This window comes from Malus sylvestris, chromosome 5 (assembly GCF_916048215.2).
Source record: "Malus sylvestris chromosome 5, drMalSylv7.2, whole genome shotgun sequence".
Taxonomy (NCBI): domain Eukaryota; kingdom Viridiplantae; phylum Streptophyta; class Magnoliopsida; order Rosales; family Rosaceae; genus Malus; species Malus sylvestris.
Genome location: NC_062264.1, coordinates 9,454,223 through 9,742,580, shown reverse-complemented (window position 1 = coordinate 9,742,580; position 288,358 = coordinate 9,454,223). Strand labels below are relative to the sequence as shown.

Sequence of the window (288,358 nt, the reverse complement as noted above, 5' to 3'; positions counted from 1 at the left end):
CGTCTTGTGAGAAGTATGGTCCAGCGCTCCCTGTGAATCTTGTACAGTTGAATATGCTCATTCGCCACTGTTCATTCTATGTTCAGATTCCTTTCCATTCAAAAACAAAATTTTCTTGGTTCGATTCTTTACAATTTCAATTTCAGCAAGATCGATATAGAGGGAATCAACTGACATATAATCTGTACATGTTCGCGTTAGTTACGTGCTCCATTGTGAATTGGAGCGGTACAAACTATATAATATATCATGAAGGATCTTCGTCACTTTGTTCCACTAAGCGTGCATTACGTATATTCCACGAAAATTATAGTCCACCTGCAAAGTGCTAACCACCATGAGCAGAATATCGAATCTCCACTACAAAGTATGAACGCATGCATCAGTAGTTTTAGCAGAAGTCACTTATTGTTATACCAGCATCGACAATCCTTCATCCAACTTTCAGAAAAGAAAGCACAAATATATTAACTCTAAGAAGTTATCTGCGTGTTTTGTTTCCTATTACATATGTTCTGAAGTCTAGTAATTAATTCTTGTACCTCATCATAGCAGATAAGAGACGTCCAAGTCAGAAAGGTTAGCCAAAACTTTATATCATGACACTGTTTCACCGTGGAAATAGTAATCCTATTGATGGAAGGGTTAAACCATAGAAAATTCTTGCAAGAGAACAAGTTATTGTAGTATAGAATGGCTCAAGCAAGGTCGATCTCCTCAGGAACTGGTATAAACAATTAACGAGTTTTGGAGTATTTAACTTAGTTAACTCTAAGAACTACTCTAATTTGACAAAACTAAATCCTATTGTACGTGACATAAACAAATAACTAAAATGGGAATTGGCTTATAGAAATAATGATCCAACTGAAAAAAAAAAACAAGTAAATGTAGCAACTCAAGATTATAAAAATAATTGAAGAAAATTAGATTGACAAGGCACTAGAGTTCAACCTTTACCAACAACGCTCCTACGTAGCTTTTCCAATTGCTTAATTAATCAAAAACACACATGCTTTGAAGGTTGGGTATTTCCTTGTGTAGTTTTACTTGTGACATTCAAGCTAAAACGCATACCACGACATACAATTTATCCATGACATTTGGATTAAATATAAACATGAGTGATTGGTGAAAATCCTTTTGGTAAACCATGTAATCCCTAAAAGTATGATATTTACCTTAGGAGAAATTACAATTCTCAATTACAAGAAGCATAACCAATTTTAACGTGATATTCATTCAAAATTGCATTCGATGACTTTTCCAAGCATCCTAATGGTGATCAAACGTCAAGGCACATAGATAGTTTAATTCAGTGATTGGAAATATCAAAGTAAGCATGTAACAACACTTAAGCAATTAAAAGAGAAATCTACGTAATCATGTTGAGGCTCATGGCGAGCAAAAGGAAATTAGTTATACATACTTGTCTGAATACATAAGGAATTATCCATGACGAATCAAAGAAAGAGAACAACCCTTTGGTACAAGAATTCTTCTTGAGCTCTCTGATCTCCTCCTTTGGAAAGCAACCCCCTTCTTTTGTTATTATCGCCCTCCTATTTAAATCCCCTTAATGCATGCTTAAAAGAGACTCTCCAGATCAGATCAGGAGACACAAAATAAATGTCAATTAAAATTGACTTCCTAATTTAAATGCGCAAACAGAATGTGCCCTGCCTCCATATGTTTAGTAGACCAAAAGTCCGTTGATTTCAATGAATAAGATGTCCTTAGAAAGCTTGAAACGTCTGCTTTAAAGCTAAGAAGGAATTTTTCTCAATTTAGGCTTTAATTATGTACTTATCTCTTGTGCAACCTTCAGAGCTCCAAACCGCCCTGTCAGCACGCTGACCTGTCTTCATTCTTAAACTGGGAATGATTGGCTAGGAATTTTGAGTTGATACGATCATCTTCAATCTCTTGTGAATCGACTCCAACTGGAATCACTCAAAAACTCCACTGTTTGCATACTTTTCCGCTAACTACTCCTAGAAACACAATATGGCAAAAGTATCACAAATATATAAAACTTCCAACTAGACTAGACAAGAAAAAAATATAAAAGGGCGAAATATATAGTATAAATATTGGTTCATCACCTATTCAAGGTGTAAGGCTACCAAAGTACTGGTACCATAAATAATTGTATGCCCAAGTTGCAAAACACCATGAGAACAAGACTCGATGCCTAATGATCCAAAATAACAATCAAATTAACAAAAAGGCAATTGCATCTACTGCACAATTTCTTTCTTGAACATGTACCTTGCTAATCTCACAGTTTTATATTCTCTCCGCGGATGGTCTTCCAGGTCCACCTTAGTATAATGCTTGCTTGCGCTTTAGTCTTTCTATCCCAATCTGTTGTGTTATCTTGTGTTCCGTCTCGGTGGCATAAAAAACAGCAAGGGAAATCGAATCTGCAGAAATTATTTGAGTTCATACTCCTCCAGCAAACGAATCAGCAAATGCAACTACATAAAATAAATAGCAAGCTCTACTCAGAAAACTATTCCAATCTCAAAGATCAAATTATTAAACTAAACATGGTAAATACCAAAAATATATATGACAATATTTGGGAATTTCTTATATATTCATTAATCTCCAAAGTGGAGTATATATAGGAGTTACAATTGATATTACATATGTACTTCATCAATGTGGGACAATAAACTACTATTTACACTTTAACTAATATATAACTCGCAACACTCCCCCTCAAGTTGGTGCAAAGATGTCACGCATGCCCAACTTATCAAGCGAGTTGGAAAACACACTATTAGACACAGCCTTAGTAAGAGCATCAACAAGTTGATCTTCAGATCTCACAAACGGAAACATAATAATTTCAGCATCCAATTTTTCCTTAATGAAATGTCGATCAATCTCCACATGTTTTGTTCGATCATGTTGCACTGGATTATGAGCAATCTCAATAGCAGCCTTGTTATCACAATGAAGTTTCATAGCACCTTTGGAGTTAAACCCAAGATCTCTCAACAATTTTTTCAACCACAACAACTCACATACACCATGCGACATACCACGAAACTCAACTTCTGCACTTGACCTAGCCACCACTTTTTGTTTCTTGCTTCTCCAAGTAACTAAATTACCACCCACAAACGTAAAGTATCCAGATGTAGATCGCCGATCAGTGATAGAACCTGCCGAATCTGCATATGTATACCATTCGACATTCAAATGACCATTCTTGGAGAAAACCAGGCCTCTGCCAAGAGCCATCTTCAAGTACCTTAAAATACGGGTTACTGCATTCATATGAGCTTCACTAGGTGAGTGCATAAACTGACTTACCACACTAACTACATAAGCAATGTTAGGGCGAGTGTGAGACAAATAAATTAATCTCCCCACAAGACTCTGATACCGTTCCTAATGAGTAGGAACTTGATCTGGAGGAACTTGATCTGGAAATAAGCCCAGACAATGATTCAACTCAATCGGAGTATCAACAGGTTTGCAATCTAACATACCTATTTCGACTAACAAATCAAGAACATATTTCCATTGAGACAGAAAAATATCATGCTTGGATCGTGCAACCTCGATTCCAAGAAAATACTTCAATTCACCCAATTCTTTCATCTCAAACTCAATAGCTAGGTACTTTTGAAGGCGTTATATCTCCTTCTGATCATCACCAGTCACTATCATGTCATCAACATAAATAATCAATGCAGTTAGCTTACCATTTTGTCACTTTAGAAACAAAGTATGATCTGAATGACTCTGGATATACCCAAACTTCTTCATTGAACTTGTAAACCTCCCAAACCACGCTCTAGGAGATTGTTTCAAACCATACAAGGCCTTTCGTAACCTGCATACAACACATTTTCCAGGAGATGTTCCAATACCAAGTGGGAGATCCATATACATTTCCTCCTCAAGATCACCATGAAGAAAAGCATTCTTAACATCAAACTGGAACAGATGCCAATCCTGGTTTGCTGCTAAGGACAGAAGAACACGCACAATATTAAGTTTGGCAACAGGAGCAAAGGTCTCCTGATAGTCCACCCCATAGGTTTGAGTATAACCTTTAGCAACTAATCTAGCTTTATACCGATCAATAGAACCATTTGCTTTGTGCTTAATAGTAAACACTCATCTACATCCAACGGCTTTCTTCCCGTTTGGTAAAGGAACCAAATCCCAATTAGAATTCTTTTCCAAAGCTTCCATCTCAACTTGCATGGCATTAACCCACTTAGAGTCAAACAAAGCATCTTGCAATTTTGTTGGAATTGATACACTAGATAGCTTACATACATATGTAAGATGCATATGGTTTGGATAAACGATGAGTAGACACATAATTGTTGATAGGATATTTGGCTTTGGCATGCATATTATGCTCATATTGTACTTTAGGTTTTCCACGATTAGCTCGTGGAGGCAACTGATAAGTAGAAGAATCGTCAAAATTTACCTCATGTATGCCACCATCTTGTACCAAACTGTTAGAAGAATCATCACCGGATGAACCATCATCAGGCAACTCGTTAAACATATCAACAGTAGGCAACCGATCATCAGATGGTAATTCGTCAGACATACTAACAGGCAACTCGCTGGGCACATTTGATCTATCGTCAGTGAAAAAGTTCCGGGAATAACAGGTGACTGATCACTATCTGTAGTCGACTAATCAGTATCACGCAACATAATAGGTTCTGTTCCTAACTCTACCTATAACACATCATCCATACCATCTCTGCGAATCTACACTTCACTCCCCATCTCCCCTGAAGTGGAGAGTCGGAAGAGGGCTTCACAAAATACAAAACTTCCTCATGGAAGGTGACATCCATGGTAATATAAGTGTTTTGAGTCAGAGGATGATAACACTTATAGCCTTTTTTATTGTTAGCATACCCAATAAAGACACACCAGAGAGCACATGCACCAAGTTTACTCTGCTGATGAGAGTAGACATGCACATACGCATTACACCCAAACACTTTCGAAAGAAATTTGATACAGAAACAAGATAAACATGTTTTTGTAGCACATCGAACGATGTCTGAAAATCAAGAACCCTACTTGGAACACGATTGATCAAATACATAGCAGCCAAAACAGCATGACTCCCCAAATGATTAGGAACACATTTATCCAACATCAATGAGCGAGCAACCTCCATTATTTGACGATTCTTCCGTTCGGACACACCATTTTGTTGGGGTGTAAACGGAGTAGTCATCTGGTGAATAATACCATGATCACGAAAAAAACATGTCAAAGTGTGATTCACATATTCCCCTCTGTTATCAGACCTGAAGACCTTAACTTTTGTCTGAAACTGAGTAGACACCATTGTACAAAATTCTTGAAGAAGTAACAGAACATCACTCTTATTCTTCATCAAGAACACCCAAGTTAACCGAGTACAATCATCAATAAAAGTAACAAACCAACGGAATCCATTAGAAGTAACTTTCGCCAGACCCCACACATCAGAATGTATCAAATCAAATGGCAAAGTAGCTTTAGAATCACTTACGGGAAAGGAAGCACGATGACTCTTAGCCATGACACATGTTTCACACTTGAACTCTGAATCACTACAAGTGCGAAACAAAGAAGGAAATAGATGTTTCATATAACTAAATGATGGATGTCTCAATTGTCAGTGCCACAACCAAATTTGATGTCTGTTATCCACTTTAGCACTTAAAACTTGATGATTATTTGAACCAGAAACAACAATATCCTCCATAGTCAAGATGTACAAACCCTCTATTCTTTTACCATGACCAATTATCTTCTGAGTTTAAATATCTTGAAAATAACAAAACGTAGGGTAGAAATGAGCAGAACAAAATAAGGTATCAAGAAGTTTTCCTACCGACAAAAGATTGCACTTAACATCAGGAACAAGTAAAGCACGGACCAATGATAAGGTTGGAGTCAAAAAGATAGTGTATTCACCCTTCATAGGGGAATATGCTCCATTTGCACTAGTAATATACGAATCACGAACATTGTCACATAACTCATCAAATACTCTAGGGTCACTAGTCACATGATCAGTGGCCCCAGTATCAATTATCCATTTATTTGTTCCACCAAGATGCATAACAACACTATGATTATATTAAGTCATTGAACAAAATCACGAACAATAAAGGCACAAAAGATACGCAGAGGAATGAAAATAATTTACTAGAACATTGTAGCAAAGCACTGTTTACGACATTGTAGCAATAACTATTTACGGCACTGTAGAGGACCATTGTTCATGCACTGTATTGTAGCGCGACACTATTTACTTTTTTTTTTTTTTCATGAAGGAAATCACGAAAAATGTGGGCACAAAATTAAAGCACACAGGTCACCAAAAGCGAACTGCTCTGATACCATATTAAACTAAATATAGTAAATACCAAAAATATATATGACAATATTTGGGAATTTTTTATATATTCATTAATCTCCAAAGTGGAGTATATATAGGAGTTACAATTGGTATTATATATATACTTCACCAATGTGGGACAATAAACTACTATTTACACTTTAACTAATATTTAACTCGCAAAATCACGTATGAATTGACAAGAGAATTCGAAATAAGTGAAAGGGGTTCATGCCTACAACAGTAAAAGACTAATATTCTCTGCGAAAATAGATTCAGCATAGTTCACTCCAGCTCAAGAATCTATATTTGGATCTTCTTCAGAGCTGATATGCTCTTTCTATCTTAAGCATCTGTATGTGATGTGAGCCCTTGTTGTATCTTGTTTGTTTAGATTCCTTTCCATTCAAAACTAAAACGATATTAATATGATGGGAAACTGTTTCTTAATTTAAAAAGGTTTTTTTAGTCAAAATAGTCTTTGAGGTTGATATGACTTTTCACTTTAATCTTTGAGATTAAAAATCGATAGAAGTGGGTTATGAGTTTATCCACTATCAATCATTTCGGTCATTCTATAAAATATCTTTGTTAATGGAAAAGCAAGTAAAGGGGTTTATTAAACAAAAATACCCTCAATTTAAAGAATATTTTTTTTCACGAAATAATCAAAATGATTGACCGTAAACACACTCAATGACCATTTATATCGATTTTTAATCTTAATAACCAAAATAAGTAGTTATGTCAATCTGATGACCCACTTTAGCCAAACAGATAAAGGCAGGAATTCTTCTTTCCAATGTGGTTGGTAATATTCTACTCCTCAAATTACCAAAATTTGCGGAAAATCGCAGCAAGCAAACCTGGGGATCACTAGATCAACAAAAAAATAAAAAAAATAAAAACAATGAACGAGATCATAATTGAGGGAACCGATAGACAAAGAGATCTGTAGAAGATCGCTTAGAGGGCACAAAATATCATCAAGGATCTTCTGCACTTGTCCAACAAAGCAGCATTATGCATATTCCATCCCCTAAGCCCCACCCCAAACCACCATCAACGGAATATCGATGCTAATTAGCTATGATACGAATGCAGCAGTCATTTTCGCACAAAGCATCCCCAACCCTTAATCCAAATTCCCGAAAAGCAAATACAGATTAAATACTAGATTTAATTGTCCAATTGTTTTCTTCCCTAACACGTACAAGGAATTCATTTTTGTTAAAGTGTTGAGTTTCTACTAATACATCTCAGCTTCTAAACTCTTGTAAATTAATGTAATAATTTCAAACTCTTCTTCATTCTTTTAATAATAATAAATTAAACAAAAAAAAACTCCATCTAAAATTGTTTTTTTTTTTTTTTTCGTTAGATACAAGCGATGTAATAAGAGGGACAAATCAAAGGCAAAACTTCGACCGCATGATTTAACTAGTCTTACATTGTACTGTTGCTGAGTTTCCCAAGTTTCCAACTTGCATCTGTAATTTTCGTGCCTCGCAAGTCACAAGACTCACAACCACTAGTTTTTGCGTAAAACATGTGTCACAGCCAATCTTGACCACCGCATGCCTCGAGGCTTGATGCTACAAGCCTACACCACAAGCCCACAAAATTGTGGTCATGGTCAAGCAAGTACAATTTCTATAGGATGTGTATTAAATTCTAGTTAAAAAACCATTTTTCTTACATTTTTTGAAATAAAATTGTCATTTGATGCAGGTCTTTCATGAAATAGATTTATCGTCACAACACGTTTTAGTTTGAAACGGATTCACCACGATGAAGTGTTTCAGACTAGTAATGTAATAGCAATTGTAAAAAACCTTACACAGTATTATTCGATCAGAACAGTAGAACGAGAAAATTTGTTATTGTGACGAGAACACGAGTAGTACATCACCTTTTATTAGATAAGTGGTGGAAAGTTTAATTTTTTAATACACATATCTCACTATTTATATAATTACCACTTTATGTTTCGGTCATATTAAAAAATCTCAGAAGGCAAAAGCAAGCAAAATGATAGGGGGACAGAAAACTGTTGAACCAAAATAGGAGAAATTTTTAATTGTGATGGGAACACAGATGGTACACCATGTGTTTTTATGTAAGTGGTGGAAAATTTTAATTTTTAAGTTATTAACCTTTTAACGCACATATCCCACCATTTATATAGGAACACATGGTATACCGACTTATGTGACGGTCACACTGAAAAATCTCACCACTTATAAAGACACAGCAGGCCCCACAAGCCATGCCCCCAGAATCTCCTTATCCAACCCCTTTATAAACACACTGACCCCATTCCATTTCTCTTTTCTTTATCAAACACTTCAACACTACCAAACCCATCCGCCACAAAACGCCCTACTAAATAATTCCAAATTGTTTTATTGTAAAGAACACAGTGTAGAATATAACTTTATTTATTTGATTGATAACACAAGGTACAAATATATACAAGTGAAGTGCCTTGGTGTACAAGTTAATTTAAGCTCACATGAGTAATCAGGACCGAAGGTCAAGGAATTCCGACAAGGGAGGAGAATTAATTACAGCAGTCACAAACATTGAGTAGTCAGGACTGAGGCCTTTGAGAACAGAACTCACCAAATCAGTATTAGAGATAGGTCCATTAATAGCAACAAGAGAGTCAGCGATAAACTTAGCTTGTTGAAGATAGTCTGAGATGGACGAGCCCTTCATAAGTGCCAGAAGATGAAATCAGAGATTGGTGGCATTGGCAAGAGAGAAGCCTGAGAAAAGTGTGTGGCATTGGCAAGAGAAAAGCCTGAGAAAAGTGTGCATGAAGACACTCCCAAATTGCCTGAGAAGAGGTTTTGCCAATAGCGGGTGACATAATAAGTTTAGAAAGAATGGAAATCAAATAGCTAACGATCAGTTGGTCAGTATGAAATCGCAAAGCGAAATCCGAATTCGGCTTGACGGGCTCCTTGTCAACAGCAGGAAAAGTAGTGGCAAGGGCCTGAATTGTGCCGTCCACATAATCAAACAAATTGTGACAAAAAAAAAGAACAGCTTCATCTGACAAAGCCAACTGAGGTATTTGGAATCTGGTAAGTTTGAGAAAGTGAGCAACGCTAGGACCGGAGTGGCCATGGGTGAGAATAGGCATGGCAAAAAGAAGTTTAAGGAAGAAGAAGTTTAAGAAAAGTGTTTGAAGAGGGGGATGGTTAAGGGAGAATAAGACTAGGGTTTTTGCCAGGAAAGAGAAATCTAGAATTATAACTGTAATTGATTTAATTGATAACACAATGTGCAAATATATACTAGTCAAGTGATTTGGTGTAGTAGGTGTCCCTCTACCACAGTAATGAAGAGAAGTGTTGCCCTTGCACCACGGCGTAGGTTCGAACCCTGTCGGCTTCCTAATCTAACAAATCTACCACAACAACAACAACAACAAAGCCTTTTCCCACTAAGTGGGGTCGGCTATATGAATCCTAGAACGCCATTGCGCTCGGTTTTGTGTCATGTCCTCCGTTAGATCCAAGTACTCTAAGTCTTTTCTTAGAGTCTCTTCCAAAGTTTTCCTAGGTCTTCCTCTACCCCTTTGGCCCTGAACCTCTGTCCCGTAGTCACATCTTCGAACCGGAGCGTCAGTCGGCCTTCTTTGCCCATGTCCAAATCACCGGAACCGATTTTCTCTCATCTTTCCTTCAATTTCGGCTACTCCTATTTTACCTCGGATATCCTCATGCCCAATCTTATCCTTTCTCGTGTGCCCACACATCCCACGAAGCATCCTCATCTCCGCTACACCCATTTTGTGTACGTGTTGATGCTTCACCGTCCAACATTCGGTGCCATACAACATCGTTGGCCTTATTGTCGTCCTATAAAATTTTCCCTTGAGCTTCAGTGGCCTACGACGGTCACATAACACGCCGGATGCACTCTTACACTTCATCCATCCAGCTCGTATTCTATGGTTGAGATCTCCATCTAATTCTCCGTTCTCTTGCAAGATAGATCCTAGGCAGCAAAAACGGTCGCTTTTTGTGATCTTCGCTAGATTGCTCCGGTCATTAGTGTGGATAAGTATATAAATGAATAGAGATAGGAAAGCAAACACAAGATGTACGTGGTTCACCCAGATTGGCTACGTCCACGGAATAGAAGAGTTCTCATTAATTGTGAAGGGTTTACACAAGTACATAGGTTCAAGCTCTCCTTTAGTGAGTACAAGTGAATGATTTAGTACAAATGACATTAGGAAATATTGTGAGAGAATGATCTCGTAATCACGAAACTTCTAAGTATCGGAGTGTGGTATCGTCTTGACTTGCCTTATCTGTCTCATAGGTAGATGTGGCATCTTCTCTGGAAGTACTCTTCCTCCATCCAGGGGTGGTATCTTTAACTGGTGGAGATGCACAAGGTAATGTATCAATTTCACTTGAAGCTTACTTGTAGTTTCAGGCTTGGTCAAGCGCGATACAAACCATGTAGTAGGAGTCCCCCAAGTCGCCGAGCTAGGGGATCTGCTGAAAGAGGTGACAGACAAGGTAAGCAATCAGAGCTCCGGCTGATTGTTCACCTTCTCCCCATCTTGCAGCAGCATGAAGGATAAAGAGAAGAAAAATGAGAAGAGATGATATGGGATACTTTTGCTTTTGAAGAAGTAACTTTCCACAGGCTTATTCTTGAACTGAGCTGGAGGGTTTTCTGGTTTCCTCCAGAGCCGACTGAAGAATTTGAGGGTCAAAACAAGTCCATCAAATCTAGAGTACGTTCGACCCTGCTGATATGGGATACTTTTGCTTTTGACAGAGTAATGGATGTATCGGCACGTGTGCTGTTACGCTTGTCTCCACATGCTTCCTTGTATCCTTCGCACTTGCCCTATCTGTTCCTCAATTAGATGCGGTATCTTCCCTGGAAACATAAGATGTTGAAGATGAGTACTCGAGAGCAATGCCAGGTAAGTAATCAGGTAAGGGGTTCCAGGCAGTCAGTTCCTGGCTGGAAGCTTGATTCCAAGTACTGACTGATTGCTCTTTCTCCTTGTCTTGCAGGTACAAACAAGGCCAAAGGAAAAGACAGGGAAAAAGCATGATATGGGATACTCTTGCTTTTAACCCTGATGATATGAGATATTCTTGCTCTAGTATAGCTTGTTTGCAGAGGTATTATCGGGGGGAAAGAAAGCTGAATATTTCGAAAGGCTTCGTTGGGAGTGCCTTCTCAGATATGAGGAAGGGTTGAGCATTTTTGCAGGTCTGCCTGTCCGTTGGGGATGGAGGTCGATATATATAGGAGTCTCCCTAACAACAAGTAGTAATGCTATTCCTTTACCCTGCTTGGTCATAGCACGGTAGTGGGAGCTGTCAGCTTCACATGTTTTAACTCTGTCAGAGCACTTTGAAAAAGTGGTCTGTGGTATCTGGCTCTCGAGAAGTCTTCGACAGAATGCCCATAATTTCCGCAAAGCTGAGTGTGCGTGTGACAGGTGCTGACAAGGCTAGAAAAGTAGGTGTCTCTTCGATTTCTGAGATCGGCCCTCGTGGTCTCTGAGCAGCCCAGCTTTTGAGAAAGCGAGCGTCTCTTCGATTGATTCGGAGAACGATGCATCTTCGAGTTTTAAGAAAGCAATCATGCTGGGGGTCTGGCTCTCGAGATTCGGGGAGCAGTGTCACTTCGATTTTTGATAAAGTAATCATGTTGGGAGTCTGGCTCTCGAGATTCGGAGGGCGGTGCCTCTTCGATTTTGGAGCAAGCAATCTTGTTGGGAGTGTTTTCTCGAATGTGAGTAAAGGTTGGGCATGTTTGCTAGTCTACCTTGCCACGAAGCACAGAGGTTGACACACAGGGATTTTCCAATTATCCAGCAATGGTACTGTTCCTTTACCCTCTCTTCGATTTTTGAGAAAGTAGTCATGTTGGGAGTCTAGCTCTCGAGATTCGGAGGACGGTGCCTCTTCGATTTTGGAGCAAGCAATCTTATTGGTAGTGTTTTCTCGAGTGTGAGTAAAGGTTGGGCATGTTTGCTAGTCTACCTTGCCACAAAGCACAGAGGTTGACACACAGGGACTTTCCAATTATCCAGCAGTGGTACTGTTCCTTTACCCTTGTGGGTAATAATATGGTAGCTAGACCTTCAAAATTTATGGATCTAAACTTTGTTAGTGCTGTTTCTTTGCTATTCTTTTACCTTTCTTGGTCAGAGCGATGTAGTGGGAGCTGCAAGCTTTACGTGCTTAATTTTGGCAGAGAACTTTGGCAAAGTTATCTGTGGTACCCATGAGCTATTGTTGCGTGTGGGAAGTGGGTGATTGAACAGTAAGATTCATGTGTTTTATACTTCCTCAGAAGTCTTCGACAGAATGCCCATAATTTCCGCAAAGCTGAGTGTGCGTGTGACAGGTGCTGACAAGGCTGGAAAAGTAGGTGCATCTTCGATTTCTGAGATCGGCCCTCGTGGTCTCTGAGGAGCCCAGCTTTTGAGAAAGCGAGCGCCTCTTCGATTTCTGAGATCGGCCTTCGTGGTCTTTGAGCAGCCTAACTTTTGAGAAAGCAAACGCCTCTTCGATTTCTGAGATCAACCCTCGTGGTCTCTAAGCAGCCCAGCTTTTGAGAAAGCAAACGCCTCTTCGATTTCTGAGCAGGCGCCTCTTCGATTTCTGGAGCTCCGTCGAGTGCAGATTTTTATAGGGGCTGGCATTAAGTTCCAAAGCACACTTGAATCTCCACCAGTAGAAGCTCCATTCTTGCACTTCTAAGATCTTGATTTGTCCAACCTCTTCTCTCTTCAACACCTTTGAAAATGTCTGGCCCCTTCGACCGTCGTTTTGACTTGAACCTTGTTGAAGAGGCAGCCCCGCCTTCTCCAGACAACATATGGCGCCCATCCTTCGTCTCCCCTACTGGTCCTCTTACCGTTGGGGATTCCGTGATGAAGAATGATATGACTGCTGCGGTGGTGGCCAGGAACCTTCTCACTCCCAAAGATAACAGACTACTTTCCAAACGGTCTGATGAGTTAGCTGTTAAGGATTCGCTGGCTCTCAGTGTTCAGTGTGCAGGTTCTGTGTCTAATATGGCCCAACGCCTATTTGCTCGAACCCGCCAAGTTGAATCATTGGCGGCTGAGGTGATGAGTCTCAAACAGGAGATTAGAGGGCTCAAGCATGAGAATAAACAGTTGCACCGGCTCGCACATGACTATGCTACAAACATGAAGAGGAAGCTTGACCAGATGAAGGAAACTGATGGTCAGGTTTTACTTGATCATCAGAGATTTGTGGGTTTGTTCCAAAGGCATTTATTGCCTTCGTCTTCTGGGGCTGTACCGCGTAATGAAGCTCCAAATGATCAACCTCTGATGCCTCCTCCTTCTAGGGTTCTGTCCAGTACTGAGGCTCCGAATGATCCCCCTCCGGTGCCTTCTCTTTCTGGGGCTCTACCGACTGCTGAGACTTCTCCTAAGCAACCCTTGTGAAGGCTCCCTCTTGTTTGTTTATTTTGACTCATGTATATGTACATATTTGTAGCTTATCGGGGATATCAATAAATAAATTTTCCTTCATTTCAACGTATTGTGTTAAATACACCAAAACCTTCTTCGCTAAGTTCTTTGAATTTTCTTTTGTTGAAGCTTGTATGTTGAAGCTTTCTGAGTGGAGCATGTAGGTTGGGGTAGTGTTCCCTTAATTTCCCGAGTGAGGAAAACTTCTCGGTTGGAGACTTGGAAAATCCAAGTCACTGAGTGGGATCGGCTATATGAATCTTAGAACGCCATTGTGCTCGGTCCTGTGTCATGTCCTTCGTTAGATCCAAGTACTCTAAGTCTTTTCTTAGAGTCTCTTCCAAAGTTTTCCTAGGTCTTCCTCTACCCCTTCGGCCCTGAACCTCTGTCCCATAGTCGCATCTTCTAATCGGAGCGTCAGTAGGCCTTCGTTGCACATGTCCAAACCACCGTAACCGATTTTCTCTTATCTTGCCTTCAATTTCGGCTACTCCTACTTTACCCCGGATATCCTCATTCTTAATCTTATCCTTTCTCGTGTGCCCACACATCCAACGAAGCATCCTCATCTCCGCTACACCCATTTTGTGTATGTGTTGATGCTTCACCGCCCAACATTCTGTGCCATACAGCATCGCTGGCCTTATTGCCGTCCTATAAAATTTTCCCTTGAGCTTCAGTGGCATACGGCGGTCACACAACACGCCGGATGCACTCTTCCACTTCATCCATCCAGCTTGTATTCTATGGTTGAGATCTCCATCTAATTCTCCGTTCTTTTGCAAGATAGATCCTAGGTAACGAAAACGGTCGCTCTTTGGTATTTCTTGATCTCCGATCCTCACCCCTAACTCGTTTTGGCCTCCATTTGCACTGAACTTGCACTCCATATATTCTGTCTTTGATCGGCTTAGGCGAAGACCTTTAGATTCCAACACTTCTCTCCAAAGGTTAAGCTTTGCATTTACCCCTTCCTGAGTTTCATCTATCAACACTATATCGTCTGCGAAAAGCATACAACAAGGAATATCATCTTGAATATGTCCTGTTAACTCATCCATTTGACAAAAAATAAAAGCGAGGGTATACAAGTAAAGCTAGCCACATGATTTTACATAACCTAGCCCAATAGAATCATAACCGGATTTTCCTACACTAACACATAGCACTTAACACTACCCAAACCAAACCGCCCACAAATTTCTTTTTTAAACAAGACATAATTGTGAACAATGGAGTATGATTCTCTCCCTTCCTATTCCTATCACCTTCCCTCCCATCCTCTCACACTTTATTTTTTGTCTTATTGTCATTATTAAAAAATTAATATAAGATGTTGACGTGGTTTAATCGTAACCGTTCAAGTAGGAGAGGAGGGAATGAGAGAGACATCAGGATGGAAGAGAATCCTCCCCCGTGAACAATTCTAAACTACAGCAAGCAAAGAGAATTCGAATTTGAATACAAAAAGTTCAAAAGCAAGACTTTAATCAACTGACCTAACATGCAAAGAAAGAAGAGAGTTTTAACGAAACATTCTCGGTATTGTTCACTTTTAACGAAAATGATATTTTTACTCTAAAAAGTCATTCATGTACTATTCACTTACAACATCTTTTTATCATTTTGATTAAAACTCAAAGTTTTCAAGTCATTTTCATTAGTTTTCTTACTAAAGCAATCAAGAACATCATGAGTAGCACCGGAAAGAAAACACAGTAACATGCAAAGGGAAAACAAGTGGCAAAAAATAAGATTTGGTTCCAAGACAATGATATCTGAAAAAAACCAAAAATATTGTAAGTCTACTAACATAGGAACAGGGGAAAAAGGCCCCGAATTTACAAAAGAGCGGATTCGGCTCCCATTCACCCTACTTTTTAGCCACAAATTACAAAGGACTCTCTCTATCACGTCCCTTGCTCTTCATGAAACATTAAACCAAAAAAGGCAAAAAACAAAAAGATTAAAATTAAAACAGACGACCCCAGCAGACACACCAACATCAAACTAGAGGGATGTTTGAGACTCTCAAGCACAGCAATAAGACCACTGTTCTTCCTCGCCAACGGGAGCAGCAGCCCCCGCCGAATCGGCAACAATGTCGTCGTAATCATCCTCGCTGCAATAGTAGAACCCATGGTTATTCATTGCAGTCAGGCTACAAGAAGAAGCTGACACCAGGTACGGCATGTTGTGGAAGGACCGGGCCAGGCTGGTGGCCACAGCGGCACTGGCCATTCCCCCATCGTCACCCTGCCCGCACTCCTCCGCGCGGTGCTTCAGCGTCTCAAACATGAGCTCGGGCTCATGCTGCATCACCCGCAGGACGTCCCCACATGACGGACCTGACACAGCTCCCGTCACCGCGAAGCTGTGGGGACCATCGCTCTGCGAAACCCGAACAATGCTCGGGCCACCGAAGAGGTTGTGGACTCCTCCGAGCGCCTCCTGATAAGCCCCGCCCAGGAACATCCCCAAATAGTACTTTTGCCCACCGCCATTATTCCCACCATCGCCTTCCAGCTCATGCAGCGGCAAGCTAGACCCGCCGCCAATGAACTTGTCGATTTTCCCATCACTGTCACAGGTCAAGTCTGACAATACTCCCCTCACTGCCGGCCGTTGATCGAGGCGGTGAATCGGGACTATGGGGAACGTCTGCCCAATACCCCAGAAGTCTGGAATTGAAGTGAATACCGAGAGATTCACATGGTATGTACGGACAGCGTCAGATGCCCCGATTGCTTTCGAAAACATATCACAGAACCCATCGACGGTGGCCAATTGCTCAATACCGACAGACCCTTCTTTGAATTGTTCAACACTCCGTTGTTTCAACAGATCAGCATACGTCAAACAAGCCTCGTACTCACCTCTGATAGCCGCAGCGGAGAGGTTCAGGTAATCGGCACGAGCTTCATCCGTCAGACCCTCAATGAAGTACTGATGCTCAAAGGCGGACATGGGAGGAGCATCATCACAAGCACTGGAAGAAATAGCCTCAAATATGAGAACCGAGTGGTGGGAAACCAAGGCTCGGCCGCTTTCACTGCAAATCACCGGGTGCTTCACGGACCTCCGTTCACAGACGTTCCGAACCGTTCGGACAACGGCGGAGGCATACTCTTCAAGGCCGTAGCTGACCGAAATCTCCGAGTCACTAGATTTGGATCCATCGTAATCAATACCCAGACCGCCTCCAATGTCTATGACCTTCATGTGGGCACCGAGACGGACCAATTCGCAATATATCTGCGATGCCTCGGATACGCCATCAGCGAGCAGGGCCGTCGAAGGGATCTGAGACCCGATATGAAAATGCAACAACTGAAAGCAATCAAGCATACCCAGCTTATCAAGCTTCTTCACAACGCGTAAAATCTGAGTGGTGGTGAGTCCGAACTTTCCCTTCTCGCCGGAAGTCGAACCGAAATGGCCCGAATGCTTGGTCTTGAGCTTGGCCCGGACGCCAATCACGGGTCGTACGCCGAGCTTTTGGCTGAAATCAACAACCAAATCCAGCTCCTCCTCTTGCTCAAGAACAATCACAGTGTTCAAGGCGAGCTTGCGGGCGAACAGAGCCAGAGAGATGTACTCAAGGTCTTTGAATCCATTGCAGATGAGAAGGGCGTCGGGATTACCTTTGCACAAGCAGCTCATGGCCAAGAGGAGCTCCGGCTTCGACCCGGCTTCCAGTCCGAACCGGAACGGGGACCCGAACTTGACAATGTCCTCCACGACGAACCGGTCCTGGTTGCATTTCACCGGGTACACGCCCTGGTAGTGGGAGCCGTAGTCGTGGGACCGGATCGCCAGATCGAAGGCGCCCTGGAGGGACTCGAGCCGGTCCTTGAGCACATCAGGGAGGCGAACAATGAGCGGCAGCTGCAACCCAAGTCCGCACTCCGGTTTTGAATCCGAAACCTTCTTCACGATCTTCAGAAGATCAATCTCCTGGTGCGGCAGAGTCGCCGTCCCGTGAGGACGGACGGCGACGTTGCCGGAGGAGTTGACGGTGAAGTAGGGCCCACCCCAGGCGTCTATTCGGTAGAGGTCGGACGAGAGGGAAGGGGACCAATGGGAATTGTCGGCGGCGGTGGTGATGGTCGCCGGAGGTAAGCCTGGGAACGGCGACGCGGGAAGAGAGCTATCCCCGGCGAAAGCGTGGCCGGGAGGCGCCACAGCAGCATCCACGCAACAAGCCAGGGCCGGCATCTCTTCTTCCGCGACGATTAATCAATCAAAAAATGAAATTAAGATGAAAAAAATTAGAGAAACTTGGGGGTTATGGTTTAAATCGTTGAATTGTGAGTTTGTAATGAATGGGGGCTTTAAAACCCGCCGAGGCCGGAGCCCCGGCTACCCCCACAAACGGAGCAGTAAAGGGGCTTACGGAAACCTGTAAGGAACCCAGAAACCCCTTCAGTCGGATCCGAAATCCCCACGCCGAAACCTCAGGGGAGAGAGAGGGAAACGTTTCGGAATGAAGACGGTGAAATTGTGCGGCCCAGAAAACAGGTTTTAAGCACCGAAATAGGACCCAAACATGCAGTGCATGTCACAGGATAAGGACGAGGGAATGGCTTTTGTGGGTTGTTTGGCACCTGAGAAAATTGGGAAATGGAAAATAGGCACCTAAATTTGGGAAATTTTATTTTCCGGGAAAGGCAGAGAAATTGCTGGCAAAATTAGAAAAAATAAATAGATTCTTGAGTTGGAGACGTTTCTTTTTTCTTACACGGAGGTTTTCAAGAAGCCTCAAATGTTAAGTGGCGAGATTTGCATGAGAGCCAAGGGCGTTTATATAGGGGGGGGAATCAAGGGGATTAGGGTTATTTGGCCCTCGACCAATAAAATAGCTTTATTTTAGGGTTTTTTTCATTACTACCCTTCGTAATATTGAATACACTACACATTAAATTTAATAATTAATGAGTTATATAACTTAATATGTAATTATTTTAAGCTATTAAAAAATTTTAAATATATCCTAAATTACTTTTATTCCGTATGTGCGAGATTATTTTATCTTCATCAATCTCAATACCACGTTGGATGATCCTCAAAAACTCACACTGACAATTCATTGTAAGAAAAATCCTAACTAATAAAACAACAAATATGTTGATTAAAAAAATATTTGATAAATGAGTTTCTCGCGTGGTTCAACTGAGTTTCTCGTGAGATTGTGATTTTGATTTACGAGTATTTATAGGAGCCGCACATCAGCGACATCGTCGAGTTGCCGCGTGGTCTTGTAGCATGATTTGGACCCACTCTTGGGTCGAAGCGGCTCCGGAAGCTTCTCCTGGTTTCAATTTATTCTGCGGCGAGAAAATGGGGGTAGTTTTAAAATATCGCCGCGAGTGGGAGAGGAGCGCGGTATTTTTAGAAGGAAAGTGGCGCGAACTTTCTTACCGAGGCAAGATCAGGGGGTTATTTTCTTGATGGATGGCTATTATACTGCCACGTGCGGATGAGTTCGTTGCCGCTCGCGTTTCTATTTAGATTCTCGGCTAACTAATTGGCTTTGGCATTTCCAAAAAAAAAATATAAAGAGAATTAACTCAGATGGAAATAGTGTCACGTGCAGGTCATGCACTGGATTCTCTAGACTTTCCTTGCTCACTTTCAATTTTCACTTGGTATTTGTTATATTTGAATGATAGCTTTAGTTGATTGGATTAGATAATTGTTAGGAGAAAAATACTAGGGATTAAATCTACAACAAAGTATACAGGAATTATTGATTTTTGTCATATGATAAAATATCATTCTTTACGTTATTGGATTTACGTAAATATGAATCTTAAATCGAAAAAAAGAATGTGAAAGTTTGTATATTTTTAAACGAATTTAAGTTAATATACTTTGAAGTCTTTAATGTTTTCACAAAACTTGTTGCATTAACTTTTCATCAAAAACTGAAATTCTGCTTTTCTAATTTTCTAGAAAAAAATCTTAAAGGCATATTTGTCAATTTGTCCCCTAAACTTGTATACAGCTGTCAATTTTCTTCTGAACTTTAATTTTAACCGATTACCCCCTGAACTTTTATAAATAGCCAATTTCCCTCATGACGTTAGATTTTAAAAAATTTCATCTAATTTTTTACCCATTTTGATTACGTAGACAACACATGACAACTGTATGAGATAAAAAGAATGAAAAATTGGATGGATGAAAATTTTAAAATCTAACATTAGGGGGGCAAAATTGGCTATTTATAAAATTTTAGGGGAGAGAATTGGCTAATTATAAAAATTCAGGGGTTAATCGGCTAAAATTATAGTTCAGTGCATAAATTGGAACCTCTATACAAGTTTAGAGGGCAAACCGACAAATACCTCAATCTTAAAAACATTACGACTCCAAGAAGAGTCTTGAAGGTGAGAGGCGTAGTTTATGTGACACGCATCTCACACGTAAACAATGTTATAAAGAAAATGAAATAGATAAGGAAGCTAAAAAGCACGATCCAAAGGCTAAAATGAAAAACAAACACTCTCAACGCAGCAAAAGTTAGAAGGAAGCTCATCACTCTCTTAAGTCATGTAACAAATGGACAAAAAAAAATTAAAAGAAAAGACATTAGGTATTGACTGGCTCACTAGGGGTGGTATCTGGGTGAGTTCTTCTCCTGGAGCGATGACGCCATGGCTTGCGTGCATGTGACTACCAAATTAACGCAATTCCCTTTATCCTTTTCAAGGATCGTGTGGGGAGCTACCAGATCCTGGACGTTGTGCATGATTTTGGATAGACGACATTGACCTTGCATGCAGTTCAGATAAGGCTCTTGTTTTGTTCTTGAAATTACTAACAGTCACTGGTTTTTGTGTCATTCTACAAATCAAACTTTTACTTTTATAAATTTCATTTGAGACGTCAGATCAGACTCAATTATTACCTTGGGTTGGATTGGATTGGAGGCGTGGATTATTATTTGTTAGGGTGGATTTGTAGCCACGGAATATTTCATATTAGACTAGCTTAAGAGACTAAGTTGAAGTGGTGGCATAGAATAAATTAAGTTGGGGGCACTTATTGAAGTGTTTGGTGCATTATTAGACTAAGAAATAAGATAATATTGTAGACATCAAAATTTCAGTGAAATAAATATCACCAACACATTAAATATCAACATACTAGGGGCATATATGGCATGTGACTCATTAAAACGGAACAAGTCACTAAGGTGCATGCGGCGACATTGGACAAAAAATAGTTAAAGAATTATCTTTATTAATTCTATAATTAATAATTCAAATCAAGTAAATTAATTGATGGAGTAAAATCACGAAGCCTCAAATCAAGTCATGGTTCTTTGGTCAATGAATCAAGTTCACAATTAAGGCCAAATCCAACAGTAGGCAAGACATCAAGAGCTTATAAATAGGAGGCTTTAAGACAAAGAAAGGAGTTTAGAAAATTCTCACACCCAGACGCTAAAGCTCTGAAGCCCCAAACTTTCAAATTCCCAAACACTCAGAAGACTTAGAAAACTCTTTGCATTATTCATCATTCTTGTGAAGAACCATCAAGCACCCCCCCCCAACACGTGTTGGTTCCTCCATCGTTACAAGCTAGAACCTTGAGGCGTTCGTTCATTCGAGATCAAGTCATCTCGATTCTCGGATCAACAACACACACATTTTTGAACCAGAGATCGAATAAGAGGATTCAAGTTTGGAAAAAGATTGTAACCCTACATTTACATTAATACAAAATATTTATTTTGTACACGTATTCTTGTGTTATTTGTCACATGAAATTCTCGTTTACAGATACAAATAATAAAAACTAAAATCTTTTTTTCCTTTTAAATTTTACCCTTTCTAGTACTCTTTATTTCTCTCGAAAGATCTTTCTTCCTTCTCTCTCTTTACCCATCCAACTCCCTCTCCCTCTCCCTCTCCCTTTTTTCCTATCCAACTTCCTATATATCTATATCTTAATGCCCTCATTGATCATTCATTTCAATTAATCAAAGCTCCAAATTCCACAACTTCCATATCACAAAACAAAAACAATCACAAAATTCAGTTGAAATCGAAATCGGTCTTCCACTTGACCAAAACATTATCGATGATGCCTAGCTCGTCATTGGGAAGCTCGATCTGGAAAAATCAAATCTCGTTGAAATTCTTCAAGGCTTGGCTCAAGGAATGGTGGGTGACACCTGATCAGTCGAGGATATTACTATCAGTGACAGAAGAATCTGGGTCATCAACGGAGATAACTGTGGTACCCATTCGGGGATTGTCAGGTGGGTCCCATGAACTGCCCAAGAGCCTACATAGGCTTGGCAAAGCAGCTAATGACAAGGCGAAAAAAGGCAGAGAAAGGGTCTTGGACTTGTTGGATGAGGAAAACGAGGAGGCGGAGGAGGGGGATGAGTCGTCGTCGGAGATGACATAGTCGAGCAGAATAAGGACACGAGTAACTCTCTATATGACGGTGTAGTACGTTGTTTTTCAAGAGGTCTCGCTAAGACATTTAGTGAGACACTTAGTCAAGGTGAATCCCTTCTAATCCAATTAAAGCTAGTTCTTATGGGTAACAAACATGGGACTACACTGTCACTGAGTCCAATCTAGTCTAGTGAAGGTTGGTGAAAACAAACAAAAGCACCCTTAAAAGTACATATTGATAGTCAGTTTGGTAAACATTTAAGAGCTTGTTTGGATGTACTTTTAAAATAACTGCAAGCGCTTTTGATGAAAATGTTTTTGGAACTAATCCTTAGTAAACATGCAAGTAAATCCTAGAAAAGCACTTAAAGTGCTTCCTGGAAGAAGCACATAATTGGTGCTTCTTGTAGAAAGCACTAAAGTACTTTTGGAACCCAAAAATATTTTCTCTAAAAGCGCTTTCAACCATTTTAAAAGCATATCCAAACAAGCCATTTTAGTTTTTAATTATAAATTTGTACTTGAGATATAAGGAAAAAAATTATATAGAAAAATCTAAAAAAGAAAGTTAAAATTAAAAACTATTTTAAGTTTTTTCACTTTTGCGATTTTAATTTCATTCGTTCTTCTTGATTTGTTCTCCTCCCTATCCCCCTAATTATATTTATCTTTTTTGTGTTACATTAAAGCGAATCAAATTATGGACCTATGACCTATCTAATTCTAACTCATTACATATAAATTGTTTGTTACATTAAATTAATATACAGAGGACGTATACGCCATAACTCCCATACAAATAGCCTATACAATAGAATTTCACCATGGTAAAATAAGTTGGACCTAATGTATCAGTCCTAACTATCTATTGAACTCGCCACCTATAGATGAATTACTCTGTAAAAAAAAAAAAAACAATAGTTTTGTAGGACTCTTATCTCCGTCCATTAATTGGTGTAAGTGTTGTAACCGTTAAACCATTGATTCCTCAATTAATTAGGCAATTGATTCTCCCTATTGAACTAAGGTTATTTGTGTAATTTACTAGAATAGTCACATCACTATAGCAGCTCTTTCCAAAAGTAATGAATGTAAACATCTCCCAGATAAGCTTCACAGCCTGATGGTCTCTGTAATAGAAGAGATATTTGTCTTTACGCTTGCACTTGTTTGGAGATGTCGTCATAAATGATTGAAGTGTATTGTTCACGATACATAAATATTTAGCTACCACAATAGTATATTCCATTGCTCTCCTTTCCTATAAAGTAGTCACCACCTAAGCCACAGAAGATGTTTGACCAAGAGCTACATAAACACATATCACATTTTGCCCTAGTTGATTGAGAATAGTATATGTGGTTACTACTGTTTTAACGGTTTGTCTATCCCCAATAAAAAAAATTCTCTAATAAATTATCTCATTCTCTCTGAAATTATTTTCCTTTTCAACAAATAGTTAATTAAACCATGGTAATAAACAGTGGCGGAGCCAGAAATTCATGCCACAAGGGGCCTTTAAACTAATGAAAGAAATTAGAAAAAAAAATAGTAATATCATGGAAAATTTGAATCAAACAAGAGTGATGGAGCTTTAAAATTTGTATGAAAAAATTAGTATTGAGAGATGTCATAGTAAATAGAACATGTGTTGACATCTAACGCAACATTAATAATAATGTTATAACTAGCTCAATCTATTATTACGATATTTTTCTTTTAATATTATTGAATCGTTCTCTTGAATATATATACCTTGTTTTATATGAACTAACAAAAAAATAAGCTATTATTACGATACTTTTTTTTTAATATCATTTAATCTTCCTCCCGAATATATATACCTTGTTTTATATGAACTAACACAAAAATAATTGGTTTAAAAGAAATCAGAATGTTAGCAGAAGGTTAGTTATATATGATAATTGGTAAAAAATACCAAAAAATAGCTTTTCGTCAGCAAGCATCGACCCCAAGACCTAATGAAACCTTTAAAACCTAACATACCAACACACCACTTGCACATTACTGCAAAATTTACTACATAATCGATATAAATTTATTTCCAGGATAGGCCCTGAACTACCCTAGTCTCCATGTGACTCCGCCACTGGTAATAAATAGAGATACTATTCTATACAGGGAGTAATGTGAATTTACAAGAAGTCGTGAGTCAAAGATAAAGACCAATTAGACCTTGGCTGTCTCCATTCCGTATAATTAGGCCAACCACCGCAATTTCTTGCGATTGACCATTTGACTTGGACCCTTCTTCTTTGTATTCTTGCGTGTCACATTCACTTCATCTAAATTAAATTAATTAATTTTTAAAAAATATGTGAACGTTCTTGTAGGGCCTTTTAACGGGAGAATTATAGAGAAATTGAGAGAGAGGGTTTGGCAAGTGTAGATAAAAATTGGGTGAATTTTGATTTGTGTTTTCTCACTTGATCATGCTTTTATTTATATCCTTATCAGGGGCATGACCATAGTATTTATATGTATTTAATATAATGACGACTCAATACTACGACCTAATGTTATTCCTCTTCACTTGTAAGTGAGAGGTTTGAGGTTCAATTATTGTCAAAGGCGAATTTGAACTACATTATTGCTAGCCCATTGTGAGGCTAAATCTATTTCCTCCCCCTTAGTGTAGATAATATCGTTTGTTTAAAAAAAAAATGTCCACAATCACATATAATTTCATAATTTATATATATTTAAATGAATATATATATATATATAATCATTAAATGATAATTGTATTGTACATGTACAAGTCATTGGTTACAACCTAAACTTTAGCAACAATTTATTTGGCTTGTAAGTAAGAGGTCATAGATTCGATTATCATCAATGACGAATTTAAACCACAATATTGCTAGCTCGTTATAAAGTTAAACCTACCCTCTCACTCTTAGTGTAAATAGTATATTTTGTTAAAAAAAAAAAAACAATTTCTTTGGTTCTGAATTTCATATAGCATTCATGTGCATGGTTTCCCGCCGAATATTTCGCTAAATGACTCGACCTACCCCTTGATTATACTACCTTGAATGGCATATTTGTCATTGTCCACAACGAGATACCAACGGTCCGGAAAACAATGGCTCCTCGAATCTTTGGGCATCTTTAGATTTTTTTAATGTTCTTTATCCTTATCTTTATCATTGTTTGGCCAACAATTTCAACCTGTTATGGTGTTGTAAGACCACTCTAATTTCTTTTAATAAATTTTGGCTTATTATATTTGCACTCCACAAATTGTTGAATAAACCCTACATACTTAATACACCTCACATTTACTTTTTCAATTAAAAATTATCTTAATACACCCCACTTCATTCCCCATGATACCCTCATACCCCACATTCTTAATATGCACCTTACATTTTCTATACACACCCCACATTTTTTTATACACCCCACATTTCTCAAATCTTATAACAGTCATTTTTTATTTTGCCGAATGATTTCAAACCATCTAAACTTTAGTTTGCCGAATAATTTCAAATTGAATGATTTGAAAAAATGTTTAGGTTCATTTGAATGTTTTTCAATAACAATAATAATGATTTCAAAGCTTTCGAAACACCAATTTCGTGTTCCATTCGTCAAAAATAATTTTTCTTAATCAACATGTTTGTAGTTTCATTGTTTAGAGTTTTATTCAATAATGGAGGATGTGAGGGGTTTTGATAGTTGAAGGAGATAAATAATACCTTAAAAGTTAATTTTATTATTGTTTTTTAAACCTAATAAGGTCAAAATTGTCATTGCATAGTAGAGTAAATAAGTCATTAATATTAAATTTTAATATGAGGTGCATTCAACATTTTGTGGGGTGCTAATATAAAAAACCTAAATTTTCAGTTTTTCTCAGCAATTTTCTCTTTCTTCACACTATTATTTCTTTTTTTTCTTTTTTTTCTTTATTTGAATTAAAGACAAAAAAAGAGATGTGCAAAAAATTTTCTTTTCTTACAAATATACATAAAAAAAGAGGAAAACTAATGAAAAAAACTTGAAAACTTTGAGTTTTAATGATAAGGACAAAATAAAGGGTAAAGTGAATAGTACCAGGATTGACTTTTTAGTGTAAAAATGTGGTTTTTCGTTAAAGTGAACAGTACCGGTTGCTTTTCGTTAAAGTTCCCTAAAAAAAATCGTTCTCTCAAATTCTACTCAACGATAAAAGTTTTAACTACCACAAAAATAAATAAATAAATAAACAAAAGGCAATACAAAAGTTCAAAAATCTTAGTTCTCACCTCTTACTTTCTGTTTGAGATAATAGGAGGATTTTTTTTATTATACTTCCACACAGGTTGTTAGAGTTAGCTTTAAACTAAAGGTACCTTTATGTGAGGGTAATTAGAATAAGAAAAAAGGGAATTGAATTCCAATTATGGAATATGTTTACAAAATATTGAGAATAAAAAATTTGGTCGGACCCATGCAAATGTTGGAATCCAACTTTAAAATTTGAAGGAATTGGAGTCCCTATAATTTGGTGATAATTGAATTTTAGGTTATTGGGAGAATCACAATAATTTTTTCCTTCCCATTACACACTTATTTTTAAATTCCAAAATTTCCCTTTGCATTAACCCACCCTCAGCAAAAGAAATCAAAAATAGAAAATGAAAAGAATTGAAGTTTTTTTCTCTCAAAGTTAAAGTAAAATAAATAGAAATAAAGTTATACCAAAAAAATAAAAAAAGAATCAGAATATAAAATAGATTACGATAATAAGGATATTTTAGTAATCACATTGATATTTTTTTTTTGTCAAAGAGTAAATATTATTAAATACGAATTGAAATGTTTACATGACACACCCCGATCAGAAATGTCCACTAGGACTCCAAATCGAGTTGTGTTGGCTGACACCTGAAAGGTGACGAAGCCATAAAGTGTAGTGATATGGAAAATGTGAATAAATTTAAACCTAAAAGTGCCTAAATACAAGAGTGCGCTAGTGAGCGGGAATGAACCTATTTCACACTTGACGTTAGAGCATAAGAACAATACAATAAATAGGGTGAGGGTTATACCATTGAAGATAACCACTTATACCGAGATTTGCCATGGGTCCTCGTCCATACGTAAGCTTAGTTACTAAAACCTGGAGGGATGAAAAACAGAAGGGTGAGTGAGCACAAAAATAAAGGTTTTCAAAATCCATTTATTTTCGGAACATACTAACCCCTCATTGTAAAACATATATAGTTTCCAGAAAATCATACTACGTATAAGTATGAAATCAAAATATAATCATCAAGTTAAAATATAATCATGTGCTCAATAATCTATACTAGCACGCAAGTTAGAGTCACCTAATGTGACATGTACTACTGCACCTATGGTTCATCAATCTATGCTAGCACATAAGTCGGAGTCACCTAATGCGACCTGTACGACATGCTAGGTGTAATAATATACATTATAGTGTTACGATCACGTGAAGCTAGCGCTACGCATGGTCACCTATGAGTCAGAGTCGCCTAATGCAACCTGTACGACATGCTAGCACCTACTTGGATCCAAGGCAAGAGTGCGGTGCGGGAGGTGAGCATACACGTGAAGGATTGGCCCTGGCCAGGGGCGGGAGCACTAACACCGGGGTGCAGCAATGATGAGTGAACTATATGAATATGAGCATGCCATAATGATGCAAAAATTCCAAACCACATAATAAACTTACCTGAACTTACCTGCGCATCTCGTATGGCTACTTTAGCACTTCACAACAGTACAATATTTATGAGCAGGTAAAATGCGTATGCATATGCCATGACAGTATATAAATCTCAACCACATAAAATCATTTTTTAAAATTTATAAATCATGGCATATATGCATAAATCAAATTAAAAGCTTTTGTGGAAACTATATAGTTTATATATATAAATATATATATATATATATATATATATATATGAAAACAAAGTGCCCACTCATATATACATAGTAGGAACGAAGCCTTCGAGCCTTGTTTGACCCCGTATGTCCTCGGGATAAATTTCTCCTACACGTGAAATTACTAATTCCATTAGTTTAATAACCCATATACGGAAACTTAAATAAAACCTCCGTAGTTTGCTCAAATATAGGGTTTGAAACGAAAACGATCTACTCAACGTCACAGACCTACACAAATTGATACAAAGCCAATTGGAGACCGGACGCACCGCCACACGCCGGCTAGGCCACGACCATACGCGCCACCACGCACAGGCCAAACCCTGACGTTTGTCAGGAATATTCCATCAAAACTGACAGAATATTCCGTTAAATACTAACAGAAGTTAACGACGTTACCTGATGACGTTAAAACATTCCGTCAACTTTGACGGAATATTCCATCAACTTCTCATGTGAGCCTTGTAGGTCGCCGCCGTCTGGTTTTGCCAGAAACTAGGAAAAAACTTTAAGCCTTCATATCTTTTTCATTTCTCAACCATTTTTCACAAAATTTAAATGGAAATGAAGCTTATGAATAGTAGAACACAATTGTACATTTTGGAAGTCCAAAAAGTGGATGGAGGTAGCCTGAAAATGGCTCGAAAGGTTAAGGTTAAACTTCGACTTCTCGAAACCTTGTGTTTCGAGGTTGTCTTTTCTTCAAACCTTTACAAAAGACCTTAGGGAGTTGAGTGGAGGCCTTTACATTTCCTAAAAACTTGTAACTCGCTCGTAACTCGTCAGGGAAAAATTGAGTCGAGTCGGACCTTCCGAGTTCGACGTCCGAAACTCGGTCAAAACGTGATCTGAGGGTATGGTTGTGCTCGTGGGTTCAAGAGGAGCACGATCATGTGGTTTTTAGGTCATATTTGTGAGGTTTTGGTGCAGTAGCATATGGTAGGTCATATTTGTGGGTTCAAGAGGGCAATCACAATTCTTAAAAGCTTCACACACTCTTGATCAAGACAGTGTGAAGCAAAACCAATTTATTGTGCCAACAACAAGAGCTTCATCAATGAAGGGCAATCATAATTCTCAAAAGCTTCACACACTCTTGATCAAGACAGTGTGAAGCAAAACCAATTTATGGTGCCAACAAGAGCTTCATCAAAGGAGTTCAACCACAATTCTTAAAAGCTTCACACTCTTGATCAAGACAGTGTGAAGCAAAACCAATTTATGGTGTCAACAAGAGCTTCATCAATGGAGGGCAACCACAATTCTCAAAAGCTTCACACACTCTTGATCAAGACAGTGTGAAGCAAAACCAATTTATGGTGCCAACAAAAGGTTCATCAAAGGAGTTCAACCACAATTCTCAAAAGCTTCACACACTCTTGATCAAGACAGTGTGAAGCAAAACCAATTTATGGTGCCAACAAAAGCATCATCAATGGAGGGCAACTACAATTCTCAGACCTTCGAAGCAAATTCAATTTATATGGTTCATCCAAACCTTCGACTACTACAAGGTGTGGCTTGCATCACAATCTCTTGCTCAACAGTGTGGAAGAAAAATTTGTATATGTTGTCTCTCCCACATTTTCAAATTTCTAGTTTCCTAAAAAAAAAAAAAAAAGGGAAATTCAACAAAGCTTCATCAATGGAGGACAACTACAAATTCTCAAAAGCTTCACACTATCTTGATCAAGATGGTGTGAAGCAAAATCAATTCATGGTATCCAACAAAAGCTTCAACTCCAAAGCTTCACCTACAAAGCTTCAATTCCAAAACTTCACCAACAAAAGCTTCATTAATGAAGGACAACTACAAATTCTCAAAAGCTTCACACTATCTTGATCAAGATAGTGTGAAGCAAAATCAATTCATGGTACCCAACAAAAGCTTCAACTCCAAAGCTTCACCTACAAAGCTTCAACTCAAAGCTTCACCTACAAAAACTTCACCCACAAAAGCTTCACCCATAAACCCACAAAAGCTTCACCCACAAAAGCTTCACCTACAAAAGCTTGACCCACAAAAGCTTGACCCACAAAAGCTTCACCTATAAAAGCTTCACCAAAAAGCTTCACCCACAAAAACTTGACCCACAAAAGCTTCACCTACAAAAGCTTCACCTACAAAGCTTCAACACAAAAGCTTCACTTACAAAAGCTTCACACTATCTTGATCAAGATAGTGTGAAGCAAAATCAATTCATGGTGCCCAACAAAGCTTCAACCTCAAAGCTTCAACACCAAAGCTTTTAAAATATATATATATTTATTTATTTTTTTGGAATTTTGAAAATTCAAAAATTCGAAAATTCGAAAAAAAAAATTTCGAAAAAAAAAAAATTTGCCTAAGCCTCATCTTTTTTGGGTCTAACAACTTTCATAACAAATATATATGAAGAAGGAGTTTTGGGCTACCACTTAGAAAGGAAATGCCTCATTCGTCAACTCCCTCGACCGGAGACTTGGGGGACTTTTACCATATGTATTGCACCTTGATACTCGGAAGTCTCACGACCACTCAGTGACTCGAATTTTTCAAGTCTCCAAACGAGAAGTTTTCCTCACTCGGGAAATTAAGGAAGCACTACCTTAACCTACATGCTTCACTCACAAAGCTTTAACATACAAGCTTCAACAAAAGGAAAAATTCAAAGAACTTAGTGAAGAAGGCCTTGGTGTACTTAACACAATACGTTGAAATAAAGCTAAGCTTGTTTATTGATATTTCCGATAAGTTACAAATATGTACATATACATGAATCAAAATAAACAAATAAGAGGGAGCCTTCACAAAGGTTGCTCAAGAGAAGTCTCAGCAGTCGGCAAAGTCCTAGAAAGAGGAGGCACCAGAGGGTGATTATTCGGAGCCTCAGTACTAGGTAGAACCCCAGAAGGAGGAGGCATCGAAGGTTGATCATTTGGAGCTTCATTACGCGGTACAACCCCAGAAGACGAAGGCAATAAATGCCTTTGGAACAAACCCACAAACCTCTGATGATCAAGTAAAATCTGACCATCAGATTCCTGCAGCTGGTTGAGCTTCCTCTTCATGTTTGTAGCATAGTCATGTGCGAGCCTGTGCAACTATTTATTCTCATGCTTGAGCCATCTGATCTCCTGTTTGAGACTTATCACTTCAGCCGCCAATGATTCAACTTGGCGGGTTCGAGCAAATAGGCGTTGGGCCATATTAGACACAGAACCTGCACACTGAACACTGAGAGCCAGAGAATCCTTAACAGCCAACTCATCAGACCTTTTGGAAAGTAGTTTGTTATCTTTGGGAGTGAGAAGGTTCCTGGCCACTACCCCAGCGATCATATCATTCTTCATCACAGAGTCCCCAACGGTAAGAGGACCAGTAGGGGATAAGAAGGATGGGCGCCATATGTTGTCTTGAGAAGGCATGGCTGCCTTTTCACCAAAGTTCAAGTCAAAACGACGGTCGGATGGGCCAGACATTCTCAGAAATGATGAAGGAGAAATGAGGTGCAATAAATCTCTAAGTAAGGGGAAAATTCCTACAAGAAATAACTCTCTGAATGTACTCCTTGCACACAATTGGTGCCCTTATAAAAGAAAGGGCAACAGTGTCGTTGGTTCAAAAATCGAAGAGGCACCACTCTCCACACGTAACATCAACTCTTCAGGTACCACAGATAACTTTGCCAAAAATCTTTGACAAAGTTTAGACACATAAAGTTTAGACACATAAATTTTGAAGGTCTAGCAACCCTACTATTACCCACAAGGGTAAAGGAACAACACCACTGCTTGATAACTAGAAAGTCCCAATGTGTGTCAACCTCCCTGCTCCGTGGCAAGGCAGACTGGCAAAAATGCCCAACCTTTACTCACATTCGAGAAAACACTCCCAACAAGATTGGTTGCTCAAAAATCGAAGAGGAACCACTCTCCGAATATCGAGAGCCAGACTCCTAACAGGATTACTTTCTAAAAAATCGAAGAGACACTGCTCTCCGAATCTCAAGAGTCAAACTCCCAACAGGATTGCTTTCTCAAAAATTGAAGAGGCACTGTTATCCGAATCTCGAGAGCCAGATCCCCGACAGGATTGCTTGTTCGAAAATCGTAGAGGCATCGCTCTCCGAACTTCGAGAGCCAGATCCCCAACAAGATTGCTTGTTCGAAAACCGAAGAGGCATCGCTCTCTGAACTTCGAGAGCCAGATTTCCTTGGATAAAGCTTGTTTGCAATCTTCACTCACAACATTAGCTTTCCAGATACCACATACCACTTTTTCAAAGTGCTCTAACAAAGTTAAAACACGTGAAGCTTGCAGCTCCCACTACATTGCTACGATCAAGAAGGGTAAAGGAATAGCATTACTACTTGTTGTTAGGGAAACCCCTATATATGTCGACCTCCATCCTCCATGGATAGGCAGACCTGCAAAAATGCTCAACCCTTCTTCATATCTGAGAGGGCACTCCCAACGAAGCTGGCAAGGCAAACTGGCAAAAATGCCCAACCTTTACTCACATTCTAGAAAACACTTCCAACAAGATTGCTTGCTCAAAAATCGAAGAGAAACCACTCTCTGAATCTTGAGAGCCAGACTCCCAACAAGATTACTTTCTAAAAAAATCGAAGAGACACTGCTCTCCAAATCTCAAGAGTTAGACTCCCAACATGATTGCTTTCTCAAAAATCGAAGAGGCACCGTTCTCTGAATCTCAAGAGCCATATCCCCGACAGGATTGCTTGTTTGAAAACCGAAGAGGCACCGCTCTCCGAACTTTGAGTGCCAGATTTCCTTGGATAAAGCTTGTCTGCAATCTTCACTCGTAACATCAGCTTTCCAGATACCACATACCACTTTTTCAAAGTGCTCTAACAAAGTTAAAACACGTGAAGCTTGCAGCTCCCACTACATTGCTACGATCAAGAAGGGTAAAGGAATAGCATTACTACTTGTTGTTAAGGAGACTCCTATATATGTCGACCTCCATCCTCCACGGACAAGCAGACCTGCAAAAATGCTCAACCCTTCTTCATATCTAAGAGGGCACTCCCAACGAAGCCTCTCGAAATACTCAGCTTTCTTCCCCCCCAATAATACCTATGCAAACCAGCCACACCAGAGCAAGAGTATCTCATATCATCACGGTCAAAAGTAAGAGTATCTCATATCATGCTTTTTCCCTGTCTTTTCCTTTGCCCTTGTTCTTACCTGCAAGGCAAGGAGAAAGAGAGCAATCAGACAGCACTTGGAATCAAGCTTCCACTCAGGAACTGACTGCCTAGAACCCCTTGCCTAATTACTTACCTGGCATTGCTCTCGAGTACTCATTTTCAACATCTTATGCTTCCAAAAAAGATACCACATCTGCCTGAGCAACAGATAGGGAAAGTGAGAAGGATACAAGGAAGCATGTGGAGACAAGCGCAACAGAACACATGCCGATTCATCTATTACTTCGTCAACAGCAAAAGTATCCCATATCATCAAAGTCGAACGCACTCTTGATTTGATGGACTTGTTTTGACCCTCAAATTCTTGAGTCGGCTTTATACTCTGGAGGAAACTAGAAAACCCTCAAGCCCAGTTCAAAAATAAGCTTGTGGAAAGTTACTTCTTCAAAAGCAAAAGTATCTCATATCATCTCTTCTCTATTTGCTTCTCCTTATCCTTGTTGCTGTTTACGACACAAGGAGAATGAGAACAATCAACCGGAAGCCGAAGTCGAACCTTCGATCCAGGTTGCTTGCTTGGAAGTCTGATTGCTTACCTTGTCTGTTACCTCTTTCGGCAAATCTCCTAGCTCGATGACTTGGGGGACTTCTACTATAGGGTTTTGTATCGCACTTAACCAAGTCCGAAACTACAAGTAAGCTTCAAGTGAAATTGATACATTACCTTGTGCATCTTCATCGGTTAAAAGCTCCACCTTATCACGAGGCTCCACAACAATCTTGTCAAAAATCAACCTATTTCGACACTTCCAAATTCTCCAAAGACCACATACAATCCACCGCAATAGTTTTCCACTCTCCACATAATCATTATATTTTCGACAAAGCTACTTCTAGCAATCCAAAAAATCACCCCCTCTACCAGAATCAAATCCAACTAAATTGGTGATCCAAACAAGAACACACGAGCAAACGAACATTGAAAAAATAAACATACCTAGGTTTCCAAAGCTTCATCAAAATGTGGACACTTCGTCTCCAACTGAATACCATGCCATTGCAAATTCATGCGCACATCAAGGATATTTTTGAATCCCTTCCATATAAAATGCCACAATTTTGGAAGAACCTGTAGTTGCCAAATTGCAGACCACACCGGATCCTTAATCTAATCACCACTCGATTGTCCCACACCTTTACGGCCAGGATCTCCATTTCGATTCATCTCTTGAGTAACCAAATACCCTGATTTAACTACATACACACCATTCTTTGTGTAATGCCAAATAAGTTTATCAACATATCCAAATTTACTAAGAGGCATACACAAGATAATACATGCTTCTTCAGCGGTAAAACACCTTTCAATAACATCTTTTTTCCAAATACCTCCATACGCTATTAAATCCTTAACCCTTCCCGGCATCTCCGCATGCCTCAAGATAGGAAGAAAAGTATGTGGAGTCGGCAACCATGGGTCCTTCACAACCCTAATATTCCTCCCATCCCCCACCCTCTTTCGAATGCTAGCCTTCAATACTTTCCTCCCCTACATAATCCCTTTCCATCCCCATGAAGTACCTTGCCCCACCGGAGCATCTAGAAAAGACGAAGAAGAAAAATATTTAGCACAAAGAACTTTGGCAAGGAGAGACTTCGGGTTACAAATAATACGCCACCCAACCTTCGCTGGCATAGTTAAGTTAAAAGAAATTATTTCCTTAAAACCAAGCCCTTCTATTGATTTTCCTTTCGCCACTTTACTCCAAGCTATCCAATGTACCCCTTTCTTTGTTTTTTTGGTCTCTCCACCAAAACCTTGCAATCACTTGTTGTGTCTCTTTGGCCAATTGAACAAGTAATTGGAAACATGACATTGTGTAGTTAGGTAGAGCTGAGGCCACACTTTTAATAATTATCTCATTCCCATCAACCGATAAGAATTGCTCCGCCCACCCGTTAATTATCTCATCCAATTTATTACATACTTCTTCAAACATTTTCTTCTTCGACCCCTCAAAATATGCTTGAATACCCAAGCATTTCCCAAAACCCTCTTGATGCTTGACACCCAAATTTTTTGATAGGTGGGCTTTCAAAAACTGCGAGCACCTAGAGCTAAAATGAACCAAACTCTTCTCCAAATTAATAAACTGCCCTGAACCCTCCGCATAGCGTTGAAGCAAGCTATTAACACTTACCGCCTCCATCTCCGTAGCTTGGCTAAAAAGCACCGAGTCATCCGCAAAGAATACATGGGAAAGAGGCTTGAAATGGTGGTTTACCTTAATCCCCTGAATCCTTCCAATCCTCTCCTCATTATGAATAATAGATGAGAAGCCTTCAACACAAATTAGGAACAAGAAAGGCGATAACGAGTCCCATTGATGACGTCATCTACATGGAGTTATATATCCCGTAGCTTTGCCATTTACTACCACACTATATGAGACTGTTTGCACACACTCTATCACCAATTGGCAAAACAAATCATCAAATCCTAATTTATACAACATAGCATTAAGAAAAGACCATTCAACTTGATCATAGGCTTTTGCCATATCCAATTTTAAAGCCATAAAATTTATACCTTCATCATTCCCTTGTTTCATAGAATGTAGTAGCTCATGAACCACCAAAATATTATCGAAAATATGCCGCCCTGCCACAAAAGCCGACTAATTTTGGCTAATCACATTGGGAAGAACTCTCTTTAACCGATTCGTTAGAACCTTGGATATCATCTTGTACACCACATTACATAACGATATTGGCTGAAATTGGGACATCTTCGTTGGGTTGTCGACCTTAGGTATTAGCACTATGTTGGTATGATTCAATTCTTTAAGCATCCATCTAGACTGAAAGAAATTTTTAACCATACCCATCACCATTCCACCAACCGTTTCCCAATGATGCTGAAAGAAACCCGCATTAAATCCATCTGGACCTGGTGATTTTGTAAGGTGCATTTGATAGATAGCATTCTCAATCTCCACATTATTCATCGGTGCAATCAAGAAAATTGATATCCGCCACTCTTACCTTACACAACACACAAGGTAATATGTCCCCAAAGCACACTTGCTGATCACCAAAGAAAAGGGACTGAAAATATTGAATTGCAATGCCATGCATACATAGCCTATCATTACACCAAGTGCCATCCTCCTCCTCCAGTCCACGAATACAATGTCTCCATCTCCATTTCATAGTTTGGGCATGAAAAATCTTATATTTTTGTCACCTTCTTGTAACCATTGCACTCTAGATTTCATACGCCAATACACTTCTTCTCTTTTGATTGCACTAGTTAATTCTGATTCCATCTCCCAAATCCGTTGGCCTTAAAAAACCGGTTGCTAATATGCATTCCGAAGCTCTTCCTTCAACCAACATATTTCTTTCTGCTTATTTCGGCCCGCCTCTTTCCGCCACATAACTAAGCCATGACGAACACTTTTTAATTTAGACACCAAATTATAGGCAATAGAACCACCATGATCACCAACCCAACATGCTTGGACCACCTCATCACACTGTACCTCCTGGTTCCATCGTAGATCATACATAAACCTCTTCCTCCTTCGAGGTTGCTCCACCTTAGTCGAAAGAATTAACATTGCATGGTCTGACCCTTCAAGGACCACATGCTTAACCACCGCTTGTTGATAACATCGCACCCATTCATTCGTAGCAAGTGCCCGATCAATCCTTTCATGAATAAAACCCTATTCACGTTTGTTGCGCCATGTATAAGGGTAACCTTCAAATCCCAAGTCTAGCAATCTTGCATTTGTCACGAAATTCCGAAAAGACCACATACTTATAGCCGTGTGCAAATTCCCCCCCTTTATTTTTAGAGTCTGATAATAAATCATTAAAATCCCCTATTAACAGACATGGCTCCGGATAGCTAGCTATTCGTTCTGTTAACACGCCCAAATGTTGTGCCCTTCTTTGATCATTCGTACTAGCATAAACAACGATAAGCCACCACTTACATTTTTGGACCACGTCTTCAATCAACATCTCAATGAAAAAATCCCCACATTTTACTAAAACAATATCCTTGGCATCTCTCCAAAACAAACACATACCTCCAGCAATTCCCTAGGCTCAATAGCATGCATACAAGCCATATCAAGCCTTTGTTTCAAATAACGGTACCTCATACTATGATTTTTTGTTTCTAGTAATGCCATAATCTCGGGGGAGTGGAGCCTATTTTGCTCTAGAAAGTCGTCAATTGTCAGGTCTCCCCCCAATCCCCTGATAGTTCCAACATATGATTTTCATTGTGAGCACGGAGACCGCTTATAGGTAGCCTCCGCTTAGTTAACACCTGAACTTTGTATTTTGTAATGACGGTACACCGCCTTATCAATCACATCCAGCTTATAGTCATTCTCTCGGCTTCATTTCAGACCCTTTCTCGAAACAACCTTAATTATTAGAATGAGATTGAAAGGGTCAGAGTCTTGAGACAATCCTCAATCCTTGTCTTTATCACGCCTATCTTAGTGATACCTTCATAAGATCCAATTGTCTCAACCATCACATGTATATTCAAATCAATCTCTTGAACAGGTTGTAAGTGTAACACCTCAGTAGTTTTCGTAATACCTGTCTCCACTTCTGGATGGTTCACCAAAACTACCTGCCTTGCCTCCGGTGTAATCGAACCACCCGGACCAATGAGGCCTGCATCAAAAGTTTTTTCCCGTCCCATCCGTTGACATTTTATCTCCTCAACCTCCCTTGCACGACGTACATTGTGGTCTATATCGACTAAATTAGATTGCCGTCACTAATTCGGGGACGAGGAAGGACCATTACGACCCTTTGGCCCTCTATGCACGTCATCAACCTTTTGGCCCAACAAGGAAGTTCACCCACCAAGCCAATTTCCCCTCAGATCATACTCCGCATCAAGTCCTTTGAAGGCATACAAAGCCTTTGTATCCACCTCCGAAGCCTCCTCACCTAATATTTCTGACTTACAACATCTAGTCACACGTCTCATCTTGCCACATATTAAACAGTAGTTAGGTAACCTTTCATAACGAAAATCAATCCAAATCTCCCCATCATCCGAAAACTCGACATTAGCTCAATGCATAAGTGTTCATAGACATCAAAGCAAAACTTGATGTGCAAGAATCGACCAATGTAGTCATAACCATCATCTTTATCCACCTTAAGCACTTTGCCGATCAAACCCCCTATCACAGAAGCCACCGCTTCCATCATATTAAGCGGAGGAACATTATGTAGTTGAACCCACATTGAAACCAAATGAAGGGGCTCCACCCATCGACCATGGCGAACGCCATCTACCATCAACACCAAATCATCACGGAAAAGCCATGGTTTCTTCCCCTACAAGACTCTACACATATCCCGCCAACCAACAAACCAAGCTATGGATTGATCCCCACCTAGTGCCCTAATAGACACACTCTCCCTTCCTCTCCATATACTAGTGAATTGATCAATAAACCCATTGTCATTGACAACTTTGTTCGTGAAAACTTCCGCCACAACACTGTAATGGAAGCCCAGCAAAGCACCCTCAACAACCTTCTTTTCAATCTTGATTCCTCCCTTCTCCTTCTCCGACAACAATAAACTCGTTCCAAAATTCTCTGCCAAAGACTCCATATTCAATTTTCCATTCATCGCCATTGCCAAACCCTAGATATCCCACGAACCCCTACCACACCTAGAGTACCACCAAATCCCACTATTGCTCTCACTTAGAGAAGATCAAGTTGTCCACCAGACAGAGAAGTAGTCGCAGATTCGAAACCAAGTAGCGCCGTCACTGGCAAGGAAGCCCTAACCCTAGCCTTGTCGCACACGTGAAGCCCCCCTTTACAAGGACATATAGTACATTACTCTAATCAATATTGATATTTATTTCGATTCATGTTCTTTTTTTTTTTATTCCAATTCAAGTGAATTAGTAAACAACTTACATGGTTCAATAATATTCCTACTCATATTCGTTTAAATTTTAGTAAATTGTTTCAACATAAATCTGATTCTGACTCCACCCTCCGTAATTCAATTCCTTTTATTCTAACTACAGATTAGTAAACAAGCAATAAGTTAAAATATACTTACACAAACTAAGAATATATCAACCTTAGAATTTGAAATCAGAATTCTAACTCCTCCCTGAAATTGAAAATCAAAATACTCATTAAATTTATTTTCAATCTAAACAATTGATCTTACAAAACTTTATATATTTCTTACTTCTTTAAGCTGACAGGGTTACGTACCCAAACATATATAGAACATGTTTGTAACAAATCCCACCGATCGAGTCCGGTTGTACCAACATCAAAATCATCATATCATCTTTCTGTCAAGTATTGTGTTCATTAACGTGCTGGGTTTATATTATGTTGTAGTACTTCATGCCCAGGTTGTAAGTTTTATTTTGAAAAGGAAGATTATATAATTACTTTTATTGGGTGCTCTTGCATATGAACTTCATCCATTATATTAGACTAATCAGGTGACGCGAGCAGTGGCGGATTTTTTTTGGAGGGGGGGGGGGTAAGAAATGGCGTGCGTAGTGTGCAATTTAAAAAAAAAAATAGAAATAGCATGCATATCATCATTTCATCAAGTATGATTAGACCTGAAGTCAAAAGCAAAGACATATTGCACACCTATTAACGCTCCATTTGCATGGGTAACTAACATGTTCCAAGGCTACTTCTATATGAATACTTAATCAAGGAACACACTTATCTTGAACACACTAACAAATTGATTGATATCATTGCATTCCATTAATATGTTTGTCCAAGAATGATGGTGCTTTGTTCATTCTCTAAGATTACCATTTCATTTACTTTTCATTTTTGGATATATAGTCTTTTACTTGGTTCTTTTTTTCTTCCTACAATTATAATCACAACCAACAAACAAGTCAGAGGTATATAATATTAGGACTAGACTGTGAAGGGCAACTCCAACCTTCAAAAGGGTAGCACCCAAGTCATCTATGGAGATTCACCTGAATTCGTAGGGTTAGCTTACCCCCTTGCTCCTAAGTCGGTCTGCCCCTGGACGTGAGTAAGGAATGGAAGCATGGCCGGTGAATGTCACGACCTGATCGACTTCCAGATGGAGTTAAGTGCCAAACTTTTGAAGCCAGTGTTGGCACTTGGCTGTAGCACCCTATGGTGTGCTTGTGTCTGGTTATTTAGCCACACTCACCTAAACCAATCCCATGCTCAAAATATCTTATGATTTCAGCAATATTTTAACGGAGCAGTTTGTTTGTATGCATGGATGATTAGTATGTGTTCGTTCATCATCATACTATCTTTGTGTTAAGGAGTATGGACGGCTCCCTAATCATCATACTATCTTCGTGTCAAGTAGTATGTGTTCGTTAATTTACTGAATTCGTGTTGGGTTTAAATCATGTTGTAAAAATGGAAGCAAGTCCGGTGCATGCATGTCACCACCTGATTTCCAGATGGAGCAAATGCAATTGCCACATATATCAAAATATCTTACCTATGCATGTTTTTCCGGCGTTTCATGCACCAAACCTTTCCACTTCCAGTCGAAGCCGACAGTTGGTTATTATTTGCTTCAATTAAATAAAAGAAAAACTAATGAAAATAGCTTAAAAACTTTGAGTTTTAACGATAAGATAAAAATAAAGGGTAAAGTGAAAAGTAGTATGATTGATTTTTTAGTGTAAAAATGTGATTTTTTGTTAAAGTGAACAGTGCCGTGGATTTTTCGTTAAAACTCCCTTAAATAAATAGATGTAGTACTAGTTACGAGTGGTGCATTTCCTTGGTGTTACTGGGTTCAAACACTCTCCTTTTTTTATGTAGTTTAGAACAGTAATATAGTTTGTACTAAAAAAATAATAAAACATAAAAAAACTTATATTTTACTCAATTTTCATATTTTTTTATCCAATTTACCTATTAAATAATTTATTGTTGCATACTCTTTTTGCAAGAGAGAAACAAGAAACTAACTATGTCCCTTTCGGAAATCCTCTGGACAAGTTTAGGTTTAGGTTTAAGTCGCGATATGGGTGGCTTTTTTATATTGTACACACTGTAATATAAAACCTATGAAAGCAAAGGTTTCGCCGTATTAGATTTGCTTTTTGGTTCTTTTGGAACTTTTCACGTTACTTTCTATTTTAATATTAGCACCATTTAGAGGCGTTTGTTGTTTTTTTGTTCTTAAAAGTAACAATATTCTTATTGATTCTATTACAAGCAAATTTTTATAAAAGCTATGACTCTGTAACTTTTTTTGTTAAGGTGGGTGCAATTCACTCTATTTTTTTTTAATCTTCTACATACTTTTCTCAATTTTCTACCGTCAAATTGAATAAATTTAAGAAAATTAAAAGACATAAATTAAAAAAAATTGCATGGACAGCACCACCCATCTTAATCGTGTTATATGACACACTAAAATAAAATATTATTAACATTCCAAAATATTCATTATGTAGCCTTTTTCTTTTCTTTATTAAGAACGGAAGTTAATATGCTTGTTGCAAAACACGTTGACTAATTTTCCAGATCCATATTACTCTTGAAAAAAAATACTTAGTAAAAAGAAAAACAAAATTTAGCTAAGGGGGGTTTTTGTTTTTAATTATTAAGGTATTGGTGTGGATCCAAAACACAAAACGTGTCCAATATATTAGTGTCACTTAGTACTACGGTCTAGTGGTATTTCTCATCATTTGTAAGTGAGATTTTAGATTTCATTTTCGTCAAATGCGAATTTAAATCACATTATTGCTAGCCATTATGAAGTTTAGCTCACTTTCCACCTCCTTAATGTAAATAATATAATTTGTTAAAAAAAAAACCAAAAGAAAAGGTGACGGCTGCCAGGAGACTAGTACTCGTGCAGGCCAATGACTAATCGGGGCTCAAAAACCAAAAAACAGAAATGGTGGCGAGCCACTTAGTTAGCGGTGGTGGCCTAAAATGGCGAAGGGCCAAAGTTGCCGAACGGTGGCAACGGTGACAAGCATAAATATTGGCTTTGAGGTGTGCAAGAATTTATCCAACGTTTTGTTTATGGTGTAGAAAAAAAGCCTGGTGAATTGTGTCACTACCACATGGAAGCCTTTAGCCTAGAAAAGTTGGCAAAGGCTCATTGAATAATCGATCTCCTCGGGCCGTCACTTCCACGCATCCGTATCTATGCTTTTCTTATTCACGTGTAAATAGTACATACACAACTTGAAAGAGCAATGCTTGCATTCCACAACTAGAAAAGAAACGATATCAAATGAAGTGGTACCTCTCTCTCTCCTCCCTCAAATGTGTGGTTGCTCATTAATCTTAATTCCAAACGGTAACTTTTTTTATTATGTAATTCTTTTTATTTAATTGCGTCGTCTTAGCAATGTGTAACATTTGACATGATGCAATGGTATATATGGATAATATTGTGAGTTATTATTAGGAATAGTCCACTTCTTTGAAATAGGTCCGATGAACATAATCTTTTTATTAATTTTATAAAATTGAAAGTTGTAAAGAATGCAATATCTTTTAAATTATAGGATTACTTATAATACTAGGAATTAAACGATAGGATTAGATTTATCCATCTATATTACACGTTTTTAGATAAATCGTTTTTAATTACCTATATATAATAGATCTTGTTTGCTTGTAATCTACCCTCTTTTATAATTAGTTTTATTCATCTCTATCTTAAATATATTTCTCTTATGATATACGTATGTTACAAACGGGACTAAATCTAAAAAACAACTTAAGTTTTTGGAACTGGATCTGTTAGTTTCCCCATAAAATATAATGTCTCTCTCTTCCTTTGTTATAAAAAAAATAAAAAATAAAAAATAAAAACTAAATTTGGATCACATAATCATCTCAATAAGGAAAAAAGAAAAAATTGGACCACATAGCCAATATAAAGAAAGCTGGGCAAACCCTAGCTTTACCGAAAAATGACACGATAGGAATGGCAATGACCTAATAATTTTCTTGGCCATTAACTGAAGAACGTGAGCAGTACCTTATCAGCTCCAGAAAAAAAAAGATTCATACAAATGCATGATTGGGTCATCAGTATACAGAAAAACATGGTTTCCCACGTAAGACCTTGGATCACAATGCACATTACACATTATATAATTTAAAACAAAAAAAAAATTAATTAACATAATATGTCGACGTTTGTCGATCGACCGCATAATGCACGCTCACGACTTATAATGCATTGTTGCGTAGGGTTATCTCTTACATTTTGTCAAGTTGTCGATCGCATGGATCTGTTGTTTACCATAACTAGTGTTTTAGCTACTAAACAATTGAAAAGCAGCTAGGGTGATTGGTTTGCTATAGAACAAGAAAGAAGAAAGTCTAAAAGAAATCTTGAAGAAATTGGGAAAGTTCACATCTTCGACCTAATTAATTTACATTTTAATAATCTTTAGAAAACAAAGTTTCACATGTTATGAAGGGAAATGGTATTATCTGCACACTTCTTTTTCTACTTATGCATACTTTTATTTATTTTTTCATTGGTTCTATTTTGATTTATTCTATCCAAAGTCTCAAAATAACCAGGAGTATTTAAAGGGAGAAAATGTACTTTTGAATAATTTAAGAGGCTCCACATGCCAAAACACTACAACTGCATAAAAAAATAGAATATGTTGATGCACAAAACCGGAGGTCTTGGAACAACGTAAATCCGACTGTGAATCTGCAAGAAATATAAATAACACAAGATGTATCGTGGTTCTCCTCAATGTTTGGGCTACGTCCACACTAATTAATATATTTCTCTGAGATGTTGAAGAGAGTGAGGGAGAGACCTTCTGAGGGTGAGAGAGCTCTTCCCATGGCCTAAGAAAATAGCCTCCTCTAATTGTGAGGGTGAGGGGTGGGTCTTTTTATAGAATAAGGGTTCCTCACTTATTACATATTTACCCCTCCATTTATTACATAATTACATTTGAGTCCCCCGAGTATTTATGCGAGGTCTAAATACGGAGGCCCTAAGTATGGTATAAACAGAATATAATTCCCAATAGAGAACCGTTAATCTTTAACCCAAAACTCACAAGTACTATACCTTGCAAGTTGAAAAACTAATTAAAGACACCATGAGATTGCACTGCTCTTCGATGATCTTGGTTTGAGTCACCTCCAACAAACGTTGAGTGTTCTTCTCATTGTCCTTTACCTAGCGCAAAAACCACAAAAATAATCACTTTAGATCTGAACAACAGACGCCAAAGTCATGGCCACAAAAACAATCATAAAAATTCTTCTCAACAAAGCGAGAAAGAGACTATAACCACAAAGACTCTCCTCGACGTAGAGAGAAAACCACTTCTCTTTGACAAAAGAGATTTGGCCTATAAAGAGTTGATTGCCTTTGTAAACAAAATAAGGATAATGCTTGCATTCCCCTTTGAGAATAAGCCTCATTTTTTTCAATTGCAAAATAAAGTATCTTCACCATAGAAATTTCACCATTCAATTTCTTAAGATTCATTTGAAGATCATCACTACAAAAAATAATACGAATCGGAGTTCGTTTAGTCATTCAAAATTAGTATTGAATAAATCAACAATGTAAGTACCGAGTAACATATTTTATGAACCATCCATTTATTTGATATATTTGGATGACTAAATGAACTCCGATTCGAATGAGTTTTTGTAGGGATGTCCTTCAAATGAAGGCTAAGAATTCAATCATGAAATTTCTATGGTGAATTATACACTATTTGCAAATGCGATGATGAGCTCTTTCCCCCTAGAAAAAAAACACAAGTATTATTATCAATTAGTGGCAAAAATGCGAGAAATTTTCACATTCCTCTAACTATCGTTCATTATTGCAAAAGTTGGACAAATAATCCTTGTGGTACAAGATGTATTAGGTTCTTTTATTAATGTTTTGAAAGAGTACTAATTAAACTATGAGATTAAAAATGCACACGGCTCAGATTAGAACCCTCTTACTACTTAAGCCGTAGTACCATCTTCTTCTACTAGTTGGGAAAAATTTGACACGAAGTCACAGCAGATTAGTGTCACCTAGGAGAGTAGGACAACCATTTTTCAACTTCTTAGTTGTTTTTGTAAGACAGTCCGACACAGTCACACACAACACAACACAAGACATGACATTACTTTGTTCTTGTATACAGTACAATCATGTTCATGCATTGAGGCAATATTAATTGACAGAAAAAATGGCTAACCCTATCTGTCAAGTGAAGAGGACATGCTACTGGATGCGTTCATGATTTGTGGGTTCCAACAATTAACTAGGAATAGTACTATTCACACATTCATTTTTATTTCTTCCACACTTTTGTTAATTTATTGTCATTAGTCTTATTCAATTCATTCGATTCAACAGCCGAAAATTAAAAAAATGCGTAAGAAGTAAAGATGGGTATATACAGTGGCGAAGCCACGTGAGGGCGAGGAGTGGCGGCCGCCACTCCCCTGGCCAAGAAACAAGTCCAGGAGCGGTGGTTTCGCCCCTCTGGTCCCGTCGAAAATGCTTGTTGGTGCGGTGGTTCCGTCTGTGTTCATTTGGATCTGGGTTTGTTGCTGGTACGCAGCTCTGCTGCGTTTGGTTTTATATTTTTCTCAAAAGCCAAACCAAACGACACCGTTTAGTCCTAGTTAAAAAAAATTCCTTTAATGCAACGACATCGTTTAGTTATAGAATTGAAAAATAAAATTAATCAGATGGCAGCAGAACAGATCCCAGCAAGCAGCCTTATTCCCCTGCTACCAGACATTAAGGCTTCAACTTCAAGCTTTTAAGCCATCCAAGCCGCAAGCAGCCAGCCTCCAGCCGCCATTCTTGGCCCCCTTTCTCTTAGATGAAGTTTTTAATTTCCAAATTTATGTTAACCTTAACCCTAATTGCTTATTTAATTTGAAATTTTGTTTATTTGACGTAGAATCATAGAGTAATTAATCAATATGATTATTAATTATTGAATATGAATATGAAATCTTATAATTATTGATGAATAAACTTGTTATTTAAAGTAAAAATTGAATTCTTGATTATTCTCATTGATATTGATTAATTGAATTGAATTTTGTTTAATGAATAATTTATATGATATTGGTATTGATTAAGAATCTAAGACTTTTTTTTCCATAGTATACAATTACGTAATGAAATGATACTATAAGAAACAATGCTTAAACCCTCCTCCAAATATTCCAAGTGGTCATCCTTTAAATATTTCAGGTAGTCCTCTTCGACTATTCCGGGTGGTTCCCAACAAAGTGAGGACACTGAGTTGGATGAAATATTGGCTAATCTTTTTTAACCTTGCACTCTTTTAAGTTCGTCCCAACCCGGCACTAGTGCTATGGTCTAGTGGTATTTCTCTTCACTTGTAAGTGAGAGGACTTAGGTTTGATTCTCGCCAAAGTCAAATTTGAACCACATTATTGCTAGTTCATTGTCAGGCTTAGCTCATTCCCCTACCCCTTTAGTGTAGATAATATCATTTGTTCGGAAAAAACATTATTGCTAGTTCATTGTCAGGCTTAGCTCATTCCCCTACCCCCTTAGTGTAGATAATATCGTTTGTTCAGAAGGAAAAAAAAAATTCGCCCCCCCCCCCCCCCACAATTCCTGGCTTCGCCACTGGGTATATAGATAGCACTAACTTAAATTAGTTTTGTCCAAAAATGACCTAATTTTTCCATACCATGGAACGCACGCACGATGACGATCTACCTACCTGCATCGTGGTTGGAATACTAGTGCATTTTAAAATGGTTATCTCTAAGTTCACATGAATCGCATCTCATCGATCTTGAGAAAATTTTCAATTTTTCCAATCAATCACGACAACAAGATAATTAGTTTGTATTTTTTATTTTTGAAACAATAATAATATTAGAAAGAAAAAAATTTTGAAGAATTTTTTAAAGGTGGTGTTATCCACACTCATTTTTACCTCTCACACGCTCCTTTCAATTTTCGACGGTCGGATCGTGTGAATATAAGAATATCAATGGATAAAAATTAACAAGACTATGTGAGAAGTAAAATGAAGTGTGTGAATAGCATTACCCTTTTTCAAACTTACATATCAAAATGTAATTTTGAAGGTGCTCATTTTACAAGAGTAATTAACAAAAGTCATATTTCTTTTAGTGTAAAAAATTTAAAATAAAGTTCGTATATTGTATATGAATAAAATATAGTTTTTGTGTATCGTGAATGAAACTACAATGTAGTTTTTGTTGTTCAAAAAAAAAAAAAATTTACATTAAATTCATCTAAACTATAGAGAGAGGATTTGGACGCGGGTCACAATTTGTTAAAAAAAAAAGGCGTTATCAATCATACAGGTCAATCCACCATTTGTGACAATATCGGAATTAATAGTTGCATGAGTCATAATTCGTTTTGAATCCATTTTTTAAGACCAGTTTGATTTCTTATACAATCGTACAAACCAAACCCAATCACTCATTTTGACCACAAGCCGGTGACCCAATGGTAAATGGCAGATTATGAGGTTTCTTTCAAATTAAAAAACTGGAGGTCTTGGGTTCGAAACCCGCGATTGGTGTGAAAGCCAGACTTATGGCTATTGGGAGGCTGAAATGTCTCTGTGAGTCTTCCGAGCCTCCAGAATGAGAAGATAACTGTGGCTTGCCACCAGTTTGTCTCCATTTAAAAATAAAAATAAAAATAAAAAAATAAAAGAAAAAAAACAAGAAAAAATCCCCAACCAATCATTCACTCTGTTGCATAAATCAACGAAGGTGGCCTCTACTTATGCAAGGAATAATGCATTCCTTCTAGATGGGCACTGCGTACACGTTTTCTCGCATCCTTTCATTTATAATTTATAATTTTTTTAATCTTTTTAATTAATAGATAAGTTGGACATCACTCTCTATTCAACATTGATAAAAGATAAACACACTCTCTTTTTCTCATTCAACACGTCCTTGTTTTATATTATAGCTGCTTTTATTTGAATTGTTCAATTTCACGACTACAATAAAGATGAACGTGTAAGATGAATGAGTGAAAAGTTAAAAAAAAAAAAATGAAAATCATCTCCCTTAATAATTATGTTTTGGCCTTCTTAAAAAAATAATTATTATTTTTTGATGCGTTTATATAGGATTTTTTTTGTCTTAATATGTAAGTTGAAGATGGAAATTTTTCAAGCAAGTATATTCACATTTAATTTTTTTGTTGTCATCAACTCTCTCCCTTCTCAAAACTTAGCCTCCTTTGAGAGAGCCAAGAGCAAAAATCGCGTAGGGAAAGAGAAAGGAGAATCACCTCTGCTTTTCGAATATCTAATCCTTCTCCCACAGTTCTCCTCCTAAATTTCGTCATATTCTTAAATATAATGTCAACTTGCTTATGAAGATGGATTGGTGGAGTCCTATCCTTGCCAAGGTGCCTTGCAATTATTTTTTCACTAGATGGAAATGGTTTGTTGACGACGCTCATCCAGGAAGTGGTGGTAGTATTTGCGGTAGTAAAAATTCGTTGTCTTCAGCTTTGATGTGCATATAAAATAATTTAACACCTTTAATCAAAGACCAAAGACACACGTTCAAGGAGGGGGAGAGCCAGAGGGAGGTGGGGGGATTTGGCAAATTGCTCTCTGATGCCTAAGTCAGAGATCCAAATTAAGATGTACCAATCGTCAAAGCTAGATGATACGGTCACGAGCGTTTGTATATTTCTTCACATTTCTCACTCTTGTAAATTAATTATTATGAATTTTTAATGTATTTTGGTATTTGTAAAATAAATCAAATTACATTAAAACATTCTTAATAATTAATTTACAAATGTGAAAAATGTAAAACGAATACACAAAGGATCATGATCGCATCCTCTACATTTTGATGATGGGTACCTCGTCTTTTGGAGTTTTAAAACTCTCAAACCCTCATGAACATTGTTTTTAGGTGGAGTTAAAAATGTGTAATAATTCATGATAATTAATTTACAAGTGTGAAAAATGTGAAAAAAATTATGCCATCGCTCGTTGTTGCATCTTCTACGCTTTGACGATGGTTACTATATATTGTTTGGATTTTAAGGTTTTAGGGTATGTAGATGTTAATTTAGTGACAACGCGATATATATATATATATATATATATATATATATATATATATATATATATATATATATAGGGTTTATTATGACATTTTTCATTTGATTATTGATTGAAGTAAAATATATATTTTTAACAGGTAATGGGTCAAGTCTTATTACCGTTAATTTTAATAGATTGATTTCCGGTCAAATCATATTATCCGTTTATTTTAACGAATTTAATATGACACAATCTGTTAAGATATTGAATACATCACAAAAAAGATACAAACACGACCAACACATGATCGCCGAAGTCTACCTTGTACCACTTAAGCTGGAGTACCATCTTCTTCTAGCAATTGGGAAAATTTTGACGAGTAACAGCAGATTAGTGGTCACCTAGGAGAGTCGACTGACCGTTTTTTAAAACTTTTTAATTGTTTTTGTTGGACAGTACTCCCACACAACAGAACCCAGATTCTCTCCGGATCTAAAAAAATTGAGTTTATGTATCAAATGATCTAGACCGTTGAAATTTGATTCAACGGTTATAAACAGGAGGGTCTCTAAAGTTATAATAATTATAGCAGTTTGATTAAATTTCAACGGCCCAAATTATTTGATCCTTAGACTCAGTTTTTTGGGATCCAGAGGGGATCTAGGTTCCACACAACACAACACATGACATGCTTTGTTCTTGTATACAGTATAATCATGTTTCTAGACAGCCATTTATTTAAAATAAAAAATTGTATAGCTAATTAACTGAAGGCCAACATACTAACCAGCAAAAGAAAAAAAAACAAAAAACTTGTTTTCTGTTGGTAATTAATAAATAAATGGAAACAAAAAATTAATTTCTGAACAATGTGCATGAATTGAGGCAATATTAATTTAGAATAAGGATCCTCCAATCACATCCGTTCATTGTATATCATGCGGTCAGTTTTTGTCATGTATTGTTTATATTGTTTTAAATAAAAAGATTTATAATGATTTCTGGCCACATAATATACGATGAACGGATGTGATTGAATGATCCCCGAGATTCTTACAAAGAGGATCCGGAGAGGATCCTCATTCATTAATTTATGGAAAAAAAAATATGGCTAACCCTATTTGTCAGGTGAAGAGAAGATACTACCGAATGCGTTCATGAATGGAATATTGGTCCAAAGAGAAGTATGAAGGACACTCTCAGTCACCTTACTATTTAATATTAATTCTTATGTCAACGTTATAAAATAGTGTTAAAAACATTAGGTGACTAAAATCTATACAAAATTTAACTTTTAAAAAAGTAAATTACACAAAACTACTTTAACTATGGGTCGAACCACAATTTCATACCTCGTGTTTTAAAAGTTACAATGTCATACCTCATTTTACGAATTTACTTTTTCTGTTAATTTCTCTATTAAATGTTGACGTAGCTTGAGGCGGAGCCCACTTCCTAGTCCAACTAGATTAAAAAAATAAAAAATTAAATCCTTTAAATATTTTTATAAAAATGTAGGACCCACACCCTACAAACCCATCACCCTCACTCTTCTTCCCCAATCCTCCCGACGGCATCAACCTCGGCCATTCCTTCGACTCCCCCTCCCTCTGTCGCTCTTCTCCATTCCTTCCACCTTTGCATCAAGCCCTTTCTCTTCTGTAAGAAGCACGACTCCAAGAAGCTCTCTCCCAACATTCCCTCTTCTGAGACCTCTACAAAACACACTTGGATTGTCTGCCCTCCCCATCCCATGCCCTTCTCATGCCCTCCTATATTCTGTGGTCACGGTTAAGCCACGTCAACATTTTATATTGATTTTTTTATAGAAATAATAAGACAAAAAGTAATGGGAATATAAAATATTGACGTGGCTTAACCGTGACTACAGAAATAGGAGGATATGGAATGGGAGGGCAGACAATCCAAGTCCTCCAAAACCTAGTTCGGTTCTGGACCCGAACCCCAATCTGGGTTCTATGTCGTCATTGTCAACAATGAGATGACCCTCCTCGTCAAAGATTTAAACCTCGAAGCCTACGCCAAGACCCAGCCCCAAAAATCCAATACTCCCCAAATCCCAATCTTGAAAAGAGAGCATGTCGTCGCCAAGAAAATCTATTCCACTTCGGCCCATTTCGACGGAAAATTGTAGAGGAAACTAACCCTAAACAAAAAAAAAAGGACACATAATGATGGGGACTGAATAAATATGATTGGAGTTGGCTAGTGTGTTTTCGATCTCAACCCTAATTTTGTTTTGATAAACCAAGACAATTACTTTAACCCACAGAAATGACTAGAACCCACACAATTAAACCCACCTAAATTAGTTAAGTAGATCTGATTAAGATGGGATTAGGAGGTCAAATCAAACATGTGTAACAATAAATGGTTTGGATCAACTAATTGGAGTGAAGTTGAAAAGCAACGGAGGGAGGGGAATCTTGCTAATGGACCTTGCAAACCTCCTCAATTTCTGATTCCTTGGATTGGGAGAAGTGTTAAAGATGCTGGAGCACGTCTTGGGCTTCATGAAGTGAAGGCCTTGCAGACGAATGGGCCCACATCCTCGCTGATTATTTTTTTAATATTTAGGGATAATCTCAGTTTACTACTTTAAAGTTTCTTGGTTTTCAATATTTGGTACATGAAGTTTTTTTTGTCCTAGTCTGGTACCTAAAGTTATAATTCTGGGACACTCTCATACATCCGTTAAGTTTTTCGTTAAAACTTCTGTTAATTGATGACGTGGTGCTCACATGAACAATAATTGGGCGCCATGTGTCAATATGGGCCCACTTGAATATTAACAAATTAAAAATACATAAACACACAAAAAAAGAAAAAAGAAAAAAAAAGAATACTCACCCGTCTTCTACCTCCCCCCAACCCCCTCCCTCATTTCCTATGCAACATGCACCCTCCCTTCTCTCCTTTGCAACCCCTACTCACCCTTCCTCCCTTCTCTCTTCTGCAACCCGCATCACCTCCCTCATCTCCTCTGCAACCCACACTCACCTCTCCTACCTCACCTTCACCCCGCTCCCTCCCTTCTTTCCTCTGTGCCCACCCAACGCTCTATACCCGACCCACCTCCACCCTCTTCACCTTCCCTCCATTCTCTCTCCTCCATCATTTTCACCTCCACCCTTTGCAAAAGCCCTAATCCCCAAAATCTGGGGAACACAAATTTGAAAGTCGATTGGAGCAACTACAGTTCGCGGGCTACTTGAGGAGAAAGAAGAACCGAGGTAAGGGAGCCACCACGTGCCGTTGTCGGCGTCCAATGGCGTGGTGGCATGGGCTAGGAATGCTCAAGAATGGGTTAGAATTTGGGAATTTATCCAAATTAGGGATTTGGGTCAACTGGGTTTTTAATAAATTTCAAAAATTGGATGGGCTTCTTGTTGAATTGGAATTCCTTTGGGTGGAATTTTGTTGGGTTGGGTGTGCGAGGAGGGTGGGGACGGGTTGTAGAAGAGAGAAGGGAGGGTGGTGCAGGTTGCAAACGAGAGAAGGGAGGGTGGGGACGGGTTGTAGAAGAGAGAAGGGAGGGAGAGGGACCAGAGGGTGTGGGGGATGAGATAGGAGACATGATTTTTTTTTTTTTTTTTTGTATTTTAAAAATTTTTAATTTCGAAATTTTTAATTTTTTTTAATTTTCAAGTGGGCCCATATTGACACGTGGCGCCCAGTTATTGTCCGCGTGAGCGCCACGTCATTAGTTAACAGAAGTTTTAACGGAAAACTTAATAGATGTATGAAAATGTCCCAGAATTATAACTTTAGGTACCAGACTAGGACGAAAAAAACTTCATGTACCAAATGTTGAAAACTAAGAAACTTCAGGGTAGTAAACTGAGATTAACCCTAATATTTAATTAAAATTTTAATCCAATTGGGTTAGGAAGTGGGTCTCATCTCAAGTCACGTTAGCATTTAACAGAGAAATTGACAGAAAAACTGACGGAGGTTTGACATTGCAATAAATTCGTAAAATGAGGTATGACATTATAACTTCTAAAACATGAGGTATGAATTTGTGATTCGACTCATAATTGATATAATTTTTTAATTTACCCAAAAGTCTTCTTAACATTTCTCTCTATCCAAAAAAATGACCTAATTTTCCAGGCTAAGGAACCCGACACAGATGACGATCTACCTACCTGCCTCATGATTGGAATATTGGTGCTTTTTAAAATGGTGATCTCTAAGTTTGTATATTAAATTCACATGAATCGTGTCTAAGTTTATAAGGTGAGGCTGGGAAGACAAAAATTTAACCAAATTTACAAATCAAATGATGTGTCACCTATAAGAAATAAACATGTTAATCAACACTTAAGTAATAATTTAATCATTAACGTCCACATAATTTGACTTACAAAATTTGATTTAGATTTTTGGTTTAGAAATTTGGTCTTCATAACATTACCCAAATTTGTAATATATCGTTTATGGTATACATATTCATGTTTAAGGCCAAAAACGATCATTTAAACTTTCAAAACTGCATCTTAAGTTCTGTAATAAAAGTTGGACTTTTCATTTTTCATCTGATTAATGTCGTTTTGCTTTCCTTTAATTTCCTAAGACCTTTGAGTTATCCAATGAGTTGTAATCAAATTATTTAAACCATTGGTTGGCTCCTATTTTAATCATCTTCAATCGTTAATCAAACAAACACTTTGGGATTTCTCTAAAAAACTGGTGGACTCCAGAGTTATCCTTTTCAAGGAATTACGCTTGTGATTTAGATAGATTAAACAATGTTGTGTGGACAACAATAAGAATTCATTTTAATGAAAATATATCCGTCAAGTATCTTGTAAACAATAGTAGTTAACTTCATAGTTCGGTGGACGGAGGAGCCAGTGTACCAATATGTAGCTTCAAGGTAGTAAAGTATCCATATTTTAAAAAAGGGTGACTTTGGATGTGATCTCTATTTATCAACGTTCTTTAATTGAAACCTTGTTGATTTTTTGTTTTTGATTGAAATCTCTGAAATTAATGCAATAATGCATTTCTATGTAGGTTATTATAATTTTTAAATTAAAATTTGATATTTGTAGTTATTTATATTAATAAGATTTTAAATCCATAATTTGTTGAAAATATTAAAAGAAACTATACTTAAATAAAACCCATCATTTGTCATTACTTATATTAATGACATTTTACATACAAAAAAATGGTAATTTTTATACGATACATTTTACATATAAAAGGTTGGTACATTTTATACAAAAAAATGTGATATGTTTTATATAATGGGTACATTTCATATAAAAAAAAACAATGGGTACATTTTACACAAAAGAGGTGGTACTTACAAAAAAAAAATTCGGGACATGTTGATGCACAAAATCAGCGTGGACTTTGGTACAACAGAAAGTGTCAGGTTTGTGACCTTCGCTTGGTTGCTTCGATCACTAGTGAAGATAAGTACGTAAATGAATAGGGACAGGGAAGCAAACACAAGATGTACGTGGTTCACCCAGATCGGCTACGTCCACGGAGTAGAGGAGTTCTCATTAATTGTGAAGGGTTTACACAAATACATAGGTTCAAGCTCTCATTTTGTGAGTTCTAATGAATAGTTTAGTACAAAATGACATTAGAGATTATTGTGGGAGAATGATCCCTATTTATAGAAGAGAGTTTCTAGTTTTGTTCTAACATTGACACGTGTCGTGTTGTGATTGGCTTCTGATGTCGACACGTGTCGCATTGTGATTGGCCTCCTGGTTGAAGGGAAGCTCTTCTAGGTCCTTGACGGTATAACGTTGACCGGTGCTCAGTAGTTTCGGGATTGGTCAAGTATGGTACAAACAGTGCTCCCCTAAGTTCCCGAGTGAGGGAAACTCCTCGGTTGGGGACTTGCAAGATCCAAGCCATTGAGTAATCACGAAACTTCTAAGTACTGAAGTGTGGTATCATTTTCACGTGCCTTATCTGTCTCATATGTAGATGTGGCATCTTCTCTGGAAGTACTTTTCCTCCATCCATGGATGGTATCTTTAACCGATGAAGATGCACAAGGTAATGTATCAATTTCACTTGAAGCTTACTTGTAGTTTCGGGCTTGGTCAAGTGCGATACAAACCCTATAGTAGGAGTCCCCCAAGTCGCCGAGCTAGGAGATCTGCCGAAAGAGGTGACAGACAAGGTAAGCAGTCAAACTTCCAAGCAAGCAACCTAGGATCGGAGGTTCGACTTTGGCTTCCGGTTGATTGTTCTCCTTCTCCTTGTCTCTCATTCAGCTGCCAGGATAAGGAGAAGCAAATGGAGAAGAGATGATATGAGATACTTTTGCTTTTGAAGAAGTAACTTTCCACAGGCTTATTCTTGAACTGTGCTGGAGGGTTTTCTGGTTCCCTTCAGAGTATAAGGCCGACTCAAGAATTTGAGGGTCAAAACAAGTCCATCAAATCTAGAGTACGTTCGACCTTGATGATATGGGATACTTTTGCTGTTGACGGAATAATGAATGTGGTATGGAAAGGTGTCGTGCTGTAGTGATCTATTTCAGCTCACCGTTGAACCTTCTGCTTCAATCTTTTGCATGGCAGAAGTGGTGTGCAACATTTGCGTTTAAATGGTCCTTCAGAACATTCCTTCATAGTGACTCATCCACGCTTGGCAGCTTCAGTGTAAAGAGCCAATATCTGATCAACTGTCATGAGGTATGTGCCGGTGGAATTCATGACCTTGACAGCAGTTGAGGATGAGTTCTCGAGAGCAATGCTAAGTAAGCAACCAGGCAAAGGTCTCAGGCAGTCAGTTCCAGATTGGAGGTTTGATTTCAGGTTCCGACTGACTGCTCTCTTTCTCTTTGTCCTGCAAGTGTGGACAAGGACGAAGACAAGGACATGGAGAAAGCATGATATGGGATACTCTTGCTTTCGACCATGATGATATGAGATACTCTTGTTCTTGGTGTGGCTTATTTGCTGAGGTATTATCGGGGGAAAATAAAGCTGAGTATTTCGAGAGGTTATGTTGAGGGTGCATTCTCGAATGCGAGAAAGGGTTGAGCATTTGTGTAGGTTTGCCTGTCCGTTGAGGATGGAGGTCGATGTATATAAGGATTTCCCAATAACAAGTAGTAATGCTATTCCTTTACCCTTCTTGGTCACAACAATGTAGTGGGAGCTACCGACTTCACGTGTTTTAACTTTGTCAGAGCACTTTGAAAAAGTGGTATGTGGTATCTGGAAAGCTGATGTTGCATGTGAAGATTACAGACAAGCTTTATCTAAGGAAATCTAGCTCTCGAAGTTCTGAGAGCTGTGCCTCTTCGGTTTTCGAACAAGCAATCCCGTCGGGGATCTGGCTCTCGAGATTCGGAAAGCGGTGCCGCTTCGGTTTATGAGAAAGTAATTATGTTAAGAGTCTTTTCTCGAATGTGAGTAAAGGTTGGACATTCTTGCTAGCCTGTCTTGCCACGGAACACGGAGGTCGACACACATAGGGACTTTCCAGTTGTCAAGCAGTGGTGCTGTTCCTTTACCCTTGTGGGTAATAGTAGGGTAGCTGGAACTTCGAAATTCTCGTGCCTAAACTTTGTCAGAGATCTTTGGCAAAGTTATATGTGGTACCCGAGGAGTTGATGGTGCGTGTGGAGAGTGGTGATTGAACAGTAAGATTCATGTGCTTTCTACTTCACCAGAAATCTTCGACAAATTGCCCGTAATTTCCGCAAAGCTGAGTGTGCATGTGACAGGTGCTGACGAGGCTGAAAAAGCATGTGCTTCTTCGATTTCTGAGATCGGCCCTTGTGGTCTCTAAATAGCCCAGCTTTTGAGAAAGGAAGCGCCTCTTCGATTTTTGAGATCGGCCCTCGTGGTCTCTGAGCAGCCCAGCTTTTGAGAAAGCAAACGCCTCTTCGATTTCTGAAGCTCCGTCGAGTGCAGATTTTTATAGAGGTTGGCATTAAGTTCCACAGCACACCTGAATCTCCACCAGTAGAAGCTCCCTTCTTGCACTTCTAAGATCTTGATTTATCTGACCTCTTCTCTCTTCAACACCTTTGAAAATGTCTGGCCCCTCCGACCGTCGTTTTGACTTGAACCTTGGAGAAGAGGCAGCCACGCCTTCTCCAGACAACATATGGCGCCCATCCTTCATATCCTCTACTGGTCCTCTTACCGTTGGGGATTTTGTGATGAAGAATGATATGACCGCTGCGGTGGTGGCCAGGAACCTTCTCACTCCCAGAGATAACAGACTATTTTCCAAACGGTCTGATGAGTTGGCTGTTAAGGATTCTCTGGCTCTTAGTGTTCAGTGTGCAGCTTCTGTGTCTAATATGGCCCAACGCCTATTTGCTAGAACCCGCCAAGTTGAATCATTGGCTGCTGAAGTGATAAGTCTCAAACAGGAGATTAGAGGGCTCAAGGATGAGAATAAACAGTTGCACAGGCTCGCGCATGACTATGCTACAAACATGAAGAGGAAACTTGACCAGATGCAGGAATCTAATGGTCAGGCTTTACTTGATCATAAAAGGTTTGTGGGTTTGTTCCAAAGGCATTTATTGCCTTCGTCTTCTGGGGCTGTACCGCATAATGAAACTCCAAATGATCAACCTCCAATGCCTCCTCCTTCTGGGGTTCTTTCCAGTACTGAGGCTTCGAATAACCACCCTCCGGTGCTTTCTCTTTCTGGGGCTCTACCGACTGCTGAGACTTCCCCTAAGCAACCTTTGTGAAGGCTCCCTCTTGTTTGTTTATTTTGATTCATGTATATGTACATATTTGTAACTTATCGGGAATATCAATAAACAAGATTTGCTTCATTTCAACGTATTGTGTTAAATACACCAAGGCCTTCTTCACTAAGTTCTTTGAATTTTTCCTTTTGTTGAAGCTTGTTTGTTGAAACTTTGTGAGTGAAGCATGTAGGTTGAGGTAGTGCTCCCTTAATTTCCCGAGTGAGGAAAACTTCTCGTTTGGAGACTTGAAAAATCCAAGTCACTAAGTGGTCGTGAGACTTCCGAGTATCAAGGTGCAGTAGCATATGGTAGGAGTCCCCCAAGTCTCTGGTCAAGGGAGTTGACGAATGAGGCATTTCCTTTCTAAGTGGTAGCCCAAAACTCCTTCTTCATATATATTTGTTATGAAAGTTGTTAGGCCCAAAGAAAAGGAGGCCTAGGCAATTTTTTTTTTTTTTTTTTTTTTTGAATTTTCAAATTTCCAGATTTTTGAATTTTGGAATTTCCGAAAAAATAAAAATAATATATATATATTTTAAAGCTTTGTAGGTGAAGCTTTGGTGTTGAAGCTTTGTAGGTGAAGCTTTGGTGTTGAAGCTTTGTAGGTGAAGCTTTGAGGTTGAAGCTTTGTTGGGCACCATGAATTGATTTTGCTTCACACTATCTTGATGAAGAGTGTGTGAAGCTTTTATATGTTTTGGTGTTGAAATTTTGTATTGTAGGTGAAGCTTTGGGGTTGAAGCTTGATAGGTGAAGCTTTGGTGTTGAAGCTTTATATGTGAAGCTTTGGTGTTGAAGCTTTATAGGTGAAGCTTTGGTGTTGAAGCTTTATAGGTGAAGCTTTGGTGTTGAAGCTTTATAGGTGAAGCTTTGGGGTTGAAGCTTTATAGGTGAAGCTTTTGTTGGCACCATAAATTAATTTTGCTTCACACTATCTTGATGAAGATAGTGCAAAGCTTTTGAGATTGATATTTGTCCTCCATTGATGAAGCTTTTGTTGGCACCATAAATTGATCTTGCTTCACACTATCTTGATGAAGATAGTGCGAAGCTTTTGAGATTGATATTTGTCCTCCATTGATGAAGCTTTTGTTGGCACCATAAATTGATTTTTCTTCACACTATCTTGATGAAGATAGTGCAAAGCTTTTGAGATTGATATTTGTCCTCCATTGATGAAGCTTTTGTTGGCACCATAAATTGATTTTGCTTCACACTATCTTGATGAAGATAGTGCAAAGCTTTTGAGATTGATATTTGTCCTCCATTGATGAAGCTTTTGTTGGCACCATAAATTGATTTTGCTTCACACTATCTTGATGAAGATAGTGCAAAGCTTTTGAGGATTGTAGTTGTGTTCCATTGATGAAGCTTTGTTGAATTTCCCAATTTCCAATTTCCTCTGTTTTTGTTTTTTTTTGTTTTTTTTTTGTTTTTTTGTTTTTTTGTTTTTTTTTGGGAAAACTAGAAATTTGAAAATGTGGGAGAGACAACGTATACAAATTTTGCTTCCATACTATTAAGCGAGAGATTGTGATGCAAGCCACATCTTGTAGTAGTCGAAGGTTTGGATGAACCATATAAATTGAATTTGCTTCAAACAATCTTGATCAAGAGCGTTTGAAGCTTTCTATGAGTTGTAGTGTTTGCATTGTTACAGAGGAGAAATGTCTGAAGCAGATGCAAGAGGGCTGAAGAGCTTGATCTTCGTATACCATGCACTGAAGCCATTGTTGGCTTGCAATAAGACTTTGTTGGTGACTATAGCTCTTGTTAGGCATAAGTGCTCCCCTAGTTGAGTTGTAAAGCTTGATGGTTTTTTATTATTTGTGAATGCTAGGAGTTCACATGTACAAGTTGTACCACTCGTCTTCTGGTTAGTGGAATGAATGGTGGGTTGCTTTCATCACTTGGTTGGTGGTACGAATGTGAATTCCTTAATCACCTTTCATCACATTTCATCACCTGGTTGGTGACATGAAGGAGAGTACGCGTTGTACATTTCATCACCTGGTTGGTGGCATGAAGGAAAGTACGCGTTGTACATTTCATCACCTGGTTGGTGGCATGAAGATGAGTTCATTCTTCACCTGATTGGTGATAAGGGTGGCAAGTTTCCAAATAATATTAGAGTACGGGTTGTACATTTCATCACCTAGTTGGTGGTACGAAGGTGAGTTCCTTCATCACCTAGTTGGTGAGAATAAGGGCAAGGTGTCGAGGCACATTGTGGCAAATGTCGAATGACACAAAGTGTGTTGAATCCTTTCGAAGCACAGTTGGCTTATGTATGGATGTGTTGGAATGTATGATGTTTATGCATGAATGTGTTGGAATGTATGATGTTTATGTATGAATGTATTGGAATGTATGATGTTTATGTATGAATGTGTTGGAATGTTGGAATGTATGATGTTTATGTATGAATGTATTGGAATGTATGATGTAGATCCTTTGTATAGTCTTGTTGACACATACTTAGATTTTGTTTTGTATTGGAAACATTTGCGTTGAAGCTTCAACACTTGAGTGTTTCATTGCTCAGAATGTAAAAGAGTTTATGGCCGAGTTGGCTAAATCACCTCTTTATTGAATTCATACCAAATGGTCTTTGTTACATAGGATGCCGAACGGCTGTAGCTTAACACTTGTACAATGTGAGTCTATTTGTAATAGTACTTCAAGTGGTCAGCATTCCATGGATGGCCAAGGGTCTTGCCGTCGGAGTTTCTGAGCTTGTAGGAGCCAGGGCGGCTGATGCCGACGACCTCGAACGGTCCGTCCCAGTTAGAACTGAGTGTTCCTTCACTCGGGACCCTATCACAGAGTAATCTTTTCTTCAGTACCCAGTCTCCCACTTTGAAAGAGCGAGGTTTGACCTTTGAGTCGTAGTAGTTGGAAATGCGCTGCTTGTAGGCGACATTCCTCAGGTGAGCCTGATTTCTGTGTTCCTCGACTAGATCCAGGTTGAGGGTGAGTTGTTTGTCGTTCTCACTCTGCATGTAATTCTGGATTCGGTATGTTGCTTGCTCAAGCTCAACCGGGACAACTGCTTCTCCTATGGAAGTCCGATATGAAGTGCGGTATGACCAAAGAACTTGGGGTACGAATTCTGGCCAACAACCTTTAGCTTTGTCCAAGCTAGTTTTCAGAGTGCGCTTGATTATTTTGTTAACGGCCTCGACTTGTCCATTAAACTGGGGATGGGCTGGAGAGGCAAAACATAAGTTGATGTTGAACTTAGAGCAGAAAATTTTGAACTTCTTGTTGTCGAACTGCCGCCCATTGTCCGTGACTATCGCATTGGGAATGCCGAATCTACAGAGGATGTTCTTCCATACGAAGTCTTTTATTTTTCCCTCAGTAATGGTTGCCAAGGGTTCTACTTCAGCCCACTTTGTGAAGTAGTCAACTGCAACGATTGCATAGCGGACCTTGCCCTTCCCTGCAGGCATTGGGCCGATCAAATCAAGTCCCCATTGGGCGAAGGGCCAAGGGCTGATCATAGGAGTGAGCGACTCGAGAGGAGAGTGAGGGATAGTTGCGTAGCGTTGACACTTATCACATGAGCGAGATATTCTGATGGCATCTTGGTGGAGTGTTGGCCAATAGTATCCTTGGCGAAAAGTCTTATGTGCTAGGGATCGAGACCCAGCATGATCTCCGCAGACTCCTTCATGTATTTCCCGAAGGACAATTTCCGCCTCCGCAGGTGTAAGGCATCTTAGGTAGGGCAGGGTAAAACCGCGCTTGTAGAGTTGGTCATTAATGATCAGGTAGCGAGCAGACTTGTATCGAATCTGCTTAGCTTGGACTTTGTCATTTGGGAGGGTGCCATGGGCAAGGAATTTATAAATTGGGGTGATCCAACTATCTCCTTGTTGTAAATTGCACACTTCCGCGACCATGGTGCTTGGTGCTGCCAACAATTCGACATGAATTTTTCTCCCAATCTTGTCTTCCACTGCCGAGGCGAGGCGGGCCAAAGCGTCTGCATGACTGTTTACCGTTCGAGGAACTTGGGTGATCTGGTAGTGGAAGTGCTTGAGCAAAAGTCGTGTTTGCGCAAGATATGCTGCCATGGAGCTATCCTTAGCATCAAAGTTGTTCGTGACTTGGTTGACCACTAATTGGGAGTCACTGAAGATATCAATTTGTTTAACTCCAAGATGCTTGGCCAAACGTAAGCCTGCTAGAAGGGCTTCGTATTCGGCCTCGTTATTCGATGCCTTGAATTTGAAACGAATAGCGTATTCTATCGCCACTTTGTCAGGGTAGTGAGGACTAATCCTGCTCCGCAGCCCTGTTGGTTGGATGAGCCATCAACATACAGACTCCATGCTGGGGTTGTTGATTCTATCTTCTGAGCTTCCGATGGTAATGAAGCTATTGCTTCAGGTGTAGAAGCAATGTCAACAGGATACGTGAAGTCGGCGATGAAATCTGCTACTGCTTGACCCTTTTCGGCTGGTTTTGGTTGGTAGGAGATGTCAAACTCACTCAATGCTATCGCTCATTTGATCATTCGCCCAGACATGTCAGGACTCTGGAGTATCTGTCGAAGAGGGTGATTGGTAAGCACGATGATGGCGTGTGCTTAGAAATAAGGGCGAAGTTTTCGAGCAGACATGACTAATGCTAGAGTTAATTTCTCAATGTTGGAGTATCGTGTCTCCGCATCTTGTAGGGCCTTGCTAGCATAGTAGACGGGCCGTTCGACACCACTGTCATTTCGAATAAGAACAGAACTGACTGCTGAAGCTGAAACCGATAGATAGATAATGAGAGTGTCACCAACTTCTGGTTTGGAGAGCAGAGGGGCTTTACTTATGTACTCTTTGAGGTTCCTGAATGCCTTGGCACATTCCTTCGTCCATGTAATGTACTTCTTATTTCCATTGAGTGTTTTGAAGAAATGAGCACATCTTTCTGTGGCCTTAGAGATGAATCTGGTTAAGGCTGCCACCTTGCCAGTAAGGCTTTGGATGTCTTTTGAAGTTACTGGCTCTTTCATGTCGAGGATTGCTTTGATCTTTTCAGGGTTAGCTTCAATGCCTCGTTGGCTAATCATGAAGCCTAAGAATTTGCCAGAGCCCACACTGAAGGCACATTTGTTGGGGTTTAACCTCATTCGATACCTCTTTAAAATGGTGAAAGTTTCAGATAGGTTGGTGATGTGTTGGTCAGCATGTTTGCTCTTGACTAACATATCATCAACGTAAACTTCCATGCTCTTCCCAAACTGTTCGGCGAACATTGAATTGACCAGTCTCTGATAAGTTGCTCCTGCATTCTTTAGACCGAAGGGCATGACTTTGTAGCAATATAGTCCCCTGTCAGTAGTGAAGGCTGTGTGTTCTTGGTCTGAGGGGTTCATGAGGATTTGGTTGTATCCTGAATAAGCGTCCATGAAGCTCAAGAGCTCACACCCTACCGTAGAGTCTATAAGTCTATCAATGAGAGGAAGGGGGAAACTATCATTCGGGCATCCTTTGTTTAAGTCGGTGTAGTCGACACACATTCTCCACAAGACCTTTTGAAGCAGGAGACTTTCCTTGGTCGGATTTTTCTTAACAAGAACAACACTTGCTACCCATGTTGGGTAATTGACTTCACGGACGAAACCTATGTCCTTGAGTTTTTCAACTTCTGCTTTCATCGCCTCGTATCGTTCAACATCATAAGATCTTCGCTTCTGTTTTACTGGTTTGGTCTTGGGATCAATACTCAAGTGGTGACAGATGATATCGGGAGAGATGCCCGGCATATCTTTATATGACCAAGCGAAGACCTCGGCGTTCTCTTGCAAAAAAGGAGATCAGCGACAACCGAAGGGGTGGTGACAAAGTGGTGCCAATCTTCACCATGCGATCTGGATGGTCTTTGGAGATAGAGACATTCTCTAACTCTTCAGCGGGTTGTGCTTGCTGGGTGAATGAGTCATCTCGAGGGTCGTCGGGTTGACTGTTGCCATCATGAAGATCCGAGTTGGCTTCATCTGGACTGGTCTTTACTACCTGGTTATGTATAGAAAGGGTCTCCTTGGGGACAGGCAGGTGTTGTTGCTTAACTGAAGTGTTGTACATGATCGAGCACTAAGTTGATCTCCCCTGATGTATCCATTACCGAAAGGGGTTGGAAACTTCATCAACAACATATGTGTGGATACCATGGCCTTGAGATCATTGATGCCTGTGCGCCCAAAGATGACATTGTATGCCGTCGGACAATTGACCACTAGGAAGTTAGTGGTAATATTAGCTGTGTAGGGGTCTGTACCAATGGTGAAGGGTAAGTGTATACTCCCTAAAGGTTGCACGATATCGCCAGATAAGCTTATCAGAGGAGAAATCGAGCTATCGAGCAAGTGTTCAGCTACATTAAGTGCCTTGAAAGCTTCAGCAAACATGATATTGACTGAAGCACCTGTGTCTATCAGGATTCGTTTCACATCAAAATTTGCTATGTGAGCCTCCACGATCAACGGATCGTTGTGAGGGTAGATGATACCTCTTTCTTCCTCAGGGTAGAAACATATTGGATCCCAGTTAGGTTTTTTATACTTGCCTCCCCTGATGTCTTCCATGTGAAACACTTGATGGCCATGTCTCAAAGTTCGTTCACTGTTTTTCATGGCCCTATTGGAAGATTCGGACATGGGTGTGCCGCCGCTTATGGAGTATATCACATTCACCTGGCGTTGGTTACGGTTATCCCTTGGAGGGTGAAGGAGGAACTGATCAATTTTTCCTTCACATGCCAAAGCTTCGATATGATCACGGAGGATGATGCATTTCTCGCCGTCATGGCCATTATACTCGTGGTAGCAGCAAAACACACCCGTGTTCTTCGTGGACTTGTAATCTGGCTGCCTTGGCTTTGGCTTTGGTATCATGTAAGCTATACTGGGGTAGATGGCCGCGCATGTAGCGTTCAAAGGTGTGTATGTCTCATACCTCGGGGTAGGGCCTGTCTTGACACGCGATTGGCCCAATGTGTTAACTGCCTGGGGATAGGTGTTATTGTGACGATATACTGAGTTATCGTGATAGTGCCCCTTATTCTTTTTATTAAAATGAGATTGGTAAGGATGGAAATCTTTCCTTTTGCCTTGGGATTGATATGTCTGCTGACTTGGCGAAGCATTAAATGAGGCCGAGGGGTGTGCTGCTACCGTTTGGAAGGTTGAGGTCTTTTCATTCGGTTGGATCTGGCCTCCACTCCCTACTTGCTGATAAGGGGTGACTGTAGGGGTTTCCCTTGATATGTCTTTGCCTCGGCAGAGGCATGGTTGTAAGCTTGTGCCATCACCTCAGAGTAAGTCTTCCAAGTGTTGGCATTGATCATGTACTTGAAGAAACAGTCACGTAAGCCTGCCGTGAAGGCCTTGAGGGCGGTCTTGTCATCTGCCTCAGCGCAGCGGGAATACTCATGGCTAAAGCGGCCAGCATACTTTCGTAATGACTCGTCCGGCTTCTGGCGAATAGTGTACAAGTCATCTGCGGAATGCAAGCGATCGGTCTGGAAGATGTGTTGAGAGACAAACAACTTCCTTAACTCTTCAAATGAGTCTACTATCTCGGGTGGAAGACGGCAATACCAGTTTAAAGTTCCGGCAGAGAGGGTGGAAGGGAAGAGAAGGCACCGTTCTTCATCGGTGTGTCTCCGGTATACCATGGTGGACTCAAAGAGGTTAAAGTGTTCAATCGGGTCTTCCCTTCCAGTATAGAGTTGTAAGTCAAGCTTCTGCTTTGTCTTCGCTTTGAGGGGGGTGTTGAGGATCCTTCTTGTGAGGGGGCCAGGCCTGGGTTGGTTCCAGTCAGGTATCTCGGCTTGACGTTCAGCCTTCAACTTGTTTACTTCCTCCAAGAGCTGTAGGACGAGGGGGTCCTGAGTGGAGTCGTGCATCACTGAAGTTTTCTTCCGTAAGTCCCCATCGCCTCTTGGAAGTAGGAAAGTTTGATCAAGATAGCATGATTTTTCCTTGGACTCGTCACACTAACTCCTAGAGTGAGTATGTCGAAACATTTCCGAGTCCCCTGTACCTTCATGTTCTTCTGGGACTTGTTGCCCATTCCCTAGATTAACTGCTGGCTTGGGTCGTGGGAGAGGACCGAGTCTTTCAGAAACTCTTGGGTCATTGATCTTCGAGCTTATGTGGATGGGATTCTCCCGACGTTGCTTTAGGAAGTCTCGACAATCGCGATAGACGACTTTTGATCCTTCCACTCATTCTGTGAGGAGGTGTTTTCCTCTACTCCTTCTGTTTCAGGTTGAAGCAGCTGGGTTGAGAGAAGTCTCATGTTGATTATCACATTGATGTGTAGCTCGATCCCTATCAGGGATGTCCGTGTTGGATATCGGTGACCCTCGGTGTTGGGGGGCATTCAGATGATTGTTGACCTCAGCAGGGGCGACGAGCTTGTGTGCTTGAGCATGCCTAGCCTCGTGAAGCATCTCGAAAAGTTTTTCATACTGCTCCTGGAGGACCTCGTTCCTTATCACTATCTTGTTGTTCTGAGCTTCTAACTCATCGACTTTAGCTTGAAGAGTAACTCTATTTCCTTCCTGCTTTCGTTGGTTCATACTAGGTCCAATGGGGGTGTCATTCTGTGTGCTATGGCTTATTTCGCTCCCCATGTTGGAGAGAGATGTTTGGCCAAAAGAAAGTGTACGAGTGGTGGAAACCAGCTTAACAAAGCTGAAGAGAGTGGGAGTAAGTGTCTTTCCCACAGACGGCGCCAAATGTTGATGCACAAAATCAGCGTGGACTTTGGTACAACAAAAAGTGTCAGGTTTGTGACCTTCGCTTGGTTGCTTCGATCACTAGTGAAGATAAGTACGTAAATGAATAGGGACAGGGAAGCAAACACAAGATGTACGTGGTTCACCCAGATCGGCTACGTCCATGCAGTAGAGGAGTTCTCATTAATTGTGAAGGGTTTACACAAATACATAGGTTCAAGCTCTCATTTTGTGAGTTCTAATGAATAGTTTAGTACAAAATGACATTAGAGATTATTGTGGGAGAATGATCCCTATTTATAGAAGAGAGTTTCTAGTTTTGTTCTAACATTGACACGTGTCGTGTTGTGATTGGCTTCTGATGTTGACACGTGTCGAGCTGTGATTGGCTTCTGATGTCGACACGTGTCGCATTGTGATTGGCCTCCTGGTTGAAGGGAAGCTCTTCTAGGTCCTTGACGGTATAACGTTGACCGGTGCTCAGTAGTTTCGGGATTGGTCAAGTATGGTACAAACAGGACATTTTTCATATAACAAAGTGGTGCATTTTTAAAAATAAATGGGTACATTGTTAATAAATTATGGTGTCAAAAAAATATGAGTACAGATAAAAGTTTGAAAAATATGGACACAAAAAGAAATTAATATATGAGTACAAACTAAAACTGAACAGAAAATTGGCACAATTTAAAAAGAAAAAAGGTTACAAATTAAAATGGGTACAAACTAAATACATATATATGATGCCAAATTTAGCCATAAATATAAATATATTAAATGTAACGTTTCTAAACACTAAATGAATAATTTAGAAATAAAATTTAATTATATTGATATGTAAAATATTTTATTATTGAAATAATTAATGATGTTTATTAAAACCAATGGACCTTGATTAAAATTGAAAATGAATAAGGTTTCAATTAATGGAGTTGAAAAAGAGGGATGGAAACCAAATTTTCATTTTGCTTTCGATCCCTAATCAACCCAATTGTTAGACTGAAACTTTGTTAGTTTAAATATTTTGATTGACACATCCCGACCCAGAGGATCAAGGCATGTTGGCCGTCACGTGAGCGTGACGTAACCATAAGTGCGACACGGAAGCAAGATATAACAGAATACGAAGGAATTCAAACCAATCTCTAGTAGAACCACCTACTAGAATAAAAGGATGAGTTATAAAGTAACCACATAAATTCAGAGCATAGGTTTAAGTGCAGTCAAGTAGGACCAAAATAAAATACATCACCCACAGGTGAGTCCTACATGCAGAACGTCTGTCAGAATGCCGAAAAAGACCTCGAGAGCCACCAACTGCTAACTAGAACCTGGAGGAGCGCAAAACAAAGATGAGTGGGTCAGTAAAATCAAAGATTTTCCAAAACATTTCATTTAAAACATTTCTAACCCCTCACCGTAAAACCTGTATACTTTCCCAGAAAAATAGTATATAAACATATATATACACATATCATCAAAACTTAGCTCATATCCATCAACATAACATCTCAGAGATAATATGCCACGACATGCCAAATATAATCAGAAATGCATCAATATCAATCAGGTGAAATAATAAATCAACCGGAGACCCTACAATGGTCTTGTACGGCTGATTCTAAAGCTCAACATCCCACTCAGCCGGAGTCACCACGGTGACCTATACGGCACTACACTGCACATCACTCGGAACTACGTATAGTAGTCTGTACGATGAAAGGTGTATAAATACGCTCTAGTGCTTCTCTCATCAATCATCAGCGCGCATAACTAAGGTCACCCACTAGTCGGAATCACATCTAGTGATCTATACGACTAGCATGTCGGAACCCTCACATGGTTTGTACGACATCCACCTACTTGGATCCAAGACGAGCGTGCGGTGTGGTGAATAATCATATAAGCACTAACACCTAGGGTGCAGGTTATGAGCTTTCAATGCAATTCTCATAAAATAACTCATCTGAATAATATAAAAACTCACTTGTGCGTCCACCGCGTCAATTAACATATATATGCATCAATTATTAAACTAAATATCTCAACATTTTCATGCATGGCAATTTAAATCATAATTTTCATATAAACGTATTTTCTGGGAAAAACAGTTGTATATAGGTAATACGAAAACAAAACTGCCCACTCACTGATAAGTCGATGGGTCGTAACCCCCGTGACGTCCCTGGATGCGCTCGTCCTCGGGATAAGTGTCACCTATATGCGAAACAACTATAAAAACGTTAATTTAAACACATAACCAACAATTCGAAATAACTTCTCATACGATGCTCAAATTGGGTATATGAATATACCACATCGACCTACTCGACGTCACGGACGTCGAGTAATTTTTAGAAAAATTTTTGGAGGCCGCACGAGCCCCCACGCGCCAGGACAGGCACGGGGACACGCGCCCCCATGCGCACCATCTTCAACCTCGGGCTCGCCGGACTGAACTTTCCGGCGGCCGGTTTCCGGCCAAACCTTGAACGTCTCGTTCTCCTTCGTTTCTCAACCATTTTCTTCGTATTTTATACCAAAATGAAGCCCCAAACATGTAGAATCACGATACACTACTTTTAAGCTTTAAAAACAACTAAATCTCACCGGAAAAATTCAAGCAAAACCGGCCAAACTTAACCCTCGTGATCCCGACGTCCAAATCCTTCAAACGAAGCACTGCGAGCTTCCTTGGGACCTCACTAAGCTCACTATAAGCTTAGAATTCCCTGAAACACAACATTTCACATGTGCATGAACAGTGACCAAAAATGGGGGTTTCAGATTCACGTGAAATCGAAGGTTCTACGTCCTAAAACCAGTACCAATCAACTCAAAACATCTCAAGGATGAAGATTCTTACCTTGGTTACCTCGATCCACTGAGTTTTGGGGGATTTTGGGTGAGGCCGTACAATATGGGTGTGAGAGAGAGGGTGCGTCGAGATGGAGGAGAGAGAGAGCTACGGGTAGAGAAAGGGAGAGTGTGAGGGTTTAAATGTCCACATTCAATCCACACCATCCATTTTTTTTTTAAATCCCTAACCAAAATAACAAGAACCAAATTAATAAGCCAACTTATCTTATTTATTTTCTTCCAAAACATATCTAAGATTTGACCAAAAAATGTCACACACCCACATACCTTAATGCCCGTTAAGGGCAATTCCGTCATTTCACGTCCTGAATAAGAAAATCTCGGGACGGGCTGTGACATTGATTGAGGTCCTTAACATCATTTAAAAGATTTAACTCATGCATTTATGCATTTAATGTCCCACAAATCATGACATTTTAAAAAATTCAAATAATATTTTTAAAATATAATAAATGCTTAAAAACAAATATTAGAGTAGTATTGTTCTTCACAAAATTATAGCAAGAAACAATGTACCCACATAATTACTAACATATTTTACAAAATAACTACTGATACATTTTAAAACATAAAATAAATACATATAATTAGCATGGGTGTTACATCCCAGCTTGGACCCCCATCACATCCCGAGCTCGACTCCACCGTAGCACAATATTGTCCGCTTTGGGCTCTGACCACATCCTCACTGTTTTGTTTCTGAGAACTCACACGAGAACTTCCCAGTGGGTCACCCATCAAGGGATTGCTCTCACGTGAACTCATTTAACTTCAGAGTTCCGATGGAACCCGAAGCCCGTGAGCTCCCAAAAAGCCTTTGTACTAGGTAGAGATGAGAAAATACATATAAGGCTTACAGGATCCACTCCCCTGGGCAATGTGGGATGTTACAATTCACCTTCCTTAGGGGCCCCGACGTCCTCGTCGGCACACCTCCGACCAGGGATTAGCTCCTGTAAGCCTTATATGTATATTCTCATCTCTACCTAGCACGATGCCTTTTGGAAGCTCACTGGCTTCGGGTTCCATCGGAACTCCGAAGTTAAGCGAGTTCGCTCGAGAGCAATTCCATGATGGGTGACCCACTGGGAAGTTCTTGTGTGAGTTCCTAGAAACAAAACCGTAAGGACGTGGTCGGGACCCAAAGCGGACAATATCATTCTACGGCGGAGTCGAGCCCGGGATGTGGTGGGGGCTGGGGCCGGGATGTGACAATTCACTGGCTTCAGGTTCCATTGGAACTCCGAAGTTAAGCGAGTTCGCGCAAGAGGCCTCGTGCTAGGTAGAGATGAGAATATACATATAAGGTTTACATGATCCACTCACCTGGGCGATATGAAATGTTACAATGGGTACATTTAGCAAAATTTAAAATGGGAACAAATAAATTAAAAAATATGGGTACAAGTACAAATAAAACTTTAAAAAATATGGGCACAAAAAGAAGTTAATATTATAATATATGGGTACAAATTAAAACAGAAAAGAAAATTGGTACAAATTGAAAAAGGCTTGCAAATTAAAAATGAGTACAAACTAAAAATAAAAATATATGATAAAAAATTTATCCATAAATATAAATTTACCAAATGTAACACTAAATGAATATATTTAGAAATAAAAAATATTTTAGTATTAAAATAATTAATGACTTTTATTAATTCCTAAGGGATCTTGATCAAAAATTGAAAATGAATAAGGTTTTAATCAATGAAGTAGCAAAAAAAGGAATGAGAACCTAAATTCTCCTAAAAAGAAAGGGACCAAACTATTACATGCCCAATTACAAGGGTGCAATATAATTACCTTCGTGTCCTAAAATTAATGGTGTTTAATCCCTTCACAGTAGTTTAAGCGAGTTGATTCATATACATAGGAACTTTTGTTAAATTTTTTTTTATTAAAGTAAAGAATTTTATTAGATTCGAATGGACATGTTTACATCAGTAGCCAAAGCGTTAAAATAACCATTGGCTTAAAATAGTCTCATTCATAAGAGCCCCCTCCCATAAGGCGAAAGAGGTCACTAGATGTGCTGCCACATTACAAATACAAGGAATTAGGTACCTTAAGTTTGATTCCTATAATAATATTGCTACAATAACGTGAATTTGATAAAAGTGAATTCTATCCATGAACATGCACTAGTTTTAGAATTATGGATCTATACCAGGTCATATACTTCTCGCGGAAAAATACACCAAAAGATGAAAAAACCTTAACAGCTTCAAAAGCTTTTATTCTGTTGAATGAAAACCTCAATCTTACAACTACTAGGCAGGGGCCGTTACTTGCACGAACATAATCTTCCGAAACCAGCGAGCAGCACCGAACCACCAACCTGAGAGCAGCCAAAAGTTTTCCCCTTGAAGTGCTATTAATAAGCAATCAATGATGCACGGTCACTTCTTAGTCCGCTCTGGATTGCCCTGATCGAGAAGACAAGATGATGCCAACAATGAGGCCGTACAGGGCCAGTGCTTCAGCAAAGATGAGAATGAGGATCATCCCAACAAAGAGTTTTGGCTGCTGTGCATTAGCTCTGCAAAACAAGCTCGGTTACTCCGGAGGTGCTTCACTAATTATAATTAGGTCGAGACTACCATGTGGAGACTATAGAGGATTATCGATCTCAAATCACATAGAAACATTTAAGGAAAGATTAGGGGATATCTATGAAGCACAACAACCAATAAAAACTTTAGTTGTTCTGCACTTCTGCTCTCAAGTGATGAAAACTAGCTTCACAGAGCCATGAAAACTTTACGAGCCATCTTTTCATGTTTACTGCTATTGACCCACGCTGCCAAATTAGAGTAAAACACTATACCAGTTGTCTACCAAATTATACTAGTTACAAACTCCGTCACTGTTACTACTTTCTGAGAAGTGTGATAGATACACATGAGACATTAGAATCATATTCAGGGCACTACAGATTACAGTTATACCGAAACACCATACTAGTTGTCAAAGACAACTTTAATATTAAATCTCAACTGATTCCAAGCCCTAATAAGAATCAATCTCAATAGTTGTTCTTGAGAATGATATTTTCATCTTACATTTCAAACATACATTGACATTTGGACCTATATTCAGCGAAATATGTTTTACTAGAGTTAAGATACTATTCTGACCTTGGACTTTATAACTTTTCACATTGCCACAAACATTAAATTTATCAGCCCATGAATATTTTACAATGTTTTCACTATCCATTTCCAGACCAAGATTTATCATTGATTTTTGTTCTAATCTGTCACAGCTTTAAGTTACTATCCTTGTATTGGACTTCAACTTTCCATATTAAAATGAACTCTGAGGTTTAATATCCTTCCTTGGATTTCCAGTTTACAATGACAATACTAATGATAATCCTCTATCAGACCAATCTCTTTATCTTTAAATTTAGTCTTGGGTGAAAATCTGCTTTGCAAGTTCAGTGCAAATGGAGGCCAAAATGAGTTAGGGGTGAGGATCGGAGATCAGGAAATACCAAAGAGCGACCGCTTTCGCTACCTAGGATCTATCTTGCAAAAGAACAGAGAATTAGATGGAGACCTCAACCGTAGAATACAAGCTGGATGGATGAAGTGGAAGAGTGCATCCGGCGTGTTGTGCGACCGCCGTATGCCACTGAAGCTCAAGGGAAAATTTTATAGGACGTCAATAAGGCCGGCGATGCTGTATGGCATAGAATGTTGGGCTGTGAAGCATCAACACGTACATAAAATGGGTGTAGAGGAGATGAGGATGCTTCGTTGTATGTGTGGGCACACGAGAAAGGATAAGATTAGGAATGAGGATATCCGAGGTAAAGTAGGAGTAGCCGAAATTGAAGGAAATATGAGAGAAAACTAGTTACGGTGGTTTAGACATGTGCAAAGAAGGCGTACTGACGCTCCGGTTCAAAGATGTGACTACAGGACAGAGGTTCAAAGCCAAAGGGCTAGAGGAAGACCTAGGAAAATTTTGGAAGAGACCCTAAGAAAAGACTTAAGAGTACTTGGATCTAACGGAAGACATGACACAGAACTGAGCACAATGGCGTTCTAGGATTCATATAGCCGACCCCACTTAGTGGGAAAAGGCTTTGTTGTTGTTGTGAAAATCTGTTTTGCATATTAATTCCGGAATTAACAATAGGTTAAGTAATTCGGTTCATAGTGACAGTGAGTAACTAAAAGCTGACCAACGAACTCTATAACCCAGAAGTTGATGTAAGAAACATATAAAAGAAAGGGAAACAAGAAAGACCACCATTGCTATTTGTGCAGTTAGATCAACTTTGTTCACTGCTGTAAAGCATGTTTATAGGATAAATGGCCACCCTAATTATTATCTGCCTTTGATAAAAGGACAGTACTAATCGAAAAGAAACAGAAAAAGGGGTACTAATTTGTACAGGATCTACTCCAATGATACTTAATTTTTAGCGTCTAGCTATAGCATACAAAAAAATAAAAAATAAAAAAAAACACCAGCAAGCAACAAGAAACAATTATGTATATGCATATGCACTCAAATGGCAGAACTTATACCTTACACCAGCGTCGCCAACAATACCAATTGCCATTCCAGCAGAGAGTCCAGCGAGACCGCAAGCAAGACCAGAAGAGAGATGTGCATAACCATCAAAGAGGTAGTATGACTTGGCCTTTGGGTTAATCCCAGTACTGATGATAACAGCAATAATAAGGCCATAAATACCCAAAACTCCAGCCATAACGACCGGAACAATGGATTTCATCACCAGCTCAGGCCTCATCACCCCCATGGATGCCACACCAACACCACTCTTTGCTGTGCCATAGGCAGCTCCCATACCTTAAAAAAAAAAATCCCCAACGAAGCCGCCGTCATATCAAGCACACGAAACCTATATTTGGAATTCTAAAATTTTGGGCAATGCATGAACATATGATGTATAAACCAAGCGAAACAGATCAATCAGCCTCTTTTGAGTAATGGGGTTTGAGATCCATGTTAACAAACTCCAGAAAGCATATCATCTGACCATTAAATGAATAATAATAGTCACATTTAGCTCCTTTCTAGCAAAAGATTTGTACTTTCAGGGTCCCAAATGATAATTAACCAAAAATTAAGCAAGAAAATCCAAGTTAACTTCACTTACTTCCTTGATATTATAACAACCAAGTTCAATTGACAGCCGAATGGAGCAGATGATCAAATTCAAAGTAGATCTAAACTTTCTCGGGAGCCAAAGACATTGCAAAGAGAAAAACACAGAGAAAAAGCGAGATTGAAGTTAGAGTTTGGTTACATGAGAAAACGAGGGCAGCAGCAGCGCCGAGGAAGCCGAAGAACGGCGCCGTTTCATCGCCACTGAATGTTGAAGACATTATGGAGCGTGGATCTGGGACGACGTCGTCGCAATATCTTAGAAGAAGTTTGGGATCTCCGATCTTTCTCTCTGCGTTCTTCTTCAGTGGTCGTTGGTGTGTCTCGTGCTGAACCAAGCGAAAGTTGTCGACAGGAATCGCTTAACTGCTTTATAATTTGTTGTCTCCCTCAGTAGTTGCAAGCTAAGTATACCCGAATCCGAGTTGTTTTTTTTTTTAACAAACGATATTATATATTCTATCAAAGATGTCGAAGGCCATTTTTCACTCTCAAAGCTGGTAGCATTGAATGTAAAGTACTTTGGTGTTTTTGGAGGTAAGGTGATCATAAATTTTCATCAAAATCACCGTCTTAGTTAGGCTTAGTTAGGCTAATCTAGATTCACCGCCCATATATTTTGGATTATTTTCTAAAAAGTAATTCAATGTCGGCTTCAAATGAAGACATAAGAAGCATTGAAGAAGGAAGTAAAAGGTTGATAGATACAAGTTAAATACGCAAAGCAAAGGACACACGAATCATTCAACGAAACAAACTACAAGTTTCAAACCAAAGTTCTTTGGCTCTACTTGTTTCATTTCTTCTTCCTTACCAAAAGACCACTTGAAACCAGGACTTTAGAACTCTAGGAATCCTTTCCTTTAGACTCTAAGACCAATTAAAATTTGCTCTACTACTATATCTTTGTGTAGTATTGATTTACCGGGCATTAGATAAGTTTGTCTCTTTGGATGAAACCCGTTTGTATCATACTTGACCAATTTCAAAACTACCAAGCACCGGTCAACTTCATGCCTTCAATGACCCACTGAGGGGTTTATGTTGAGGCACCGCTGCTGAAGCACAAGAGTTTTCCTCCAATCAGGAGGCCAATCATAGCACGACACATGTCAATATTAGAATAAAGCTCATAGAGTCCCACATCGATTGCGGACAAAAGCTAAAGACTCCCCTCAACTATAAAAGAAGACCATTCTCCTACAGTTAATTCCTAATGTCATTATTGTACTTAAACTAGTCATTATAACTCACTAATGATGATTATGCATGAACCTATGTATTTGTTTAAACCTTTCATAATTAATGAAAACTTCTCTACTCCGTGAACGTAGCCAAACTTAGGGTGAACCACGTACATCTTGTGTTTGCTTCCCTATCCCTATCTCTATCTCTTTACACATCATCATCACTAGGTGATCGGAGCAACCGAGCGAAGGTCACAAACTTGACACTTTACATTGTTCCAAAGTCTCACTGATTTTGTGCATATCAACAAAACCCTTTACAGAAAGCAACTTTTCCAATATGATGGTCTTGAATTCTTTCCGATCAGAGTTTTATATATTGTTTTAAGTTCATTCGTGTATGTACTTTACTTATCTTGTGACATTCGGTATTATCAATATCAATTTCAGTTCTCTACTGACTGCTCTTGTTACTTAATGTCTTTACCTTTTGTTGTGAATGATGGTAGTGTGTTTGATTATGTCCAACCCCATCTTTGTAGTTTCTGGTATAATATCGAAAAACAATTAAAGTCCTTAACATACAAAAGGAGCCAAATTTGAACCAAGCTTTGATATAATCATTTGATAAGGGAGTTTTATTTCCTTGTGGCACAAGTATCACATATACATTTATGTATGTATTCTAAATACATATTATTCTGTTGGCAAAAATCAATGGTGACACGCCTTACAAACAACAAATCAAAAGATTCACTAAGCTTATTCGAAGGCCAAGTGGTGAAGCCTACAAATAATGAGAATCAAACTACTTAGCACACCAATGTGTCGATTGAACATCACATTCACAAGTGACATATTATCATGAAATTGTACAAGAATATGTACATGTCTTGGGATCAGTTCTTTCCAAATATTCATTTTCTTTCCTTCATTTCCCAATCTTATGGTTATTATTATCAACAATGGATTCTGCTATTGTCTCCAAGTCTTCCAGATCATGTTTCAACGTTTCCACCTATTATTTTAAAATAATAGAGTTATAAATCAGTCAAATGCGCATATAGATGCTAAAAAAACCCAAAAAAAAGAAAGGAAAAAAAAATTGAAGCACATAAAATGTAAATAAAGTATACGAAGAAATTAATATGGGGGATGAATTGCCATTGCAAGACCTTGTGAATGAAATCTTCAGCTTGTTTAGCATCTTTAGCAGCCACTTCGAAAACATGTTCTGCCAGTAAAACCTTTTCCTTTAGTTTGGTATTATCAGGGAGTTCGTCGGCAACGTCCTCGGACACCTTCTCCGCCACAGTTGCCACCCTTTCCACAACCTCGGCTACTTTCTCTACCTCTTCCACAACCATTTCTGCCTCTCCTGTACAAAACAAATTTATTTTCGATTTGTATTATTTATTGATCATATGTACATGACCAGTTCAAACGAAAAAGATTTTCCGTACGTTCAATCCTTTTGAGTTTTCCCCAATTCTGAGTCCAAAGAGGAAGGATTAGTGCCAATATAGATCCCAAAATCCATTTTACCCTGCATGTTTTGGATACTAAATTAGAAGCGTACTTTAGTATCCATTGGTTTGTCAGCATGTTAAAATATTGGTTTATAGCATGTATACTTTTCCAAACAAAGAAAAAATAGATATAGCTAGAGAGATAGAATCATAGAAACTTTGATCTGGAGACTAAAAAAAAGTTAGATTTCTAATTTGAAGAACAATTAATGCAGGGAAAGACGAGAAATCATGCAGGATCAGACGCTAATCGAGTGAGCTGGTTCTATTTGGTCTTCTTTGGAAGATCTATGGACAAAATTTTACATGTTTGAGAATCAATTCATACCTTTGACCGATGCCGAGCCTAGTAGGAGTTGCTGCTGGTTGTAATTGTTGAGCCTTTTCCTTTCCACTGTTTACCCTATAATATATGAGTGTAGAATTATCAAGCAGAAAAATTATTCATTTTTCTATCATCTGGAAGAGAAAACTAATGTTTAACGGAGGAGATCAACTAGTGTATAATTTGAGACCATTAATCAAAGACTAATCCTTACATTTTTGTATCGAGTTTTGTCCATGGTTTGCTGTTGACACTTAAATACCGTAAACCTTGCTGTATCGAATAACCCTGGTCAACCTTAGAAACTGCTGTAGCTGGGAACGGTCCAGGCGATGCATTGCCAGTCAAAGATCTATTGCGACGAAGTAGTTCAAGAATGCTTCTCAATTTGTTGAAACCCCAGAACTCATTCCTAGGCATATTGATGAATTTCCACTCTAATTGTCACCTGCCTGAGATGTTAAGTAATGATCTCTGAATATGTTCAAGGATGATCGATGGCTCAAAGTCGACCATATTATAAGTTTATTTATATGGATAGGTTTTGAAGGGTTCTACCTGCCTTGCTCATGCCATTTACGTGTGGAGATGTTTGCAGGAAAAACACTTGAATATTTATGTACAAGCAAGCCAAGGGATGACGTGGACGTTGATTACTTGGTCACTTCAAAGTTCAAGCTAAGGTAGCTTGCAAAGGAAACGCTTTAGCACACGTTGCTTGCAAGTAAAAAACACCATTCTTATTCAAGGCTTAGTAGATACGGACTTGACATACACATTCCATCACTCCATCTCTCAAGATGGAACTCTCTCTCGCGTTTCGGCGAAATCTTGTTGGAGCACAGTCAGAATTTAAGCGATGTAACAATATAAAAGTATAACAACAACAAATTCAATATAATAGTCGAAACTAAAGTTATAGCAACTTTATTAATGATCTAACAATATAAGTATGATACAACAATAACTAACGGATTGATATGATTCGATATATAGTATCAGATACTTATGATTAATTCAAATCAACTTCTAAGACCATAAATATGCATACATACAAATCTTATAACAGTATATGAAAATGAGATCGAAACTAACAATAAGAAAAAGAAGTGAGTTTCCAAAACTGACAATATGAATAGATAGAGGCTTGCAGATTGTTGCAATGTCCTCTATAGACAGAATTTCGCATCTACTCGGGTACTTGTACTTCGTTAGGCCTTGTCCACAAGGATTACTCTTAATCTAATCCAAGTCCTAGCACCGGGAACTTGAATGTGGCGAACGTTCAAGTGTTTTTCTCAAGAAAAATATAATAGAATGATATTGGAAAGATAGGGTCTTTTGTTGATGTATTTTGTGCTTGGAGAAGGTTGCGTTTACATAGACTTGAAACACCTTTCTTGAGCAGCCGTTGCGACTGTCAAGAGCAGTTATATCCTTTCTGGTAAAGATGAAATTCCTCAAAGTCCAATTCAAAATTGAATTTGAATTGATGTTTATAAGGTGCATTGATAAAAAAAACCAATGGCTTTTGTTTCAAGTCACCGGAGCCCAAAAGCCCAAAGGCCCAAGGCTCAACCCTCAACCTTCGTTATGTGAGGAAAAACCTAGTTTATTTTTCATTCAAAACTCCTACAAATCTGTTGCTCCACAACCGTCGTTAGGCCAACCTCTGCTCTATTCTCTTTGTCTCGGCAAGCGCTTCTGTTTGTTGGCAGTGATTAGCTTTCTCTTCATATAAGTGAAAAGTTTTAATTTCAAATTAAAGAAATTACGAATCCCAACCAATTGTACTAAACAAAAAAAAAAAAAAAAAAAAAAAGAAACTTGATATAACTTTAATTTTTTGAGCCAATAGTAGGAATAGTCCAGTTTATTAGAATATGTCCAATTCTTTAAATTTAATTATTTTATTATCAATAATTATCTCTTAAATGAAAAAATTTATTGTTAGAATCAAATTTCTTCCTAATTATCTCTTTGATTATTTCTTTTTATTTATTTGTTATTTCTTGTTCTTCCTCGTGCTTTAACTCATTTATAAATTTTATTTTATTTTTTATAATCAACCTATATCACAGGTTAATTGTATTTATATACCTATATGACATATTCTTTTTCATAGTCAACGTGTCACAGATTAATATATCTTGCTTGTAGGTATATTATGTTTTTTTTTCTACCTTTTAGTTAGGTTTCATATCTCACTTATAAGTATAATATACATTCATATATTTGCTACTTGAGTTAGGGTAGAATGTTTTGCAGATAGATTTATGTTAGTATATCAATTTTTTTTTTGTTATAAGATATTAATAGATATTTTGGAGTTGAAAAATGTATAATATTAAAAGATTTTAATTGATTTTTAATATTTTTAGAAAATATAAAATGAGTATAAAAAAAATAAAAACATATAATTTATTAACTGGACTCACTCCTAAAAACTCTCTATCTTTTTGGACCAAAATCTAAAAGCCCCAAAAAAAAAATGTAACAAAAGAGAATATAGACCCCACTAAACAAAAGAGAGTATAGACCCTACTATACATGCTAAAATATTAAAAAGGGAATATTGACCCAATAATCAACTTCATCCATCTAAATCAACCTATAAATATATGCAGATTTTCTAAAAAAAAAGGGTTAAATCAACCTATAAATATATGGGTTAGGATTCGGGGCACACATTTTTTACTCACATTTTTATGGAGCTCACTCCGAAATGTATTTCAATTATCCAAATATCTATCTTTTAATCATTACCTCAAAGATCATGTCTACCAAAAATCACGTAAATTTGAAACCGTATTCGTCCATTTCCTCAATTACAAATGAATGTCTTAATGGTTTTGAAACTGTATTTGTCCATTTCCTCAGCTACAAATGAATGTCTTAATGGAGTTCACCTTTGGAGGGGGTTCAATGTTAGCTTTTCGCATCTCACATGGGGTGTGATGCTTACTTGTCTAGGTACTTGTAGCACCTATCTTCCTTCATTAGCCTCTCAATGTATTCTTTCTATTTTATGCAACTATTAGTTGTGTGGCCTGGAACATGATGGAATTGTTGGAAGTATGCCCACAAAGCCACTCATTTGATGTAATAGCTTTTGGAATACTTATTGTATTAAACTATTATATGTTTAATGAAGGGCAAAGTTTATTGTTAATCACTATTTATTGTATCATGTGTTTAAGCAATAAGGGAATCCAAGGAATGTATTTGATCTAAGAGAGAAGTGATTTAAGTAAGTTAGATTAACGAGACATTTCTCTTATATTCATTCCTAAAACGTTCCTAGCCATATGATTGCCAATTGGGCATTGACAATCCGCTAAGGTTAGTATGTGTTATGTCAACTCAAGCGTGAGTATGACTAGTCTCAAGTCATTTAGTGTTGGACACTAAGACAAACACATAGGTGCTTGAAAGAGTAATCAAGTACATTGAACAACGATCAAAAGAGAGTTCGAACATACATGTCATGTAAGAACTCGTAAGTTGCAATATGCAAAGTAGTCCTTTGACTTGAGGCATCATAGATGTCTAATGGTTAGGTCCTTGATCTTTGATCATGTCAAAGGCATTCCATCGAGAGTGTCCACGACATTGTTGGGGTCAAGCTATCTAGTCATGTAGGCATATGAATGCACAACAAGGGATCTTTAACCTTCCATGGTGGAAGGAGAATACTCTAAGATATGATTCGGGAGTCTTTGGCCAAAGCATACGAATATGACTTAGGAAGTATGTTCCAAATCATATTCAACTGAATCATATAGATAAGTATTACATTGGATAGTAGACATGAAACAAACTATCACTCAAACAATATGATTAAGAGTATTGTATTAGAGAATGACCGTATTGCGTTGTAGTTGTAACTGGATAGGTTCTCCAACTACTTCTACTTAGCTTGGGTAACCATGACATGCTGCTAAGTGTCACTCATGGTTTGTGGAAGTCCTGAAGATTAGCAAACACTAATCTTCAACGAAGGGAGAATTCAAATGTTGTTTCAATTCACAATCGATCGTTAAGAGTAACAATCGCCCACTGCCTCGCTAATTGGAACCTAATGGATCGTACACTGAGTAGGATGAAAGTGAAGAAATATAAATGAGATGGATAAGCAATTAAATGGTTTAATTGAGAATGGTCAAGATTAATTAATTAGTTAATTAATTTTACGAAAGGTTCGTATTGGGCTTTTAAGTTGGTTTTGGGTTTCGGGGCCCAAAAGTGTTTTGGCCCACAAAGCCCATTATGTTTAAGTTGTATGACAACTAAAACAAAATGGGCAATTATCCCAATAACAATGACAAGGCCGGCCATAAGGGAGAGTGGATGCAAACTTGAATTAATTACAAGTTTGCCACTCAAATGTGATGTAGTATAAAGTTAACTTTATAGCTATTTTCTCATTAGGGTTTTCTTTGAGGCAAAGAGGTGAAACATTTTCTCTCTTTTCTCTACAAGGAGGCCGGCCACTTAGAGAGGATTTAGCTAGCAATATTTTCTTCTCTAAGTCATCCATTTCATCTTCACACTTCATCCTTGGTGTGGAGACTTAGAGACACCAAACCTTTGGTGTTTTTGGAGATCCTTTCCTTACATCCTCAAGGAGCAAAGGAGCACAAAAGGGAAGGAAATCACAAGAAAGATCCAAGGAACTAGGAGGTGACTTGAAGGCTCTCCACTTGGGTGAATCCCTTGTGTAAACAAGGATGAGCTTCAAGGGTAATAAATCTCTAAATCTTACCTTCTCTTTAATGTTGTTAAAGAGTCTTATGGTTCACCATTCACTAGGCTTTGAAAGTCATGGGTTTTAGAATTGTTTTTGAATGCATGCCTACTTTAATGTGTTAATAGTTTGCATATGTGTTCAAATATTCTCACTTGTTCTTAGCTAGGACAAAATTTTTCCTTCAGGAATGTGAAGTACTTTATTTGATTCAACCTGGCGGTGTCTCCCTTCATCTTCATGGGTGGTGGTAGCTTGAACAAGATTCATTTTTCAAGTCACAAAGAATCTGGTTGGTGGCAACTTGGGGACTGACTTTGGCATTGTGCCTTCTTTTACTGGGCAACTGTCCTTGGATTTGTGTTGACTTTGTATTTTAGGTAGTATTCTTAAAAGATATTAATCCCGTGTAATCTTATGTAATCCCGTGTAATTAGTTTTTTTTCCCTATTTACGTTAGGATTGTACACCTTATATATGTACTCTCATTGAAAAGAATACAATTATTATTCAAAGCATTCTCTTCTTCGTATCAGAGCCTAGGTTAGAAAAAAAAAAAGTCAACAGTTTGTTCCCTGACTTGTTCATGTTGGGTTGCTTCTCATCCGTCTTCTTCTAAACTGCATCCGAGTCATTTTGAGACTGCTCGGAAGCTTTTTGGGCTCGTTTAGCTTCATCCCATGGTGCATGCTTTTTAGTCAAAATATAATAGTTTCCCAGGATAAAATCTTCACCCATGATCAACTCTCCAAACAAATGGTGGTCGGCTAGAGTCTTTTTTCTGAATGCTGCCTTGGTTATTGTATAGTCACATTTGACGATATTGGCCTTCTTCGCCATGAGCCTCCTGACATAGTTATGGATAGTCACCTTTGAGTCCTTGTTAAAGTTGAAAAGGTGGTCTTATTTCTTTTTGATTGAGCGATAGGACGAAAATTCCTTAGCGAAAACCAAGAAAAGTTTGTTGAAGTTTTGGATTGATCGTGGCGCCAATGTTGCAACCAGTCTTTTGCTTTCCTTGCGGAGTTGTAGCAAAAATCTTGCACATGAGAGCATCATTGTTCTTGTAAAGGAACATAGCACTGCAATAACGCTTAAGATGTCTTTCCAAATCCTCATCTTTTTCGAATGGAGTAAAGTGAAGCATAGTGAACTTGCGAGGAAGATCTGTTCACTCGATCTCATCAGTGAATGGTGTGCTTTGTCTATAGTCTCAAGGTTGTAGTGCACTATCACGTTCCAAACCCGGAGTCGGTAGACAAATATGACCCCATGCCCGACGTGCGAATAAAAAAAAAAACAACTTCTCTTATAAAAATGACTCCAAAAAACTTTATAGGGTGTACAAAAAGAATAAAAACTTTTAAATCTCTCGCCTAACACAACTCCAGCTCGTCTAGCACGGTCTTGCCAAATAACTCATCTAAAAAGTAGAAGGGTGAGGGATGAGCTACAACCACCGTAACTCATTGAGTAGAATATGTAATATGCCAGTCAAGCGTGTAGTTTTACACAGGCAAGAAAATATGTGTAATATGTCAAATCTTTATACATGTAGTGCCATATCACACCGTCCCTTCACATATTGGTTATTCTTCAAAATATGTAGCTCATCACATGACCCCTAAAATGACCTTTCCGCCTTAATGTCCCCGAGTGCCATACATTTATCCCTCGGATAATCCAACACTGAAGTTCTCATGCTCCATGAACAATTGCAAACAATTCACTAACCAAATATATAATAACTCCAGGAGTACTTCACAAAATCCAACGTGCTTGAATTGAAATAAAAAAATATTTGTAAATAGTGTAAAATCACATGATAACTCATGATTTTCAGTTATCAAATATATATCGATTCTCACATATCGAACCCTACAGAACTTCTCCTTTTATTTCTCTTTCTCTGTATAACTTTCTGTATATATACACACACACACACACACATAATATACATATATATACATATACATATATATACATATATACATATATATTAGGCTCTTTATGCATAGGGATCCTTATTTTTTTTTCAAAAAAATGGGGATTAGAGGTGGGGCCCAAATAGTCTATTTTGTAAGTTTCGATTCATAGATCATTCTTGTAAAAATTCAATTCAATCCGAAATCGTTTGCCTATTTAATTATCAAGATAAAATTCATTGTTTTTTTATATAACAAAGTATTCGTTAATATTTTTGAACCCAATTGGATATTTTAAATATTTATGATTTAGCTAATATTTTGTAAGGATGATCTATGAGGTGCAACTTGAAAAATAGACGGTTCGAATCGTTAAAGTTCAACGTAGTGTATACCCCACAACTAATCCCATTTTTATAAAAAAAAAAATGAGAATCTCTTCACTTAAAGGTTTTCTCTATATATATAATATACACACATACAAAACTATTGCATGCTGGTTACATGCAACATAATAATTGAAGGGAAAGGGTTGAGGAAATGTAAATGAAATGAAGTGACAGAAGGTATTTATATAAGACAGGAGTCGACAAGTATAGCAGGAGCTATCCAATATCATTGGATGATGGACACTTGTTAGGGCAATAATGTTGGCTGCCAAGTGGATAAATAGATGTCACTCAAAGAGGATGAATGGTACACACATGGAGCAACCTCAAGCTCCAATGTAATGACTATGCAAATAAGATTGGAATGAATAATTGAATGGTGTCAGCTCTAACTTGCCAAAGACATCTGTTTCACTTGTGTCCTCCTAATATGAAATCCACCAAGATATGATATGTATGCATATATCAACTACTCTAAAGTTGACAACAATGGGAAGATAAAATATGGGGCCGTGTGGTCTCACTAGAATGACTCGTGCAATTTAAAAAATATACATTGGAAATACTATATGAAACAAAATAAATATAGTGGAATAGAAGGCACTACAAGAAAGATATACCCCTTTTCAAATAGTCTCGCGATGATAGACATTTAGAATTACGGGTTCTCACAAGCAAGTTGTCTAAACGCTTGGTTCAAGGCTGATCAAGTGGTTGCTTGCTGGGACAACTTTGGAACGAGATATCATTATTAGCTTCTGTCCTGCTTCAAGATACCTTGCTAGGAGCATACTGCGTTTTCGATATGCTCGAGAAGTTAACTCACTAAAGTAGTTTGTTACACAAGTGCGCTTGGAAGTCTACGACCTGTTAGAATATCTTTTTTTTTTTTGGTAAACTGGATAACATTAATCCAGGCAAAGATGCCAAAGTTTTACAAGGAGGCCTACACGGAGGCAAACAGCCGAACACAACAGCAGATCAAGTAGTGCAAGGAGATACTTGGATCACAACGCGACATCTAATGCTAAAGGGTCATTCCTCACACTACCAGCAAAGGACCTAGTGGGGGCAAGGAAGACCATTATTACAAAGAACATGAACTAGGGAAGATGGAGGTCTGTCGACCCAAATAAAGTTGCACATTTCCCTACATTGCCACGACATCAAGAGGTCCGCAACCTTGTTGGCCAATCTTGGAATTTAAGACCAACGACAGTCTTGGAAAGACTCCCCCAATCTGATACACTTCAGTAGTACAAGGAAAGTTTCCTAACTGCCCTTTGATAGTAAGTCTCGAAGGCATAAGATTGCTTTATACGAATCAGACTTAATAATAATAGAATTCCAACCCATTTGGTGACCTATCTCACAGCCATGCTTAATAGCCAGCGCCTCCACCATAGCAACACTCACAGCCTTCATGTCATATCTACATGCACCCAAAAAGTTTCCTTCTTCATCCCAAGCAACCACCCCTACAAAACCCTAACCCGAACTTGCATCCACATTGATCTTTATGAACCCCGGGTTCGTTAGTGTCCAACTGGCAGTAATCTCCATAGTTTGTGTAATGGGTGTCGGGCGAGTGCCCGTCAAATGGGTGGCTTCTGTGAAAGCTCCAATCGAGATAGAAATTGCTGCTAATACTTGCCTTGGATTGATTGGTTGTTGGTTGAACAAAAAGTTGCATCTTGCTTTCCAAATTTATCAACATGTAAAAGCAATATAAGACACAAACCTTCTTTAGTCACTCTTTGACCCATTGGCCGAAGCCAAGGTATCAATCATCCAGTTTGCCCATGAACCACACCACTTTCACCCACGGGCATACCAAAAGAAGGTGTTCGATCGACTCCTCATGTGTGTTGCAAATGGGACATAAATGAGATGGCGATGATCATTTTTTTTTAAATAAATTCGCCATGATGGAAATAGCCGCATGAAGAATTTTCCACATGCAACACTTAATTTTTGGTGTAGCCTCCATGCTCCACACCAATTTCCATAGAGAGATTGGAATGGTGACCGATGTAGAAGAACTCAAATTTCTATGGGAGCGGTTCCTAGCAATAGCCTAATGGTAACCCGATTTGACCGTATAAGTCTTTTTTTTTTCTTGAAAGGCCACACCAATCTATCCCGAAGCATTGGGTCACCAATGGAAGTCCCAAATATCGCCTCAAAGTCCCCCTGCGACACAAATGGTTTCAAGAATTCGATATCCCATTCCCTAGTATCTAGGCAAATTAGGGATTCCACCCTCAAATTGCAAGTAACTTGTGCAGTGCCCAAATGTGATAGTCTACCCGAGGGGATGGATAGGAGCCATCTATCATTCCAAACCCGAACCTCTTTACCATTCATAATTTACTAGTGAGATCCCCTAAGCAAGATATTTCTTCCAACCAATAGGCTAGACCAAGCCCAGGAAGCTCTCCCGGCCCTCTTTGCTTCGAGGAAAGAGTAATTAGAGAAGTATCGAGCTTTCAGCACCATCGCCCACAAGGAATTCGGATCCGTTATCAATTTCCAACATTGTTTCACCAGAAGAGCATCATTAAACTTCTCAAAGCTCCTGAAGCCTAATCCCCCCTTAACTTTCGATCAACACAATTTCTCCTTTGATACCCAATGGATTAGGTTTTTACCACTTTTTTGCCGCCACCAAAATTTTGAAATCATTGCATCTAATTCATTGCATATCGACGTAGGAAATTTGAAAAGGTTCATCGGGTATGCCGGGATTGCTTGCGCCACTGCCTTTATCATAACCTCATGCCCCGCTTGTGATAGAGTGGATTGCTTCCACCTTTGAATTTTCCCAGGTAAAGACCCGAGTCCCCAACCTTATCTATTCCAAGAATGCCGATCAATTCCTGCGTTAAAGCCTATGGAACGTTGCCCCCAAAGAAAACACTTGACTTTAGTTTGTTAACTTGTTGTCCCGATGTCGCACAGTAGTCATCAATTAACTGAATTAAGTGTCCACAATTTTCCTTTTCTACCTTTAGGAAGATCAAAGTGTCGTCAACAAAGAAAATGTGGGATATGATCGGATATACTGTGTTCATCTGTACACCTTCAATCCACTTCTGATCACTGGCCTATTGAAGCAGAAGAGAGAAAACTTCACTAACCAAGATGAATAGATATGGCGATAAAGGATCTCTCTGACGGAGTCCTCGTAAGGGAGCAAATTTTGACCCGGGTTGTCTATTAAAAAGAATGGCAAAGTTCACCGATGATATACATCCCATCATCAGGCTTCTCCATTAGAAATCAAACCCTACCTTTTCCATCACCGCCAATAGGAAGTCCCACTCCACCCTATTATATGCCTTGTGCATATCCATTTAATTCCCAACTCGAATTTGTTTTTTTCTTTTCTAAGTTTGAGGAAATGGAACAATTCGTGCACGATGCCGATATTATCTTGTATTTGTCTTCCTGCCACAAAAGCATTTTGGGTTAGGGATATCAAGTCCGACAAGAGCACTTTTGGGTTAGGGATATCAAGTCCGACAAGAGCACTTTAAGCCGGTTAGCCATCACCTTTAAAAGCACCTTGTATGAGTAGTTGGGGCAAAACTACGAAACAGATTTTGGATTTTGCACTTTCGAAATCAATACAACTTGAGTCGCATTTATTCGATTTGGATTGTGTGCCCCATTCATCAGATCCTTGACTAACTCATTCACATCCTTCACAATGATGTCCTAGTAAGAATGGTAAAAACCCCCTTGGAATAAATTCGGACCCGGATCTTTTAGGCCTCGTATTTGTGTTGCCACTGCTTTAATCCCTTCCATAGAAACTGAGCAAGTGAGAGTTTCATTCATTTCCTCAGTGACTTGGAGTTACACAATCCAGAATTTCACCCTAATCATGCTGCCCCGTTGACGTGAAGAGAACAACGAAATGTTCGTCTATCAGTTATCGAACCTGCCTTAGGTTTTCCACACATTCCCTAATGCTTTTTTTAATGAAACCACTTTGTTCCTCCTTTTCCTTTGCAAAGTCAATTGATGGAAGAACTTGGTATTTGCATCCCCCTCTTTTAGCCACTTAACCCTTGATCTTTGCTGCCAAAAGCTTTCATCTTGCCTCAACAAATGGTCCATTTTTTTTTATAGATCTTCAATTTTGTTAGAATTACCTCTCCAGTTATGTTGAAGACTCCCCAATTTGCTCATCATCTCTTAAATTTGCCAACCTTGCTCCTTGAACTTATCTCTGCTCCACTTCATTAATTTGGTTCAACAATCATTAATCTTCAAGGTCCATTGGTCTATGGTGTTGCTTTCCCGGGAGGTTTCCCAAGCTTGGTTCACTATTTCTCTACAACTAGTTTCTTTTGCCCAAAATGCCTCAAACTAAAAAAGTTTTTTCCCCTTCCCCACATTCAGTTCCCCATGGACTAATACTAGGTAGTGGTCGAACCCTAATATCGTGCCATGGGTGACTATCGTGTTGGGCCATAGCGTCTACAAGCTCTCATTAACAAGCGCCCTATAGAGCCGGGCCTCCACCAACAGTCCATTCCTCGTCCCTCTCCATGTATATTTGGGGCCATTGAACTCTAAATCCATATATCTCCAGCTTGTACATAAAGTCATCCAGGTATCTTGGCCGGTTATATCTAACTTCTACACCACCCGATTTCTCGTGGTCCCTCATGGATTCATTAAAGTCTCCACCACATATCCATGGAATATTATCCAGGCTGAACTTCTAAGTCATTCCCCTCCATGGAACACACATTGTGAATCCACCAAATTGCATTTAGCATCAATGAAGTGTTTAGAGGCCTCCATGATTTCCACTTGCATCGAGTCATCCCACCATAGACTTAGACCCCCTGCTCTCTCTACGAGTGCGATGTTGAACCATTAACATAACCCATATGCTGCCTGACTCCTCTTATTCTATGATCTTTCATTTTCGTTTCCGAAAGAAAGATCATATAGGGTATGTGCTTCCTAATTTGCCCATGTAGGGCACGAACTACAGTTTATGACCCAAGACCACGGCAGTTCCAAAAGAAGTGTATCATGGCGATCGTGCGATTGTTGAAGGTTAGCCGCCACACCTCTAGAAGAATTTCCCTCACCTCTGGTATTCTTACCCACTTTCTTTGCCAACATTGCATTTCTCTCGCCCACAGAGATCTTCTCTATGTACTCCCACATATCCTGATACTTTACCGAGACCTCCTGTAACTCTTCCTCCACATAAATCGCCCTATCCATCATCATACATATTTCCTTTATGGTCATTCTCCTCAGTCTTTTAGTAGCCCTCACTTTTTTCTCTCTAACTCTTCCGCATTCTTCCTCTGTTTTTGTTTTTTTCTTCTGTGGGTAGTGTATCGTCTCTTTGTTCTTCCCTTTCAGCTTCTGCTTAGAATTACTACCGCACGGATCACTGGCATTCCCACTCGCAGTACTCTCCATGTTAGGCTTTTACCTTTATTTGATTTAGGAAATCTGTGTATTGGTTTGAGGCGTGACTACTGCTCATTTGCTCTGAGTGTAGCTCTCTTCCTGATTTTCTTTAATCGTGATCGTCGGATTTCGTCCTCTCCCACTGTGTATCTCCATAGGCTTAAGGCCCATAACAAGTCGACTGTTTACTAAAGGCTTACATCCCCCTATTATCCACTGAGCCAGGTTGAGGTTTGGCCCACCGTTCCTCCTTTGTATTCTATGCCACCTCTTTGAGCCTTTTCATTTGTCCTTTTGCAATGCCGCATGGTTGGAATCCTCCGTTGGTTCAACACTTTCTTAACTGGCATCCCATGTGCTGTCCTCCTTACATCTTTGATTAACAAGCCTGAGATCCCATTCTTGTTACACCCGTCATTCTTCGTTCCTCCGTAATAGCCAACAGTCTTGGAGATTCGATAAAATCTTGAACTAACGCATCTTTTGTTCATTCCCCGTACCCAGCATTTACGGGTTCAAACAAACACTCCATATTGGAATGTCCAATTCTACCACAATGATAACAAAAATCCTGTAATCTTTCGTATTGAAACTTAAACCAAGTTTCATTGTTGTTGTCTCTCGAGAGCCAACACCCTGTGGTTAGGGGGTTTGAGGTATTAACTGCCACCATCACTATCAAGAATCTTCTTGCCTTTCCAGGGTCTTCAAATTCCTTAAACTCTCTTATTTTTTAGGCCAGTCACCTCACATTTTCTTCTAAGTTAAGGTATGGTGGAACACTCCTGATTTGTATCCAAAATGAAACAACTTCCATATTGACTTCCTCTAGTGCTAACTCCTGTGGCCATTGTTTGACAGAAAAATTTTGTTTCATGACCGCCCACGACACCTGATTCAGGATTTTGGCTGCAATATTCTCATCTTGGATAGTGATAATAAAATTATTATCTTTGACCCACTTAACTTCTACCTCACCCATCTCAATCCAAAAGGATCTGAGAATGTTTCTAACTCCCCATTTATTGAGAGTTTAGTTAACCAAAGTTGTACCTACTAACTTAACTCCCTGCTCTGTGGTGGATAGATCCATGTTCCTTTCTAGATGGACCACTAACTCCTCAACATCTGTTCCTGCCATGTCTCTCTGGATAAGAATTGTTTCACAGGCTGTTTTAATAGAGGTGTACGAAAGGTAGACAGTTGAGGCTTTTCCCAAGTTTTCTCTTTGTTTTTTCCTCTTTTCTTTTTCTCACTACATAGCTCTTTGACTCCAATTGTAGGTACACAAGGACCACCATCATAATAATAGGGGTTTGTATACATCTATTGAATCTTAGTCTGAAACATACATTGCCATTAATACTGAATTTAATGTATGCTGGGTAGTTAGCGTTTGCATCTGATTTTGTAGATAGCTGGAGGTATACCTTTCTCATTTATGTGTTCCGGTTCAATTGGGGCAATTTATGGCAGCTCCCATCGCCTAGCTTTCCTGATCTGCCGTTTGCCTTATTGTTTCCTTTACATTTATCGTTGGTGGGTATGCTTTTCCTCCTACTCATTTTCACTATCTTAGCATATGGGACCCCTCTGACCTAGATAAGATCTAAAATGGGGATGATGTGACAAGGAAAAGGAAAGATGTGGATCAGGCAACAAAGGGTAAAGGGCATGAGAGATGGAAGGGGAATCTGAGATAATGTGGGATTTGGGGTTGGTTGGTGGATACTAAATTCGACTACGGGGTTCAAATTGAAAGAAAATGAGATGGGATTTGAACTTGGGTTGTCAGTGGGTTGGTTGGGAGAAACCAGTATCTCAGTACTAGGTCTACCAGAGATTAATTATGCACTGGGTATACCAGAAAAGTGAACTACCTCACAGTGGAAAAACTCTCACAAAGGAAAGAAGTGCTTTCACGGCGGAAAGAAAAATCCAGTTTCGTAGTTTATAAAAAACATAATTTAGTATTCCTCTATCCGACCAAATCAAAGTCTAAAACTTCAATCTTGTTAGAATAGATTTTGATCGCCATTTAGAGTGGATTACCTAGGTTGATAGGCATCTACATGGTTGGTAGAAGTGTCAATGAGCACAAAACTTAGGCTAGGAAAAGTTAAATTTGTAGGAAAACTGGGCCAAAAAACCCCGGTTCAATCGTAGGTTCAGGGGTCAAGCGGCTAGGCCTACCAAACCAATTTTGAGATTGGTTTGGAGGTGCTAACTTTGCTAGGAGAGCATGAAACGGGCTTGGGTGCTGTTCGACTCATAGAGGTTGATGAATTTGATGCTGCAACCAGCTGGGTTTCGCTACTTGGGTTCGGGAGGCTTGGTTTGGAGATCTTAACTGCAAACTTTGGGCTTGCGTGCCTAAGGTGTGCTTGGCATGCTGGTTCTACACTGCAGTTGGTGACGCTGTTGGTGGTGGAGGCCACCCAACCTTCATGCTAAGTTGCGAGGAACGACATGAAGGGTCGGGGCCATGCCGTGGTTTTAGTTCTCCAGTCCAAATCTAGGCACGTTGGGAGTGCCGTTCATTATTGTTTCATAATTTCTAACCATGTCTTCTCTTGTCTAATGCATGCGAATCAAGGGATTAAAAATGTGGAAATTTGTTGCAATTAGAAATGTTCCAAGATGGTAGAAATTCGAAAAAGAAATTAGAGCCACTTTGAGAATTAAATCTAGCTCTCAATGAATGTACCAAATTGTGATAGTAAAATTTCGCTGCCTTTGGATTTGACGAAATTGTACCTACAAAACAAATTAAACACCTTTGGATACAGCCAAATCCACACGCCCAATGAAGGGCTGTTTGCCCAATGAACCTCCAATGTTAAAGTCAGTTTCATTGGAAGAAAAAAAAACAAAGATTTTAGAGTTGAATTTCGTAGAAACAACTTCAACTTACTTGAGAAGTGTGTAAAATGAGATATTTATAGGGAGCATGGCCGACCACATAGGTTGAGAATTCCAGGCTACGTGTCAACGTCTAGTTGGCCAAGTTGTGTCCTCCGATGGATGAAGTTGTACTTGTGCAATGGTAGTAAGGAGGTTAATCTTTGAAGATATTGTTAACGTCAATTAATAATATCCTAAGAATTATCTTGGAGAATTCTTGGTTGGATGTGATTGTACTTCCTTGAATAAATTACGTCTTCAATTAGAAAAGCTTAAAGGTATGAATTAGTTATTTATTCTACCTTTATTCCTTTGCCTTATTTACCTGCCATGAGTAGTGGAGCTTGGAGATATCGTAGTCAGTAGCTCCAGGCTTCTTGGTAGTTAAACTGTGTGTGGAACATATGTGGGCCTTGTCGATTTAATGCGGCATTACTGTCAACAAGGTTCTAAAAGACGTTAGGTGCTAGTCGGGAGGTGAGCTGGGGCCTAACGGTTAGGCGGAGGCCTAGGCAGACTGGCAGACTTAAGTAAATTAATATACATTGTGTGTATTTATACTTAAAAACACATAATTGTATACAATAAATTGTAAATTAAAAAACATAAATTATAAAGTATTAGAACGTATTGAAAATATTGAAAATATGGGGAACAAGCATATAATGAGTGTTCATCTAAGTATTCAACAAGTCTCTTACATTTTATTGGAAAATAAAATGCAAAATGAAAATGATAGGTTTTCTTGTAGTGAAATTAGTGACCTAAGTGGGTTTAGGTAGGCTAGGTGGGCACATAGGCGGGCTAGGTGGATCCTTTAGTGGGTTTAGATGCATTTTCTTAATTTTCAAATGTCTAGGGACTAGTAGGAGTGGTGGCCTGCTACCTAGTGCCTAGGCGACGCTAGCCAAGAATTTTTAGAATAATGCCTATCAATCAGGAATATGAAAGTCCACGTATCAACTTGAGGTTTTTTAAATTATTTTGGGCTCCACGGTACTTGAATGTATGCACCCAAATGTATGTACAAAAATGTATCATATTAAATTAACATATCTAAGTCTCTATACTAAAATAAATATACAAAACATATTATATAAATTAATGTACCTACACAAAGAACATAAAGTGTATCGAAATATATTCCATAACCTAAATGTCTACAACAAAATATATTATGACGAGCGAAATAAAAATTAGAACTAAATTTAACTAAACCACTAAATTAGGAAAAAAAAACATAAATAAAACATCAAAATATGATTAATAAGAGGTGATTAAATATATGTTGACATGGACATACAGTCCAGAGACTAAAATTATTTACCAATCTTTATTGTTATTTTTTTTAATAAACGATATTATCAACACTAAGGGGGTGAAGGAGTGACTAATCTCTATTGTTATTGAAATACAAGTTACAACATTACAACATATATCAAAAGTTGTAGTTTATACTATTTAGGAAGGGAAGTGTTTGGCACTCCAAAAATCTCATTCTACACTCCTCACAAGTGTTTTATTTTTCTTTCCTAATATAGAAAGTTTGGAGTGTAGAATAAGATTTTTGTAGTGCTAATAACAATTCCCTTCAGAAATGTGATTGAATAAATATACAGAAGTAGATTCCAACAGATTTTGGAATATATAATCCCTTTATGACTTGTGTGACAAGTAAAGCCTACCTGATTAGGATAAATAAAGCCATAAGGCCACAAGAGGGAGTGTATAATTCACAACACCGGGCTCTCTCTTGCCGTCCCTCCCTACCCTCACCATACAAATTTTCCTTAAAAAAGAGGCATATTATTGTTACAATTAAGTCTCTTTCCCTAAAACTTCTAATTTATATCTTTATGTACCAAGTGTCTATTAGTCGATTAGTGGTATCTTTTTTTTTTAGGATAGTCCTATTCGTACATCCATTTTTCACCTGTCACATACTTTTGTTAATTTTTTATCATTGATCTTCTTCAATTTGTTCGATCCAACAACTAAAAATTAAGAGAAATGTGTGAGAAGTAAAAATAAGTGTGTGCGTATCATACCCTTTTTTTTTTATTGTTGTAAGATGTATCAAATTCAAATTTTCCGTTACCTATTGATTATGATTAAAAAAATAAAAAATAAAAAATAAGTCCTTGAGAAATGGCATACTTTTCATTTTGTGCATTTACCAACCAAACTGAAGGGTTAATATGGTTTTTTTTTTTTTTTTCTAATTTCTAAGTAATGAATTCTTAATTACATTATATCGAATAAGATTAACAAGGTCTACAAATTATTTACTTTTAACTGCAATAGAATCTCTATACTCCAAATTAATAACCTCACATTTAAATATATTAAAGAGTTAAAGAGTGCGCAGCTTTACGTTATCACACTAATGCAACGTAAGAAGTTTTCTTGAAGACGTAGCCTATTTAATCACTAGCAATGTTTGAGGAGATGTATGCAACTCTATCACAGAGTTTACGGGGTTGCAACAATATTCATCAATTTCATTTGCAACGACTACGACCAAGAAAATGTTTCTCTTTTGCCTTCATGTACTACTACTCTCCATGGTTGTCTTTCCTATAGTTAATGCGAAAGACAAACCACACGGTACACCCATCAATTATCGTACCATGGGCAAAGATCATGGTTGCAGGCACCGTAATTGCTTGCCTCCGCCTTCTAACATTTATAATAGAGGTTGCAAGAACTATTTACGGTGTCGTGATGAAATCGATCCTTCACATGAGGCACCGCCACCACTTGATAATCAACAGTAATATTTTCAAGAGTATCGGTGCCTTCTTCTTAATCTTGTTCTTCAGTTTCTAAATGCTTCCAAGGCATTCTTTTACTGAGTGCTTCATGGCAATATTTATAAATTTTTCGTTGAGTTGTAACTTGATGCTTATTTTTCAACCAAAAAAAAGTTTATGCTTATTTTGAGCTAAGCAGGGTTTGGTATCATCCTCTGTTGCTATTATTATTTTTATTTAAGTCAATCCTATGTTATTAATAAAACAGAAGTTATAACATAAATCTAGAGGTGTATTATTGTTATTAAGTCATTTTCCTAAAAATTTCATCATTTATATCTTTTTTTTTATACAATGATATATTTAGACTAAGCAAGTCCACCAATTATGTCATGGCAAGACGTATGGGAAGTTAAGACAGTTACTATTCACTCTAAATAGTAATTGTCTTAGAACAAGCCCATCCATGCACGAGAAATTTTTGGAAGTGACAGGAACATACACCTCAACAAGGCAAGTGGTGTTCCCAACCTATTAAATTTTGATAGTTAGATTTTGTTATTTGCTCATTTAATCATACTTGGAGAAGCTAAAAAGTCAAAGACAAAAGGAGGACCTTTTAACTTTGTTATATCTTCCGACTTCCGTTATACTACCGTTTGTCGCCACTATTCCACTAATTAATCACGCCTGACGAAAATTGTGTGGAAGGAAAATGTGTGATTAATTAGTGGAATAGTGGTGAAAAATGGTAGTATAACGGAAGTTGGAAGATATAACAGAGTTAAAAGGACATCCTTTGTTTTTGACTTTTCAGCTTCTTCAGGTACGATTAAGTGAGCAAATGACAAAATCCAACTGTCATGTGCAAAGCACTCTCTATTGCTCAAGTTGTTCTTTATGTCTCAAACTCTCTCCAGTTTTATTTCTAAAGGACTCTATGGCTTCTCAGACTTATGTCCTCCTTATTCTCCATTACCTTGAACCAGTTCCTAAGCCTTGTTACAACCCTTCGTAAGAACCTACTTCATCTCTTAAGGGTAATTTGTTGACGTGTGGAGATGAGATTGATCTGCACGCCTATGGTAAAGCATTCATACAATGATCTTTTTTAGTGTAAACACTTCACCCCAAACACTCTCAGTGACATTTGAGAATATTCCTTGGAGTTAGGGGTTGCTATTGAGTTGGCTTGTTTAATCATATTGCATTTCTATAGTCTCAATTGTTTAGATTGTTTTGGCTTTCTCTCGTCCGTATTATGTTTTTGTGGACATTGTATCGTGTGTATTCTGTAATACATAAAAATTAAAAATTAAAAAATTTAAAGATTAAAAAATTAAAAAAAATTAAAAGTCGTTATTCGCTCTTTCTTCTCCTGATCCTTCTCTGTGCTATATCTTTTTCAATTCTAGATAATGATGTTTGTTTTATTTCTTTTTGTTTTGATTAACTATTTGTTATTTTAGTTGCATTGAGATTGGACTCTTTTTTTTTCTTATTTATTGTCGTGTTTTTCATTGTCCATTGCACGTTGTACACAACATCTTTTTGTCATGGTTTCCTCACGCAAGTCTGCATATCCTCATTCTCTGAAAGGCAGGACTCCTGTTATTACTCCTTCATTCTCTTTTCTCCGTACACGTTCTGTGACATGTCAATTGTTTTCTTCCTCATCTGCTCATTCAACTTTTCCTGCTGTTAATTTTCCAAAAGAGGTCTTCAAACATATTCTTGATTTGAGCAAGAGATTCTCTCTGTTAGAACAAGTCATTAAGATTTCTACCAATGATCTCAGCCATCGGGTTTCTCAATTGGAGCAATGTATCCACTGCATACCGAACAACATGCTCGCTCCACATATTCATCTTTCATCCTCTGATGAATATTCTGGATTTAGTACAGAGTGTTACACCCCCTTCCCATATTCCCTATTCACCAATTCTGAACAAACACCGTTGCCAACCATGGTCTAAAATATCCATAATATCTCGATATTTCCATCGAAATTTCCGTGTTTTTTGACTACCGATATTTCCGATATCATCGATATTTTAGACATTGCTAAGTCACTCATGTATTTTACCATGCAATGTATAGTGTGTAAAATATTGTACTAATTCATTATATATAAATGATTATGGTGTGTTTAAACTTCTTTCATTAATTACTACATATTTTCTACACTCACAACGTTTGCCAGCTCGCTATATAATCAACTTAAATCAGTTATATCTATCATGCAATGCATTTCCTTCCAATTTTTTGTGATAAACTAATAGATAATTGACTAAATAAACATCCTACAAAGTTTTAATAAAAATTTCCAAGTTTTTCTTACAATTTCAGTGGTTTTTATTCAATTTTTATCGATATCGATAATATCCTGATATTTCCATTGAAATTTTCGTGTTTTTGGACTACCGATATTTTATACCTTGTTGCCAACTACTACTCCAGAGGATGATCCAGATGAGGATCCTGAAGAGGATCTTGAGTGGAATACTGATGAACATTCGATGACCAAGCATGATTGATTCTGTTTCTTTTTTGGCTTTCCCTGAGACAAAAAGGGGGAGAGATTGTAGCTAGGAGAGTATTTTAGTTTAGTGAGAGTTTCTTTCAGTCTCTTATTTGGACGATAAAAGATGTTTGATTGATTATCTTTATTTTTTTAATAAAGCCTATTTTTATTGCAACATCTACTCACCGTTATTTTGTTTAATGTGTGCAGGTACAGACTTCAGCGCATGATCTTTAATATTTTTTTTTCTGAAATATTGTGATTGAGGGTTTTATCTAGGAAATGTCAAAGGGGGAGATTGTTAGTGCACAATTGGCAATTCTTGACAAAATGCCTGAGTATGTAATAGCTTAGATTTGTTACATATTTTCAATTGTAATTAAGAATGTCTTTCACACTTTCGATCCCAGGGATGTTACGTAAATGAGATACTTTGCACGCATCCTACTACATTCATATGATATCTCATGTTATTGTATTTGAGATATGACTCTTACTCATCATGTGTTTTATCTCTTTAAGATAATTTATCCTTTCTACATTTATTATCAAAGCACATCTTTTGTTGGTGGGATTTATGTGATTGCATGCTTTCAAAATAGACTAATTGTTTATCTGGATGTTGAAATGGTTTGCCGTTCTTATCTTGTTTTAATCGGTGCGGTGATTTTTATCTATATATGAGATGTCAGGTCTTTGGAGAAAGTGCGCATGAATATTGGTTTTTTTTTTACAAAAGAATCGAAAGGTAGCAGCTTTGTATTTTGAGCAAGAAAAATAGTTTTTATAGTACTGCTATCTAGTGTCTTCGACAACATGTGTTTTTAAGAGAAAATATTATTTTTCATGCTGCTTTCATTTGATTTTTTTTTTATTGAATGTCAATTATTAATATGTGCCTTGTGATCTTCGTAATTGATTGTTTTTCAACAAACATTTCATCATATATACATTTTGCATGATCGACTTAGTATCTTGTAAAGTTTGAGGGAAAGGTGATTGACGATCGCGTTAGTGTTGTGTCACCTCAACTCAAAGGCTGAAGAAAGATCAAGTAGCAAAGAGCGAAGACAAAGCTGCTAGCTTGTATGGGTGTCTAGTTGATGAGTTTTTGCAAGTCTTTATGTATTCTTTCTTTCTTAGTGCTTCCTAGCATGGTAGCCTGATGATTTTCCTAATGGTGGGTTTTGCCTTGTTAAATCCTACATCATGTGCGCACTCCTTATATTTATGCTGAATATTTGTGTAGGATTATTTGTGTAGGATTTAGTTTGCATAACTGGATAATTTAAATCATAATTTGAATTAGTTTTAAGTTGGAACCTATTTACACCTCTAGGTTAAATTAGTACTCATCATAGGACTTTCAATAATTACCCAAATCCTATCTTTAATACATTCCCATTGACTCTATTCAAGTAAGTAATCACTATTTAAATCAATTAAGGATATTTATTTTGTCATCTCAAGATATTATTTTCTATTTAATATCTTGAGAAAATTCTTTCCATACACCTTGGCCAATATCATGCCGGCATGTGTAAGGTAAAAGTCTAACACTATAGTTGTCCCTCTCCCCCTATATATCTCTCTAATTCTACCAAATTTTGGTATGCTTTTGCTACCCCTAATACCCCCAAACACTAACTCTATTCAGAGAAACTAACTTTGGCATTGGAGATCCATTGGCCTAACCCCCCCTCCCCCCACCTCGTGGGCGCGTGAGGCTTAGCTCTTTGATCAAAGCTATTGATAGTTTTGTAGGTGCATTTTCATCAAAGCAAGAGACGACGAAAATTTGCATTGACAAATTAGTACTCTCATTGAGAGTTGATTCAAATACTCAAAGAAGATTCTTGCATTTGGTTTCTCGAATTTCTATTACGTTGAATTTCTCACATGTCATATCAATTAATTTTTCCTAGAACAGTTTCTTAATCAATCCCTGGAGAAAGGATACAATGGTAGGAAATTCATAAACCACGAAGAATGGAACCTTGTATGCAAAATAATTTGGACTGAAGGGTGAAGACGAGGACATAAGCCCACGACGGTGATACTTAAGGCTCAACATGATGGCAGAAGAAACCTTATCGCCACAGAGCCACGCCACCGTCTCCGTCACGACCCATCAACCACGACAAGGCTGCCAGGCCATGGCCTAGGTATTTGCATCGATGCCTTTACAGTGTCATAATCCTCAATATCCTAGTAGGAAGACTAGGTCCATTTCGTGGCCCACAGGCAGGAGGCTCAGGGCTTGGCAGTTGCCAAGCCCAGTGTAAGAGGCCCAGCCCATTATAGCAACAAGCCTAGCCGCACAGCAGGCCTAGACCCACAAAAGCCCAACAGAGCTAGCCCAGCCAGCAGAACCAGCCTAAGGGCAAGCGGCCTAGGCCCAACTCACTGCTAGTAAAGCCCAGGCTACTATTAACCGAGCCCAAGCTCGCAAGGAGCCAGCGTTAACCCAACGCACAACGCAGGCCTAAGGCTAACTGCCACACACATGAGCCCAGCGCCCCATCACACATATTCTAACCACCCAGTCGGGTTGCCCTGTCCACGACCCACTTCGTCGACCCATCAAATCTGAAACCACTTCAGGCGATCCCAATTCTAACCACTGACCCGGCGATCGACCCAAGGATATTTTCGCCCCACTTTTCAGTAGAAATGCCTGCTTTGGGTCTGTTTTTCGTACCTATAGTCCACTACACTTCTACCACACATAGGGATGCCCATTATCCAGACTATTCTAACCCAAATGGCGAACACCACCTATCCTGGCATGTCGCCAATTTAACCAGCACCCTTGCGCAATAGACTACCTTGATGAACCAGCTCCTCGAGCGCATCGAGACACAGAGTGCCCCAGACGAGGTGTCCCAAAGCGAGACAAGGGTAGATGATCGTGACTCATTCTAGTGATGTCTAGGCAAACAGCCACTCAACTCGCCATGAACTGTGTGTTTGGGTAATGTGCACTCTCATTTGGGTCCTTGGGAAAACATATTCTCTTGCTTCAATGCACAGAGAATCGTTTATTCTAGACTCGGCTCACTAGTCAGTGTGTATTCGAGGTTGGGTCCACACTCCGACAAGTAGTCTGGACATTCCAAGCGTTGCTTCCACACGAGGCTAGGCCCACAAAGAGATTCTCCTGCGAGGCACCAAAGTAGGTAGCCATAAGACGTATTGAGGATGGAACGAGAGTAATCCAACTCGAGTTTCTTTGGCAGCCCCTGCTAAGCTCGACAATGAGCAGTCTGTTCACCAGCCAGAAATTAATCATGTGCACTGCAACCGCATCACAAACTAGCATGACATGAAAAAAGCAACATAAACTAGCAAGTTAATATCAAATGCTCCACTACCTCACCAGAGGCAAATCCAAGAAAAAGTACAAAGACTCGTAGCAGAACAGCTGCGTAAATTTTTACGCATTGAAATTGCCAACGATGCCCTTCGAAAAGAAGTGGCCAATATGAACATGTCACTATTCACAGATGAGATCGAGCAAACGGAGCCACCATGGAAGTTTATCCCGCCACATTTCACCTTATTCAAGGAAGATAAAGATCCGAACAGGCACCTGATGCATTACTAGAGCATAATGACTCTCTACGGTAACAATGACACTCTCATGTACAAAATCGTTGCCATGACACTCTAGGGATAGACGTAAGATTGATTCCATACCCTGCTGTCACACTCAATCTGAAACTTCAGCGAACTTGTCTTAGTTTTCACTTGGAAATATCCATCATATTGCTCGATTAAGAAGAAGTTTGACCACCTCTTCAACATGAAGAAAGACCCTAAGGAGTCAATCCGCACATATGCCAAGGTGGAAAAGGCAAAGATTTTTAGATGCGATGATAGCATTGCAAGCTCAAACTTTAGAAGGCAGCTTCTAACATATCACATCTTTTTCTAAGAGCTGATCATAGGCGAGAACTTGACCCTGGCAGATTCTTGTGCTTTGGTAGAAAAGCACTCCCTTGAGGATGAGGCCAAGCGTTCCTAGAAGCCGCTTGAGCAGCCGTGCAAAGACACAGAGCTAGCTCAGAAGAAGGCGAACGATAAATTGCTCAATGAAAAAAACAAGCCAAGAAAAAGATACGGGGACCGATCCCAGCGAAATGAGGCTCAATGCCTAAGGTGTACACCAAGTTCTTAGTCTCAATCAACCAGATCTGTCATGACCTTAAAGATAAACCATGGTTCAAAATGCCGCAACCTAGGAGATACTTCCAAGCTGGACCAAACGAAGTACTGCGTATTCCACAGAGCTCCAAAGCACATAACTAGTGAATGCATCACATGGACGAGGTACTTTGAGAAGCTAGTGAAGAAACGCAAATGCGACAAGTGAAGGAAAAATTTTGTCCTAGCTAAGAACAAGTAAGAACATTTTGAATACATATGCAAACTATTAACACTTTAAAGTAGGCATGCATTAAAAAACAATTCATAAAACCCATGAATTTCAAAGCCTAGTATATGGTGAACCAATAAACTCTTTAACAACATTAAAGAGAAGTAAAGATTTAGAGTTTCTTTACCCTTGAAGCTCATCCTTGTTTACACAAGGGATTCACCCAAGTGGAGGGCCTTCAAGTCACCTCCAAGCTCCTTGGATATTCCTTGTGATTTTCCTCCTTTTAGTGCTCCTTTGCTTCTTTGAGGATTTAAGGATTTGTTCTCCAAAACACCAAAAGTTTGATGTCTCTAAGTCTCTTCACCAAGGATGTATCTTGTGTAGATGATATGGATGACTTAGGGAAGAAGAGATTGCTAGATGTCCCTCCCCTAAGTGGCCGGCCTCTTTAGAGAAAAAGGAGAGAAAATGTTTCACCCAATTTCTTCAAGAAAACCCTTATTGAAAATAAAGCTATAAAGTTGCTTTTATACTTCATTACAAGTGAGTGGCAAACTTGTAATTAATCCAAGTTTGCATCATCCACCCTAATGGCCGGCCATATTAATGTTATTGGGCTATTTGCCCATTTTTGTTTTAGTTGTCATACAACTTAAACATAATAGGCCTTGTGGACCAAAACGCTTTTGGGCCCCGAAACCCAAAACCATTATATAAGCCCAATACGAACATTTCGTATAATTAATTAACTAATTAATTAACCTTGACCATTCTTCAATTAAGCCATTTAATTGCTTATCCATTTCATTTAATTTCTTCACATACATCCTTACTCGGTGTACGATCCATTAGGTTCCAATTAGCGAGGTAGTGGGCGATTGTTACTCTTAACGATCGATTGTGAATTGAAACCACATTTCAATTCTCCCTTAATGATTAGTGTTTGCTAATCATTAGGGCTTCCACAAACCATGAGTGACACCTAGCAGTATGTCATGGTTACCCAAGCTAAGTAGAAGTGGTTGGAGAACCTATCCAGTTACAACTATAATGCAATACGGTCCTTTTCTAATACAATACTCTTAATCACATTGTTTAAGTGATAGTTTGTTTCATGTCTACTATCCAATGTGATACTTATCTATATGATTCCCTTGAATATGATTTGGAACTTCCTAAGTCATATTCATATGCTTTGGCCAAAGACTTTAGAATCATATCTTAGAGTATTCTCCTTCCACCATGGAAGGTTAAAGATCCCTTGTTATGCATTCATATGCCTACATGACTAGATAGCTTGACCCCAACAATGCCGTGGACACTCCGATGGAATGCCGTTGACATGATCAAAGATCAAAGACCTAACCATTAGACATCTATGATGCCTCAGGTCAAATGACTACTTTGCATATTGCAACTTTCGAGTTCTTACATGACATGTATGTTCGAACTCTCTTTTTTATCGTTGTTCAGTGTACTCGATTACTCTTTCGAGCACCTATGTGTTTGTCTTAGTGTCCAACACCAAATGACTTGAGACTAGTCATACTCAAGCTTGAGTTGACATAACACATACTAACCTTAGCGGATTGTCAATACCCAATTGGCAATCCTATGGCTAGGAACGTTTTAGGAATGAACATAAGAGAATGGTCTCGATAATCTAACTCACTTAGATCACTTGTCTCTTAGATCAAATACATCCCTAGGATTCCCTTATTGCTTAAACACATGATACAATAAATAGTGATTAACAATAAGCTTTGCCCTTCATTAAACATATAAAAGTTTAATACATTAAGTATTTCAAAAAGCTATTACATCAAATGAGTGGCTTTGTGGGCATACTTCCAACAACAAGTATGTTGACAAACTAGCTACGCGACCGAGGCAAGATGCGAAAGCCGATGTCGAATCCCCAGGCAAGACAATCTGAGTCAACGGTATCTTCATTGAATCTAAGCATATGAGGACCAACAATAATTCCAAGAAAAGGAAAATCTAGTAGACAAAATTAGTCTTCTAAGTTCAAGCCGTAGATGTTGTACTTGGGCCTATTTTCAGCTTCACCGAGCAAGATGTTGAGTGATTATACTTTCCCCACGACATTTCTTTGGTGATATCCGTTCAACTGGCCATCGTTATCGTCGCTAGAATTATGGTGGACAACGATAACACAGTGAACATTCTAACTGTCAGTCATCCAGAATATGGGCCTAGAAAGCACGATCAAACGCAAAGAAAATGTCTTGACCGGATTCAACAAACTTACCTCAACTGCCATTGGCACAATCATGCTTGACGTTATCAACCCTCCAATTGTCTCATCGCAGATGTTCATGATCGTTAGCGACCCACTCCTTATAATGGGATTTTGGGCTAACCTTGGCTAGTGAATATTAGAGTCGTGACCTTGATCGAGTATCAGAAAATCTGACTTTGCATCCCTAGAAGAGCAGTCAAAGAGATCAAGGGTGACTAAACCATGTTTCCCTGATGCATTCTACAAATTCTCAAGTAGGCAAAGAAGACTTTTACCCCAGCAGTAGGAACTGAAGTGCAGAAAGACGATTCTACTTACCAAATAGCAATCACAGTAGATGGGTCAAAAAGATACCGTCAAGGTCGACAATGCCCTGGCAAATAAATCAGGATGGAAACTCTAAGAGGACATTTAATACCCTCACAAGCTAGAGAATATGGTTAGGATTGGCTCACGTCTAAGTCTGACGGAGAATAAGGAACTCACGGCTTTACTTAGGGAAAATCATGATGTTTTCGCATGATTACCCTCTGACATGCCCAACATTGATCCAACGATAGCTTGTCGTAAGCTGCACTCGCCCCCGCTGCCAAACCTGTGATCCTAAAAAAGGCAACATTTCGCACCCAAGCGAGTAGCGATTATTGAAAAATGAGAAGGGCAACGTCGGCATTAAGGAAGTGGTGCATCCAGCGTGGCTAGTCAACGTCGTGCTAGTGATGAAAAAAGAGAAGGGCAACAACATCAATATTCCTCAACTTGGTAATTACCCGCACAATTCTCAAGTGTGGGGTTTTATCACAAAATGCCTCAGTATTAGTTGGAGTAGGGTTATGATATTTATACTCTTCTTTTCTTAGAGATACGATCAATGTGGGATATTTTAACATGCCCTTCCACATGGGACCCAATTAGTGTGTCACACATGTAAGATCCACACATCTACAACTATATTGAGCTAAGAGGACTCACCCTACACGCGGGGCCAGGGGACCCGCTATTTTCAGGTGGGGCCAAGGGGGCCCACATATCACGTGACAATACAATACGCTCCTACTCCTAGACTTTGATACCATGTTAAATTGTCAGAGAGACGGGCCAAAGGCCTACTTCCCACAACATCAATAATGTCCCCAACTTGTTAATTACCACCTTTATAATCAGTCAGATGTTGGGTTTTTATCTCAAAGGCCTCGATATTAGTTGGAGTTGGTAAAGATATTTAAACTCTTCTTTTCTTAGAGATACGGTCAATGTGGGATATTTCAACACGCCCCATCACATAGGACCATATTAGTGAGTCAAATATAAAAGATCCACACGGGGAGCACCAGCCAAGGGGACTCACCCTACATGTGGGCCCAAGGGATTCACTATTCGTGCAGGCCAATGGGGCTTACCCATCACATGGCAGTTTAGTTCGGGCCCAATCCCTAGCTTTGATACCATGTAGAATTATCAGAGAGACGAGTTAAATGCCCACTTCCAACAACACCAACATTATCCCCAATTAGTTAGAGTGGGGTTAAAATATTTAAACTCTTCTTTTCTTAATGATACAGTCAATATTGGATATTTCAACACATATCTCATGTTTTATAGTTTGACCCCCCGACCTGCTCTATCATCTCTCTCTAACTCGTGACCCATTCTCTTTAAAAAAAATCCTTCAAACTTGTTGTACAAAAATGTGGGAAATTGAAAAATTGGAAAGACACAAGCATCTAGGTGTTCTCCCTACATGACTGCAACCACAAATGCGAGCATTTCTCTCTTTAACCATGTTTTGCAATCCATTGTTATCATACTTTAATTTTAAATGCACTCACCCAACTAAATCCAAGGGATTGGTGTAGGAGAAAGCAAGCGTAGTTTTGGAACTCTTAGTTCGAGTTTGAACTCTTACAAATGTATTTTTTGGGCCATTAACTCTGCTTTGGTGTCTTGTTTGACTTGGGGGCCAAAAGTATGGTGTCGACTCATGTGGTACGGACTGCATAGGCATGAAAACTAATTTGCCATCAATATATGGTGAGATACCTCCTATATATTAAAAGAAATGGCACTCGCCCGCCTTTTAACGTGTAAGATTTTCCAAACAAACAAACTTTGTTCATGTTCATGTTAGACCAACACCAAGGGTAAAACCCAAATCCAAAACCCAAATATGTAGATTTAAACCCAAAAATGTCACCCAATAGTGAGACCTAAACCCAAAAAAATTAGCTTTGATTCTATTTCGTCTCAATATATTGTATTTTTAGTCGAAGGAAGAAGAAAAAAGGTTCTTAAATAAATACCTATATTGTTGAATGTTGAGGATGATCCTAAGCGAAGCAATGACTTCAAGAGATGCAGCCTTTTGGAAAGAGGCTATAGATGATGAATTTGAATTATTGATATCTAACTAGACATAGGTTTTAGTAGACTTGCCCCAAGGATCAAAAGCAATAGGTTGTAAGTGGGTATTTAGAAGAAAATACAATATAGATGGGTCTACTCAGACATTTAAAGGCAAGCTGGTTACCAAGGGTTTAGGGAATAGACTATTTCGATACATATGCATCAGTAGCTAGGCTCACATCAATTATAATATTGTTTGCATTGGCATCTTTATATAATTTGCATGTGCATCAAATGGATGTGAAAACAACATTTTTAAATGGTGATTTGGATGAAGAAGTCTATATGGAACAACCAGAAGGGTTTGTTCTCCCTGGGAATGAAAAGAAGGTTTGTAAATTAGTAAAGTTGTTATATGGATTGAAGCAAGCACCAAAACAATGACATGAAAAGTTTGATTTTGTCATTTTATCATATGGATTTAGACATAACAGTGCTGATAAATGCATATACTCTAAATTCACAAATGATTATGGTGTTATTATATGTTTATATGTCTACGACTTGCTAATTTTTGGTACGAACATGAAAGGTGTATATGAAACTAAAGAGTATCTAAATTCAAAATTTAAGATGAATGACTTGAATGAAGTAGATATTATCTAGGGAATTAAAGTAAAGAAGCATAGTAGGGGTTACGCTTTGTGTTAGTCACATTATATAGAAATATTGCTTCTTAAGTTTAAGCATCTACAAATAAAAGAAGCAAGTACCCCTTATGACCCTAGTGAAACTTTGCTTAATAATTCTAGTAGGTCTGTTGCATAGCTTGAATATGCTAGTGTAATCGGAAGTTTAATGTATGCCCTGCACTGTACCAGGCCAGATATCGCATTTGTAGAAAGAAAACTTTCTAGATACACTAGTCATCCAGGTACTGCTCATTAGAAAGCAATAAATAGAAGTTTTGGTTATCTTAAAAGAACTATTAACCTGAATTTAACTTACTCTGAGTTTCTAGCAATACTTGAAGGATATTCAGATGCAAGTTGGATAACAAGTGCTAATGATAATAAACCTACATCATGGTGGATTTTTACAATTGCCGGAGGAACAATTTCTTGGGCTTTGAAGAAAAAATGTGTATAGCACATTCAAATATGAAATCTGAATTTATAACATTAGTGGTAGCAAGTAAAGAAGCGGAATGGGTTAGAAATTTGTTATTAGAAATAGAGTTGTGGCCACAACTAATGCCATCCATTTCCTTATACTGTAATAGTGATGCTACTTTGTCTAGAGCGTACAATAAGGTATACAATGGAAAGTCTAGACATATTAGCTTGAGACATGAATATGTCAAGCAATTAATAACTGATGGGGTTATTAATATTATTTATGTTAAATCAAGTAATAACTTGGCGGATCCATTAACGAAAGCACCTTCAAGAGCTTTGGTAGTTAGTACATCTAGTGGAATAGAGCTCAAACCCTTTACTGAAAATTAGCCACCAATAATGGTAACCCGACTTTGTCTAGAACATAACTAGTTTAAAAGTTTAATGGGTAATAACAAGTTATTTATAAGTGGTTGTGAAAGCATTGAAAATTAATATATACTCATTCCAGGATGATTAGTGCAAGACTGCTACGTTTAGGAGGATGAGTTTTATCTCTTAATGAGGTTATTTGTAGTTATGTCTATAGTAGCAGGGACATGAGAATGAACCTCACCTATATGAACATAAGAAGTGGTGCTGCTTCTACCAAGAGTTGGGTTTTCTCTTGTAAATGTTCATGAAACCAGGATGAAGCACAAGGCCATAATAGTGATTAATTAGTTCAGAAATTTCTTTAAGGAAATAAGACATAGTCATATGTGTAGTGATTATGGTTTTACCATAAGAATAGTTGGTTTAAACCTAGGTCACCATCACATTCGTTATAACTTTGAATTACTTACACTAATGAAAGGTTTAGTTTGAAAGATACCTTTATTGTATATGCTTGTGATAATTATAAAGAGAGAATTGTTGTAATATCATTTTCTATATATTCTTAAAATAGGGAAGGATTGTTAAATATTTATAAAATAAAATATAAAAAAAAATGTGTATATATATATATATATATATATGCGGCTGTTTGACGGGAAGTTAGGTTATTGACCCAACAATTATATCTCTTCAATTTGAAGCATTGCAGCTTTTCATTGTTGCTAACAAAGATACGATACCCATTGGTTGGGCATCTGATCACATGCTTTACAACATATATGCCCTTTGGGTAATTGGTGTTTTGTATCAGATATGTCTATTGGACATACTGCTGCAATGAGTTGTATCCCATGGGGAAAAGGCATACTCAAACCAAATGATGTGTCTAACGGGTGTAAATCTCTATATATATATTGGTAACATTAGCAGAAGAGAAACTCATTCAGAATTTTGTTGTCTACACAATTGCTTTGCTCTCTTCTCTCTCTCCTTCACATTCATACAATTTCTAGTTATCTCTAAGGGAATACAATTCGGTTTTGCTAACCAAATATTTCATACTTTGTTGTATCCTGGAAGTGATTTTCCAAAAACCCTTTAGCAAATTCATTCGAGTGAGGGCAAATAACACTTTAATAAAACAATTCAAGTCGTACCTCAAAGTCATCCTTTGGATTATTCTCTATATTTCTACATTTATACTCTAACATAGCTAGCTTTTGTCGACCTTGAGTCGTGTTAAAAGTTTCCACTGATCTTCCTAATACGATTGAGAATAATGTTGAGCATATTCTTGAAACTTGTGGATTCCAGCTGAATACATCTAAAACTCAAAAATGTAGATAAAATTTCACCGGTAGATATTGTCGCTCTGTAATAGTAGAGGCCTTTCAGACCAATGAAACGGGTAAGCTTTCCTCCTCCTACTTTCAAATATTTTCTTGTTTCTCCACCATTCATGAAGGTAATTAGTGTCGTTGTTGAGCAGTTAGAATATTTCACATGCCTGTGCTTTCTCTATCAATTGACCAGTGACAAAGAGATGCCCCTCCAAAAAAAAAAAATGAGACGCCCATGCCAGTGATAGGCTGATTGTTTGACGATGACCCTCCTAGGGCAAATCCTGGGCCACTAAGAGAAGGTGACGTACCAATGACCAAAATGGATGGTTAAAAGAGGACAAGATGCCAATCAAAATCAGAGAGGAAAGGATAAATTATAAAAGGTTGTCAAAACTTGGGCTAATTATAGCCAGCATTATTGGGAGTTTTCTTGGAGACTTATTACTATATATATAATTGTGAGTAGTGGTGTAATGTTGCATGCAAATAGGAAGAAGGGCAAACAAGTAACGAGCAACAAGAGGATGATCTGATCAGCTGGATTTTCACCTGACACCTGTATACCCCAATCCCCTCACGTCTCTGTGTGGCGCAGTATGAATCAATCCATCGATGGGTGTGGTGTTGATATGGAGGGCGGCATTGAGACGCTTGTTTCCCAGTCACTTATGAGTGACGTGCATCAACTTACTTGTTAACACAATATAAAAATGTTCGTGCGTAATTGTGATTATGTGTTGTTTTCTTTCATTTCTTGACTTCACAGTATAAAAGGTTTATACATAATTACAACATATGTATATAGTATATGTATACAATTATGTGTTATATCTCTTACCATATGACTTGTATACGATGACAGACACAAAATACATGATTGTACATAAAAATTAAAGAGTATTACTTCATAAAAGAAGTTAACCCAAAGAGTCAGTCTTCTAAAAAAATTGAGATTAATAAGCATTATCACTTACCTTATCTTCCTTTCTGCCTTATCCATCTTATTTGCTGATGAGGTAATGAGAGAGGGATGGGTGAGGGACAAAACAATGTGTGGAATGACGGGTGATTAGCAAGAGAAAAAAAAAACAATGATACCTAAAGGGAAAACTAAAACAATAATTTAGAGGCAATTCGAAATAGTGTTAACTATCAAACTTTTATTTCGCATTCTCTTCCTCTTTATTAATTTTCATACGCATTTCTTCTTTACTTCTAATTAAGCAAACGAAAACTAAGGGGTGTATTGAGTAGAGATTTTGAAGGGTTATAACCCATAAAGTTTTGATGGAGCTTTTACAGAAAGTCATGGCTAGTGAAGGGAGGAGATTTTATATGCATGCGTTTAATTTTGTTTACCTAGTGAATGACGATGAATAATTGTTTACCTAGTGACTAAGACAACGAGCTCAGAGTTTTAATTGATTTCTACGTACTTGGGTTGGATTTGTTGTATGCTTAAAATACTATATCAAATCTCTCCAAATTCACCTAAATTCCTCACTGTTTGAAATTCTTTAAAATCAAATGCTATTGATTGCACAAGAAATTTAAAAAATTCATTTCAAATCCTAATTGAATACATTCGAATTTAGTAAAATTTTATAAACTCTCCTAAGATTCTAAATGAATACCCTTGGATTTGTTAAAAAAAATTCAAATCTCCCATAATCCTAATTAAATGAACTGAACTTTAAAACTTCAATTAAAATTCTGATTAAATACATCCATATTTTTGTAATCTTTCAATAAATCACAATTTAAAATCCTTTAAAAAAATCACAATTGAATGCATCCAGATTTTAATATATTTTTATAAGGAAACCCGTTATAATTTTCTTTTTAGTTATCGAAAGTTTGAACTGCAAAATGAGATTTTTGTACTGTCAATAACAATTTATTTTATAAATTATTTTAAAAATCTAATTGAATACCACTAAATTTGTTAAAAAATTAAATTAAATCAATTAAAAAATTCAAATTGGATACTTTTCTTTATTATACAACGAATATTACTATTTTAGACTGTACTAATTGGGTACTCCTCTAACCATAGAAAATCAAAGTGTCACTGGACAGAACCTACCAGATGCATCGACGTCACCGGACACATAATACGGGGCGTCGCATTATGACTAAAATTTAAAAAAAGCACTATTCATTCAATTATTGTCTGTGGAGCCAATCACTAGTTTTCCAAGAGCCGTAATTTCTTTTCTTTTCTAATCTTCCCAGTATCCTTATTTCACGCCCATGCAGCTATATAAAGGCATGAGCGGCACCAACCTAGTATCATAGTTCAAACTCAAACACAAAGGCGAGAGAGAAACAGAAACAGCCCGCAGAAGTCTCTGAGAGAGTTTGGAGAGTCAGAAAACATGTCCACCGTTATACTCAGCAGTGGCTACGAGATGCCGGTCATCGGCCTCGGCCTTTGGCGTTTGGAGAAGAACGAGCTCAAAGACGTCATCTTAAATGCTATTAAGCTTGGCTATCGCCATTTTGACTGTGCTGGTATACCCTCCATCACTCACCTCATCCTGTTTTACATTAACCCATGCATATTTTACATTAATTTTGGTTTACTTCGTTCTAAATAATTCATAGTATTTTTATTAATTCAACCAAATACTGGCTAGAGAGGGAAGAATCGAATATCGGACTTGATGAGAATGGGCGGATGTTCCTGACTATTGGACACAAAGCTCCCTTGCTACCTAGCTAAGTTATTAAACGGTTGACTATTTTTGCCACTAGTGTTGGCAAACTATTAATAATTTGCTAAAAGGAATCACATGCATCATGCGTAAGTTTTTTTATGAACAAGAAAAGTGTACACGCCATAAAGGCGGCGGTGATGCAATCCGAACATTACTTTTTTGGTTACATGTGAGACTAGCAAAGGAAAAATGAAAGTAATATATGTAAACGACTCAAACTATAGGAACCAGTGGCGGAGCCAGAAATTCATGCCAGGAGGGACCTTTAAACTAATGAAAGAAATTAGAAAAAAAATTAGTAATATCATGGACAATTTGAATCAACCAAGAGTGATGGAGCTTTAAAATTTGTATGAAAAAATTAGTATTGAGAGATATCATAGTAAATAGAACTTGTGTTGACATCTAACGCAGCATTGATAATAACGTTATAACTAGCTCAAACTATTATTACGATATTTTTCTTTTAATATTAATGAATCTTCCTCTCGAATATATATACCTTGTTTTATATGAACTAACAAAAAAATAAGCTATTATTACGATACTTTTTTTAATATCATTCAATCTTCCTCCCGAATATATATACCTTGTTTTATATGAACTAATAAAAAAAAAAATTGGTTTAAAAGAAATCAGAATGTTAGCAGAAGGGTAGTTATATATGGTAATTGGTAAAAAAAAAAAAAATCAAAAAGTAGCTTTCTGTCAGCAAGCGTCGACCCCAGGACCTAATGAAACCTTTAAAACCTAGCAAACCAACACACCACATGCACATTATTGCAAAAATTACTACATAATCAATATATACTTATTTCCAGGATGGGCCATGCACTACCCTAATCTCCATGTGGCTCCACCACTGATAGGAACCCTTTGTCCAAAACCATGGGAAACCCGTTTGTTACTTTTATAATCGCTTGGTTACACTAATATATATATATATATATATATATATATATATATATGGTTATGATTCGGTGATATAAATTTTGACACTTATATTATAGGGTCCACTTCATAACATATTTGTTTACTATGAATTATAATAAATGAGGGTTTTATATTTTATTTGTTTAGGCCGAAAATGGTATTTTAGTTTATTCCAAAAATGGCAATTTGTTTTTTAGGACGCGGATAAGTGTATTTGTATAAAAGTGGAGAAGACAAATGAGTCCCAGACCTTCGCTTATGTTTTTCGACCAATCCCATGTTTGCTTCTCCCCTTGGGAAAGGGAATAATAATAATAATAATAATAATAATAATAATAATAATAATAATAATAATAATAATAATAATAATAATAATAATAATATCGTACGAATATTGTAATTTGAGAGGATGCTCACTGTAATTTGAGAGGACCGTCTTAAGCATAACGAGCAATTCACCACTTGTAAAAACTTATTTGTGGAATATAAAGTAAAAAAAAAAATTGGACTTTATGTTGTAAATTTAAATCTAGATGTCTCACTATTTTATGGTTAATAATGGTAAACTATTTGACGTTGTAGCTCATTATAAGAGTGAAGCAGACGTTGGGGAAGCACTTACAGAAGCATTTAAGACTGGACTTGTCAAGAGGGAAGAACTTTTCATTACCACCAAGGTATGTTCAAGTAATTTACTTCTTTGGTTTCAAACTAGTTTTATAAAATAATAATCTGGTGGAGATTTAGGCTAAGCCGTAAAATGGACCCGTTATAACTAAGTATTGACGTCTTCATCTATGAGAGTCAAGTCTAAAACCTCTTACTCACAAACGAACATGAATATATCTAAATTGTAACGGTAGTGATGAAGTATTAGTGTTTATCTCACGTTCTCTCAAGAAAGTGGCATATAATTTTTTGTTGTTATAATTATATTGCAGATTTGGAATTCAGACCATGGGTATGTGGTTGAGGCCTGTAAAAACAGCCTCAAGAAGCTTCAGCTAGATTATCTGGATCTCTACCTAGTTCACTACCCATTGCCCACGAGGCATAATGGTACCTCCCCCTCTCTTTTAGGTTAGATAATTGGTATTGGATGCCATTCAGATCCTCTTTGTGAAGTATCCTATATGTTTATCGTATATTGTGTGGTCATAAATAATTTTGAATTTTTTCATTTCAAATTAAATACAAACAGTGCTTACGAAAGTTGATCGCACAATGTACAATGAACGGATAAAATATGAGGATCCGAAAAATGATCCTCATCCAGATTATTGTATCACTCAACGCTGTGACGTTACAAAATTATAAGTAGTTAATTTACAATGAATTGGTATTTATTTTACTTGCTGTATGGTCACAGCCATTGGTCAAACTGCCAGTCTTCTGGGCAAGGACAAGGTGCTGGACATAGATGTAACAATTTCCCTTCAACAAACCTGGGAGGACATGGAAAAGACTGTCTCTTTAGGCTTAGTCCGTAGCATTGGTCTCAGGTACATCCCATAAGCACTACACCTTCATCTCGGTATCCGAACTCGATTAGATCGGTGAATGTCGCTAAACCAAATTGTAATTGGCTTCGTTTTTGCAGCAACTACGACCTCTTTCTAACCAGAGATTGCTTGGCTTACTCCAAAATAAAGCCTGCAGTGAGCCAATTTGAAACTCACCCCTACTTCCAGCGTGACTCTCTCGTCAAATTCTGCTTGAAACACGGTGTTCTTCCCACAGCTCACACCCCTCTCGGAGGTGCTGCGGCCAACAAGGATATGTTTGGTTCAATTTCACCTTTGGATGATCCAGTTCTCAATGTAAAGTATTCTCTGTTTTACACATGCACCATTCAAATGTCGTAATTACGATATAACAATCTCTGTTTTCTAAAACAATAAGCCAACCAAAGAAATTAGATATTGAACCTGTCATTCATGAGAGAAATACATCTAGACCGTAATGCTCACTTGAGTGTTTCATTTTCAGAATGTGGCTAAGAAGTACGGAAAGAGTGTGGCACAAATCTGTCTGAGGTGGGGAATTCAAAGGAAAACAGCAGTGATTCCAAAGTCATCAAAAATTAAGAGATTGAAAGAGAATTTGGAGGTTCTTGAATTCCAGCTGAGTCATGAAGACATGGAGGTCATAAACAGTATAGACAGGAAATGTCGTACCAGTCTACCTTCCAAGACTTGGGGCTTAGATGTGTATGCATAAGCGTGGAATTCAAAATCCTCCGAATTGCTGCTTCTGCAACTTCTTCAAAGGGTGTTAAACAGAAGCGAAATGGAAAGTATCGTGCATCTTACTTACAATAAACTTAGCTTTATATAATTTTCCCAAGCTTGTCTATCTGCTAGTTCAAAAACTTCAGTATTCAGCCTTTGTATTGGGTATTGCAAATGAAAATATATAATAAAATGAATGCCATTGTAATTTTCTTTTGTATTAATAAATGAGTGATTAAAGAAAGTGTAACAAATTACATATTGCATAACTATTTTGTTGCTTACTTGTTCATTTGAATCGAATAGTGCGGAGTCACAAAGCTTTACACTCAATCACCTTTGCACTAGCTTTTGTAAGTTTGCGCTTAGTATACAAATGGAATAATGGCGAGCCATTTCTTGGGATAACTTTCAAATTTCCGGAGGTACCACCTAATGTGTTTCCGCTGCAGCCAATACTAAGTTGGACACCTGAAATACTCATGTGTGCATGTGTATGTACGTATATTTTCAGCACAAAAAATTATACTGCAAATCCAAAAAGTAACCAGATTGTGAGATCTGTTCCTCCACTAGCAACCACAAGGCCAGCATATATAACCCTCATCATTATCAAAAGAGAAATTTAGCATATACATCAAGACTCGGAAAGAGTTTAAGTTATTCGAGACAAAAAAAATATCTTTAAGCAGGCAGTGAAGGGAGTCACGAGACTAACCATCTCAGCCAGATAGTGTGGAGATGAAACAATTTCAAACCAATCACCATGAGGAATCACATATTCATCATTTTGTTCACTGTGATCTCGCAAAGTGACAGTGGTGCTGCTATGTAGAAGCTAACGTCAACAAGGAACAGAAATCAGTAAGAAAGGTCAGAAAGGTCGTACCCAGTGCACAAGGCTCCCGCTTTACGCAGGGTCTGGGAGAGGTGAATGACAAGAACTGACAATTATGTGTAATAGGTGACTACTGAGCCTTGCAATTATTGAAGCAATCTCTACTATTTACAATTGTAGAAGATATCATAGGCGTTGAACCTATTGGAAACTGCAGTAGGAGTAATAGAAAAATAGAATTGCAACCAGTTTTCCTACACTAGACCATTTGATAATTGGTTTAACAAGTTTAACTCCCGTGTACGTATTGAAAGCCAAAATGGGAAACAGAATTATAATTAAATTTAAAGTGAAACAACCTTAAGTTAAGAATAGAGTAGTTAGCATTGAATAGTTATGTATGGTTATGCTTTTTGAACTAGATAAGAGAAGAATTCATAAGAACATTCAATCCCTAATATGATTACCCTCACTCTCAATATCGCCCAATTTCTTCAACTTTCTCACCAACCAAACAGACCATAACCCAAAATAGACCATCAAATCCTTTACCTGAGATGACGACTGCGTGATCTTCCCTCTCTTGGCAAACCCCAGAACAGCTCCATGAAACGAGGCCAGCCCAGAACAAGGTACGGCGGCTACGAGTATGGGCATAGTCGCTGCAACCCATGCTGTTCTAAGCAACCCAACAACACCCACCTCCATTAGAGCGAATACCCAAGTCAGGAAAGAGCTTAATGATTTGGGAAAGGCTGGAAACTGTGACATTTAAGCACTTTCTCAACTGGGTCTTTTAAAAGTCTGCGCCATTTTTGCAGATAAAATGCACATTAAAAAAAGGAAATGAAAAAATGGACAAAGAAAATCAAGACATTTTATTGAAGAACTGAATGCATTCACGATTTACGGGGGAGTAGACAGCAGTCGCCAAGTTCAAGAGGAGATACTAAAGGCTGGTTTGGTATTGTTGTGCTTTGAAAAAAAATTGCTGTGAGAATAAGCGGTTGTGCTGTGAGAATAAGCGCTGTGCTTTGAAAAAAAGCTGCTGTGAGAATAAGCGGCTGTGCTGTGAGAATAAGCAGCTGTGAAATAAATCAGCAGAGTGTTTGGTAAACTTTTTTGTAAAAGTGCTTTTGGAAAAAAAAGCAGTCTAATAGTGGGTCTTTTCATTAAAGAAGCACTGTAGCTTCGAGTGCTTTGAAAAAAAGCCAGTTTTCCAAAGCTACAAATAGCAGCTTCAGCTTTTTCCTTTGATTTCAGCTTATTCTCACAGCAGCTTCCAAAATAAGCCCTTTTTTTCAGTTTACCAAACACCTAAAACCCTCACAGCTTTTTTTCATGGGTGCTTTTTTTTTAAGCACCTCACTCCCAAACTAGGTCTAATACCAGGCGTGACGTGAGGTTTTGGGACACGGCAGGGTTAATCATCAAATTTTCAAGTCGGCAGGTGATCAAATTTTCAAATTAAATTTTATAAACTGTGGATGATTGAATAATTTATTAAGTGTTAGTTAACATAATTATTTATTATTATTGACATATTATTTAATTTGAAATTTTATTTACGTAGCATTATGTTTAGGCATATAACATAGCAGTCAATTGATAAATTTTGTTAAATTAACCACGACGAATTTCGAACTCCCATCGTTATGAGATATTTTTAGTTGGATATCTTTGAATTCAATATTACAACTATTTTTCTAACATACTGAGGCCTATTTATTCCTTCTATGTTGAAAATCTTATCCTTTCAGATTTTCTTCCATACTTTTATGTTTTACAATCTTCTCTTATCTAATCATTTTTAATTTCTTATTTATGTCTTCCTCATTATATGTAACTTATTTTTTCGTTATCAATAAAATTTCTCTTGTACATCAGGGTTTCTCAAAAAAATAAAAATAAAAAACCTTTTAAATTTCTCACACAATTGTTATCATAAACTTCCTTTTTTTTATAAGCAAAAATTGAATCCAAACACACACCTATTCTTGCTTAAAAAAAGAAAAATGAAAAATCTTTTTTCAATGATTTCAAGCGGTGACAAGAGGATTTAGATGCTAGAAGACTTTGATTCTATGTGTTTTCTTTTGTTATTTTTGTCAAATGATAGAATTTGTTAAATTAGATGTGGATTAGACATCGATGGGATTTAAACCCACGCCATTATGCAAGTGTCACATCCCGGCCCGGGCCCCCACCATATCCCTGGCTCAACTCCGCCGTAGCACGATATTGTCCGCTTTGGACCCCGACCACCCCCTCACGATTTTGTTTCTGGGAACTCACACAAGAACTTCTCAGTGGGTCACCCATCATGGGATTGCTCTCACGCGAACTCGCTTAACTTCAGAGTTCCTACGGAACCCAAAGCCAATGAGCTCCCAAAAGGTCTCGTGCTAAGTAGAGATGAGAATATACATATAAGGCTTAAAGGATCCACTCCCCTAGGCGATGTAGGATGTTACAATCCACCTCCTTAGGGGCCCGACGTCCTCATCGGCACACTTCCGGCCAGGGATTGGCTCTGATACCAAATTGTCACATCCCGGCTCGGGCCCTCACCACATCTCGGGCTCAACTCCGCCATAATACAAATTGTCCATTTTGGGCCCCGACCACGCCCTCACGGTTTTGTTTTTGGGAACTCACATGAGAACTTCCTAGTGTGTCACCCATCATGGGATTGCTCTCATGCGAACTCGCTTAACTTCGGAGTTCCTACGGAACCCGAAGCCAGTGAGCTCTTAAAAGGCCTCATGATAAGTAGAGATGAGAATATACATATAAAACTTAGAGGATCCACTCCCCTAGGCAATGTGAAATGTTACAGTAAGGGCTCAACTTCTTTCCAACATTATGGTAAAGGACCACTTGCAATTCAAGGTGTTTTCCACTCATATGCATATGTTAAAGGAAAGTAAAATAAGATGAAGAAAATACAATTACAATTAATATTTTAACATATAACGATGTGGACTTACTAGATCACCTACATTGGTATCACTTGATAAATTACGATATGCAATACTGATGTAGAACAAATGCTTATGTTATTGATTTGCCGGATTCTATGGGAATTTTCAATACTTTCAAAGTTGTTGATCTATGTGAATTCAAAGACGATGAAATTCTTTATCCTAACCATAACTCGGGGTCGAGTTCTTCTGAAGTGGAGGGGACTAATGTAGTGGATCGAAGAGGAAATGGACCATCAGAAGACAAAAGAACGCAGTGGGAATTTGTAGAGTGGCGTCTAAGCTCTGATTTGGGTCCATCACACCTTTTCAAAAAGGGAATGATGCTACGAGTCAAACTTTCTTCTTTACTATGACATATGATAGATTTTTCCATCCACACTCGTTTCGGCCTCCAAAACAATATTTTAATTTCGTAATAAAAATCAGACCTTTGAGTTGTCATCCAATTAATGTCGTTTTACTTGTTTGAGTCATTTGAGTTGTTCAACGAGTTGTAATCAATCTACTTAAAGCATTTTGCTGTTTTAATATACTCACTCAATTATCAATTAAAAAAACAACCTTTTGGAATTTCTCTCAATTTTATGATGGATTCCAGACTTGTTCTTCAAAGACAAGGATTAGTTGATAACTCTTTTGATCAATTCAAGATGATTCAATTGGTACCAAAGTGGATTTCTCCCATCTGGGCATTGTTGATTGTTTTATCTATCTATAAGTAACCTTGATTGTGAACCTGCCCCTATCACTCGAGCAGACCTGGACGTTCAAACAAAACAAATTACAACTTTGACTGCACAATTTGGATAGCTTCGTGGAATGTTGCTCCAAGCCCTTGGCCAAAATATCTGAAGAGCTACCGAATGCAATAATCAGGGAGTTCTGAGGCCTCGTGTTCAAGACAGTGAATCGGAGTCCGAGGAAGAAACCATAGACCATCCCCGGTTAATAGTCGAAATCATAAAACCGCAACACCTTTCATGATTTTCAGATTAAGGCCGACATTCCAACTTTTGTGGGAAATCTGAAAATCAAAGACTTCTTATATTGGTTAGTGGACGAAGTAGAGCTTGGTAGTTGCCACTACAGGCCTAGGGTTGGAAGCCCAACCCACTGCAGCAGTAAGCCTAGCTACACAACAGGCCTAGACCCACGAGAGACCAACAGAAACAGCCGATGAGCAAACAGCCCAGGCCGAGCTCGCTGCCACCCGAGCCCAACCTACTCTCAACCAAGCCTAAACGTAAGGAGCCGTGCCAACCCAACACACAAAACAGGCCTAAGGCTAACTGCCACACGCACGAGCCTAGCCTACTGTCAATTAAGCCCAAGTTCACAAGGAGCAAGTGCCGACCCAACGCACAGCGCAGGCCCAAGGCTAGCTGCCACATACGCACCCCCGCACATGTTTCGGCTACCCAATTAGGTTAGCCCATTCGTAACTTACTCTGTTGACCTGTTAAATCTGAGACCACTTCAGGCAATCCCGATTGCAACCACCGACCCAACGATCGACCTAGGGATATTTTCACCCTATTTTTCTGTATGAATGCATGTCCAGACTCTTCAAACCCAAATGAGGATGCCCATTATCCAGACTCTTCAAACCCAAATGGCGAACACCACCTGCCCCAGCATGTCGCCGATTTAAACAATGCCCTCACGCAATAAACCACATTGATGAACCAGCTCTTTGAGCGCATCGAGACACAAAGTGCCTAAGACGAAATGTTCCAAAGCAAGACAATGATAGATGATTGTGACTTATTCCAACAATATCCAGGCAAACAGCTGATTAGCCTGCCACGAACCATGCATTCGGGTAGTGTGCACTCTCATTAGGGCCCTTGGGAAAACGTCTTCTCTTGGTTATATGCGCAGAGAAAGGTTTCTTCTTGACTCGGCTCACGAGTCAATGTGTATTCAAGGTTGGGTTCACATTATGACGAGCAGTCTGGACATGCCAAGCATAGCATCTACACAAGGCTAAGCTCGCATGGAGATTTTCCAACGAGGCACCAGAGCTAACAACCACAACACATATTGAAGAAGGCACATGAGTCCAACTCGAGTTCCACTAGCAACCACAGCTAAGCGCGACAGCGAGCAGCCCGCTTACCAGCCAGAAATGAACCACGTGCACCACAACCGCAACATAAACGAGCATGACATGCATAAGAGCAACATAGACTAGCAGGTCATTACCGGAGGCTCCGTTGCCCTACCAGAGGTAAATCCAAGAGAAAATACAAAAGCTTGTAGCAGAGCAAATGCACAGATTTTTACGCATTGAAACTACCGACGATGCCCTTCAAAGAGACGTGGCCAACATGAGCAATTCACTATTCACAGACGAGATCGAGCAAACAGAGCCATCGCGGGAGTTTATCCCATCATATTTTACCTTATTCAAGGGAGATGAAGATCTGGACAGGCACTTGATGCATTACTGAAGCACAATGACCCTCTACGACAACAACGACAATCTTATGTACAAAATCTTTGCCACGACGCTCCAGGGAAAGGCACAAGACTGATTTTACACCCTGTCGCCACCCTCAATCTAGAACTTCAGCGAACTTTTTTAGTTTTCACTTAAGATTATTCGTCTTATTGCTCAATCGAGAAAAAGTTTGACCACCTCTTTAACATGAAGAAAGACCCGAATGAGTTAATCCGATAATATGCCAAGAGGTTCAAGGTGGAAAAGGTAAAGATTTTCGGATGCGATGATAGCATTGCAAGCTCAGCCTTCAGAAAGCGGCTTCTAGCGGATCACTCCCTCTTTTGAGAATTGATCATTGGCGAGAACTTGACCCTGACAGATTCTTGTGCTTTGGTAGAAAAGAACCTTGTTGGGGATTAGGCCAAGCACTCCTAGAAGTCACTTGAGCAGCCTCGCAAAAACACGAAACAAGCTTAGAAAAAGGCTAACGCTAAACTGCTGAATGACAAAAACAAGCCAAGAAGCAGACTCAAGGACCGATCCCCAGCGAAATAAGGCTCATCGTCTAAGGTGTACACCAAGTTCTCAATCCTGATCAACCAGATCCTTCACGACCTCAAAGACAAACCATGGTTCAAAATGCTGCAACCTATGAATGAAGATACCTCCAAGCTGGACCAAACGAAGTACTGCGCATTCCACAGAGGTCCAGGGCACATAACTAATTACTACATCACATGGACAAGGTACCTTGAGAAAGAAAGGAAAATGCGACCAGTATGTCGACAAGCCAGCTGTGTGGTGAGACAAGACGTGGACGCCGATGCTGAACCCCCAGCCAAGACAATCCGACTCAACGAATCTTTGTTAAATCTGATCATCTGGGGACCACCAATAGTTCCAAGAAGAGGAAGATCCAACAGGCGAAATCAGTCTTCCAGGTTCAAGCCATAGATGTTGTACCTAGGCCAATCGTCGACTTCACCGAGCAAGATGTTGAGGGAGTAGACTTTTTCCATATGCCTTGGTGATATCTATTTAACTAGCCATCGCCATCATTGACAGAATTATGATGGACATCAGCAACGCAGTCAACATTCTACAACTGTCAGTCATCCAAAAGATGGTCCTGGAAAGCACAATCAAACCCAAAGCAAAGGTCTTGACCAGATTCAATGAACTTACCTCAACTGTCATTGGCACAATCACACTCGACGTCAGTGACCCATCTCCCCATAACAAGATTTTAGGCTGACCTTGGCTAGTGAATATTGACACACCTCGACCTGAGAAGGTTGAAGCATGTTGGCCATCACCATGAGGTGACGTAACCATAAGGGTAAGTGATGTAAAAAGTGAATAATTTCAAGACTAATTGAAACTAATTATACTAAATAATGAAATAGTGCACAATCGTGGTAAGAACTCACTACAATTATTCAGAGCGTAATAGACAGTGAGACTACAAAAGAGTAGTCAAAGTAACTAAAGTACATTTATTACATAACAATGATAAGTTCGTACGTCTAAACAAAAAAAGAATGTCAGAACTGTCGAGATTCCTCGAGTGCCATAGAGAGTACAATTATCTAGGTCCTGGAGGAGCGAAAAACAAAGTTGAGTGGGTCAGCAAAACAATGCTTATACGAAATCCTTTATTTTCGAATATACTAACATCTCGCCGTAAAACAAGTATAGTTTCCTTAAATCATACTACATAGGTATGTAAACAATAAATCAACAGCATTATAATAGTATTATAACCAGAAATATGCCAAGTCATGCTGTATCAAATGCCACAATAATATAATCATGTGATAGTCAAGTATAGCTAAGTGATCATCCATCTAGGCTGACATACGAGTTCAAACAGATAATTTCTGACACAAACAGGACTGAGTGTAATCAATAAGCTCTAGTACTATGATCACGTGAAGGCTGGTGCAGAAGCACAGTCACATACAAGTCGGATTGCCTAATGCAATCTACCCGACAGGACTGGCACCTAACTTGGATCCAAGGCGAGCGAACGGTGCGATGTGAACATACACGTGAAGGATTGGCCCTGGCCCTGGGGCAAGTACTAACACCGGTGCAGCAAGATGAGCATGTACAAATATGTATGAATGTCATGAAAGTAATATCTCAACCATATAGCAGCATTTATCACAATTATATCGCAGTTATCAATTATTTGGCAATATATACGTAAAGTGATGTATTTATGCAATTTTGGAAACTATAAATATGTATAGATATAAATATAAACTGCCCACTCACAAGTACGTCACTGGGTCGTAGCCCCCGAACTTCGCTTGGCCTCGAACATCCTCGAGATACGTTTCCCCTATATGCAAAATAACTAATTTCGAATTAATTAAAGCACATATACGTAAACCTAAATAAAACCCCCATAGTTTGCTCAAACCTAGGGTTTAAATATATCATCATGACCTACTCGACGTCACGAACATCCCCATATTTTTAGAATAAATTATGGACCCTTCACGCACCTCCACGCGCCGGCAATGGCACGGCCATACGCACCCCCACTCATAAGCCAATGTCGTCAGCTAGCCTGACGCCGTCAGGAATATTCTGTTAAATTCTAACAGAAGTTAACGGCGTTACCTGACACCGTCAGGAATATTCCGTCAACCTTGACAGAATATCCCGTCACCTTCTCCGGCAAACCTCGCAGTCGCCGTCGTCAACTTGATTTTCGCCGGATTTCTAGGAAAATTTCAAATTAACATAACTTCTTCATTTCTCATCCATTTTAACCCACTTTATATGGATTTGAATATAATGAAGTGTAGAATGGCGTTATACCTGTTTGGAGTCTAAAAGGTGGACGGAGGTAGTCGGAAATCACCTCGAAAGTTCTGGCCAAACTGGAACTCTTCGAAACTCGATTGTTTCGAAGTGGCTTCTTCACCAAAGTTTCACTAGGGATCTCGGGAAGTATAATGGAAGCCTTCAAAATTCCTAAAAGTTCGTAACTCAGTCCCAAACATGATGAACTTAAAGCACTGAGTTCGGACCTCACGAGTTCAACGTCGAAAACTCGTCCATTCCAGGTTTCAAGAACATGGTTGTGTTCGTGAAGATGAGAGGAGTACAATGGTGTGGTTTTTGGGTTCGATCTGTGAGGTTTAGGGTTCGTTCAAGGGGTTTGCAGAGAGGGAGAGTATACGGGAGAGAAAGAGATAGTCCATTTTTCTCTTTTTCTGATTGGTTGCTGCAAAGAGGAAGTGGATGGGATTGGTGGATGACATAAATAGGAGCATGAGATGGGCTAAATAGAAGGCTAGGGATAGAGTTTTATATTTTGTATAGAAAAGGGAATCGAAATCTATCTGCAACAGTGTTTTTACACTGATAGAAATTATCGTACACTCGTAACAACATATACAATTTAAATGCGATAACAAGAAATAAAATAAAAGTGATATAAATACGTCCACGTCACTTGTCAATAAGGGCATAGTAGTCATTTCACCTACTCGGGAAGAAATTACATAGGAAAATTAAGGACGGGTCGTCACAAATATTGGAACCGTGACCTCGATCGAGTATAAGAAAATCTTCTTTTGCATCCTTGAAGGAGCAGTTAGAGAGATCGAGGGTGACCATGCCATGTTTTGGTGATGCACTCTACAAATTCTCAAGGAGGCGAAGAAGTATTTTGCCCCAGCTGTAAGAACTGAAGTGCAAAAAGACAATTCTACCTTCACCAAATATCAATCACAGTAGACGAGTCAAAAAGATGGCGTCAAAGTCGACAATTCCCTATCAAATGAATTAGGATGGAAACCCTAAGAGGATGCTGAATACATCATTCTTGACCCTCACTAGCTAGAAAAGACGGTTAGAATTGGCTCACGTCTAAGCCTGATGGAGAATGAGGAACTCACGACTTTCCTTAAGGAAAATCGTGATGTTTTCGCATGCTTACCCTCTAACATGCCCGACATTGATCGAACGATAGCTTGTCATAAGTTGCACGTCGACCCCGTTGCCAAACTTGTGATCCAGAAAAGGCAACATTTCGCACCCGAGCGAGTAATGATTATTGAAAAATGAGAAGGGCAACGTCGGCATTGAGGAACTGGCGCACCCATAGTGGCTGGCTAACATCGTGCTAATGATGAAGAAAAATAAGGGCAACAACATCGATATTCCACAACTTGGTAATTACCCGCATAATTTGTCAGGTGTGGAATTTTATCATAAAAGGCCTCAATATTAGTTGGAGTGGGGTTATGATATTTAAACTCTTCTTTTCTTAAAGATACGGCCAATGTGGGATATTTTAATTAGGTATTGAGAGTTGGATGACATTCACTGTTCACATATCTAAATTCTGTCTTTTAATAAAGGGTAAATTACATAGTAACCCCTCAAGTTTGAGGTCTATTACAATCGCATTCAACAACTTCAAAACATTTCACTTTCATACCTCAACTACTATTTTATTTCAATATAGTACCTCCGTTACATTTTTCATCCATTAATCCGTTAAATGCTGACGTGGATGCCACATATATGTCACGTGGCTGTCAAATGTCTGCCATGTGACAAATAAAATAATTTTTTATTTTAAAAAAAAAACCTGAATGTTCTCAAAAAAAAAAAAATTGAAACCCATATCCCTCTCCCTCACCCACCCCCAGCGACCTCCCCAAAAATTTGGCAGCCACGTGGCATATATGTGGTAGCCACGTCAGCATTTAATGGATTAATGGATAGAAAATGTAACGGATGTACTATATTGAAATAAAATAGTAGTTGATGTATGAAAGTGAAATGTTTTGAAATTGTTGTATGCGATTGTAATAGACCTCAAACCTGAGGGGCTATTATGTAATTTACCCTTTAATAAACCTAAATATTTAGATTTGGATCCAAAAGTTAAAGTTGGTCTGAATCACAAATATAAAAATTGTAGACCTAAAAATTATTCAATGATTAGCTCATAGACCTTTGAATTATTCAATGATTACCTCATAGACCTATAAATTATTAAACGATTAGCTCATGTTAAGAAATGGAAATAATCATTTTCTCCAAAGATGACAAGAGGGCGGGTCCATTTAGGCATGTTACTTGTGTTCGACGCTAATCGCACTCAAATATCATTTGTGTTAGTGGTTCACCATGTCGGTATTCGTTTTAGCGGTTCATATTGTATTTTGTTCTTGTTAAATTACCACTATTCAAAAAATCTTTTGCCTAGCACCGTCTAGCCGTTAGACGATTGATTACCACTCCGATTAATTTATAGGTGCTTGAAATTAAGAAAATACACCTAGACCAACTGAGGCGTTGAACTAGCCCGCCTAAACACTCGTCAAGACTGTCTAGACGCGTCTAAGCATTCGATGCGACTCTCATTTCGACAAAAAAAATGATAACTTTTATTTTGCCTTTCAGACCAATGAAACGGATAAGCTTTCCTCCTCCTAGTTGCAAAGATTTTCTTGTTTTTCCACCCGTCATGAAGGTAATTAGTGTCGTTGTTGCGCAGTTAGAATATTTCACATGCCTGTGCTTTCTCTATCAATTGACCAGTGCATACGCCCGCTGATTGTTTGACGATGGCCCTACTAGGGCAAATCTTGGGCCACTAAGAGCACGCGACGTACAAATGGCCTAAATGGATGGTTAAAAGAGGACAAGATGCCAATCAAAATCAAAGAGGAAAGGGTAAATTATAAAAGGTTGTCAAAACTTGGGCTAATTATAGCCAGCATTTTTGGGAGTTTTCTTGCAGACTTATTATTAAAGGAATTTTAACAAAAAAAACTTCTGGTACTGTTCATTTTAACGAAAAATCACATTTTTACACTAAAAAATCAATTATGGTACTATTTACTTTACTATTTATTTTGTCTTTTTCTTTAAAACTCAAGTTTTCAAGTCATTTTCAGGAAACTTCAACGAAAAACTCTCTTTACTGTTCATTTTAACGAAAAATCATATTTTTACACTAAAACCTCAATTCTAACACCTGACACCTGTATAACCCAATCCCCCCACGTCTGCAGTTCTGCTAGCCAGCGTGAGAGACGTATGGAGTTTATGGACAATATTTAAAGGGGTGGCTCAATTGTAATTGACTTTTATGGTTTAGTCCTTTGTCCTGTCTCACGTCTCTGTGTTGATATGGAGGAGGGCGGCATTGAGACACTTGTTACCTACAATCACTTATACTCAGTTAAAAATGTTCGTGCGTAATTGCGATTATGTGTTGTGCCTTTCTTTCATTTCATGATTTTACAGGATAAAAGGTTTATACATAATTACAACATTGAGATTAATAAGCATTATCACTTACCTTATCTTTCTTTCTGCCTTAACCATCTTATTTGCTGATGAGGTAATGAGAGAGGGATGGTGAGGGACAAAACAATGAGTGGAATGACGGTTGATTAGCAAGAAAAAAGAGATACCAAAAGTAAAAACTAAGTTTAACCAATAGTGTTAACGATCAAACTTTTATTTCGCATTTTCTTCTTCTATATTAATTTTCATACTCATTTCTTCTTTACTTATAATCAAACAAACGAAAACTAAAGGGTGTATTGAGTACAGATTTTGAAGGATTATGACCCATAAAGTTTTGATGGAGCTTTAACAGAAATGCATGGCTCGTGAAGGGAGGAGATTTTATATGCATGCTTTTAATTTTGTTTACCTAGTGAATGACGATGAATCATTGTTTACCTAGTGACTAAGACAACGAGCTCAGAGTTTTAATTGATTTCTATGTACTTGGGCTGGATTTGTTGTATGCTTAAAATACTATATCAAATCTCTCCAAATTCACCTAAATTCCTCACTTTTTGAAATTCTTTTAAATCAAATGCTATTGACTGCACAAGAAATTTTAAAAACTCATTTCAAATCCTAATTAAATACATTCGAATTCAGTAAAATTTTATAAACTCTCCTAAAATTCTAATTGAATACCCTTTGATTTGTAAAAAATATTAAAACTCCGAAAATCCTAATTAAATGAACTGAACTTTAAAACCTCACTTAAAATTCTAATTAAATACACCCAAATTTTTGTAATATTTCAATAAATCACTATTTAAAATCCTTTAAAAAAATCCTAATTGAATGCATCCAGATTTTAATGGATTTTTATAAGGGGAACTGTTATTAGCAATTCAAAATTTCATTCAACACTCCTCACAAAAGTATTTTTCTTTTTAGTTATCGAAAGTTTGGAGTGCAAAATGAGATTTCTGGAGTGTTAATAACAATTTCATTTACAAATTCTTTTAAATTCTAATTGAATACCCCTAGATTTGTAAAAAAATTACTTACAAAATTCTAATTGGATATTTTTTTATTACTACAACTTGTATTACTATTTTATACTATACTAATTGTATACTCCTCTGAGACCATCTCCAATCCTTGGGTTAAAACCTAAAAATTTTAACCCAAAAAATTTAGATTTTAACCCAGAAACAACTTTTCTACTCCAACCCTTCTGCGTTAAATTTTTACCCCCCCCCCAGATTATTAAATGATGAATTTAAGCTTTTTTTTTTCAAAAAATAACTTTAAAAAAAATAAATTATGTGAACTATCATAAATTAATTTTATGAACATTTTAACCAAAAAATATTTAAATTCCGATAAACATTGAAAAACCCCTAAACCGACACATGAAACTCATGAAATAACATGGAAGAATAAGAAATACATGATAGAGATGTATAAACACAAAACACATAAACAAACACATAGTTTTGGAAGATGGTAGAAAGAAAAATTGGAAGAAATGTAAGAGAAAAATGAATTTTATGTGGATGTTTGAACAAATACATAGGTATATATAGAGTTTTTCGGTGAATTTTGAGTTAAATAATATTTTAAAATTATTTTAGCAGTTGGATTTAAATTTTGACATTTAGATCTTTTTTCTTTCGCTGTTAGATTTGATCATATTCAATATCGATTGTTGAATTCACTATATTTATAAATATAAAACAAAAATATTACCTAAATTAAATGTGGACCGTTGGATAACCAACGGCCCATTGGGCTCACTTTCCATTGCCAACATGCCATAAACAAATACCCACGTTGGTGGGGCTGCACTTTGCAGCAATATTAAATGTTGTAGCGCGTTCATGTTTTGGGCGCGAGTGATTTTGGGCAATTGTCGCCGACCTCCCTCTCTTCCACTCGCACAAATGGGCTCTTCCAACTCCTAACCCCAATTTAGTCCCAACTCCTAACCCCAATTTAGTCTAAATTTGAGACTTAACTGCCAGATACCGGGACGTCACCGGACACATAATACGGGGCGTCGCATCATGACTAAAATTTAAAAAAGCACTATTCATTCCATTATTGTCCGTGGAGCCAATCACTAGTTTTCCAAGAGCCGTAAAGTTATTTCTTTTCTTTTCTAATCTTCCCCAGTATTCTATATTTCACCCCCATGCAGCTATATAAGGGCATGAGCGGCACCAACCGAGTATCATAGTTCAAACTCAAACACAGAGGCGAGAGAGAAACAGAAACAGCCTGCACAAGTCTCTGAGAGAGTTTGGAGAGTCAGAAAACATGTCCACCGTTACACTCAGCAGTGGCTACGAGATGCCCGTCATCGGCCTCGGCCTTTGGCGTCTGGAGAAGAACGAGCTCAGAGACGTCATCTTAAATGCTATTAAGCTTGGCTATCGCCATTTTGACTGTGCTGGTATACCCTCCATCCCTCACCTCATCCTGTTTTACATTAATCCATGCATATTTTACATTAATTTTGGTTTACTTCGTTCTAAATAATTTGTAGTATTTTTTTTTTTTTATAATCGCTTAGTTACACTAATATATATATGTATACATATATATAAATGGTTATGATTCATGATTCGGAGACACAAAATTTGACACTCATACTGTGTAGGATTCACTTTGTAACATATTTGTTTACTATGATGCCGAAAATGGTGTTTTGGTTTATTCCAAAAATAGCAATTGGCAGATTAGGTTAAGGCACTGTGTTAGACTATTATAAATGTACGTGTATAAAAGTGGAGAAAACAAATACGCTGTAATTTGAGAGGACAGTCTTAAACACAAGGTTCTAAAAGTCGCTAGACGCTAGTCGGGCAGCGGTCTGGGGCCTAGCACCTAGGCGGCTAGACGGGGCCTAGGCGGACTAGGCGGATTTAAGTAAATCTATCATATTTCATGTAAATAAGTGTCTGCTTCTACTTGAAATATATATAATTTCATCATAAACTACAAAATAGAATGCATATATATCATAAGTATTGGAACATAATGAAAACATGTGAAATAAGGATATAATGTTTGTTCATTCAAGTATGCAACAAGTCTCTTACAATTTATTGGAAAAAAACAAAATGCAAAATGAAAGTTATGTAAGTGAGTTGAAACCTAGGCGGGTCTAGGCGGGCTAGGCGGCCTAGGCGGTCTAGGCGGTGGGCTGGGGCCTAGGCGGTCTAGGCGGTGGGCTGGGGCCTAGGCATTAATCGGGGCGGTGGGCTGGGGCCTAGCGCCTAGGTAGGGCCTAGGCAGGGATTTTTAGAACAGTGCTTAAACATAACAAGCAATCCACCACTTGTAAAAACTTATTTGTGGAATACAAAGTAAAAAAAAAATTTGGTCTTTATGTTGTAAATTTAAATCTAGATGTATCACTATTTTATGGTTAAGAATGGTAAGCTATTTGACGTTGCAGCTCATTACAAGAGTGAAGCAGACGTTGGGGAAGTATTTGCAGAAGCATTTAAGATTGGACTTGTCAAGAGGGAAGAACTTTTCATTAGCACCAAGGTATGTTCAAGTAATTTATGTCTTTGGTTTTGAACTGCTTTTATAAAATAATAATTTGGTGGAGATTTAGGCTAAACCATAAAACTGCTTTTATAAAATAATAATCTGGTGGAGATTTAGGCTAAGCCATAAAATGGATCCGTTGTAACTAAGTATTGAAGTTTTCATATATGAAAGTCAAATCTAAAACCTCTTACTCACAAATGAATATGAATATATCTAAACTGTAACGCTAGTGGCGAAGTATTAGTGTTATCTCACATTCTCTCAAGACAATGACATATAATTTGTTGTTGTTATAATTATATTGCAGATTTGGAATTCAGACCATGGGTATGAGGTTGAGGCCTGTAAAAACAGCCTCAAGAAGCTTCAGCTAGATTATCTGGATCTCTACCTAGTTCACTACCCATTGCCCACGAAGCATAATGGTACCTCTCCTCTCTCTCTCTTTTTAGGTTAGATTATTGGGATTTGATGCCGTTCATATCTTCTTTGTGAGATCCTCACATCATATCCGTTTATCGTACATTGTGTGGCCATAAATCATTTTGAATTTTTTTCATTTCAAATTAAACACAAGCAGTGCCTACGATAGTTGATCGCATGATGTACAATGAACGGATAAGATGTGAGGATATGAAAAAAGATCCTCATCCAGATTATTGTATCACTCAACGCTGCGACAATGAATTGGTATTTATTTTACTTGCTGTATGGTCACAGCCATTGGTCAAACTGCCAGTCTTATGGGCAAGGACAAGGTGCTGGACATAGATGTAACAATTTCCCTTCAACAAACCTGGGAGGGGATGGAAAAGACTGTCTCTTTGGGCTTAGTTCGTAGCATTGGTCTCAGGTACATCCCATAAGCATTTATGCCGCACCTTCATCTCCGTATCCGAACTCGATTAGACCGGTGAATGTCGCTAAACCAAATTGTAATTGGCTTCGTTTTTGCAGCAACTACGACCTCTTTCTAACCAGAGATTGCTTGGCTTACTCCAAAATAAAGCCTGCAGCGAGCCAATTTGAAACTCACCCCTACTTCCAGCGCGACTCTCTCGTCAAATTCTGCTTGAAACACGGTGTTCTTCCCACAGCTCACACCCCTCTAGGAGGTGCTGCGGCCAACAAGGATATGTTTGGTTCAATTTCACCTTTGGATGATCCAGTTCTCAATGTAAAGTGTTCTCTGTTTTACACATGCACCATTCAAATGTCGTAATTACGATATAACAATCTCTGTTTTCTAAAACAATGAGCCAACCATAGAAATTAGATATCGAACCTGCCATTCATGAGAGAAATACATCTAGACCGTAATGCTCACTTGAGTGTTTCATTTTCAGGATGTGGCTAGGAAGTACGGGAAGAGTGTGGCACAAATCTGTCTGAGGTGGGGAGTTCAAAGGAAAACAGCAGTGATTCCAAAGTCATCGAAAATTCAGAGATTGAAAGAGAATTTGGAGGTTCTTGAATTCCAGCTGAGTCATGAAGACATGGAGGTCATAAACACTATAGACAGGAAATGTCGTGCCAGTCTACCTTCCAAGAGTTGGGGCTTAGATGTGTACGCATAAGCGTGGAATTCAAAATCCTCCGAATTGCTGCTTCTGCAACTTCTTCAAAGGGTGTTAAACGGACGCGAAATGGTAAGTATCGTGACTCTTACTTACAATAAACTGAGCTTTATATAATTTCCCCAAGCTCGTCTATCTGCTAGTTCAAAAACTTTTATTATTCGGCCTTTGTTTTGGGCATTGCAAACGAGAATATATAATAAAATGAATGCCATTGTAATTTTTTTTTTGTATTAATGAGTGATTAAAGGCTTTGTTGTTGTTGTTGTAAATGTGTGAGTAAAGAAAGTGTAACAAGTTACACAGAACCGAGGGCAATGACATTCTAGGATTCATATAGCCGACTCCACTTACTGAGAAAAGGCTTTGTTGTTGTTGTTGTTGTTGTAATAAATGAGTGATTAAATAAAGTGTAACAAATTACATATTGCATAACTATTTGTTGCTTGCTTGTTCATTTGAATCGAATAGTACGGAGTCACAAAGCTTTACACCCAATCACCTTTGCACTAGCTTTTGTAAGTTTGCGCTCAGTATACAAATGGAATAATGGCGAGCCGTTTCTTGGGATAGCTTTCAAATTTCTCGAGGTACCACCTATGCGTTTCCGCTGCTGCCAATACTAAGTTGGACACCTGAAAGACACCAAATAAGAGAGTAAAGCACACGGAGAAATAAGTTTACTTTAGAAGACGTCTGTCTATGCGTGTGTGCGCACACTCATGTGTGCATGTGTATGTACGTATATATTCAGCACATAAAAATCATACCACAAATCCAAAAAGTAACCAGATTGTGAGATCTGTTCCTCCACTAGCGACCACAAGGCCAGCATATATAACCTTCATCATTATCAAAAGAGAAATTTAGCATATACATCAAGACTCGGAAAGAGTTTAAGTTATTCGAGACAAAAAAAATCTCTTTAAGCAGGCAGTGAAGGGAGTCACGAGACTTACCATCTCAGCCAGATAGTGTGGAGATGAAACAATTTCAAACCAATCACCATGAGGAATCACATATTCATCATTTTGTTCACTGTGATCTCGTAATGAGCCCTGTAATAATATTTCACATGTCAGGAACATTATAAAAGCGAATGCAAGGAAGATCGAGATAAGAAACACAATATCCGCATTCCCTAATTCAGCTGTATGAAATGAAATTAGTATATATGTCTTAGAATGCATGCTTATTTGATTGAGAGAGAGAGAGTGTGTGTGTGTGCGCGCGCGCGCGTGCACGGTGACACACACTGAGACATACAAGAATTGCATGACATCGGCGCTGATGGATCCAACCCCAAAAAAATATAGCTGCACCAATCCACTGGAGCCAACCAAGCTTCAAAAGAGAGTTCACAAATTGTAACCAATCAAATTCCACTTCTCGCATGCTGCTCTTGCCTTTGACAATGAACTCAGCCACTCCACTTATTGAAAATTTATAGACCTCCAGAACATTATTGCAGCAAAGTGACAGTGGTGCTGCTGTGTAGAAGCTAACATAAAAAAGGAACAGAAATCACTAAAAAAAAATATCTTCTATTCCACAATTTTGAAAACACCAAAATACATGACGAGAACTGACAATTATGTGTAATAGTAACATTTATCATTCCAGAGCACATGAGGTTCGTCAGTTATGACTTCCAGTAAATATAGGTGACCACTGAGCTTTGCAATTATTGAAGCAATCTCTAGTATTTACAATTTTAGAAGATATCATACCTTGGAAGAAAGAAGAAAGTCGTAGGCGTTTTAACCTATTGGAAACTACAGTAGGAGTAACAGAAAAATAGAATTGCAACCAGTTTTCCTACACTAGACCATTTGATAATTGGTTTAACAAGTTTAACTCCCGTGTACGTATTGAAAGCCAAAATGGGAAACAGAATTATAATTAAATTTAAAGTGAAACAACCTTAAGTTAAGAATAGAGTACTTAGCATTGAATAGTTATATATGGTTATGCTTTTTGAATCATAACTAGAAACTGAACTTAAATACGGTTAGCTCAAGAGGAGCCTACTGTGCCAACTCTGTTAAACCAAATTTGATCTGAAAATTTGAAATATTCCCAATACATTTTCAAATCAATCAAAGATTCAAATTTAATATAACAATATATATATATATATATATATATATATAAATGCATATGCATAAAACCAATATCTTTACAATGAAGGGGTTTGTGAATAACTTACAAGAGGCCAGTCAGATATCCGAAAATGTGCATCCGCGCGGAGGAGCTATAGTTGAACACATATATTGTCTCAAAGAGGCGCCTCAAGACTTGAACTTCCATCAATAAAAGCAGAAAGACCGAACGCCAAATGCTATATCTATAACTGACAGGAACCGAATGAACCTTGTTCAATGAAACGATATGTAAACCTCCAGTGAAGTGGCTGGCGATTGAAGGGTAAAGCAACGATTCTGAAACCAATGGCACCGTTTTATACGCATACATCGAAGTTGCAACGAGCAATAGCGTTGTCCACGCTACAGCCACCACATAGAAATGGCAGAAGAACTTTTGAGGAACTGTGAACTTCTACAATTAGAAAAAGTAAAAAAAAATTAAAATTTATCATGTAGTGTACAGAAAAATAAAACTAGATAAGAGAAGAATTCATAAGGACTTGAAGGTCGGTTGGTTAAGAACATTCAATCCCGAATATGATTACCCTCACTCTCAATATCGCCCATGACAATTGAACAGTAATACCTTGTTTCTCACCAACCAAACAGACCATAAACCCATGACAATTGAATATGATTACCCTCACTCTCAATATCGCCCAATTTCTTCAACTTTCTCACCAACCAAACAGACCATAACCCAAAATAGACCATCAAATCCTTTACCTGAGATGACGACTGCATGATCTTCCCTCTCTTGGCAAACCCCAGAACAGATCCATGAAACGAGGCCAGCCAACAACAAGGTACGGCGGCTACGAGTATGGGCATAGTCGCTGCAACCCATGCCGTTCTAAGCAACCCAACAACACCCACCTCCATTAGCGCGAATACCCAAGTCAGGAAAGAGCTTAATGATTTGGGAAAGGCTGGAAACTGTGAAATTTAAGCACTTTCTCAACTGGGTCTTTTAAAAGTTTGCGCCATTTTTGCAGATAAAATGCACATTAAAAAAAGGAAATGAACAAATGGACAAAGAAAATCAAGACATTTTATCGAAGAACTGAATGCATTCACGATTTACCGGGCAGAAGACAGGAGTCGCCAAGTTCAAGAGGAGATACTAATACCAGGCGTGACGTGAGGTTTTGGGACAGGGCAGGGTTGATCATCAAATTTTCAAGTCGGCAGGGTTAATGATCAATTTTTCAGATAAAATTTTATAAATCAAATAATGTAATTGTTGATGATTGAATAATTTATTAAATGTTGATTAACGTAATTATTTATTATTATTGACATATTATTTAATTTGAAAATTTACTTTACGTACATTGCATTTTGACATATAACATAATAGTTCAACGATAAATTTTATTAAATAAACCATCGACAAATTTCGAACTCCAATCATTATCAGATATTTTTAGTTGGATATCTTTCAATTCAATATTACAATTACTTTTCTAACATATTGGGGCCTATTTATTCATTCTATGGTGAAATTCTTATCATTTCGGATTTTCTTTCTTACTTTTATGTTTTGCTATCTTCTCTTATCTAATCCTTTTTAATTTCTTATTTATGTCTCCCTCATTTTGTGTAACTTATTTTTTTCGTTATCAATAAAATTTCTCTTGTATATCGCGGTTTCTCAAAAAAAAAAAATCATTTTTAATTTCTCACACAATTGTTATCATAAACTTTTTTTTTTTAATAAAGAAAACTAATGAAAATGGTTTCAAAACTTTGAGTTTTAACAAAAACCATCATATAACTTTATTTAATGATAAGAACAAGAGAAAGAAAACAAAAAACAAAGTAAACTTAACTAAAGGCACGTGCAAAGAGCACTCAATCAATCCTTCAATTGCATAACCTTTTGACATAATCCGAGCATATTTTATTCCTCTAAAATTAAAATTTCAAATTGAAGTGGGTTCCGTTCGATTCAGAACCATATCTGGGGCGGTATGGTAGGAAGTCAGTCAGGTGTGGGTTGGGATGGTTGGAGGTAAGGGTGAGGCAACATCATTGACAACATCGTTGGACTCATCACCCATTTTCTAGTAATGGTATTGAGCTATAAGCCATGCATGACTTTAACGATGTGGACGTTAATCTCTATCATGTTTTTTTTTTTAAATCTTTTTATTGCATTATGGTGAAAGAACTTGAATATCTGGGACGAGCATCTACCATTAAGTTTCAATAAACAGTGAAGTATCGTTAATTTTCATAAACAGTGTCGTACCGTTAAGTTTCATAAACAGTTTGCGTAACGGGTGCGCGAGTCCGCGCATCAGTTTTTTTTTAATTTTTTTTTTAATATTAAAATTATGTCTTTTTCATTAAATAAAGTTATAGCATGGCTTTTTATTAAGATAAACTTAATTCAAGCCCGTTTCATGAAAGTTTCCTTTTTTATAAGCAGAAATTGAATTCAAAGCACACACCCACCTATTCTTCAATCGTACCTTTTGCTTTAAAAAAAAAAAATCATTTTTCAATGATTTCAAGTGCTGAGAAGAGGAATTAGATGCTAGAAGGTTTTTATTCAAGGTGTTTTCATCTATTCTTTTTGTCAAACAATAGAATTTGTTAAATTAGATGTTGGATTAGATACCGACGGAGTTTGAACCCATGCCATTATGCAATGGCTCAACTCCTTTCCACCACTGTGGTAAAGGGCCACTTGCAATTTAAGATGTTTTCCACTCATATGCATATCTTAAAGGAAAGTAAAATACAATTACAGTTAATATTTAAACATATAACGTTGTGGACTTACTAGATCACCTACATTGGTATCACTTGATGAATTACGATATGCAATACTCATGTAGAACAAATGCTTATGTTATTGATTTGCGGGATTTTATGGGAATTTTAAATACTTTCAAAGTTGTTGATCTATGTGAATTCAAGGACAATGAAGTTCTTTATCCTAACCATAACTCGGGGTCGAGTACTTTTGAAGTGGATGAGACTGATGTAGTGGATTGAAGAGGAAATAGATTGTCGGAAGACAAAAGAACACGGTGGGAATTTGCAGATTTGGCATCTGAGCTCCAATTTGGGTCCATCACACCTTTTTGGAAGGGAATGACGCTATGAGTCAAACTCACTGCTTTACTGTGACATATGATAGCTTTTTCCATCCATAGTCGTTTTAGCCTCCAAAACAATATTTTAATTTGTAATAAAAAAATCAGACATTTGCCATCCGATTAGTGTCGTTTTAATTGTTTGAGTCATTTGAGTTGTTCAAGGAGTTGTAATCAATCTACTTAAAGTCTTTAGTTGGTTTAATATACTCATTCAATTATCAATTAAACAAAGAACCTTTTGGAATTTCTCTCAATTTTATGATGGATTCCAGACTTGTTCTTCAAGGACAAGGATTAATTGATAACTTTTTTGATCAATTCATGGTGCATTAATTGGTACCACAGTGGGTTTCTCCCGTCTGGGCATCGTTGATTGTTTTATCTATCTATGAGTAACCGTGATTGTGAGCTTGCCCCTATCACTAAAGCAGAACAAATTACGACTTTGACTGCACAATTTGGATAGCTTCGTGGAATGTTACTCCAAGCCCTTGGCCAAAATAGCTGAAGAGTTTCCGGATGCAATAATCATGGAGTTCTAAGGCCTCATGTTTAAGACAATGAATTGGAGTCCGAGGAAGAAATCGTAGACCACCCCGGTTAACAGTCGAAATCATAAAACCACAACAACCTTCATGATTTTTGGATTACGGCCGACATTCCAATTTTTGTGGGAAATGTGAAAATCAAAGACTTCTTGTATTAGCTAGTGGATGAAGTAGAAAGATTTTTTAAAGTCATGGAGGTCCCTGAGATAAAGATGGTGAAGATGGTTGCCTTCTGTCTTAAAGCAACTGCTACTGCTTGGTGGGATCAATTATAGAACACCAGGTAGAGGCAAAGAAGAATTGAATTTGAAAGTGGAGGAAAATGAAGCAACGCTTGATGGACCATTTTTTACCTGCGGATTATAAACAGCTTTTGTACTGTATATACATTAGATGCGTCCAAGGAAACAGAAACTTGATGGATTATATAGATGATTTCATATGTCGAATACAGGACATTAGAAGGTTGCGAGGTATGTGAATAGACTGAATCCCTTAATTCAAGAAAATGTTTTGTTGTAGAACCTGTGGAATTTGCAAAAGGCCATTAACATGGCTTTCAAGGCAGAAATGATGGAGAAAGAGAAGCGACAAACCTCTTTTCAGAGGAACATGGCAGAGCATGAAATTCATGTTGTCTCGACTGCAAACAAAGGAAAATTTGTGCCACAAAATTTTGGAGGGTTGAAAACTTCAAATTTTCCATCTCGAGCATCAAATTGAGGGAGTAGCAGAACTTTTAACAATGTGTAGAATAGAAAATAACTTTTAAAGAAGAATCTGTATGTCAAACCACGAGGGACATTTGTCATAGGTGCAACAAAACTGGGCATTAGTCTAATATTTGTCTCGAACAAAGATAAGCGAATTTGTTGGAGGCCTACAAGAACAATGAAGAAGAGTATGATGAAGAAGTTGGTGGTGATGATGACTATGCAAGCACTAAATTTAAAACTAAAGAAAGAATGGATCGCCTCACTTTGGTGTTGCAGCGAGTTCTTTTAGCACCAAACGAGGCATGGTAGTGACATTGTAATTTTTGTTCTATTTGCTTCATCAATGACAAAGTTTGTGAAGTGATTGTAGACAATATAAGTGAGAATTTCATGGCCAAGAAAGTGGTGGATCATTTGCAGCTACCTATAGAACCTTATGTCACCCTACATTCGCTTAGATGGGTGAAGAAATGACCTTCTACTCGCGTCATAGAAAGTTTTCGTGTCCAACTTTTCATTGGTAAACATTACTGGAATGAACTAGTTTGCGATGCTACTAATATGGATGCCTGCCATATATTGTTAGGGAGTCCTTGAAAATTTGATGTGGATTTGACATTGAAAGGTCGAGATAACGTAGTGTTATTTACTTGGAACAAGCAGAAGATTAAGATGGGTCATGTTTTGCCTTCCGATGCATCGAAAGCAAAGAATACCAGTTACCTAACCGAACTAGTAACAAGAAGAAGATTGAAGGGGACATAAAAGAAGCTAATTCTTTCTTTCAGATCGTGATGAATGGTTGGCAAAAGATAGAGAATGTGAACAAATTCCTTATGAAGTGTAACAATTACCGGAAGAGTTTCAATAACTCATTGTTAACGAGTTGTCTAACGAACTTCCTCCCATGAGAAATATCTAGCATCAAATTGTTTTGGTATTTGGAGCTAGTCTACCAAATATTCCCCTTTATCAAATGAGCCATGCAAAGAATGAGATTAAGGGAGTAGATTGAAGACTTGCTGAGAAATGGCTTTATCAGAGAAAACATGAGCACTTGTGCAGTACCTACTATATTGGTTCCAAAGAAAGACAAATAAAAGAAAACGATATAGTGTATGTGTTTTGACATCTTAGCTATCAACCAGATCACCATCAAATACAAATTTTTTATACCTCAATTGGATGATACGTTGGATGTACTAAAAGAATCATAATTGTTCTAAAAAAATTGACCTTTGTAGTAGCTACCATAGATTCGAATTAAGCTTGGAAATTAGTGGAAAATGGCGACCAAGAGCAAAGATGGATTGTCTGAGTAGCTAGTGATGTCGTTTGGACGGTCCAATGCGTTAAGTAACTTCATAAGGCTTATGAATCAAGTTTTTCATCCCTTTATTAGCCTCTTTGTTGTGGTTAATTTGACGACATTTTAATCTATAACAAGACCAAGCAAGAACACCTGATGCAATTGAGACAAGTTTTGAGCGTGTTGAAATAATATAAATTGTAGATGTATCTTAAGGAATGCATATTTTTTCAAATAAATTGTTATTTATGAGATTTGTGGTTGGTGAGAATAACATTCAAGTGGATGATGAAAAGGCTAAGGCCATCTGAGATTGACCAACACTAAATTACATGTCTGACGTAAGAAGTTTTTATGGCCTAACTACTTTTTATTAGAGATTTGTGTAGCATTACAGCGCCATCACTGCAGTTATCACAGAATGTTTCAAGAAAAACAAGTTCCATTAGAGAAAGGAACAATAACAAAGCTTTGTCTTGACCAAGGAGAAGCTTTGTACCACACTGATGCTGCTCCTCCAAATTTTGAGAAAAGCATTCGATGTTGAATGTGATGCAAGTAAAGTAGAGTGGGTACTGTTCTTTTCGAAGAGAATAGAACTATAGCTTTTTTCTCTGAAAATTTAAACGAAGCCAGTAAAAAATGGAGCACTTATGATCAGGAGTTCTATACGGTCATTCGAGATTTGAAGCAATGAGAACACTATCTCATTCTGAAAGAATTTGTGCTATTCACGGATCATTAAGTTTTGATGTTTATTAACAATCAGAAACATGTTAATAAAATGCACGTCAGATGGGTACTTTTTTGCAAAATTTCCATTTGTTATATAAATCTATAGCTCAAAATTGTGTTGGCTGATGCTGTGAGTAAACGAGTGTCATTGTCGATTACTTTTTCCTAGGAAGTTGTGGGGTTCAAATGCTTGAAGGAGTTGTATGAAACTTAAGATGATTTTCAGGAAATCTTGAGGAAGTGCATTAACCATGAGCCTATGGTAGATTACTTTATCAATGAAGGTTTTCTGTTGAAAAACAACTAGTTGTGTATTCCTGTCTCTTCCTTTGGGGAGAACCTTATTTGATATTTACATGGACGAGGGTTTAAGGGTCATCTGGCTGTGAGAAAATGATAGCAAGTTCGAAGGAAAAGTATTTTTGGCCACCATTGAAGTAAGATGTTGGAGCAATTATTCAGATGTGTTTTACTTGCTAGGTTTCAAAAAGGCAAGTGCAAAACACTGGCCTTTACATGCCATTGCCTGCTTCCAAAGACATTTAGCAAGACCTCGCTATGAATTTTGTGCTTGGGCTACCCGAACGTAAAGATGAGTGGATCTGGTTTTTGTTATGGTTGACAAGTTCTTCAAGGTGGCTTATTTCATTACTTGCAGAAAAATTGCTAATACATTAAACACAACCACTATTTTTTAGGAAGGTTGTTCGATTGCATAGAGTACCTAAGTCTATTAGTTCTGATCGAGACGCCAAATTCTTAAATCATTTTTAATTACATTATGGAGAATGTTTGTGACTACTTTGAATCAAAGTACTACTGCAACTCCCCCAAACTGACAAATAGACAGAGATTACCAACATGACTCTTGGCAACATGGTTCAAAGCAATAGTGGTACTATGCCCTGCCTTAGATAGAGTTTGCATATAATAGTGATGTTTATCGTGTAATGGTGAAATCACCGTTTTCACTATTTACACTGTCGTTCCTTACCATATGGCGGATTTGGTGAAACTGCCTAAAGGTTATGGAGTTAGTGTTGTTGCAAAAATATGGTGAAAAATGTGGTGGCAATTTGTGATGAGGTCAAATAGCTGTTTGATCAAACTGATGCCAAATATAAGATGGTAGCTGACAAACATCATGAGTTAAAATATTTCAAGGAGATTATGTCATGGTGTTTTTTTAGGAGAGAGTGTTTCCCTGCTGAAACTTGTAGCAAATTAAAGTCACATAAATATGGTCCATTCAAAGTTCTTAAGCGAATTAATGACAATGCTCATGTTATTGGTTTACCGGATTCTATGAGAATTTTCAATACTTCAATGTTTGCAATGAGTTGAAGTACGATGAAGTTCTTTTTCTTGACCCTAACTCAGGGTCAAGTTCTTCTGAAGTGGAGAATACTGATGTAGAATAAATGACAGAGCGGATAAAAATGGAAATGGATTGTCAAAAGACAAATGGATGCAATAAGAAATTGCAGATTTGGCGTCTAAGCTTTGATTTGGGCCCGTCATACATTTCCGGAAAAAGAATAATGCCATGAGTCAAACTCACTACTTTGTCGTGATATAAAATAATTTTGGTCATCTGGGATCGTTTTAGCCTCCTAAACAGCATTTTAATTTTCGTAATAAAAATTGGACATTGGAGTTGTCATTCAATGGATGTCGAAATAATGTTGTTTTAATTGTTTGAGTCCTTTGAATTGTTCAAGCAGTTGTAATCAGTCTACTTAAAGCATTTGACCGTTTAAATGTACCTATTCAATCATCAGTTAAACAAACAACGCTTTGGGATTCTCTTAATTTTTCTGGTGGATTCTAGACTTGTTCTTCAAGTGATCATGTTGGTAAGCCTTTTGGTTAATTAATGTTGCATCAAATACTCACTCCTTAGTTGTTGGTTGACAATTTTGAATCGAGACATTCATTCTTGTTTTGAATCGAGACAATTTTGAAATAATAAGTAAAAAGAAACCTACAATCGTATCTTCTCAACCTACAAGGTCGCACCACCCCTTCCCCCAACATTAATGCACCTCTCTTGTTGTGGGACCCACGACATTCATATAGACAAATAATGAAGAAACTAACAGAATTTGAAAGAGATGTATGACATTGAAATAAATAATAAGTAAATGTATGAGATTAAAGTATTTTACAAAAGTTGTATGAGGTTGTAATTGAACAAAAACCTGAGGGTGCAAAATGTAGTTTAACTAGATATCTTTTATTAGTCGGTAGCATAAATGTGGAACCCATTGTTACCACGTGATCACTTAACATCTAACCTGACAGATTTCCAACGGTCGTATGAGATTGAAGTAAAATGATAACTAAATGTATGAGATTGAAATGTTTTAAAGATTTTATATGAGATTACAATTGGATCCAAATATGAGATGATAAAATATAAGGAAAACTAATGAAAAAAGCTTGAAAACTTTGAGTTTTAATGATAAGGATAAAATAAAGGGTAAAGTGAATAGTACCAGGATTGACTTTTTAGTGTAAAAATGTGGTTTTTCGTTAAAGTGAACAGTTCCGGGTGCTTTTCGTTAAAGTTCCCTAAAATATAATCTACTCTTTTTTGTTTCAAACCATAAAATCATATAGTTGATTTGAAGCATTATTTCAAAATAATGCTTTTTCTAGTTATTATACATCTACACTACTTTTACACAAAATTTATCAAACATTAATAAATTGCTGGTTGTGCTCACATCAAATATAAACTTTAGTTACCTGATGCCAGATTTTTTTCTCCTCACCTAATTTCCCACATAGCACTTCAAAAAGTAATTTTTTTTGCACAGCGATGTGAAACCAAGCTGAAATAAATTGTCTGCATCTATAAATTTCTCTAATTTAAGGAATAATAAAAAAAAGAAAACTAATTAAAAGGGCTTGAAAATTTTGAGTTTTAACGATAAGGACAAAATAAAGGGTAAAATTAATAGTACCATGATTGACTTTTTAGTGTAAAAATGTGGTTTTTCGTTAAAGTGAACAGTACCATAAGCTTTTCGTTAAATTTCCCAAAAAAAAAAAATATATATTTAGACCTAAACATGGTCGAAGCTAGAAAGTTGACTTTCATTGCTGCATTCATCGGTATAAATAATATTTTCTAATATGATGGAAGAGTTGACTTTCATTGCTACATTCATCGGTATAAATAATTAGTTTGAGTTACAAGAGTCCTACTGGAATACTGAGTTCCCATCTAGTGCGTCTCATTGCTGCATTCATCGGTATAAATAATTAGTTTGAGTTACAAGAGTCCTACTGAAATATTGAGTTCCCATCTAGTCCGTCTCTGACACACCCCGTCCCGAAGGAGGGCGTGCTGGCCGTCACGTGAGAGTGACGTAACCATTTACACAGTTCGGAAGCTTTAAAAAAAATTCCAATTACTAAGATAACACACCCGAGGGTGAGTCCTACTTTTGTGAATTCTGTCAGAACACCGTTGGATTCCTCGTGGCCACCAAAGCTCTGCTAACTTGAACCTGGAGGGGCGCAAAACAAAATTGAGTGGGAATGGTAAGCCCAAAGCGGACAATATCGTGCTACGGTGGTGGATTGGGTCCGGGATGTGACAAAATGGTATCAGAGCCAATCCCTGGCCGGAAGTGTGCCGACGAGGACGTCGGGCCCCTAATGGGGGTGGATTATAACATCCCACATCGCCCAGGGGAGTGATCCTTAAATGTATATTCACATCCTTACCTAGCACGAGGCATTTTGGGAGCTCACTGGCTTCAGGTTCCGTAGGAACTCCGAAGTTAAGCGAGAAGGAGGCCAGAGCACTCCCAGGATGGGTGACCCACTGGGAAGTTGCTCGTGAGTTCCCAAAAACAAAACCGTGAGGGAATGGTAAGCCCAAAGCGGACAATATCGTGCTACGGTGGTGGATTGGGTCCGGGATGTGACAGTCTCAGTTATGAAAAGATCGGAGGAGACGATAAAATGGGATGCGAGCGGTGTGCTAAATTGCTAGGGATGAGGGCATGACGCTTCATTTTTTACTATCCTTATATGTCATTTTATGAGAGGACATATTAGTCATTAAAAATTTAATAAAAAATAGGATGAGAAAATAAGATATTAAGATGAGTATAATAGCATTCTATAAAAAAATCTCGACTAATTATATTATGACATTAAGTATACCTAATCATATTCTTGGCATACTAAAAAATTTATTGAAGAAAGTGTCTTGTTCAGCTTTTGGTGGTAGTTTTGTCATACCCATGGTCTAAAATATCCATAATATCCCGATATTTCCATCGAAATTTCCGTGTTTTTGGACTACCGATATTTTTTTGGACTAACGATATTTTCGATATCATCGATATTTTAGACCTTCCTAAGTCACTCATGTATCTTACCATGCAATGTATAAAGTGTAAAATATTGTACTAATTCATTATATATAAATGATTATGGTGTGTTTAAACTTCTTTCATTAATTACTACATATTTTTTATACTCACAATGTTTGCCATAATCAACTTAAATCAGTTATATCTATCATGCAATGCATTTCCTTCCAATTTTTTGTGATAAACTAATAGATAATTGACTAAATAAACATCCTGCAAAGTTTTAATAAAAATTTCGAAGTTTCTTACAATTTCCGTAGTTTTTATTCAATTTTTATCGATATCGATAATATTCCGATATTTCTATTGAAATTTCCGTGTTTTTGGACTAGCGATATTTCCGATATCATCTGTATTTAATTCATAGCACAACGGAAACACATGCGCACCACACCCTCTCTCCTCTCTCTCAGCGACTGTTTGTTTATTCAGAAAACAACCTCTTCAAACTTGAAACTTGAAAGTACACGAATCGATCGGAACCGATGCGGATTCTTCAATTTCTGTGAGTTCGTTTCCTTCACACTCTCTACGCTTCGAGCTTCCAAGCTTTCGAGCTTCAATCTCGGAGATCCTCATTCGAAATTTTCTGCTGGAAAACCTAATTTCAGTGAAGCTCCAGCGCTGGAAATTCGAATTCGTGGATTTTTATCATTCGAATTCGTGGATTTTTATCATTCAATTTTCATTTCGATACACATTTCTTGCTTGTTGCTTTGAAAATGGAAAATTCTACTGAAAATTAGCTCTTGTTTTGACTGAGATTGAGCTGTTTAATCTTTGTAAAATTGCTTCTGTTCAGCTCATGCTGTTTTGAATTACCGTTTCTTCTTTCTTCTTTGTCCTTTTAACACTTTGATATGTTGCACGTTTAGTTAGTGTGATTAACTAGACTAATCTTGATCAAGAATTGAGGTTAATTTAATAGAGAGATTAGTAGTTGAATTTAAGATTTTGATTTAATCAATTTGAACAAACATTTGATAAACTCTTGCTGCGGTATAATGTGATAGAGAGATAAGTAGTGGATTCGAACTGGAGAATTAGGTTTTAAACCCTTTTTTCTCGTCGAAATCTGAAGATTTTGACTGAGATTGAGTTGTGTACTCCGTAGTTGCGTACATTTAGCCCATAGCCTCATACTTGTTTGGATATTAGCAGGTTGAGTTAGTTTGCAAGAGAAAGAGAGTGCTTGTTACATTTAGCCCATAGCCTCATACTTGTTTGGATATTAGCAGGTTGAGTTAGTTTGCAAGAGAAAGAGAGTGCTTGTTCGCTGGATTGTTTTTGTAAAGATACAATTTAACTGAGAGATTAGTAATTGCATTTAGGATTTCGATTTAATCAATTTGAACAAAAATAACAAAAGAAAATGTCTTGCTACTGTTTTGGAAATGGAAAAGATGGATCGCGTCAGAGAGTTAGGCTGTGAAATCATTTATTTTTTGTAAAAAAATAAATGAAAATTTTTAGCTCAAGTAATGGTTGTTTATAGGAGTTGAGAACTGCAACAAACTGCTTAAGTTTGTAACTGATTTTTGTGAATATTAGACATAGTGACGAGTGACTTGTTGTTCACTTTTGATACCATATGTTACTGAATAGCTTAGAATTGGATTAGCTTGGTCTGTTTAAGTATATTTTAGAAAAGCATACATTGGTTAAAGTATGGTGAACTGAATTCAAACTAGAAAGTAAAACTAAGGGCCCATTTGGTATCCTACTAACATAATTTCATAAACTTTTAAAAATATTTCTTAAGACCATTTGTTAAGAACAGTTCTTTATGAAACTCAAAAACTTGTTTTGTATGAGACAAAATTGTTTTTAAGTTTTAACAATTTAAAAAAATAAAATAAAAATCTGCCAGCAACTCCCTGCTGGAGCTGACAGAGGTCTACTGGGGGCCCAAGGCAGAGGACCTCAAGAGGGACAGAGAAAATTGGAAGAGAGGGAGAAACAGAGAGCGGAGAGAGGATCTAGAAGGAGAGAGACAAAGAGAAAGGTTCAAATAGAGGATGAGAGATAACGAGATAAGACTGAGAAGAGAGAGAGAGGATGGAGACAAGAGGATCTGAAAAGAAAGGAAGGGGATAAGAGTGGGCTTTTAGTTTTAAAAATTCTAAGAACAGATGTTTTATGTTTTTATGAAGTTTGGTTTTGAGTTCAGTTTTTCAAAATGGTCCTACTAAATAAGAATTTTAGGCTTGAGACTCAAAAACTGTTTTTGAGTTAAAAAAATTGGATTCAAGTTGAATATAAACAGGCCCTAAATGTTTAGAGTTATGGTTATGACTCTTGAGTCTTTCAAGAAGTGGACTCTGCGATGCATATGTAGGAAAGTCAGTGCAAGGTGAGAGGACGAGGGAAACAGACAAAAGGATATCGGTTTCTTTCTTTTTTTAATTTTCTTTCAGGTATCATAGTTTTCCATTATCATAAAATACGCTTTTAGTGCAAAGATTCCACTAATTTGGGTACTTGCATGTACCTAATGATTTCACAATGCTATAGTTTCAGAAAGATATCTTTTTCTTTATGTTACTTGCCCAACCCCAACCCCCCCCCCCCCCCCCCCCCCCCCCCTCTTCCTTTTGCAAAACCAAAAAAGGCACACCCTCGTGTGGTCATTTTAATGATGGGTGCCCTTAATGTGTAAGGACATTTTACTTTGAAGTTAGGACTGGACCTCGCTTGTTTATCACACTCACTGGAATTATGTGTACCTATGTTTAGTTTAAGCATGCTCTGTGCCCTCTGTGTGTGTGTGTGAGCGTGCGCATATTATGTTCTTGCAGCGTGTGCCTCCAACTAATTCATTTACTTCTGTTTTCCTTTCGAGCATTTCAGATAGGATCCAATATGTGCTAACTGCAACACGTTTGCGACTTATTGTGTACCTGTTACTTAGCTGTGTTAAGCATGGGGACGCATTCATGGTATACGGTCAGCATATAGCAGGAGAGGAGGAAAGGGTAAGTGTTGCAGTATTCTAAGTTTCTTACTGTGTTCCAAATGTAAAATAGTGTCTTTTGTTGCTTGCTTAGCATGTGTATCTTACACTTTCTAAAGAATTAATGTGGAAATTAGTAGAACTCATTCTCAATGTGTATTTTTACAGTTTCTTTGTTATTATTGATGCTGTTTGACTAACCCATATTCTTGCTAGTTGTATTTGTATTTAATAAAGGTGCTTTATGTTTCAATAAACAGCACATTCAGTCCACCTGGGTCAATTTCTGTCTAAACAATGTATTTTGTGCCAGACTTCAACACTTTGTATTTGGACGATTAGAATCTAAGAATTTTAATAACAATGGCAGGTGCTCTTTTTGATTTAGCACAAGTGGTATAGTTTGGGATATAAATATTATGAACTATTAATAAAGAAAATAAAAATTAGAGAGAAAGTATAGATATCATGTGTTGAGGCTATTATCAAATAAATATTATCCTTTCGACTGTGTGATATGGTCAGAGAGATAGAGAGAGAACTATCTGACAGAATTTCATGTGTACGGTGACTCTATGATCATGTGGTGATGCTGTCAGCACTTATAACTTTCTTAAGCTTGACATTGTACCCTCTTCTGTTTCTTGTTTTCATTGTGAAGTAAGCTGCAAAAGCAATGTCCATGTCATTAGAACTGTTCGGTGCTACTTGAGATATTTGAGGTTCTTGTTTGATTTATTAATTTAATAGCATGATTCTGTGGTCAGGTCTCAGGTGGTGATGCTATTAGTAGTTGTAACTTTCTCTAATCGCTGATTGACCTTGCACCCTTTTCTAAGTCTTCTTCATGAACTAACCTACAGAAGCAACGTCAATATCATTAGAACAATTCTTCATGCTATTTGAATTACTTTTTAGTACATGATTTGATTTGGATAGGTTAATAGCATCATTCTATGGTTAGGGAGTGACCCGAATGAGGTGATGATGCTATTAGCAGTTGTAGTTTACTGCGAGCATCTGACGGGCGTTGCACCTCTTCATTTTGTTGTCTTCTTCATGAAGTAAGATACAGAAGAATTTCCAATATCATTAGAACTACTCTACAAGCTATTAGAGCTATATTTCTTTTTTAGGTAGAATTTGACTTTTTGATGCTATATGATAACATTTCAGTAATATGGCCATTTTTTTGTAGCATAACTTTTGACTAATTTGGCGAGATGGTTATATGTAAATGTTCTTCTTGACAAGACTAACGTGTTTTGGGTTTGCAATTGCTATTAAGAGTCTGCTTCTGTGATACGTTCACATTTCACACTCACAACAAGCTTTTCTCTAATAGCTAGAGGATTGAGCTGTTTCTGTGATTTATGGCATTGTTTCGTCAGTTTGGTACTTTTTACAAAGGCATATAGTTGCTCTGTGGAATTGAATTTAATTCAAGATGTCATTTTAATCCACAAAATCTGAAAAGACTTCAAACGTCTTTCAGTCTCTAAAAATAAATAAGCGTAACTTCCACTATACTACCCTTAAGTTTTGCCAAAATTGCACTTTATTACACTTACTTTTTTTCGTCTCACTTTCATACCTAAAATTTAATTTTTCTGACACTTTCATACTTGCGTTAGTTTTCCTGTCAATTGGTCTGTTAAGTGATGATGTGGCATCAATTTGACCCACCAAATTTTCCATGTGGAATAAAAATAGTTAAATAATATTTTGTTTTTTCTTAATTATCTCAGCCTTCTCTCTTCCTCCGTCTCCCTTCAACTCCCAGAGTCCTGCTCCCACTACATCTCCACCCCACCCTCTGTCTCTTCTCCCAAATCCACCACCACCACTAGGATCATCCCCAACCCCTTTGATCCTTTGCTTTGTTATGTTTTTAAGTTTTTAACTTGATGTTAACAAATGTTTAGTGGCTAAAATTTTCAGGACTTGCTGCTTTTATATAAAAAATGGACGATGGTCGGCAACATGAAAATGGGAGACACAAGATGGACTATTACAGAGGGGGGACAGCATCTCCGGTAAGAAGAAAGCATGTCTTACTATCTGCTGTTAATATGTTTGTTTCATTATGCATTTATAGATCCATTTGAATGGGGTAGAATTGAAATGTGCAGTGGAATATGATGGCCCAACAGCAAGCGAAGGAACCAAATGCCTTAGTCATGAACAAGAAGATCATGTCCATCATTGCTGAAAGGGATGCTGCTATTCGAGAACGGAATGCAGCACTTGCTGAAAAGAATGAAGCCTTGGCTGCAAGAGATGAGGCTCTCCGTCAGCGAGATGAGGCACTTGCTCAGCGTGATAGTGCCATGATGGAACGGGACAACGCCTATGCAGCCCTTCATTCGCGGGATAATGCTGTCAACTTCCCTTTGGGTGGTGGAGCTCCACGTGCAGCTAAACGCATGCACCGTCCCTCAAACCATTCAGTTACCCTGGATGATGTTCATTACAGCACAAAAGATATGCATATAACTGAGGCCTACCCAGTTTCAGTTATATCTACTGAAGATGTCAAGTCACGTCAGACAAAGCGAGCAAAGGAGAACAAGGCATCAAGGGCAAAGCAGTCACGGAAGAAAGTAGGCGAAGATTTAAATAGGCAGGCTTCCTCGGATGGGATAAAGTATAAATCAGAGTGGGATACTCATGATTTGGGTTTGAATCTTGTCACTTTTGACGAGTCTACAATGCCAGTGCCAGTGTGTTCATGCACTGGAATTCCACGGCAGTGCTACAAATGGGGGAATGGCGGGTGGCAGTCATCTTGTTGCACCACCCATATGTCGATGTATCCACTACCTCAGATGCCAAATAAGCGCCATGCCCGGATGGGTGGGCGGAAGATGAGCGGAAGTGTTTTTACTAGATTGCTTAGTCGGCTAGCAGCAGATGGTCATGATTTGTCAATGCCGCTGGATTTGAAAGAATATTGGTCCAGACATGGGACAAATCGCTACATAACGATCAAGTAGGTCAGAAACAATAGTTTGGAAGGATGCTTCCTTTTTAGGTACCTCTCTCTTTCTTCTCACTCTACTTCTCTTGTCTCTGAATTTAACGGATATATTCATTGGCATGCGGCTGTATTCAATGAAATCAATGGGAGAGATTTTCGATAATAGAGTACTTCCATCTTCCTTGGGTTAAGGCTGTTGTATTCAGTCCCAGAATTTCAATTGTCCCTTCCTAGGGTTTAGGAAGGGACATTTGTAGTGCACTGGACATCTGCAGCTCACTGTACTGGGACATTACCCCTGTTCCGCACGGCTGCCTTCAGTCCAACAATTTTTTTACACGAATCAGAGGCCAAAGGAGGCACTGATATGTGGTTTGCTGGGAGTTTTCTGCCCTTTGTGATTTCAAAATCTTTCATCATGCGTCTTTCTAAACCTCTAAACCTCTCAAATCATGGCATTTGCATGCTGATGCAGGCCATTTGAGCTAAAGAAGTGATTTTCCAAATCGAAGGCTTCATTTGGTTGAAGGAATTCAAAAGAAGTGATTTGGATTTGACAACTTGGATAAATTTGCTGCGAAAACTAGAACACATTTGACCAAATGAATTCAAAATAATTTCTTCCTTGCAATGTTATTTAGATTGCGAGCGCGTGCATGCAGTTTGGCCCTAAATCTTAATGTCTTCCAGTAACTTCCAAACGCAGTACACCACGGTGACGTCATTGTGTGGCCTTGTGTTATTGGACCAAAATGTAATCGTGGTGATCCATCTAAAGCTAAGTTACTCTCAGCCACCAGGCAATCGATGGATCGTCAGCCTGCACAATACTAGGCATTATACATGATTAAGAGTGCTCATTTGGAAGTGTTTTTACACACTAGCGTTTTTTTTTCTTTCCAGCAGCACTTGTTCGATGTACTTTAACAAAGAAGCAGTTTGTTGTTTGGTAGGCTATGGGACGTATCGCCAACAAGTTATCGAGTAAAGATGATTAGATTAGAACACCCTATGGCGATTACAGACACACACTTTAGTACAAGATTACTTCGGGAGCGCATGCTAAATTCGAACCAAGGAAAGTTTGAAAATATTCCAATTTACCCTCGTACTCACGACAACAGAACCTTGAGTGGTTCCCTTGGTTTTTGACTAATTAAAGTACCTCCCTTGAGAATTCAAATGTATCTATACCTTCAATCCAGCAATATTTACTCATACTCATTCAACAACATTTAACAATTTGGAAAGTACAACAATCAAAGGAAAGTTCAGTAATAATATTCACTTATACTCCGGATGCTATGTGCTGGAGAGTTGAATACTGCTACAACAGCCGTTTTCGGAGGAGGAGATTCGTTTGATATGTTCGATTCCGCTTAGTCTACCAAGGCCTTCCGATTGACTGATGTGGCATAATGATAAAAAGGGTCTCTTCTCCGTCAAAAGTGCATATAAGGTGGCAAGATCAGGATGCATTTCCCCGTCATTAATGGCGTCCTCTTCTTCTCATGGTGGGAGTGCATACGGTGGTCTATGGCCAGTAATTTGGAAGGCACAGGTGCCGCCAAAAGTGAAGGTGTGTGGCTGAGGGTGTGCACAGACGCTTTGGCGACGAGATCAAATCTCATAAAAAAGGGAGTGAGGCTCGATGTTTCATGCCCGAGATGTGATGGTCTTTGTGAAACAGCGCAACACGTGCTGCGGGATTGCAGTTTCTCCTGAGCAGTGTGGTTCGCGGCGCCTTTGGGCTTTTGGGAACAGTATCGAGTTTTGATGAGTCTTTGAAGCAGTGGCTTTTCAAAATTTTGGAGGAGAAGAAGGTGGATTTTGGGGGCGGTAATGATGGTGATTTGGGCTCTTTGGAAGGAAAGGAATGGTTTGGTTTGGGAGGGGCGGGCTAATAGTCCCTTAGAGGTGGTTCAGAAGAACTTTTCCTTGCTGCATGATTTTCAGGCGGGTAATCAACTTCCCAGCCATGTCAAGGAGCCCAAGCGGAACCATGGGTAGCGCCCAGTGATGGGTGGTTCAAATTGAACATTGACGGAGCTGCAAAAATGGCGGAGGGGGTTGGGGGAGCGGGAGGAGTCCTTTGCGGGAGAGATGGAGTTTTCAGAGCCTGTCCTCGGTCAAGCAAGTCGAGCTGCTTGCTGTTCGGGCCGGCTTGCAACTTGTGAAGACACTCCGATGCAACCGGGTGGAAATGGAGACTGATTCTTTGGAAGCTTTGGCTGCTTGCTATGGGAGCTAGTAGCATGGACCTGTCTAATCTTGGCTTTATTGCCAATGATATACAGGTGTTGATGGCTGAGTTTTATCGGCACAATTTCGTATATCCCACGTCATAGTGTGGCACATAGCCTTGCTAAGTCTAGTTTATATAATTGTGAGTCATTTGTTTAGGTTGAGGAACTCCGGATTCCATGCACTTAACCAAGATGTAAACTCGCGTTGAGTTATATTATCAATAAAGCTATCGTTTCAACTGAAAAATAAAAATAACATCATATAAATGCATTACGGTCATATTAAAAACTTTCTCGAGAAAATTCAGTACTTATCTCACTAATAACTTAATTAGTGTGATTCACATAACTGGTAAAATATCAATTTGATTTATAAGTAGTTCAATTAATGTGGTAAAACTTAGAAAGTGAAATTTACTTCTTACCCTAATAGTTAGGATCACTTTCTAATATATTTCAATCCTGCAAAATTAATTGGATTTCGATAAGAATTTGATAAATTCACCACCAATGCATGCATGCATATGGTTAGAAAAGGATGCAGAAATTTGGAAAGAGAAAGTTACTTCTTACCTAAATAGTTAAGATTACATTCTAATTCAAATTGGCCAAATTTACAAAAGGAATCAAATCAAAATTTGTCACTTAATTTTCTGTTTTTGTTCGCTCGCCATTGTTATTAAACTCACGAGTTGGAATGCTATTAGCAGCAGGAGTAACCAGCCTTTGTCTATGGACCAAATGAACATTCCTCAGTTCAACCCTTCACAAACTCATTCATGTCAATTTTCACAAAGCTTTACTGAGGATATTAATGGTAGCAAAAGAATGGGGATACCACCCTCGTCCTCATCCTCCTCCCACTCGCATCATATCCTACCCATTTCGCCCTGTTCTGAGATCATGGTGTCCCAACCAACCGTCTTTTCTCTTGATTCATTGCACCCATTAACCCCATCCCAATATCGTAATTCTTCCTCGTCGGCATCCATGCAGAATGGTGATGTAGGTGCGTGTTCCTTGTTGTCTCCCTCACATTTAACCAAAGAAAACTATTTGAGGACCGGTGAGTGTTTGTCGCCTTGTAATGCTCATAGACGGTCGAATAGTGATATCCCATTTGGTTTTTCTAGCTTGATGCAACAATCTTTCCCGCCCATTGCTCCGATCAGAGGTTTGGGTGGTTTGGAGCTGTCAATGTCTGGTGCACAAAATTTAGGGTTGATTAAGCCAGCTCAGTTGGTTCAAAAGAAATCTAGCTTGCAGAGAGTCAGTGACAATAATGTTGTAGGAGAGCTAGTGGATGATTTGTTTTTGATATATATGAATTCGGATAATATTGATGTGTTGAATTCCTTGGGCACTGATGACAAGAATGAGCATGAGAATTGTGAAGAACTGGGTAGAGCAAGTGGGATTAAGACAGGTGACAATAGTGTGACTGAAGCAGAAAGCAATGTTAATGAAAGTGGAGGCAGTATTCGAAAACTGGGATTGAATATTTTTAACGATAAGAGGGAAGTGATAAGGCGGAGTGCATGGGGTGATATAGCACCAACCAGTCGACACCGCAGAAGTGTCTCGATGGATTGTTTTAAGGGTAAGTTGCAGTTTGGTGATGAATTACATAGACTGCCACCTTCATTAGGAACTCCTCCAGGACAAGTTTCACCCAGCAATTCCACCGGTGCTCCCAGCAATTCCATCGATGCTAATTTAAATGCCTTTAGCTCGGAGTTTAGATATGTTGAGTTCAGTGAGGCTGAAATGAAGAATATAATGGCGAACGAAAAACTTTCTGGGGTTGCTTTGACTGATCCAAAGCGTGCAAAGAGGTATTGTCTTCACCCTCTAGTACTTCACCACGGTCAACATAATAATTTACCTCAGTACACTAATGTAACTAATCTCGATTGCTCTTTAACTTCAGAATTTTGGCAAATAGTCAATCAGCTGTTCGCTCCAAAGAGCGGAAGATGCGCTACATTTCAGAGCTGAAGCAGAAGGTTCAGACACTAGAGACAGAAGTAGCCATACTGAATGCACAACTTACATTGTTAAAGGTGGGAATTTAAGGTGGTCAATATTTTAAAAATCCCCGTCTAGCGCCACCTAGGCGCTAGATTAGTCCCTAGGCGTTTGAAAATTAAGAAAAGTGTGCCTATACCCACTTAGGCGTCCGCCTAGGCCCCTAGGCACCCACCTAACCAGTCTAAATCCGCCTAGGTTGCGACCCTCACTTAAAACAAAAATCGATAACTTTATGTTTTGGGTAGACACTCATTATATATTTGTTCCCCATGTTTTCAATATATTCTAATACTTTATAATCTATATGTCATTTTATTTTGCAATTTATGTATACAACTCTGTGTTTTTTAAGTATAAATAGGCACTTATTTATATAATATATAATAAATTACTTAAATCCGTTTAGGCGGCCTAGTCCACCTAGACCCCCGCCTAGTCACCTAGGCGCTAGGCCCCAACCAGCCTCCCCACTAGTGTCTAGCGTCTTTTAAAACCTTAGAGGTGGTTATATTTCCTTTTGGCATTAAATGCAATTCTTTGGAGATACATGTTAATTTTATCTTCTTTTCGTTACGTGCAGGGAGATTTTGATAGTATCAGAAATGAAACTAATGAGTTGAAGTTTCGCCTTCAAGCTATGGAACAACAGGAACAACTCCTAGATGGTATGTATCACGAGTGCATTAGGCTTATGGTGCAAAACAGTAAGGTATTCAGTTCTTCGGTAAGAAACATGCATGAATATATATATATATATATATATATATATATATATATATATATCTCAGCACATTTACAGCAGGGTTTTTTTTCCTTCAACCGTTTGTTTTATTAATATTCAATTACATATTTAAAAAAGATATTGATGGTTAAATTTAACTTTTCTATAAGTTGGTGCTGATAAAGAATTGCAGGATGTGATTTTTGAGAAGGAATGTATATATGTTTGAGCACATGTTCATGTATCAAATTCAGAGTAGGTGGATAAGTCCGTCTAAAAATAAAAAGCATACACAGAGAAAATAAGGTGAAAGAATAATATATAAGCAGTAATTTTTGAGTGCTAAGACTTTTAGCAACAAAGAGTTTGATTATTTATTTGAAGATGAGGCATCTGAAAACTAAAGAATATGAGTAAGAGCATATATATTTTAGGTTGAGACATGAGATACCACATGTGCTTCTTGTAGTGCTCATGTAAAAAAATACTTACGCTCATAAACTACCTTTTTTTTAATTTTAAGAAATATGACATAATCATGCACTATTAAAAATTCAAGTGCTTCAAGAAATGAGAATTACTTGTAGAATGGAACTTATGCACACTTAAATTGTTAGATTTATTTTAAATCTTAAGGTTGGTTGTAGGATTAAAGTTGAGAACTTCCCATGTTAGTTGTTACTCTACCATTGAATAAGTGCTTATATTTGAGTAGTTCTTGCACTTACACAATGCTTATTGAATATGACAGCTCTAAACGAAGCCTTAACTTGGGAGGTTCGACATTTGAAGATTGCTACAACTCATCTGAATGACTGACTTTCCCCCTTCTCAAGGGATATACTTCTGTAGCGTTTTGTGAGATGCTCCAGTTCCAGCAACAGTTTTTTGCTGAGTTCAACGTCTATCAACAACGGACACTTCGGCAACAATAGCATAATGGCAACATAACCTCAAAGCCAAATCAAATCAATGGGATATAGAAACTGATGGTTTTGTATATCTAATTTCTTATCTATTTCAGCGGACAGTTTTTTGTTTTTTATATATTACAGTAAAGAATAATGGTTTTAAGATCAAACAAACTAAAGTTCAAACAAACTTCAACATCAAAATGCCTTATGACATTACTTTAGTACAATCCAATTGAAAAAGTTATGGTTACCATACTAAAACTGAAGTTCAAACAAACGTCAACATCTAAATGTCTAATGGACATCAAAACACCTTATGACTATTGTTATGCAATTCAACAAAATGGTTTTGGTGTTTCAATTTTCAAGTCACTACTTTGCACCGTTCAACCTTGTTTCTTTCCCTTTCTTTTTGGACACTTACTCTTCGAAGGTTGATAAGGCCTATGAGCTTGCGAACAAGCTTGAGAAGATAATATTTGGGAAGACCTTGGACCTTGTGAAAGTGAAACCGATAGATGACACTACTACAATATACCTTATCAGTGGCGAAGCAAAAACCGACAAGAAACCCAATTTCTGTCGGAAATTTAGCAAAAATCCGACATAAAACAATGTAATATCGGATTGGAATAGCGACACTAATGCTAGTGTCACGAAAGAGCTTCAGTGTCGGTTTGTACGCTTAATCCGCTAGTACGCAGCGTCGGTTAAAAGCAACACTGACACTGACGTCGGTTTAAAGCGACGCAAACTTCAACATTACGTCGGTTTAAAGCGACGCTAATTTCCAATTTAATTATAAAATATCCAAACTACCATCGGTTTTGACCGACATTACATAACATATGGATACATAAAATAATTATTATGATGTCGTTCATAAGCGACACCAAATATATTAATAATAAAAAAAAATCATTTTTCGTTTTTAATTAATAATAATTAAAAATTATTATATAAAAATAAATCCCACCATATGTCAATGAAAAAACAAACAATTTTAAGCAACTTCATATTAAAAATAAAATTTCTACCTACTATATATTAAATTTAAAATTAACTACAATTCCTAAAAATGTACAACTCATACAAATTCTTCTCGAACTCTTGCAAAAGATTTTGAACCGGTTGTGTGGTTCATAGTTTTCAACTGCCGATTATGCTTATTTTTTTCGGCAATCTCCTGAAAAATAAAAGAATTTATTAGAAAAATTTCAAGGTATAATAAAATAAATCATGAAATGTTTACCATTGTTTTTTCTTTATTCCAGTATGCCACCATCGAAATATTTCTATAATCTTTAACCTCTGCCGCTACATGTTTCAAAAACGCACTAGAATTATAACTAATGCATTTTCCAGACGAATCAAACGAACAAGGTTGTTCTTTCCAATTCGGAATTGAGGGTCCGCATCTCTGTTGAGTTGATCCTTATAAACAAGGTTCTAAAAAACGCTAGGCGCTAGTCGGGCGGTGGGTTGGGGCCTAGCGCCTAGGCGGACTAGACAGATTTAAGTAAATATATTGTATTTCATGTAAATAAGTGTCTGTTTATACTTAAAATATATATAATTTCATCATAAACTAGAAAATAGAATGACATATATATTATGAAGTATTGGAACATAATAAAAATATGGGGAGCAAACATATAATGTGTGTTTGTTTAAGTGTTAAATAAGTTTCTTGTTGACATGTTTAAAAACTAGTGACGGTTCTTGAAATACAGTTAAAGTTTTGATCTCTATATATAAATCTTCCAAATAATTACACAATATATTATTTAATAGTGGAGTGGGTAATTGTTTTTATTATAATTTAACTTATAAACCCAAGTAGTAATTACATAATATATTATTTAATAGTGAAATGAGTAATTGTTTTTATTATAATTTATAACTTAAAAAAATCAATCAGATAAGATAAGGGGAGTTGGTAGTGGAAATCAATAAGGGTTTGGTTTTGACACCTTGGAAATCGGGAGGCTTTTGCTTTGAGTTGTCCCGTTTCCTTTTCCAGTCTTCCTTCACTTCTTCGAATACTCCGCCTATTTCTCCATCGTCTTCTCCGCCTAATTCCCCATCTTCTTGCCCTGCAAAATTTCCAAAATTTCCCAAAACCTAGTCTAGCGTAGCAAAGATCCTCGAAAACGTTATCGGCTCCAGCGAAGAAATCCAACGAGTCCAAGTCAAATTTTTCGTTTTTTTTCTTTCCAGAAATTGCACTGTTATTCCTTCTACCGGTCTCTCTCTCGCTTTCTCTTCCCTCATGCTCTCTTGCTGTCTCTCTCTCTCTCTATCTCTCTCTCCTTCAGATTTTATGTTGTTGCCCTCCTCTTCTAAGCTGTGTAGTGAAACACCGACGTGTTCTTGCTCCCCCTTGCCGATTTATTGAACGTTTTTAGAAAAATCGTGGCGGCGGTCCGACACCCAGCGCCTAGGCGCCGCCTTGACCGCATTTTAAAACACTGCTTATAAATACAGAAAAAATAATTAAAAACCAAGAAACAAAAATAAATTTTCAATTTAAGCATAAAACTAGTTAGAATACAAAACAGAAACTAAAATTAATAATCATAATAATTTAAAAATGAACCACCTTCGAGCTCTTCCTCTTCGAAGTGGAGTTCCTCAGAATGTTGATCTTCAAAATAGTGATCCATAGAAAATGGGGAAGGAGAAGAGGAAAACCTGAAAAGGATGAAGAAAGGGACATACAAATGAAATGGGGAAGCAGAAGAAGAAAGTCTGAAATTGGGGGAGAAATGAAAGCACAGATGAAATGGGAAAGAGAGGGGTTTAAATATGGGTACTTAGTTTGCGTCGGTTTAAACCGACGCCAACTTCTGACACACTTTTTGAAATTCACATAGCGTCGCCTTAATGAAACTAGCGTCGCTTAAAACCAACGCAAACTTCTGACACACTTTTTGAAATTCACATAGCGTCGCTTTAATGAAACTCGCGTAGCTTTAATGAAACTAGTGTCGGTTAAAACCGACACTAACTTTCTCCATCCATGTCCTCGTGCAAAACAAGCGAGCAATTTCGCACCTAATATTTCAAATACTATAATTTTATATATATTAATTTTATAATTTTATAACCCTAAAAAATACTATAATAATTATATATATTAATTTAACAATTTTATACCCCTAAAAACTATAATAATTATATATATTAAATTAAATTTAAAAAATTGGTGACAATTGGATCGGCTTAAATATACCTATCATTCAATTTCTTAAGTGTTATACGTACAAAATAAATAAATTTAAATCTACTTAATATATATATATATACACACACCATTGAACTTGATGAGATACGAATTCTACGAAACTAATTTCAACGATCCAACAGTCAAACTTGTTTGTATATGCTTCGATATCGCATCAGCAAAAAATCGCAAAAAACAAACATTCAGAGATCAATTAACGAGACAAAACTTTTCGACAGTTATAAAACGAAAAATCACGATTTAATGGTTATTTTAACTCCGATTTTGATGATTTTTTACAGCTACACTCCTTAACCCTATATGAATACAATGAATGAGCTCGATCTTCAATTTAAAATATATTACACTATTGGATACCACAAATTCTTATGTTATACTTAATGAAAGTATAAATAAACTCTAAGTGTTAGTGAATCTATCATTTTCATGGGATACACATTCTACGAAACTAATTTCAACGATCCAACCGTCAAACTTCTTTATATATGCTTCGAGATCGCATACGCCAAAAATTGCAAAAAACAAACATTCAAAGATCATGTAAGGAGACAAAACTTTTTTCGGTTATAAACGAAAAATCATGATTTAACGGTTATTTTAACTCCGATTTTGATGATTTTTTACAGCTACACTCCTTGATCCTATATGAATACAATGAATGAGCTTGATCTTCAATTTAAAATATTTGCACTAGTGGATACCACAAATTCTTATGTTATACTTAATGAAAGTATAAATAAACTCTAAGTGTTAGTGAATCTCTCATTTTCATGGGATACGCATTCTACGAAACTAATTTCAACGATCCAACAATCAAACTTGTTTGTATATGCTTCGAGATCGTATACGCCAAAAATATCAAAAAACAAACATTCAGAGATCAAATAATGAGACAAAACTTTTTGACGGTTATAAACGAAAAATCACGATTTAACGACTATTTTAACTCCGATTTTGATGATTTTTTACAGTTACACTCCTTGATCCTATATGAATACAATGAACTAATTTGATCGTCAATTTAAAATATTTATAGAAGTGGATACCACAAAATCTTATGTTATACTTAATGAAAGTGTAAATAAACTCTAGTGTTAGTGAATCTATCTTTTGATGGAATACGCATCATTCAAAACTAATTTCAACGATCGAACCATCAAACTTGTTTATATATACTTCGAGATCGCATACTCCAAAAATCGCAAAAAACAAACATTCAGAGATTAAGTAACGGGACAAAACTTTTCGACGGTTATCAAGGAAAAATCACGATTTAACGGTGATTTTAACTCCGATTTTGATGATTTTTTACAGCTACACTCCTTGACCCTATATGAATACAATGAATGAATTCAATCTTTAATTTAAAATATTTACACTAGTGGATATCACAAAATCTTATATTATATTTAATGAAAGTATAAATAAATTCTAAGTGTTAGTGAATCTATCGTTTTGATGAGGTATGCATTCTAAGAAACTAATTCAACGATCCAACCATCAAACTTATTTATATATGCTTCCAGGTCGCATAGGCCAAAAAAGGCAAAAAACAAATATTTAGAGATTAAGTAACGGGACAAAACTTTTCGACGGTTATAAACGAAAAATCACGATTTAACGGTTAATTTAACTTCGATTTAGATGATTTTTTTACAGCTACACTCCTTGACCCTATATGAATACAATGAATGAATTCGATATTTAATTTAAAATATTTACACTAGTGGATACCACAAAACTTATATTATATTTAATGAAAGTATAAATAAATTCTAAGTGTTAGTGAATCTATCGTTTTGATGGGATACGCATTCTACGAAACTAATTTCAATGATCCAACCATCAAACTTGTTTATATATGCTTCCAGGTCGCATACGCCAAAAATGGCAAAAAACAAACATTTAGAGATTAAGTAACGGGACAAAACTTTTTTACGGTTATAAACGAAAAATCACGGTATAACGGTTAATTTAACTCCGATTTAGATGATTTTTTACAGGTACACTCCTTGACCTTATATGAATACAATGAATGAATTCGAACTTCAATTTAAAATATTTACACTAGTGGATGCCACAAAATCTTATGTTATATTTAATGAAAGTATAAATAAATTCTAAGTGTTAGTGAATCTATCATTTTGACATAGATATTTAAAAAAACTAAAATCTATGTCGCTTAGAACTGACGCAGGCTTTAAAATATTTATAAACAATACTTTGTGTCGCTTAAAAGCCACACCAATACTTTATGTTGCTTAAAAGCGACACTGTTTTGTTTAAAGCGGCGCTAGTATTTAAAATTATTAAAATATATGTCGGTTATAAGCGACATTAAATGTTTACGTCGGTTTAAAAGTGACGTAGACATTTTATGACGCTTGTTGATGCACAAAACCGGAGGGGTCTTGGAACAACATAAATCCGACCGTGAATCTGCAAGAAAGTACACAAGATGTATCGTGGTTCACCCCAGTGTTTGGGCTACGTCCACACTGATGTTGATTGTATTTCTCTGTATGAATGTATGGATTACAAGTGTGAGGGGGAGTCCCCTAGAGAAAGAGAGAGTTTGAGAGAGTTTCTCTGTTTGTGAGAGGGTTGCTCTGAATATGAGAGCCTATGTTTGGGGATGTGAGGCCTGAGGATTGTGAGGGTGAGGAGTCCCTTTTATAGACTTAGGGCTCCTCCCCTTTTACATAAATCATGGGCTCAATGTCTGGAAGCCCAAGTAATGAGGCCCAATATAATATGGTACCAACAGTAGTCCCCCAAGTCTTCAGTCAAGAGAATCTTTTGGCTGGAGGCTTGAAATTCAGTCCATGTGTGGGCCGAAGTAATTAGATGTCGTCTAGAACTGAATACTCGACATGAGGCAGTACTCAATGTGAAATGATGCTCAACTAGAAGTAGCACATGTTGCGAGGCTACTCGGCTTGCGGCTTATGTTGCCTTGGTTGGCTTGGCTTGTGGCGTTGAAGGTGAGGGAGTCCCTTTTATAGAATAAGGGCTCGCTCCTCAATACATAAATGATGGGCTAGAGTTGATGCTCGCGACGAGGCGGTTGCTCAGCAGGCGGCGATACTCTCTAATGAAGGTGAGGGAGTCTCTTTTATAGAATAAGGGTTCGCTCCTCAATACATAAGTGATGGGCTAAGAGTCTCTTTCTAATGAAGGTAAGGGAGTCCCTTTTATAAAATAAGGGTTCACTCCTCAATACATAAATGATGGGCTAGAGTTGATGCTCACGGCGAGGCGGTTGCTCAACAGGCGGCGATGCTCTCTAATGATGGTGAGGGAGTCCATTTTATAGAATAAGGGCTCACTCCTCAATACATAAGTGATGGGTTAAGAGTGATGTTCGCGGCAAGGCGGTTGCTCAGCTGGCAGCGATGCTCTCTAATGAAGGTGAGGGAGGGAGTCCATTTTATAGAATAAGGGTTCGCTCCTTAATATATAAGTGATGGGCTAAGAGTCTTTCTCTAATGAAGGTGAGGGAGTCCCTTTTATAAAATAATGGTTCGCTCTTCAATACATGAATAATAGGTGCCCTCTAATGAAAGTGAGAGAGTCAATTTTATAGAATAAGGGTTCGCCTCAGTACATAAATAATGGGCTAAGTCCCCCAAGTATTTTTCATGAGGCCCAGTTGCGGAAGCCCAATATATGGTACATAGTGTAGTCCCCCAAGTCTTCAGTCAATAAGGTCTGTTGGCTGGAGACTTCAAATTCAATCTATGTATAGGCCGAAGTGGCAGTTGTTCGGAGGCGGTCTTTGTATACCATGCACTGAAGCTTTGTAGGTAAAGCTTTGAAAGTGAAGTTTTATATGTGAGGCTTTGAAAGTGAAGCTTTGAAGTTGAAACTTTTGTAAATGAAGCTTTTGAAGTCGAAGCTTTGTAAATGAAGCTTTCGAAGTTGGAGCTCTTGTAAATGAAGCTTTCGAAGCTGGAGCTCTATAAATGAAGCTTTCGAAGCTAGAGCTATGTAAATGAAGCTTTCGAAGCTAGAGCTCTATAAATGAAGCTTTCGACGCTGGAGCTCTGTAAATGAAGCTTTTGAAGCTGATTGACATGAGTGATGCTCATGAATATTTATGTTGATTGACATGAGTGATGCTCATGGATGCTGACATGAGTGATGCTCATGGATGCTGACATGAGTGATGCTCATGAATGTTGATATGAGTGATGCTCATGAATGTTTATGTATGATTGACATGAGTGATACTCATGTATAATTTTGAAGTACTGGACGTACTTTTGATCACCTAGTTGGTGATAATAGCAGCAGGCTGCCGAATAATTTTGGAGTACTGGACGTACTTTTGATCACCTGGTTGGTGATAATAACGGCAGGCTGCTGAATAATTTTTGGAGTACTGGATGTACTTTTGATCACCAACCCGAATAATTTTGGAGTATTGGACGTACTTTTGATCACCTGGTTGGTGATAATAACGGCAGGCTGCGGAATAATTTTGGAGTACTGGACGTACTTTTGATCACCTAGTTGGTGATAATAGCAGCAAGCTTGCTGAATAATTTTGGAGTACTGGACGTACTTTTGATCACCTAGTTGGTGATAATAGCGGCAGGCTACTGAATAATTTTGGAGTACTGGATGTACTTTTAATCACCTAATGGGTGATAGTAGCGGCAAGCTGCTGAATAATTTTGGAGTATTGGACGTAGTTTTGATCACCTGGTTGGTGATAAGTAAGTGGGTGTCCGGTCAGACAAGAGATCACCATGAGCACGTGGCTCATCAGTCTATAAGTTGGTAGACTTCTTTAATCAGCAACAATGTTGATTAGTGGATCTAGTTGCTCAATAATTCCTGACAATAAAGGACAATATAAGTACGACCCTATAATGAATAAATCAAATTGACAAAGTTTGTCAAGGAAAAATATTGTATTATGTGCCTTCTGTGAATAAATGATTTATTCTGTTGTGTGATAAATGACATGTTGCATAAATCAACAATATATTAGGTATTGCCTAAATGTGTGTGTGTATATATATACTTATGAATAAATGATTTATTTAGTTGCTTGATAAATGACATGCTGCATAAATCAACAATATATTAGGTATTGCCTAAATATGTGTGTCTATATATAATCATGAATAAATGATTTATTCAGTTGTTTGATAAATGACATGCTGCAGAAATCAACAATATATTAGGTATTGCCTAAATGTGTGTGTGTGTGTGTGTATATATATATATATATAAAATCATGAATAAACGATTTATTCAGTTGTTTGATAAATCACATGTTGTATAAATCATTAACGTGGTAGTAATCATGTGATATCAGAAATAATATTATTTAATCATAAGTCATTATCACATAAAAATAATAAAATTATTATTTTATAATTAGTCATCATGACAAAAATAATAAGATATTAAATAAACAATGATAATTTTAAACAAATCAGCCCAAAGATAAAGTGCTTATCTTTTTCCATGGGGGTGGTCGACAGTTGCAGATGGTTGGTGCGCACTTCGCCTAATGAGTACTGGAGAGTTTTCCTTTTTCTTTTCTCTTTCCACTGCACCTCTCTCTCTCTATCTTTGTCTCTGTGCTGCTGTCATGCATGGTGCACCAATTAAGCATTAATATCTTCTTTACAGTTTGTCGCGGAATCTTATTACCGGACTATACCGACTTGCCAGAGATCTGGCTTCCACTTGGTGACGCTGTTCTTTTCCACTTTGGAAAGCAGCCAGCTCATCCACTTCTTGTTTGTAAAAGCAAGACGATACCTTTTGTAAAAGCATATTTTCCTTTTCCTTGGCCTCATCGGGGTCTCTGTAGAAGGAAAGAGCAAACATGACATCTTCATCTTCCTTTTCACCGACTTGGTAGATTTGTTGTTGGCTTTTCTGGATTCGAACTTAATCGAATCGGCGGTGGTAACTTCTTGCTTCGTCGGCCTCTGCGACTGCCTATTCATCCCGTACAACCCAAAGTGCGACTTGAACATTTTCACAACATCCTCAGCCTCCACCTTGAAAAGCGAGCATAGCAACGGCGTCACCAACGGTCCTGATGTGACAAAGTTGACGCGTATCCCGTACGCGCCCAGCTGCAGACTCGCTGACCTCATCAACCCCAACACCGCATGCTTCGACATTGTGTAGTCCATGAAGAATGATAAAAAGGACTGCAAATGGGAGAGCGGTAAAGAGGGAGAAAGAATGTAGAGCATTGAGAGTAGCAGATCTTCCTGGGCTTGGCGTCGTGAGCCAGTATGTTGGGGGAGAGCGCGTGGCCGGGATTACTGGAGATCATTGAGGCGAGCGACGCCATGGTTGCTGCCTCTACGAGAAGATGAAGAGAGATTTTGGTTGTGTTGATGGCTTCACGGAAGCGATGAATGATTAGGTGGGGAAAGGATGAGATTCGAATACCCTGTACCCAATACCGTGTACCAGATGTGTACCGCCCCTAAGATTTGAACACGCGTACAACTATTCAAAACTGTTAAATTGTTAACTTTCAGCGGGCTTTCTCTTCAATGACTAAACGCCACACCCATATCGGAGAATTTGGTTGCCGGGTAGATTCTGGATGGCAGATCAGAAACAGAGGACGGGAGGTAATGAGAGAGATCGAGAGGTGGCGGTGGCTGAAGGTGGTGAAATGGTTGCGTGGTGGCTTTTGCAGATTCACGATGGATATTGTGGTGAGGTTTCACGGTGGTGAGATGAAAATGAAAGAGAACAGACATAGCTTTTCATGTCGTTTCCCACAGACGACGCCAAATGTTGATGTACAATTCGACATCATCTTCAGTTAGTGTCGCAACTGTCTTATCCGCCACTATATTATATTAAACCGATGTCACCTACTGACACTATAAGGCCCTTTTGTAGTAGTGTGAGAAGCCATTGTACCTTGTGGATTAGAAGCTTGAGATTGCCTTGGAGTTTATTGTTCTGGTTGTGGATTAAGAGTAAGAGAGCCGATACTTGAGTTCAAATTGGCCAATTCTACATAATACAAATACATGGACAACACAAAATGTGTTAGTTGTTATAAACTTTAAAGGGTAGTGTTATCCGTATATCTATTTTTGCTTATTTTTACTTCTTACACATCTTTCTAATTTTCAACCGTCAGATCGAATAAATTAAAAAAATCAATAACAAATAATTAACAATAATGCGTAAGAAGCAAAAATGAGCATGTGATAGGATTATTCACTTTAAAAGCTTACAAAAGTAGCTAAACACTTAGAAAAAATAAAAACAAAGCAAGCCTAATATTGATATTAAATTAAGTATTTATTTAATTTTTGCAATGCAGATCAGTTTCGGTTGGGTTTCAAAACTGCAAAAATGGAGCCGATTGATGCTATTTTGATTTGGTTTCGTATTTCGGTTTTGATTTTCGGTTTCAAATACAGTCCCCTGTATGCTGATCTTCATCAACACGCTAAATTTGAAGCTCGTTTCGTTTCACCTAAACGCACTGCAAAACCCTACTCTCACTCAGACTCCAATGCACCGGTGAACCCTACTAACAATTTCAATAAACCCTACCAAGCCTCCGAGTTAGCACGAGTCGACTCAGTCCGCTATCGACGAGTCTACCGCCGAAACCGCCCCGGTTCCCGATGCCAGGAACGGGGTCGCTGAGCGAACGCCGGAGGAGATGGTAGCCAAGGGCATCGCTCGCGTGAAGAAACAGTTCCTTCGCCCTCCCCCCATAAAAGCTCTCTCTAACGACCAGAACGACGCCGTCCCGGAGGGGAAACCAAAGGCTCCCCAGCTGTGAGCTTAAGACAATAATTTTGATAATTTTGTTTTTCTTCAACATTGCAGGCAGCGAAATCGGCAGCAGGCATCTGCCCGGAGGTGGCGAAAAGAGGAGATGTTAGCCGGTGCCCGTACAACGATAAATGCCGGTTCAGCCACGACATAGAGGCTTATAAAGCTCAGGTAATACGAAATGAATTCGAATGCTGCCTGAGTAGTAGTTGAATTTTTGCTTCATTGGGTTTTATTGTAAACCAAATGATATGTGGGGATGGCTTTTATGAGGATTCAATTGTTTGTCGAGTGTAGAAACCTGAGGATATAGAGGGAGAGTGTCCTTTCATGACTGCCCAGGAGACATGCCCATATGGGTTGGCATGTAGGTTCTTGGGTTCGGATAAAGACGGTGTTGAAGGTGGGGATTTGAGTGCTCGCAGAAGAAGCTCTGAGGTGAATGGATTGACTAAAGATGTTCAAAAGCTTTTGTGGAAGAATAAAATGAAGTTCCCCAAAGCAGACGCCAAACTCAAGGCTCTTGGGCTCGAGGTATTGACATACATCATCCTTTTACCCCTAATAATGTCTCTTTTTCTGTATGTGTGTGCGCGTACAGGTGCATTTATATGCATGCTTGTGCAAAGAAGGATTCTTTGTTGTGATCCCATGATGCTATAATTTGCAATATTTCTATGACAATAATCCTCATTTTTTTTCTGTTCTGTTATTATTTACCTTAGTTACTTATCTGCACCTTGCAGTGAATATAGAGTACTTGATGTTGAATAAATTCACTGGGCAATTTAAGGAATGTTAAAAAATCCATTGATTTGGAATATGAATATGAATATGAAGCTGGAAAAAAAAAAAACAAATGAAAGGTGCAGTTGTGAACTTAAATGTTCATAGTATGAAGGTTTCAGATTGACAAGTGCTGTGCTTAAATGTTTTACGACACAAAAACTTTGAATTGATAAACTGATTAGATATCTTTTGGATGTATTTGCTTCTATGTAAATAATGCCATAATCTTATTTCGTTAATTTGTTTCTAGAGAGTGATAGAAGCCTAAGACTACACCCACGTGAAAAGAAGCTTATTGATTTTAGAGAAAAGTTGTACCTTGCACCTCTGACCACTGTTGGAAACCTTCCATTCCGAAGGGTTTGCAAAGTGTTCGGAGCAGATATAATATGTGGTGAAATGGCAATGTGCACAAATCTTTTGCAGGTTCATGATATGCTTTTTCCAGCTGATCATTATTATTGTTATTGTTTTACAAGAAAATGACTTTGTAAAAATTAATCGGTTAGTTTAAAATTTGAATGGATCTCAAATGATCTTAATGATAAGTATATTATGAAAATTCATCTGCAAAGTGTGCAACATCCCATAATTAAAATTTGAGTATTATTTATTATGTCTTCTAAGATATTGAACATACAATATTTGATGTGAAAATAAATTGTATTTTATACATTCCAAAAGGAATTTATTCTTTTCTCTGGTGTTTATGGAGGTTCATGCTTAGCAATATGGCTAGTGATGTTGTTACTTCATACAATTTAACTTGCCTAAGATGGGTATTTGGGCGATCTGAATATGATAATATTATTCCAAAGCGTGCACCGGAACGAAAGCATGCTTTTCCATCTCCACAGTTCGGCAATGTATGCCACGACACGTAGGCAACACTAGGATCAACAGTGTTTTCTTCTTAAACTGTTGTTAGGCTAATTGTTTTTCTTCGTATTTACAATTTTTTTTTTTTGGTGGTTTTGTATTTTACATGGTTGATGTTGTACTCTACTATCCAGTGTCACATTTTTCTAAGTGTAATTTTCGTATGGAAATAGGGTCAAGCATCAGAATGGGTACTGCTGAGGTGACATTCATCCGAGGATTTGTTTGTGTTCAGATATGTGGATCATATCCAGACACTGTGGCACACACTGTTGACCTAATAGATCAGGAATGTCAACTGGACTTTATTGATATAAATATGGGGTGCCCAATTGATATTGTTGTGAACAAGGGTGCTGGGTCAGCTCTTCTTACAAAACCCATGCGGATGAAAGGCATTGTACAAGCAGCTTCTGGTACCGTCGACAGTCCTATAACTATTAAGGTACTGAATTCTATTCATGTTCTACACAACTGTGAACAAAACAGTCTACATCAATCTGCTAGATAGCAGGTTTGGCTGAATAATGTGTTGCATTTTTTTAAATTGTTTTGTTCCAAAATGATGACATGTTTTCTCTGCAGTCATGGCCTCTTTGATATCTTTTCTGTTTGATTGCTTCTTAAGTGCACTTCTAGGTTTTAAGGTTGTCCGCGAAATGTTATACTGCTGTTTTACTGTTTCTAAACCAGGACAGCCTATTTTGAGGGGAAAAATCGCATTGATTCCACTTATTGCGGACATGGGAAACTGGGGAGCTAGTGCAGAGTTGAATATCAGAGTGCGCAACGAACAAGATTAATAAAATAAGAATATTATTAAATAAACAAGAATGCCGAAATGGCTACAAAACCCTAAGAGACTACATTGTGAATGACTTCTCTAAACTGAATAACAAGCATGCTATTTATAATAAACTAACCCTAACCTAAAAAGGTAAGAAACCGAAACCCTAATGTTAACGGGCTAAGCCCAGAAAACCAAATATTCAAATAAACTAAAATTCTAATATTTTCCAACACCCCCCGTCAAACTCATGGTGGTATATGACATGAGTTTGCAAACAAGCAGATGCGGACTGGCTCTGTTAGGCGGATTGGCAGATATGCAAACTTGACTTGACTTGACTTGACTTGACTGGCGAACTTGACTTGACTGGCAAACTGATTCTTGATTCTTGATTCTTGACTTGATTATTGATTCTGACTGGCAAACTAGTTCTGGTTCAAATTGGCTAGTGTTGAGAGTATGGAAAGAACCCGTCTATAAACAGACGAGATTTTCATATCTCAATTCTAGCAACGAACAAACAAACACAAGGTTCTATCACTCAAGTGTTCACAAGTCCAAACACTCGAGTGACAGACAAACAAACTCGCAACACTTATCCGTGTGGGCCTTAAAAAACTTCAAACCAAAAATGCCCATCTTTTCCCAGCCAATTCTTTCTCATTGCCCGTGTGGGCCTTACCAAAATCAAACAGTTTTTTTTTTTTTTTTTTGTCTTTTTTCAACACTTTGATCAAAGTAAAAGTCCATCTGATCAAAATATATTGTCATCATCATACAATACTTGGATTCATCAGAATTGAAGACGGGCCAACGGAGCAGCCTCGCACAACAGCAGTTCCTCGGACCGACAACCTGGATTCGATTTGGTAGCGGTATCGACGGTCAACAAACAACAAGTGCAAACGTGAGCAGCAAGTGAGTGGCTCTCAGGCAGCGGGTACCGCAGTGGCGAACCATGAATGGATTGGGTACGGGTTGATCAACGGGTCTGGCAACGAGTGGTGCGCAGCGCAGTGCTAATCTAATGGGGGACGGATCTGGGTGCGACGGCAGTGAGTCATGCAGGCGATGGTGGGGTGGTCATGGATACTGAGCTTGGTGGCTTCGATTACAGACTTTACGAGATGGCAGTTTTTCTTTTCCAGATTCTTTTGTTTTTCAAACTACACCAACGACAATCTAAACCAGAAATAAACAACAGACAACACAAACAGGCATACTGATACGAATCAAGAACAGATTAAATCTCGAAGGATCAAACCTGCTCTGATACAAAGTTGAATATCAGAGTGCGCAACGAACAAGACTAACAAAATAAGAATATTATTAAATAAACGAGAATGCCGAAACGGCTACAAATCCCTAAGAGACTACATTGTGAATGACTTCTCTAAACTGAATAACAAGCATGCTATTTATAATAAACTAACCCTAACCTAAAAAGGTAAGAAACCGAAACCCTAATGTTAACGGGTTAAGCCCAGAAAACCAAATATTCAAATAAACTAAAATCCTAATATTTTCCAACAGTAACAATACATGGTCGATCTCGACAGCAACGCTACAGCAAGCTTGCAGTTTGGGAATATGTTTACTAGTGTGCCAGAAAGGCCCCTGAGGCTTTGCCAGTACTTGGAAATGGAGACATATTTTCATATGTAGATTGGAAAAAGCACCAGGCTGAATGCCCTGAGCTTTCTACATGCATGATTGCTCTTTCTACATGCATGATTGCTCGAGGAGCACTAATTAAGGTTTGTACTGTGTAGCTTGTCTTGTCCTTAACTGTCTCCCTCTGCCGCATTTACTCTTGTTTATTTTTCTTTGTATTTTTATTTATCTTGTAGTATATTCCTGAAATACAACACACATTTATGTATTTATCTTTCCTGTATTTGTATCAACCAATTTTAAAACTTGTAATATCTAACCATCCTTGTGATTTTCAGCCTTGGAGTTTTACTGAAATAAAGGAGCAGAGGCACTGGGACATAAGTTCTGTGGAGCGATTAAATATATTGAAGGATTACGTACGTCTTGGCCTTGAACATTGGGGCTCTGACACAAAAGGTTTGTATAATTAGACATATCATCAGTAATTTACTCAGCTAGAGTTTTCTTAGGGTACTGTGGTACTCCGAAAAGGTCATCCTGCATTTCTCCATGTGCAAATTCTCCCTTATGAAATTGTTGGGGAGGGGTGCATGATTGACTTATTTGGAGTGCTGATAACATCCCCCTTTTTGTTGTTATTAATTTTGTTTTTTTGTTTTTTTGGTATGGCATTATATTGAAACTGTGCCCTCACAGGATGTTTTGCTCTTTTCATTGAGCTGATCGGGTAACTGGTTACCAACTTCATGTTGGTTTCTACTTAAAAGTTTTACTTTCTTTTCAGCAGTTAATCTATGGTATAATTAGTTGGACTGGTATCTATGTCCCAGGTGTGGAGACAGGTGTTTTCTGTTAGAAAGGCTTAGCTACACTTGTAGATATGTACCTGTTGGTCTTCTAGATGTCATTTCACAACGGTTGAACTGGCGCCCCGCCATCCTATTATGGCCGTGATGACCTTGAGACACTAATGGCTTCTGCTGATTGGGTATGGCTTGCCTTCTCTTACAACTGATTCAATTTCACTGAGCTGACCTACTTAAAAATGCAGATTCATGACAATTGCAGGTTAGGGTCTGTGAGATGTTGCTTGGAAAGGTTCCAGATGGCTTTACATTTGCACCAAAGCACAAATCCAATTCTTACGACCAAGCAGAAAATGGCTGATTTTGCATGGTTTCTCATGCTGCGTATGGACTATAATCTCACACGTCCATGTGGGTGAAACCTGACCTACTCTAGCTGCCTCCTGCCTCATATCAAGTCTAATCGCTGCAAGAATGCAAGCCAGCAGTTCATAAGTTCCTTTGGTAGGTGTCCATTTATCCACTGGTCCCTGAAATTGAAAGCTGTTTGATTAAAATGCTAACATTCTTGTTACGTATGTTATAATTCGTATTTAAAAAGCATTTGGTATGTTGTTATAAAGTAGTGCCTCAAGGTAAAATGTAATTTGGATGTGTACTACCGCACTGGTAGGTCTTTTGGTGTTTCGGTTTAGTCCATGGTTGTGAGGAGTCATTCCCATTGAAGTTACTCGGTGTAGGAACGATGTTGGTTCCGTACTTTCATGTAATTTAGTTTGGTAGTTGACCTGAATTGGAATATAAATCAGTTTGATTACTAAAATGCATAAGCTGGCGGGTTAATTACTATATGCATGGAAGATAAAGTCGCTTATGTGGCTAGCTTAAACATTATGTTTAACCCACTTGGCACCGCAGTATAGTGCTATTTTTCTCTACTTGTAAGTGGGATGTTTTAAATAGCTTGAACTCAATAACGAGCCTGAAGCTTTTTGTTTTGGTTGATAAAGGCTTGTATAAGTAGCAAGTCAAGCTAACTGGAGCTTGAAATATATTAAACAAGCCAAGTTTGAGCGAAGTAATGTTGGGTTTCGCTCGGGTTTTTACAGCCGTAGCGATAGAAATGAGTAACAAGTGGTAAAAATACCTGATTTGATCAATGAAATAAGTTTTATAGCTTAATGAGTGATGTTTCTTGTTGCAGTCTCAAGTTTGTATATTATTTGTTGGGTAGTGTTATGAGATCAAATTTTTTAAACCAAATGATATGTCATTAGTAAGAAATAAGCACGTTAATCGATACTTATTTAATAATCTAATCATCTACAACTACATTATTTGGTTTAAAAAATTTGGTCTCCTTAGCATTACTTTTATTTGTTAGTTGGTAAAGTTTTTTTTGTTTTTGCGCCGTGTGCCTCGTGTGATTTTTATCAGGCAGCGCATTTCTATGAAAAGGTGCTTTAAAGCCCCTGGTCCTGATGGTATTCATGCTTCCTTCTATCAAGGTTGTTGGCAAACTGTGAGTAGTACTATGACTAATCTTGTAATAAACCAATTTTTCACTAATTGCTCTAGCCTAAGACTAATTAATCACACTAATATTTGGCTTAATCCCTAAAATTGAGAGCCCTGAATTGGTTTCTACTTATAGACCGATAAGTCTCAGTTATGTAAGTTACAAAATTATTACCCAAGTTTTGATCAATAGACTGAAACCGTTAGTTGAGGGTTGTATCTCAAAAAATTAAAGCATTTTTTCCCCGGAAGATGCATTTATGATAATATTCGTATTGCTCATGAATTGTTTGCTACTTTAAGATAAAAAGGCAGAACTCAGTTGCATCTTGAGAAAGCTTATTATTTATTTAGCTGGGACTATATGAAAGTTGTGTTAACTATATTTGGGTTTGATAACCATTGGATTAAGTGTATTACCTCAATCTCTTTCTCCATTCTCCTCAATGGTAAAGATTATGGTTATTTCTATGGGTTTTCTAACTTTAATCCTTGAAGAAGTTTGAAATTTAAAATGAATATGATGTTAGATTACACATTGATTATAGTCCCTTGATATGTCCCCCATTAAATATTTAAATTTATTAATATAAACATTTTAATTTATTTTTTGACCAAAAAAGTTTTTTTTTTATTTATTAATTTTATTTAACATTCTTCAAACTTGAAAGACTCAATTCATGTACCTAAATATTAGTACCAAAATGTTAGTACCGAAATGTATTATATTGAATTAAAGTATTTAAATTTTGGTACCGAAATGTATGCACCAAAATGTATTATATTAAATTAATGTACCTAAATGTGTGTACTGAAATGTATGCACCGAAATGTGTGTACCAAAATTTATTAGATCTATTGAATTAATGTACCTAAATGTTTATATCGAAATATATGTACCGAAATGTGTGTACCTAAATGTATGCACTGAAATGTATTATAATGAATTTAATGTACCTAAATAAAGAAAACAAAGTATATCGAAATATATTGAATAACAAAAATTAGTTTATCTAATTGTTTACGACAAAATATATTACGATGAAAGAGATGAACATTATAATTATAATGAAATAAAATTAATTCATTAAAATTAGGAAGAAAAAGAGAAATAGTTAAACAAGGGGATTAGAATGAAGTTTAAAAATCATCTTTGCCGAGGATTAGAATGAAGTTTCCTATTATTTCTATCCCACTAGGGGCATTAGACAAGGGGATCCTCTTTCCCCTTATCTTTTATTTTGTGCATTGAACCTTTGATCATTCATTTGAACAAGCTAGCAAGTACCCCCCAAGTCTAATGATTACTTCTCCTTGTGGCTTCAAAATTTCAAAATTTGTGTTTGCTGATGATTGACTCATTTTCGCAAGGGCTTCTGGTAATGCAGCTAGGAACATCCTCAAGATACTAAACTGGTTCACTTCTACTTCAAGGTAAAAGGTAAACGTTCAATTTTTTTTATTATAGTTTTCTATAATACAAACTGTCAGTTGAGAAACAATGTTGTTAATATTATGCAAATTCAACATAAAACTACCATTGGTATATACTTAGCTATACATGATATTATCTTTTGGAAAGGTTCTGCTAATTCAAAGGAGCTGATTGTTAGAATGAAAATCAAACTTGCTGGCTGGAAAGCAAACACTCTTTCTAGAGCTGGGAGACAAAGCCTAATCCGCTGAATAAGGGGAATTTGCTTTCTCCTGCTAGTTTACCAAAGCTGATCATATGGCTTTATTTTTCCCCAGCTGCTACTCTGAAAGTGCCCTTTCAACCTTCAATTGCTTCCTGTGCTAGCGGTTGATGTGCTTTCCTTCCAGACGGCTACGAACTTGCTTAGCCCTCTAATCAAGTCCAATCTCACTGCATGCCTAACCACATCATGACTTGCTTTAAATGTCCACATGTTCTTAATAAAACCTTAAGTAAGGAATGTAAGATGTTCCTTTGGGGTGAGAATAACAAGTCCAGTTGCTTGGGATAAAGTGTGTCAACCAAAAAGTATTGAAAATGGTTTGAGGTGGATGGTGGGAAATAGTAGAACCATTTTGTTCTGGACCCACAATTAGGTTTTTCCTTTCCCTTTCTTCCATCTTATCCCTGAATCCCAATGGTCATTATTGATTGGAACTTGAAAGTAAATCAACTCACATGTAACAACAATTGGAACATGCACTTGCTATTACAGCTTGTGGGTGTTGATATTGTTAACATAATTTGTAGTATCCCTTTGCCCTTAAATGAGGTTGATGATTCCTTTTGTTGGGGCCTAAATGCTAATGGTGATTTCTCTATAAATCTGCTACTTGAAATCATAACAGTAGCAGATGTACTAAATACTAGATAGCAATTGTTAACAAGAATGTGAAAGTTAAATATTTCTCATAAGTCAGTCAAACTTTTTAGCTAGTTAATGATCCTCAATAGATTGCAAACTCGCGCAGGGTTATACAAACACATTAGTTCAATTTGTCTTGACTGTCATTTATGTCATACAAATAATAAGGATCAAGATCATTTGTTTATCAATTGTAATTTTAAAAGATAGGATTGGGCTACAATTCTAAATATATCACCTTAATGATAACAATCCTTTGGGATTGTTGGAATGGCTTCGTTAATTCCTATTAATCTGCTGGCAAATTTGGAAAGATAGAAATAATGTGGTTTTTAGAAATGAAAAACCTTTCATAATAGAGTATATATGTTAGCTCTGGTGAGTCTGCTTTGTTGCTGGAGCAAGAAGCCTGGGAGAGAATAGCAATTTTGTAGTTGAGGCTTTAGCTTTGAGGGATGCTCTTTGGTTGGCTAAAGGAAAGTGGTTCAAGAAACTTTGTGTGGAAGGTAATTCTAGACTAGTTTATTGATGCAATTAAAGGCTTATGCTCTTCCCCTTGACGACCGAGGAACATCAATGAAGACATCTATTAGCTGGCGACTGATTTGAAAGGCATTTCATGGAACCATGTTTACAGGGGGCGAATTTCATGGCACATGCAGTCACTATCGCTAGTTTTAATTTTAATAAATTTCATGTTTGGAATAGAACTTTGTCTTCCGTCGCAAGGAAAGCCTTCTTGTTTGATTGTATTGGAACTGGGGTGTGATCAAGGTCACACTAGGTAGTGTATTATTTTTCTTCATATAAAACCATGATTATTAACGATCTCACCGCTTAATAACTCAACAAATTGTTTTTACTTGTTTTGCCAAAAGCTAACTATTCGTTTGTTATTACGCTATATGTTGATTAATATATCTTATTAATTTTGTGCCGTGAATATAGATAATGCATACTTGATTTGATTTATGGTGTATTCTCATCACATGAATAATAATAACAACAACAACAATAAAAAAAATAAAATATAATAACAATAATAATAAACAACATTGTATGGAGATTTTTGCCAAATTTTATTGATTGAAATTTTCAAATAATTACATCGTACAACGAAGGTAGAAAACTTATTAGCACTTTTTGGCAGCCAGTAGTACTAAGGAGGGACTAAGGGTCATCAACACCTAGATAGGTGCAGTAACAACCAACTTTACTAGGATCACTTTTGGCCTGCATTCATATCCGTCTACTTTCTCTTGCTCGTATTTACTAATACACTTGACGCTACAATTATCTAATGTACACCCGCTAGGATGCAATTGAGTTGTGCATACACTTGACGCACATTTTCCTTCTTTAAGGCAACTACAAAATTTACAAAACTTAAACAAGTGAATAAACAAAATAGATAATACTTGCATCTCCACATGTCCGCCATCTACGAATAACGCATCTTGACTGAATAAAATCAACGATCAAAACTATTTAATTTATTAATATTCATTTGAAAACTAATTCTACAAAACATTATTCCAATTCAAAATCGTTTTATCATCCAAATGTATCAAATAAATGGTTATCATAAATATATTACTTGGTACATAAACCGTTGTTTGTTCTATGCATTTGAATGACTAAATGATCTTCAATTGAAATGAGTTTTTTTATAGAGAAGATCTTCAAATGAAGAAGGCAAGAAGAACAAGTAAGAAGAAATGAAATAAAGAAAACCTAGACATCTCTACAACTCTCTCTGGTAAATACTGCTAATAGTTTACTCCGTGTAATGATTTGTTAACATGAGTCTATAGCACACAAATATATGGGTAAGGCGACTATAAATGGGTAACCAAACTAAGAAAGGTTGAAAACTATTCAAAATTATTTTGCTTTATATTTATATGGTTAAAATTTTTGCATCATGTTTATATATAGTTGAGATATTATATTTGATAACCACTTTTCATGTATATATGTGTATATATTTCTTTCTATCGAAAGAAATTCTATTAAATATAGTACAAAACTTTTCAAACTTCTTTGCAGTTAAAAATTTCGTATCATGTTTATATGTAGTAGATTTATTATTGATTACATATGAGGTTCATTTTTAGTGTATATATGTTTTTTTCTATCGAATGACATTCCATTAAACATAATAATGTTAAGCCTACTCAACTGAAGAATTATAGAGAGAGAAACGGGGCGGCGGCAAAGAGAGAGGAATTGGTGAATTATGAGGGGTGTATTATCTCGCTCCATTGTGTCTTTATTCATAGTAGGGAAGGGAAAATCCTTACCCTTTAAGTAATACAACTAAAATAGGACACCATTTAAAAGATACTATAGAATTCCTATAGCATTTATACTCACTTTCCTAATTAAATTCGGACTGCAACATTCCACTTTAGTGTGTAAATGCTCAAACAAAATGTCAGCAATGAAGTAAGTTCAGGTTGTGATGTCGTTGGCACATTAAGTGAATGCGAGTCTCAGATTTGTTTTCTGTCGAATTAATGGACTACTGATCACTAAATTAATTCAATAGACCGGGGTCAAACAAGGGTCAGTCGTGGAAGCAAGAAAATATTGACATTTAGATCATATTGATTTTGAATTGCTTTGGTCAAGCAATGAAGAAAATAGAGCCCAATTTTAAGTTTAGCCATGGGAACACCGACAAAGTTGGGTGTGGCTAGAAGGAAACTTGCCACATAATGGCTTGGGAAGAAATTTGGGATAGTCTAGCAGCCCGGGTTGCTGGCGATGGGCAGAAATTCAAACTCAAACTAAGGGAAAAACCCTCCTTTAGCGTCACATTGCAAGTATTAAAATCCTTGGCACTAGAACTGGGGCAAGGTAAAGAAGAATGGTTCATATCTACAAGTTATTTTAGGTATAGTTCAAAGGTCTCTCATTCTTAGTACAATAAATGGATTGTGACGAGTGTGAAGCAAAATATTCTTCATGGTTTAATGTGTAATTCCTCGTACTGGAGTAAAGTGGACTCCAAATATTGCGATGAGAACCTTTATGAATACTAAGTTTGGAAGGTCGTGTTTTTTCGAATATACATTACCAAGGGGATTTTTAGCTCTGCCCCAACCCCACAAACTTATTCGTATTCTACTCCGTTACTCATTTTTTCTAAAAGTTCATTTACTTTGAAAAGATTAATCGGATTACAATTTTATTCTGCAAATAAGGAAGCAAAGGATTCAAAGGAAGATAACATTCATACGAACACATGTTTATTATCAAAGTCTCAAGGAAAGGGAACGAAAGACTAAAACAACTGTTTGGGGGGAGAAAGCCTTCACCCCTGACATGCAAATTCTACTAAGGCTCCAATGAAGAACCCTCTAAAGAATCTCAATGCTTTATTGAGATTGCACCCATGCACGGAAAGAATGAGAAGGATACCGCATGGGGATGAATGTTATAAAACACACCATAAGAAGCAGAGGAGGTTACTATGGTTTATAGCTTAATTCAGGCTTATTTGACCTAGCTTGGCAAAGATTAATGTGATGAAAGCAAGTTTCCAGTTTGAATTTTTTTGTTATCGAAGCTTTAGAAAGGAAACAAGATTTGAAAAGAGGATCATGAAGCAAAAGCGATTAGACTCCATGATGCACAATAAAAAATACGGAAGTACGGGGAGACCCAACAGTGAAGAGGCTATTTAAAGGCAATACCAGGCAATCTTATCGTTGAATTCAAAGGGTCTTTGTCTCGAGATTGGTGGACGCGGAGATAGAAGTTACTTGAAAAATTGAATGGCCGCCTTTAGCAAAACGTGTCCATCCGATACGCATAATCATGTGAAAAGCATCATAGAATGGTACTCGAGTTCACACTTCTGAATCCGAAACACCACTATGCATCGGATCACCAAGCAAAGAAAGAAGAATAAACGGTACGTATTTTAGCTTACTCTGAAAGGTATTGTCTTTGGATAACTATCCATGCTTAAGAGGAATAGATTGCCTTTTCAGATACGTAGTCAGGGGCAATTATGAGACCATTATTTTTTAGGGCCGAAGTAAGGCTAAGCAGAATACTAATACCTTAGAAGTTCGATCATGGACTCAACAGCTCCAAGTGAAGCTAGATTAGACGAATCAACTGTGCCACCATCATCCTGTTCTGGGACAATAGGCGAAGTCCGGGCAACTCTGCTGGAATGACCATGCTTGTTTTGTAAGTCATGAGATCCAATCCAGATATGGATACAATCAAATTTCTTATGATCTAAGAATTGGCGTGCACCGCAAGTAATCACAATTCTTAAGAGGGTGCAATATCCACTTCCACATTTCCTCTAGGATTCTCCCAGCTTAGAATGAGAATTTTATCCTGCAAAGGTCTCTCTCCCAATAGTTCAAATACATCCATCTAGGGTTGTCTTTAGTAATGCGAGCTCAATACTTTACTTCTCCTGCTCACTGCTTGAGTCCAAAACTGCTTACTAACTTGATCGTCAGAGAGCTTTTGACAGGCACACACACACCCTCCTTAGACCTGTTCATAGTAGTTCTCTGTTTTGTAGGTTGCTCGCATATGTGCCTCCATTATCTGTGGTGGTGCGCAAATTAGGTTCCACAAATTGGTTGCCGACTAATTTGGAAGCCATTTCATGGAACCATATTAATAGAGGGCAAGTTTCTTGGCACATGTAGTCACTAACGCTGGCTTTAGTTTTCATAATTTTCATGTTTGGAATAAAACGTTTTCTTCTGTTGCAAGGAAAGCCTTCTTGTTTGATCGTATTGGAATTGGGTGTGATCGAGATCATACTATCTATTATTTTTCTTCTTATAAAAAACTGATTATTAACAATCTCGCCACTTAGTAATCAACCAATTGTTTTTACTTGCTTTGCCAAAAGCTGACTATTCGTTTGTTATTACGCTATATGTTGATTATATCTTACTAATTTTTTACCGTGAATATAGAGAATGCATGTACTTGATTTGATTTATGGCGTACTCCCACCATCACCTAAACAACAACAACAACAACAACAATAAAAAAAAAATAATAACAATAATAAAAAACAACATTGTATAGTGACTTTTGCCAAAATTTATTGATTGAAAATTTTCAAATTATTGCATTGTACAACGAAGGTAGAAAACTTATTAGCTTTTTTTGTCAGCCAATAGTATTAAGGAGGGACTAAGGGACATCAACACGTACAGGTGCAGTAAAAACCAACTTTACCATGATCACCTTTGGTACTACATTCATGTCCGTGTACTTTCTCTTGCCCGTATTTACTAAAACACTTGACACTCCAATCATCTAATGTACACTCACTAGGATACAATTGAGTTGTGCATAAGTTCTGCGCATAGACTTGACGTACATTTTCCTTCTTCGATGTAGTTGCAAAATTTACAAAACTTAAGCAAGTGAATGAACAAAATGGATAATACTTGCATCCTCCACATGTCCCACCATCTGCGAGTAAGGTATCTTGGCTAACTAAAATCAATGATTGGAACTGTCTAATTCATTAATATTCATTTGAAAACCAATTCTACAAAAAATATTCACATTAGGGATCTTTTTTCATCCAAATGTATCAAATAAATGGATGGTTTATCATAAATATAATACTTGGTACATAAACCGTCGTTTGTTCTATACATTTGAATGACTAAATGATCTTTGATTGAAATGATTTTTTGTAAAGATGATCTTCAAATGAAGATACAACGACTTAAAGACAAGTGTTGTGCCACTCTACATTTTCATTCTAAATTGAAAAGGTAGTATGTCCACATGCACTTTGAAGACATAAAAATCTAAAATCTTTTGTATGGTTCTTACCACAAAGATAAACAAATAAAAAAACCAGAAAAACAATGTCAAAGGAAAAAGAAAACAAACTTGAGGCAAGAAGAACAAGTAAGAAGAAATGAAATAAAGAAAGCCTAGACATCTCTACAACTCTCTCTGTGGTAAATACTGCTAATATCTTAGTTGGTGTAATATTTTGACAACATGAGTCTGTAGCACACGAATATATAGGTAAGACAACTATGAATGGGTAACCAAACTAAGAAAGGTTGAAAACTATTCAAAATTGTTTTGCTTTATATTTATATAGTAAAATTTTTTGCATCATGTTTATATATAGTTGATATATTATATTTGATAACCACTTTTCATGTATATGTTTTTATATTTCTATCGAAAGAAATTCTATTAAACATTATACAAAACTTTTAAAAATTGTTTTTCTTTATATTTATGTGGTTAAAAATTTCCCATCATGTTTATATACAGTAGATTGATTATTGTTTACATATGAGGTTTATTTTCCAAGTATGTATATATTTTTTCTATTAAAAGAAATTCCATTAAACATAATAATGTTGAGGTCTATTCAACTGAACAATTGTAGAGAGGGAGAATCCTTACCCTTTAAGTAATACAATTGAAGTAGGACACTATCTAAAAAAAATACTATTGAATCCCTATAGCATTTACACTCACTTTCCTAACTAAATTAGATTGCAAGACTCCCTCTTGAGTGTGTAAATACTCAAACAAAATGTCAGCAATGAAGTAAGTTTAGGTTGTGGTGTCGTCAGCACATTAAGCGAATGCAAGTCTTAAATTTGTTTTTTTGTCGAACTAATGGACTATTGATCACTAAATTAATTCAATAGACCGGGGCCTAACAAGGTTGAGTTGTGGAAGCAAGAAAATAGTGACATTTAGGTCATATTGATTTTGAATTGCTTCGGCCAAGCAATGAAGAAAATAGAGCCCAATTTTAAGATTAGCCATCTGAACACCAACAAAGTTGGGTGTTGCTAGAAGCAAACATGCCACATAATGGCTTGGGATGAAATTGGGGCTAGCCCAACAGCCCGAGCTGCTGGCGAAGGGCAGGAATCCAAACTAAGGGAGAAACCCTCCTCTAGTGTCACATTGCAAGTGTTAAAATCCTTGGCACGAGAATTGGGGCAAGGTAAAGAAGAATAGTTCATTTTTACAAGTTATTTTAGGTATAGCTCAAAGGTCTTTCATCCTTAGTCTGATAAATGGATTGTGACGATTATGGACCAAAAGATTCTTCATAGTTTAATGTTTAATTTTTTATACCGAAGTCAGGTGGCATTCCAGATATCGTGATGAGAAACTTTATGAATACTAAGTTTAAAAGGTCGTGTTTTTTTTTAATAGACATTACCAAGGGGGTTTTAGCATAGTTCTGGGCCCCACAAACTTATTCATATTCTACTCCATTACTAATTTCCTCTAAAAGTTCGTTTACTTTGGAAAGATTAACCGGATTACAGTTTTATTTCACGATAGGAGAAGCAAGGGATGAAGGAGACAAAATTCATACAAACACAAGTTTATTTTGAAAGTCTCAAGGAAAGGGCACGAAAGACTAGTACAACTGTTTTGGGGAGAAAGTCCTCACCCGTGACATGTAAATTGTACTAAGAAAACTACAATGCTACTTGGCTAGGATCATCAATTCTAATGAGGATCATTTGTCAGCGGCGTCCACTCCTAGATAAGGGCGAATAAGGCTCCAATGAAAAACCCTATAAAGAATCTCAATATTTTGTTAAGATTGCACCTGTGCACGGACACGATGAGAAGGATACCGCAAGGGGATGGATGTTATAAAACAAACCACAAGAAGAAAATGATGGTATTATAGCTTGATTCAGGCTTGTTTGACCTGGCTTGGCAAAGATTGATGTGATGAAAGCAAGTTTCAAGTTTGAAAATTTTAGGTATCGAAGCTTTAGAAAGGTAACTGGGTTTGAAAAGCGGATCATGAAGCAAGTGATGAGACTCCATGATTCACACTAAAGAATGCAGAAGTACAAGGAAACCTAACAGTGAAGAGGCTATTTAAAGGCAGTACTAGGCAATCTTACCATTGAATACAAAGGGTCTTTGCCTTGAGATTGGTAGATACGAAGATCGAAGTTACTTGAAGAATTGAATGGCCGCTTCTTACAAAAAGTGCCCACGCGATACACATAATCATGAAAATCTTCATGGCATAGTACTCGAGATCACATGTCTAAATTCGAAAGCATCAAATCACCAAACGAAGAAAGAATACTAATTGGTACGTATTTCAGCTTACTCTGAAAAGCATGGCCGTTGGATAACTATCCATGATCGAGATGAATAGGTTGTTTTTAGATACAAAGTTAGGGGCAATTATGGGACCATGATTTTTTACGACTGAAGTAAGGGTGATCGGAATACAGATACCTCAAAAGTTTGATCAAGAATTCAACAGCTCCGAGCGGAGCTGGATCATACGGAGAAGCAGCCCCACCATCACCATATTATGGGACAATAAGCGAAGTCCGAGCAACTGCGTTGGAATGACCATGCTTGTTCCGCAAGGCATGAGACCTGATCCATAAATGCATACACTCATATTTCTTATAAGTCATGGGTTTCCTTACAATCTAGCAATTGGCATGTGTTGCAAGTAATTTCAACTCCTAAGAGGGTACACTATCTACTTGTAGATATCCTCTAAGATTCTCCCAACTTAGAATGAGGATTTTGTCCTATAAAGGTCTATCTCCCAATGGTATAAATACATCCATCTAGGGTTCGTCTCTAGTAATGCGATCACTATACTTTAATTATCTTGCTCATTGCTTAAGTCTAAAACTACTTACTAACTTGACCGTTGGAGAGCCTTTGACCGACACACACATATACACCCCTAGAGACCTACTCACAGTTGTTCTCTATTTTAGAGGTTGCTCAGATTAATGCCTTCATCATCTGTGGCGGTGCATGAATGTGGTTCCAAAAAATTGGTTGCGAACTGATTTGGAAGCCATAGGTTTTAATTTTCATAAGTTTCATGTTTAGAATAGAACTTTGTTATCTGTTGCAAGGAAAACCTTGTTGATGCACAAAATCAATGAGGACTTTGGTACAACAGAAAGTGTTAAGTTTGTGACCTTCGCTAGATTGCTCCGGTCACTAGTATGGATAAGTATGTAAATGGATAAAGATAGGGAAGCAAACACAAGATGTACGTGGTTCACCCAGATTGGCTACGTCTACGGAGTAGAGGAGTTCTCATTAATTGTGAAGGGTTTACACAAGTACATAGGTTCAAGCTCTCCTTTAGTGAGTAAAAGTGAATGATTTAGTACAAATACATTAGGAAATATTGTGGGAGAATGATCTCCTTTTATAGAAGAGTTTCTAGCTTTGTTCTGACATTGACACGTGTCGTGTTGTGACTGGCTTCTGATGTTGACACGTGTTGCGTTGTGATTGGCTTCTGATGTCGACACGTGTCGCACTGTGATTGGCCTCCTAGTTTGAGGGAAACTCTTCTGGGTCCTTGACGGTATAACATTGACAAGTTGTGAGTAGTTTCGGGATTGGTCAAGTATGGTACAAACAGTGCTCCCCTAAGTTCCCGAGTGAGGGAAGCTCCTCGGTTGGGACTTGCAAGATCCAAGCCACTGAGTGATCACGAAACTTCTAAGTACCGAAATGTGGTATCGTTTTCACTTGCCTTATCTGTCTCATAGGTAGATGTGGCATCTTCTTTGGAAGTACTTTTCCTCCATCCAGGGGTGGTATCCTTAACCGGTGGAGATGCACAAGGTAATGTATCAATTTCACTTGAAGCTTACTTGTAGTTTCAGGCTTGGTCAAACGCGATCCAAACTATGTAGTAGGAGTCCTCCAAGTCGCCAAGCTAGGAGATTTGCCGAAAGAGGTGACGGACAAGGTAAGCAATCAGAGTTCTGAGCAATCAGTCCCAGATCAGAAGTTTGATTTCGAGTTCTGGTTGATTGTTCTCATTCTCCTTATCTTGCAGGCAGCAAGAAGGATAAAGAAAAGAAAACGGAGAATAGATGATATGAGATACTTTTGCTTTTAAAGAAATAACTTTCCACAAGCTTATTCTTGAACTGGGCTGGAGGGTTTTCTGGTTTCCTCCAGAGTATAAGGTCGACTCAAGAATTTGAGGGTCAAAACAAGTCCATCAAATCTAGAATACGTTCGACCCTGATGATATGGGATACTTTTGTTGTTGACAAAGTAGTGGATGTATCGGCACGTGTTCTGTTATGCTTGTCTCCAAATGCTTCCTTGTATCCTTCTCACTTGCCCTATCTGTTCCTCAGGCAGATGTGGTATCTTTTCTGGAAGCATAAGATGTTGAAGATGAGTACTCGAGAGCAATGCCAGATAAGTAATCAGGCAAGGGGTTTCAGGCAGTCAGTTCTTGATTGGAAGCTTGATTCTAAGTGCTGACTGATTGCTCTTTTTCTTCTTTTTTTATAGGTAAGAACAAGGGAAAAAGAAAAGACAGGGAAAAAGCATGATATGGGATACTCTTGCTTTTGACCCTGATGATATGAGATACTCTTGTTCTGGTGTGGTTGGTTTGCATACGTATTATTGGGGGGGGGAAGAAATCTGAGTATTTCAAGAGGCTTCGTTGGGAGTGCCCTCTCAGATATGAGGAAAGGTTGAGCATTTTTGCAAGTCTGCCTGTCCGTGGAGGATAGAGGTCGACATATATAGGAATTTACCTAACAACAAGTAGTAATGTTATTCCTTTACCCTTTTTGGTCATAGCAATGTAGTGTGAGCTGCAAACATCATGTGTTTTAACTTTGTCAGGGCACTTTGAGAAAGTGGTCTGTGGTATCTGAAAAGCTGATGTTGCGTATGAAGATTGCAGACAAATTTTATCTAAGGAAATATGGCTCTCGAAGTTCGGAAAGCGGTGCCTTTTCGGTTTTCGCCTTTTCGGTTTTCGAACAAGCAATCCTATTGAGGATCTGGCTCTCGAGATTCAGAGAGCGTAGCCTCTTTGATTTTTGAACAAGCAATCCTATTAGTGATCTGGCTCTCGAGGTTTAGAGAGTGGTGCCTTTTCGATTTTTGAGAAAGCGATCCTGGTAGGAGTCTGGCTCTAGAGATTCGGATAGTAGTGCCTCTTCGATTTTTCAGAAAGTAATCCTGGTAGGAGTCTGGCTCTCAAGATTCGGATAGCTGTGCCTCTTTGATTTTTGAGAAAGCAATCCTGGTGAGAGTCTGGCTTTCGAGATTCGGGAAGCGGTGCCTCTTCGATTTTTGAGAAAGTAATCATGTTGGGAGTGTTTTCTCGATGTGACTAAAGGTTGAGCATTTTTGCCAGTCTGCCTTGCCACATAGCACAGAGGTTGACACACACAAGGACTTTCTAGTTATCAAGTAGTGGTGCTGTTCCTTTACCCTTGTGGGTAATGGTAGGGCTGGAAAAAAATCCCAAAAATCCCAAACCGAACCGAAAAATTCCCGAAACCAAACCGAAATTCCCGAAAATTTCGGTATCCAATACCGAACCGATCCCGAAATTTCGGTACGGGAATCGGTCTCAAGTTTTTAGGATTTCGGTATTCCCAAACCGAACCGAAAAAAAAAAAATATATATATATATATATATATTATTTAATTTCTAAATATATAAGAGCACATCTTTAAGGGGAACATCATCTACCTACAATAGTGAAAATTGAAATACTGAAGGAGCATTGGAAATCGATGATGGACCATATACAGGAAGGAGCCCTAAGATAGATAGTGGAACATATGCAAAAATTTTAAATCACAGAAGATTGATAGATGGATACATAGATGCAAAATAAACACGGGAGATTGATAGATGGATACATGGATAGATTATAAGTTACAATTTGCTTGAGAAAACTTTACATCTATCTATAATATTTATATTATATATGTACAAAAGTTTACTCAAGCATATATTAACGTTTTAGACGTAATTTTGGGGACTGGCATGATTATAAATAATTGCACTAGTTTACTCAAGCACATATTAACGTTTCAGATTGGCAGATTGCTTTTGAATAGGCAGAAACAAATAGGCAGAGACTAACTGGGCCTTGCCATTTGATTGGCAGATTTGTGTGCATAGATTAGTAGAAACAAATTGGCAGATTGAGTCTGCCTATATGTCAATTTTTCAATATAAAAGGTTGAATTTTAGCCCAAAAGCATAATATGTCAAATTTTAGTCCAAAAGCCCAAAACCATTTCGGGATTCTCGATTTGTCCCGAAATCCCGAAACTATTTCGGGATTCCCGAAAATTGGGATTCCCGAAAATTTGGTTTGGGATCGGTTTTGAAATTGGGATTCCTGAAAATTTCGGTTTGGGAATCGGGACAAGGGTTTCGGTATGGGATCCCATACCGAACCACCCCTAGGTAATGGTAGGGTAGTTGGACCTTCAAAATTTATGTGTCTAAACTTTATCAGAGATCTTTGGTAAAGTTATCTGTGGTACCCGAGGAGCTGATGTTGCGTGTGGGGATTGTCGACATATTTTACTCAGGAAAATCTGCTTCTCGAAATTTGGAGAGTGGTGCCTCTTCAATTTTTGAACAAACGGCCCTGCTGCCATTTCTTTTATAAGGGCACCAATTGTGTGTAAGAAGTATGTTCAGAGAGTTATTGCTTGTAGGAATTTTTCCTTTATTTTCGTACTTTAAAGATTTATTGGACCTCATTTCTCCTTCATCATTTCTGAAAATGTCTGGCCCATTCGACCGTCGTTTTGACTTGAACTTTGGTGAAGAGGAAACTATGTCTTCTCAAGACAACATACAGCGCCCATCATTCTTATCCCCTACTGGTCCTCTTACTGTTGGGGACTCTGTGATGAAGAATGATATGACCGCTACAGTGGTGGCCATGAACCTTCTCACTCCCAAAGATAACAGATTACTTTCCAAACGGTCTGATGAGTTGGCTGTTAAGGATTCTCTGGCTTTCAGTGTTCAGTGTGCAGGTTATGTGTCTAATATGGCCCAACGCCTATTTGCTCGAACCCGCCAAGTTGAATCATTGGCGGCTGAAGTGATAAGTCTCAAACAGGAGATTAAAGGGCTCAAGCATGAGAATAAACAATTGCACAGGCTTGCACATAACTATGCTACAAACATGAAGAGGAAACTTAACCAGCTGCAGGAATCTGATGGTCAGATTTTACTTGATCATCAGAGGTTTGTGGGTTTGTTCCAAATTGCCTTCGTCTTCTGGGGCTGTATTGCATAATGAAGCTCCAAATGATCAACCTCTGGTGCCTCCTCCTTTTAGGGTTCTGCCCAAAACTAAGGCTCCGAATGATCACCCTCCGGTGCCTACTCTTTCTGGAGCTCTGCCGACTGCTGAGACTTCTCCTGAGCAACCTTTGTGAAGGGTCCCTCTTGTTTGTTTATTTTGATTCATGTATATGTACATATTTGTAAGTTATCGGAGATATCAATAAATAAGCTTTGCTTCATTTCAATGTATTGTGTTAATTACACCAAAGCCTTCTTCACTAAGTTCTTTGAATTTTTTCTTTTGTTGAAGCTTGTATGTTGAAGCTTTGTGAGTGAAGCATGTATGTTGAGGTAGTGCTCCCTTAATTTCCCGAGTGTGGAAAACTTCTCGGTTGGAGACTTGAAAAATCCAAGTCACTGAGTGGTCGTGAGACTTCCGAGTATCAAGGTACAATAGCATATGGTAGGAGTTCCCCAAGTCTCCGGTCGAGGGAGTTGACGAATGAGGCATTTCCTTTCTAAGTGGTAGCCCAAAACTCCTCCTTCATATATATTTGTTATGACAGTTGTTATGCCTAAAGAAGAGGAGGCCTAGGCAATTTTTTTTATTTTTTTTATTTTTATTTTTTTGAATTTCCGAATTTCCGAATTTTCGAATTTTCTAATTTTCGAATTTTCGAATATATATATATATATATTTAAGCTTTGTAGGTGAAGCTTTGAGGTTGAAGCGTTGTTGGGTACCATGAATTGATTTTGCTTCACACTATCTTGATCAAGAGTGTGTGAAGCTTTTGTAGGTGAAGCTTGTGTTGAAGCTTTTGTGGGTGAAGCTTTTGTAGGTGAAGCTTTGGTGGTGAAGCTTTTGTGGGTGAAGCTTTTGTGTTGAAGCTTTTGTAGGTGAATCTTTGTTAGGTAACATGAATTGATTTTGCTTCACACTACCTTGATTAAGATAGTGTGAAGCTTTTGTGGGTGAAGCTTTTGTGGGTGAAGCTTTTGTGTTGAAGCTTTTGTAGGTGAAGCTTTGTTAGGTAACATGAATTGATTTTGCTTCACACTACCTTGATTAAGATAGTGTTAAGTTTTTGAGAATTTGTAGTTGTTCTCCATTGATGAAGATTTATTGAATTTCCCAATTTTTTTTTTTTTTTGGAAAACTAGAAATTTGAAAATGTGGGAGAGATAACATATACAAATTTTGCTTCCACACTGTTGAGCAAGAGATTGAGATGCAAACCACACCTTGTAGTAGTCGAATGTTTGGATGACCATATAAATTAAATTCGTTTTGAACAGTCTTGATCAAGAGTGTGTGAAGCTTTCTATGAGTTGTAGTTGCCCTTCATTGATGAAGCTTTTGTTGGCACTATAAATTGGTTTTGCTTCACACTATCTTGATCAAGAGTGTGTGAAGCTTTTGAGAATTGTGGTTGAACTCCTTGATGAAGCTCTTGTTGGCACCATAAATTGGTTTTGCTTCACATTGTCTTGATCAAGAGTGTGTGAAGCTTTTGAAAATTATGGTTGCCCTCCATTGATGAAGCTCTTGTTGGCACCATAAATTGGTTTTGCTTCACATTGTCTTGATCAAGAGTGTGTGAAGCTTTTGAGAATTATGGTTGCCCTCCATTGATGAAGCTCTTGTTGGCACCATAAATTGATTTTGCTTCACACTGTCTTGATCAAGAGTGTGTGAAGCTTTTGAGAATTGTGGTTGAACTCCTTTGATGAAGCTCTTGTTGGCACCATAAATTGGTTTTGCTTCACATTGTCTTGATCAATAGTGTGTGAAGCTTTCTACGAGTTGTAGTGTTTGCATTGTTACAGAGGAGAAATGTCTGAAGCAGATGCAAGAGGGTTGAATAGCTTGATCTTCGTATGCCATGCACTAAAGTTGTTGTTGGCTTGCAATAAGACTTTGTTGGTGACTATAACTCTTGTTGGGCATAAGTGCTCCCCTAGTTGAGTTGTCAAGCTTGAGGGTTTTTGATTATTTATGAATGCTAGGAGTTCACATGTATAAGTTGTACCACTCATCTTCTGGTAGGTGAAATGAATGGTGAGTTGCTTTCATCACTTGGTTGGTGGTACGAAAGTGAGTTCCTTCATCACCTTTCATCACATTTCATCACCTGGTTGGTGGCACGAAGAAGAGTTCATTCTTCACCTGGTTGGTGGCATAAATGGCAAGTTGCCAAATGATATTAGAGTACGGGTTGTACATTTCATCACCTGGTTGGTGGCATGAAGGAGAGTATGGGTTGTAAATTTCATCACCTGGTTGGTGGCATGAAGATGAGTTCCTTCTTCACCTGTTTGGTGGCATGAGTGGCAAGTTGCCAAATGATATTAGAGTACGGGTTGTACATTTCATCACCTGGTTGGTGGCATGAAGATGAGTTCCTTCTTCACCTGATTGGTGGTATGAGTAGCAAGTTCCCAAATGATATTAGAGTACGAGTTGTATATTTCATCACCTGGTTGGTGACATGAAAGAGAGTACGTGTTGTATATTTCATCACCTGGTTGGTGAGAATAAGGGCAAGGTGTCGAGGCACATTGTAGCAAGTGTCGAATGACACAAAGTATGTTGAACCCTTTCGAAGCACAGTTGGCTTATGTATGAATGTGTTGGAATGTATGATTGAACGAATATACATTGAAGTTGTTCGTTTATTTGTATAGTCTTGTTAACATATACTTAGACTTTGTTTCATGTTGGAAGCATTCATGTTGAAGCTTTGAACCCGAGTGTTTCATTGCTAGGAATGTAAGAGGATTAGGACCGAGTTGTCTAAATCACCTCTTTATTGAATTCATGCCAAATAGTCTTCGTTACATAGGATGTCGAACGGCTGAAGCTTAACACTTGTACAATGTGAGTTTACTTGTAATAGTACTTCAAGTGATTAGCGTTCCATGGATGGCCAAGGGTCTTGCTATTAGAGCTTCTAAGCTTTTAGGAGCCAGGGCGATTGATTCCAACAACTTCAAACGGTCCATCCTAGTTTGGACTAATGTTCCTTCACTCGAGACTCTATCGCAGAGTAATCTTTTCTTCAATACCCAGTCCTCCACTTTGAAAGAACGAGGTTTGACCCTTGAGTCATATTAGTTGGAAATGCGCTGTTTGTAAGCGACATTCCTCAAGTGAGCCTGGTTTCTATGTTCCTCGACTAGATCTAAGTTGAGATAAGTTGTTTGTCATTTTCACTTTGCATGTAGTTTTGGACTCGGAACGTTGCTTGCTCAAGCTCAATTAGGACAACTACCTCTGTACCAAAGGCAAGTTAGAATGGGGTTTCTCCTGTTGATGTTCAATACGAAGTGCGGTATAACCAAAGAACTTTGGGTAAAAATTCTGGCTAACAACCTTTAGCCTCGTCCAAGATGGTTTTCAAAGCTTGATTATTTTGTTGATGGCTTCGACTTGTCCATTAGACTGGGAATAAGCTGGTAAGGCAAAACATAAGTTGATGTTGAACTTAGAGCAGAACATTATGAACTTATTGTTGTCGAAATGTCGCCCGTTGTTAGTGACTATCGCATTGGGAATGCCGAATCTGCAAAGGATGTTCTTCCATACGAAGTCTTCTATTTTGCCTCAGTAATGGTTGTCAGGGGTTCTACTTCAGCCCACTTTGTGAAGTAGTCAACTGTAACGATTGCATAGCAGACCTTGCCCTTCCCTGCAGGCATTAGGCCGATCAAATCAAGTCCCCATTAGGCGAAGGGCTAAGGGTTGATCATAGGAATGAGCGGCTCGGGAAGGGAGTGAGGAATAGTTGCGTAGCGTTGACACTTATCACATGAGTGAGATATTCTAATAGCATCTTAGTGAAGTGTTGGTCAGTAATATCCTTGGCGAAAAGCCTTGTGTGCTAGGGATCGAGATCCAGCATGATCTCCGCAGACTCCTTCATGTATTTCCTGAAGTACAATTTTCGTCTCCGCGGGCATAAAGCATCTTAGGTATGGTAGGTTAAAACTCCGCTTGTAGAGTTGGTCATTAATGATCAAGTAACGGGTAGCCTTGTATCGAATCTGCTTAGCTTGGACTTTGTCATTTGGAAGGGTGCCATGAGCAAGGAATCTATAAATCGGGGTAATCCAACTATCCCCCTATTGTAAGTTGCACACTTCCGCATCCATGGTGCTTGGTGCTGCCAATAATTCGACCTGAATTTTTCTCCCAATCTTGTCTTCCACCGCTGAGGCGAGGCGAGCCAAAGCATCTGCATGATTGTTTGTCGTTCAAGGAATTTGGGCGATCTGGTAGTGGAACTGCTTGAGCAACAATTGTGTTTATGCCAGATATGCTGCCATGGAGCTATCCTTAGCGTCAAAGTTGTTGGTGACCTGGTTAACCACCAATTGAGAGTCACTTAACCCCAAGGTGTTTGGCCCAACGTAAGCCTACTAGAAGGGCTTCATATTCGGCCTCATTGTTCGACGCCTTGAATTTGAAACAAAGAGCATACTCCATCGCCACTTTGTCAGGGGTCGTAAGGACTAGTCCTGCTCCACAACCTTGTTGGTTGGACGAGCCATCAACATATAGACTCCATGTTGGGGTTGTTGGTTCTATTTTCTGAGCTTTCAAGGGTAATGAAACCACTTCTTTAAGCGTAGAAACAATGTCAACAGGATATGTAAAGTCGACGATGAAGTCTGCCACTGCTTGGCACTTCTCAGCTGGCTTTGGTTGGTAGGAGATGTCAAACTCACCCAATGTTATCACCCATTTGATCATTCGCCCCGAAGTCTCAAGACTTTGAAGTATCTGTCGAAGAGGATGATTGGTAAGCACGATGATGGAGTGTGCTTGGAAGCAATGGCGAAGTTTTTGAGTAAACATAACCAATGTTAAAGCCAATTTCTCAATGTTGAAGTATCGTGTCTTCGCATCTTGTAAGGTCTTGCTAGCGTAGTAGACAGGCCGTTCAACATTACCATTATTTCGAATGAGAACGGAACTTACTGCTGAAGCCGATACCGACATATAGATAATGAGAGTGTCACCAACCTCAGGTTTGGAGAGCAGATGGGCTTTACTCATGTAGTCTTTGAGGTTCTTGAATGCTTTGGCACATGCATCAGTCCATGTAATGTACTTCTTACTTCCCTTAAGTGCTTTGAAGAAATGAGCACATCTGTCTGTGGCCTTAAAGATGAACCTAGTTAAGGCTGCCACCTTGCCAGTAAGGCTCTAAATGTCTTTTGAAGTTACCGGTTCCTTCATGTCGAGGATTACTTTGATCTTCTTGGGATTAGCCTCAATACCTCGTTGGCTTATCATGAACCTAAAAACTTGCCAGAGCCTACGCCGAAGGCACATTTGTTAGGGTTCAACCTCATTCGATACCTCTTCAGAATGGTGAAAGTTTCAGATAGGTTGGTGATGTGTTGGTCAACATGTTTGCTCTTGACTAGCATATCATCAACACAAACTTCCATGCTCTTCCCAATCTGTTCGACGAACATTGAATTGACCAGTCTCTGATAAGTCGCTCCTGCATTCTTTAAGTCGAAGGGCATGACTTTATAGCAATATAGTCCCCTGTCAGTAGTGAAAGCTGTGTGTTTTTGTTCTAGAGGGTTCATGAGGATTTGGTTGTATCCTGAGTAAGCATCCATGAAGCTCAGGAGTTCACACCCTGCCATAGAGTCTATAAGTCTGTCTATGAGAGGAAGAGGAAAGCTATCTTTCGGGCATCCTTTGTTTAGGTCGGTGTAATCGACACACATCCTCCACAAGACCTTTTGGAGCAGAAGACTTTCCTTGGTCGGATTCTTCTTAACAAAGACAACATTTGCTACCCAGTTGGATAATTGACTTCGCGGACGAAGCCTATGCCTTTGAGTTTTTCAACTTCTGCCTTTATTGCCTCGTACCGTTCAGCATCATAAGATCTTCACTTCTGTCTCACTGGCTTGGTATTGGGGTCAATACTTAAGCGATGACAGATGATATCGGAGAGAGATGCCTGGCATGTCCTCGTATGACCAGGCGAAGACCTCAGTGTTCTCTTGCAAAAAAAAAGATCAATGCCAACCGAATGGGTGGTGACAAGGTGGTGCCAATCTTCACCATGCTCTCCGGATAATCTTTTGAGAGAGAGACCTTCTCCAACTCTTCAGCGGGTTGTGCTTACTGGGTGAAAGAGTCATCTCGAAGATCGTCGGGTTGACTGTTGCCACCGTGAAGATCCAAGTTGGCTTCGTCTGGGCTGGTCTTTATGACTTGGTCATGTATAAAAAGGGTTTCCTTGGGCACATGCAGGTGATGTTGCTTGACCGAAGTGTTGTAACATGATCGTACACTAAGTTGGTCTCCTATGATGTAACCATTGCCATAGGGGGTTGGAAATTTATTGAACAACATATGTGTGGATACCCTGGCATTGAGATCATTGATGCATGTGCGTCTGAAGATGACATTGTATGCCGTTGGGCAATCAACCACCAAGAAGTTAGCGGTAATGGTAGCTGTGTAAGGGCTTGTACCAATGGTGAAAGGTAAATGTATGTTCCCTAAAGGTTGCACGATATCACCGGAGAAGCTTATCAGAGGAGAAATCGAGCGATCGAGCAAATGTTTAGCTACATTAAGTACCCTGAAAGCTTCAGCAAACATGACATTGATCGAAGCCCCCATGTCTACCAGGATTTGTCGTACTTCAAAGTTGGCTATATGAGCTTCTAGGATGAGTGGGTCGGTGTGAGGGTAAATGATACCTCTTTCTTCCTCAGGGTAGAAACATATTGGATCCCAGTTAGGCTTTTGATACTTGCCCCCATGATGTCTTCCACGTGAAACACTTGGTGGCTAGACCTTAAAGCTCGTTCACTATTTTTCATGGCCCTATTGGAAGATTTAGATATGGGTGTGCCACCACTTATGGAATATATCACATTCACCTGGCGTTGGTTACGGTTACCCCTTGGAGGGTGAATGAGGAATTGATCAATTTTCCCTTCACGTGCCAAAGCTTTAATATGATCATGAAGGGTGATACATTTCTTGCCATCATCGCTGTTATGCTCGTGGTAGCTGCAAAACGTGCCCGTGTTCTTCGTGGGCTTGTAATCCGAGTGTCTCGGCTTTGGCTTCAGTATCAAGTGTGTTATGCTGGGTAAATGGCCATGCATATGGTGTTCAAAGGTGTGTATGCCTCATACCTCGGGGTAGGGCATGTCCTGACACGTGCTTGACCCACTGTGTTAACTGCCTGAGGTCGGAGTTTATCATGGCGATACCCTTGGTTATCGCCGTAGTGTCCCTTACTTGTTTTACTAAAATGAGACTGGTGAAGATGTAAATCTTTCCTTTTGCCCTAAGATTGATATGTCTGTTGAGTTGGAAAAGTATTAAGTAAGGCAAGGGGAGGCACCGCTGCCATTTGGAAGGTTGAGGTCTTCTCACTTGGGTGGGTCTGGCTTCCACTCCCCACTTATTGATAGGGGATAGTTGTTGGGGGTTTCTCTTGGTATATCTTTGTCTCGATGGAGGCATGGTTATAAGCATGCGTCATCACCTCAGAGTAAGTCTTCCAAGTGTTGGCATTGATCATGTACTTAAAGAAACAGTCACGTAGGCCTACCGTGAAGGCTTTGAGGGCAGTCTTGTCATCTGCCTCGGCACAACAGGAATACTCATGGCTAAAGCGGCCAGTATACATATGTAATGACTCGTCTGGCTTCTGGCGAATAGCGTACAAGTCATCCGCAGAGTGCAAGCGATCGGTCTGAAAAATGTGCTCAGAAACAAATAGTTTCCTCAATTCCTTAAATGAGTCTACTGTCTCAGGTGGAAGACGGAAATACCAGTTTAGAGCTCCGCCAGAGAGAGTGGAGGGGAAGAGAAGACATCGCTCTTCGTCGATGTGCATCCGGTATGCCATGGTGGACTCAAAGAGGTTAAGGTGTTCAATCAGGTCCTCATTTCCAGTATAGAGTTGCAAGCTAAGCTTCTGCTTTATCTTTGCTTGAAGGGGGTGTCGATGATCCTCCTTGTAAGAGGGCCAGGCCTAGGTTGGTTCCAATCAGGTATCTCAGCTTGTCGTTTGGCCTTCAACTTGTTTTCTTCTTTAAGGAGCTGTAGGACAAGAGGGTCCTGAGTGGAGTCATGTACCACTGGAGCTTTCTTTCGTAAATCTCCATCTCCTCTTGGAAGTAGGAAGGTTTGATCAAAAGCATGTGATTTTTCCCTAGACCTGTCGTACTGACTTCCAAGGTATGTCTGTCGGAACATTTATGAGTCCCCTATACCTTCATGTTTCTCTAGAACTTGTTGCCCCTTCCCCAAATTGGTAGCCGGCATGGGACATGGGAGGGGACCAAGTCTTTCAGAGACCCTTGGGTCTTTGATCTTTGAGCTTACCTAGATGGGATTGTCTCGACGTTGCTTTAGAAAGTCTCGACAGTCGTGAAAGACGGTTTTCGATCCTTCCACTCCTTCTGTAAGGAGGTGCCTTCCTCCACTCATCTTGCTTCGGGTCGAAGCAGCTGGGTTGAGAGAAGTATCATGTTGGTCGCCATTTCGATGAGTAGCTCGTTCCTCAACAGGAATACCCATGTCGAGGGCAAATGACCCTCCGTGTTGGGGGGCACCCAGTTGATGGTTGACTTCCACAAGGGTGATGAGCTCGTGTGTTTTAGTGTATCTAGCATTGTGGAGCATCTCGAAGACCTTCTCATACTGCTCTTAGAGGATCTTATTCTTCATCGCTATCTTGTTGTTCTGAGCCTCCAGCTCATCGACTTTAGCCTGAAGAGCAAACTTCTTTTGTTTCTTATTTCGTTGCTTCACACCAGGTGCAAGAGGGGTGTCATTCTGTGTGTTGTGGCTTTCTTCGCTCCCCGTGTTGGAAATGGATGACTGGTCAAAAGAGAGTGTACGAATGGTGGAAACTAACTTAACAAAGCTGAAGAGAGTGGGAATAAGTGTCGTTCCCACAAACGGCGCAAAATATTAATGCACAAAATCAGTAAGGACTTTGGTACAACAGAAAGTGTTAAGTTTGTGACCTTCGCTAGATTGCTTCGATCACTAGTATGGATAAGTATGTAAATGGATAGAGATAAGGAAGTAAACACAAGATGTACGTGGTTCACCCAGATTGGCTACGTCCACGGAGTAGAGGAGTTCTCATTAATTGTGAAGGGTTTACACAAGTACATAGGTTCAAGCTCTCCTTTAGTGAGTACAAGTGAATGATTTAGTACAAATGACATTAGGAAATATTGTGGGAGAATGATCTCCTTTTATAGAAGAGTTTCTAGCTTTGTTCTGACATTGACATGTGTCATGTTGTGATTGGCTTCTGATGTTGAGACGTGTCACGCTATGATTGGCTTCTGATGTCGACACATGTCGCACTGTGATTGGCCTCCTGGTTGGAAGGAAACTCTTCTGGGTCCTTAACGATATAACGTTGACCAGTGCTCAGTAGTTTCGGGAATGGTCAAGTATGGTACAAACAACCCTTCTTGTTTGATCGTATTTGAACTGGGTGTAATCAAGGCCACACTATCTATTATCTTTCTTCTTATAAAAACATGATTATTAACAATCTCGCCACTTGATAACTCAACCAATTGTTTTTACTTGTTTTGCCAAGAGCTGACTATTTTTACCTTTTGTTGGGGGGGGTTATAATTAACTTCCATATCTTCTTGATGAGCTTCTGCCTTTTAACTTCTTAATTAATATATCTTATTAATTCTGTACTGTGAATATAGAAAATGCATGTACTTGAGTTGATATATTGCGTACTCCCACCATCACCTAAATAATAATAATTATAATAACAATAACAAAACAACGACAACAATAATAATAAATAACAACAACAATAACAACAACAATAATAATAACAATAACAATAACCAACACTTTAATTTTGCCCAATTTTATTAACTGAAATTTTCATTGCACAACGAAGAGAAAACTTATCAGCTCTTTTTGGCAGCCAATAGTACAGACTAAGGGACTTCAACACTCATAGGTGCAATAACAACCAACTTTACTAGGATCACCTTTGGCCGGAAAATAGTCTCAAAGTTGACTGGTCCGAGTGAAAACTTGAAAACTCGTTGGAAACTGGGTAAACTTTAAACGTTCATAACTTCTTCAATACTCAACGCAATCAAGTGATTCAAAAACAAAAATCATACTTCTCGACGAGAGGAAGAGAATGGTACCTTTTTCGACAGCTAAATCACCGTGGTTAGGCCAGAAAACGGCTCGAAAGTGGCTAACTCGAGACCAAGACAGACACTTTTGAGCCGTTTTCCAGCCAAACCAGTGCGATTTAGCGTAAAAAAAAAACACCATTCTATTTGTCTCATCGAGAAGTATGATTTTCGTTTTTGAATCACTTGATTTCGTTGAGTATTGAAGAAGTTATGAACGTTTAAAGTTTACCCAGTTTCCGACGAGTTTTCAAGTTTTCACTCGGACCAGTCAACTTTGAGGATATTTTCTGGCAATCTCCGGTAACCATTGGGCTTCGAAATATTTATAATCTTATTCTACACTTTCCTATTTTCATTTTGATATATTATGGGTCGAATTTGACTAAGAAACGATTGAGTTACGAAGCTTTGAAAATTGCCCAAACTCTCGACCAAGAGCTCCAGGACACTTAACGGAGTTTTTAACGGAAGAACTAAAATGATGGATGGTGGACAATCTCAAGGACCACTTTTATTGATTTGGAATCTTAGAGACCAAAGTGACGAGTTATGCAAATTTCTAGAACCATTTTGGCGATTTACCCTATAGAAAATGCATGTACTTGAGTTGATATATTGCGTACTCCCACCATCACCTAAATAATAATAATTATAATAACAATAACAAAACAACGACAACAATAATAATAAATAACAACAACAATAACAACAACAATAATAATAACAATAACAATAACCAACACTTTAATTTTGCCCAATTTTATTAACTGAAATTTTCATTGCACAACGAAGAGAAAACTTATCAGCTCTTTTTGGCAGCCAATAGTACGGACTAAGGGACTTCAACACTCATAGGTGCAATAACAACCAACTTTACTAGGATCACCTTTGGCACTGCATTCAAATCCGTCTGCTTTCTCTTGCCCGTATTTACTAAAACACTTGGCACGGCAATCATCTAATGTACACCCGCTATCATACAATTGAGTTTTGCATAACTTCTGCGCATACACTTGACGGACATTTTCCTTCAACGCAACTGCAAAATTTACAACTTAAACAAGTGAATAAACAAAAAGGATAATACTTGCATCCTCCACATGTCTCACATTTTGCAAATAACATATCTTGACTGAATAAAATCAACTATTGGAATCGTTCAATTTATCAATATTCATTTGAAAACAAATTCTACAAAAAATTATTCAAATTGCAGATCATTTTATCATCCAAATGTATCCAATAAATGGATGATTAATCATAAGCATGTTATTTGGTATATAAACTGTCGTTTGTTCTATACATTTAAATGACTAAATAATATTCGATTGAAATGATTTTTGTTTGTAGAGATGATCTTCAAATGAAGATACAACGACTTAAAGACAAGTGTTCTGCCACTCTACGTTTTCATTTTAAATTGAAAAGGTGGTATGTCCACATACACTTTAAAGATGTAAAAATCTAAAATCTTTCGTATAGTTCTTACCACAAAGATAAACAAATAAAAAAACTGGAAAAACAATGGCAAAGGAAAAAGAAAACAAACCTGTGGCAAGAAGAACAAGTAAGAAGAAATGAAATAAAGAAAGCCTAGACATCTCTACAACTCTCTGTGTAAATGCTGCTAATATCTTTATCCGTGTAATGGTTTGACAACATGAGTCTGTAGCACACAAATATATAGGTAAGGCGACTATGAATGGGTGACTAAACTAAGAAAGGTTGAAAACTATTCAAAATTGTTTTGATTTACTTTTAAAATTGTTTTGATTTACTTTTATATAGTAAAATTTTTTGCATCATGTTTATATATAGTTGATATATTATATCTGATAACCACTTTTCATGTATATGTATATATATTTCTATTGAAAGAAATTCTATTATTGTACAAAACTTTTCGAAATTGTTTTTCTTTATATTTATGTGGTTAAAAATTTCTCTCATGTTTATATACAGTAGATTGATTATTGTTTACATATGAGGTTTATTTTCCAAGTATGTATATATTTTTTTCTATCCAAAGAAATTCCATTAAACAGGTTGAAAACTATTCAAAATTGTTTTGATTTACTTTTATATAGTAAAATTTTTTGCATCATGTTTATATATAGTTGATATATTATATCTGATAACCACTTTTCATGTATATGTATATATATTTCTATCGAAAGAAATTCTATTATTGTACAAAACTTTTCAAAATTGTTTTCTTTATATTTATGTGGTTAAAATTTTCACATCATGTTTATATACAGTAGATTGATTATTGTTTACATATGAGGTTTATTTTCCAAGTATGTATATATGTTTTTCTATCCAAAGAAATTCCATTAAACATAATAATGTTGAGGCCTATTCAACTGAACAATTATAGAGAGATAGAAACGGGACAGTGGCAAAGAGAGAGGAGTTGGTAAATTTTGAAACGTGTATTATTTCACCCCATTGTGCTTTTATTTATAGTAACTCCGCCTATGTAATTTTACATTGCCGGTCCCAAGCCCGGATAAAGGAGGAGGGGGAGGGCGTCAGGTAGTCGACAGCCGGCACTCCATGATCACGTCGAAACCTTATGAAAATGAATCCAGAACAAAATCGCGCTAAAGCTAGGGCGTCACCCGTAAGTGGCACGCTGTGTGGCCCGAGCACAGTGATAAGTGAGCAAGGGTCGCTGTATCTCCATCGGCACCCGGATGTAGTGTTAAATGAGCAAGGGGGCCGTAGAAACTTCTTTTCGAACGACTCCACTCAAAGTTGTTTGGGAGCATATGCTCCTATCAACTTTACACGGGACACACAAAAAAAGTACTTTAATCCTATTAGACGGGGGAGGGTGAAGAAGCTAGGACAGAAGGGTAGAGTTCAAGAGAGCAAAATGCGTTTAGGAACGTGGAATATAAGAACCTTAACGGGAAAATCTATGGAAGTAGTGGAAGTTATGGTGAGGAGAAGGATAAATATTATGTGCCTACAAGAAACTAAGTGGGTTGGTAGTAAGGCAAAGGATCTAGAAAACTCAGGGTTTAAACTTTGGTATTCGGGCACAAATAGAACGAGAAACGGTGTTGGCATCATCGTGGACAAAACCTTGACACAAGATGTTGTAGATGTCAAGAGGGTAGGAGATAGAATCATGGCAATCAAGATTGTAATAGGACAAGAACTTATCAATGTGATTAGTGCGTACGCACCTCAAGTAGGGTTGGATACGAGTTCGAAGGAGAAATTTTGGGAAGACCTTGGAGACTTGGTGCAAGGAATTGCTCAGACGGAGAAGTTATTTATAGGAGGAGATCTAAATGGACACGTGGGCAGGGAGACAGGCAACTATGGAGGTTTTCATGGTGGCCATGGTTTTGGGGAGAGAAACGAGGATGGGGAAGCTATCTTGGATTTTGCAATGGCATATGATCTCTTCTTAGCCAACACCTTCTTTAAGAAGAGAGAAGAACATGTGATCACCTACAAGAGTGGGTCGTCAAAAACACAAATAGATTTTCTTCTAATGAGGAAAGGGGATCGTATAACTTGTAAGGATTGCAAAGTTATACCAGGAGAGAGCGTGGCTAATCAACATCGCTTGTTGGTGATGGATGTACATATCAAAAAAGGGAGACAAAAGAACAAGACTTGGAAGTGCCCAAGGACTAGATGGTGGAATCTAAAAGAAGAAAAACAAGCCATTTTCAAAGATAAGGTAATCACCCAATGTGTGTGGGATAGAGAGGGGGAAGCTAGCCAAATGTGGGATTCCATGGCTAGTTGTATCCGAAAAGTAGCAAAAGAGGTATTAGGAGAGTCCAAGGGCTTTGCCCCACACCAAAAGGAATCTTGGTGGTGGAATGAGGAGGTACAAACAAAGGTGAAGGCTAAGAAGGAATGTTGTAAAGCCTTATACAAGGAGAGGACCGATGAAAATGGTGAAAGGTATAGAAAAGCGAAGCAAGAGGCGAAGAAATCGGTCAGAGAAGCTAAGTTAGCGGCTTACGACGATATGTATAAACGACTAGATACCAAAGAAGGAGAGTTGGATATCTATAAACTAGCTAGAGCAAGGGAAAAGAAGACAAGGGACCTAAACCAAGTGAGGTACATCAAGGATGAGGATGGAAAGGTTCTTGCTACAGAGAACGCTGTTAAAGACAGATGGAGAGGTTATTTTCATAATCTTTTCAATGAAGGACATGAAAGGAGTGCTTCTTTAGGGGAGTTGAGTAACTCAGAAGAGTGTAGAAACTACTTTTTTTATCGTCGAATCCGGAAGGAAGAAGTGGTTGTAGCTTTGAAGAAGATGAAGCATAGAAAAGCAATAGGCCCAGACGATATACCAATCGAAGTGTGGAAAGTTTTGGGAGAGACAGGTATAACATGGCTCACTGACCTTTTCAATAGGATTTTGAAAACGAAGAAGATGCCAAATGAGTGGCGAACGAGCACTTTGGTGCCTATCTACAAGAATAAGGGCGACGTACAAAATTGCATGAACTATAGGGGTATTAAGTTAATGAGTCATACAATGAAGCTCTGGGAGAGAGTCATTGAGCATAGATTGAGGCAAGAGACACGGGTTTCGGACAACCAATTCGGGTTCATGCCAGGGCGCTCAACCATGGAGGCAATCTATCTCTTACGAAGATTGATGGAAAGATATAGAGATGGGAAAAAGGATTTACACATGGTCTTTATAGATTTGGAAAAAGTGTATGATAGGGTCCCAAGAGACATTCTTTGGAGGATCTTAGAGAAGAAAGGAGTACGAGTAGCATATATCCAAGCTATAAAGGATATGTATGAAGGAGCAAAGACTGCCGTAAGAACTCATGAAGGACAAACCGAAAGCTTTCCCATAACTGTAGGATTACATCAAGGCTCATCCTTAAGTCCTTACCTTTTTGCGTTGGTAATGGATGAGTTAACAGGACATATTCAAGATGATATTCCTTGGTGTATGCTTTTCGCAGACGATATAGTGTTGATAGATGAAACTCAGGAAGGGGTAAATGCAAAGCTTAACCTTTGGAGAGAAATGTTGGAATCTAAAGGTCTTCGCCTAAGCCAATCAAAGACAGAATATATGGAGTGCAAGTTCAGTGCAGATGGAGGCCAAAACGAGTTAGGGGTGAGGATCGGAGATCAAGAAATACCAAAGAGCGACCGTTTTCGTTACCTAGGATCTATCTTGCAAAAGAACGGAGAATTAGATGGAGATCTCAACCATAGAATACAAGCTGGATGGATGAAGTGGAAGAGTGCATCTGGCGTGTTGTGTGACCGCCGTATGCCACTGAAGCTCAAGGGAAAATTTTATAGGACGGCAATAAGGCCGGCGATATTGTATGGCACAGAATGTTGGGCGGTGAAGCATCAACACGTACACAAAATGGGTGTAGCGGAGATGAGGATGCTTCGTTGGATGTGTGGGCACACGAGAAAGGATAAGATTAGGAATGAGGATATCCGGGGTAAAGTAGGAGTAGCCGAAATTGAAGGAAAGATGAGAGAAAATCGGTTACGGTGGTTTGGACATGTGCAAAGAAGGCTTACTGACGCTCCGATTAGAAGATGCGACTATGGGACAGAGGTTCAGGGCCGAAGGGGTAGAGGAAGACCTAGGAAAACTTTGGAAGAGACTCTAAGAAAAGACTTAGAGTACTTGGATCTAACGAAGGACATGACACAGGACCGAGCACAATGGCGTTCTAAGATTCATATAGCCGATCTTACTCAGTAACTTGGATTTTCCAAGTCTCCAACCGAGAAGTTTTCCTCACTCGAAAAATTAAGGGAACACTACCCCAACCTACATGCTCCACTCAGAAAGCTTCAACATACAAGCTTCAACAAAAGAAAATTCAAAGAACTTAGCGAAGAAGGCTTTGGTGTATTTAACACAATACGTTGAAATGAAGGAAAACTTATTTATTGATATCCCCGATAAGCTACAAATATGTACATATACATCAGTCAAAATAAACAAACAAGATGGAGCCTTCACAAAGGTTGCTTAGGAGAAGTCTCAGCAGTCGGTAGAGCCCCAGAAAGAGAAGGCATCGGAGGGGGATCATTCGGAGCCTCAGTACTGGACAGAACCCTAGAAGGAGGAGACATCAGAGGTTGATCATTTGGAGCTTCATTATGCGGTACAGCCCCAGAAGACGAAGGCAATAAATGCCTTTGGAACAAACCCACAAATCTCTGATGATCAAGTAAAACCTGACCATCAGTTTCCTTCATCTGGTCAAGCTTCCTCTTCATGTTTGTAGCATAGTTATGTGCGAGCCGGTGCAACTGTTTATTCTCATGCTTGAGCCCTCTAATCTCCTGTTTGAGACTTATCACTTCGGCCGCCAATGATTCAACTTGGCGGGTTCGAGCAAATAGGCGTTGGGCCATATTAGACACAGAACCTGCACACTGAACACTGAGAGCCAGTGAATCCTTAACAGCTAACTCATCAGACCGTTTGGAAAGTAGTCTGTTATCTTTGGGAGTGAGAAGGTTCCTGGCCACCACCGCAGCGGTCATATCATTCTTCATCACGGAATCCCCAACGGTAAGATGACCAGTAGGGGAGACGAAGGATGGGCGCCATATGTTGTCTGGAGAAGGCGGGGCTGCCTCTTCAACAAGGTTCAAGTCAAAACGACGGTCGAAGGGACCAGACATTTTCAAAGGTATTGAAGAGAGAAGAGGTCGGACAAATCAAGATCTTAGAAGTGCAAGAATGGAGCTTCTACTGGTGGAGATTCAAGTGTGCTTTGGAACTTAATGCCAGCCCCTATAAAAAGCTGCACTCGACGGAGCTTCAGACATCGAAGAGGCGCCTGCTCAGAAATCGAAGAGGCGTTTGCTTTCTCAAAAGCTGGGCTGCTCAGAGACCACGAGGGTTGATCTCATAAATCGAAGAGGTGTTTGCTTTCTCAAAAGTTGGGCTGCTCAAAGACCACGAAAGCCGATCTCAGAAATCGAAGAGGCGCTCGCTTCCTCAAAAGCTGGGCTCCTCAGAGACCACGAGGGCCGATCTCAGAAATCGAAGAGGCACCTTCTTTTCTAGCCTTGTCAGCACCTGTCACACGCACACTCAGCTTTGCGGAAATTATGGGCATTCTGTCGAAGACTTCTGGTGAAGTAGAAAGCACATGAATCTTACTGTTCAATCACCTTCCCACACGCAACAATAGCTCATGGGTACCACATATAACTTTGTCAAAGTCTCTGCCAAAGTTGAGCACGTGAAGCTTGCAGCTCCCACTACATCGCTCTGACCAAGAAAGGTAAAAGAATAGCAAAGAAACAGCACTAACAAAGTTTAGACACATAAATTTTGAAGGTCTAGCTACCATATTATTACCCACAAGGGTAAAGGAACAGTACCACTGTTGGATAATTGGAAAGTCCCTGTGTGTCAACCTCCGTGCTTCGTGGCAAGGTAGACTAGCAAACATGCCCAACCTTTACTCACATCCGAGAAAACACTCCCAACAAGATTGCTTACTCGAAAATCGAAGAGGCACCGCCTTCCGAATCTCGAGAGCCAGACTCCCAACATGATTACTTTCTCAAAAATCGAAGAGACACTGCTCCCCGAATCTCGAGAGCCAGACCCCCACCATGATTGCTTTCTCAAAAATCGAAGAAGCATCATTCTCCGAATCTCGAGAGCCAGATACCACATACCACTTTTTCAAAGTGCTCTGACAGAGTTAAAACATGTGAAGCTGGCAGCTCCCACTACCGTGCTATGACCAAGCAGGGTAAAGGAATAGCATTACTACTTGTTGTTAGGGAGACTCCTATATATGTCGACCTCCATCCCCAACGGACAGGCAGACCTGCAAAAATGCTTAACCCTTCCTCATATCTTAGAGGGCACTCCCAACGAAGCCTTTCGAAATATTCAGCTTTCTTTCCCCCCGATAATACCTCTGCAAACAAGCTATACTAGAGCAAGAATATCTCATATCATCAGGGTTAAAAGCAAGAGTATCCCATATCATGCTTTTTCCCTGTCTTTTCCTTTGGCCTTGTTTTTACCTGCAAGACAAGGAGAAAGAGAGCAATCAGTCAGCACTTGAAATCAAGCTCCCAGCCAGGAACTGACAGCCTGGAACCCCTTACCTGATTACTTACCTGGCATTGCTCTCGAGTACTCATCTTCAACATCTTATGTTGCCAGGGAAGATACCGCATCTGCTTGAGGAACAGATAGGGCAAGTGCGAAGGATACAAGGAAGCATGTGGAGACAAGCGTAACAGCACACGTGCCGATCCATCCATTACTCTGTCAAAAGCAAAAGTATCCCATATCAGCAGGGTCGAACGTACTCTAGATTTTATGGACTTGTTTTGACCCTCAAATTCTTCAGTCGGCCTTATACTCTGGAGGAAACCAGAAAACCCTCCAGCTCAGTTCAAGAATAAGCCTGTGGAAAGTTACTTCTTCAAAAGCAAAAGTATCCCATATCATCTCTTCTCATTTTTCTTCTCTTTATCCTTCATGCTGCTGCAAGATGGGGAGAAGGTGAACAATCAGCCGGAGCTCTGATTGCTTACCTTGTATGTCACCTCTTTCAGCAAATCCCCTAGCTCGGCGACTTGGGGGACTCCTACTACATGGTTTGTATCGCGCTTGACCAAGCCTGAAACTACAAGTAAGCTTCAAGTGAAATTGATACATTACCTTGTGCATCTCCACCAGTTAAAGATACCACCCCTGGATGGAGGAAGAGTACTTCCAGAGAAGCTGCCACATCTACCTATGAGACAGATAAGGCAAGTCAAGATGATACCACACTCCGATACTTAGAAGTTTCGTGATTACGAGATCATTCTCCCACAATATTTCCTAATGTCATTTGTACTTTAATGTCATTTGTACTAAATCATTCACTTGTACTCACTAAAGGAGAGCTTGAACCTATGTACTTGTGTAAACCCTTCACAATTAATGAGAACTCTTCTATTCCGTGGACGTAGCCAATCTGGGTGAACCACGTACATCTTGTGTTTGCTTTCCTATCTCTATCCATTTATATACTTATCCACACTAATGACCGGAGCAATTTAGCGAAGATCACAAAAAGCGACCGTTTTCGCTACCTAGGATCTATCTTACAAGAGAACGGAGAATTAGATGGAGATCTCAACCATAGAATACGAGCTGGATGGATGAAGTGTAAGAGTGCATCCAGCATGTTGTGTGACTGTCGTAGGCCACTGAAGCTCAAGGGAAAATTTTATAAGACGGCAATAAGGCCAGCGATGTTGTATGGCACAGAATGTTGGGCGGTGAAACATCAACACGTACACAAAATGGGTGTAGCAGAGATGAGGATGCTTCGTGGGATGTGTGGGCACACGAGAAAGGATAAGATTGAGAATGAGGATATCCGAGGTAAAGTAGGAGTAGCCGAAATTGAAGGAAAGATGAGAGAAAATCGGTTCCGGTGATTTGGACATGTGCAAAGAAGGCCGACTGACGCTCCGGTTCGAAGATGTGACTACGGGACAGAGGTTCAGGGCCGAAGGGGTAGAGGAAGACCTAGGAAAACTTTGGAAGAGACTCTAAGAAAAGGCTTAGAGTACTTGGATCTAACGGAGGACATGACACAAAACCGAGCGCAATGGCGTTCTAGGATTCATATAGCCGACCCCACTTAGTGGGAAAAGGCTTTGTTGTTGTTGTTGTTGTTGTGCTTTTATTTATAGTAAGAAAGGGATAATCTTTACCCTTTAAGCAATACAACTCAAATAGGACAGTATTTAAACAGTCCACCTTGAGTGTTTAAATACTCAAACAAAATGTCAGCAATGAATTAAGTTCACCTGATGGTGTCATTAGCACATTGGGCGAATGCAAGTTTCAAATTTGTTTTTTGTTGAATTAATGGACTATTGATCACTAAATTAATTCAATAGACGGAGACCGAGCAATAGTAGGTAGTGGAAGCAAGAAAAGATTGAAATTCATGTAATATCGGTTTTTAATGGCTTTGGGCCAAATAATGAACCAAGCTTCAGGCTCGGCTTGGCTCAACAGAGCACAACTCGGCATGAACTTGGCTTCACGCCAGCCAGGCATGGCTCGGCATGTGGCTTGGCGCAACGTCGCAGCTCCAGGCCACGTGCCGCGGCCAGGAATCGTAAAAATGGACCTTATTACGTCAGAGTGTATTAAAGAGCAAACCAAAGCTCTGCCTTGTGTATGACTACTCAAACTTGGAAAAGAAGAGAGGTTTTCCTTTTAATTTCTCACTTGGCATGTATGCTTCGTGAATATCATGCTAAAATAATCACCTTGATTTCATCAAAGTTCAATAACATTTGATATTGTGAATCTTCCTGAAGCACCATTATCCAAACAAAATACACGCCCATTTCTTACAAGTTCACACAAGTTATAAACTTTCAAGAACAAAAAAACAATAGGGTAGTACATTACTACATACAGATCACAGATTGTAAGACATTTTAAAGAAAGGATTCCGCGAAGCAACTCATATAAAACAGAAAATATGGTTGAAAAGATGAATCTTGGTAAGGCCGATTTCATACGAGCAGAAACGAATGCAGAATACTAATAATCATGATCAGACTAAACCAACCCGGTCCTAACATTTCATGCTCTGAATTTAAATCTCAACAACAGGGTCAAAACATATTAAACAACCTATGTTAGCTTTTCGAATTTTGTCAAGCATCGTGATGCTTTCGATATTGAAATTTGAAACGACAATCAAATAGACATTGTGATGAAAAGCAGTAGTCAGCCTTGCATGAATAAATCGCACAAGCAGCTAATATACGCACAAAAGATAATATACAACAAGCGCTCGAGCTAGTGAGATGCTAACAAGAAACTGGTAACGTTAGAGCTGCTGAATTCAGACCATTTAAGCTTGTATAAGAATTTAACCAAACGGTGTATCATCAAGAAAACATAAATTCAATATATCAGATGCAAAATTGAAAAGGAACCAACCAGACTGTGTGCTTAGTCTTGGATTCTGGAACCCGAAATTCAAGGAAGCACTTAACCTATAACTTCAATCATTTTAAGACATCAGTCAGCCACAGCAGAGTATCCCCTGTTCTGCTCCCTTCATCACAAAAAGCATCCACCTTAAACTGGAGGAGTCGCAAGCAACGGTATTAGATAACACTGCCCTCAAATTCCTTGTCCTTCTCCTCTTTTGGGCTCTGATTCGCTTGAACCCAGCCACCATCAATGTTCTCAAAACTACCAACTAACCCATCATCCAAGGAATCACCCACTCGTTTCACTTTAATCTCTCTAGGCTCCACGGGGTATTTTCCAGAGAAGCAAGCATAACAAAAGTTAGGAGATTGACTGCCCAACATTTTCTCCAATTTACCAATTGGCAGAAAAGCAAGTGAATCCGATCCGATAAACTCCCTAATTTCCTCAACACTCATCCTATTTGAAATCAACTCCTCAGAGCTTGGTGTGTCCACTCCGTAATAACAAGAACCAATAATCGGCGGGCTTGCAATCCTCATATGAACTTCCTTTGCACCAGCCTCCTTCAACAACCTAACAATTTTCGAAGAAGTGGTTCCTCTCACAATGGAGTCATCCACAACCACAACCCTCTTCCCCTCCAACACCGCACGAACCGGGGACAACTTGAGCTTCACACCAAAGTCCCTAATCTTCTGTGATGGCTCAATGAAGGTCCTCCCGACATAGTGAGACCTAATCAAACCCTGCTGAAAAGCCACACCAGCTTTAGCAGCATAGCCAAGTGCGGCTACCACCCCAGAATCAGGCACAGCTATCACAACATCACAATCAACCGGCGCCTCAGTGGCAAGTATCTCACCAAATGCCCGTCGTGACTCATACACTGAACGACCGAAAACCACAGAATTCGGAAGAGCAAAGTAAATGTGCTCAAAGATACATTGCTTTGGCTGAGGATGAGACATTAGGCAAAGTGATTGAACCCCCTCTTTATCCACCACCACAACCTCTCCAGGAAACACCTCTCTCTCATATGTGGCTTCAATCAAATCAAGAGCACAAGTCTCAGAAGCAAACACAACAGAGCCATTGCTCCTCCTACCCATTACCAATGGCCGAAACCCGTGAGGGTCCCGAACCGCCACGAGCTTATCTTTGGTCACGAAAACCATAGAATAAGCCCCCTCAATCTGCTCGCATGCATCAACAATTCTCAAAATAAAAGGTCTATGCTTAGAAATTGCTATAAGGTGAAGAACGACCTCTGTGTCAGAGCTGGTGTTGAAAATGGAGCCGTTGTCTTCGAGCTTAGCTCGAAGGGAGCGGTAGTTTACCAAATTGCCATTGTGGGCAACCCCAACTGAGCCAAACCTGTACCCTGCAACAAAAGGCTGGACATTTTTTAGCATGGAGGAGCCTGCAGTGGAGTACCTGACATGCCCAATTGCCAAGTCGCCGGGCAGCTGGTCAAGCTTGGTCTGATTGAAGACCTCGGAGACGAGCCCCACGCCTGTTATAGACTGAAGCACGTCGTCTTTCACACACACGATCCCGGCACCTTCCTGACCGCGATGCTGGAGCGCGTGCAGGGCCAAATAGCAAAGACGGGAGGCCTCCGGGTCACCGTATATGCCGACCACGCCACACTCCTCCCGGGGCTTTTCGTCATCAACAAAATCGATTGAATTGCCGTCTGTGTTTTGTTTGGCGGCCGAGAAAACGTCGGAAATTGGGTTTTTGGAGTGGAGGGTGAAGGAGGAGGGCTTGGGGGTATGTGAGAGGGAGGAGGTTTTGAGAGGGAAAGCGGGTTTAGGGAGGGTTTTGGGGGAGAAGGAGGGAGGGGTTTTGTGGGTTCGGGGGAGAGGAGAGGGATTGGACAGAGAGGAAGAGAGTGTGGAGGAAGAGGGGTTGGTGGTGGCGGTGGCGGTGGCAGCCATGGGAGAGTTGCAGAGAAGGCGGCGTTAATTAAGTGAAAGAGTAAAGCGACAGTGAAGGGAACGGAGGAGTCGGAAGGAGGAGTTGAGGTTCGTAGGTTTTTTTTGGGAGTTTGGAGGAATCAAGTAAATATGTTGAATCACCCTTTGGTGAGATAGCTCCCTCACAAACTAAGATTCGTAATGGATTTTTTTTTTTTTTTCTTTTTTTTTTTTCAGTTCCAAGTCCCCTTCGGTCTTTTTGGGTTTTGGGGAAAAGGACCTAAATATAAAAAATAAATAAAGTGAATGATTTTCTTTTACTAGTTTCTTAGATAAAGAGGAAATTACGGCAATGGTCTCTCAATTTTAATTCAATTAAAGTATTGATCTTTTAACTAAAAATTTGTGATTATTAGTCCCTTAATTCATCAAAACGTGCAACTATGGTCATTTTCGTCAACTCTGTTAAAACTTCTGTCAAAGTAAGTCACGTGCGACACATATGGGGCTAAAGCAATGGGCAAATATGGAAAATCAAATTAAAAAAATTGTAACAATAGTCCCTCAACTTTACCAACTAGAGAAATGGTCCATCAACTTTAACCCAATTCAAGAAATGATCCCTCAACTTTAACCAAAATTGAGAAATGATCCTTCAACTTTAACTCAGCTGTAGCAATGGTCCTTCCAACATGACTCATTTGACATAATTCTGACAGAGTTGACAAAAATGACCATAGTTCCACGTTTTGATGAATTAAGGGACCATCGACCATGAATTTTTAATTGAGGGACCACTGCTCTAATTGGGTTAAAGTTGAAGGACAATTTCTACATTTTCTCTTAAATAAAAATATAAAAGGTTGGTTTATGGATGAAGAAAGAAGGATTTGTCTGGTATCATTGTGTTGTGCGATATTGATGTGGAGAAGTTGTATCAACTCCTTCAGGTGCTGGGTGGGGCGAAAACTATGCTAGGAAGGCATAATTATTTACACCACATTAGTGCTTCTTTTATTTCTAAGTCAAGTTTCATGTGACAAGCGATGCATATAATAAGCATTTAATGAGAATTGTGGCGAGAATATGGTCTTAGTAGGGTACAACACTTGTTATGGTACACTAATTTGATACAAGAATATAGTCTTCCTGGGAAGAGATTTTATATGCTATTAGGTGTACTCAAAACGTTATCTTTAGGCTACTTGGTACTACGGTCTAGTGGTATTTATCTTCACTTGTAAATAAGAGGTCTTAGGTTCGATTCTCGCCAAAGGTGAATTTGAACCACATTATTGCTAGCACACTCTCCCACCCCTTAGTATAGATAATATAGTTTGTGGAAAAATTTAAAATACATGAATATGTGGAAAAATTTATCGATAAGTGGAAATGACGAGAATGTCCCTAGGTGGCTAAAAGAAAGTTTTCGAGGACCGTATTTTATCCTCATATGTTTTATTGGATTTATTGACATATTTGGATAGAGGATGATCCTACGAGCATGTAGGCAAAAACCGTTCGTAAAACGGAGTTATAACGAAGAAGTTATTAACGATTGAAGTTGAGGGTAAAATAGTCATTTTGCCATCTATCAGGAAGGCTCCAGATTTTTTGGAGCAAAGAGTGAGCCACGTGGAGGGCTGTGAGAGGGGGGGTTGAAACATGGGACCAATAGGAAACGAGTCTCTTGACTCGTGCGATCCAAACCGGCAAAAGCAATGGAAACTGGTGGTTTCCCGGCCAATTTCCAACGAATTGAAGCCCCTCACCACTTGAAAATTATTCCCCATCATCCCCTCTACCTATTCCACCTTGATTTTGAGGGAAATTGGCCCTGCAATAGTGAATACCCGTACGGGGGTGCGATGAACTCATGATGGTGATCCACCCAAATTTGAATGTAACTCCCACCATCACCACCACCAATAAATTCTTATCACCCTCAGGAACAAAGCTCAACCAACTGTAGGGGCATTGGAACACCGAGGAAGTCGAATCAAAGAGCACCCACCTTAGGGTTTCCGGCGGGTTCAAGTCAATTTGGAGCCTTTCCCGGCCAAATTGGACTTGGCCACATGTATAAAGTTTCTCTACTCTTTGAGATCTTTATTTCTGTAAAATTTGAGAATTTTTGGAAATAGTTGAAATTTTCGGGCGAGTCAAGGCGGCCGATCGCCACCCACGGCGGCGTATGCCCAGAGGGTCGTCAATGCTATTTTTAGGCTAAATTAAATGTCCTGAATTCCATTTTAATATTTGTATGACATAGGTTGATTGTTTGAACCTAAATTCACTACGATACGTTACTTGGTTAATATATGAATCGACGATCCGACCGTTGGATCGTGTTGAAATTTTAGTATATTGTTCTGGAAACATAAGGTGAACTACAAATGGCTTGATCCCTGTTTAGGGTACGTAGGCAATCTAACCAGGATGTTAGATGCAGCCATAAACTAAACAAAATGATTTTTTTTTTTTTAGTGTGGTTAGTTAGAATTATAATTAACCATTATTTTTATTGTGGCCTACCTGTGTGTTTGGCTTCCGAATTAGAAATTTCATGTTATAGTTCAAAAAAAAAATATATCTTTAGACCATAGAATGCACGTACCCTTGATAGCCTAATTGGTCTTCTTTTATTGGGGCGTGTTTACGTACCCGTAATCAGAGTCAAAATAAGAAGCTGAATTCCCGATTACGAAGTATTGAAGCATTTACTAACTCTAGGGAAATCAAAAGAGTGGTGGAGCCCACATGAAATAAGGAATCCAACTCCCCAAATTGGAGGAATCGGACTCCTTAGAGGGGTGAGGTATTTGGATTTCGGAAGAGTGAAGGAATTAGGAATGTATTTTTTCTACCTATTATGACCCTATAATTATTTCTAAATTTCAAGTCTGCCATTTAACCCAACAAGCCCACCGCTCCTTGCACACCCTGCCTTCATGCGTATGTAACTCACTTCCCAAAGTTTCCACCTCCCTGTGCGACTGTGCTTCACTTCCCAACCCACCAGCTCAAGAACCCTGGCCACGTTTCCCCAAACCGGATTCAAGAATCAACCATCCAAACATAGAAAATAAATAATTCAAATCCAAATCCAAACCCACAAATCCGTAGAAGCAATCACTCAAAAAACCCATAAATTATGAAATACTTCGCAGGTAAAAGAGGTGGTGGCTATGGGGTAGGGTGTGAAGGGAAATAATGAGATTTATGTGGGATTTCTAGTGACTAGCATGCATATACAATTCAAAATTTATATACATTTGCAACGGAATCATGTTATCACATAATATCAAAGTTATAGTCATGCAAATCCCCTCAAGAAGCATAGGTTCATATATGATGCATCTAAGAAAATATTGAAGAACAAAGTGAAGGTATAGTTTTATACCTCTTGATCTAGACTTGAGACCAAGAATGGACCACCTCCAAGCTCTTTGTTCTTGGAACTCCTTGAGTCTAGCCTCCCTCCTAGCTTCCTCCACCTTGAAAGATTTAGAGCTCATTTCTCCTTTAGTCTCCAAAGTAGAAGACCTCTAAAGATCCACACCCACTAGTGTAATGAGATGGATAATGGAATAACCAAAGGGAGAGAAGATGATTAGCTAAAAATCCCTTTGGTGGCTGGCTATTTGTGTGTAGAGAAAGAGAGACTTGTTTTTCTCTTTTGTGAAAAAGAACACACAAAAACCCTAATGAAACTTTTTCACCAAACTTCCTTTATAAATGTCAAAGAAGTGAGTCAACCACTTGACTCCCTCTCTCTCCTTTCACTTGTATTGGCCGGCCCCTTAGTGTGGGTTTGGACTTTGGGCTTTCATCATCTCAAGTCATTCTATGCTTGAATAAAAGGACCCAATTCGTTTGGGCCCAATGGGCCTGAATGAACCCGAACTTTTCTTTAAGTCCTAAACGATCTTTTATCATTTATATGATTTCTTTAGACTTTCTAATTAATCTTAACACTTAATTAATCCAATTAATTAATTTCATCATCCATTAGTTGTCTCACCACAAGAGTGTATCGGTGTACAATCGTTTTAGGTTCTAATTAGCAACGCATTGAGGTGGTTGGTACCAATCCAAATGATTAGTATTTATCCAATCACTTAGTGAATTAAAACTTACTTTTAATTCTCCTTCTTCTTTGATGACTACTTATTTAATCATCTAGAAGAACCCACAAGCCATGAGTGACATCTAATCATATATCATGTCTACGCAAGCTAATGTAGAATTTGTTCGGAGAACCTTTTCAGTTGGAATTACAATGTAATTCGATCATTCTCTAATACAATACTCACAATCACATTACTAGGGTATGGATATTTAATGTCAAACCCCTAATGTGATTCTATCAAGTTATATGATTCTATTGAGTCGTATAGGAACGCTTTCCATCATTACGCTCGATACTTCGGCCAAAGATTCTTGAATCATATCTTAGAGTATTCATCCTCTCATAACAAGGATTAGAGATCCTTTGTTGATCATTCACATGCCTCTGAGAATAAATCACTGACCCCAACAATGCATAGAACGCATCCAAGATGAGATGTGGTCACGTCTCATTATCAAATGATCAACAACGTATCCCCAAGACAACTATGATATCTCAGGTCAAAAGATTACTTACATTATTCCAACCAGTAGAGTTACTTGCTTGACATGTGAGTATACCTCCATGCAAGTACTCTCGTTTGATTGTGTTCAGTGAACTCATTCCCATAATGAGCACCTACATACTTGTCTTAGTGTCACTACACGAATGGCATGAGACTTTCCATCCTTCCCATTGGAAGGGGACATAGTATGTATTGGTCTATGTATTGTCAGTGTCCCTCTGACAATCCTATGACCAGGAACCTTTTTGGACATCATGGTTATGTGAAGAAGGTCTCTGCAGTCTAACATCATTGAATTACTTCTTCCATCGATCCATTGTCCATGGATTCACCAGTTAGGACGCATATCGTTTATTGAGATAGTCCTAATGAGTGACTTTGCCTTTTGATGTATTAGAGTTTTTCATACATATAGACATTGTCCTGAAAGGTTTCTTCCAAAGATTGACTTTTAGGGCATATCTCCAACATGGTGAGTGGGGAAGATGGAGGTGAGGGCCAGGAAAGAAAAGGCATGCAGACTTGCAGAGAGGGGAGGAGTGTTCTATTCAACTGGGTTTGAATAAGAGCAAATTAAAGTGTTTAATATTTTAATATTGGTAATACAATAAATGTGTATACAAATTTAATTTTTTGGAATAAGGGTTTGAAATAAAACAAATTAAAATGTTATTAAAAATAAATATATGGAAGAAATAAAATAAAAAAGAACAAGGGCATTTTAGTAATCATATTGATTTTTATTCCGATTCAGGTGAATTATTAAACAACATATGAATTCTGTTTCATTCCTATTCTGATTCCATAACATTTAAGTAAACAACTTCAACAGGAATCCAATTCGGACTACTCATTCCAACTCCTCCTCAATCCAATTCCTTCTATTTTGATTACGTTTACGTAAACGGGCCATTGATTCTTTGTTAGTGGGAATACACTTTTTATAGCGCATATATTTTGGTTAAGATGAAGGGGAGTCCTAATCTCACACCTTTTTTTTACTTTCTACACACAAGCTAAATTTGTGTTCATTGATCTTCTTCAATTCATTCGATCTGAGGGCCGGAAATTGAGAGGAATGTGTGAGAGGTAAAAATGGATTTGTGGATAACACCAACCCTTATAAAAATTTAACCATTACGAGCTTTTATTTATAGGCTTGATATTGTTTCAACCTAATTACAGATGCAAGTAATTGTGTCGCGGTTTTGTATTTGTTCCAATATTCTAGTGAACAAGGTGTTGGGTTTTCATCCATTCATTATGGGCTCGAAACTCTCATCTCCTCTAAATATTGTAATAGATTCGAATCCTCCATTCTCTCCTTAGTAATAATAAGGATTCAGTACCTAAAACCTCCCCAACCTTTTAGTGTCGTATTCTAAATTGGTCTCAACCATTTTAAATATTCCAAACAAGTACCTAACCTTTTGTAAATGTCAAGTCCCAGTTAATTTTTCAAACATAGATTATATTCAAAACCCACCAACTGAGTATATCATGGTCAATATTAATATTAGTTGCCTCAAAATCTAAATTTCAAACACAGTATATAATATGGAATCTAATGATCAAACATGTATTGAACTGAATCGAATCGAATCGAAAATGTATCCAAATTGAAATTACATTAGGAGGGCAATCTCCTAACAAAGAAGAGGGTTATAATTCCGATAGGGTTTTAAGGAACTTTTTTTTATCATGTGAATTCCCCATTCACTGATTCTCGGCTTGTAAAGCTTCCAGTTCTTCTCTGTGGAAAGTAAAGATGGTGTTGGCCGCATCATGGCAGTCCATATCATTTCAACAACCTCCATGACCTTCTTCTCTATGTTGGTGGCTTGAGTTGTAGGGTGGAGTTGGTAGTTTTGCTTTGGGTTGGAGGTGATGGCCTGATAGGGTGGTGGTGACCGTTAGTTGGTGGAGGCTATGCTTCAATGACCTTCAATTGATTTTGAAGACAAAGTAAGCCCTAGTTAATTCAACAGATTTTAAAATGGGCTTAACGAATGTGACATTTTTAATAGATTGGGTACTTGTTTGAAATGTTTAAAAAAATTGAGACCAATTTAAAATAACACTAAAAGGTTGGGAAGTTTTAGGTACTTAATCCTAATAATACTGTACAAAAAAAATATGTGTCAAGGTTTTGACACAAAGGACATCAATGCAATTGATAGTGAAATCATTCCATATAAACTCAATTTAATTCTATGAAGCTTCCATTCTTCAATAAATTTCTTTCCTACACAATTATAGTTGGAAATGCTTTAAACATGTATTAACACTCCACCAAGTGGGACTACTCTCGATAATGTATACCCCCCTTAATCACCCAAGACATGAGAGTGTAGCTGTTAGACATGAGAATCGATTTACTGCCCACATACTCATTTCAATTTTCGATCGTCGAATTGAATGAATTAAAAAAGATAAATGATAAAAAATTAACAAGAATATATATATATATATATATATAATATGATATAGTGCAGTATGAGATTGACATAGGATAGTGTTATTCACACGTATTCTTATCTCTCACACAATCTTGTTAATTTTTTGTCATTGATCTTTTTTTTAATTCATTCGATTCGACGACTAAAAATTGAAATGAGTGTGTGAGAAGTAAAAATGAGTGTGTGAATAGTACTACCCTTAATATAATGCCGCACTGGTTCTCTGAACTGTTTAAAAGAAAACGACAATGTTTTAAGAAGGAAACACTATTCGATTCATCTAACGAACACTAATCAATCCATCTAATCCTTTCATATGTATTCATGAATATTGTTGGCCCAAAATGGCATGACAACCTAGCTAGCTAAGCTTAATCTTTTTCCAATACAAATATAGAACATTTAACTGGAGTACATGCCAACCAATATATATATATATCGATCAAGCCTTTCGTTTGGATTGACTCCAATTTGGGCAAGTAAATTCCAAAACTTGAAGAAAAAAGTCATTTTTGCAATTGTCTTTTGAAAATGAGTCTTGAACTATTCCAAATCAAGAGAAGTGGTTAACAATTATGGGGATGAAAAAGCAGCTCCAGCAGCTTCAAGACAAGAAAGGATATACCACAACCATAATCGTGATCATCACAAGCCACTCCATGCATGTCCCACATAACAACATAATATTAAGTAAACTTATTTATATTCTCTAATTAATATTTATTCTTGTCCATTTAACCATCGTGCTTGCGTAAAAGAACAAAAATAAATTAAAAACCATGTTATAACGCAAAATTTTGGGGGTGTTGGGAACACATACCTCATCAAGGAAGACGGTGTCCCCAACCAATTATTTTTTTACAGTTGGATTTTAGTTTAGCCTCATTTGAGCACACCTTGAAAAGTTGAAAGGTTAGAATGCCCTTTAACTTTGTTATGTTCTTTGTCTTCCCCCACTCTACCACTAATTAATCGCGCCTTTTTCTTCCTCCTAATTGAAAGCTTTTCCACCCATTTGCTCTCTTGCGATTTTTCTTCACTTAAGCACACCTTGGAGGAAGTCTTAGAGCACCTCCACTGTGGGCAATTGCCCTGTGATTGGCACCAAATCCAATCCAATCCTCCCCCAAACCCTCCTCCAGCCCACTTGGGCAATTGGGCTAAGGGGAGCCCAACCAAGAGGTCAGGTTGACGTCAGTTACGTCCTAAAAAATTTTGTGTCAGGTGCGTGGACAACACAAGCATGTGCGGAGGCATGTCTCCGACAACATTTCAGATGGTGGGGCCTGCGTGGCAGCCCACTCAATTACCGTTTGACGAGGCACAATCTGGATCGTTTGATTTCCAGATCAACGGCCCACGTTTTTCAACTTAAAAAAAATCAGAAATGTTACCATTGGGCCACCTGTCAAAATCTCTGTTGGATTTCAATTTTTTGTAATCTAGCGATTTAAAAATTAATTAAAAATCTGAAGTAAAAAAAATTCAAATTTGTTTCTATAAATATGTAATTTGTATTTTTTTTCTATGAATATATAGTTTGAAAATTTTAAGTTAATAACATCGTTTGGTACTTTATGTAATTTGTATTTATTCAATTTAGTACTTTATGTAATTTCGTATTTATTTAATTTGACACTTTATGTAATTTATATTACTTTATTTGGTACTTTATTTAAAATAAAATCCTTTCCAAAATAAAAAATTAAATCATTTGTTATCATTTTATAAAAGAAAAATACTAATATTTTAATGCGAAGTGTCTGGGTTATTCAATTTAGGGGTGGACATGCAATAGGCAATTACTGTTCATTTAAGGTAGTTACTATTCGCTTGAAAAAGAGGGGTGGGGTATCATTAACTTCCATATCTTCTTGAGGAGCTTCTGCCTTTTAACTTCTTAATTAATATATCTTATTAATTCTATACTGTGAATATAGAAAAGGGTAAATCGCCAAAATTGTCCCTGAGATTTGCATAACTCATCACTTTGGTACCTGAGATTCCAAATCGATAAAAGTGATCCCTGAGATTGTCCACCATCCATCATTTTGGTCATTCCGTTAAAAACTCCGTTAAGTATCCCGGAGCTCTTGGCCGAAAGTTTGGGCAATTTTCAAAGCTTCGTAACTCAATCGCTTCTTAACCAAATTCGACCCATAATATATCAAAATGAAGATAGGAAAGTGTAGAATACGATTATACCTATTTCAAAGCCCAATAGTTGCCAGAGATGGCCGGAAAATAGTCTCAAAGTTGACTGGTCCGAGTGAAAACTTGAAAACGCGTTGGAAACTAGGTAAACTTTAAACGTTCATAACTTCTTCAATGCTCAACGCAATCAAGTGATTCAAAAACAAAAATCATACTTCTCGACGAGAGGAAGAGAATGGTACCTTTTTTGACAGCTAAATCACCGTGGTTTGGCCGGAAAACGGCTTGAAAGTGGCTAACTCGAGACCAAGACAAACACTTTTGAGTCGTTTTCCGGCCAAACCAGTGCGATTTAGCATCAAAAAAGGCACCATTCTATTTTTCTCATTGAGAAGTATGATTTTCGTTTTTAAATCACTTGATTTCGTTGAGTATTGAAGAAGTTATTAATGTTTAAGGTTTACCCAGTTTCTGACGAGTTTTCAAGTTTTCACTCGGACCAGTCAACTTTGAGGATATTTTCTGGCAATCTCCGGTAACCATTGGGCTTTGAAATAGGTATAATCTTATTCTACACTTTCCTATTTTCATTTTGATATATTATGGGTCGAATTTGACTAAGAAACGATTGAGTTACGAAGCTTTGAAAATTGCCCAAACTCCCGACCAAGAGCTCCAGGACACTTAACGGAGTTTTTAACGGAAGGACTAAAATGATGGATGGTGGACAATCTCAAGGACCACTTTTATTGATTTGGAATCTTAGAGACCAAAGTGATGAGTTATGCAAATTTTTAGAACCATTTTGGCGATTTACCCTATAGAAAATGCATGTACTTGAGTTGATATATTGCGTACTCCCACCATCACCTAAATAATAATAATAATAATAATAATAACAATAATAATAACAATAATAACAATAACAATACAACAAAAATAATAATAAATAACAATAACAATAAACAATAAACAACACTTTACTTTTGCCAAATTTTATTAACTGAAATTTTCAAATTATTACATCGCACAACGAAGAGAAAACTTATTAGCTCTTTTTGGCAGCCAATAGTACGGATTAAGGGACTTCAACACTTATAGGTGCAATAACAACCAACTTTACTAGGATCACCTTTGGCAATGCATTCATATCCGTCTACTTTCTCTTGCCCGTATTTACTAAAACACTTGACACTGCACTCATTTGATATACACCCGCTATCATACAATTTAGTTGTGCATAACTTTTGCGCATACACTTGACACACATTTTCCTTCTTCAACGCAACTGCAAAATTTACAACTTAAACAAGTGAATAAACAAAATGGATAATACTTGCATCCTCCACATGTCTCACCTTTTGCAAATAACGTATCTTGACTGAATAAAATCAACTATTGGAACCGTTCAATTTATCAATATTCATTTGAAAACAAATTCTACAAAAAAATTATTCAAATTGCAGATCATTTTATCATCCAAATATATCCAATAAATGGATGATTAATCATAAGCATATTATTTGGTATATAAACTGTCGTTTGTTCTATACATTTGAATGACTAAATAATATTTGATTGAAATGATTTTTTTTTTTGTGAGATGATCTTCAAATGAAGATACAACGACTTAAAGACAAGTGTTTTGCCACTCTACATTTTCATTTTAAATTGAAAAGGTGGTGTGTCCGCATACACTTTAAAGATGTAAAAATCTAAAATCTTTCGTATAGTTCTTACCACAAAGACAAACAAATAAAAAAACCGGAAAAACAGTGGCAAAGGAAAAAGGAAACAAACCTGAGGCAAGAAGAACAAGTAAGAAGAAATGAAATAAAGAAAGCCTAGACATCTCTACAACTCTTTGTGGTAAACACTGCTAATATCTTTGTCCGTGTAATGGTTTGACAACATGAGTCTGTAGCACACAAATATATAGGTAAGGCGACTATGAATGGGTGACCAAACTAAGAAAGGTTGAAAACTATTCAAAATTGTTTTGATTTACTTTTATATAGTAAAAATTTTTGCATCATGTTTATATATAGTTGATATATTATATCTGATAACCACTTTTCATGTATATGTATATATATTTCTATCGAAAGAAATTCTATTATTGTACAAAACTTTTCAAAATTGTTTTTCTTTATATTTATGTGGTTACAAATTTCGCATCATGTTTATATACAGTAGATTGATTATTGTTTACATATGAGGTTTATTTTCCAAGTACGCATATATTTTTTTCTATCCAAAGAAATTCCATTAAACAGGTTGAAAACTATTCAAAATTGTTTTGATATATATAGTAAAATTTTTTGCATCATGTTTATGTATAGTTGATATATTATATCTGATAACCACATTTTATGTATATGTATATATATTTCTATCGAAAGAAATTCTATTATTGTACAAAACGTTTCAAAATTGTTTTTCTTTATATTTACGTGGTAAAAAATTTCGCATCATGTTTATATACAGTAGATTTATTATTGTTTACATATGAGGTTTATTTTCCAACTATGTATATATTTTTTTCTATCCAAAGAAATTCCATTAAACATAATATTGTTGACACCTATTCAACTGAACAATTATAGAGAGATAGAAACAGGGAGGTGGCAAAGAGAGAGGAGTTGGTGAATTTTGTAATGTGTATTATCTCGCCCCATTGTGCCTTTATTTATAGTAGGAAATGGAGAGTCTTTACCCTTTAAGTAATACAACTCAAATAGGATAGTATTTAAACAGTCCACCTTGACTGTTTAAATACTTAAACAAAATGTCAGCAATGAATTAAGTTCACTTGATGGTGTCGTTGACACATTGGGCGAATGCAAGTCTTAAATTTGTTTTTTGTTGAATTAATGGACTATTGATTACTAAATTAATTCAATAGATGGAGACCAAGCAAGAGTAGGTAGTGGAAGCAAGAAAAGATTGAAATTCATGTAACATCAGTTTTTAATGGCTTCGGGCCAAATAATGAACCGAGCCTCAAGCTCGGCTTGGCTCAGCAGAGCACAACTCGACATGAACTTGGCTTCATGTCAACCAGGTGCGGCTCGGCATGCGGCTTGGCGCAACGTCACAGCTTCAGGCCGTGTGTCGCCGTCGCCGTCTGTGTCGCCGGAAACTGGGAAACCTTCAAACCATCATTTTTCACTCATTTTAGCACCAAAATCCATGAAATTTATATCAAAATGAAGCTTAGGAGTAGAGGAACACTTCCATACCACTTTGGGGACCTAAAACCAACGGAATCTCGCCGGAAAAATCTTGATAATCTGGCTACCTCTGCAACTCGCCAAAATTAAGCTTCCCGACGTCCAAAATCTTTCAAAATCCTTCCCTAAGCTTCGTGAAGCAGTCCTAAGGCTCACTAGAACCATAGAATTCAACGAAACCTCCGCGATCACGACGGAGTCACTATAACCACATCGGGGTTTCTTGGTTCACAAGTTCCCGATGTCCTCATGTCCAGCCAAGAGTATGGATGAGTTCATGAGCTCACAAGGAGTTCGAAAGTCACCTTCACAGCCTCGATCGGTGACTGAAAGGGTTGGTTTGCAAGTTGTCCGTACAATTGTACGGAAAATGGATGAAATCTGAGAGGGAAGATAGAGAGAGTCAATGGGAGAGTGAGGGTGTGTGAGTGTGTGGTCCAGGTTGCAGCCAATCAAACAAAACCTTAAGTCCTTTAGTTCTAATTGGGTCCAATTAATTAGGAATATAACTAATTGATCCCTTTTCTTGGCCCAATAATACAATCTCAACTCAACGCACCAGGGCATAATCGTCACTTCACGCTATCTAGGATAAAATATTTCGAGACGGGCTATCACAAAAGGTTTGTTGGGAATTGCTTTTAAAATTATTGAAAGTGTTTTTGGTAAAAATATTTTAAAACCGATCCTTAGTAAAAATCCATGTAGATCCTGAAAAGTCACTTGAAGTTCTTCCTACAAAAAGCAAATATCTGGTGTTTCTTTCAAAAAGCACTTGAAATAATTTTGGAACCCAAAAGTAATTTCACCAAAAGTGTTTTCGATCATTTTAAAAGCACTTCCAAACGAGCCGTAATTCTATATGTTTAATCTTTACTAATAGAAAGTTAGCCACCTGTTTGGGGTCACCAGGCTTCATGAAAAAATATTTGGACATAAAAGCCCCTAAAAAAATATATTTCAAACCTGACTAAAAAATAATAAATAAAATTTTGCGGGGATGATTTTGTTAAAGAAAACGAATGGCCCGTTTGGTATTCTACCAAAAAACTTTGATTGTTCCTAAAAATAATTTCCAAATAACATCACTTAAAAATAGTTTTCTTTTAAATCTCAAAATTTCAAAAATCTGTTTGGTTGAGTTTTTAAAAATAAATTTTTTAGTTTGAATTCAAACTACCTTGAGCAGAAACTGGAGGAGAGAGAGAATTGGGAAAGAGAGGAAAGAGAGGGTTGGGAGAGAAAAAAAGGGTTAGGAGAGAGCAAAAAAAAAGATGTTGAGGAGAAAGCAGAAAAAACTCTAAAAACTCACTTTTAGTGTTTTTAAGAAATAGCCTATGTTTTTAAGTTAGTTTTGAATCCAATTTTTAAAAAGAGTCCTACCAAACAAGAATTCAACGTCTAAACTCAAAAAGTGTTTTTCAGTTAAAAAATTTGAACTCAAGTAGGATACCAAATAAGCCCGAAAAGTTTTGAATTTTCTATTTGTTGAAAAAGAAAATAGGATATGCGACAAAAAAAACTACTAGAAGTTTTGAAGCCGATTTCTCAACAACGATTATTATGATCTGAGTTTATTAGTGAGAGTTTCAACAATAACTACCCACAAGCCACGTACCAATATTTAGAGATTTAAAGATGATGAGGTTTCTTTTGAATGTAATGTTTGCAAATGTGTAGAGATTGTTTGACTGATGATAATATTTAATCTGCTCAGAACATGGTTTACTTGAGACAATGAGAACTTCAAACAAGACCTTACACATTATCAACAAACAAGAATGATAATTGAAACGTAAAGCGTCTAGATAATTACTAACTTGAGTTTTTTTTGCAAACTAAGTGTGTGATAGAATGCCATACAACTTCAGTCTTAGATCACCTATTGTTGCAAATAAAATGTTTCTTCAAATGTACCAGGCTAAGCATTCTAGGGTTCTTACTACTATGTTTTTGTCATCCAGTTCTCAATGTAATGTTGGTAGAGAGATTCCAAGAAAATAAGAACCAAGTGAAACACTCCAACGAGATGAGTTTCACCGTATCACAATTGCACACATAAAATATGAAAAATGAACAAAGAAATTAGTGAAACAATCGGCATAAATTAATGCACAAAAACCTGCAACTCACGCCTAGTGTCCTGTGATTAATGGAACCCCGTGTAGAAAGGTTAGTTGTTTGTTAAAAATTAGAGAAGGGTATGGATGACGAAGCGGAGAGATAAGGTTTCAATATTAGGAGGGGGAATGGAAATAATGGATAGATCTTGGAGAATGAAACAGGAAAGGGAAATATGCAATGATCATTTTACCTTATAAGTGAAAATTTTTATGTTCGGCTCGCTCGTATAGATGACAATCAAGTTTATTGGTTGACTCCATTCCTAAAGATAAAACAACGGGGAAGTGTTTTATTGGTTGACTCCACAAATAGTGGGCCCAACCATATGTAACGGGTGGATGGACGATCAAGATTTAAACTCGGGAATATCAGGTAGAAAGCCCGAACGGGGCAGATAATCCAGGTCCGCAAATGCTCGGTATATAAAGCGGTGGAAGTGGGGAGGAGTAGGGCTCGGTGCTTCGTGAATTGGGAGGTTTTACAGAGTTCTTCTCGTTCGCTTCGTCTAATTGCTGAACAGTCAGTCTCCTCTCCAGCAACAAAAATGGCGCCGCCTCCTGGCCCATATTCTGGAACCAGCACCCTAGCCTTGGTATTAATTCCTCTGAAATTTTCTCTTGTTTTTTTCTTTTCGTTCCGGATCTAACTAATTTTTTATTTGATTTTATATTTTGGGAAAAAGATGGGAAGTTTGTGGATTTTGGACCAATTTCGTAATTGTCAATCTAATTGGTGATTTGGGGTTTTCGGGATTTGCAGGTGGCTCGTGTTTCCGCATTCTCCTTTGGACTCGTATACGGAAGCGTTAAGCTCAAGTATCTCAAGGTACTTCCTTTCCTTGTTTAAAAAAAAAAAATTGACCCTTTTTTTTTTATGAGTTAATATTGTGTTTGTGATTAAAATTGCGTATTGGGTTTGTTTTAATTTTTGTAGATTTTAATATGTAATGTGGATTTTAATTGATGTTGGTCAACCCGATTGTGTAGACTACTTTTTGTATTCATAATATGGTTTCATTTTCTTATGAAGAATTTGTGTATTTTCTTTGTTTTAATGGAAGAGTATAAGCACTATTTGAAGAACTGATATGGTAGACATCCACCTTTTGTTAACATGCGTGAAAGTAGCAAAGTTTGTGTGGAATGCGCTACAGTTTGAGCCCGTTACAGTTATGTGATGGTGTCAGAACTTTAGAAATAACCCAATGTTGATCACTGTGCAAGGAATGAACTCTTCTTCACCTCCAACCCAAGTATGCTCAAGCTGTGAAACTCACATAATGGATATTGATGTGGAAGGGTGTTTTAGAGGGGCTCTAGGAATAAAAATAATTTCAATACTTAGATTATTGGCTATGCTTGTGAAAAGCCCGTGTCTTTAGAGCAATGGTTAAGCATAATAATGCAGCCCACCATGTTAAGATGAAAGAGAAAAATTAGTCACTGCAAATGTGAATGTAGTAGCATATGTTTTATAGAAACAATTACAAGTGTGAAGGGAAAAAGAAAAATGACATAGAGTTTTGTGAAAAAGAAGAAAAGGGAGGGATTTAGGAAAAGATTTGCTAACCATTTGTCAATGTGTTGATAGAATTGTCATATAAATAAGCACAATGTCCAAAACAATGCTCGAGTAAAATGTGAGAGAAATAACCCTTTGTGAATTACTGGATTTTAAGGTAATAATTAATTGCCTGAAATTAAGGGCAAACCTGAGATTTACCTTCAAATGTGAAAGGAAGTCTAGCAGCAGTGTCCTAGAAAGGAAGTAGGGTTGCTCCAATTTGCCGAAACTGGAAATGGAGAATGAAAGAAGTCAAAGGGTTAACATTTTTAACCACTATCAATTTACTGTAGTATACTTTGCTCTAATCATGCCCAATCAAAACTTCACCACAACTTAATATGTGTATATATGTTATCATTGTCAAATTATAAGGACACGGGTCTAGTATTTGACTAATTAGCTGGCCCCTTTATTTAAATTGTTAAGCTGTTCAACCCAATGTTGATGCTAGCATATAATGCAATGTCAAATTATATGTTGTTTGAGTTGTGCAAGTCTTGTGCCTGTTTATTGGATTGCTTGCACCATGTCGTTTTATTTGTGCACGAGTGCTTATTTCCGTTTTTGGTTTTCTCCCTGCCAAGGCAAAGGCTAAATCTGAACAAAAGGCTGCGGCAAAGGCTCATCACTGAAGGAGATGCGTTCTACCAGTAGTTGTGAATGAAGAATGAGTTGGTTTTCAGATATAAATAATACGTAAGGGTGGACTGTACTGTACCAATATTTCGCTTAAAGCTTTTGTGGATCATGAAAACTTTGCTTAAAGCTCCAGGTTTTTTTTGAACTGAGAATTATGAATTCGGTAATTAGGATGCTTTAGATTTCCACTTCATAGCGATGATTTTGAGGGTAATGTTCCCTTGATTAATAAGATGCTTATCTTTTTCAGTCTTCAATTTTGGTATTCGGTGATTTTGTTATAATGGTTAATTGTCATTTTGCTATTTGGTAATGTTCCCTTGATTAATATGATGCTTATCTTCTTCAATTTTGCATTGCATGCCTTAGTGCAGATGCAAAACCTGTAGATTTTGGGCTCGTTTGATATGTTGGATTGGATCGGAATTGGTAACTCCTTAATTTCAAGGCATATTGAAGGTAGAAGCGAATAAATTTTCATTTGGAAGGGGATTGGAAGAGGATTAGACATGAAGAAAACTCATACCATTTTGGAAAGGATTGGAATGGATAAGTTTATGCAATGATTTCATCTTTCTATCACTAGAAGCTTTGTATCAAGTGGTAGCAGAGCACCATATCTGAGGGTGGTTTATGGTCCTAACTCCCGGCTGACGTGAAATAGTGGTGAAGAACTTTGCTTGTAAGGGAAAGCCAAGGTGCAAGAGGAGCAACATGACTGGAAAAAACAAACCCAAACCAAACTTGAACAAGTTGAAACTCTAACATCAATTTATAAGATGGTGGAGACACATTTATAGGGCGTACCCCTTGATGTCGTGCTACGCATCCACTCAAATTATAACGCACTGAGTTCAGAATTTACGTTAACGATTGCAAATGTGTTTAAATTTGTGCAAATTTGTAACACCGACGTGGTGGTGTGACTATCATCGCCAAGGGGCTAGATTTGTTTTTGCACCACTAGAAAAAATTTATTCATTTTCATCCTTACCTCTACTCACCGACTCCTGCTTTTGCCAATCATACAACATTAATTCCCGACATGGGGTGAACGGAGTCCAAGGCTCGTTGATGTGCTAATGCTAAATTTTCAGTTGCGTCCCGGTAAACTGACCACCGGACGAGAATACGTGCTAGTGCTTCAGCGCCTTATGGACTATAAGCATCAGTAACTAGTAGGTGGTATCGGTAGGTAAGCGACCCTAGTGGAACAGAAACAGTAGAATGTCAGAAAGGCAGACAGGTTTCTAAGAGAACTCCATTCGCATCGTGTGGATTGTCAATTTCGTGAACTATCTAGCACTATAAATACCACAATTTCCGCTTCTGGATTCAGATAACCAAAACAAAAAGCAAATCACAAGCATTCATGTAGAAACTAACAAAAATGTTACAGGTAATTTTACAAGGTGTGACATGCTCGAAGCTCTGTGAAGAGTTTTTCTGTCTAGGTTAGAGTTGTGACTTATGGCGCTCGCCTGCATCACAGAAGATAAATATATACCATTAACACTTATTTCAAGCGTGATAAAGTAAATGAAACGTGTGTAATATTGCACCATTACAAGCAGTCCCAACCCCCAAACAAACCCCTCCGGAGGGAGGGAGGTGTTCAGAGATCAAACCCCCTGAAAACATGTTCAGAGATCAATATTGCACCATTACTATTCTTTCCTAAAGTAGATCCCAACAACCACGCAATGATTGCACCTAAATAGACCAAGCATTACCAAACTAAATTGCAGGTCATCGGCTTCATTTAAATTATGTCTGATTATAATCCATATAACCCACTGCAACTAAGAAAGTCAAGCAAATGAAACAAACCCGTGGAAAAGCAAAGCCATGCCTCAATCCAAGATAGCATTATGCTCAGAGACTGGGGGGAGTAACTACTTTATGTATATAATGTCTTCATCAGGGTCATCACCCTCCCAATCTCCGTCATCCTCAGGTGCCTCGGATGGTTCCAATTGTTCGTCATCTTGAATTTCTGAATCTTTCTTTTCATTCTTTATCTTATCTAATATAGCAATCACCTGAAATGATTCACCATTCACGTATTGTATTAGCATATATTGGCACCCCCTTAAAAGCAATTTTACAAGCACACAAGTCCAGTCGAGATAACCAAGTAATAAACAGAAAACTGAATGCACGTTGGAAAATGTCCAAATAACGATTATCTTGCACGACAAAACTTTTGCAATTCATGGATGCATAAGCAACCTAGAGGGAACTCAACCTTTTTTCTTTTGATTTTTAATTTGCTAATCACTCAAAGAAACCATACAAGTTGATTATTTATGAGACAACTAATACAGTGCTGCATATTTTACTTTCCCTAATTTTGACAAGAGTATTATTAATACTCTTTCACAGGTGCTCGTTTTACATGACACAATCCACATAACCCGCTAAGAGAAAAGTTCATGATAGGTTGAAACAGCACGTATAACCATATAACCTGAAATTGATCCAGAAAATAGAATAATCCTAATCGATATAGATTAGTTCAGTTTACTATATCACAAACAACAATATAGACATAAACATGGACGATGTAACATCAAACTAGTGTATTACTGACTTTCATTCATATTGTGTAGGACTTAATATTCATTATGGTAAACAGATTGCATCATAAGGGTTGACACAACCTGTTTGAATTTATCGATTATTGTGTGGGATCAATTGTCAGTGTGGATCAACCAGAAACACAAACTGGCCATAATCATTCTAAATGGGTTGGTCAATATTTGGCCTTAATCCATTATGCTCAACCAAAGTCTGGTAACTTCATGTTCAGTTCAACTGGCATTCGCAGATTATGACACAAAATACTCCTGCTTCAATTCCTAAGCAGAATACCATGATTAACAAGCCTTGTCAACCTTTATGTGCAATCACACTTGGCTATACTTTTGACCAACGTATATCAGAACCTTAATTAATGCAAGAGGAACCAATTGTGTTGCTTTCCTTGGTTATAGATATGTAGATAATCATATCCAATGAAAATAGTATAGTATTAATCTTACCCTGCTTCCTCTCTCTAGAGACTCATCTTCTATGAAGCGTATCTCAGGAGTTAACCGCAGCTTCATACGCCTTCCTAATTGACCTCGGACATATTTGGCTTTTGATTTTAGCCCAGCAAGGGCAACCTCCTTCCCTCTTTCATCGCCAAAAATAGAAACATAGACTTTAACCACCTGTAGTGAAATAAACAAACTATAGTTAACTAGAAGTCCAAAACCATAGATTGTCATCACATGATGAAGATTACCATCTTCGCTGAAGCATTGAAGGTAGGTACTATTTAACCAAAAATATTGGTAAAGAAGGTTTCCCTAGTGTCATTAAAATGGGAAATTAACAGGAACTGTTAAACATGCTACAGAATTCTCCCTAAGAAGGAAAGGTCAAACAAGATAGCAAGTACTTGAACAATGAAGGTATATGACCAAAGTCGGGCATCCTTTTAAAGTATAAAAAAGTTTTGAACCTTAGACGTATCAAACAACTTTCCCACCTCATAACCATTTTAACCAAGGCCTAAAGAAAGATACGAATAGCAAAGCACAAGTTTGTTATATATAATGTCACATCGACGCGTGATTACAATGTACATAAGCTACTACAGGAGCTTGCCAAGTCGATAATGGAGGGAATCATGTGGGAAAAACAGAACTGAGAAGTACTAAGGAAATAAAAGGATGTTACTAACTGGGGTCCACACAAGGGAGTTTATCTTGACAGTTTCAGGAGCTAGTAGCCTTGTGCTATAAACATTCCACATTTGAAAGAGAATAAGCTGGAACTTACGCAACAGTTAGAAACACAACCACTATAAGGTGATGACTTTTTAATTGCACAATGTCAAAGAAATTGATAATAAAACTTAGAACATAACTGAAAAATGATATAACATGGCATTAAAAGGTATTTGGAATGCGTTGGAGACAAATGGGCGCAAATCGGGGGGGTTGTAACTATCAAGAACAACATGAAAGTAACCACATTTCAGTAGCTTGGTAGCAATGTAAAGTTTGGAACATGTTCTTCCCTCCAATATTATCTTAGTAACTTGCTCTACTCAGTTCAAACGGGTACAAAACCCTGGGCTTGTAACTTTCCATATGAACATGAAAGCGAAAAATAAAAGCAATTCTACGTAACGCAATATGGGGGCATCCATTGCCATTTCAAAGCAAGAACAAAAACAGCACGAAAACACATAAGCACAAACTTAAGCTACTAAAATTGTTTCCCCTGCCTCCCCATTTACATAAAACACCATCACACAAATTAAAGGTATACAATTTCAATCTAAGACAGCCTTAAAGAACCCGAATCGTCTCTGATGCCTCACCATTTTCCTAAAACACCATCACAGCAATGAAAAGCTCTACAATTTCAACCTAATACAGCCAAATTTCAGAATCAAAACGACGAAGAAGCGTACATATGCAAGTAACTATGTACCTGCAAGTCGGTGGAGACTTCAACATCGCTTATGGTGGTTAGCGAAGAGAGGTAACGGTCAGCACCCAAAGAAACCTCAGGAAGAATAGCGTACTGCAAGACCTTATCAGTTAAGAGCATGTCAGACAGCTCCCTCCTTATCTGCTTAGCCACCATTGCCACTCTGCGCGGGTTCGCCATGCACCTGATGGTGTTGGGCCGCCAACGGAGCAGAACCGCATGATTTGTTGGGGGAAACGAGGCCGTTGATTTCTGGGTCCGAATTGGAAAGCTTGATGATGATGATGATGATGATGATGATGATGGGAGGTGGGAAAGGAAGGGGGTGAGTGGTGGGCGGTGGAGGACCAAGTTTGGCATTGCTGATTGCTGTATTCTATCCCAGCTCTTCTCTTCTCCTCTTTGATTTTATTTTATTCTTTGTGTGTTGAATTCTTACTTTCAAGAATTTGCTTTGAGTTTCACGGGGAACACTGAAGATAATTTGCGGGACAAAATATATTGTTTTAACGGTAAACATCGGAACTTGATATTAACCACCTGAATTGTCTTCTTTTTTTTTACATTCATTAAAAGATTATATTTAAAAAAAAAAAATTAAGTGAGAATAATAGAGTGTAAACGACAATCGACAATCAAATATAAATAAGGATTTATGATTATGAATTTCGAAATTGAGCCTTCAACGAAAGTTGTGAAGTTTGCCACTACGAGCGATTGTGTAATTTTTTTTTACTTTTTTCATACTTCTACATTTATTAGTATTAATTTTAATTAATTTTTCACTCAAACAAAAAATATATATATATATATTCATGAGGGTTTTGAGGGTTTTAAAAATCTCAAAAACAATGTAACCTTTGTCTAAGCATAGAGAATTAATCACGAGCGTTTATATATTCTTTCATATTTTTTAATTTATACATTCATTATTATGAATTTTTATTTATTTTAAACTCCCTAAAATCACTACTCATGAGGGTTTGCAGGTGTTTAAAAATTCAAACTATTATATAGCCATCCTCAAAAGCGCAAGGGATGTATCACAAACATTTGCATATTTTTTTCGCATTTTTCACACTTGTAAACAAATTAATATGATTTTTTTTAATGTGCTTTGGTATTTTAAATTGCTTTGTATTTTAAATGTGCTTTGAAATTTTTTTAATCTCACATAAATACTATGGCCATTGTATTAAAGGAAAACTAATGAAAAATGGTTTGAAAACTTTGAGTTTTAACGATAATGACCAAATAAAGGGAAAAGTGAATAGTATCATGATTGACTTTTTAGTGTAAAAATATGGTTTTTCGTACTAGGTAGGGATGAGAATATACATTTAAGGATCACTCCCCTGGGCGATGTGGGATGTTACAATCCACCCCCCTTAAGGGCCCGACATCCTCGTCGGCACACTTCCGCCCAGGGATTGGCTCTGATACCATTTGCCACATCCCGGGCCCGTTCCACCACCGTAGCACGATATTGTCCGCTTTAGGCTTACCATTGCCTCACGGTTTTGTTTTTAGGAATTCACGAGCAACTTCCCAGTGGGTCACCCATCCTAAGATTGGTATCGCCCAAACTCGCTTAACTTCAAAGTTCCGATAGAATCCGAAGCCAATGAGTTCCTAAAAGACCTCGTGCTATAGGGAGGGGAGCATGTACATATAAGACACATCACCTCCTAACATCCCACATCGCCCAGGGGAGTGATTCTTAAATGTATATTCTCATCCCTACCTAGCACGAGGCTTTTTGAGAGCTCACTGGCTTCGGGTTTCGTAGGAACTCCGAAGTTAAGCGAGAAGGAGGCCAAAGCACTCCCAGGATGGGTGACCTACTAGGAAGTTGCTCGTGAGTTCCAAAAAAAAAAAAACCGTGAGGGAATGGTAAGCCCAAAGCGGACAATATCGTGTTACGGTGATAGAACAGGCCCGGGATGTGGTGGACCCGGGCTGGGATGTGACAAATGGTATCAGAGCCAATCCTTGGCCGGAAGTGTGCCAACAATGACGTCGGGCCCCTAAGATGGGTGGATTATAACATCCCACATTGCCCAGGGGAGTGATCCTTAAATATATATTCCTATCCCTACTTAGCACGAGGCCTTTTGAGAGCTCACTGGCTTCGTGTTCCGTAGGAACTCCGAAGTTAAGCAAGAAGGAGGCCAGAACACTCCCAGGATGGGTGACCCACTGGGAAGTTGCTCGTGAGTTCCCAAAAAACAAAAACCGTGAGGGAATGGTAAGCCCAAAGCGGACAATATCGTGCTACGGTGGTGGAACAGGCCCGGGATGTGGTGGACCTGGGTCGGGATGTGACAATGGGTGACCCACTGGGAAGTTGCTCGTGAGTTCCCAAAAACAAAACTGTGAGGGCATGATCGAGGCCCAAAGCGAACAATATCGTGCTACGGTGGTGGAGCGGGGCCAGGAAGTGGTATGCCCCAGGCCGGGATGTGACAAATGGTATCAAAGCCAATCCTTAGTCGGAAGTGTGCCGACGAGGACGTTGGGCTCCTAAGGGGGGTGGATTGTAACATCCGACATCACCCAGGGGAGTGATCCTTAAATGTATATTCTCATCCCTACCTAGCACGAGGCTTTTTGGGAGCTCATTGGCTTCGGGTTCCGTAGGAACTCCAAAGTTAAGCGAGAAGAAGGCCAAGCACTCCCAAGATGGGTGGCCTACTGGGAAGTTGCTCATGAGTTCCCAAAAACAAAATCGTGAGGGCGGGGTTTGGGCCCAAAGCGGACAATATCGTGCTACGGTGGTAGAGCGGGCTCGAGAAGTGGTCCACCCCGGGTCGGGATGTGACATTTTTAGTAGTTTAAAACTATCAAACTAACATTTTTCTTTATGGTTACCCGTGCGTAGACCCCGTTAAGAGCTTGTTATTAACTAGTGACCCGATTAGTTATCGTGTTGATCCGAAATGTGCTATTTTCGAGTGCTATTAACAGGTCGTGTAAAAAATTGTCTGTTCTAAAAAAGACTAGAAAATTGTAGTAAGAATTGTCTGGTCTAAAAAAGACTAGGAAATGGTAGAGGAAGATGAGGAGAAAAATTAGAAATGTCGAAGAAGAAGTCCAACTCTGGAGGTTGGACGAGAAGAAGAAAGAAAATAAGGAAGCAGGAAAGAACAAATGAAGAAGAAAAATAGCAGAAAAAAGAAAAGGAACTTATATGCCATCTCCAAGGGAGAGGGCGAAAGTCTAAAAGCCAAAAAAGTGGCATCATTTGCCCAAAAATTCATCTCCAACCGATGGTTGGACTATAATTTTATATGGCCTACTAGACCATTATTTGGCCAAATGTAACCTCCCTCTATAGTCTTAACCCATTTTTGGGGGCCCAGCTCCTTAGTTAAATAATTGATTCAAATTCAACGATTAAATTTAAAAACATTCAACGGTTAGGTTAATTAAATTAAGCAATAAATTTCAAATATTAATTTAGAAAACTAATAAATCATTGTGAGAGCTATATTTAGCCCATTCGGTTGAAATACTATTTATTTAAAAATAATTTTTTACGCTATTATAATTCTAAACGAAATTATATTAATATTTCAGTTAGAGATGGCCTTACAAGAGCAACAAGAAGTCCAGCGAATTACGAGTAGCAGACAAGCATAGGAGTTGGGGGTAAGGGGATGTAAAAGATTATTTTTTGGGCAGAAGGGTATGGATTAGGATAGTTGGATAACTGGGGTGGTCTAGATGGGCTATTGTAGGTACGTGTTAGCTGTAGGTTAAAAATCTCGGATGGCCCGAAGCCTACCTCAGCCGGGCCTGGACCCGTGTTCGGTTCACCGGCAACATAAAACACCTTGAGGTTTTATTTGTGTCAGAAAATACATATATAACATGGGTACATTGTTGTTGTAAAATTTAGTGCTAATCAACTACAATTTGTGCAAATTTCTCTTTCCGTAACATTGTGTCAAACAAAACGCTACAATAACAATGTACCCGTATCTAATAAGTCTCCACATAAATAGGTTTTAATATGTTTTTTTAGGCTGAGACGAAAGTTTGAGGTTTGAATAGCAATTTCCATTGTAATTTTAATTTTTTTAATTTTTATTATATAAAGATGGAAGTTGGACTTAGTAAACATCCTTTGACTCCATAATAGCCCAGCTAATCACCCCACAAATTGGTCCCATCCCATCATATATTCCCTAAATCTTCAGTGATTTACTATTTTAATCAATATTACTGTCATAAAAAGATACTGGTCGACAAGAGATCATGAGGTTAGGAAAAAACAAAAAAACGCTACAAAAAAAATATATATTTGTCCATTTCATTCTTAATTAATATATATTTGTGGACTTAAGCACCAAGCACCACTCCAGTAAAATTAAGCATTTCCAAAGTTGCTACTGATTAAAGTTCAAACACTCATTTAGTGTTATTTAGAGCCACATAATGTCTCAATCTGTTGTTTATTAGGTGTGAGGCATCAAATCATTTTTTCATTTAGTTTTTTTTTTTTAGTTTTTCTTTTCTTTTCAATAGTCACATAGTATTACGGTTTAGTGGTAATCATCTTCCCTTAAAAGTGTTTTCACTTGTAAATGAGAGGTCGTATGTTTGAATTTCGTGGATAGCAAGTTCAATACCAAGTTATTTCCTTCCACTTTGGTGTAAATATATCGTATTTTAAAGCATAACAATATTGTCTTCTATGAAATTTGAATCTGAACCTCCTTTAACAAAATAAAGATGAATAAATCATTAGGTAAAATTATTGTTAGCTTGAAATTTTCAGTTCTTTTGTACTAGGTGATATTAATCTAAACTACGCTAATCTACGAGAAAGAAAATATAAATTTGAGTGCGAAAGAGCTGGTATACGAGAAAGAAAATATGAATATTGTAAAAATGAATGTGTGGTGAAATGAATATTAGCTATAACTTAAGTCCTATTTGTGCTATACTTAATTAAGTATGTACATATAAAATTTTGATACCATGTGGTCCATTCAACTGCAAACACAAACACAAACACAAACACAAACAGTTAACTTTCTAATCGAATCATTATCGAATATAATAAGCCAAAAAAAAGGGTAATCAAGAAATGGTAAAGGATCTTTATTAAGTAGTGTTTGTCTTTGCACTTGTAGCACCGATGTAGGTAGCAAGTGCTTTTGCATTAAAATATTTAATTGATGCCATGCATAAAAAAGTGTGTGTTGGTTTTTTGTTTGGGAGAAAATCTTGTTGAGCAGAGCCTGTTTGTTGATTAGTTAACACTCCTAATAAGTTGCCTAAACTAACTTGAATAATTAATTAACTAAATAATTAACTTATGATCAATTAATTAATCGGTATGTTATCATATTATTTTGTGGTTTTATTTCATGAGGCTTATTGGATGCATATGGTCTTTCCCAGCATAAAATCGTATGCACATTTATCAAGAATGATTTTATTTTTCACTTGAAAATGATTAGAATGCACTTCACTAATGATATCATAAACGTTTTCTATTTCCTGGGCAGAGAGAATATGTAATCGGATATATGATTACATAAACATGGGTAGGAGGATACAAAACAAACAAATTGTCAAGCTTATAAATTGCAGTCGGATATTAAAAATTACAAACCATTGTGATTGACAACATAATGCATTTTCATTTTTTGTTATTGTTATTTACCTTGTGACAAACACTTGTTCGTTAAATTTGAACTCAAAATTGTACCATAAACATAAGTCGGATGCAAAACATGCTCTATCTTGTAAATATATAGTTGAATTAACTGCATTTTACTTCACAAAGTTTAGAAGTCATTTGAAGCACATATTTGAAAAACACATTGACCGTCAATTTTGCAAATAACCCGCAAATTTTATTTTGAAAAATACAGATAAATGGGAAAACCTCATAACAATTGGTTGGTTGTGGTCTTTCATAAGTGTATTGCACAACATGGTCTTAGGGCAAGATTCTAAAATGCGCTAAGTGCTAGTCAGGCGGCGGGTAAGAGTTTAGTGTCCATGTAATTTTTAAAATTTTAATTAAATTTATTATATACCATATAAATAGATGTCTTTTTATACTTATAAAAGTACATAATTTGTTGGAACCCAATTCGCGCACCGCCATGGATGATGGGGGTACAAATCCAAGTAAACTGTAAAATAGCAAACAACCATGAGCAAGCCTTCAATCGTCGAGGGTGTCAACCAAAGGATTTTCAATGGTCAAATTAGTAAGGAAGTATAAGACTCAAGTCGGCAAGAGAATTAGAGTGCGATGATTGTGCTACCAAAGACGAACCTTAGATGAGTGTATATATACCAATCAAGGGATAGACCTTTTTAGGATAGAATACCAGTCAGGAAAGAGACCTTTTTAGGATAGAATCCTTGTGCTAAGTCGGGAGAGTCCTAAAGGATATTTAGTAGTAGATTGCATCATCCTTAGTAGTGTGATTACTTGCGACGCACGCGAATTCCTAGATTGTAGGAACTTCAAGACATATAGAGGATGATGGCCATTCTCACCGAAGTCGTCAGACTTCTTCCACTGTTTCAGAACAGGATGATGGTGGCACTATTGCTCTGATAATCCTGCTCCACTCAGAAATATTAAGTCCATGACCGGACTTCTAATGCAACTATATTCCAATCCGCCTTACTCTGGCCTTGGAAAATCATGGTCCCACATAATTGTATGAGGATGCATAAATTGTAAAATAGAATGACGTGTAGATTATAAAGTATTAGAACATATTGAAAACATGGGGAACAAGCATATAATGAGTGTTCATCCAAGTATTCAACAAGTCTCTTACAATTTATTAAAAAAATAAAATGCAAAATGAAAGTTATTTAATTCCTGTCTAAGTAAGAATCTCGACCTAGGGGGTTCTAAGTAGGCTAGGTGGGAACCTAGGCAGGTCTAGGCATTCTTTCTTATTTTTCAAAAGCTTAGAGATTAATCAATGTGGTTGCCAGCTGCCTAGCGCCGGCTAGCACTAGGCGAGAGTTTTTAGAACAGTGCTTAAGGGTCGTGATCATTCATTTTGGTTGGATGCCCATGACTCAAGGTTTGTATTTATGACAATTATTGTAATTCGTAAGTATGTGAGTTTCTTTTTCCTTGATCAGGAGTTCTCACACGTGGTTTATCTATTGAAGGTTTTTTTAGACTATTTTCCGAATTACATGACGATTTCATGTATGGTCGTCGAATGTTAATTAATTAATTATTATTACTCAAGGCTTAATCGTAGCAATGGTGTTTGAATTTTCCCTATTTCATTTTAGTTTTTGAACTTACATATTAGTTTTTTAGTCATCAACTTTGACAAAATGTTGCACCATTAGTCATTTTCACTAGTTCTGTCTGTTCTTCCATTTAATCTAGAGCTATATCAAGAACTTTAACTTATAATTGAAAAAAGAAAAAACGGTGAGGAAATTGTAGTAATGGTCCCTCACTTTAACCTAATTGGAGCAATGGTCCCTCAACTAAAAATACATTGTTGATGCACAAAATCAGTGAAGACTTTGGTACAACAGAAAGTGTTAAGTTTGTGACCTTCACTAGATTGCTCCGGTCACTAGTATGGATAAGTATGTAAATGGATAGAGATAGGGAAGCAAACATAAGATGTACGTGGTTCACCCAGATTGGCTACGTCCATAGAGTAGAAGAGTTCTCATTAATTGTGAAGGGTTTACACAAGTACATAGGTTCAAGCTCTCCTTTAGTGAGTACAAGTGAATGATTTAATACAAATGACATTAGGAAATATTGTGAGAGAATGATCTCTATTTATAGAATAGAGTTTCTAGTTTCATTCTGACATTGACACGTGTCGTATTGTGATTGGCTTCTGATGTTAACACGTGTCACGCTATGATGGGCTTCTGATGTCGACATGTGTCGCACTGCGATTGGCCTCCTAGTTAGAGGGAAACTCTTCTGGGTCATTGGCGGTATAATGTTGACCGATGCTCAGTAGTTTCGGGATTGGTCAAGTATGGTACAAACAGTGCTCCCCTAAGTTCCCGAGTGAGGGAAGCTCATCGGTTGGGGACTTCCAAGATCCAAGCTATTAAGTAATCATGAAACTTCTAAGTATCGAAGTGTGGTATCATTTTCACTTGCCTTATTTGTCTCATATGTAAATGTGGCATCTTCTCTGGAAGTACTTTTTCTCCATCTAGGGGTGGTATCTTTAACCGATGAAGATGCACAAGGTAATGTATCAATTTCACTTGAAGCTTACTTGTAGTTTCAGGCTTGGTCAAGTGCGATAAAAACCCTATAGTAGGAGTTCCCCAAGTCGCCGAGCTAGGAGATTTGCCGAATGAGGTAACAGACAAGGTAAGCAATCAGACTTCCAAGCAAGCAACCTGGATCGGAGGTTCGACTTCGGCTTCTGGTTGATTGTTCTCATTCTCCTTGTGTCGTAAATAGCACCAAGGATAAGGAGAAGCAAATGGAGAAGAGATGATATAAGATGCTTTTACTTTTGAAGAAGTAACTTTCTACAAGCTTATTCTTGAACTGGGCTGGAGGGTTTTTTGGTTTCTTCCAGAGTATAAGGCCGACTCAAGAATTTGAGGGTCAAAACAAGTCCATCAAATCTAGAGTATGTTCGACCCTGATGATATGGGATTCTTTTGCTTTTGACAAAGTAGTGGACGTATCGGCACGTGTTCTGTTATGCTTGTCTCCACATGCTTCCTTGTATCCTTCTCACTTGCCTTATCTGCTCCTCAGGCAGATGTGGTATCTTCTCTGGAAGCATAAGATGTTGAAGATGAGTACTCGAGAGCAATGCCAGGTAAGTAATCAGGCAAGGGGTTCCAGGCAGTCAGTTCTTGACTGGAAGCTTGATTCTAAATGCTGACTGATTGCTTTCTTTCTCCTTGTCTTGTAGGTAAGAACAAGGTCAAAGGAAAAGACAGGGAAAAAGCAAGATATGGGATCCTCTTACTTTTAACCCTGATGATATGAGATACTCTTGCTCTGGTGTGGCTTGTTTGCAGAGGTATTATCGGGAGGAAAAGAAGCTGAGTATTTCAAGAGACTCTGCTGAGAGTGCCCTATTGGATGTGAAGAAAAGTTGAGAATTTTTTTTATTTGCAGGTTTGCCTGGCTGTGGAGGATGAAGGTCAACATATATAAGAGTCTCCCTAACAACAAGTAGTAGTGATATTCATTTACCCTTCTTGGTCACAGCAATGTAGTAGGAGCTGTAAGCTTCATGTGTTTTAACTTTGTTAGAACACTTTGAAAAAGTGGTCTGTGGTATCTGGAAAGCTGATGTTGTGTGAAGATTACAGATAAGCTTTATCCAAGGAAATTTGGCTCTCGAAGTTCAAAGAGCGGTGCCTCTTTGGTTTTCAAACAAGCAATCCTGTTGGGGATCTAGCTCTCGAGATTCAGAGAATTGTGCCTCTTCGATTTTTGAGAAAGTAATCTTATTGGGAGTTTGGCTTTCGAGATTCGGAGAGCAATGTCTCTTCGATTTTTGAGAAAGTAATCATGTTAGGAGTCTGGCTCTCGAGATTCCGAGGGCGGTGCCTCTTCGATTTTTAAGCATGTAATCCTGTTGGGAGTCTAGCTCTTGAGATTCGAAGAGCGGTGCCTCTTCGATTTTTGAGAAAGCAATCCTGTTGGGAGTCTGACTCTTAAGATTCGGAGAGCAGTGTCTCTTTAATTTTTAAGAAAGTAATCCTATTGGGAGTCTGGCTCTCGAAATTCGGAGGGTGGTGCCTCTTCAATTTTTTAGCAAGCAATCATGTTATGAGTGTTTTCTCGAATGTGAGTAAAGGTTGGGCATTTTTGCTAGTCTGCCTTGCCACGGAGGACGGAGGTTGACACACATTGGGACTTTCTAGTTATCAAGTAGTGGTGCTGTTCCTTTACCCTTGTGGGTAATAATCGGGTAGCTAGACCTTCAAAATTTATGTGTCTAAACTTTGTCAGAGATCTTTGGCAAAGTTATCTGTGGTACCCGAGGAGCTGATGTTGCGTGTGGAAAGTGGTGCCTCTTCGGAATCCGGAGAGTTGTGCATCTTCGATTGTTAAACCAACAACTATGTTGCCCTTTCTTTTATAAGGGCACCAATTGTGTGCAAGAAGTACATTTAGAGAGTTATTGCTTGTAGGAATTTTCCCTTTACTTCAGAGATTTATTGCACCTCATTTCTCCTTCATCATTTCTGAGAATGTCTGGCCCATCCGACCGTCGTTTTGACTTGAACTTTGGTGAAGAGGCAACCATGTCTTCTTAAGACAACATATGGTGCTTTACCGTTAGGGACTCTGTGATGAAAAATGATATGACCGCTGCGGTGGTGGCCAGGAACCTTCTCACTCCCAAAGATAACATATTACTTTCCAAACGGTCTGATGAGTTGGCTGTTAAGGATTCTCTAGCTCTCAGTGTTCAGTGTGCAGGTTCTATGTCTAATATAGCCCAACGCCTATTTGCTCGAACCCGCCAAGTTGAATCATTGGCGGCCGAAGTGATAAGTTTCAAACATAAGATCAGAGGGCTCAAACATGAGAATAAACAGTTGCACAGGCTCACACATGACTATGCTACAAACATGAAGATGAAGCTTGACCAGTTGCAAGAATCTGATGGTCAGATTTTGCTTGATCATCAGAGGTTTGTGGGTTTGTTCCAAAGGCATTTATTGCCTTCGTCTTCTAGGGCTGTAACGCGTAATGAAGCTCCGAATGATCAACCTTCGGTACCTCCTCCTTCTGGGGTTCTGCCCAGTACTAAGGCTCCGAATGATCACCCTCCAGTACTTACTCGTTCTAGGGCTTTGCCGACTGCTGAGACTTCTCATGAGCAACCTTTATGAAGGCTCTCTCTTGTTTGTTTATTTTGATTCATGTATATGTACATATTTGTAACTTATCGGAGATATCAATAAACAAGTTTTGCTTCATTTCAACGTATTGTGTTGAATACACCAAGACCTTCTTCACTAAGTTCTTTGAATTTTTTCTTTTGTTGAAGCTTGTATGTTGAACCTTTGAGAGTGAAGCATATATGTTGACGTAATGCTCCCTTAATTTCCCAAGTGAGGAAAACTTCTCGGTTGGAGACTTGAAAAATCCAAGTCACTGAGTGGTCATGAGACTTCTGAGTATCAAGGTGCAGTAGCATATGGTAGGTTTCCCCCAAGTCTCAAGTCAAGGGAGTTGACGAATGAGGCATTTCCTTTCTAAGTGGTAGCCCAAAACTCCTCCTTCATATATATTTGTTATGAAAGTTGTTAGGCCCAAATAAAAAGAGGCCTAGGCAATTTTTTTTTTTTCGAATTTTTGAATTTCCGAAAAAAAAATATATATATATATATATTTTAAGCTTTGTAAGTGAAGCTTTGGTGTTGAAGCTTTGTAGGTGAAGCTTTAAGGTTGAAGCTTTGTTGGGCACTATGAATTGATTTTGCTTCACACTATCTTGATCAAGATAGTGTGAAGCTTTTGTAGGCGAAGCTTTTGTGTTGAAGCTTTGTAGGTGAAGCTTTTGTGGGTCAAACTTTTATGGGTGAAGCTTTTGTGGGTGAAGCTTTTGTGGGTGAAGCTTTTGTAGGTCAAGCTTTTGTAGGTCAAGCTTTTGTGGGTGAAGCTTTTATGGGTGAAGCTTTTGTGTTGAAGCTTTTGTAGGTGAAGCTTTGGAGTTTAAGCTTTGTAGGTGAAGCTTTGAAGCTTTGAAGTTGAAGCTTTTGTTGGTACCATGAATTGATTTTGCTTCACATTATCTTGATCAAGATAGTGTGAAGCTTTTGAGAATTTGTAGTTGTCTTCCATTGATGAAGCTTTTGTGGGTGAAGCTTTTATGTTGAGGCTTTGGAGTTGTCCTCCATTGATGAATCTTTTGTTGGCACTATAAATTGGTTTTGCTTCAAACTATCTTGATCAAGAGTGTGTGAAGCTTTCTACGAGTTGTAGTGTTTGCATTGTTATAGAGGGGAAATGTTTGAAGTAGATGCAAGAAGGCTGAATAGCTTGATCTTCGTATGCCATGCACTGAAGTTGTTGTTGGCTTGCAATAAGACTTTGTTGGTGACTATAACTCTTGTTGGGCATAAGTGCTCCCCTAGTTGAGTTGTCAAGCTTGAGGGTTTTTTATTATTTGTGAATGCTAAGAGTTCATATGTACAAGTTGTACCACTCGTCTTCTGGTAGGTGGAATGAATGGTGAGTTGCTTTCATCACTTGGTTGGTGGTACGAAGGTGAGTTTCTTCATCACCTTTCATCATATTTCATCACCTGGTTGGTGACACGAGGATGAGTTCCTTCTTCCCCTGGTTGGTGGCATGAATGGCAAGTTGCCAAATGATATTAGAGTACGGGTTGTACATTTCATCACCTGGTTGGTGGCATGAAGATGAGTTCCTTTTTCACCTGGTTGGTGGCATGAGTGGCAAGTTGCCAAATGATATTAGAGTACGGGTTATACATTTCATCACCTGGTTGGTGGCATGAATGGCAAGTTGACAAATGATATTAGAGTACAGGTTGTACTTTTCATTACCTGGTTGGTGGCATGAAGGAGAGTACGGGTTGTAAATTTCATCACCTGGTTGGTGGCATGAAGATGAGTTCCTTCTTCACCTGGTTGGTGGCATGAGTGGCAAGTTGCCAAATGATATTAGGGTACGGGTTGTACATTTCATCACCTAGTTGGTGGCATGAAGGAGAGTACGGGTTGTACATTTCATCACCTGGTTGGTGGCATGAAGATGAGTTCATTCTTCACCTGGTTGGTGGCATGAGTGGCAAGTTGCCAAATGATATTAGAGTACGGGTTATACATTTCATCACCTGGTTGGTGGCATGAAAGAGAGTACGGGTTGTACATTTCATCACCTGGTTGGTGGCATAAAGATGAGTTACTTCTTCACATTTCATCACCTGGTTGGTGAGAATAAGGGCAAGGTGTCTAAGCACATTGTAGCAAGTGTCGAATGACACAAAGTATGTTAAACCCTTTCAAAGCACAATTGGCTTATGTATAAATGTGTTGGAATGTATGATTGAACGAATATACTGTGAAGCTGTTCGTTTATTTATATAGTCTTGTTGACATATACTTAGACTTTGCTTCATATTGGAAGCATTCATGTTGAAGCTTTGAACTCGAATGTTTCATTGCTAGGAATGTAAGAGGATTAGGACCGAGTTGTCTAAATCACCTCTTTATTGAATTCATGCCAAATAGTCTTTGTTACATAGGATGTCGAACGGCTGAAGCTTAACACTTGTATAATGTGAGTTTACTTGTAATAGTACTTCAAGTGATCAGCGTTCCATGGATGGCCAAGGGTCTTGCCATCGGAGCTTCTAAGCTTGTAGGAGCCAGGGCGACTGATGCCAACAACTTCAAACGGTCCATCCCAGTTTGGACTAAGTGTTCCTTCACTCGGGACTCTGTCGCAGAGTAATCTTTTCTTCATTACCCAGTCCCCCACTTTGAAAGAACGAGGTTTGACCCTTGAGTCATAGTAGTTGGAGATGCACTACTTGTAGGCGACATTCCTCAAATGAGCCTGGTTTCTGTGTTCCTCGACTAGATCTAAGTTGAGGGTAAGTTGTTTGTCATTTTCGCTTTGCACGTAGTTTTGGACTCGGAACGTTGCTTGCTCAAGCTCAACTGGGACAACTACCTCTATACCAAATGCAAGTAAGATGAGGTTTCTCCTGTTGATGTCCGATACGAAATGCGGTATGACCAAAGAACTTGGGGTACAAATTCTGGCCAACAACCTTTAGCCTTGTCCAAGCTGGTTTTCAAAGTTCGCTTGATTATTTTGTTGATAGCTTCAACTTGTCCATTAGACCGGGGATGAGCTGGGGAGGCAAAACATAAGTTGATGTTGAACTTAGAGCAGAACATCCTAAACTTATTATTGTTGAACTGTCGCCCGTTGTCAGTGACTATCGCATTGGGAATGCCGAATCTGCAAAGGATATTCTTCCATACGAAGTCTTCTATTTTTACCTCAGTAATAGTTGCCAAGGGTTCTACTTTGGCCCACTTTGTGAAGTAGTCAACTGCAATGATTGCATAGCGAACTTTGCCCTTTCCTACAGGCATTGGGCCGATCAAATCAAGTCCCCATTAGGTGAAGGGTCAAGGGATGATCATAGGAGTGAGCGGCTCGGGAGGGGAGTGAGGAATAATTGTGTAGCGTTGACACTTATCACATGAGTGGGATATTCTGATGGCATTTTGGTGGAGTGTTGGCTAGTAATATCCTTGGCAAAAAGCCTTGTGTGCTAGGGATTGAGATCCAGCATGATCTTTGCAGACTCCTTCATGTATTTCCCGAATGACAGTTTCCGCCTCTGCGGGCGTAAGGCATCTTAGGTATGGTAGGTTAAAACCCCGCTTGTAGAGTTGGTCATTAATGATCAAGTAACGGGTAGCCTTGTATTGAATTTGCTTAGCTTGGACTTTATCATTTGGAAGGGTGCCATGAGTAAGGAATCTATAAATTGGGGTAATCCAACTATCCCCCTGTTGTAAGTTGCACACTTCCGCAGCCATGATGCTTGGTGCTGCCAACAATTCAACCTGAATTTTTCTCCCAATCTTGTCTTCCATCGCTGAGGCGAGGCAAGCCAAAGCATCTGCATGACTGTTTGTCGCTCGAGGAATTTGGGTGATCTGGTAGTGGAAGTGCTTGAGCAACAATTGTGTTTGTGCCAGATATGCTGCCATGGAGCTATCCTTAGCGTCAACGTTGTTGGTGACCTGGTTAACCACCAATTGGGAGTCACTGAAGATATCAATTCGTATAACCCCAAGGTATTTGGCCAAACGTAAGCCTGCTATGAGGCCTTCATATTCGGCCTCATTGTTCGATGCCTTAAATTTGAAACGAATAGCATACTTCATTGCCACTTTGTCAGGGGTCGTACGGACTAGTCCTGCTCCACAACCTTGTTGGTTGGACGATTCATCAACATATAGGCTTCATGCTGGGGCTGTTGGTTCTGTTTTCTGAGTTTCCAAGGGTAATGAAATCACTTCTTTAGGCGTAGAAACAATATCAATAGGATATGTGAAGTTGGCGATGAAGTATGCCATTGCTTGGCCCTTCTCAGCTGGCTTTGGTTGGAATGAGATGTCAAACTCACCCAATGCTATCGCCCATTTGATCATTCACCTAGAAGTGTCAGGACTTTGGAGTATCTGTCGAAGAGGATGATTGGTAAGCACGATGATGGAGTGTGCTTGGAAGTAAGGGCGAAGTTTTCGAGCAGACATGACCAATGCTAAAGCCAATTTCTCAATGTTGGAGTATCGTGTCTCCGCATCTTGTAAGGCCTTACTAGCGTAGTAGACATGCCGTTCGACATTACTATCATTTCGAATGAGAACAAAACTTACTGCTGAAGCCAATACCGACAGATAGATAATGAGAGTGTCACCAACCTCAGGTTTGGAGAGCCGAGGGGCTTTACTTATGTAGTCTTTGAGGTTCTTAAATGCCTCAGCACATTCATCAGTCCATGTAATGTACTTCTTACTTCCCTTAAGTGATTTGAAGAAAGGAGCACATCTGTCTGTGGCTTTAGAAATGAACCTAGTTAAGGCTGCCACCTTGCCAGTAAGGCTTTGGATGTCTTTTGAAGTTATTGGTTCCTTCATGTCGAGGATTGCTTTGATCTTCTTGGGATTAGCCTCAATGCCTCGTTGGCTTATCACGAAGCCTAAGAATTTGCCAGAGCCTACGCCAAAAGCACATTTGTTGGGGTTCAACCTCATTCGATACCTCTTCAAAATGGTGAAAGTTTCAGATAAGTTGGTGATGTGTTGGTCAGCATGTTTTCTCTTGACTAGCATATCATCAACGTAAACTTCCATGCTCTTCCCAATCTGTTCGGTAAACATTGAATTGACCAGTCTCTGATAAGTCGCTTCTGCATTCTTTAGGCCGAAAGGCATGACTTTATAGCAATATAGTCCCCTGTCAGTAATGAAGGCTGTGTGTTCTTAGTCTGGAGGGTTCATAAGGATTTGGTTGTATCCTGAGTAAGCATCATAAAGCTCAGGAGTTCACACTCTGCTATAGAGTCTATAAGTCTATCTATGAGAGGAAGAGGAAAGCTATCATTCGAGCATCTTTTGTTTAAGTTGGTGTAATCGACACACATACTCCACAAGACCTTTTGGATCAAGAGACTTTCTTTGGTCGGATTCTTCTTAACAAGGACAACATTTTCTACCCATGTTGGATAATTGACTTCGCGGACGAAGCCTATGCCTTTGAGTTTTTCAACTTCTGCCTTCATTGCCTCGTACCATTCAACGTCATATGATGTTCGCTTCTGTCTCACTGGCTTGGTCTTGGGGTCAATACTTAAGCGATGACAGATGATATCGAGAGAAATGATTGGCATGTCCTCGTATGACCAGGCGAAGACCTCAGTGTTCTCTTGCAAAAAAGAGATCAATGCCAACCGAATGGGTCGTAACAAGGTGGTGCCAATCTTCACCATGCGATCTGGATAATCTTTTGAGATAGAGACCTTCTCCAACTCTTCAGCGGGTTGTGCTTGCTGGGTGAAAGAGTCATCTCGAGGATCGTCAGGTTGATTGTTGCCAGCGTGAAGATCCAAGTTGGCTTCGTCTGGGCTGGTCTTTATGACTTGGTCATGTATAGAAGGGGTTTCCTTGGGCACAGGCAAGTGTTGTTGCTTGACCGAAGTGTTGTAACATGATCGTGCATTAAGTTAATCTCCTATGATGTAACCATTGCCATAGGGGGTTAGAAATTTCATCAACAACACATGTGTGGATACCATGGCCTTGAGATCATTGATGCCTGTGCGTCCCAAGATGACATAGTATGCCTTTAGGCAATCAACCACCAGAAAGTTAGTGGTAATGGTAGCTGTGTAAGGGCATGTACCAATGGTGAAAGGTAAGTGTATGCTCCCCAAAGGTTGCACGATATCACCGAAGAAGCTTATCAGAGGGGAAATCGAGCGATCGAGCAAGTGTTTAGCTACATTAAGTGCCCTGAAAGCTTCGGTAAACATGATATTGACCGAAACCCCCGTGTCTACCAGGATTCATCGTACTTCAAAGTTGGCTATGTGAGCTTTCACGATCAGTGGGTCGTTGTGAGGGTAGATGATACCTCTTTCTTCCTTAGGGTATAAACATATTAGATCCAGTTAGGTTTTTGATGTTTGCCTCCCCTGATGTCTTCCACGTGAAACACTTGGTGGCCAGACCTTAAAGCTCGTTCACTATTTTTTATGGCATTGTTGGAAGATTTAGATATGAGTGTGCCACCACTTATGGAATATATCACATTCACCTGGCATTGGTTACGGTTACCCCTTGGAGGGTGAAAAAGGAATTGATCAATTTTTCCTTCACGTGCCAAAGCTTCAATATGATCACGAAGGGTGATACAATTCTCGCCATCATGGCCGTTATACTCATGGTAGCAGCAAAACGTGCTCTTGTTCTTCGTGGACTTGTAATCCGGGTGCCTCGGCTTTGGCTTTGGTATCAGGTGTGCTATGTTGGGGTAAATGGCCACGCATGTGGCGTTCAAAGGTGTGTATGCCTTATACCTCGGGGTAGGGGTTGTCCTGACACGTGTTTGACCTACTGTGTTGACTACCTAGGGTCGGGGATTATCATGGTGATACCCTTGGTTATCGCGGTAGTGTCCCTAACGCATTTTACTAAAATGAGACTGGTGATGATGGAAATCTTTCCTTTTGCCCTGAGATTGATATGTCTGTTGACTTGGCAAAGTATTAAGTAAGGTAGGGGGAGGCACCGCTGCCGTTTGGAAGGTCGAGGTCTTCTCATTTGGTTGGATCTGGCTTCCACTCCCTACTTGCTGATAAGGGGTGGCTGTGGGGGGTTTCCCTTGATATGTCTTTGCCTCGGCGGAGGCATGGTTGTAAGCCTGTGCCATCACCTCAGAGTAAGTCTTCCAAGTGTTGGCATTGATCATGTACTTGAAGAAACAATCACGTAGGCTTGCCGTGAAGGCCTTGAGGGCAGTCTTGTCATCTGCCTCAGCGCAGAGAGAATACTCATGGCTGAAGCGACCGGTATACTCTCGTAGTGACTCGTTCGGTTTCTGGCGAATAGTGTATAAGTCATCTGCAGAATGCAAGCGATCGGTCTGGAAAATGTGTTGAGAAACAAACAGTTTCCTCAATTCCTCAAATGAGTCTATCGTCTCAGGTGGAAGACGACAATGCCAATTTAGAGCTCCACCAGAGAGGGTGGAGGGGAAGAGAAGACATCGCTCTTCGTCGGTGTGCATCCGGTATGCATGGTGGACTCAAAGAGGTTAAGGTGTTAAATCGGGTCCTCCTTTCCAGTATAGAGTTGCAAGCCAAGCTTCGGCTTTGTCTTTGCTTGGATGGAGGTGTCGAGGATGCTCCTTGTAAGAGGGCCAGGCCTAGGTTGGTTCCAATCAGGTATCTCAGCTTGTCGTTCGACCTTCAACTTATTTACTTCCTTAAGAAGCGGTAGGACAAAAGGGTCCTGAGTAGAGTCATGTACCACTGGAGCTTTCTTTCGTAAATCTCCATCTCCTCTTGGAAGTAGGAAGGTTTGATCAAGAGCATGTGATTTTTCCCTGGACTCGCCGTACTGACTTTCAAGGTATGTCTGTCGAAACATCTATGAGTCCCCTATACCTTCGTGTTTCTCTAGGACTTGTTGCCCTTTCCCCAAATTGGTAGCCGGCTTGGGACGTGGGAGGGGACCGAGTCTTTCAGAAACCCTTGGGTCATTGATCTTCGAGTTTATGTGGAGAGGATTCTCTTGACGTTGCTTTAAGAAGTCTCGATAGTCACAATAAACGGCTTTCTATCCTTCCAACCTTTCTGCAAGGAGGTGTCTTCCTCCACTTCTCTTGCTTCGGGTCGAAGCAGCTGGGTTGAGAGAAGTCTCATGTTGATCAATGTTTTGATGATAAGCTCGCTCCTCATTGATGTGAAAATTACTTAACACACAAATTAAACCCTATTGATGACAATTGTAGCAAAGATGTAAGTAGGGATCGTTCTAAACCGGGGATTAACTAGGGCTACTAATCTACTCAAATTAAACTCTAAAACACTAAATTAGACTTAAAAACACAAGAATAGACTCTATAGACTCTAAACTGACGTAAAACACTCAAATATGCAAAACTAAATGAAATTGACTCAATTCTAGACATAACAAGTGATTTGTACGAAATTAAAACTTACTTTGACTCAAAAGATTAAAAGAAAACAGATTGTTACTTAACTAACTCAGAATATACTTAAAAGACTCAAAACAGCACAATACTAACAATTAAACTCAAAACAGATTCTAGGGATTAAATTGGACGAATTTAAGACTAAACTAAGACCCAAACAATGTTTATGGACCAATTCTAACCTATATTGGCTCAAAACACTCTAAAGAACCTAATTAGGACAGATTCTGTCCTAATAACACAAAACAGAAAAGGGGGTTTGATTTCTGACGAAATTGAATTAAAACTAAACAAATTGCAAATCAAAGTAAACTAAAACGAAATTGAGATGAATTCAAGGGTGAAAAGCTAGTTAAAGGATCCTTCTCCACACATGAACATATGCAACATAAATCAATTTCCAGTATTGTTTCTTTAAACCATGAACGACAATGCCCCAAATTAATCATGAATGCACAAATTAACTCTCAGATTTCCCTAAATTCATTGAATTAGATGAATGCATGCAACAACCCAAATTATTCTTCTCAAGTTCCCTATATGAACAACATGATAGAGATACATTCAAAGATCATTAAATTTCATGGAAATCATAAGCATTGACAAGGCAATTATAACTATGAACTGCATGATACTTTTGCCAAGAATCTACTTAACACGATTGTGACTAACAATCTCCACTACTTGTAATTATAAGTTCCTAACGATTAGGTGAAAGTTCCTTATAATTTAGCATCAGATTCAAGCATGCAAATTAAGTAGGCCTCCTTAATCAACACACAAGAATAAGTTATCAATCAAATAGATAAGTAAATCGCATTCATTTTTTACAAAACAATAACTGAAAGGAATCAATTCATATTAACATATGTCCATGGCTTCGAATTCACCACTAACTAATAAGAATTTAGTTCCACATGTTCATAGCAATTGAAAAGCAAATTGAAATAAACATCGAAACTGAAACGAGGGAAGAAAGAACTCTTAAAACTCCCAATGATGCATATGGCTTGCGCACAACGCCCTCATTCATCAATGGAATGCACGGCAAGGCTCTCATTCTTCTCCAAAAGGTGCGGCAGAGATGTATCTTGATGTAGAATGGTGTTTTGTGATGTAGAATGGTGGTTAGGGTTGCGGCAAAGGTGTTTCTGAGTGGTATGAAGGGTGGTGACAAATTTGTGCTGAAAATATGTATATATAGGCTTAACAAAACCCTAGGGTAAATCAGATTAGGGTTAGAAATCAGCACACTAGGAGAATTAGGGCCCTAGGGTTCGGCACAAGGATTTAAATCCACTAAGGAAAAGGTCTAGCCCAATTAATTTCAGAAAAGGCTTTGTATAACCCAAATCCATAAGGAATAAGGCCTAATAGATCAGAATCCACAAAGGAAAATGGATAGAGGGTGTGGCACACATTGGAGGGAAAAGGGAATAGCTTGCAAGGCAAGGCAAAAGCCTTCTATAAGGGAAATAGGCGCCATTTTTTTAGGGTTTCTAGAAACAATGTGTTTTGTGGCTGATTTGGGACTTCTAGAGGAGAAATCTTCTAGAAATAGGTTCTAGAAATATATATTTAGGTCCCCTTGCAGCTAGGATTAAGACATGATAAGATTAGGATAGGATAAGATAAGATAAGGTTGGTTTGGATAAGATAAGGTTGGATAAGGTTGTGGATAATGTTTCCTCTTTTGAGCTTATTCTTTATCTTCTTTGTCTTGAATTTAATTTCTTCATCTTCTTATCAGATTCCTAGCCTTTTGAACTCCAAATTCGTCCATCCATCTTGGCCCATACATGTGCTATCCATTTAGTGCCCAAAACTGCTCCAAAATGCTCCAAAATGCACTTTCTTGCCAACTTTGTCATTTGGACCTACAAACACACGAAAATAGCTTAAAACACTATAATAACCACAAACTAACTATAAAAGTGCAAGAAAACAAGCTAACTAAGTCGCATAAATATGCTCCTATCACTCATCAGGGATACCCATGTCGAAGGAAGGTGACTTTCCTTGTTGGGAGGCATCCAAATGATGGTTGATGTCCACAGGGGAAACGAGTTCACGTGTTTGAGTACGCCTAGTTTCGTGGAGCATCTCAAAGAGCTTCTCATGCTGCTCCTAGAGGACCTCATTCTTCATTGCTATCTTGTTGTTTTGAGATTCTAACTCATCGACTTTAGCTTGAAGAGAAACCCTGTTTCCTTCATTCTTTCGTTGCTTCGCACTAGGTACATTAAGGGTGTCATTATGTGTGCTGTGGCTTCCTTCCCTCCTCATGTTGGAGAAGGATGCCTAGTAAAAAAAGAGTGTACGAATGGTGGAAACCAGCTTAACAAAGCTGAAGAGAGTGAGAATAAGTGTTGTTCCCACAAACGGCGCCAAATGTTGATGCACAAAATCAGTGAGGACTTTGGTACAACAGAAAGTGTTAAGTTTGTGACCTTCACTAGATTGCTCCGGTCACTAGTATGGATAAGTATGTAAATGGATAGAGATAAGGAAGCAAACATAAGATGTACGTGGTTCACCCAGATTGGCTACGTCCACGGATTAGAGGAGTTCTCATTAATTGTGAAGGGTTTACACAAGTACATAGGTTCAAGCTCTCCTTTAGTGAGTACAAGTGAATGATTTAGTACAAATGACATTAGGAAATATTGTAAGAGAATGATCTTTATTTATAGAAGAAATCATTCTCTTATTGTTCCTCATGCTGTGAGGACCTCATTCTTCATTGCTATCTTGTTGTTTTGAGATTCTAACTCATCGACTTTAGCTTGAAGAGAAACCCTATTTCCTTTATTCTTTCGTTGCTTCGCACTAGGTGCAATAAGGGTGTCATTATGTGTGATGTGGCTTCCTTCCCTTCTCATGTTGGAGAAGGATATTTGGTAAAAAAAGAGTGTACGAATGGTGGAAACCAGCTTAACAAAGCTGAAGAGAGTGAGAATAAGTGTTGTTCCCACAAACGGCGCCAAATGTTGATGCACAAAATCAGTGAGGACTTTGGTACAACAGAAAGTGTTAAGTTTGTGACCTTCACTAGATTGCTCCGGTCACTAGTATGGATAAGTATGTAAATGGATAGAGATAGGGAAGCAAACACAAGATGTACGTGGTTCACCCAGATTGGCTACGTCCACGGAGTAGAGGAGTTCTCATTAATTGTGAAGGGTTTACACAAGTACATAGGTTCAAGCTCTCCTTTAGTGAGTACAAGTGAATGATTTAGTACAAATGACATTGGGAAATATTGTAAGAGAATGATCTTTATTTATAGAAGAGATCATTCTCTTGTTGTTCCTCATGCTGCTCCTGGAGAACCTCATTCTTCATTGCTATCTTGTTGTTTTGAGATTCTAACTCATCGACTTTAGCTTGAAAAGAAACCCTATTTCCTTCATTCTTTCGTTGTTTCGCACTAGGTGCAATAAGGGTGTCATTATGTGTGTTGTGGCTTCCTTCCCTCCTCATGTTGGAGAGGGATGCCTGGTCAAAAGAGCGTGTACGAATGGTGGAAACCAGCTTAACAAAGCTAAAGAGAGTGAGAATAAGTGTTGTTCCCACAAACGGCGTCAAATGTTGATGCACAAAATCAGTGAGGACTTTGGTACAACAGAAAGTGTTAAGTTTGTGACCTTCACTAGATTGCTTCGGTCACTAGTATGGATAAGTATGTAAATGGATAGAGATAGGGAAGCAAACACAAGATGTACGTGGTTCATCCAGATTGGCTACATCCATGGAGTAGATGAGTTCTCATTAATTGTGAAGGGTTTACACAAGTACATAGGTTCAAGCTCTCCTTTAGTGAGTACAAGTGAATGATTTAGTACAAATGACATTAGAAAATATTGTAAGAGAATGATCTCTATTTATAGAAGAGAGTTTCTAGTTTCATTCTTACATTGACACGTGTCGTGTTGTGATTGGCTTCTGATGTTGACACGTGTCGCACTATAATTGGCTTCTGATGTCGACATGTGTCGCGCTGTGATTGGCCTCCTGGTTGGAGGGAAACTCTTCTGGGTCATTGACGGTATAACGTTGACAGGTGCTCAGTAGTTTCGGGATTGGTCAAGTATGGTACAAACATACATGATCAATGGTCCCTTAACTCCTCAAATGTGCAGTTATGATTAGTTTCGTCAACTCCGTTAGCACTTCAGTCAAAATGAGTTGTGTTGGAAGAATCATTGTTACAATTGGGTTAAAGTTAAGGGACCATTACTCTAATTGAGTTAAAGTTGAGGGACCATTTCTCCAATTGGATTAAAGTTGAGGGACAATTTCTACCATTTTTTCATTTAGTTTCCATATTTGTCCCTTAATTCTGACCTCACGTGCATGGCACGTGACTTATTTTGATGGAAGTTTTAACAAAGTTGACGAAAATGACTATAGCTATATAGGAAATTCATAAGGATTCTCACGAAATACAATTCAATTAAATTTAACTTAGTTGTTTTCTACTTCTTTATTCTTTCAGCACTTGAAATTATCTAACCATAGATAATTTAAACGCATTGATAGAATTCATTTATTAAATTATTGAAGAAAGTTGGGATTCCACCATAAAACCATTTGGAAATATGGGGAATTTTCCACCATAAGCCCATGCAATGTCCCTCCTCCCATAAATATGGAATTCATTCTCAACACGTCCCGTCACGTGTGACGAATTTTCAAGCATAACATGTGAACAACACAACGGAGTGGTGTGGAGCAAGTGTGGCCCTTTTGCTTCACACGCGGGACAACCTGCTCAAGTACCATGACAGAAGTTGGGATTCCACCATCAAACCAATTGATAATATGGGAAGCAGCCCAGCATACTTATAAGCCCATACAAGGTCTCTCCTCCCATCAATGTGGGATCATTCTTAGCAATTATGTAAACCATATACGTACATTTACGAAGCATTCGATTTTCAATTTAAATGAAAGCGAAAAGAATTGTATCATGACACGCCCAGACTGGAATCAAGGCATGCTAGCCATCACATGAAGGTGACGTAACCAAAAGTACAAGGGATGTAAGAAAAATGTGAATAAATTAAAATCGAAACTAGAACTTAATTAACTAATAAGGTGAGTGCGCAGTAGTGGTTACAACCCAAAAACTACAAATATTCAGAGCATAGATAACATGAGGGTAAAGCAGTCGAACGAGAAAAGTACTTATTACACAACTAGAGATAAGTTCCTACGTTAAAATGGAGATATGTCAGAATCGCCAGGTAATCCTCGAATGCCACAGAGTAGGTCAACTATCTAGAACCTGAAGGGGCGAAAGACAAAAGGATGAGCGGGCACAAAAGTAAGAATTTAATAAAACCATTTGTTTTATGAACATATTAACCTCTCGCTGTAAAACAAGTATAGTTTCCAGAAAATCATATTACGTATAAGTATGAAATCAAATGCATGCCAACAATAAATTCAGAAATATGCCACAGCGGAATATCTCAACGACAATATGAATATAATCATGTGCTCAACAAGCTATACTACCACGCAAGTCGGAGTCACCTATTGTGACCTGTACGACTTCACCTATTGCTCATCCATTTATGCTAACACACGAGTCGGAGTCATCTAATGCAAACTGTACGACAGGGCTATGTGTAATTATATACGCTCTAGTGCTACAATCACATGAAGGCTAGCGCTATTCATTGTCACATACGAGTCGGAATTGCCTATTGCAATTTGTACGACAGGGCTAGCACCTACTTGGATCCAAGGTGAACGTGCGGTGCTGATGTGAACGACATGTGAAAGACTAGCCTGGCCTAGGCTGAGCACTATCACCTAGGTGTAGCAATGATGAGCCACTATATGAATATGAGCATGCCACAACGCAATCATTCCAAACAACACCATAAACTTACCTGAATTTACCTGTGCGTCCCATAGAATTACTTTAGCAGTTCACAACACTATAATATTGATGAGCAGGTAAAATGCATATGAATATGCCATGACAATATAAATCTCAGCCACATAACAGCATTTTTAAAATTAAGTAAATCGCGGCGTAATAGTCATAAACCAATTTAAAAACATTTGTGGAAACTATACAATATATATATACATATACATACATATATATATACATATACATACATATATATATATACATATACATACATATATATATACATACATATATATATATATACATATACATACATATATATATATATATAAACAAATGCCCATTGACTGGTATGTCGTATGATTGTAAACACCTTGCCTCGCTTGTCCACGTACGTCCTTAGGGTAAGTCTCCCCTATATGTGAAACAACTAATAAAAATTACCTAACTAACACATATACGACAAACTAGGAAAAACTCCCCATAGTTTGCTTAAACAGAAGGTTTGAATATACGAAAGTGTTCTAATCAAAGTCACGAACCCGTACGTGTCAACCATTCGTCAACCGGAGAGCCCTCACTCACCATCCAACCCACAACCATACACTTGGCCACGCGCAGGCAGAGACTGACGGAGGCCTTAACGGCCGTTAAGAATATTCCTTTAAATGTTAAGGTCATTACCTAATGCCGTCATGATATTCCGTCAGAGTTGACGGAATATTTCGTTGTCTTCTTTGGTGGTCCTTGCCGGTTGCCACCGTTTGCCGTCTGGTTCGCCGGTTTCTGGAAATTTTTGCCGGTTTTTGGGGAAAATTTCAAACCTTAATATCTTGCTCATTTCTCAACCATTTTTCACGAAATTTATATGGAAATGAAGCTCGTGACGAGGAGAACAAATTTACACCTTTAGGAAGTCCAAAAAAGGGACGGGAAATGGCCTGAAAAAGTCTTGCAAGGTTCGATCAAAACTCCGACTTCTCGAAACTAGGTTGTTTCACATCAAAGCTTCCTCAAACCTTCACTAAAGACCTCGGGGAGTTGAGTAGAAGCTTCCCCATGTCCTAAAATCTTGTAACTTGGTTGGGATCACGACGATACCAACTCGACCGAGTCGGAACTTCCGAGTTGCTCTGCGTTGGCCACTCAAAACTCAACCATTTGAGAATCAGTTGGTATGGTTGAGTTCATGAAGATGAGAGGATCACGATGGTGGTATTTTAAGTCTCGATCTGTGAGTGTTTGATGTCGTTCTTGAGTGTTATCACGATGGTGGTATTTTAAGTCTCGATCTGTGAGTGTTTGATGTCGTTCTTGAGTGTTGCAGAGGAAAGGGAGCTCGGGTGAAAGAGAGAAGGAAGAAGAAGAGAGAGGGAGTGAGGTGAATTCTGATTGGGTGACAGAAAATGGGAGTGGGTTTCTGATTGGTTGCGTGAGAGAGGGAGAGATGTTGATTGGTGAAAAAAAACAAATGGCAGGGGTCCAATTTTAAAGAAAGAATGAGATAGGGTTTTCATACTTAAACAGTAAAAAATGCTCAGAAAATCTATCCAAAACAGTGTTTCTAACATTGATAAATTAGCACACACGTGTGTACAATTCTACCCGTCGTTTACATACTTTAATGAGACATAACTTTTTCGTTACAAATCCGATTCGGGTCAAACTCGCACTCACGCAATCATATCAACGAATACTATTTAATTATGATAGCAAGAAAAATAATTTAAGAACAATAAACACGTCCACGTCACTTGCCAACAAGGGCATAAATGCCAATTCACATACTCGGGGAGAACTTACATAGAAAATTAGGGATGAGTCGTCACATATCAAACATAAAATATCACTCTCTTTGGTTCAATTATAATTGGAATTGTTCACAGACAACTTCATGTTACTTGAATCTATATCCAATAAAATATTGTATTTAACTTTACTAGACACATTGCATCTGCTAGTTGGAAGACATTACCAAACTTGGCAAAATGCCTTTTCATTTTTTGGCGCTTATTAGATAGAATCCAGTTGCATATAGCTGCTAGTTGGTCACTCAACAAGCCCATGACATACTCCAAATACGTCAAAAACAGTCTTATTTTATTAGACAATTAGCTGGAATGATCGGTTTATAACATTTGGTTGCAGAAACAAACAACTTCTTACAACGACGATATATTAATTATATATCGATTACATAACGACCACACAAGGATGATATAATAACGAGATGATAACAATTGATAATTTATGCAATCAAATGTCAAAAACTGATCATTTCAGCTAATTGCCCTAACCCTACTTCATTTTTTCCCTACATTTCCTATTGCACATTACTAGTACCTTTATCATTCTTTGTTCATTTTCATTTTAGCCAATCAACCGAGGATGACTTACTTACATTGGACATGTCACCGTGACAATATTTGACATTAATAATATAATTTTAAAAATTTATTAAGATTAGCACAATAACATTAGTTTTGATATTTTTCTATGGGTTAGCCTACGGTACCGTTTAAGAGAGAAAAAGGGTTGGTAGTGTAATGCAATCGAGTCCGAATATAATAACTTATTTTGACAGTATAACAAGGCATTCACAAGGTATGCACCAACCTTGTTACAGTAATAACAACATCATTATTTTTTATTAACTGTAACTTTATCATTATTAGTATATAACCTTAATTAGAGTGTAATACGACTATAGTGTAACTATAAATGTTAACGACTATACTGTAATTGTAAATGTTAACGACTATATTGTAAACGTACCTTTCTTATAATTTAGACGTTGAATATACATTATGTTGTAACACTATTAGATATGAAGGTAAGTGACTGACAATGATGTGTAATTATTTCATGACGTCCCTAATAATAGCCTACCTCTATAATGTGATAAGATGACCATTATAACGTTTAGTGTAATGCAATCAAGTTCAAGTATAATAACCTACATTGACAGGGTAATGGGTCATTCACAATATAAAAACCAACCTTATTACAGTGATAACAACGTCGTTATGTATTATTAACTATAGCTTGATTATTATTATATAACCGTAAAAATGTAAACTTTAATAATTACGTTGTATGTTAATGTCATATTATACTATTGTTATACATGAAAATAGGGTACCCAACAGAGTATAATTTGATATTTCATAACATTTACTAATAATAACATGCGTCTATATTGAAAATGATGTACCGCCGTAGCCGTGTAGGTAACTCTCCCCCAATCAAGCGTATCTATTGTTTGTTTGTTGTCAGGAGCCAATCAAGCATTTATCTAATCCAAATTGAATGGGGGCATGGCGCATCTCTCAATAAACTAAACATTAGTCCACCAAACCCATGTTATCGTCTCAACATTCCTTTCTACCCATCACATGGCCTCGCCAACAACCCAAAACAACAAGCACAGTCTCGTAAATAGCTCCAAATCCAGGGGCATTTCACTTCTTCACGTCCCATATAATCCTCCCACCAGCAAATTCCCAAACCCCCCCCCTACCCCCGGAACACTTTCTTAACAACTCCCACTTTCCCATTCTTTCCCACGCTTTCCGGGCAGATGTCGCCGGCAATCAGCAAATGCAACAAACTCCGACGCATAGTCAGAATCCGTCAAATGCTACAGCGCTGGCACAAGAAGGCGCGCCTCACGGCCGCACCCGCGCCGTCCGACGTCCCCTCGGGACACGTGGCGATCTGCGTAGGTAGCAGCTGCAAGCGGTTTATAGTGCGCGCGACGTACCTGAACCACCCCATCTTCCAGAAGCTTCTAGTACAGGCCGAAGAGGAGTACGGCTTCGCCAACCAAGGCCCCTTGGTCATCCCGTGCGACGAGTTGTTTTTCGAAGAGGTTCTTCGGGTCCTGGCCCGGTCCGAGTCTGGTAACTCCGGCCGGTTCTTGAGCATCGAGGATCTCCAGAGACGCTGCCACGTTGATGCTCTGAATCAGCTCCAGTATTTGAGTGAATCTCGGCCGTTGCTTGGAGGGTTTGCTGATAAATCTGTATGTTAATTTGTTTTTGGTCGAATGGTCGAATCTGTATGTCAATTAGGTGTGGGGGGTTTTGAGTGGAGCGAGTCGAATTGAGACGACTCAGCTGAGTTTCCGAGTTCAGTAGACTACTGAGTACTGACTACTTGTGATTACCACTATGAATTAGCTAATTATTATTTTAATTATATTTGGTAAAGACCAAAATTAGGAGTGATTATTTGTGTAATATTGTATAATTTCAGGATATAAATATTCAACAAAATGTCTGATATCTAATCTATAACAATTGTAATTCAAAGGTACCTTATTTTCTATTTTTTTTTTCTTATTAGTTGTTTCTAATTTATATGCTCTTTAACATGCTTTTATGTTGTAAGGATGTAGTTAATTTTCTGGGTTCATTCATGTAATCCTTAACTTTACGTAGTGTTACTCTAGTCTTAATATTTATATTTGATTTTGTAACTTAGGACTACGATTAGTAGCATCCTTTACTTTTTAAGTAAGATTATATGTTCGAATCTTATAGATAATTGACAAGTTCAAAACTTTTTATTTTTCTCACATTAAGTATAAATATATCGTTGTATAAAAAATTATACTAATTTCAAAAACAATTTCCCTTGATGGCTCAAATGCTAATTAGTTAATGAACTAATGGTGCTAACCCACTTTGTAGGCTTACAATTTTTTTTTGTTTTTTATCAACCGATAAATTTGTTATATTAAATGTTAGAATAGAGAGTTAACAGAATTTGAACTCATATATCATGATGCAAGAACAACGATCTTCTCTATCACTGTGATAGAGGACCACTCGTAGGCTTACAATTGAATATCAGGAGTTGCTCGTCTTTTATGTTATTCATTTATATATCATCTTTACAAAAATTCACTAAAATCATAATTCTTTTAGGAATTATTATTGGCATTCCAAAAATTTTATTTTGCACTCTAAATTTTTTATAATTAAAAAGAAAAATACAATTGTAAAAAGTATAAAATGAGATTTGTGGAATGCAGATAATAGTTCTCATTCTTTTAACTATTTGATTATTGGTACATATTCGTTTTTTTAACACAACTTTTGATACAAGTTTTTTTAGGAACTACATCTTATAATTAAAAAGAAAAATACAATTGTAAAAAGTATAAAATGAGATTTGTGGAATGCAGATAATAGTTCTCATTCTTTTAACTATTTGATTATTGGTACATATTCGTTTTTTTAACACAACTTTTGATACAAGTTTTTTTAGGAACTACTTCGTAATGTATTCTAACGATCGAAATCGTCTATTTTTTTAGGTATTCTCTTAAATATCATGTCTATTAAAAATCACCTCAAATTTGAATTCATATGACCGTTGGATTAAGGAATTAGAATTTTTTTTGTAGAAACATATTCGTCTATTTTTTTCACTACAAATGAATGTTCTAACGGTTTTGGATTTATCTAATTTTTTTACAAAAATGATCTATGAATGACGTTTTAAAAGATAGATGATTCAGATTGTTGAAATACAGTACAAACTACAAAGTGAGCCCAAAAAAATTGTACCAAAATTTATGTAAAAAAATTAATGTTACAGATCTGCCCCTTTAATTATTGTTACATACATTTCATTAAAAGCAATTTGCAATCTCAGTGTTCAAATCTAGCCGTTCATTAGGTACTCAATACTCAATTGCATTAAGGAAAATTTGGAACGAGGATCCTTTTTGTGAGAATTTTGGGAATTCATAAATTATGTTTGTTCATATTATATCGTGCGGTCAGTTTTCTTCAGATATTATTTGTATTCAATTTTAAATAAAAAAATTTAAAAATAATATCTGACCGCATGATTTACGATGAACGAACACAAATTATAAATTTTTGAAATCCTTACCAAGAGAATCCGAAAAAATCATCATTTGAAAAATTGTTTAGAGTATGCTTACGAATAGAAGAATGATTTTGGCCAATTGTCCTACATTCGTATGCTGTTTGTTTATATTGATGGATGGTATACTTTTATTTATCATGGCCGGCAATTCCTGCCCATGGCAGCTCCCTCTGTGTATATCATGGCTCTATTTGTTATGATGGTCATCACAAGCGGATCAGTATCCTCTCATGAGCTAAGGGTGAGGATCCTCTTGAGTAAGATCATCAGACCGTTCAAATTTTATCCAACGGCTACCAACAGAGAATCTTTCTAAAAGTTATAATAATTATAACCGTTGGATAAAATTTGAACGGTCTGATGGACTTATTCAAAAGAATCATCACCCTTTAACTCAGAAGGGTATCCTGATCCATCACATGCCTGCCTTTTAAATTCAATATCTTTTTATTAAATCCGTAAGAGTAATTATAAAAAGGTCAAAAAATGGGTTAGAAGAGGGACCACAATATGTACGATTTTGATGCACTTTAATCATATATGAAGGACCTTATAAAGTAAAGATGTTATATTTTTTTAACTATTTGGTCCAATCTAATTATATGTTTCACACGTCACGTCTTTATATATTTTTTAGTTTTATATAAATAATATGGAGATAAGAGATTTAAATATCGAGTGCACTAGTGAAAAATTTTAAGCCTTGTTTGGTAACTCAGATTATACTAACTATTTCAGTCGAATAAGATAAATAGTCATCAGATAGTACTGACTAAATTAATCAGACGTTTAGTGTAACATCGAACTAATAAACATGTTCTTTATACTAATCGGATATGAATTCAATGTAATTATCTAAAAACCCAAATACATTTCAAATCCTAATCTTCGAAATAAAAAGCAGATAAAAAAGCCCCAAATAAGAGCAAAATCTATTTTTTTTTTTTTAAATTGCCCAGATAAATTTTTCCTAATTATCATCAATTCTCAATCAAGAAAACATGTAATACCCTGAAAATTTAAAATATACTAGCATATGAGTACACACAAAATGTGAGAAATTTTTTTTTATTTTTTATTTTTTGAAATAGAAGGAGAGAGAGGAAGGGAGTGATAGAGAAAGTGAGAGTGGGAAATTTTTATTTTTTATTTTTTTTATAATTAGAGATATATTATGATTACATGCAGGTGGGGTTTTAAAAAAAACAACAAAATTTAGTTGTGTGAAATTACATTTCTGCCCCATATTTCTTATTCATGTTCTGTTTTAATTAGAGGGTTAAACTGGTAATTTCATAAGGTTTTGTTTGACAATGAGTGTTTTATTAATTAGTGGAGATGTGATTATGTGGAAAATTTTATCGATAAGTGGAAATGACAAAAATGCCCTAGGGGCTAAATGTAATTTTATGAGGACGTATTTTATCCTCATATATTTTGTTTCTTGACATATTTAGATAGAGTTCAATCCTACGAACACGTAGGCCATTAGAGATGTTTTCGTTGTTGGAAAAAAAATTAAAATAAATAAATAAATAAATGTCAAGAAGCTGCCAAGTGGCAGCAAGAGAGAGGGGAGAAAGGAGGGAGTGCGGGAGAGAAATGGGGGGCACGGGAGAGAAGAAAAAAGAGGGGGGGGGAAGCTCTCAGCCTTCCCGTCACCGGTGCACCCGTGCACCAACCCGACCCCATTTCCTGCGGTTTCCGCCATTTTTCCCATCAAACCTCCACCATCCAACACCTGCAACCTCTTCCACAACCTTCCCTCTACCACCTCCACCCAAATTTGAGGGTTTCAGGTCCAATTCGTGTAGAACCCCATCGGAGCACCAGATGTGCTCGACGGTGATTCCTCCGATCCGGCGAGTTTCACCACCCACCACCACCCTTAATCAACTCCCCTTGGACCCAGGAACAAGTCCCAACATGTTGTACGGGCGTTGGAACACCGAGGAAGTCGAATTGAAGAACACCCATCTTAGGGTTTCCGGCAGGTTCGAGTCAATTTGGAGCCTTTCCCGGCCAAATTGGACTTGTCCACAGGTATAAAGTTTGCTTTACTCTTTGAGATCTTCATTTCTGTAAAATTTGAGAATTTTTAGAAATGGTTGAATTTTTCAGGCAAGTCAGGGCGGCCGACTGCCACCCGTGGCGGTGCATGGCCTGAGGGCCATAGATGTTGTTTTAAGCCAAATGAGATGAATTGGGTCTACATTTGTTAATAGTATACATAGGTTGATCGGATGAACCTAAATTTCATTCTAATGCAGTGTTTGATTAATTTAGGAATCGACGATTCGACCGTTAGATCGTCACCAAAATTTGAGACATTATAGTACATATTAGTTGAGGACCTTGGGAACTTACGGATCGGGAATCCGACGTACGGATCTTCCTGAATTGGATTTAGAAGTTAGTAAAATAAAACATCGATTGCCACTCGAATCCTTGAATGGCGGAGATCCGATTGTTGGATTGTAATGAAACTTTTTTAGGTTGTTCTAGAAGTATAATGTGAACTACGAATGGCTTGATCCCTTCGTAGGGTACGTAGACAATCTAACGAGGAGGTTAGATGCAGCCATAATATGATCAAATTTAAATTTTTGGTGGTTAATGATATATTGATTAACCAATTAAACTTTGGGCCTACCTTAGTAATTAGCTTCCAACTTAGAAATTTCAGGTCGTTACAAAACCCTTTTTAAGAAACCTAGACCAAATCACGGCAGCAAAATGATAAACCCAAATTCCACTTAAATTCAAATAGCCAAATTACCAGGTCTCCCAAATATCACAACTAATAATTAAAATTTGAAACCCACTACAGTACTGAAAAAAAACCCAATTCGAATTCGACTATTTTGAAACAAGAATGAAACTCTCTTTGTGTGGTGGTTGGTGCGAGTAAGATGGCCGGTGAGAGAATTTGTGGGCATCTCCAACTATCAGATGGCGAGTAGGCAACGAGGAAGGCCACGAGTAGAGGATGATGAGGACAAGGATGATGACAGCAGAGACAGCGAGAGAAAGCGATGTCAAGAGAAGGCGACATGGAGAATGTTGACGGGGAAGACGGCGATGGCGAGAGAAGGTGTGAGGAGGACGATGACGTTGAGAGAAGGCGAGAAAGAGAGAAGGCCGAGTTCGCGAGAGTGGAAAAGCAAAATCAACTAATAATTCAAGCCTTTTAGTTGGTTTTAATAAGCGGATGTATACCGTGTTAAATAAGTAGACCAGATAAATTAATCAGGCGCTTATTTAATACAAGTGAACACCAAACGACCGAGTCCGTATAATTAGTCATATCCGATCCTTTATACGATTGTCAAATGAGACCTTAGTAGAAAGCAACATTGTTTTTATACAACTATATATATACATTAATGAGAGTCAAATAGTATCAAATTCACCATTTATGAAAGTCATACAACTTATTCATAAACGAAGAGCAATATTACTAAAGCATAGGACTAACATTAGAAAACAACATTTTGTAGAACATGATGTCCAAAATGTCACGCAAATTTAAAATAATAAGAAGATAATGAGGTACTCGATTTGTTTCGTTTTTCTTTTATTAGGGATAGTTTGGAAGTGTTTTTAAAATTACCGAAAGCGTTTTTAGAGAAAATATTTTTGGATTCCAAACGAACTTGAAGTGTTTTTTACAATAAGCATCAGTTATGTGTTTCTTTCATGAAGCACTTTAAGTGTTTTTTTAAGATTTACTTGTATTTTAACTACGAATTTGTTTCAAAAAAATTTCATGAAATTTTTTTTAGTTATTTTAAAATTATTTCTAAATGAGCTCTTATTCTATTATGGAGATGAAATTTTTTTTAGTTATTTTAAAATTATTTCTAAATGAGCTCTTATTCTATTATGGAGATTAGAGCACGTATTTTTACCTAAAAAAGGTGATGGCTTTTAGGAAAATTTTTAATAATAATAATAATAATGTTTCGGGCCAAAAGAAAGTGAAAAAATAAGGCAGGAAAAACGGAAAGGATAGAAAAGGTCCACCAACATGTGGAAAAAAGAGTGTAAAGTGGAAAAGTGCTAGCACTTTGTCTAAAGTGCTGTTACCAATATATAACTCCTAGCAAAGTCATCATCAAGTGCTCTTACCGATATCTAATCTTCTAAGGATTGACAACATAACATTCCTCAATTTTGTGACAATCAAGTACAACTAGAGTCTTGTAAGAAGACTTTTAATATCAGAGCTAATCTTTAAGCTAAACTAAAGATAACATAAAAATTTTGATCCATTCACCACTGTCACGACTCACGATTCATGATCTAGGCATGTTGTGATAACGAATGGTTTGATCAACTTGATCTAGTTAGTGTACAATTTGGAAGGGACTTCACTTTATCTCCTCACTAGTTGTGTAAGAAGACATGAAAAACGTTGGCAGGGAGACCGAACGTGAGATGCGTTGCATAAATGAAGGACTATAAGTGAAACTTGGGACAAATTGAAAAACTCACTCTTCATATGAAAAGATAGTGCACAACATGTGGGTATAGATACAGAGACAGAGGATCTCCTTCACGCAGACCCCACCGGTTCCATTGCAAAGCACATCATAGCATGTTCTCACACACCGTATAATGAGTGACACCTACGATTCAGCTAAAAAGAGTCGGAAAAAAGTTCCATAACAACAGCAAATCAATATGATCGCAAGATTTAATGCTATCCAGCTTCAAATTTAAAAAACTTTTGATAATTTGGAATGCCAATCAGTCAAATTTTAGTTGTCGCATTGATCAACCGTTTCTCAGATTGATGAATATACCACCACAACATGAACGGCTGATGTAAGGTTCACCTTGTAACTCAGTCTTTCAACTGACCTTTCCGAAGCTACATCAAGGTGTGCTCTTTTGTAGTTAAAACCTTCATCAAATCCAAGCTTATTATTATTATTATTTGTTGTTTACAAACTGTGATATGATGATCATTCTTGTACTATATCTTACTATATCTACTCCTCATAAATGTTTGTACGGTGTCTCTTTTTATTTGTACTATCTGGATCAGGACCAGTTTTACATGAATGTTCATATGCACTCTTATGTTCACTTTGGATCCAAAATAGGTGCTAGCCTATCCCTAGATTGCAGTAGGCAACTAGGACTCGTATGCGAGTGCTTATGCCAATCTTTATGTGATTATAGTACTAGAATGTAGCTTATACACTCAACCTGTTCATGTAGCTACCATGTACATAACTTGTGTGCTTATATGATTTTGATGAGCTTTGCAAATATTATTGCTTATTATTTCAGTACTTGTATCCTTGACACATTACTAATGTTTGGATACTTTACCGTTTACATATGAGTAGTATTAGCTTTTGGAATCTATATGGATTTTACGGCAAGAGGTTACTATTTTTTTTTTACGGAAACAACGGTTTTACAAAACTTTACTTTCCGGACCACTCACATTTGTTTTTCGCCCTTTTAGGACTTAGTGGCAGTGCTCTTTTGGCAGCAAACACTAACATTTACTTTTAATAATATGAAGTGTTTTCCTTTTATTGTATTAATATTCATCATACCCTGATGATAATATTCATGCTACACTCGTACTTATGCTCTGACACTTTGCATTGTCGTTTGGATCCTAACAAGCACACTACTCTTGCTTTAGTTTGTTTAAAGTTCTAATTTATTCACACTTTTCCACATCATCTTTACTTTATGGCTTCGTAACTTTCTGAGTGTCAGCTAGTGTACCTTGATCTGGGTGCATAGTTAGACATTTCAGGTCGGATTATGTCAGTATGGTATTAAAGTTAACAACATAATTAACGGAATATAACTGAAATATTTCAACCCAGATTCGAAAATAGGTCGGCTCGTCTAGTCAAAAGCCAGATTATCTGGTTGGGTCGGACCGGGTTATCGGGTCAGTCCGATGCTCATCCCTATTTTAATGTGTGCATACTGGAACTGTGCTGTCCCTTTTTATTTGATTTATTTTTTTATTACTACTTTTATGTTAGATAAATAATTTGTAGTTTAGGTTTAATTTAGAAACATTTTAAATTTTAACTGGGTGTCTAAAGAAGTTTTGAAATTCAGGTGAGGGTGTACAAAGAAATTTTGAAATTACATGGACGTCCAAAAGCCCCAGAAGGAAAGTTCGTAGGCTACATATTGGATCTGATGTTGTCTAATGGCCCTATCAATTAGGCCCAAAATGTATGATTACAATTAAACCTTTGTTCATAATCGACTTAATGGATTGGGCTCTTCCATGTCTAACAATCCTCTAATTTGGCTCCTTGAGACCATTTGAATTTCATAACCCTTTCAAAATTTGGAAAGAAAAAAAGCAAAGAGAAGAAAAATTCAGAATTAAAATGAATGCTTGTTTTGGTCACTTAATACTCCTATCTAGTGATGTTTCTTTTCATTTGTAAGTGAGAGGTCTTAGGTTTAAATTTCGTAGATAGAGAGTTTGAAACTAATTCATTCTCTCACCCCTTAGTGTCATTATACTTTGTGTGTGTGCGTGCATAAATTAATGCTAGATTTCTTCATTCTAGTTAGAATTCTCATGGGCAAATAAATCATTCATGCCATAAAAACTAAACTAAATTCATACGTGTCACTGTAAAAAGATAGTTATTATAGGCACTCCAAAATAGAGGGAAAATGATACTTGTGGATGCAAATTTCTTCATCCTTGATTTTAGACAAAATTGCACCTACAAAACAATTAACACCTTTGGGTCAAGGCCAAGAGCCTCACGTGCTCACGATGAATTGGGGGGGGGCTTTGACCGAAGAAACTCCGATGCCAAAGTTAGAATTTAGAGAGAAAAGTGTTTAGAGAGTTTTTGGAGTTTTGCAAGAGTGTGGACCAAGCTTTTTAGAGAAAATGGGGTTCAATATATAGAGCATGGCGAGAGAGTGGCCGGCCTTTTGGGTAATTTTTGAGTGTAATGGGTGATTTATTTGGCAATTAACTCAATTTATAAGGAATGTTTTGAAGGTTATGGAATAATTACCTTGTAGGGAATATAAGATGAGGATGGATGAAATAATTTGGAATTTGTTACCTTTTTTTGGGCACTTTTGACTTGATTGAGGAATGATTGTCCGCTGCTCGCGCGTAGGAAATCCGATATGCCTCAAGGTAATTTTGTCCTTACCCAAAAATTCACATGTTGCCTTGTGATTATTTTTTGCTCCACAATACTCATTAAACCTATAAAGAAAATATGAGGGAAAATGTACTTGGAGCATTGTATAATAACTTTACTAGAATACCGGTAACATTCCCTAGAACGTCATACTTTTCATTGCGTATACTTTACTCCTCTTTTAAAAACTTCATATCAATCAAGATCAATTTTAAAATTCTAGCAAAACAGAAGTTTTGATCAATTCAAAATTCATCATATTTGAACTCGGAATATCATAATAATAATCATTAACTAGTTTAAAAGTGGATGTATTGCAAATTGTCCATTGCATATATCATCTTGTAAGAAAAATCAAGCAATTTTGTATAGACAATCATCAAAGAACAAATGACACTAGCATTCTACCATTCTACCACAGATGAATGCACAATAACATCTACACTGACAAAGGACAGTCATGCCACATGGTAATTACATTGTGTTCCACTTGTTTGACATTATGTGGGCCACGTGTAGGGCCTCAGTCACGTGCTACTCATCATCCCCCAGAGCCACATACTGGACCCACAAGAGATATCCTATCATTACCCCCTTCGGCTACAGCGAAGACCCAACATTAACAACAACATTTTCCTCTCTCAACACTTTCGTTCTTTCACATTTTACCCTTCAAGTTCTAACCCAACATTGAGACAAACCAGAAGAAAGATGTATATGATACGGATATACTGTTGCGGTGGCATTTTATATAAAAAATAAATATATTTATAAGTTTTGTCTTGTATGGAGCCATGAAGAGCTCATAATGGTTCCAGGCCCATCCTAACATTTTTACACGCAAAAAGGTTTAGTGTTATACTTATAATTTTCAAAGTTTTTCGTAGGCTTAAGAAGACATTTGGACGTTTTTGATGTAATTTCATTAATCAGGTTTGATTTGAAGTTGGTGACTTCCATGGAGTTTGGGCAATTCGTTGCTTGTGCTTTGAGGAGGGCTTTGGTCTAGGGATCAGTGAAGGGAGAGAGAATGAAAGTTAAAGAGGCTTGAGGCTTAGGTTTAAAAAAGAAAATGATGAGGACAATACCATACTAAACCTAAATGACGTTGGTCGGTTAATCACCACATGAGATTGATTGAAGATGAGTGGAACCACCAAGTACAAGGTTTCATACGTACTTTGGGCATTTGACAATTTTGTCCTTTCTTTATGGCTCACGTCTCAGCCCCTTGGTGGCCTCGGAAAATAGTTGGGTACACTCATGGCCAAGGTATAAAATATTGATGATATCGGAAATATCGCTAGTCCAAAAACACGGAAATATCGGGATATTATTGATATCGATAAAAATTGAATAAAAACCACGAAAATTGTAAGAAAAACTTGGAAATTTTTATTGAAACTTTGCAGGATGTTTATTTAGTCAATTATCTATTAGTTTATCACAAAAAATTGGAAGGAAATGCATTGCATGATGGATTTAACTGATTTAAGTTGATTATATAGCGAGCTGGCAAACATTGTGAATGTAGAAAATATGTAGTAATTAATGAAAGAAGTTTAAACACACCATAATCATTTATATATAATGAATTAATACAATATTTTACACTTTATACATTGCATGATAAGATACAAGAGTGACTTAGTACCACATAGAGTTCCTATGAGATTCAAAATTTTCACTATCTTCATCATCTCTATGTGTAGAGTAAGTGTATTGTGAAGAGTAGTCAGCAACCATGGCAATGGTTTTCAAGAACCAAAACCCAAAAGTCAATAGGAAACTGAATACTTTGGTATTTTTCAGGATTACCAAACAAATGGGATTTGGAAACCAATCCCATATCGAAAATTTTGGTATTTTTCGGGATGGGATTCCCGAATTTCAGGATGGTTTTGGTTTGGGATTTGTCGGTTTGGGTTTGGGACTTTTTCGGTTTGATTTGAGATTTTCGGGAATTTTTTCCAGCCCTACCATGTAAGTGACCAAATAAAAAATAGAAAAATTAAAAACCACATGCCATTGACTAAGTAATTAATTGACACAATTTAAAATATAATACCACAAAAAATTTGGAATATGTGCAAATTTGTTTCTTGTAAAAAGAATTCAAAACAAAACCATATATATAAATATTTTAGCATATTATCACAACAACATAAGTGATATGGTGATTAAGGCGTTAAGGAGTCAAATGAGAGGGGTTAGAATCCCTGTATGCTCAAAATTGAGACTTTTAAAAAATTTTCAAGTATTTTTGGATTTCATATTGCTATATTTTGACGAAAACTTATTGGATACCCATTAAAATATCGGTAACTAAAAAAAACGAAAATATCGCCGATATTTTCGATATTTTGGTCCTTGCTCATGGCAAACGAAAGAATGAATATCTCTAATTTTGAAAAGAATAATGTTAGACCATCTCTAACTTTTTGTTAAAATTAGACCATCTCTAACTTTTTGTTAAAATTAGACCATCTCTAACTTTTTGTTAAAATTTAAAATTTTTAATCCATAAAATTTAAGTTTTAACTCAGAAATATTTTTCCTGCTTCAATCCTTATCGGTAAACTTTTAAGTATGAGATTATTAAAAAATGAATTTATGATGATTTTTTTGTTTTCTTAAAGTAACTTTAAAAAAAAATGTAGACTATCCTAATTTAATTTTATAAACATTTTAATCTAAGAATACTTAAATTTCGATAAATATTGAAAAATCACTAAACCGACACCACAAAACTCGTGGAACATTATGAAAGAATATGAAACACATGAAAGATTTTTTAAAAAAAAATTATTTTAGCCGTTTGATTCAAATTTGGACTGTTAAATCTTTTTTTATCATTGAATTTTATTATATTAGATCTTAACAGTTAAATTCAATAATTTGGTTTCAAAATTTTGTGTCCCTAGTATTACTTTTTTGTAAATGACATATTCACCACATATGCCAACTTGGTACAGAGACCAAGTACCATCCATCTCTCATTCATCCAAAACGTACATCTATCATTCATCCAAGACGTACATCTATCATTCATCCAAGACGTACATCATATTTTAGTTTTTATTTTTCTAGGCATTAAATTTTTGCTTAGGTTGTTTCTTTTTGTTGTAGATACCTTGTCCATTTTGTTGTACGCGTGTCCGTCTCATTGTGTGTCACTTCCCTTTCTAAGCAGTGATAAAAGCGTTTCAATTTAAAGGTAAGTAATAAAATATTGAGTAAAATATTTGATAAAAATAAAATTGAAAAAATTCTTTTAAAAGCAATTATCTTTTTTGTCAGTAGCTTATAGATTATTTTTGTAGCATGTTTTTATAAAAATGATATTGTTTATCTTGTAATACTCTTATTAGTTTTTTAAAATGACATTGTTTTTATCCTTATGCGCACATACTTTCTTAGTTAAGTAACATGATGACTGACTGCCACCACTTACCAATGCAACCACCAGCTTAACACCACCACCACCACCATCGTTACCATTACCGCCGTGCCACCGCCATCATTTGTGCCATTGCCCTGCAACAATTGCTACCTTTTATCCCCAATCACCACACCTACTAGCCCCACAATGCCACTGCTATCACCACTACTATTGTCAGCATCGGCGTCGACACCATGTTCATGTTTGTCATTATACATAGTTATAGCAGTTTCACATTAGAACTTATCAAACCCTTTTACATTGATTTGTATACTTACATCACCTTAAAAAATGCTTATTAAACGTCTTGTTGAGAATTGAATTCCACATTGATTTGAGAAGAGACTTTGTGTTGACTTATAAGTAGTTGAGCTTATGGTATTAAATAAAGCAGGTTGTCCCATATGTGAAACCTAATGGACACATGTGCTACATTTTATGTTGTTCACGTGTTTCACTTGAAAATTTATATTGAGAATTAATGGAGAAGGGCCTTGCATGAGCTTATAAGTAGTTGAGCTACTTCCCAAAAATTACTAATTGAGTTTATGGTGAAATTTCAACTTTCTTCAAAGTAATTTACTTTATTTTATAATTAATTATTCTTAAAACATAAAAAAACAGTTCTTTATGTTTTAAAGCACAACAATCATAACTGGCTCTAAGATGAGGTTGAAATGGCCATAAATATCACTTTATCCTAAAAGGAAAAAAATCACCTTCATACTTTGGTTGATTTTGCAATTAGCAAGAAGACAAGTACAATTATGCATTAGTTGACGCATACGCCATTGTACCATCCACTTAATCAATGATATTGCCAACTCATGATTTGCCTTCTAGTAGAAAAGATATATGTATTATTTATTGTAAGAACCTATATTTACAGTAATATACTTTGCTAAGTAGGAATGTATAGTCAAAATTATTTGTAGCCAATTCAAACTATTTCATACTTATGATCGAAATCGGTTATATTATAAGTCACTATATAAATATATATATATATCTCTCTTTAGAAAAAATTAATCAAAACTAAAGTTGTTTGATCAATCAACTGTAGCTAATAAATAGACAGTTTTTTTAGGCAATTAACTATAGTATTACGAACCATCTATCTATTTGTTATAGTTGATTGACTAAAGAACTTTAATTTTAATTGATTCTTTGCAAATATAATATTTGTAAAATAATATATGATATGTCATTTCGATGATAAATTTGAAATTTTGTGAATTAAACATAAAGAGTTTAGTAAACAAGTCATATTCCACAATACATATGTCATTCATGATTTTCATCCTTTGAGCCCCTGCTATATATGACACAGTAAAAAAGCCGTAGTGTGCATATGCAAATGGTTTAGACAAGACAATTTCTTTTACACTACATAGGTTGGCAAAGAGGAGCTGAGCATGCATGTAATTAACTATTCATCAAAAGTATGAATGAGGAAAAGGAGACTCGTACTCCCCGACAATACCCACTTATACTATCATTTTCCAAATATATTTGGAACCCAACATGTCTTTCCTATATATATAATATACTAGCCACCCTACCTTGTGTCATCTTTGTCTAGCTAGTTCATCTCCTTTAGAAAAATACGCATCAAGCACCAGTTGTATACACATTATTAAATACATAATTAACATTAAATTCATTAGAGATATATATAGCTAGGAAACAAATTATTAACACAAATAAGTTATTCAATTAATCAAAACTAAATGAATGCATGCAATGCAAGCTAGCTGGGTTACAGAGAGATATGAAACACGTACATCTGTGGAGGTGGATAATACCTTATCACCGACCGCCTACGTCTCATAATTTGTCCATGCCTGTTTAGGGTTTAATGACTTTGAGTTTACATAAGGCGCCAGCCATTTTTAAACGTGTATAGCTACTAAAGTTGTTACTATTACGATGGAAAATTACATGGACGTTTAACATGCTATATTGTTTGATTATTATTACTCCTATGTATCTTTGAAGATCAAATAGTGAAATCGTCATGTCTAAATGTGATCTTGACTAAGAACTTGACAGAAATGCCAAATAAAATTCGGACATGTAAATGTTGCTCTCTCTTTCCACTCAGTCCTTAGACACTAACTTTTCCTATCTCAAATTGTTTTCTCCTCTCTAATTTTGCAATTACATAAACGTTTAACTATTATAATTGGTTAGTGAGTTAATACGATGCTATAACATGCATGCATACGTATGCAACTTCATGAACCATGAGTTAGTGGAAAAGGGGGTGCATCATTCCAGTAAATGAAGTATTGTCCAATAAAACATACAAATTCAATGTTTGGGATCTTTGGAAAGATTGTTTGGTTATTCACAATATCATATTAGCTAGGACCATTTTGTTTGGGGGGGGGGGGGTGGTGCGTGGGGTTGGTTTATTAATGAACAAGAAGAGGACCATAATGGGATATATTATTTGTTGAGAGGAGTTTTTGATATGGAATTGGAGCAGCAAATGGAAGATATTCTTTTCGGTTGCAAAAGGCAGCTGTGGAGGCAGTTTATGGTAGATATGCGAGTGTCGAAAAACTTTGTGTACAAGAGAAACATACAAAAGTGCATTACTAAGGGAGAGGATCATTTTGCAGCCTTATTTGCCTCCTTTCTGGTCCTATCTTTCTCTGCTTCTCAATTTTCTGGTCCTGTTTTTCAAAGATGAAATAACTAAGAGCTAAAGATTTCGCGAATAAACCGGTTCAATGGGTTGAATGATTTGGGCACTTGTTACCAAGTTGTCAGTTGCAAGTTAGTTGTGAGAGAGAGAGAGAGAGAGAGAGCATGCATGCAATGGAAGACTTAGTCGATTGTTTTTTATTTTTATTTATTTTTTTGACTTGTTTGGTATGTAAGATTGGATTGAAATGATAATTTCTTTACTTTGAAGGCATATTGATGATAAAATGAACTGTTTTTCATTTGGCGGAGATTATATATAAGAGCATTAGACATTAAGAACTCATTCATTTTAATCCTATCATTGTGGAGAGTATTGAAATATGGATAAGTTTTCTTCATGAGTAGTTTATGATCTTCTACTCTCTTGTTGGTCTAATTTTTTTTCATTTCTCAACTCAACATATCTTAAAATTATGGAGTTATCCGCTAAAATCCAATCCTACGTACCAAACGAGCCTTGTCTTGAAAACCTGAAAGCATATTAGTTTTAAGGCGTAAGGTAGTCCCTATAGTCTTAATTATCAAGTTGGATCATTGTAGGATGATGTCCCTCCCCATGGTTAATGAGTTGCTTATCTAATGATTATATTGTGATGTGACCTGTTTGTTTTGAGCATGGATGGCTCTTTTTCCTCCCTTGGGGGGTTTTTCCAAGCGATTTACTTGGGATGAGGTTTCTTTCGGGGCCATTTTTTTAACCATGCTCTTTGTAATAGTTCATTTGGTCTGATAAGAATGAAAGCCATTATTTAAATGTGGTCTAAAATGATGATTTTGTTATAAATATTCTTGGATTGAGGTTGTGTAAATTCTAAATAGATTTGGTTATTAGTTATTCTTTCCCTATAGGATTGTAGTTACTCGATGACAAGTTAATCCTCTCCTTCTTCTCTACTATAAATAAAGGTACTGTGTAGAGGGAATAACATACACATAAGAAATCCCTATACTTTATCTATACTCGCTTTCTTGCAACCGCACCCCTCTCTCCTTTTCAGTTAAATAGGTTACAACACGTTATCAGCACGCTCTTTAGCTACGATAAGGTATCTGACGAGGAATTTTCTGCTACAAACCAGTTCATCAATATCATTACGCAATCAGGTTATTCCAAAACAACAATTGTAATCTTCATATTTTTCAGCCATGATTGCATGAACTTTCACTATAATGCATAACCCAACTTTACGTTTTACGAATTTTACATTCTACATAAATTGTTTATGCATTATATTCATAATTGTTGAATTATTGTGAATACACAGTTAAATATATTTGAATTGAAAAAGAATAGTAATAAATTAGGGTTCTTGAAAACTAAAATTGGTATTAGGTGGAATAACCTATTTATAAAAATTATAATCTGTTGGACCTGCTAGTCAACTAAGATAGATTTATTAATCAATAAATCTAAGATTCAAATACCAATTTCAGTTTCCAAAAACTATCCTAGCCAGCAAGGCTGTAGTTCGTTGCATGTTATCAATGTGTCAAGTGAGCATAACAATAAACACATACCATTTAGATGTTCAACAGATATATGTACCATGTATGTGTGTGTGAGATATGTGACACAATAAGCATAACTTGAACTCAATAAACGTAACTTGAACACAAGATATTTTTTTACCGGAAAAACCCACCTGTGGGTTAAAAAATCGAGGACTCTCCATTGAGTCCAATCCACTAGTGTAAACAAAGGTTCATACAAAGATCACACAAGCTCAATTCCTAGATCCCTATCTACGGATTAGCTTACCTTTGTGCAACCTTACCTTACACAAGATGGACTCCTTTGGTCTCCACGAAGTGGCAGCTCCTCCTGAGCTCATCACCTTGTGGCACCGAGACCAACATGATCAATGATGTGATATGATTTTACGATATGCACATGAAATTTGGATTCAAATGACCAGTCAGATTCTCCAGTCAAATCGTTGAAGGAAGAATCTAACTTGAATCCCAAAGCTTGGTCTAAAAACGAATTTAAAGCTTAAAATCAGACCAAGACATAAATGCAAAACCTTAAAACAATGCAACCCTAATAGATAATGATTGGGTGTTTAATGCATGAGGAAGGTTTGCCGGTTAGGGTTCATAAATGGAAAAGATGCAAGCTTCAAGCCTTTAAAGCAACTCTCACTCTAAAACTAAGTTCTAAACCCCTAAGCATAAATTTGAAACCCTAAGGAACAAATATACCTAAGGAAATTAGAATTTCTATCAGCCAACTTGCCCTCATGACACTTGTCAGCTACAAAAAAGATCTAGCTAGATCAATGGCCAGAAACAGACTATCATCAGAAAGGTTTTAGAAAGCCCATATGAGCTGTCTTAATCTGTGTGTCTAGACAGCTAGAAATCAGCGCCTTAAACTGGCTAGACAATCAAACTAGTCAGAATGCAACACAAATAAAGATATGAAATGCATATGCATGAACAAACTTTTGAGTTGAAATATGCCACTTCTCGAACATTTACTCCAGCAGCAATAGCCCATAATCTGAGTATATTCTAAAGCTAGATTGAGCATGTCTGATGATTCAATTACAATATTTGACAAGGAAAGCCAAACGCTTAAAGCTAGACTTTACAAAAACCATACCTGCGAGCAGCGGCTTCAAGTCGCATCGTTGAGCCGTGCCGCCAACATTAGGCCAGCAACTTAAGTTGGTTGAGCGAACCGAGCCGCGACAAAACCTAAGCCACTTAGCCAACATCTCTAGGCCTGCAACCTAGAAAAACTCAACGCAAAGATGGCGTCGCCATTCTTAAGCCACGCCCCGCCACACGGGTTACCGTCCCTGATGAGTTTTGATCGAGATTTGTTTTTCATAATCTCAATTCGAATTTCTAGGATTTTGGTTTTGAACGTCAAGATTATCACCATTCTCCGTTTATAATCATGGTTATCATCGAACCATGAACTCGCCTCGAGGTTTCCCAACCAAGACAAGGTCGCGAAAAGCAACAACATCAATCACACTCTTCGTTACGCACACCCAACGACACTGAGGCTTCTGTCAGGTCCAATCCACGACCTTTGATCCTGGATCCCCTCGGCCCGCAACAAAAAGTTGAATTTATTTTTTAATTTTTTTAATTATTTATTTATTTTTTTCCATTTTTAGGCTCATTTGTAGAAGCCCATGACACTAGTCTGTAGGGTTTCGGTGTCCTTACACCTACAAAGCACTAGATCGCTCCTCCAGTGAGCCTTTAGTTTGCTACCCCGCATAGCCCTACTTCCTACAACCTTCACCCAGTTCGACTCGACTTGATCCTAGCCTAATTTATTGGCCCGGTCTCCACAATTTTCACAATTTAAACTTGTTTAGGCTTTGGTTCAATTTTGGACCACCGATTTTCATAGCTTGATTTCTTTTTAGGCATTATTGGATTTATATTTTTTACCTATTACTCCTTACTGGCCCGAAGCTCAATAACGGAAAATTGTCAATTCATCAATCGTAGGCCTGAAGACCTACATACATTCATTTGTTGCATATTTTTCTATATATATTGCGTTTGCTTAGAGAAACCCATGAACCGGAAATTCATAAATTTTGAATAATATGCTTTGAAAACCCAAAGTTTTCTTAAAACATACATGCATGAAAACTTAAAGTTTTCCAGGTAAATTTAAACCAATACCTGTCTAATAGAACTCGAATATTCTACTCCCAAGTGAATGGATTGATAGATCTTGTCTCCATTGCACTAACCACAATCTTATCCATTTATTTTTTTACAGGAGTATGTCGAATTTGAACAAACTCGACATTACCGCTTTAAAGGTTTTCGGAAGAAACTACCTAAAATGGGTCCAAGATATGAAGCTCTACCTCATTGTGAAGAGCCTTAGAGCAACTATTGAACCTGAGATAGATGACTTGGTTGGCGAAGCTGAGAAAGCCACCCCTATGATCTTCATTCGAAGGCATATTCATGACACATTGCAAACCAAGTACCTCGCTAAGGAAGATCCACGAGCTTTATAGGTCACTTTGGCGGATCCTTTTGATTACCAAAAAGATATATTCTTACCTGAAGTAAGACATGATTGGCAGTATTTGCGCTTCCAGGACTTTAAGTCTATGAATGAATACAATTATGAAGTTTGTCAAATCAGATCACTTGTCAAGTTTTGTAATGAGGACTTGATCGAAGAAGATTTCCTAGAGAATACCTATTCGACATTCTTTGTGACCAATATTGTCCTCCAGAAATAATATAGGGCTCAGAAATTCACTAAGTTTTTAAATTTGATCTCTATTTTACTTATTGCTGAAAAACAAAATCAGTTGTTGATGAAGAATCATTAAGCTCGACTTACTGGCTCAATTGCTGCACCTAAAGCACACAATAATGAGAATTGATGTCCGAGCCACCGTTCTAAGCATGGTAGGCACGACATGAAGCTATCCCACTAAAGTCGATAAAGTCAAGGCTGATTTAAGGGAGGAAAACGGGCCCCAAAGTGTTCTGACCTTGCTCCTAAAGCCTCAAACTTCAAGAATAAGGGCAAAGCATTAGACACCATGGATGGAGATATGTGCTACCTCTAAAAACCTTCTCAGGCTCATCTAACATGATCAAAGAATACGCACATGCCCGTATTGTGTTGTCCAATGACACTGAATAGCATTAAAGAGACCATTCATTCTCTATGTTCCGGAAGAATGTTGTTGAGCTTTAAAGGCATTTGAGATAATAATTATCATGCTGAAACCTCTGTAGAAAACGGAGTTGAATTTATGTGCATCACTTCGTATGAATATGGCCATAAACTTATTTTAAAGAAGTTAGAGCATCTCCTGAGTGGCTTGTACACTACAACCATCCACTCCATAGAGAACCACTACGTGGCCGTCCCTACCTTAGGGATTGCACTCGAAGTTTTGCTTTGGCATGACTGTTTAGGACACCGTGGACGAGTTGTGATACGCCGTGTCCTTAAATATTCTCACGGGCATCCCTTAACCAGAAGATTAGGCGAGTTTCAATAGGACATCTAAAATTGGTACCAGATAGAATAACCTGCAATTTAATCTATATACGTCCTTGTCTGACTAGTCAATTAAGATCATATATGTTAGTTTACTCATAGCGGAAGTAGTCAATTCAAGGCTCAGTTTACTGAAATGTTCCTAGTTAACGAATGATAGGAGTATATTTATGCGACTTAGTTAGCTTGTTTTCTTGCATTTTCATAGTTAGTTTGTGTTTATTATAGTGTTTTAAGCTATTTTTGTGTGTTTGTAGGTCCAAATGACAAAGTTGGCAAGAAAGTGCAATTTGGAGCATTTTGAAGCAGTTTTGGGCATTAAATGGATAACTTATGAATGGAGCAAGATGGATGGACGAATTGGAAGTTCAAGAGGCTAGGAATGTGCTGAAAAGATGAAGAAAATAAATCCAAGACAAAGAAGATAAAGAATCAGCTCAAAAGAAGGAACATTATCCAAAACATTATCCAACCTTATCTTATTCAAACAAACCTTATCTTATCTTATCCTTGCCTAATCTAGTTTTATGCTATCTTATCTTATCTAAATCAGTTTGTGCCTTAAATCCAGCTGGAAGGGGACCTAAAAACCTGATTTCTAGAAGGCCTATCCTTTCCCTACATTCATGCCGCACCCGTATGTTCTAGAATCCCTAAATTGGTGCCGTGACCACCCTTTCTAGAAGACCCTATAAATTTGGCGTTTTTCCTTGTTCTAGAAGACTTAGAATTAGGGGTGGGCGCGGTGCGGTTTGGTGCGGTTTCGAGTGAAACCACAACCGAAATCGAAACTTTTTGCGGTGCGGTGCGGTGCGGTTTTGAAGCCAAAACCGAAATGAAACCAAATCGTTTGGATCGGTTCGGTACGGTTTCAAACGGTTTCGGTGCGGTTTCAAACGGTTTCAAGCGGTTTCAAACTTAAATACAATCCCCCAAAACATGCACCCACTCTCTGCGACCAAACCCCTCTCCTCTTTCCCCAAAATCCCAAAATCACGCCCCCAAATCTCTGCGTCCAATATGAACAAATCAAAACACCAGTAAACCGAAAGTGAGAACCAATAGCAGAAATGTTCTAATCATGCAGTCTAAGCCACTCAGAGTTCGCCATCACCATTCTTTAACGCAAAATCTCATTGAAAATGTATGTAAACAAAAAGAACACCATTTTCAGCTACAACCCTACAAATGCAAACACATAAATGGCTTTGCTGCAGAATTTCAGCTGAGACTAACAGAGGCTGGGCAAATATCAACAAACAAATCCAATCTTTCAACCGAATAATCGAAAGAAAAAAGGTATACCTGGTTGGTTTTCCTACTAACAGGGTGATTAAACTTGCAATTGGATCCAAACTTGCAAGACCCGGTCTTTAGATAATACGAACAGTCTTCAGCTTCCGGCCTCACCGGGTACTGATACCTTCTGTTACTTTCCTGAGTTTCCTCCGCCTTCTTCTCCTCCACCTCACCTCCATCCTCCTCCCACCCCTGATTTCCTCCCCATCCTTCTCCGCCTCCTCCGTTGTTCTGATAACTCTGCTCACTCTGCCTCTCATTTTCCTCTCTATTTAAAATCTCAACCTCTCTCTCACCGGAACTCTTCTCTTCTTCTTCCTCTCCCTCCCCGCCCTCATCCTCCTTCAAATCCAGCGTCTGCAACTCACCAGCTCCGTCCTCCTCCTCCTTCAAATCCAGCTTCTGCAACTCACCAACTCCGTCCTCCTCCACCTTCTCTGTCGAATCCAGCTTCTGCAACTCATCAGGTTCTCCATCCCCCTCCTCCACCGGCTCTTTCAAATCCAGTTTCTGAAGCTCGTCGAGGACCGCATGATCTAGATTAGACGGTGTGGGATCGGGATCCGGGGAGGAAGGCAGAGACCCCTGGTCGGAATGAGCGTGGTTGGTGCTGGGGGTTTCGGGATTTGGGGGAACAACAGAGGTTGCTTTAGAGAGTGCCATTCTCCCTCCACATTTCAAAACCCTAACTTTTTCAGATATGAAAATGAACTGAGTCTATCTTTGACCGAGAGGGAGAGAAAAATGGAGTTGGCAGAAGCAGTCGCTCACAGGCAGGCAGAAGTAGTCGCTCGCAGGCAGGCAGGCAGAAGCAGATGCAAGCAGGCAGTCAGGTGACCAGGTCGCAAAGGCAGATGCGGAGATGCAAGGAGGCGGCGCAGAAGCAGTCACTGAAAGTGCAAACCCACTCGGTGCAAACCCAGAACCGCAAAACCAAATGTATAAGTATAACCTAGTTGAATGAACTATATAAAAAAAAAAAATGCGGTTTCGGTTTCGTCGATTTCGGTGCGGTTTTGAAAACCCAAAACTGAAATCAAACCGTTTTGTGTGCCGCGGTTCGGTTTTGAAACCGAAACCATTTCAAAACCGCAAAACCAAACCGTTTGGTGCGGTTTGATTCGATTCGTGTTTCGGTTTCGGTTTTCGGTTTCAAGTGCCCACCCCTACTTAGAATCTGCTGGAAACCTTAATCCTTTTCCTTTTGGATTTCTGTCAAACCCTAGTCTTTTTCCTCAAGGATTGTGAAATCCAAATCGTTAGGGATTGTGCCATGTATTTCAGCCTATAAATACACATCCTTGCTGCATAAATCAAACCACCCATGCACCCGCATACATTCAGATATAATTGAGAGATTTCAGAGAGTTTTAAAGGTGCACTTGCGTGGAGGAAGGAGAAGGAGAAGCTTATGCCGAGGCTTGTAATCCAAGGG

General features: G+C 38.0%; 12 protein-coding genes and 2 long non-coding RNA genes across 19 annotated transcripts; 5 read left to right on the top strand and 9 right to left on the bottom strand.

Moving 5' to 3' along the window:
- Positions 1-15,675: 15,675 nt before the first annotated feature.
- Positions 15,676-18,691, bottom strand: LOC126624674 (arginine decarboxylase-like). Its single transcript, XM_050293763.1, has one exon. It carries the CDS (start codon positions 18,114-18,116, stop codon positions 15,930-15,932), a length of 2,187 nt encoding a protein of 728 aa, XP_050149720.1. The 5' UTR covers positions 18,117-18,691; the 3' UTR covers positions 15,676-15,929.
- A 49,425-nt stretch (positions 18,692-68,116) lies between these two features.
- LOC126624681 (uncharacterized) lies at positions 68,117-69,226 on the bottom strand. The gene is made up of 2 exons (XR_007624187.1): positions 69,153-69,226; positions 68,117-68,333 (listed from the first exon to the last, which is right to left on the bottom strand). It is a non-coding gene; the product is annotated as an uncharacterized LOC126624681 (long non-coding RNA).
- A 2,626-nt stretch (positions 69,227-71,852) lies between these two features.
- LOC126624679 (V-type proton ATPase 16 kDa proteolipid subunit) lies at positions 71,853-75,515 on the bottom strand. The gene is made up of 3 exons (XM_050293767.1): positions 75,173-75,515; positions 74,427-74,712; positions 71,853-72,424 (listed from the first exon to the last, which is right to left on the bottom strand). Exons 1-3 carry the CDS (start codon positions 75,249-75,251, stop codon positions 72,292-72,294), a joined length of 498 nt encoding a protein of 165 aa, XP_050149724.1. The 5' UTR covers positions 75,252-75,515; the 3' UTR covers positions 71,853-72,291.
- A 1,300-nt stretch (positions 75,516-76,815) lies between these two features.
- On the bottom strand, positions 76,816-78,632 carry LOC126624677 (uncharacterized). The gene is made up of 5 exons (XM_050293766.1): positions 78,286-78,632; positions 78,075-78,149; positions 77,681-77,763; positions 77,393-77,595; positions 76,816-77,235 (listed from the first exon to the last, which is right to left on the bottom strand). The coding sequence occupies exons 1-5, from the start codon at positions 78,489-78,491 to the stop codon at positions 77,149-77,151; spliced, it is 654 nt and encodes a 217-aa protein (XP_050149723.1). The 5' UTR covers positions 78,492-78,632; the 3' UTR covers positions 76,816-77,148.
- A 34,238-nt stretch (positions 78,633-112,870) lies between these two features.
- Positions 112,871-134,594, top strand: LOC126624672 (NADP-dependent D-sorbitol-6-phosphate dehydrogenase-like). Of its 3 annotated transcripts, XM_050293761.1 has the most exons (7): positions 112,871-113,101; positions 114,823-114,917; positions 115,182-115,299; positions 115,610-115,742; positions 115,841-116,060; positions 116,230-116,385; positions 134,082-134,594. In XM_050293761.1, exons 1-7 carry the CDS (start codon positions 112,966-112,968, stop codon positions 134,154-134,156), a joined length of 933 nt encoding a protein of 310 aa, XP_050149718.1. In that variant the 5' UTR covers positions 112,871-112,965; the 3' UTR covers positions 134,157-134,594. The 3 variants fall into 3 exon arrangements, with proteins under 3 accessions (XP_050149718.1, XP_050149717.1, XP_050149719.1); XM_050293760.1 differs by lacking the exon at positions 134,082-134,594 and having other exon boundaries at positions 112,872-113,101; positions 116,230-116,715; XM_050293762.1 differs by lacking the exons at positions 112,871-113,101; positions 114,823-114,917; positions 115,182-115,299; ... (1 more) ...; positions 115,841-116,060; positions 116,230-116,385 and adding exons at positions 131,238-131,470; positions 132,479-132,573; positions 132,887-133,004; positions 133,300-133,432; positions 133,537-133,756 and having other exon boundaries at positions 133,926-134,594.
- Positions 115,473-118,713, bottom strand: LOC126624673 (uncharacterized). Its single transcript, XR_007624185.1, has 4 exons — positions 118,699-118,713; positions 117,862-118,265; positions 116,757-116,942; positions 115,473-116,072 (listed from the first exon to the last, which is right to left on the bottom strand). It is a non-coding gene; the product is annotated as an uncharacterized LOC126624673 (long non-coding RNA).
- LOC126624671 (polyprenol reductase 2-like) lies at positions 134,558-137,441 on the bottom strand. Its single transcript, XM_050293758.1, has 7 exons — positions 137,388-137,441; positions 137,030-137,281; positions 136,366-136,715; positions 135,423-135,657; positions 135,116-135,214; positions 134,927-134,998; positions 134,558-134,791 (listed from the first exon to the last, which is right to left on the bottom strand). Exons 2-7 carry the CDS (start codon positions 137,183-137,185, stop codon positions 134,687-134,689), a joined length of 1,017 nt encoding a protein of 338 aa, XP_050149715.1. The 5' UTR covers positions 137,186-137,281; positions 137,388-137,441; the 3' UTR covers positions 134,558-134,686.
- Positions 137,442-147,473: 10,032 nt separating this feature from the next.
- On the top strand, positions 147,474-153,211 carry LOC126624623 (protein BASIC PENTACYSTEINE4-like). Of its 3 annotated transcripts, none has more exons than XM_050293695.1 (4): positions 147,474-147,620; positions 149,966-150,090; positions 152,010-152,104; positions 152,201-153,211. In XM_050293695.1, the coding sequence occupies exons 3-4, from the start codon at positions 152,033-152,035 to the stop codon at positions 153,062-153,064; spliced, it is 936 nt and encodes a 311-aa protein (XP_050149652.1). In that variant the 5' UTR covers positions 147,474-147,620; positions 149,966-150,090; positions 152,010-152,032; the 3' UTR covers positions 153,065-153,211. The 3 variants fall into 3 exon arrangements, with proteins under 3 accessions (XP_050149652.1, XP_050149655.1, XP_050149653.1); XM_050293698.1 differs by having other exon boundaries at positions 152,186-153,211; XM_050293696.1 differs by having other exon boundaries at positions 151,994-152,104.
- A 2,911-nt stretch (positions 153,212-156,122) lies between these two features.
- LOC126622534 (bZIP transcription factor 29-like) lies at positions 156,123-158,865 on the top strand. The gene is made up of 4 exons (XM_050291328.1): positions 156,123-157,129; positions 157,225-157,357; positions 158,745-158,760; positions 158,798-158,865. Exons 1-4 carry the CDS (start codon positions 156,123-156,125, stop codon positions 158,863-158,865), a joined length of 1,224 nt encoding a protein of 407 aa, XP_050147285.1.
- A 12,697-nt stretch (positions 158,866-171,562) lies between these two features.
- LOC126622533 (tRNA-dihydrouridine(47) synthase [NAD(P)(+)]-like) lies at positions 171,563-175,648 on the top strand. Its single transcript, XM_050291327.1, has 6 exons — positions 171,563-171,566; positions 171,840-172,111; positions 174,409-174,529; positions 174,770-174,800; positions 174,904-175,061; positions 175,142-175,648. Exons 1-5 carry the CDS (start codon positions 171,563-171,565, stop codon positions 175,025-175,027), a joined length of 552 nt encoding a protein of 183 aa, XP_050147284.1. The 3' UTR covers positions 175,028-175,061; positions 175,142-175,648.
- Positions 175,649-212,922: 37,274 nt separating this feature from the next.
- LOC126624622 (amidophosphoribosyltransferase, chloroplastic-like) lies at positions 212,923-215,109 on the bottom strand. Its single transcript, XM_050293694.1, has one exon. It carries the CDS (start codon positions 214,966-214,968, stop codon positions 213,199-213,201), a length of 1,770 nt encoding a protein of 589 aa, XP_050149651.1. The 5' UTR covers positions 214,969-215,109; the 3' UTR covers positions 212,923-213,198.
- A 17,880-nt stretch (positions 215,110-232,989) lies between these two features.
- LOC126624624 (probable ribosome-binding factor A, chloroplastic) lies at positions 232,990-236,705 on the bottom strand. 2 transcript variants are annotated; one of them, XR_007624169.1, is made up of 4 exons: positions 236,251-236,705; positions 234,804-234,977; positions 233,590-233,801; positions 232,990-233,240 (listed from the first exon to the last, which is right to left on the bottom strand). XR_007624169.1 is itself a non-coding variant. In XM_050293699.1 (3 exons), exons 1-3 carry the CDS (start codon positions 236,608-236,610, stop codon positions 233,655-233,657), a joined length of 681 nt encoding a protein of 226 aa, XP_050149656.1. In that variant the 5' UTR covers positions 236,611-236,705; the 3' UTR covers positions 233,291-233,654. The 2 variants fall into 2 exon arrangements, 1 of the variants encoding a protein (XP_050149656.1); XM_050293699.1 differs by lacking the exon at positions 232,990-233,240 and having other exon boundaries at positions 233,291-233,801.
- Positions 236,706-264,883: 28,178 nt separating this feature from the next.
- On the top strand, positions 264,884-265,677 carry LOC126624626 (protein SMALL AUXIN UP-REGULATED RNA 12-like). The gene has a single exon (XM_050293701.1). It carries the CDS (start codon positions 264,967-264,969, stop codon positions 265,417-265,419), a length of 453 nt encoding a protein of 150 aa, XP_050149658.1. The 5' UTR covers positions 264,884-264,966; the 3' UTR covers positions 265,420-265,677.
- A 21,117-nt stretch (positions 265,678-286,794) lies between these two features.
- On the bottom strand, positions 286,795-287,586 carry LOC126622532 (zinc finger CCCH domain-containing protein 43-like). Its single transcript, XM_050291326.1, has 2 exons — positions 286,930-287,586; positions 286,795-286,806 (listed from the first exon to the last, which is right to left on the bottom strand). Exons 1-2 carry the CDS (start codon positions 287,584-287,586, stop codon positions 286,795-286,797), a joined length of 669 nt encoding a protein of 222 aa, XP_050147283.1.
- Positions 287,587-288,358: the final 772 nt, after the last annotated feature.

Bases quoted from the DNA above. Each gene is read 5' to 3' on its own strand.
- LOC126624626 (XM_050293701.1), top strand. From the start codon at position 264,967: ATGTCGCCGGCAATCAGCAAATGCAACAAACTCCGACGCATAGTCAGA.
- LOC126624677 (XM_050293766.1), bottom strand. From the start codon at position 78,491: ATGCCTAGGAATGAGTTCTGGGGTTTCAACAAATTGAGAAGCATTCTT. The intron at 77,764-78,074 runs GTATGAATTGAT...CAAAACATGCAG, and splicing joins AGGCTCGGCATCGGTCAAAG to GGTAAAATGGATTTTGGGAT. The intron at 77,236-77,392 runs GTCTTGCAATGG...TTAAAATAATAG, and splicing joins CTGAAGATTTCATTCACAAG to GTGGAAACGTTGAAACATGA.
- LOC126624622 (XM_050293694.1), bottom strand. From the start codon at position 214,968: ATGGCTGCCACCGCCACCGCCACCACCAACCCCTCTTCCTCCACACTC.
- LOC126624674 (XM_050293763.1), bottom strand. From the start codon at position 18,116: ATGCCGGCCCTGGCTTGTTGCGTGGATGCTGCTGTGGCGCCTCCCGGC.
- LOC126622532 (XM_050291326.1), bottom strand. From the start codon at position 287,586: ATGGCACTCTCTAAAGCAACCTCTGTTGTTCCCCCAAATCCCGAAACC.
- LOC126624672 (XM_050293761.1), top strand. From the start codon at position 112,966: ATGTCCACCGTTATACTCAGCAGTGGCTACGAGATGCCGGTCATCGGC. The intron at 113,102-114,822 runs GTATACCCTCCA...TTGACGTTGTAG, and splicing joins TCGCCATTTTGACTGTGCTG to CTCATTATAAGAGTGAAGCA. The intron at 115,300-115,609 runs GTACCTCCCCCT...GTATGGTCACAG, and splicing joins ATTGCCCACGAGGCATAATG to CCATTGGTCAAACTGCCAGT.
- LOC126624623 (XM_050293695.1), top strand. From the start codon at position 152,033: ATGGACGATGGTCGGCAACATGAAAATGGGAGACACAAGATGGACTAT. The intron at 152,105-152,200 runs GTAAGAAGAAAG...TGAAATGTGCAG, and splicing joins GAGGGGGGACAGCATCTCCG to TGGAATATGATGGCCCAACA.
- LOC126624679 (XM_050293767.1), bottom strand. From the start codon at position 75,251: ATGTCTTCAACATTCAGTGGCGATGAAACGGCGCCGTTCTTCGGCTTC. The intron at 74,713-75,172 runs GTAACCAAACTC...TTTTTTTTTAAG, and splicing joins TGCTGCCCTCGTTTTCTCAT to GTATGGGAGCTGCCTATGGC. The intron at 72,425-74,426 runs GTATAAGTTCTG...CTTGTTTTGCAG, and splicing joins GTTGGCGACGCTGGTGTAAG to AGCTAATGCACAGCAGCCAA.
- LOC126622533 (XM_050291327.1), top strand. The intron at 174,530-174,769 runs GTTTGTATAATT...GTGCCCTCACAG, and splicing joins TTGGGGCTCTGACACAAAAG to GATGTTTTGCTCTTTTCATT. The intron at 174,801-174,903 runs GTAACTGGTTAC...TCTATGTCCCAG, and splicing joins CTTTTCATTGAGCTGATCGG to GTGTGGAGACAGGTGTTTTC.
- LOC126622534 (XM_050291328.1), top strand. From the start codon at position 156,123: ATGGGGATACCACCCTCGTCCTCATCCTCCTCCCACTCGCATCATATC. The intron at 157,130-157,224 runs GTATTGTCTTCA...CTTTAACTTCAG, and splicing joins GATCCAAAGCGTGCAAAGAG to AATTTTGGCAAATAGTCAAT.
- LOC126624624 (XM_050293699.1), bottom strand. From the start codon at position 236,610: ATGCCAAACTTGGTCCTCCACCGCCCACCACTCACCCCCTTCCTTTCC. The intron at 234,978-236,250 runs GTACATAGTTAC...ATTTCACTACAG, and splicing joins AAGTCTCCACCGACTTGCAG to GTGGTTAAAGTCTATGTTTC. The intron at 233,802-234,803 runs GTAAGATTAATA...GAATCATTTCAG, and splicing joins CTCTAGAGAGAGGAAGCAGG to GTGATTGCTATATTAGATAA.
- LOC126624671 (XM_050293758.1), bottom strand. From the start codon at position 137,185: ATGGAGGTGGGTGTTGTTGGGTTGCTTAGAACGGCATGGGTTGCAGCG. The intron at 135,215-135,422 runs GTATGTCTCAGT...ATATTATTACAG, and splicing joins GCCGATGTCATGCAATTCTT to GGCTCATTACGAGATCACAG. The intron at 134,792-134,926 runs GTATGATTTTTA...GGTGTCTTTCAG, and splicing joins GGTTACTTTTTGGATTTGTG to GTGTCCAACTTAGTATTGGC.